At 40.2% G+C, this 288,358-nt stretch overlaps 1 long non-coding RNA gene across 1 annotated transcript; it reads right to left on the bottom strand.

Annotated features, from left to right (window-relative positions):
• Positions 1-247,791: 247,791 nt before the first annotated feature.
• LOC134295308 (uncharacterized) lies at positions 247,792-252,835 on the bottom strand. Its single transcript, XR_010001849.1, has 3 exons — positions 252,621-252,835; positions 251,134-251,214; positions 247,792-248,207 (listed from the first exon to the last, which is right to left on the bottom strand). It is a non-coding gene; the product is annotated as an uncharacterized LOC134295308 (long non-coding RNA).
• Between the last annotated feature and the right edge of the window lie 35,523 nt (positions 252,836-288,358).

Below are 288,358 nucleotides of genomic sequence, written 5' to 3'. Positions count from 1 at the left end.
TCATCTTCATCAGGAATTACCATGTCCTGAGCAGGACTACAAGGCCCATGGGTCATCACAGGTGATAACCTGCACCTTGAATCTGGTCTGAAGCAGCAACAATCCAGATTGACATCTGATTTTTTGGCCCAGATATATGAGTTCTAAGAATTTCTCCACTAGCTTCCTTGCATTATAAGACTTTTTATGGACGTAGTCATTTTAAGCTGTCGCAGGATGGAACAAATATAGCAACAATGAACATGTTGACTTCAAATGTAACATCCTATCAAATTGACAGGTGAGCCAGGTGAACTCTTATTTGGCTCCAGGCTGAGTGAAATGCAGTGCACTTAACTCACAATATTTAGGAGGTAAAGACATATAGATTCATAGCCTTATACTGAATCAGAACCTAGATCTATAGTATGGTTAACTGAAACTGACAGTTGCTGTCCAGGATTTCAGCAGAATTCTTTCCTAATCCCAATTGAAGATTCCTAATATTTCCCTTCCGAGTATTAACTCAGACTCATCACTCCTCAGCTTTTGACATTAGATGACATTCAGCGTGCTCACAGTGGTATATATTATGATGAAAGGCCTCCTTTCAAGCTTTACACATGAACATCTAGATTAATTATTTTGACTGGAGATAATTCTCCAAAGACATCAGAAATGAAAAAAGAGATAGAAAAAAATGGCCATTCAGATTCATCTTGTTCTGAATCCATGCCTAGGAACTACTATATTACACTCATGTATAAGTCTATAAATTTATACTAAAACTCAAACCAAAACCCTGAATTGTCTTATCAATGGGTCAATGTAAGAACTGTACCTTGACTCTTATATAAGAAAGAGCCATCCTCTTTTCTGAGCAGAATGGTGAAAGGTGAGAGCTTAATCCATCCCTGGAGAACCCAAAAGAAGCATTAACCCCCTCTAGGTTCTCTGCTGCCTGTCCACTTCTAGCCTTTCTGAATGCTTGAATGGTAAAATGGCAACAGAGGTCAGGGTTGACTAGCTTTTTGAGGTTGCACTGGTACTTTCCCCTCTTAGTGTAATGACACTTGACCCATCCACAAGTTATTTAAAATCCATAATTTTGACCCCAAGCCTTTGAGATATACGAGGTTCACTTATACAACAGTATATACTGTATATGGTAATCAGCTTTGTTGATTGGTCCCTGTCTGCACCAATCATGATATGACTGGACCATAATCTGGGAGCTATATCTATCTTAAAGAATAAAGGGGGGGGGGGTCTCTGTCCACTTTATGAGGCTAGGGATGAATCCTTTCATGGGCATCTAGATTTGTCACTGTGCCATATGTATGAATCACATTTAAGTGATTTGTCTATGGTTAATAGCATTCTCAGCAGCTCAGCAAGGCAGCCTAGGTTATGCATTATTATTTAATAGACAAAACCAACTAAAGAAAGGTTCACATGTGGAGTAGAATCTTTTCAATTGCGCTGTCTATATGCTACTTCCATGCTTCCATTGGGCCCAGCATGTGCTGCAGTAACATAATGAATAGGTACATAGGAAATAGTTCCCTGGTGATTTCTAGCTTATGAATCCAAACATCCTTAAAAGTATCTGTAAACATTTCCTTTAAATAATTAAATATGATTTATGTGGCCTGATGGATAAAAAAACTTTTATTCAAGGGATCGAAGTATATTATTTTTTAAAGGTAGGATATTGATCACCTGAACTTGGAGGATCCCACTGTGAGTATATCCATCTTAAATATGACACATCTCTGGGCTTTTTGCTAGAATAAATTAGGATGATTTAGTGTATTTTTGTTTTATGCACACCAATAATCTACCAGCAGGATCATACTTACGGTATTCAGTTGGCATTTTTCAGGAAAGAAATGCCCTAGAGACTTGTCTGGCTACTCAGACTAATGGATTATTATTGAGGATACGACACAGTGGAAGAATAATTATGTGTTCATTCAGAGAAAGACCAAACTGTTCTGAAAAAAAAACCCATTGATATTCGCAGCCATGAATATACTAAAGACAGTGTTTGGCAGAGTTAAACACATTATCCAAAACATCACACAATGAAATACTGTTAATTTCACAGTTATTTTGCTTCTATTTTATCATATTATAGAAATCTCCTGGTAAGAGATCATCAAAGAGGTTATTCTGAATTTTCCATGTATCCATGAGTAAACAATGTCCAGATGCCCACTTTTGAATTGTAAGAATATACACAAGTAAAACTAGTAATTCAGACTATAGCACCAGCAACAAAAATAGACCTCAAAAATAGCAAATGTGATCCACCAAAATGAGTCACCAAAATGGATTAAGATGTTATTTTTACATAAGTACTACTTTTGATAACATTTCTAGTGTAGTGTATCAAAGTGAACAGCCAGAGTGTATAGTGACTGGAAATTCAGATTACAACTTTGGAGTTCAGGGACAGTTCTATACAGAGTGTTCTGGATTGTTAAATTCCAGATCATCTCAGGATAGTTCTTAGTGTCAATCCTCCGCCTTCTGGGGAGGTGGGAAGGAGTCCTGATCATCCAGTGGTGCCAAACTCAATTTGGTATTGCTGGATGGGCACCCTTACAGTCCACTTTCCCTTTTCCATTGTAGCAGTGGCCTCTGAGCATGACAGAGCAGGTGGCCACCACTTGTCACCTGCCTTGGTCACCAGAGTGATAGTGAGCTGAGGAAGGAGAGAGAAAGAATTGCCCTTTTCTTTCCCATCTCCCTTCTCTGATTGCCCTTGTGAACCAGCCAACATCCCTCCAATCAACAAATGATGAGCAATAACAACAACTCTTTATTGATTAGTCAGTTTTGACCATATAAAAACACGTAAAACATACAAAACGTACACCCTTACCCATACATACAGTAAAACCATGTAAAAACAAGGCATCCTGGCCTACTAGCCTACCAACCCAGTCCTTGGTAGTTGTGCAAGTACAGAATAAAAAGATTAAAATTAAGATTAATTATTCCCTTTAGGTAAGGTTTAAGCAGGGACAAGGGTAAGTAAAACTAGTGGCTTGTCCATAGTAAAATTTTAAATTTGGATTTTGTTATTGGCATTAATATCACCACCACTTGTCACCTGCCTTGGTCACCAGAGTGATAGTGAGCTGAGGAAGGAGAGAGAAAGAATTGCCCCTTTCTTTCCCATCTCCCTTCTCTGATTGCCCTTGTGAACCAGCCAACATCCCTCCAGTCAACAAATGATGAGCACCAGCCATGCCACACCTGGAGGCCACCACTATGACGAGAACAGGACGCAGCATTATAGATTCTTGGGAGAAAATTGGAGCAATCCATGACTTTTGCTAATGTGGTTCAAGGCTTCATTAAGCAGCCTTCGTTGTGTTAACCTGAATCAGCTCCACACATCATGCAGTTGCCACAGAGCTGATTCACTCCCCCTTCACAAATAAAGTGCTCATGTAGATGTGCTTGACAGTTCCAGTCCATACTCAAGTCATGGTAGCCCACTGGATGCCCTTAGGCAAGTCATACGTTCTCTATCTAGGATGCTTCCAGAAAGCAATTTATTGCAGGTGAAAACGGGTAAAAGTAGCTGTTTTTGCCCATGTTGCTCTCTGCATAGGCACCCAAAAGAAGTGAGATTTCCTGTCGCTTGTCCCCGTTGCAGCTACCACATTTGAATGGGAACAACCCAAATCCCCTCTAAAACCTTTAAAAGAAAAGAAAATCTGCCATGAGGCCTCTCTGCATGCTTCCTGTCACATACCACTGTGTCATGCAAGAAAGTGGGAGGGGAGACAGGAGCAATTTGCCCTCCCTATCCTAGTGCTCCATGCAGTCATGCTGGCCACATGACTTTGGAGGTGTCTATGGACAATGCCAGCTCTTTGGTTTAGAAATGGAGATGAGCACCAACCCCCAGATTCGGACACGACTGGACTTAACATCAGGGGAAACCTTTACTTTTACCTTTATCCTAGTGCTACATTGGTATGTTTCAGGAAGCATGCAGAGAGGCCTAATGGCAGCCTGGCAATTTTTTCTTTTATTTTAAAGATTTTAGGGGGGATTTGGGGAAGGGTGAATTCCTTTTTCTTTTCTCCAGATCCACGGGGCCCAAAGAAGTGAACTGGGCTATGTGGATGGACCCTCAATAGTCCCAGGACTGTCAATCTCCACAGTTGTTTGGACGACTTCAGTAAAAATGCAAGAGCTCATGCATTTTGGGCCCTGTCTGGGTGGGCCCCTAAATTAAGCAAAAGCAACTCCTCTTGAACATGTCTTGCTGAGAAAGAGCTCACCACATTGTATGTTCACTTTAGGGTCAACATAAATCAGAAACAACTTGAAGACTCAGAACAAAATTTCAATTATTTACAGTGGGAAAGAGAGAAATAAGGAAACTCAGGTACTATTTCTACTGTTTATTATATTTAAGAAATACATTAGTTTGTTCTTAAGTTAGGATGCCTCCAGTAAAACCAGAGTCAGGTCTTGGTTTTTGAGCCTGTCTGGATGGGCCCTTAGAGTTGCCATAAATTGGAAGTGACTTAAAAGGCACACAATAACTTCAATCTCTTTTTATAGGCAAGCTCAAGTCATAGCAGTTATCTAGCTCAGAAGTCAGAACTTCTAGTTCTGTGGTAACTAGATTTATATTTTTACTTGAAGATGAGTTCTCTATATACTCCATGGGATCATTCCAACCACCTCCATAATCAGTAAGGTTCAAGGCAGCTCACAGTAATGAGCAAACAAGATCATTATTATTAGATTGTAAGCCTGCAAGCAGGGTTATTGTCGATGTGTGTTCAGTGTAAGTGCATTGTGAGAGTTAAGCACACAAGAAGGAATAAATGATGGGAATAATTATCCCCAAACCCCAGTATCATAATAAACAACCAAACAATTTGTAGGGCAAAATTAGGTCATAGCAAATGGTTTTGTTTAAAATATTAACACTAAAATCCTTGACTTTATCTCAAAGCCAGTTTCTAGCACAACAACAGAGAACTCTTTGCACATAATGACCCCATCCTATTTTTAACTGTTAGAGGAACAGAAATGCTTTTTTCTAATTAGTAGAGAATACTCTGATCAGCAAATTCATTTTGAAACATTCATGACCTTCACTTGATGCTGGGAGCAACATCCTAATAAAGACAGACTTGGTGTTAGGCACTTCTGAGGGGAGATTAGTCATATTGGCAAGCTGGCAGATACATCCATTTGTAGAGTCTCTTGTTTAATTCATCATTGTATCTGGTCTTTCATAACTCCCACATTGCTTTGCATTGTCATCAGGCTTGCAAATTTCTGCCGTTAAAAGGGGCTCTCCCTGATTAAAAGTGGACATTTGCATATATTGGATGACAGTAAAACCTTGTGTGTAGTCACACTGCAGAATTGTAGCTGTATGGCACAACTTTAGCTGCCATGGATCAATGCTGTCAAATTCTTGGATTCGTAGTTTACAATGACACTAGAACTTGCTGACAGAGAAGGCTAAATAGCTTACAAAACCATGAATACTTACAGGTGAGACAAAATGAAGTCATTACTACACTCCTGGGCATCACCCATTTAGCAAATATTAGAATAGATTTGCTGGCCCTGCGTCTTAAGATAACATGGCCATCATTAGCAAAAAAAGGGCTATCTATATTCTTGTTCCATGCTTTTAGAATTGTGAGCTCATGAAATTACTCAGTGACATCATAAGGAACAGATTTGTGTATTTAAAATAAAAGAAAACATGTAAGCCTTTCTTATTAACATTAAAGTGATAGCAGCCCATGGCATGGGTGATACATATACAAGTTTGCAGTCATGGTGGAGGTGCAAAGGGAAAAAACAAATGTGGGAAGATTAAATGAAAATCCAAAACTATTCTGCCCAAATGCATTTTGAACTAAATTCATTGTATACAATACTGAGGAACGCGATGGATTTAAAAAAAAATTTCTCCTGAAGAATTTTCATTGAAAACCTATTTCATTAGTATAATCTGAAAGCCTTATCACGCTACATTCACTAGGGTGTGATTAGAAGCCCAACATAGGGAAGCTGGAGGTCTCTGCGTGCAGCCCCATCCTTCTTCTGTGTGCTATAGTTTTTTACCCAAGCACAATGTTTGGATAGGACTCTAAGTTAGTTATGAATAAAAGCTGAATTGATTAGAGCAGAGCTTTTCAAACTGTGTATCATGACACATTTGTGTGTTGCTTGAAGTGTATAGGTGTGTCACGCAAACATAACGAGAAACCTCTGAGTCTATGTGAAATAAGCAATAAATAATATATTTTAAAATATATATAGTGAAAAGTTTTCAGGAGATATGCTGTGTCTTCATCTATTTTGTTATTACAGTTTATATATGTGTCCGTATCGCTTATGAGGATTGGTTTCCTAGTAAAACTGATTTCCTAGTAAAACTGAATTATTGTGTCATGAAATGATGTTTAAAAAGTGTGTCTCCAACATGAAATGTTTGGAAAGCTCTGGGTTAGAGGGCATGGAGAGGCATTGGAGAGATCAAAGATATGATGTTATGTTATTATTCTGCTTATTTTGAATGGTGCTGTGTTCCATAAATAAATACTTGACCCATAATTTTGAGTGCATTTGGTGGGCTAACAGTGGTAAATGTGTTCTACCACTGTAGTATGTTTCACGCCAATAGCTATAAAAATGCGGTGGAAAGGAGCCCCAGAGGCCCCCAGGTGCGCAATTACTTTAATGAAATAGTAATGAAATTTTGTTACTCTCATTATAGTAATGAAATTTTCACTAACAATACTTTGGAAACACTTTAGAAGTGAAACTCCCTCAGTTTTGCAATGACTTTTGAAACATTTTTTTAAATGGATCGCACATGGCTAGTAGTAGTTGCCCTTTTGAAGCCCCTTCTACACAGCCATATAATCCAGATTATCAAAGCAGATAATCCACATTATCTGCTTTGAACTGGATTATATGAGTCTACACTGCCATATAATCCAGTCTCTTTCCCTGAGGCTCTCTATCTTTAAAAGTTACAAGGCTGGCAGGTGCAACATGGTCCTTGGCATACTGAAAATAGCTGAGTATGACTGGGATAATTTTGTTGTGTTAGTTATGGCAAAAATACACACATCTCTTCATAGTCAAGATGCAAAGACATTTGTTTTTATAAATGCAGACATTAGAAAAGAAAAAAAAAATCCCTTTCCTACTAGGGTAAAAAATACCAGTCTTTAAAAAGTATGAAAATAATTCATGCAACGTGCTGAGGAAAAATTGATAAGCATTAAGGCTGCAGTTCAAAGAACCATGTGAATAATTGCTATAGAGTTAGGAGTGGCTTTTAAAATTGTGTTTCTCAGATAGCTGTCTCTGCTGCAACGAAGAAAGCTGTGGTGATGTTGGGAAGCTGTTTGTAACATGATAGTACCCGCAGGATCTGCTGTGTGATATCTAGTGAAACAGAAAATTAAATCCCATCAGAAAGGCATCAATTCTTGGATATGTCCAGCTTTGTGGATTCTGGAATAAGGGTTTTGATTTCATCTGTTTAAAAACTTGTCCATGAAAGAGGTGGAAACACGTTTTCCATGGTGCCTGGAGCTATTCCAGAAGTTTTTTCATTGGAGCAAACAATAAGGGAGAAAAGCTAAATGGCTTGGTGTTTGCCAGAAGTTCAATATCTTCAGACTACCATTCTAAATTTATAAGCTTTCTGAGTGGCTGTCAGGGTGGTTTTTCTTTTACGTTTCCCTTTTTGGTCAGCCAGAAGGAATGAAATGTGTCAGAAGAACAGGCAATAAATGTTTAAACACTGCTACCCTTTCCATCTGGCTCCATTCATTTGCTTATCCAAAACAGAGACAAGAAACAATGTCAAAATATGAAGCCAAATGCTCTTCTCCTGAAAGACAATGTGAATGGAATTGTGCCTCAAGAGTGCATTCAGGCTGTCAATAAAAGGATGAAAGTGAGAGCTCCTCCTGACATATAAAGAGTCAGCCACTGCCTCCCTAAATATTTTGCATGCTGACTTTTGGAAAGGAAGGTCAGAATTCAAGGGATTCTTCAAAAAGCAATGAGTAGTAAGCTGCTTTTGCCCAGTACTACAAAGCATGTCCGCAAGCCATGGGAATGAAGCAAAAAAGTTATACACCAATTCCCTGAGGCATATAGATCAATTTGTGACTCACAAGCTTTGGCACACCTCCATCCGCCAGTTAACTTATGTTATTATTTACTTGGATTTTTAAAATCTATTCCTTTCCTTTGGGTTTCCAGGGCTGAAACATTTTGAGAAGTACTAATGCTATTTTTAAACATTGTGACAAATCAAGCTAAATGCAGGATGAATTTCATATTTCATCCCTGTCTTCAAAAATGGGGCATGGGAGGGGGTGTCAAGTAAATGGCAGGTCTCAATATGAACCTGTTTCAATTCAGTATTGTGCTTAAATTGTTTTCTATAGAAATCATAGCCCTTGACATCTCAAGCCACAGGAATCAATGGGAATTAGAGGGAATTAGAACAGGTAATTTGTCATCAGGATGACCATGAAGTGATTCTTCTTTTTGAATTAGAGAAAGAAGAAATCCACTTTTTAGTCTATTCAGTTTTGATGGCTTCTTTGTGTGTGTGTGTGTGTGTTAGAAGTATTCAAGATCCACTAAATATTTTCCTTTGATATCTATACTCCTTCTCTTTTCTACCGCATTAAAATAAGAGATGCCCCATTCAGATAAGGTAGCTGTGACTTCAGACTCATTATTTCCCTATTCCTCATTCCATACACTGCTACTTGGGCCCCTTCGATCCCAGATAATATGGCAGTGAAGACTCATATAATCTAGTTCAAAGCAGATAATCTGGGATCAGATCCTGGGATATAAGGCAGTGTAGATTCAGCCTGGAGAAGGGAACCCATACAGCACATCTACACTGACACTGTAATGTAGCTTGGAACGGGTTTGGGAAGAACTAGTTTCACTACATGGGTGATTAGATTGATAGGTCTGAAACTGGTTTGAGGTTAAGTGGGTGATTATATTAACCACAGAACCTGGCCTCAAAATGCTGTGTTGGTCCCTTTCCCCTCATTTTTGGGAGGGATTGGCCAGCCTCTAGCACAGGCATGAGCAAACTTTGGCCTTCCAGGTGTTTTGGACGTCAACTCCCACAATTCCTAACAGCCAGTAGGATGACTGGGATTTCTGAGAGTTGGAATCCAAAATACTCGGAGGGCCAAAGTTTGTCCATGCCTGCTCTAGCGTAAACAGATACCTCCGTATTTTGAGCAAGCTTGAAAATGATGAATCATACCTGATCTTTTAGTACAAGGAAAGTATCACTGATCTCTGAAATTAATGTTGAAGGCTTGATGAAATGAGCATTAGCTGAGACTTCTGCATAAAGAGGCCTATGCAGAGTCACTCTGGGTAACAGATAACATTGTCTTTTTGCTCTGAACCCTGGCTCCGCTGTCCTTTGGTTTGAATTCTTGAATTCCTGTCTTATGAGTTATGGACTCTGATAACTGAACTTAGATTCATAGAATAGTAGAGTTGGAAGAGACCTCATGGCCCATCCAGTCCAACCCCCTGCCAAGAAGCAGGAAATCGCATTCATAGCACTCCAACTTCTGGCATTTGAGTTCTGGACTCTGACCTTGGCTTTGTTTTCAAGAACTCCTGGCATTTGATTCTGATTCTGGCTTTGATGGGGCTGAAGTGGTGATACAGACAGATACAAAACCCACAGATGCTACAGAGATCCTGCAAATTCTGCAGTATCACCCAACATAGCTGAAAGTGAAACAAAGGACTTCATCACACTAGAGCAGTGGTTCTCAACCTGTGAGTCCCCAGACGTTTTTGTCTTCAACTCCTGGAAATCCTAACAGCTGGTAAACTGGCTAGGATTTCTGGGAGTTGTAGGCCAAAAACACCTGGGGACCCACAGGCCGAGAACCACTGCACTAGAGCATCTATTCACTTTAAATCCAGTTGCTGTCTTGCAGAATTCTGGGGTTTGTAGTTTATTGAGGCTAGGACCTCTCTGGCTGAGCAGTCCTAAAGGCCCCTCCCTCAGCTACAAAACCTAGAATTCTGCAGGAGGCAGCAACTGGATTTAAAGTGGATAGATGCTCTCGTGTGATGAGGTCCAAAGTCAGGCTAAGAGCAGATATTCACCAGAAGTCAAAGTACATCATGTTGATAGCCAGTGCTGGATTTGAGGTGAGTCCAGGTTTTTAAAAATTCATGCATGAAAGCAATTTTGTAACATTGTTATCCCCAAATACGCTTACATTTTGTGATTCAGATTGATAGGTGGTAGACAAAGATGACAAAGGTAGTATTTCATTTCATGCAGTCTTCTCTCTTTTTCTCCATACTCCCACAGAGGCCATCACATGATGAAAGGCCATTTCTTGTGGTTGTCCATGGGACTCCATTGTGGGAAATGGAGGAAAGACTCAATTTTCAGGAGCCGGGTGCTACCCGACTTCCAACAACAGAAGCTGGATCTAAGTGAGGAAAGGATATGAAATGGTGGCCATCCCTGAAAACAGAAAGGCATGGTAGGGAACGAAACAATGTGGTTCCCTCTTATCCCCCCCCTTTCCCTGCTTTCATGTGATGAGGTCCAGATAAATAGGTAGATAGACAAACAACAGAAATACTTTTGATTTGTGAATCTGATTGTTGAAGCACCTATCGCTGAGGAAGCTCTGTTGTTAGAAAGGCAATATATTAATGACAGGGAATCCCTCCGGCGTATAATAATGAGAATTGCTAGACACTGAATAAGTTCTGCTATAAACCAATTCCATTGCAATAATTGTTGTAGATAATAACTAAAACCGGAACAAATTAATTGAAACTATTTATCCCTTGTAAAATTGTACATGCAATAATTTTTTCCCAAAGTAATCAAAAGTGTAATAATATAAACAGCAGTGAATTCTTCAAAAGCACCACATGAAATAATAGACATAATTTATAAAACTAACAATGGCTTGGCTGGAAAAAGACTCAAAGTTTCTAATTTCTCCATTTGCCATGCCCAGGCTTTTCCTGTGATAGTCTAAATGGCCATTTTATAACTGGTTGAAAACAGGAAAGGATTGGAGAGATAACCATAGAATAATGACATATTTTGCTGACATTTACCAGCTTCATCATGCTAAAGTATGGATCAGTTTTAAATCCGGTTTCTGTCTCCTGCTGATTTCTGGGGGTTGTAGTTTAGTGAGGCCCAGGACCTGCCTGGCAGAGCAATTTAAAGGGCCCTTCCTAAACTACTAGCCACAGAATTCTGCAGGAGGCAGAAACTGGATTTAAAGTGGATTCATGCTCTAGTGCAGGGTCCTCAAACTTTTTAAGTGGAGGTCCGGTTCACGGTCCCTCAGACTGTTTGGGGGCCGGACTATGATGAAATAGTCCAAAATTAGGATTGTTCTTGTTGTGTGCCTTCAAGTCATTTCAGACTTAGGTCATTTCAGACTTAGACTTAAGTCTAAAGTTTAGGATAGAGGTCAGGTAAATGACCTTGGAGGGCCACATCCAGCCCACAAACCTTAGTTTGGGGACCCCTGCTCTGGTGTGATGAGGTCCCTAGAGAAGGACTTTAGTCTTTATGGAGGTTCGAAGAGAAAGCTGGCATCCTCAATGACATGCACAAAGAGGGGGCAGTTTTTTTTTCAAAAGCAGGTTTCACAGCCTTCTAGATTATAAATTATGAAGCAAAATATGCATTTTGCAAGATGAGAGCCCGTTACTGCTTTTCAGAGTATTCTACCAATAACTGAAGCCATCATTGGTTTGTTTGATATTTTCAGGGCTTTGTAGGTTTGCAATGGAATAATGATAATGATTTCTTAATGGAAAATCAATATAGTTCTGGCTCTGATATGCATGAGATACCTCACACATCTAATATTATCTGAAAGAACGTTTCTCTTCATTTTTATAAAACTAGAAGCCCTTTTCAGAGATTCTTTGTTAGGCTATAGCCCTTCCTATCCCCACCAACCCAGCAGTGAGCCCAACTGAACTCAATGATACTTACTTTTAAGTACACAAGTATAGCATTGCACTGTTAACTGACCTTTTAAAAAAGAAAGTGATTATCTATCAAATGCAGGAACTCTTCACCACATTTTCAGAGATAATTGGTCCTTAGCTTCATTTTTGAAAATGGAAGACAGTTCTTTTTTCAGGCAATGAAGTGCTCTCCCACTATTGAACAGAGTCTTCTTTAGTTGCTAAATGTTCACGCTCTGCTCACTAAAATGTTGTTGCAATTTAGTCTAGCTGCTGGCTGCAACTGTCTCTAGGAAGTTCCTGCTCTGACAATGAGATCTTCAGCCATTTCTATTGCTGTTCACCTCCTGCAACTGTGTGAATGTGTCTTCTCACGTATCAAAGACTTTTAATCTTCAAAACTTTTTTTCCAGTTCTGACAACTATTTAAAAATTACTACAATTTTAATATCATTATTATTAATCTGTTTGAACATTTTATATGAGTCTGGAAACCCCTAAAGCTGCATCTACACCAGGCAGGTTACTCTGGTGTAAATCTGGCCCGGAGTAGCCCCAAATCCAGCACTAACGTTATAACTCATACAGCTTCCTTAGCAGTTATAAGTGTACAAAACAGAGGAAACCAAGGGAATTTCATGTATAGTATGGTATAGTACTATAGTTAGATTTCACCTCTGGAGACCAGAATTTGAATTTGAATTCCTCCTCAGCTATGAAAACCCACTGGATGACCTTGGAAAAGTTGCACTCTCTTAGCCTTACAAAACCATGTGATAGGTATGGGTGTGCATCGTGCCATTTTTCAAAACAGGATCCAAGAAATTCAGCTGATCTGGCAACCAAATGTCCGTAAATGGAGCATGCAATGGGACTTGAATTAACTCGGCTGAAATTGACTGGTTGCACTGTGGCAGCAGCCAAGAGTGTGGGCACGGGGGGGGGGGGGGTTCCCCCTTAGTCTTGCATCCCTCAATAACAACCAGAGCAAAAAAGTGGCTCACGTGTCTTTTTTCCAAGCTGGTCTATATATACCAAGACGAGCTCTTCCATCTTCTGACTGCCGGATCAAAAAATTGCATTTTGCCCTCCTAAATTCTGTACGTTCCTGAAAAAAAACAACAGATTGGGGGCACCCAAAAATTGGACATGGCACGGGGTTTACCCAAATTGCACACTCCTAGTGATAAGTTCACTTTAGGGTCATCATAAATTGGAAATGGCTTAAATAACAAATGACAATGACAAATATCATCTTTTTAAAAGTACCTGTGAGCAGCAAAGGTATGAATGTTTTGGTTTGAAACTGAACTCACTTCAGATTTCTTCCATATCCTTTTGTATTGTCCTTAGGTACTGATCCATGCTGTCACATTTTTGGCCTAGTTCACTGTTTGTGCAGATTCGATGTTTTACCCATCACCACTTAAATTAATGGGATTATGATTCTACCAATGAAGATAACAAAATAGTGGTAATATACAATCCAGACTGTGGAGTAGGGGATTAACCTCACTGCTTTGAACAGAGAAGAAAGAACAAGAACATGTCTGCCTTTTTCCCCCCTTATTTCTTCAAAAAGCTTAGGGAGGGGGAAACCCCGTCTTATTTAGTTTTGCTCGAGGAGATATGTCAGTAAATTGTTGTTCTGCTAATCTCTATGTTTTCCAGTAGCAAATGCTACAGTGGCATTCCCACAAGGAAGAAAAGGTATTAACTTTACAAGGGATAGAAAACTGAGAGGATAAGCAAATATCTGCACATTTATCCAGCTGCCCCAAAGCTTAACAGGATTAACAGTAATGACGATAGATTTGGATGGCAGTTTGTCTCAGTGTGCTTCTATGTGCTTTTATATGTCTGCCTTGCCTAGTTGTTAAATGAGAAGTCTAGGACTTGGTGCCATCTCTACAAATCAATTGTAGAGTTTGCACATCATTTTTTCTCAGTTAAAACTGCAGAGCAATATTGTCAGTTTTTTGCATGGGTAAACATCCGAGGAATTATCAGAGTAGCAAAATGATGTAAGACCAATAAAGCTGGAGTAGGTGGGTACTGATGTGGAAGGAAAAGAAATCCATGCATATATCTCTAAGGCCCCTTCCACACTGCCCCTATATCCCAGGATCTAATCCCAGATTATCTGCTTATCCCAGATTATCTGACAGTGGAGACTCATATAATCCAGTTTAAAGCAGATAATCTGTGTCCAGATTCTGGGATATAGTACAGTGTGGAAAGGGCCTGAGTGTTTCTGCATTGCTGTTATATCAGTCTGATCTCTACTGTTCCATCCTGTGGGATCCTGAGAGGTTCTCCTGGATTCATCGCTGAGCCAGGAACTCAAGATTTCGGCGGTGGCTAGGGGAGCTTTTGCATAATTAAAACTTGTGTGCCAGTTGCGCCCGTACCTTAGGAAGTCACACTTGGCTACGATAGTCCACGCTCTGGTTACATCTCAAATAGACTACTGCAATGTGCTCTATGTGAGTTTGCCTTTGATGACTATTTGGAAGATTCAAGTGGTCCAACGGGTGGCAGCCAGATTGCTCACTGGAGTGGGGTACAGGGAGTACACCCCCCCCCCCCCGCTACACCAGCTCCACTGGCTGCCAGTCTGCTACTGAGCATAATTCAAAGTGCTGGCTTTAGCCTATAAGCCTTAAACAGTTCTGGCCCAGTTTACCTGTATAATTGTATTTCCCTCTATGAACCATCTCAGAGGTTAAGATCATCTGTAGAGGCCTTGCTCTCGGTCTCACCCCCTTCGCAGGCGCAACTGGTGGGGATGAGAGACAGGGCCTTCTCAGTGGTGGCTCCTCATCTGTGGAACTCCCTATCCAATGAAATTAAATCAGCCCCTTCTCTTGTAACCTTCAGGAAAAAAACCTTAAGACCTGGCTTTGGGACCAAGCTTTTGACAAATAATTGAAGAAGTGCAATAAATGACTGTGATTCAATGTGTTTGATAAATGGAATGGGCCTGGATTATGTTTTGGATGGCGTGATTTTAATTGATGTTTTAATAATTGATGTTTTAATTCTAACTGTTTATTTGTTACCTGTATGTATGGCATCAAATTGCTTCCTGTTGTAAGGCCACCTTGAGTCTCTTCTGGGGTGAGAAAGGCAGGATAGAAATATGTTAAATAAATAAATAAATAAATAAATAAATAAAAGTCTTTGGTTTACTTCACTGAACTTTAGAATTAGAGTTGTTTGTTGGAGGATTTTTAGTGCCTCACCAAACTAGATTCTTCCCATAGGAAGAAGCCATGGAATATATCAACGGCTATACCTGTTCTGTGCTGATACATCCTCAGTTGCTGTCAATGGTCACATTCAATATGGAGGTTTCTGGGAGGTAAAACTTTTATGTAAGTTGCTTAGGAGAGGATCATCTATGTGTGTGAAAGTGAAATGTACCTTGCAGTTAATTTCTGTGCACTGAGTCATATTTAAAAACGATTTCCTTTGCTTTTCCATCTGTGACATTGTATAGACATATGTAATTATTGCAGGGGAAGGTTGTCTCAAATACACATTCAGGGCAGATGTTTGTTTTCGTTAGATTTGCAATGCTCTATCTCTGACATTCAGTTGTGTACAGATTAATGTTCCTCTCCTGACCTCCACCCACAAAGTGGGGTTATATGCATGGATGCACATACCTAGCTGTAGTTACATTTTTAAAATATTCAGAATATCAGATAATACATTCATGACTGGAACTTGGAATGTTCCACCAGTCAACTGCAAGCTTTCCTTGATCAGAGGGCTATAATGTTCAGTATGCATTATTCCCTTGAAAATGTTTAGAAGCTACAACAACAGTAAATGTCAGGTTGTTAAATGGTTTGTGTTTTACAGACCATGTATCACCATTCCCCTTTTAACCACTGCCTCAGCTTCTAGTTTACTTTTGAATTTTCCTCAGAATATGAGATCCTCAACAAAATTCATGATGCATATCCTGCCCTGATAAAGGTGTAATGCAAGGGTGGGTAAAGTGCAGGCCCTATTTATTTATTTATTTATTTATTTATTTACAGCATTTATATTCCGCCCTTCTCACCCCGAAGGGGACTCAGGGTGGATCACATTACACATATAGGCAAACATTCAATGCCTTTTAACATAGAACAAAGACAAACAAACATAGGCTCCGAGTGGGTCTCGAACTCATGACCTCCTGGTCAGAGTGATTCATTGCAGTTAATTGCAGCTGGCTTGCTCTCCCGCCTGCGCCACAGCCTGGGCCCTAGACTGCATGTGGCCCTCATGGCTGTTTTTGTGCCCACTGTAGGAATGAATCTATCTGGGAAAGTCTGAAAAGGTAGACTACAATGAAGCCAAGGTCAAGTCACATGGGAAACATGACCCAAAGATTCAGAGCTGGATAGTTGCTGCATCCACAAAGTTGCTTGATAACAACAAAACTCCCAGGGCTACAGCTGTTAGATTTATAGTTCAGCAGAATCCATTAGCTGCGTCCTGACTACCAAGAGTTTCCGATAAAGGTGTTGAGATCTTCTGAGGCTCTCAATTTCTTGTCTATGTTCTACCAAGGTAGACACCTTTGTGACTTCGTCTTGTGGCTGAGTGTGGCTGAGGGTTGCTACTTTCAGGCTCAGAAGCTTGCACTTCCTGCTCTATGTTTTGTGGCTGCTGGGAGCTGCAATTCTCAAGGCCAAGAGTTGGCACTTCTTCCTTCTCTTTCACCTCATTGTCTGAGTCCTGAGATCAGCTCATAATACATGCTTCCATATTTGCCAGGTCTCCTGGAGGGCTAATGTGACTCTCTAGTCTTCCATGGTTGCCCATCATTGTTTTAAAATATTCTGTTTTTTCATTACCCTTGGAGGCTCAGTTGATGCACGTACTAGAGAGAGCTTTCTCTCTAGCAATACCTTGATTATGGGGCTCCCATTAGAAATCAAGCAGGCACCCTTCTTGATAAATTTTCAGTGGCCATTCAAAATCCCATTGTTTACCATGGTTTGGGGGTTTTAAAGCCAGGATTGGCTTTGGAGACTATTTTACTTGTGTTTATTTTGTCACAAAAGTTGCTTTAATCTGTTTTTAATCAGTTAGGGCCCTTCTAGACAGGCCTTTAATGTGAGACCCGTTAATGTGGAGTAAACTGGGTTTTACTAGTTTAATTAATTAAAAAGTTTTAGCTAACTTTTAATAAAAGTTTTCAACTCATATCTGTTGTGTGGTCTTTTTATTTTGGGTGTTGGTTGGCAATTCTTTTTTTAAATTGAAGCTCAAAAAAGGAAGGTGCATTTTGGAATCAATGGTGTCCTAGATTTAGTGACATACATTATATTTGTCAAGGAAAATATGTGCACACAAAACAATGTATACATTTCAAAAGAATGCAAGTGTGTTTGATAAGTGAATACAAATGTGCTTTCATTTATTAGGAAAACATATTGGAAATGGAAATTATTATTAGTAGTATTATTTTATTATTATATTTATTTATACCTTGCTTTTAAGAGAGCCTAGTGGCACAGTGGGTTAAACCGCTGAGCTGCTGAACTTGCTGATCAAAAGGTTGGCGGTTTGATTCCGGGGAACGGAGTGAGCTCCTGCTGTCAGCTCCAGCTTCTGCCAACCTAACAGTTTGAAAACATATAAATGTGAGTAGATCAAAAGGTACCACTTCAACGGGAAGGTAACGGCGCTGCAAGCAGTCATGCCAGCCACATGACCTTGGAGGTGTCTATGGACAACGCTGGCTCTTCGGCTGAGAAATGGAGATGAGCACCAACCTTTACCAACTTAATGTCAGGGGAAAACCTTTACCTTTACTTATACCCTGCTTTATCTCCCCTGAAGGGGACTTAAAGTGGCTCAAATTAGATACATTTATCAAAAACATATCCAGAAATGTGCACATCTTGAAATACATACATTTGAAAAACCACACAGATTTCTACATAAATACTGGGAGGATGGGAGGATCCTGTAATCCAATAAGAAAATACTGTGGGACACAAAGATCAGTTGGACTCTTGGAAAATTATGTATTCCTTTTGTAAAAAGTATTCATGCAGAAATTAATGTCAGGCGAGGACTAATTTGTTCTCAAGATCTCAGAGATGTACTATATGTATATTTTGGGATATAGCTCATACATAAAAAAAAATACAAGTTCCTACATTTCCTTCCAGTATGGATTATCCCCACCAGCCAATCATTCCTTATTTTCTTTTTTTATGAGGGAGTTATCTGCTTGCACACACAGCAATGTATTTTCCAGTTCCTGTTGAAACAGCCCATTGGTTAGATTTAACTGTGACAGATATATATGGAAAGTTGCCTGCTAGAGTCAAAAAGTGTTAATGGAGTGGCCTAATTAAGTTTATAAAAATCCATTTTTTTTGCTAATAAAAATCATTAATTCAATTTTTCATGTTTCATTTTTGGAACACTGCTTTGTAATAGCATCATTGGAAATGAGACCGCAAATACTTAAAAGAACAAGGAAAAAGTGAAATTCTTAGGCAGACACATGAAAGCTGAATAAATATACCAGGGCAGGACGTGGGAAGATAAGGAAAGTCTCAGAATATTTAAAGACTAATAGACATTAAAGACAGCTCAGCACAGATAAATGATGAATAATGGGCTTTTGCTTGAATGTTGCCAGTATTCGGAAGCTTGCTGTACTTGTCGAAAAACAGAAATTTAAGGAGTAGGGAGATCCACACTAAAATGAAATGCATGGAAGTCTTGCTGAAGTTAAGGAAGACTCTCAATTTATTCACCAACTGTGGAGGGGAGATGAATATGAAACTGGATGATGGATGCTCAGAGTCATGAGAAATGAATCATCATCTTGTCAAAAGCCATCAGTGAGACAATATAAGGAGAAGAAAAAGGAGAGCTGGGTATTATTTTACTTGATTTCATTTGCTTCTTCTGATTCCCCTGGGGGAGCGAAAAGCGTCATTTGTTAAGATACTAAAAAGGTAAAAGAAAAAAAGAAAATGCACGGAATGAAATCAAGACTATGTTAAAATGCATGGAAAATATGTTAAGTCATATCTATGACTTTACAACCCAGAGGGCTGATTATGGTATCCATTTAAAAGACACAGCATGAAGATTTTTTTTTTAAAGCAATAGTATTCATTTGGCTCTAGGGATATAAATCCTGACTTGTTTCATGCTTGCACAGTAAATTAGATGACTTAAAAAAATTCTCCTCAATGCAAATCACCATGGGACTGTGGGGTTTCTCTTCTTTGGTTTCAAAGAAAATTTGTGCATTTTAGTGAGTGGTTTAGCACATTTCTGTAACATCTGTAGCTGTGGAAAAATGTTGTAATTGTTACCTTGTTGTAATTGTTACCTTGTTGCAATGTACAGTATCCGTAGTTTACTTGCACTGTGTCTAATAAAATACACCCTTTCTAGGCATTTACTAGGTCATCCAGCAGAATGCTATGATATTCTTAGGCCAGAAGTTCACTTAACCAATTACAGAACCACCTAACTGTAGTTTTGCCTAACCCACATTTGACTAGTTTGTTTGCCAGAAGCTCATGGGGGACCTTGTCGAAGGCCTTACTGAAATCCAGATACGCTACATCCATGGCGTTCCTTGCATCTACCCAGCTTGTAACTTTATCCAAAAAAAGAAATCAGATTAATTGTTGCTATTTGACATCATGTTGACTTTGATTTATGGCAACATGTGGGGTTTATTTATTTATTCGCTATTCACAGTATCTGAAAAACTTTATCACTGCATTTCAGATAAGTTGATTCTCATCCTGTCAACTTTTTTTGTACTGTTCAGCTTTTACAACTGTACATAGAAATTGGAACTACTATGGCCTAGATCTCAAACTGCCCCCCCCCCATTCCTAACAGCTGGTAAGCTGGCTGGGATTTCTGGGAGCTGAAGTCCAAAACATCTGGGGGAGCAGAATTTGAGAAACACTGGCCTAGATGATTCTCACTTTGGCATTCAGTGATATGTCTTTACAATTGAGGGTCTTATGTAATTTCTTCCTGGCTACCTTTACAAGTCTTAGAGTCCATCTTTACTGTAGAATAAATGCAGTTTGACACCACTTTCATTGCCAAGGCTCAATGCTATGGAATTTTGGTAGCTATAATGTGTTGAAGGTCCAGCATTCTTTGGCAGAAAGCCTAAAAACCTGATAAATTATACAACTTCTTGCTATGAATTCTTCCTGATCATGCAGCCTTTCACAATGGAAAATAGCTCACATGGAACTCTGTGGCCATCTGGGAGTAGCAATGACATTATGGAAGGTGAGTGATGGTCCAGTGCTGTCCAGTAGCATGTTCATCAGGTATGTGTGGCTACAGACTTAGCAACCACGGTAGACTCTTCCAAAGTGAAACCATTGTGTTCTTCCCTTTTGAATGATATTTATACTATTGTCCATTTTATCCATGGTTCAATTCCACTTTCCAGAGAGAAATCTACTGTTGGAGGAGTGCATCATTCAGCTCTCAAATTGTTCTTTATTCTCCCTTTAGGCTTCCTGTAAACTGAAGTGGGCCAGGTTTTGGTAAACTAGGCTGCATGAGTCTGATATGAAACAATGCTGCCAACTTAGTAGAGTGAGACTAGAATTATTTTTCAGTCACTATATCATTTTGTTGTTAACTGTTATTTTGCCAACCAGAAAGGCCAGCAGTGAATGATTTCATCAGGGTTGATGTTGCTAGTTATATTGTGTTCTTCATTTGTTTGGGGGTTACAGTTTAGATTCTCCATTGTTTTGGGGAGTACTTTGGGATTGTGTTTTTCCACTAGACTGGCTCTCAATTAAATGATAGGAGAGAAGGATTTGCACAGGGAATGTAATGAGAAAAACTGCTCTTCCGCAAACAGGATAGACTGGTTCCACTTGGCTGCATCTTGCTTCTGCTCCAACCCTGGAGGCCAATGAGCAAAATTGCTTTGTGGATGAGTCCTTGGAACAGGGAACATGTTCCCTCTGGTTTGTCTTTGGATTATAAATTAGGACCCCAGCATTAGCTTCAGCATTGTTTCCTTAGAGCAGTGTTTCTCAAAATTTGTTCCTTCAGGTGTTTTGGTGTTCTTCTCTCAGAAATCCCAGCCATCTTACCAGATGTTAGGAATCGTAGGAGCTGAAGTCAAAAACACCTGGAGTAGCAGAGCTTGAGAAGCATTGTTTTAGAGGGTCTTGCAGAAACTTCTATAGGATACAGCCTATCTTGAAGACTAGAGCACTAGATGGCTGGGAAGCTGATATTATGTCATTGACATACGCTATAGTAGATAGAAAAATGTTTCCATTCCCATTTTAGAACATGGGCTGGATGTTGGAACCAGAGAGCAGGCAAGTTGTCTTTTGCTGATTCTATACTATGCCAAACTCTCTGAGCTATTGCCAAATAAAAGCTGTGGGCGATTTTTACAACATTTAGGCCTAGATGTTTTATTCATCCCTATATTATCCCTCTCTGTGCTGCAGCCACAATTATAAATGCTATTAATTTTTCATTGCTTCTCATTCAGATGTAATATGGCATGGCTGGACTTTACCTGTATATTTTCCATAGTATAAACAATGAGGGAAAGGCAAACATAAGGGTATATTTAATTTGATTTACTCTGAACTACTAACTACTGAGGCAAAAGGTCTTATTTTCCAATATCCAAAGGCCCTTTGAGCAGTGGCACTTGAGATAAAATGCAACATGTCCCTCATGTTGGCAGAGGCATTAATTACCATTAATTGTGGCTGGGAGGCAGTTGCCGGCTGTGTGTGTATAGCTACACCATGCTTATTTTGGCAATTGTTTTTCCTTGCTAATGGAGGGACTGTTTAATCATTCTGTTTAATTTAAGTTACAGCTGCTCTGGGGATTTGCATGCCAAAAAGGATCCATGTAAATATTGTCTTCCTCTTTTCAAATCTTTTTTAAATTAACATCCTGAAACCAAGAGCAAAGCAAGACTTGTCACAAGAAGGAAATTGAAAAAGGATTAAAATTTTCTAATGATGAAAGATGAGCTCACACATTTTTTGCTGGTTTGCAGACCTCTTTCCACACACAGCCAGAACATCTTTTGAGAGCAAATGAAACAATAAACCAGACCTTTCAGGTGTCCTTTATTGTTTCCAGATGTAACAAAGCTTTTTAAAAAAGGAAATCACCTCCACTCTGCAAACCAAGTTAAATTTGTATTTTTTTAAAATAAAATCTACACATATGAGATAGTATTATGAATTGAGGGAAAATTAAGATTGGAGTTGGAATAAATAGATTACCATGTGAGAACTGAATATCATAGCAAATTGCTCTGCTTCCCAAAGGATATTTATTAGACATGTCCAAAAAGTCGTTTTGAATCGTATATCGGAATTATTTCGGATTGTTCTCACTTTTTGATACACATTCTGAGACATTGTCTCACAGCGCAACCAGCAATGTAATTTGAACCATTGTTGGCCCATTCTCTAATTGACTCTTAATGTTTCGTTAATTCCCCCCCCCCCCCAAAATTTCTTTTAATATATTTTTTAAAATATTTGTAAAAAAATTTTTTTGTTTCTGCAACCTACCTAGAATGGGAGCTTAGCGCAGCCTAACATGGCTGCCACTCCCCGGCCAATCAAACGCTTCCATGATGGACGCAAAGGTGGGGGCTAGGGTTGATGAGGATAGCTCAAGAAATGAGGGCGGGAGAGCCCTGTAAAAGTCCCCCCACCCGGGTTCCTTTTTTTGGGGCGATTGCGCATGCGCGTCCGCCATTTTAGAAACATTTAGAATCATTACGAATTTTCGGAAATATCCAAAATTTTTGGGTGAAAAAAATCGGAAATACTTTCTATATCGAAGCACCAGCGCCCCCTACTTTAGAAACGAGAATTGAAACATTTTTTTCATCGATCGGACATGCCTAATATTTATATATGCTCAAAGTGTAGTCCATTTTCTAGGCCTTTTTGGGTTTTGGCCTTAATGTAGAATATTTTGGCCACATGTATGGGAAAACCACCAAGTTACTTTTGGAAAGTCATGCTCTCTAAGCCTCAGAGAAAGGCAATGTCCAACCTCCTCTGAGGAAATCAAACTAAGAAAATCCCATGATAGGTTCGCCTTATGGTCATCAGAAATGACTTGAAGTCACACAACAACGATAACAGCAGCAGCAGCGGCGGCATATTAAATACTTTCTAAAAATTATATGGATTTAGAATATAGAATGAGCACTATATAGAAAAAAAACAAATTTTTTGCATCTTGCAACTAGAAAGATGAGATGATGAACATAAATCAACTTCTGAAGGAGTATAATAAAGAAAGTATAGGCTATCCTTCCTTTTCATGTTGTCTACGTCATTGATATTTTTCCTTGCTTATTATAGAAATTCTCCAGGCTTCTTTATTTTTCAAACTAGATATTTTCTTTCTATCTGTATTCTTTGATTTTCTTTTAGTCATACATTTGCTTCTTTATAGTTTTCATGCTTTCTCTAATTTTATTACCATGGAGACCCTCATTTTTTCTTCTGCCCAGATACCTTCACATCTGTTAAATGTCACAACTAGTCTGCGTTAGCATATATTTTCTCTTACTCTATCTCCATATCTGGTATATATCTGGCTCTATCATGTTTTTTGCTGTTTTGTGAGACAAGGTCCATCTTTTTAAAATGCTTTTATGACTCTATGCATATTTCAATTGCAGATGTCATTTCAATGCATCCCCCCATTGACAAATGTATGCTGAAACTGTGTTTTGCTTTCATTTGAAACCTGCACATTTTAGTATATGTGCCACCATTTATCAGTGTGACTATTCTCAGAGCTCAAATTTCACCTGCCCTGTAGTCAAGTTAGAAAGTGGAACCTATTTAGGAATATATTTCTTTGCTAATTTTCATCTTGAAGTAGACAATGAGCAAATTTAGTAAAGTATTTGGAAACTGTTCTGTTTCTGAAGACTACCCACACTTTGGGACATATTTCTTACAGAAATACAGCATGAAACATGTATGAGCGAAACCAGTAACCATGGCTTGACCTACCTACTGGGCTTTAGCCCAGCAGATTAACCATCAGCTACAATAAATCTTGAAAGGTTGGCCATTGGAAACCCTGGTCGGGGTGAGGGCCTGACCTTCAGCCCAGCTCACTGCTTACCTAACAGATCGAAAACAGCTGTTAGTAGATAAATAGGTGCCACTTTGGTGGGGAGGTATTTTAATTGGCACCATAAGGAAATACCAGATAAAAAAGGAGGAAGTCTGTGAACAGGGCTCTTTTACATGGAGGATGGAACAACAGCACCTCCTCGTGGCTGGAATCGAGCGCAAACTCCAGGACGCCAAAGATGGGAAATGCCCATATACCTCTATCTGTACTGTGTCTGTCCTGTCTGTGTATAATGGCATTGAATATTTGCTGTATGTGTTCTGTGATCTGCCCCGAGTTCCCCTCGGGATGAGATGGGTGGAATATAAATACTATAAATAAATACCTGCATTTCATAAAATATGTTGTCTCTAGGAGCTTTCTATGTTGTCCAAGAGATTCTATGGTGTGCTTCCTCCAGAAGTTACATATAGTCACCCTGGAGAATGTAAAAAATTCATAGAGAGGATACTTCTCCAGGAATTTTCTACATGGTCCTGAATTTCAAAGATCCTTGTCCATGCATGTTCATTCTCATTACGCTTTCTGAATAGACAATAAACACATTTTTTATTCATTTCTTGGGAATATTTTGGGGAAAATATTCTTCTCATCCCTGAGTTCTGCAGATTTGTTTGTGTGTGTTACAAATGGCTTAAAAGCTAATTTTCAGTCCTAACCAGAAAAAAAAAACTGTGAGGAAGAAGTATTTGCACTTCAAATTCTAAAGGTTTTTGGCCTTATTTAAACGGCTTCTGTGGGTTTTTTTTAAAAAAAAAAATCATATATTCATGATTGTTTGTTGTCCTGCTCACTTCAAACAACCAGCATGAACGCAGATCAAAGACAGCTGCTATCAGAACCGGTCTTTATTGAAGAACACACGACTTGGAAAAGTCGAGAATGACATAATGTTTACATACAAGCAATTTTATCACCTTGGTTGCAACGTAACACCACACGTAAATATCATCACCAAACCCCACCCCCTGTATCACATTTCTACTATTCCCACACAAACTACTCATTATAATTGTTATGATTTTCCACCCCAAGTTCCCAGGCTCTGTTGCCAGGTGGTTTCAAGAAACATTCAGGATTGTTGATGTTATGGCTCCAATTCCAGGACTTGCAAATTCAGCCCTGGGAATTGGTCCCATGACATGGCGCCCCCCTTTTCTCCGTCCTCCTCTTCTGTGCTTCTTCCATCATGACTCTGAAATAAACCAAACAAGAATACTAGGTATCCATTTTGTCCAAAGTACCCATATACTTTTTTAATAAACTGCGATGGAACACTGGATGTATTTTCCCCAAGCTTTTTGGTAAGGATAATTGGAAAGTTACTTCGTTCATCACACTCTGTATCCTGAAAGGTCCAATAAATTTGGGGCCCAGTTTCTTTGAAGGTAGTCCCAATTTGATGTTTTGTGTGCTTAACCATACTAAGTCCCCTTTTTCCAATCTATCGCCTTCCACCCTTTTCCTGTCTGCGAAAGTTTTATACTTTTTGTGAGCTTCCTTCAAGGATGCAGTTACCTGACTCCAACATTCTAGCATTTGTGTTTTCCATTTCCCTGCCCCTGTTTCTTCATTCTCTGTCCACCTTGGCAATTGGGGCAGAGGCTGGACTTCATATCCGTAAACTACCTCAAAGGGGGTTTTATTTGTTGCAGAATGTACGGCAGAGTTAAAAGCTAGTTCAGCGAAGGCTAGCCACTTAGACCAATCATTTTGTCTCAGATTAGAGTACATGCGAAGAAACTGCCCCAGCGTCTGTTGAGTACGTTCTACCGCCCCGTTTGTCATGGGGTGAAAAGCAGAACTTAGGCTCCTTTCCGCTCCTAGCATTTCCAAGAATTTTTCCCAGAATTTTGCTGTAAATTGAACACCCCTGTCACTGACTATTCTACTGGGACATCCATGAAGTTTGTAAATATGGTTTATATATAATTCAGCCAGTTTCTCTGCCGATGGTAGTTTAGCCAGTGCTATAAAGTGGGCCTGCTTAGAGAACAGGTCTAATACCGTCCATATGTAGCGATGTCCCCTGCTAACAGGCAGTTCTCCCACAAAGTCCATGGCTACACATTCCCACGGCCTGGTAGGTTCTGCTACCGTTTGTAATAGTCCCATGGGTTTCCCTCCTCTCGGTTTATTTTTGGCACAATCATCACATTGGATAACATAATTTTTTATGTCCTTTCTCATCCCTGGCCACCAACAGTGTTTTGCTATTGCCTTCGTCGTTTTTGTAATCCCCATATGACCAGCGCTCTGGTTATTATGAAAACGATGCAAGATTTTTACCCTTAATATTGCTGGAATGTACAGTTTCTTGTTCACAAACCAAAATCCCCCCTTCTGCTCCCCTTTTTCCGCGTTGGAATAGATCCATTGATCTCCCTCATATGACTGCTTCAGTTCCTTTTCCCAACTATATTCTTCAAATTTGACAGTAGCAGTGCTCTCCCTTTGAGCCTGCGCTCTTGTACTGACAGCTAAACCCCATTGTCTTTCAGAAAATAATGTTCCCTCTTTTGCTGTGGTCGTGACCTCGTGCTGAGGCATGCGTGAAAGGGCATCTGCCAAAACATTCTGTTTCCCTTGGAAAAACTTTAATTGGAAATCGAACCTGCTAAAATATTGTGCCCATCGAATTTGTTTGGGGGATAATTTTCGAGGAGACTGTAAGTACTGGAGGTTCTTATGATCAGACCAAATTTCAAATGGGATTCCACTCCCTTCGAGGAAGTGTCGCCAGCATTCTAAGGCTTTTAATATAGCTAATGCTTCCTTTTCCCATATAGGCCAACATTTTTCAGTTTCACTGAATTTCCGAGATAAATATCCGCAAGGCTTTAAGTTCCCATTTTGATCTTTTTGTAATAGTACTGCTCCGTATGCACAATCCGAAGCATCACAATGTATTATGAAAGGGCTTTGAATGTCGGGGTGCTTTAGGACAGGTTCTTCTGTAAAGCGTTCTTTTAGGGTTTCAAAAGCCTTTTGGCATTCTGGCGTCCAGCTCAACTTGGCGCCAGGGGCTTTCACTTTCGCTGTCTCCCCTTTCCCCTTTGTTTTCAAAAGTTCCGTGAGGGGTGCGGTTATTTGTGCAAAGCCTTTTATGAATGATCTATAGAAATTTGCAAATCCTAGAAACGATTGCAATTGTCTCCTGGTTTGAGGCACTCCCCATTCCTTTACGTCCGACACTTTAGATGGGTCCATAGCTAACCCCTCCGGAGATATTCGATACCCCAAAAAGTCAATTTGCGTTTTGTTAAATTCACATTTGGACAGTTTTGCATACAGTTTTGCTTCCCTCAGTTTTTGCAAGACTTCCCGGACTAGTTCAATGTGTTTCTCTTTGTCTTCGCTTACGATAAGGATGTCATCCAAAAATATGAATACTCCTCGATATAATAGTGGATGTAATATTTCATTTATGAGCTGCATAAAGCAAGCGCCTCCATTTTTTAAACCGAAAGGCAAAATTTTATATTCAAAATGGCCGAATGCGCAGGAAAATGCAGTTTTCCAAGTATCCTCGGGTTTGATTCTTAGTTTATGATAAGCTTCAATTAAATCAAGTTTGGTAAATATGCTCCCTTTCTTTAACACGGTAATCAGATCCTTTACTAAGGGCATAGGGTATTTATTATCCTTAGTAATTGCATTTAAATTTCGATAGTCAATGCACAGTCTTAAAGAGTTGTCTTTCTTTCTCCTAAATAACACTGGGGCTCCCAAAGGGGAGCTGGACGGCTTAATGAATCCTCGCGCCAGATTCTTATCAATGTATTTCCTCAATTCCTCCTTCTCCTGGACAGACATGGGATACACTTTTGGTTTTGGTAAGTTTGCTCCTGGGGTTATTTCGATTTCTACTTCTATATTCCTTTTGGGAGGTAATTTACTTGCCTCTTTCTGATTGAACACATCCACAAAGTCCCTGTATTCAGGGGGCAATAGTTCTCGGTTTATTTCCCCCCCTTCATCTCCCTCGCTCTCTTCTTCTGCTATTTTGCTTATCTCCCATTGTGTTTGTTGCACTTTAAATGCAAGGCTCTTTCCTCTCCAATCCACTGCGGGATTTGCCTGTTCAAGCCATGGAATCCCTAGTATGATATTGTATGTGGCAATAGGGGCTATCACAAAGGATATTCTTCCTTCCCATTTGCCGATTTTACATGGGATCCCCTGTATTTCTTTCGTAGAGACTTCCCCAGCAGCAACTGATCCATCTAGCTGCGAAAATGCAATTGGGGAGTCAAGCAGCGTCTGCTGGCACTTTAGTGCCCCTGCTAATTCCGGAGTTATAATGTTCCTAGAGCAACCACAATCCACGAATGCTCTACAGGTGGCCCGGCTCTCTAACCCCGACAAGCAGATTGGCACTACCAGCATGCGTTTGTCTTGACTCACCAGCCTCTCCGGAGATTCTCGCACCTCCTCCTCCGCTCTTCTCCCGGCTGCTGGCGTGGGTTTTGAGGCTTTGGGCGGTTCTCCCTTTCGGGCCCAACATTCTGCCGCCCGGTGGCCCGTCTTCCCACATACAAAGCATCCCGGTTTAGGTCTGTTGTCGTCTCCTTTGAAGGGGATTCCCAGCCTCCCTCCGGGTTTCTCCTGCTTCCTCGTTTCTCCCTGTGATGACTCATGGGCCTTGTAGTCCTGCTCAGGACATTGTGATGCCTGATGAAGAAGAAAACTTGGGTTTTTTACCATCCCAGTCAGAACTGGAATCTTCTCAGCCAGATCTTTCCCAGGCAGATCTGGGAACCTTGCACCTGCAAGAAAGTTGTGTCCCAGAAGTATGTCAAACAAACCCTGAGCCTACATCTCCTGTGTTCTCTCGCCATGAGTTTTGTAAACAACAGAGGAGTTTGGAAGCAGCTTCGCGCAGGAGTGCTAGAATAGCAGCTAAGAATTTAGCCAATTAAGCCTGCTTTTCGTGAGAATCTTTAAGGAGTCAAACATCTGGTCTCAGAGTTTAGCTTTCGTTTCTGGTTCCCAGAGAACTGCTTCGGCGGGAAAGTTAGACTCTATATAGGTGTTTTACCCGCGAAGTAACTTCGCGGAGTCAATTCGTCAGCCTCCGGAGCGAGTTGTGTCTGGACAGCGCGCTCCGCTTCAAGCCTCGTTCCTGCTCAAGCCTTGTCCTGGTTTCCAGCCTTCGCTCCTGTTTCCCAGCCTTTGTTTACCTACGGACCTTGCCTTGTTTCCCAGGACTAAACCTTGCCTTGTTTCACGGATTTTACCCAGTTATTCCACGGACCTTGTTCTCGTTCCTCGTTACCTTGTTCCACGATTCAAGCCTTGTTTCAAGTATCAAGTTATTTCCTAGCCTTGCTCAAGTTCATGGACTAAAGGACCTTGTCATCTCCCCTCACTTTGCTTGGCAAAGTGAGTGTTTCGGTTATTTGGATTACAACTTTGGACCTTAATATTTCATATTGGACATTGTTTCTTTGGACTAATTCTGACCTTTCCTGAAAGGTCTAATTCTGGACTATTTTCTACACTTGTTTTTATTAACTTTATATATTCCTTCAATAAAGATATTAGATAGATTCTGGCCTCTGTGTATGGTTATTGGTGCCTTGCAGCCTGGGTCCTGACACTCCCCGACCCCTCGCCACCGGTCTCTGCTGGCCGCCGCCGCTGCTCCGGAAGCGCTTTACTTGGGACAGGGTGGATTCGACGCGCCCTGCCAGTTGAATCCAACCCTGTAGTGTCTCTGGGTCATCTCTGTGTGCCGCCCAACTAAACACCTCGGGGCGCAGTCCCTCCTTGAATATCTCCACTTTGGTCACTTCGGACCACTCTGGTACCCTTTCTGCGAGATGGAGGAATTCTTCTGCGTACTCGGGTACCGTCTTATCCCTCTGCTTTATTCCTTTTAGTTGGTCTCGAGCCCTTAATTGCTCCAGCGGGTCTCTAAATCGGGTTTCCAGTGCGGCGAGGAATTGGGGCACTGACCTCAAACACGGGTCGCGTCTGGCATGTAGTTGCACATACCAGCTGGCCGCTCCCCTCCTCAGAGTATTACCAATGGCCCGCACCATGCTTCCTTCGGAGGGGAATGTGTGTGCATTATCCTCCATGTATCCTCTGATGCTAATGAGGAAAAAGTTCAGTTCGGAAGATTCCCCTCCGAATTCTAGTTTGAGCTCCTCTCTTCTAGGCATCCATTCTGCAGCCCTCTGCCTTTGTATGGGTGGTCTGGGGAGGGGTTGCATCAGGTTCCCCTGAGCTGGCCCTTTAATCACTCCGCGTCCCAGCCCAGCGGTCGCTCCCCGCGGCCCTCGGGATTCCACTGCTTCTGTCGGCCCTTCCACCCATCTGAATGCAGGTCCTGCTGTAGCCCCCGCACGTCGCACTCCTTCGCCGTACGGGGCATCCTCCCCTTCTCCGGGGATCTCCGGCTCCTCCTCGCCTTCATCCATTAACCTGTTGGAGCCGATCCCTGGTCCCAGCAGTCTTTCAACCCCGACACCCATTCGGGGGGTCGGTAGTACTGTTGGAGTTGGCGGTCTCAGAGTCTCCATGGCTCGCTGGCGCTCCTCCTCGCGCGCCATCCTTTCCCTGAACTCCATCTCCTGCCAGTACTCCTCGTCTCCGTCGCCGCCTGCCGCCGCCGGGCTCTGCGTCGATGCGCGCTGGCCCCTCTGGCCCCAAGCCTCGTCCTTACTCGGCTCTCTTTCGGCACCGTATTGGGTGGGCTCCTTCTGGAAATTCTCCTCCAACAGCGGCACCAATCTTCCCACGGTCTCCGACAGCCTGGACAGGTTGGTCTCCAAGATCGACAACCGTAGGGCCACGGTCTCCGGCATGCTCCCTCCAGACCCCCAGCTGGTTTCTGCAGCTGCTGAGACACCTCTCCCTCCTCTGGGGATTCTCTGGGTAATTCCGTTCGGTCTGGGGTATCCGGTAGAGGAAGCGATAGCTTGCAGCGTTTCCTCTCCCAGCGGCCGCGCCTCTGGCAAGGGCCCCTCTGCTCCTTTCGGGCTTTGATCGCCCCCTCCACTCATTTCCACTTCACTGCTATTCCGCAGGAGGGTGAGAATAAGGGATTCTCGACTTAATTGTCCTGCTCACTTCAAACAACCAGCATGAACGCAGATCAAAGACAGCTGCTATCAGAACCGGTCTTTATTGAAGAACACACGACTTGGAAAAGTCGAGAATGACATAATGTTTACATACAAGCAATTTTATCACCTTGGTTGCAACGTAACACCACACGTAAATATCATCACCAAACCCCACCCCCTGTATCACATTTCTACTATTCCCACACTAACTACTCATTATAATTGTTATGATTTTCCACCCCGAGTTCCCAGGCTCTGTTGCCAGGTGGTTTCAAGAAACATTCAGGATTGTTGATGTTATGGCTCCAATTCCAGGACTTGCAAATTCAGCCCTGGGAATTGGTCCCATGACAGTTTGTTATGATGCTTTTGAACTCATTGTATCATTGTGAACTGAGATGATAGTATTGTGTGCATTTTCTTTATATTGCAGAACTTGTCATCATGACCTTGTTGGCTCCTATTGCCTCCTCCAAAAAAATTAAGTAACTCAAAGCAGGATCATTTTATAAAATAAAATGTTAGAGTAATTTACATTTTGGAGCAATGGTCCTCTTAAACTTGATGTAGCTTATAGTCTGTCTTGTATCAGAAGCCTTGCCGCGTGATGCCTTCCCCGGCTTTCATCTGAAGTGTGCAAAGTTGGGGAGACCGCAGGATGCTGAAGCAATGGCTGTAGAAAAAGGACATACATTTTAGGACATCACATAAGTACGGTAAATGTGGGAATGCACTCATGAGAATTTCTCTGAAACCTCCTTCTTTGAACATTGTTTTCAAAGGCTATTTATTTTCTAGTATAGGGACAAAATTGAAGGTAGTTTTTTCTGCACAGTACTTGAAAAATCAGCAGGCAACTTAACAGAATAGAAAACTGGCACCTATTTGAGAGCAGCAGAAGAAACAACTCATACAGGTCTACAATTTCAAGCTAGTTTCTAAATTTAGCAAAAATAGGAAGGGATGGAGTCTAATAACTTGGTTATTCACAGTTGAATGACCAGTCAGAGAGTCTAGCAGTGTGTCCTCAGCTGAGTTGCAGCTGTAGGTCTCAATCTTGATCACTCCTGCTGCTGAACGAACATACTAGAAGGGCAGAGGGCTTCCACTTTTCTCTCCTCTGATGCTCTTTCTTCTTTGTAGCTGCTTTCTCTGAAGTCTCTTCAGTCTGTTTCTTCTCTCAGATCTCAATTTCTTACTTAGAAATTTGTCATAACCCCCTCTCTCCTACGTTTCCCTCACAAAATCCTCCCAGAGCCTTCTGTGAAGAGGAAAACCTTTCACAGCTGTATGACTCCAGGCATCTTGCAGGGTCTGCACTTCACAAGATTACACTTGTTTATACTAATAAAATGAGTATCTAACTCATAAAATAGCTCATTTAAGACGTCTGCCATCCTTCTGACCTTACTAAGATACTTTACAGTCATTTCTTTAAGCTTTGCTCTACAGAGAATTGCAGTCCAAGTCTATTTACAGCTCCTGATTAAAAAAGACTCTGGGGAATTGTTCTGTGTTTAGTCTGATGTCAGTAAGTAAAATAATAATTTGGTTAGTGTTTTCTTCATATTGTTCCAGTTTTCTATATCCATGGGAGTACCGTTCAGCCATTATGTCCAAACAGGGATTGTCAAACATGGAAACGACACAGGTTCATGCAGGTTGGCCGTTTTCCTAGTATCCCCAGTGTATGCCATCTAGGATGGATTCATACAAAGGAAGATCAGGCTCTGTGTATGCAATTTGTACAGAAAAGGGAGTTTCAGCCAAGAAAGCTCACACTGACTGTGACTATGGTAGAAAAAGGAAGAAAAAGGAGGCGATAGGGCCTCTGAGAGGAGAAGATAGGGTGATGGCAACAGGGGACAGGGAAAAGGCAGAACTGCTTAATGCCTTCTTTGCCTCGGTCTTCTCACAAAAAGAAAGCCATCTTCAACCTCAGCCACTTGAAATGGACGAAGGATTAGGGGAAATCCAACCCCAAATAGGGAAACAAGTTGTCCAGGAACACCTGGCCACTCTAAACGAATTCAAGTCGCCAGGGCCAGATCAACTACATCCAAGAGTACTGAAGGAACTAGCTGAAGTTATTTCAGAACCACTGGCAATTATATTTGAGAGTTCTTGGAGAACGGGAGAAGTCCCAGAAGATTGGAGGAGGGCAAATGTGGTCCCTATCTTCAAGAAGGTAAAAAAGAACAACCCAAACAATTACCGTCCGGTCAGCCTCATGTCGATACCAGGCAAGATTCTGGAAAAGATCATTAAGGAAGTGGTCTGCAAACACTTAGAAACAAATGCAGTCATTGCTAGTAGTCAACATGGATTTACCAAAAACAAGTCATGCCAGACTAATCTGATCTCTTTTTTCGATAGAGTTACGAGTTGGGTCGATACAGGGAACGCCGTGGATGTAGCGTACCTGGATTTCAGTAAGGCCTTCGACAAAGTCCCTCACAACCTTCTGGCAAACAAACTAGTAAAATGTGGGCTAGACAAAACTACGGTTAGGTGGATCTGTAACTGGCAAAGCAAACGAACACAAAGGGTGCTCACCAATGCGTCGTCTTCATCTTGGAAAGAAGTCACGAGTGGAGTGCTGCAGGGCTCCGTCCTGGGCCCGGTTCTGTTTAACATCTTTATTAACGATTTAGACGAAGGGTTAGAAGGCACGACCATCAAGTTTGCAGACAACACCAAACTGGGAGGGATAGCTAGCACTCCAGAAGACAGGAGCAGAATTCAAAACGATCTTGACAGACTAGAGAGATGGGCCGAAACTAACAAAATGAAGTTCAACAGGGACAAATGCAAGATACTTCACTTGGGCAGAAAAAAATGGAATGCAAAGATACAGAATGGGGGACGCCTGGCTAGACAGCAGTACATGTGAGAAAGATCTTGGAGTCCTTGTGGACAACAAGTTAAACATGAGCCAGCAATGTGATGCAGCTGCTAAAAAAGCCAATGGGATTTTGGCCTGCATCAATAGGGGTATAGCGTCTAGATCCAGGGAAGTCATGATCCAGTTTGAATCTACATTGTATGGCAGTGTAGATGGGGCCAAAGTTGGTTTCTTTTCACATGTATTTGAATGTCAGTACAGCTATCCCAAACAATCAAAAACCATAATCAAAGAAATTGTTCCTTATTCATTCTCCTTGCACAGATTGTGATCTCTTCAGGGAAAACACGAGCGAAATTGGATTAACAACTCAAAAGCACATGTTTAAAAGGTGCGCTTAAAACCCAGTTCTACCAAAAAATGAGTACCTTCGTATGACCGTATATCCCTGCACATGACTTCTTTCTGAGCCCCCTGTGTGGACGTCTCCAATGTACATGTGCATTTTAAAAGCCTGAAACACCTAATCAGGCTGTCAAAAAATGGAGTCATGGACACACAGGTGGTTAAAGGGAAGCAGAGTGGGAAAGCAATTAGAACTCATTTCTTTCTTTAGATCTTTATAATATTAAACAGAGCTTGAATTTAGAGTTGGATGAAGAGAGAGATTGAAAAATCTGATTGTGTGTACATTAGGATCTCCGTATAGGTTTTTAAAATATATATATATATTTATTGAAGATAATAAAAAGAAACAAGCTTTTTTAAAGATAAAAAGTGGGAGAACAATATGATTAAAGAAAAGTAGGAGAGAGAGATAAGAAAAAGAAGAAGAAAAAGAGAAGGGGCTGACTTCTATCTATTCCTCAGTGTATTGTATTTGATCTACTGTAAGTACAGTAGAGTCTCACTTATCCAACATAAACTGGCCAGCAGAATGTTGAATAAGTGAATATGTTGGATAATAAGGAGAGATTAAGAAAAAGCCTATTAAATATCAAAATAGGTTATGATTTTACAAATTAAGCACCAAAACATCATGTTGTACAACAAATTTGACAGAAAAGGTAGTTCATTACACATTAATGCTATGTAGTAATTACTGTATTTACGAATTTAGCACCAAAATATCACAATGCATTGAAAACATTGACTACAAAAATGCGTTGGATAATCCACAATGTTGGATAAGTGAGACCCTACTGCACATGTAAAGTAATCGATCTTCTTCCCCTTTGTCTCAGATATTTTCTTGTAATCTTCTCTCTTCAAATTATAAATTCAATTTTCAACTCTTTGAAATATTCTTTGACCAGGTCCTAATTTATTTGTTTTTTTGGTAGGCCTTGATTCGGAGAGAGGCAGTAGGTCAATTTGTCCATGTTCATTATCTCTAAGACTTTATTTTGTCATTCTTCTCTTTTTGGTATCTCTTTTGAGCTCCAATTCTTGGCATACACAATTCTGGCTGCTATAGTCAAATAGTTAAACAAAATCTCTTTGTCTTTATCTTTCTCTAAATCAAGCATTCCTAGTAGAAACTATTCTGGATCTTTTTGAATGTTATTCTTTAGGATCGCTTGTATGTCTCCATGTATGTCTATCCAAAATTTTTTAGCTTTTGAACAAGTCCACCATGTATGGAAAAAAGTACCTATTCATTGCTCACATTTCCAACATTTATGGAACTGAAAGAAACGGAACTATTTGAAAACCATGCTTTGTCACATGAGCTGAGCCGAATAACTTGAGCATCTCGTGTGAAACAGATATGTAAATGTGTACCTACAATCAAAGAAACATAAGCTTTCAGGGGCAAAAATGAAAATAACCTGCTAAAATCTTATTACAACAAGATTTTAAATGACTATTTACCTACAAAAATGCAAGATGGGCTGGCAAGAACAAGAAAGATGGGCCAGAACAAGCCAATTCAATCATGTATGGTCCGGTACTATATTTGGCATTAGCCAGCAGTAAGGCCTTTGCAATTGAAGAAAACGTGCTAAAACAGATATTAGTTATATTTATGAATTGGCTTCCAATCAGAATAGCTACCAGGGAAATTTACAATCAAGAATAATGAAAACAAAATTAACAAACCAGTTTCAATAGTGCAAGGTAGCCTATAAGTAACTCTGCATTCTTTACCTGCCCAATCTCTGCTTTCCCTAGCCCTTTTGCTTTTCCAATGCAGCAGCCAAGTATGTGTATTATTAAGTTTCTGGAGATTTCCTTAAGTGTAGAGTGTCTTGTTTGGAGGGCTGTCATTGATAGTGTCACCAATAGGTCCAAGCCAGCTTGAGAACACATAATAACAACAAAGCAATAGATACTGTACACCCACTCAGAAATAAGCAAGATACTTAAAATGGTAAAAACTTGGGCTGTACTTTATTCAACTCAAAGACATAGCCACTGATATGCAATGCCATCTTGTAGCATATTTGAAACTAGCTGAGAGAAAAAAAGTGGAAGCATAAGTATTCTAAATCTGTAAAAATGTATGCAGCAACCCCTTTCTCTAAATAAGGCTCAAAGGTGCTACAAGATCCCTTTGAATACTTTATTCAACTATTTACAACCCCTTATCTATAAGCCCTTCTACAATTTGGAAACATGTATGAGGGGAGACTTACCACTCTCTTTGACAGGGAAGATGTCTAGTCCTGACATTATTGTTACTACACAGCATGTCAGCAGCTTGTCATGCATTACTGGCAAGCTGCCCTGCCCATAATTCCCTCAAAACTATATGCAGATAACAAACAACTTTTCCTTCCCAGAACCTCAGCATCATACAACCAAAGAAGCAAGGCCAGAAATCAGTCATTTCCCTTTAACTGCCCATCTACCCTAAAATCTTTTATGTTTTTCTACATTGCCCATTCTTGTGTGACCTATCTTAAAAGCATCATCTATCTAGTCATTTCCTTATGTCTCATGAACAAACAGTGTAGTATAAGCAAAAACACCATGACATTTTTCAAGATAATTTCCAATTAGGTAACAGAGCAAACAAATAAACAAACCCTACATGTCCCCATAAGATGCCAGCTAATGCCTGCAGTGAAACAAAGAGTAGAAAGGAATGTGGTCACAGCTAATAGTCAACACTGATTTATCAAAAACAAATCATGCCAGACTAATATGATCTCTTTTTTTGATAGTTACAAGTTGGATAGATGCAGAGAATGCCACTGATGTAGCATATTTGGATTTTAGTAAAGCCTTTGACAACGTCATCCATGACCTTCTGTCAAACAAACTTGTCCAATGTGGGCTAGGCAAAACTACAATTAGGTGGATCTGTAATTGGTTAAGTGAATTAAGCCAAAGGGTGCTCACCAATGCTTCCTCTTCATCCTGGAAAGAAGTCACGAGTGGAGTGCCATAAGCAGGATTCTGTCCTGGGCCTGGTTCTGTTCAACATCCTTATTAATGACTTAGATCAGTGATTCCCAAAGTGGGCGCTACCGCCCCCTGGTGGGCGCTCCAGCGATCCAGGGGGGCAGTGATGGCCACAGGTACATTTGAATGTTTTAACTTTTTTTGTGTTACCTTTCTATTTTGAGTTCAAAAAATAGTTTCATAATTTCAAACTTCAATGTTTCTAATTTACACCTTTCTTTACCATATTTTATGAAAAAGGTAGAAACATTAATACATATATCTTTCAGTTTAATTGCTATTAAGATAAAAAAAAATATTTTCCAGGGGGCACTGAGTAATTTTTTTCTGGAAAGGGGGTGGGAGGCCAAATAAGTTTAGATGAACTTAGATGAACATTAATGCTGGCGTCCCAGTGACAAAGGACTCTTGCCACACCCTGGACTCTACACAGATATATATTCTTTCCTTTCCTTTCTTAGTTTATCCATACCTCGCAACCTCTGAGGATGCCTGCCATAGATGTGGGCGAAATGTCAGGAGAGAATACTTCTGGAACATGGCCACACAGCCTGAAAGACATACAACAACCCTGTGATCCCGGCCATGAAAGCCTTCCACAACACATTGTTCCTGTTTTGTTTTTTTGCTTCATAATAAGATATGTGAAGTATGCATAGGAATTTGTTCATAGGTTTTTTTAAAAACTATAGTCTGGCTCTCCAACGGTCTGAGGGACCATGAATTGGCCCCCTGTTTAAAAAGTTTGAGGACCCCTGGTATAGATGATCAGCAAGTGTATCTGCTCCACTGCATTGTTCCTTCCTCCATGCTGCTCCTTGTTCTAGCTGGCCATGGAACTCCTTCTGATCTCCTGGCCATCATGGGCACCCCTGCTGATGTCACAATGGGACATCCATGTGACCAGCAAAAAGGAAAGGGTGATCACCCCTCTTTCTTGGTAGCTGCATCAGCAAAGACACCTGTGAGGGCCAGGAACTTTTATTGGGCTCTGTGTACATGCAGGAGCAGTGATAGCAGCAATGTCAATACGGTCATGATCTATCCTACTTCACTGTGCTGATGAGTTCCAGTGTGCAATCTGGATAATGAATCAGTCCAAATCAGACCCAATACCACTATCTAGATTGTGCTAAAGCCCTATGATATCCAGAGTCTCCAGCAAATTATGGGGTACCCTCCAACATTTCTAAAAGTGAGGCAAAGTTTAAGTCCCCTTCCAAACAAAAATCCTGGGATACTGACTGTAAACTGGTGTGTATAATGAAGATAGCCAACAATCCATTTGAAGTTAATCTGGGTTTTTTGTAAACAAGCCCTGGGACATGGAGCAATGGATTTAAATTACAGGAAAAGAGGTTCAATATAAACATAAGGAATAACTTCTTTGAGTTCTTTCAAACAAGCAAAACACATGCATTTGGTTCATTGCTGAACAAAGAGAGAAGGGGCAATGATCCTCCCTAGTCTGTTTTGAGAACAAAGGAGCTAGAGATCCCCTAAATTGAAACCAAAGATTAAACAAGTGATACATCTCGGGATGTTCAAAAGATGGTAATTTAATGGTAGAAAAATTCAATACATTGCTCAGATGGCTATATAAAATCACAAAAGACTATTGTAGAGAAGCTTTGTGTTAAACAGACATTATTGATATGATTTTATTTATTTGTTTATTAAAAGGAAAAAGGGGAGTTATGTATTGATGAAGACAGGTCTCACATGGAAGCCAGCTGTGTTCAGCGGGTTGCCATGGCAACGTAACCTCTCTCTGGAGGGAAAAGGGGGCGTGGCTAAGATGACAGTTAGAGCATATTCCCTTTTAAAAGTTGAGTTGCTGTGGGGGTTTAAAAAAGGACAGTTGCGGTTAGGTTTTGGAAAGATTAGGAGCTGGGGAAATCAGCTAAGGACGGCAGCTTATGGTCACTCAGGGGAAAGGCTGGGAATATAAGCTGACCAGGGGAGTTTAGTATACTGTGTTGAAGAGAAGTTATTTAAGAAATATCCATTCAAGAAAGACTACATTGTAACTTAAGATCCGGAACGTTTACTGATTGAAACCATACGCTTATGTACCAAAAATAAACTTGAATTTTGTTATTGTTCATAAAGATAAGTCTCCTTGCCTCTCTGTAAGCCTGTTACCTCACGTTGGTGGCAGTTACCGTACCTATCTATATAAGTTACCATACTTTCCTATATAAGTTACCATCTTTACTCATTTAAACCCAATCAGTTCCGTTATCCTTCCTTATCCACTAAATCATCCCTGTCATACATTCACACATCCTCCATCCCTCCCTCTCACACGTGCACACATCTCCTGAATTGGGGGCAGCGGTGGGATTCAGAAAAAGATTCCTCCCTGCCTCACCTCTCTTCAATTGGTGGCAGCGGTGGGATCAAAAGGATTCCATCCCTGTCACCTCAGTTCTCTTCAACTATGTTTTAGTACATAATAATTTAAATCTTATCTATACATTGTCCTTTTCTGATTTTGTAAAACATAGCCTCAAAGGTGTTGGACTTCTCTATAAATAAACAATATTTTGAGTATTTTTGGAAATGTCTCTTGCTTCTCCTGTGAATTTTTTTGAGACCTTAGTTCCTCATGGAATGTTTAATAAAATTTAATAATACATTTTCCTATTTATGGTTGGTACTTGCAAGATAATTCTTGGTAGTGTATGGAATATTTGTAAAATGGTTATGTGTGAGTCTGTATCTGGACTTGCTTGCTTTTGTATTGAGAGCTAGGTTGCACTTTCTCAATCCTCTTTTAACTTTCTTTGCAGCCATCTAAATTGGTGGCCTCTTACTGGCAAGATGACACTGTTCCTTGCTTAATTTAAAAAAAAAAATCTCCTTTTAAAAGTGACCAGAAAGGAAGCACCTTGTCTGATGTTATTGACATGTTAATGGGATAGTATCTCAGATGCCTGAGATTAATCAGAGTGAATGCTCTGTGTGCTTCAAATTAATCAGTAAGAGACAAAGGGAAAGAGGACAGATAACAAACTGTCCCTCTGCTCCTGAGGCTATATCATTAAAGAACCTGACAGGGGCAAGAAACTGAAACACAGAGCCTACAAAACATAAGCCCCCCTGTTTGTTGGCTGCTCACAGCTCATGGTGATGTATCAATGGATATAGTGAAGTTGCCAAAGGTCTCTAGTGGATAACAGTCTGAGCATGTGATATGCAACATATTATGTTAATGCCTTCAAATAATCTCTGACTTATGATGACCTTAAAGTGAAGCTATCATAGGGTATAGTAGGCAAGTCTTGTTCAGAAATGCTTTGATGTTGCCTTCCTCTGAAAGTGTGACTTCACATGAGGTACAACTACTTCCGGTTGTCAACTGTTGCCTTTCATCTCTGAAATGTAGTAGAAATGTGGAGAAACGAGGGTAAAGGGGATGGGGAGAAATCATCTTCTGAGCTCCAAATGCAGGTGGAAATTAGAGAAAGAGAAGAAAAACACATGGGATGAGATCTGTCAGATTCCTCGGATCATTTTGGTTCAGTGATGTAGAGCAATGGGCAAGCAATCTGCAAATGTCCTTTGGATGGTGTGGGTTCCACTGAAAGAAGTATTTAAAAAGGGTGACTTAACTCTCCTTTAGTGGAATGGTCTTGAGGGCAAATGACCCCAGGGAAAGGGGTGTCTCAAAAAGGTTGTCTGTTTTAAGAAGTGTGTTGGTTTCCTTGAAATGAGAAGAGACATTGCCTGCTCGTGTCAGGGGAATTAAGCAAATGGTTGAGTTAGAAGTTGGAGGAGGCAATCTTATGTGATGGGAATGAGTAAATTCTTCATTTTCTTTAAAGACCAAACCCCATGAAACACCACAGAAAGAAGATGATTTCCTACATTTCCCCTCATTTTCCCCAGCTCCTCCTGATGAAGTTCTAGGACACAGAGCTATGGATTAAAATTTCAGGAGAAGATATTCTATGTAGATGTTAGGAAGAACTTCCAGACAGTAAGGGCTATTAGACAGTGGAATATGTTGCCTTGGAGTGTTTAAAAACCTCCAGAGGCTAGATGGCCATTTGTCAGGAATGCTTTAATTGTGTGTCCTTGCATGGCAGGTGGTTGGACTGGATGGCCTGTGTGGTCACTACCAACTCTATGATTCTATAAGTCTGTGGCCCTACTTAGGTTTTACGGTCAAATTGGGATATGTTTTCTTTATAGTACCTCACTATATTTTCTGTAACATATTTTACCCAGAATATAATCAGAACAGACATAGATCTTGCCATCATTTAAATGTTTTTTTCCAACAAATACTGTAGTTGTAAGAATCAATGAGTCAAAAGTGCAATTTAAGACAGAGCTGTATAAAGAGAACATCTCTTTATGTTTGCTGTATGTATAGACTTTGGTAGTTTTTCTTGCACTAACACCAATCAGTATTATCATCACCACAAGTGCCACTGACAGCACAGCAGCCACTGACACCATAATCTCTAGTAAAAAATGTAGATGTAAATCCTGGAACAGTAGTCACTACTAGTAATTTATGATCTGCAGCCAAGAGCAGAGCTACACTGACACGTTATCCCAGGGTTCCTTTGGCATTGCTTATGCTGGATCAGCTCTGGGATAAATTTAACAGTCATCCTCCCTCCCAGCCATTATGGTGGCAGGAAAGAGTCTTGTCCATTCCGTGATACCTAACCTGGTTCATCACTGCCAGATCATCACCCTTACCATCCCCTCCCATTCTCTGTGTTGTGGTGGTCTCTAGGCATGATATGAGTCCTGCCAGTAGGACATCACATGCAGTGACATTGGTCAGGGTGACAGGACAATGGGGAGAGAGAGGAGGAATCGTCCCCCCTCTCCCCTTTCTTTCTCCGATCAACCTGTTGCAGGTGATGATCAACTGCAAGTGCCCAGGACTATAAATACTATCAGTTTAGGAGGAAATTATTAATCTGAATATCCTTGAGATTGTCTGTTCCTTGCCAAGAGTTAGGCAAACTCTTTATTTATGGTTTACCAGCTATTTGAAGCCAGGAATAAAGGATTGTCTTTCATATTTTTGTATATTGTGGGTTAACTAGCTAGATATACATTATTATTATTATTATTATTATTATTATTATTATTATTATTATTATTATTATTTCATTTCTATCCCGTTTTTCTCCTGTGAGTGGGATTCAAAGTGGTGTATAGCATATAAAATTCATACAAATACATTGAACAGCAATACATAATCAGTTAAAACATTATATCCCGATTAAAACCCAATTATAATAATAATAATAACTTTATTTTTATACCCCGTCCCATCTCCCCGAAGGGACTCGGGGCGGCTTACATGGGGCCAGGCCCGATAAAACAAACAAAACAATAACAAAGCAATAAAACAATTATCCCAGTAAAAAACATCAACATCAATAAAAACAATCATTAAAATCAACAAGCAGGATACAGTGTTAAAAACAGGAGACTAATTCGTAGATCCCAGGCGAGATGCAGAGTGATACGAAATGGGAAAAGGAAATTTCACAGTTGGACAATAAAGTGCGGTATAAAATGGCAAGACAACAACAATGGGACTATTATGGAATGGACAGATAGATCAATCCAGCAACAACTAAACATCGAAGGCCTTTTGAAACAGCCAGGTTTTAAAGCTCTTCCGGAAGGAGAGGAGGGTAGGGGCCTGCCTGATCTCTCTAGGTAGAGAGTTCCAAAGCCGGGGGGCCACAACGGAGAAGGCCCTCTCTCTCGTCCCCACCAACCGCGACTGCGAGGGTGGTGGGAGCAAGAGAAGGGCCTCCCCCGACGAGCGAAGAGAACGTGTGGGTTCATAGAGGGAGATGCGGTCTCTAAGGTAGGTGGGTCCCAAACCATTTAGGGCTTTGTAGGTGATAACCTGCACCTTGAATTGGGCCCGGAAAGTAAATGGCAGCCAGTGGAGCTCCTTAAACAGAGGCGTTGAACGCGCCCTGTAATTCGCTCCGGTTAGAAGCCTGGCTGCCGAACGCTGTACTAGTTGTAATTTCCGTGCCGTCTTCAAAGGCAGCCCCACGTAGAGCGCATTGCAATAGTCCAGTCTAGAGGTAACTAAGGCATGGACCACCCTGGTCACATCAGACTTCTCGAGGTATGGTCGCAGCTGGCGCACAAGTTTTAGTTGTGCAAAGGCCCTCCTGGCCACGGCCGACACCTGAGCCTCAAGTGTCAGCCCCGAATCCAGGAGGACCCCCAAGCTGCGGACCTGCGCCTTCAGGGGGAGTGCGACCCCGTCAAGCACAGGTTGCCACCCAATACCCCAATCAGACGTACGACTGACCTGGAGGACCTCTGTCTTGTCGGGATTAAGTCTCAGTTTGTTCACCCTCATCCAGGCCAAGACAGCGGCCAGACACTGGTCCAGAATCCGAGGGGCTTCCTTGGATTTAGGTGGAAAAGAGTAGTAGAGTTGGGTGTCATCCGTGTAGAGATGGCACCGAACTCCAAAACTCCGGATGACCTCTCCCAGTGGTTTCATGTAGATGTTAAAAAGCATGGGGGACAAAATAGAACCTTGCGGGACCCCACAGGTCAATGGCCAGGGGTCCGAGCAGGTGTCCCCCAGCTTCACCAACTGGGAACGACCCTCCAGAAAGGGCTGGAGCCACTGGAGTGCAGTACCCCCAAGGCCCATTCCAGAGAGCCACCCCAGAAGGATACCATGGTCAATGGTATCGAAAGCCGCTGAGATGTCCAAGAGAACCAGCAGGGTCACACTCCCCCTGTCCAGCTCCCTGTGGAGGTCATCCACCAAGGCGACCAAAGCCGTCTCGGTACTGAACCCAGGCCTGAAGCCAGACTGTGATTGGTCCGGAAAATCCGTATCTTCCAAGAATCTCTGGAGCTGAGAGGCAACCACCCGCTCCAAGACCTTGCCCAAGAATGGTAGGTTAGAGATTGGCCTGTAGTTACAAGGATTGGTCGGATCTAATGAGGCCTTCTTCAAAATAGGCCTTACCACGGCTTGTTTTAGGCTGGATGGAAATTTGCCCTGCCCCAAAGAGGCATTAATTATTGCCACAAACCAATCAGCTAACCCACCACTGGCCTGTTTTAAAAGCCAAGATGGGCAGGGATCTAGGGCACAGGTAGTCGCCCTCACCGCTCCAAGAATCTTGTCCACATCATCAGGTTGCACAAACTGAAACGAATCCCACAAGATCGAACAGACAGATGCCTCGGTTACCTCACCTGGCAATGCTTCAAGACTGGCGTCCAAGTCGGAACGAATCTGAGCGACTTTGTCTGCAAAATGGTGAGCGAACTTGCTACACCGAGTTGCCGAGGAGTCAGGTGCCCCCCCCCACCCTGAGAAGGGTGGAGGAGCTCCCCAACAACTCGGAACAACTCAGAAGATCTATTTGTTGCAGACGCGATGCGGGCAGTCGTGAAAACCTTCCTGGCTGCCCACAACACCGCGGAATAAGCCCTAATAGCGGCTTTAGACCATGCTCGGTCAGAAATGTCGCGAGTTCTCCGCCAGCGCCACTCTAGTCTCCTTCTCTCACGTTTCATCTCCGCCAGCTCCCCGGTGAACCAGGGAGCTGGGGCAACTCCACGCAGCGAGAGGGGACGTTCGGGAGCGATCATGTCAATAGCCCTGGACAACTCGGTATTGTAACGAGCGACCAAGGCATCGACAGGATCGTCAGCCTCCATAGCAGACAGAACCCCAAGAGACATCAGGAGTCCCTCAGGATCCATAAGTCTCCTGGGGCGGACCATCTTAATGGGCCCACCACCCCTGCGGAGGTTTGAGGACACGGTGAGTCTTAAACTGATCAGATAATGGTCAGACCATGACAATGGAAGAATAGTTTGCTCTTCCACTCTGACCAAACCGTCGCCTACAACAAAGACCAGGTCGAGTGTATGACCAGCTTGATGGGTGGGACCCGATATTACTTGGGACAGCCCCATGGTCGTCATGGCGGCCATGAATTCCTGAACCGCACCTGTCAAGGTGGCCTCAGCGTGGATATTGAAGTCACCCAATACCAAAAGGCGCTGGGAGCCCAACACCACGCTAGAGACCACCTCAGCTAGTTCAGGTAGGGAGACTTCTGTGTCGTGGGGTGGACGGTACACCAGTAGAATCCCCAAACTGTCCCAGGTACCCACCTTCAAGTGGAGACACTCAAACCCAGCAGTTTGCGGAACGGCGCATCTGACCAGGGTGATGGACTGCCGAAAGACCACCGCAACTCCACCTCCCCGCCCTCCAGGCCTGGCCTGCTGATGCATCCCGAAACCTGGAGGACAAAGCTGGGTAAGGTTTACCCCACCCAGTTCATCCAACCAGGTCTCGGTGATGCAAGCCAGATCTGCCTGCTCATCCAGGATTAAGTCCTGGATAATTGCAGATTTCCCACTGACGGATCTGGCATTAAGCAGCAGTACCTTCAACCCGGAGGGGCTGCCATGGAGGCTACCACACCTAACCTTCTCCAGGGTCGCAAAACACCTGTTGCGCTTCTCCCTGGGAAACTGTTGACCGCACCCCCTCCTCCCCCACACGACCTTGATGGAACCCTACCCCCCGGACCCCACCCCCCAGAGATCCTGGCTCTACTGAAATGTTATTAAGAGGGCCTAGTCAGCTCCCTGAATTCAAAGGGCTGCAAGGATCTCCATCTTGTGTAGTGTCTAAAGAAGGGGACAGATAGAGCCTATCAAAGGGGGGAGACCTCTCGAAGCAGCTTGACAAGGTGTTAGAAAGCAGGGTTTGTGGGCAGGGTATGGAGAGGGGTTGAGCAGATTTAACTGAAAGCGAATTTACCGGGGAAGAGGACCTGCACACAGGGTTAAACATCCTGTTTGACTTAGCCGGGGCTCGGGTATGTGAGGGCAGGTTGGGCATAAGAGGGCGAGTCGAGGGGTCTATAATTACCCTTCTGATGGTGATACCCCAAGAGTTCAGCTGGGACCTGAGAGCCCATAGTTCTTCTATTAACCGCTTGTCCTCAAAGGTGGTAATGAGGCGAGTCGAGTGATCATAGGATTGGAAGTCCTTGTGAAGCCAAGAGATGGTCTTAATCTTGATTTTTTTCAGGCTCCTAGAAAGAATTTGGGCCAAGGACCTCCGAATCCCTCTTTTTGAGGTCCATCTGCCTCTATTCAGTTGAAAGTCTTTGATATCAAATGCCAGTTGTTCCACTTGAAACGGATGGTCATAATGGCATCCTGCAGACCAGAGGGGAAAGTCCATCCCCAACGAAGTGTTCATTATCTGCTTTGGTGCTCCCGTTTCAAAATCCATACTCTCATCTTTCCCCTGTCCATGTTGTTCACCAGACAGATCTCCTCCTCCCTCAGCTTCCCCATTGCCTAGTATTTCATCCTTGCTACCCTTATGTTGTCCAATCTCTCCCTTTCCGATCATATCTGAGGGCCAACTGATCTCTGTTGAGTTATGTCCAATGATATTAATTTCCTCCCCAGGGGTATTATGCTGAGGAAAGTTATTTGCCATCAACGAGAATCAATTAAAATATCAAATAAAACAATTTTTAAAAACTCAAAACAAGCACCATATTAAAGATATCCATAACCTGTTATCAAACTGGCAGTGCCTATTTTCATTCATCTGGGAAGGCCTGGCTCCAAAGAAAGTTTTTAATTTGCGAACGAAAGGCCATTAAGGAGGGAGCTGATTGTACCTCATTAGGGAGGGAGTTCCAGATCCACGGGGCCACCACTGAAAAGGACCTCTCTCTCGTTCCCACCAAACGCACCTGCGATGGTGGTGGGACTGAGAGAAGGACCTCTCCTGAGGATCTCAGGGCTTGAATGGGTTGGTAGAAGGAGATACGGTCCCTCAAGTAGGCTGGGTCCAAACCATATAGGGGTTTGTAGGCTAAAACCAGCACCTTGAATTGCGCCCAGAAACAAACCCAAAGCCAGTGTAGCTGCTTCAGGAGTGGAGTAATTCTTTCTCTATATCCTGCTCCAGTGAGTAGTCTAGCAGCTGACCTTTGAACCAGCTGAAGTTTCCAAACGCTCTTCTGGAGCAGCCCCATGTAGAGTGCGTTACAGTAATCTAGCCTGGATATGACTAAGGCATGTACTACTATGGCCAGATCGGGATTCTCAAGGTATGGGCACAGCTGGCGCACGAGTGTTAACTGTGCGAAGGCCCTCCCAGCCACTGCCGACACCTAGGCCTCCAGAGTCAGTGCTGAGTCCAGGAGGACCCCCAGACTGCAAACCTGTGCCTTCAGGGGGAGTGTGACCCCATCCAGCACAGGTTGCAACCCAACACCTGATCAGCCCTACGGCTGACCAGGAATACTTCTGTCTTGTCTGGATTCAATTTCAACCTGTTCAATCTCATCCAGTCCATCACAGCTGACAGGCACAGGTTCAAGGTCAGGCCGGCATCATGGCATTTCTCCAATCCTTCAGAAACAAGTGCAACAACCTAGTTATTTTGTTAATAGTTGTTGGACAGTAGAAACAATGAAGCATTTTAGACAATATGTGGATGTTCTAGCAAATTGACTGAGGGTTTTCCTCTTGTTCTCTTCTATGGTCAGAAAAACATTATGGGAATTTTTTTTATAAAACTCTGAAACTCTAAATTGGCTGAGATATAAAAACAATTCTGAATGAAAAGAACTGGGGACATACACTACGGGAAGTATATGTCCCCAGTTCTTTTTTGATTCTAGAAAGAGAACTCTGTATGATGAACACTTGAATCTGTTTCTTTGGACCAGTTTTCACTTCAAAAGTTTGACCCAATGTTTTCCACTGGTTGAAATAAAAACATGTCCCAATGGCAAGAATGAATAGATTTCCTGGATGTTTTATGTTTGCTTTACTTTGTTGGTTAGTGAAAGAAATGTATAAACTTAAAAATGGAAATCAAAGATACAGAATGGGGGACGCCTGGCTTGACAGCAGTGTGCGCGAAAAAGACCTTGAGTCGTCGTGGACAACAAGTTAAACATGAGCCAACAATGTGATGCGGCAGCTAAAAAAGCCAACGGGATTCTGGACTGCATCAATAGGGGAATAGCGTCTAGATCCAGGGAAGACATGCTCCCCCTCTATTCTGCCTTGGTCAGACCACACCTGGAATACTGTGTCCAATTTTGGGCACCGCAGTTGAAGAGAGATGTTGACAAGCTGGAAAGCGTCCAGAGGAGGGTGACTAAAATGATTAAGGGTCTGGAGAACAAGCCCTATGAGGAGCAGCTTAAAGAGCTGGGCATGTTTAGCCTGCAGAAGAGAAGGCTGAGAGGAGACATGATAGCCATGTACAAATACGTGAAGGGAAGTCATAGGGAGGAGAGAGCAAGCTTGTTTTCCGCTGCCCTGCAGACTAGGACACGGAACAATGGCTTCAAACTACAGGAAAGGAGATTCCACCTGAACATCAGGAAGAACTTCCTCACTGTGAGGGCTGTTCGACAGTGGAACTCTCTCCCCCGGGCAGTGGCGAAGGCTCCTTCTTTGGAGGCTTTTAAGCAGAGGCTGGATGGCCATCTGTCGGGGGTACGTTGAATGCGATTTCCTGCTTCTTAGCAGGGTTTTGGACTGGATGGCCCATGAGGTCTCTTCCAACTCTACTATTCTATGATTCTATGATTATAATTGGTAAGTGGGTGATATATGGGACACTGTTTACTACTGAATTGCTCACAGGTTAGTTGCATCATTAGGAAAGGGAGTGATGTTACCCCTCCATCCTTCAGAGCCTTGAATGAAGTTTCCTCAGATTTCCAAGTCTTCCAAGTCTTCTAAATGAGAGGTAGCACTATGGGGATTATTAAGGGCCTGATGCCATCTTAACCACCCACTCACCCATTAAACAGTAGGGATGTAAGACTTCGAAGAATATGCCCTTACTTGTGAGGGGAAATAAAGTAGTTTCCTTCTACTGTAGAAGCAGATAAATACCTCTCAGCAGTATTCTCCCTGTATTTGAACCCTCTAAATTGTTGAACAGGAATAATTCTACAGAGGAAATACATTTTCTGGTGTAACCCCTCCCCTATTTTCAGCACACGATACTTATTTTCTAAACATAAGGTGGCCTTTTTTGCACAAAAAACTATATGTTTTTCTCCATAGAAAATGGTTGTATAACACCTTGTGATATCGAATGGCAGGAGGAAATTGCATGGAGTTCTTGCTGATCTATTATTCTTCCAGATGGAGTTTATTGACGGCTGGAAATCTATTTTTCTACCTGGGAATGAATAATCCTAAATGTTATTTCAGTCCCTATTATGGATATGGGGCAAATTGCATTAACAGTTCTGAGTAGATGGGGGCAGCATTGGTCAGCTGGAATCGGCATTTCTCTTTCTTCATATTTTTTATCATATTTGGTGTTATGAACATAGTTTATAGTTCAGGGAATCCAAGTAAGCATTATGAGATGCCACACTTGGATAAGGTTTACCCTTTCTGCCTTCCAGCACCATAAGGCATACCAGTCTGAGTGGTTGGGAAAGGAGGCCAGAGGTTTGGAGACTTTCCTTTCTTTGAATTATGACTCATAGGAATAAAAGAAAACTAGTTGGGTCTTTATGCTACTGCCTTTTTCAAGTAGGCTATGATAAACTTAATTTGTTTGTTGAGATTTCTATAGCAGTGTAGATATTTCAAATCCAAGATAATGCCTTGTGTCTTTATTCCAGAGTGACATGGCAATACCCTAGAAAGATTACTTTGTAGCTCGGCATTTATATAAGATTTGTTACAAAAGGCATACACCGTGGGTAGTATATTCTCTCAGACTCTTCAATGATAATATGAATGGCCTCTAGTAACCCACCTGAGCTATTATAGTAAAAAACAAGAAATTAGATCAAAACTGCACTATTCAAGATGCTTTATTTTGGAAATAAATCATAATTGGACTTCTGTTATTGTTTTGCTATTTGCTTATTTTTGAGTAGTTATGACAGTCATGCTGCATTTAAAAATCCTATTTGGCTTAGCTTTTAAAGTCACTCAAGGAGAGTAATGTCTTCCTCACGATCATCTTGTCATAATGAAAAGAATTGTCATTCATACCAATTGATTTCACCTTCTTTTCTAACTGCTTACAATATTTGTCAATGAAACAGATGGATAAAAGAAGAAACTAGGTAGAAATATGTGTTGTCGAAGGCTTTCATGGCCGGGATCACAGGGTTGTTGTATATTTTCCGGGCTGTATGGCCATGATCCAGAAGTATTCTCTGCTGACGTTTCATCCACATCTATGGCAGGCATCCTCAGAGGTTGTGAGGTATGCAGAAACTAAGCAAGGAAGGTTTATATATCTGTGGAAAGTCCAGGGTGAGAGAAGAACTCTTGTCAGTTGGAGGCCAGTGTGAATGTTGTAGTTAATCATCTTAATTAGCATTGAATAGCTTCATATCCTGGCTTCTTCCTGCCTGGGGCATTCTTTCTTCAGAGTCGTTAGCTGCCCCTGATTGTTTCATGTCTGGAACTCCTCTGTTTTCAGAGTGTTGCTTCTTATTTACTGTTCTGATTTTTGAGTTTTTTAAATACTGGTAGCCAGATTTTGTTCATTTTCATGGTTTCCTCCTTTCTGTTGATGTTGTCCACATGCTTGTGGATTTCAATGGCTTCTCTGTGTAGTCTGACATGATAGTTGTTGGACTGGTTGAGCATTTCTGTGTTCTCAAATAATATACTGTGTCCAGGTTGGTTCATCAAGTGCTCTGCTATGGCTGATTTCTCTGGTTGGGTTAGTCTGCAGTGCCTTTCATGTTCCTAGATTCGTGTTTGGGCAATGCTGCGTTTGGTGGCCCCTATGTAGACTTGTCCACAGCTGCATGGCATATGGTAGACTCCTGCAGAGGTGAGAGGCATGTTACAAGTTGGGCCTTGTATCAATTTTATTTGTATATTTGGACGAAGGCTGGCCTTTCAAGTCAACTCCATCTGGTAACATCTTTATATAAGCACCCTCTGCGTATTTAACAGGTTAGAGACTAGGATGCTGTCATAAAGTGAAAATGGTTGAAAAGCACAGCCCAGATTTAGGTGGCACTGAGTAGACTGAAAGAGGGAGGGAACGCAGACCATATTTTTAAAAAAGCAGACTGGGGTTGAAACTACAGTACATAGCAGTAATTTAGATCTGTCAAAACAGCAGAATGTCAGAAGACAAGTTGTTGAAAAGCAGGTAATGCCTTAAGAAGTTTTTTCTTTGCAAGATCTATGGTATTCAAAGCAAGTTTCCATTATCTATGTTTAAAGCCAAGGGAGAATATCTTATTTAAGATGACCTGGTTGGTTTCCACAGCTGAGTAGAGATTAAAACTTGTCCCTGGGATACTATGTAGTTGAACATTGAACCACTTTACCATTCTGGATCCCTTTCCATTAAATAACTTAGAGGAATAGTGACTATCACTTTGGCAACAATTCTTAACATGTGATCAACATGATAGTAGCTCCTCCATTGGGATTAACTTTGAGAATTTTGAGAAATTGTTTCAGGAAATAGTACTTTGCAGAACGGCGCAGCTATGTTGTTAAATTTCAGCATTATCTGTCAGGTCTTGGTATTTTAATTTGTCCACCTCACATTGTTCAGAAGAATTATGAACTGGGCCATCAACTCACTCTTCATAAACCCTTGTAAGGTTATCCAGATTGGTCACTGTTACTCCATTTTTGGTAGCAAATTTGACCATTCATTTGTTTTTTCAGTCTCCAGTGCTATCAATGATGTTGGCCTTCATATTAGGGGTGTGCATTTCAGGTAAATACTGTTCCGCTTGGGTGTCCGGTTTTTCGCTGGAAGTGATCAATTTTTTGGGGGAGCTCCCTGGATTCAGGAGGCCAAGATGCTGCTTTTTGATTCAGCAGCTGGAAGATCTGTTTTCACTTCAAGAAGATTTGGCTTCTTGGCAGCAATGGGGGGAGGGACTTCCAAGGCTCCCCTTTCCATCATTGATGGATGGCTATTGGGATGAAATGCCCACACTTGGAAATTTGTAATTAAAAATATATATATTTGGGAGGAGGATTGCAGGTGCAAGAAGATAGGGCTGGGGAGGAATTGAATTCTCCCTGTGACTCAAGGGGGTCAGGCTATCCTCTCCCTTAGTAAACCATGCCAATATGTAAACAAACACCCCCACAAAATGCCCTTTCACAGCCCACCCCAAACACCCACTCATCTTCATTTCCCTAATGAAATAGTAAAAAAGGAGTTAAAGATATTAAAATAAGAAAATCAATTTAAATTGCCAAAGGAAAACATTGGAATGGAATCCAAAAGCAAGTGAAGCAATCCTAAGAACAGTGATGGCACTGAGATAGAACATGAAGCTACTAGCGCGCGAATGGCCTTCTTCTTCTGATTGGCTCAGGCAGGCAGAAACAACAACAACAACAACAACAACAACAATAACAACAACAAAACTTTGTTTATATACCGCTCTATCTCCCATGGGGACTCAGTGTTGTTTACACATGGCAAACATTCAATACCAGCATACAACAATCCAATAATACAACAACAGCAGGGCTCACAGCCTCACAGGGAAACCAGCGCGCACATATGACTGCCTTTCCGTGCTCAACATCTAGCCAAAAGAAACTGAAAGCAGCCGTTTTTGGCAACTGTGTGTTTTGTTGTGGCCGAAAATTATGAATATGAATATGAAATAGGACTGTGCTGCCTATGCCATTACAGCTGATCTGGCGGTCAAAAATGCCGAATCATCCGGAACCCATTTTGAAAAACGGATCTGTGTACAGTCCCACTTCATATCCACTTGTCTCCCACAATACATGCAAAGCTCTCTTGTGTTATTGCTTGGGTACCTTTTTTTCTAATGACAATACTCAAAACATAGGACTGTCATTGGGGAAGAGGAATGCCAGCAAAGAACTTGTAACTTCCCCATGCAATTCAGTCCTGATGAAAATTCCTTTTTTGAAAAGGAATTGTAGATAAGACTGTTACAGACCATTCTCTTTCATTGTAATTATCTCCATTGCTTTGACTTTTGCTTGCTTTATCTTTTACATCAGTGCTTCTCTTCTTAGGCAGTCAGATGGGGGGGGGGGGGGCAGCATTATTTCCCATTGAGCCAAAGACCTGGATTGGTTACATTTTTTTCTCCTTAAATCCACTAAGAACAAGCAGCCGATGGCTAAGAGATTGGCACCATTCCATGGATCATCATTTGAATAGCATGTTCTATTCAACAGCTGTGTTTAGGTTTTCTAAGTACAAATAAATATTATATGTAATTTCACCTGTATTTACACACCATTCACAAAACACCTGAGCTCTCAGTATTTTAATAGATAAGGAGATTCTGGAAGGCAACCAAATTACACGTCCCAACTTGCATATCAGTTAACTATGGCAGAAAGCAATGTAGAAAGACCAGGGTACAGATGGAAACAACAAAACCAACAATAGCTGCTGCAGCAGCAACAAAGCAGTTTTGTGAAGCTATAATATAATGTTGCTATCATTATCATTTTAAAATGGTACCTGAACCTATTGTGGTATGCTGCGGTTGATAGCGCCAGAAATTAATTCCTGCATAATGTATGTGATAAATTGTATGAAGTCTTATCAGGGCTTTTCTGGCTTTGCGTTCTTTCTTTACTCAAGCTTTAAGGGGTTTATTTCAAAGAGAATGAGGGAAAAGGAGGACAGAAAACCCGCTCAAATACAAGCGGGCTCATAACTTCATAAATCTAAAATGCAGATGATTTGTAAAGGCTGCTAATTGGGCAATGTTCACAGTGCTCTGGGATTGTTACACAACTGTGTTCATATTTTACATAAGCTCCACTAATTAGATAGAACTCTAGCAAATATTGGCCCCAACCCAAAGGCTGTGGAGTTCCACAGAAGGCTCTCGCCAGCTGCTGTGTTTAGATTTCTCTTCAACACTGGAGAACAAAAGTTGCATACAGTCCAACTAAGACCTCAGAGTCTTTGCACCCAATTCTGACACATAAGGTGCCTTTCAAACTTTTTCATTCTTAATTAATAAAGGGGGGGGGATTAATAGATTGGAGTGCTTCAACAGCATATCACTAAATGCTTGACAGTTTCCATACCACCAACCAAACACCTCAGCTAATGTCTTTCTGTTCTGCAACTGCAAAGATTAAAGATGGTGACAAAATGTGTTCAGTTTACGTCTTCATGTGATCCTAATTAATTTTCACTTTCCAAACCAAAAGCAGTACTGAAACACAATAAGCCTGTGGTATTCACACCTTTCTAGGTTTTGCAAAACAGTTTAACAATCAAGCAAAATTATTTTAAAAGCACACATTTTGAGTGAATATGTGTATTTATGTAACAGTTAACATCCAAAATGCATTGTCTTAGAGGAAATCGCTGTCAAAAATGTGCCTATGAAGGAAAATTGCATAAAGGAAATTCTCTAGTGGGAAACATATCTTAAAAACTCATACAGAGTATTTTAAAAGTATTTTTTAAAAGAATTGCGAAATGAAGCATAAGCAGAATGAATGGAACGTACGACTGAGAGGACAGCAAAGGGGGGGCAGGAGAGAGAAAATGAAATTGACAGTTTACTCTGTCCTTTGCAAAAATGCTGCAAGCAATGGTGAAGAAGATTTGCTCTGAGTAACAAAGGAAGATGGTTAAAGGCCAATGAAATCCAATGTTGGAAACAATTCTCCCCACACCCTCTTTTCACAGTCAGAGAAAAGCAGTTGTCAGGAACAGACTGTGTTAAAGAAAAAGACATGAAAAATTGGTTTGTGTACTGAGAAGCTCATATTCTGCAAACTGCACACTTTCAAATTGTAAAGTGATCAGATTTAATCTTTAAAAGTTGATTTCTCTCCTCCTGATTGCAGATGAAATATTGGGGGAAATATATGAAGAAAAATGATGATGTCTTACTCTTACGTCCAGGTGGCTTATTACTTCCTTTCATTTAAAGTATGCTTGTGTACATCTTGCTCTCTTTTTCTCCCCTCCTCCTGTCTACCTTTTCTCTCTCTGCTGACTTCTGTACATATTAGCTACAGTTCCTTGCTCAGTGAGGCTGCATAAATCCCACAGAAGTCAATAGGATTTAAGCAAACTACCTATGCTCAGGCTTACAGCCATTTATCTTTGTTTTTCTAACTGCCCATTTCTTTTATCAATAGAGCACATCCTCATTAGTTCTTTATGGTGAAGGTGACAAATGGGTGGAGACCAAAGAACTACTATGGCCATGTTTTAGAATTCATTCCAAGATCAACAACTTCATCTCCACAACACCTAAGCCATCTATCTAATAGAGGTTTCCATCACCTGGATGCCTGATCTTCGTCTTGACTCCTTGTTTTTGGGGAAAGGGGACAGAATGAATACAATTGCTGACAAGGGAATAATGGGGTTTGGCAATCACTGGAAAATAGAGAGAGAACTATTGTGAAATATCAACACATACAAATGGAGGTTCAATATCTCTAAGGGAAAAAATGACTGGAAGTTGGATAAGCTGGAACATGTCCAGAGCATGGGGATCAAAATGATAAAATATTTGGAAACCAAGTCCTGTGAAGAGTAGTTTAGAGAGATTGAGAAAAGGGAGTTAAGAAATGACATAATAATCATATTAAATATTTAAAAGGTTATTATGTTTAAGATGGAGCAATCTTGTTTTTTTGCTGATCCAGAGAGCAGGACATGGAGCAATGGATTCAAACCACCATCTTCCTGTTAGGAAAAGCTATTTGACAATGGAATACACTGCCTTGAAGGGTGGAAGTGTCTCCTTCTCTGGAGGTTTTAAACAGGGTCTGGTTGGCCATATATCAGAATACTTTGACTGTGTATTTCTGCATGGCAGGGGGTTGGACTGGATGGTCTTTATGGTCAATTCCTGATCTATGATTTTATGGTTCTGTTCAAAATAATTCCAGACATAAGCACAATTCCAAAAAGTGGCAATATTTTAAACATGCCACATTATCTGATCATACCTCACTGATTTTTAGGACACATCTAAACTGATCCATTGCAATGGCCATCACAATGTAGATTTGATCCACATTAACCAAAGTTAGGGGATAGTCTGAATCCTGACCCAGAATTCAAAGTATTCTCCAACTTTGGGTTCATCTAAATAGTTAGAGTAGTTCCAAGTTGGAATGGGATGCAACTGTTTTCACTGTTCTTTCTGTGTTTTTTGAGTTCAAGTAGCCCAGGGTCATGCGAAAGCATTTACTATTCCCTCTTGTTCTCCATGTCACAGCAGCGTTCAGCTATGACATAGGTCCTACCGGTTGTCCATCTTCTGGAGTGATGTCAGTGAGAATGACTGGATGATCAGGGAAAGGAGAGGGAGAGGGAGAGGGAGAGGGAGAGGAAGAGGCAATTCCTTTTCTCATCCCACTCTCATTGCCCTGTCATCACTCCAGGTCAGGCCCGTAGCCAGGATTTTGGTTTGGGAGGGGCTGGGACTTTGGTTCGGGGGGGGGGGGGTTGAGTCTGAGTGAGAGAGGCTCTACCCTAGCAAACCTTTTGTATCGTTATCCCAATACCCCCATGCATATGGGATATATTGAGCATGGTGATCAGATCATGATATGAATAAACATAACAGTTTAAATAATAAATATAAGGCCTTTTCGCAGACCACCCTGGGAATTTAGGGGGGGGGGGGCTGAAGCCCCTCAAGCCCCCCCCCCCCCCCCCCCAGCTACATGTCTGCTCCAGGTGATAGCTGATCAGTTGCTAAGTTACTACCATGTTGTGGCTGGAGACTCCTGCACCACAGAGGATGGGAGGGGATAATAAGAGTGTCTGATCAGGTCTCTTTTCCACCTCCACAGCAGCCAGGAGGGTACCTGCTATGCCAGATCAAATGCAAGATTGCAGGTCAATGTCGATCCTCTCCTAGATTCTTGGATAGAATCTGGATCATTGATGGCCTAGAATTTCCCAATAATATTTGGTAAACTGTTAAACCAAGAAGAAATAAGCAAATTCTCATAATCATAAAGTAAAGTGCATTGTATTTTTCTCTGCTGCACCCACAGGTCATGCTCTCCTCCTCCTTATTCATCTTGAGATGGTAGATTACCAGCAATATCATTTCATTTGATCAAAAGATAGCAATTCCATTTTAAAAAATGGAGCAGAGTTTAGTTGGCACTTTCTCTAGGAACATCTCACAGGGATAGAATGCTGCATATAGGTACCAGAATTCTTTGTAAATTGTCTTTGTGGGAATTGAAAATCTTCCTCTCTAAAATAACTATTCCTCCCTAAGAGAACATTCCTGTTTGATACTATAGGTAATTTCAAAATCATACTAATGTATCTACTGCAAGAAAAAGTGATTAAAATGTATGGAAAAGCCCAAGGTGGGCATTCCTATGGTGGAGGAAGCATCAAATGATTTGTCTCGTGCTAGTGGTCTTTTGTCAGAAACATTCTAAGAATGTAAGAGAGATAGCTATGGATTTTAAAACATGGGAGAAAAAAAGTTTAATTTGGAAAGTCATTCTTCACTGCTTTTCTGATGTGCTCATTAAGCACAGCCAGCCCAGGTGGGAGTAAAGTTTATCTAGAAATTCCTTACTTACCAGGAAAGGATGCCAGGTTTAACATCTGTTCCATTCAATAATTTGGCAGCCATTTAGCACATGTATATGGGGAACTGTCAGGACTGCAGAGAAGAAATTGGCAGTGCAATATGTTAGTTTGGCTCTTGGTTTTTCTCCCTGTAATGCTCCCTGCCTCTCTCTCACACACAATTACCTAATCTGCTGTCTATGAAAGTTTTATGTTTCCAAAATACCCCTCATCCTGCCTTGAGAACATTGCTAATGCTGTGTCTTTTCACGTGTATGCATATATAGAATCTCTCATATATTATTAAAGTGGGAGTGAACAAATATTAAGAAAGGACAAAAAAGCTTGGCTGTGTTAAAACTCAGTGAAAGTAAGATTAATTATGGAAATGTGAGAAATTTTTTTGATGGAAAATAGTATTGTAAAGAAAGAATAAACCAGAGGTTTCAGGTAGCCAGTTCAAAACTTTAGGGTTTAATTAGTGGTTGATTTCCAACTCTTTAGTTCCTGTTCCCTTCATTAGAAATAATCTAACCAAGAGGTCCTACCATGACATTACTTTTCAGGAGTAGTAGGGCTGCATGTTTCTTTGAGGTAAGAGGCTATGTTGGAGTCAGCAGTGCTCTTGGTAGGTTATTCCATACCAGACAGGCTTTTGCCGAGGAGCCAGAATAAAAACCTTGTCACATGAGGCTCTTATAATAGGATAGCTTTTGCTGTTGCAAACCCATCTTGGAGTATGCTTGCATAACCCCTCTTTTTATGGCACCCAGGGCGCACCCAGACAACTCGCAAAATTTGCAAGCTCCCGTGTTTTCATGTGAGGCATCCAAATGACACCCCACATAAAAATGAATTCCTTTGGGACAAAGTAGAAAAACTCTGCTTTGTCCCAAAGTAATTTGATAGTGGATTAGATCTGGGTCTTCTTGAAAGACCCAGGTCTAACCCACTATGGCCACTCTCTGGATTGCCCCCTTGAAAGTTCTGGGACTTCTGAGAGAGAAGTTTGCACAGCCCTCCATGTATTCCAGGCTGAATCAGCCCAGAAAACTCAGAGAGCTCTAATCCCCTCCCCAAAACCTCAAAGAAAAGCCTTAAAAAGAAAAAAACTTATCTGGTCGGCATTTCCCTGCTGCCATTTCTATGCGCCAGGAGAGGGCCAGCAGCAGGAAAATGCTGGCCTGATAAGTTTTTTTCTTTTTAAGACTTTTCATGGGGTGTTCTTTTGTGTCTGGACACCCTCTCCCAGGAAATTGTGGTGTTCGTGTGTGATGTGTGAACTGTAATGTTGCCCAATCATTTTTTAAAACCTGATTGGGCACACATAAAAGTTATATTCGGAACTGCCCCTAGACTTATTGAGAGCATTTTGAGGAAGCAGAAAGCACATTTAGTTCACCGCAGCCACAGGAATGTAACTCCTCTCAATCTGTATATTCCCTGTCTTCATACATGCCCCCCTTGTTTTCTGTGAGAATTGCAGATCTTCAATAAATCATAATCTTGTAAGATAGATCTTCACTGTCTTAGAGGTTTGGAGCTGTGCCCTTTGGATTTTCAGGTTTTCAAAGTACCAAAGCACCATCCATACAAATGTTTTAGAAATAAAGAAGCATTTTGCAATTAAAAGGCCATTCCATTTATTCTTCAATAGGGATACGTAGTTTTATTTTCAAAGCTTTTTATCTATGCAAAACCATGCAGCAGTAGGAAACACTACAAAACAGTCTTGCCTTGTGAAAAAAAGAAAAAAGACTACACTATGTTAGCAAAATTTACTTGGAACAACTATGGAGCAAGTCAAAGAAGAAAGTGGAAATGCAGATTTACAGCTGAACATGAAGAAAACAAAAAATAACTTTAAATACATAACTTTAAGGTAGACAATGAACAATTAGAGATAATCCAAGATTTCCTATATCTTACCTCAGTCATTAATCAGAATGGAGATTACAGTCTAGAAATCAAAAGAAGACTGGGATCTATATGGACAGGTATGAAAGAACTAGATAAGTTCCTGAAGTTAAAGATATAATATTGAATAGTCAGGACTGTTCATGCTATTGTATTTCCAATTCCAATGTATGGTTGTGTAAGCTGGCTGGTGAAGAAGACTAATAGGAAGAGAATAAGTTCACTTTATGGTGAGAGTATGGTGCTGGGGGAGAGTATTGCTGATATCCTGGACTGACAAAAGGACAAATAGAAAATCAAGCTTGAAGTCTCCCTAGAAGCCATAATGACTATGAGACTGTCGTTCTTTGGTCTTATCATAAGAAGACATCACTCACTAGAAACAGTAATAATTCTTGACAAAATTGAAAGTGATAGGAAAAGAGGAAGACCACATTGTAGATGGATAGACACAGCTAAGCAGCTATTGATGCAAAAGTGACTTGAATATCTGTCATTCAAAGGACCACTATAAATAGAAGTTGACTCGATGGTGGATAACAACAAACCCAAGAAGTACATCACAGTGAACAATGAAAGAAAAGCATATACATTGAAAGAAAAGCATATACATATACTTCGATAACAGATCTTGCAATGTAGCAAATCTTGTGATATGCAAAACACTGCTGGAGGAATTCTATTTTCATTTCTATTTCCATGCCTGCAAGTGGATATAGTATTTTCACTGGGAAATCTATGGACCAGTTCCTTTTTCTCTGCAGTTTCTTCAGCTACGTGCGTCAAAGGCTTCACAATAGGCTGCATAAGCAGTTTGTCATTCTCGTGATTTTGAAGGCATATTTTCCCCTCTAGGTTATTACGGTATTTCCCATGGTGAAATATTTTCAGATTTCAAAACAAAATCAAGATATTAGCCTATAACTAGAAGTAGCAATGGAAAGGATCTTTACTAAGTTTTCTTTGGTTAATTAATTGTCTAATGGGAACTATTTGCCTTTTCTATAGCCTGGTTTCCTGCCAGACTCATCTGGCATATCAATGTGGAAAATTCTTAATGTTTTTATTTAATTCTACACTATCAACTGGATTCACAATATTATCTATTATCAGGTGATGTGCAGAAGATTCTGCTATGTTCTATTAATCTGGAACAGCAACACATAGGTTATTTCTTCCCCTTACACAGAAACAAATATTCAACATGGATATTGGGAGCAGAATGTGTCCTGTGACAGGGGTGGAAGTGAGAGAAGAGCTTCCTCAGAGGATCTTAGAGACTATGCAGATCTGTAAGGGAAGATGCGGTCACGAAGATAGGCAGGTCCTGAACTGTTTAAATCTTTATAGGTGATAACCTGCACCTTGATTTGGGACTAGAAACTTATTGGCAGCCAGTGGAACTGTTTGAACAAGGGGGTCAATTGCTCCCTGTAATCTGCTCCAGTTAACAGCCTGGCAGCCACCCTTTGCACTAACTGCAGTTTCTAGGCTGTCTTCAAAGGTTGCCCCATGTAGAGGGCTGCAGTAGTCCAACCTGGAGGTAAGGCATGGACCACCATGGTCAAATCAGACTTCACGAGGTACGGTCGCAGCTGGTGCACAAGCTTTACTCATGCAAAGGCCCTCCTAGCCATTGCCGATACCTGAGCTTCAAGAGTCAGAGCTGAGTCTAGAAGGACCCCCAGACTGCGGACCTGTGTCCTCAGGGGGAGTGTAACCCTATTGAGCACAGGTTGCCACCCTATACTCCGATTGGCTGAATGACTGACCCGAAGGACCTCTGTCTTGTCAGGATTAAGTTTCAGCTTGTTAGCCCTCATCCAGCCCATCACAGCGGCCAGACACTGGTCTAGGACCTGAGGGGCTTCCTTGGAGTTTGATGGAAAAGAGTAGTAGTAGTTGAGTGTCATCTGCATAGAGGTGGCACTGAACTCCAAAACTCCAGATGACTTCGCCCAGTGATTTCATGTAGATGTTGAAAAGCAATTACGTTGAAAAGTGAGAAAAATCAGATTAAGTTAGAAAATTATCTAATTTAAAATCAATAGAACCTATTTCAGAGAACATCTGTATAGAACAGGAACAGTAATGTGGGCCAATATTACTCTTTCAAAAATATAACATGTAGAATATAGATATTACTCATCAATTTATGAACTGTTTGTTTTTTTGTCTTAGACCCTTTCTTCAGTACATATTTTTGTTATGTTGTAATAGTCTCTGAATTGTCTCAGGGTTTTTTTGAAGCTTATTTCTGGTATTTCTAACATTTACGAATAAAGCAACTTTTGTAGAAAACACCAGAATGTATTTAACCAGAGCCCATCTTCGTTTCATGTTGTGCATGATTAATCTCATCCAGATTAGGAAATCTCTGCATGAAAAGTAGGATATTAAAGTGTTACATGTATTTTGTATTGATTCTCAGGCAGAAAGTATTACTTCCCCCAGCTTTTTCAAAGATATTCTCTGTAATGAAAATATTCTCTACAGAGCACAGTGATTTTTTTTCATTTTGTTACTTTATACATATACTATTTCCTTTTCGTACTTTTGAAATATTACCATATATGATGGTAAATTACATATGCACCCGGATATTTCCTGATATTTTTAGGAAGAAGAATTCAGCTCAGCACAAACAGCAGTATGTCTGAGCCCAAATTTGTGTCTAGAACTGAAAAACAGAGGAAGTCTGCACTGGCATAAAATAGAGAGTCCTTCAGATCTTCTTTTTGCTTGTTTGATGCAGTTGGTAGAAATATTCAGTTCAATCAGTCACAAAACCTTCAAAGGCAAGGATGATGGGATGAGAGGGGAGGAAGACCTTGGTACTTCAGAAATACGCTTTTAAATAATAAGCAACTGTTGAGCCAAGGATTTCTCTAGCATATTGAACATGGCTGGGGGAGGGGGGATACTAACCAAGAAGTTCCAAGAAAATTTTTACATGCAACTTTCTGTTTCTAATACACAGAAAGCATTGTTTGTTGCCTCTCACTCTTACTGTTGCTCTCATCGAGCCAAATGTTGTAATGTAATTTCTGGAACTCCATGAGAGTCCCCCAGGCTTTGTTGCAAAATTAAGGGGAAAGACAAATTCTAGAGCCTTATGACCTCATCAGACAGGGTAACTTTTGGTGGCATATCTGGTTCCTCTATAGTTTTGCGACAGAGCCTAATGGCTCCCATCACATGACATAAAACTACTTCCAGCGGGGCTCCATCGCAAAACTATAGGGGAACTGGCAAATGCTGTGGTGGCAGCAACAGGTGCGGCAATCAGACTGTTGTGTGCTGCAATTTTTAGACTCTACATTTCTCAGCTCTCATATTCGTTGCACCAGCTTCCTGTATATTCCAAAACCAATTTAATATCCTATTTTTGACCTACAGAACCCTAAATGGCTTCAGGGAATCTAAAACATTGGCTGCCCTAAAATGACCTTGCTGGGAAACTGACACCTTGTTATATTTCCTCTTTTCCTGAGAGGCTACATTGGTATTGAGATAGGAATTTCTCTGGAACAGCAATCCAATTGTAGAATCGCTTTCTAAGGGAAGTTAGGCTAGCTTCATCCCTTACTGAGCTTCTAGTATGTACTCAAGACAATATTACTTTCCATGTCTACTTAAAACTAATTTTAAGGTTGTTTGGTGGAATTGTTTTACCTAAGTTGTTTTTTAAGTGGGATGAAAAAATGTTATACTCTGTTGTTCCAGAATGATTTCATCTGTTCCATATTGTCTTGGGAAATCTGATGAACAAATCTCCCTCCCACCCACCCCCCAACAGTGGCCAACAAAACAATTACTCAGATCCAGGTGTAAATCTCACAAGCAAAAATTTCTATTAACTTTTGTTAATATGCTATACAATCCTTTTGTTGAATGATAAAGTTTCACAACTGACCCAAAACACCATATGTCACAAGATGTATTGTTATGCCCAGTGCATGCTTGTACACAATGTACAATATCTAGCCTCATGCAACTGATTTCTTTAGGTCAATAGAAATGTGAGTGTGTTTTTAAAAAACAAATAAATAATGTAATTGATCATTATTACCATCACCATAGACTCGAAGAGACCAGAAGAACCATCCAGTCAAATCCATTCTCATGCAGGAACACACAATTAAAGCATTCATGTCAGATTGCCATCTAGAGCCCTTCAAGACAGGCCCAAAATGTGGGTCCTCTTCTGCTTTTACCCAAGGCATCCAAGCGATGCCTCAAGTAAAAGTAAATCTGGGTGGAGAAAACTGGATCATTCCTGGTGTGGGCCCTGTGGAGATTGATTCTCAGGACTGCTTCCTCATAGCCATCCCAGTACTTTGGGCTCCTGAAATCTAAAGGAGAGGGCGGGCATCCACCCCCTCCCCTGGCCCAAAAAAACTTATTGAAGGGACCTGTCAGCAGTGCAGTCCCCTCTATATAGTACAGTACTCCTGATGTTTGAATGTGATGCATTAGGAGGTGGGAGGAAGGGAAATCCTCAGGCCCCTCAGATACGTTTTTCTTTGGGGGGAAATGGGGGGCTAGGGATGGTTGGATGCCATCCTGGGCCAGCCTAGGGATGGTTGACCCAGAATGGCATCCAGCCACCCCCTGAGGGAAAACTTGGGGGTTGTGGGAAGGGAAGGGGACAAAAACCAAGGAAGAAGTGGGTTATTTTAACCCGCTTCCTCCTGGGTTTTTGCCCTCTGTAGAAGCCCCCCCCCTTAGTCTTACTTAAAAAAAAACAAAGAAAGAGATCCCACCATATTATGAGGAAGTGTATTGCACCATCAAACAGTTTCTACTATCAGGAAGAGACCAAATTTAAACCACACTTCAGATCTGCCTTCTTATTCTGTCTCCTGGTATTAGGGGCCATAAATAAGGTGCATGTCTCTCAACCTTAAAGCCCAACTTGACATGCACAAAAGCTGCATCAAAAGGTAATGAAAATACCTACACGAAGCAGTAAGGATTCAAAGAACTGGTTTTAAGTATCTGCCATGTACCTTGTAGGCAAGACCAGCATGATAAGTGAAATAAATTCACATCTGTCCAGGACTTTGGCAATTTCCCTTGTCCAGCATCTTCCTCAAACAGAAGTAATTGGTAAACTGACATAGGAAAATCTTCTAAAGCTCCAATAAAATGAAATAGCATAGAAACTCACTCTAAATCTTCATGTTGGCTCTTGCCTGAGTTTTGTGCAATCCTGGCCTTGCGTAACAAAAATGGTGCCGGAAGGTTCCACCAGAGGCATTCAAAATTAAAATGATATAGTTTTAGTGCTGGCTGCTTTGGGCCTCTTTTTAGAGGGATAAAGCAGAATAGAAGTAATAATAATAATAATAATAATAATAATAATAATAATAATAATAATTCCCATCCCTGAGGTCTTAGAAAAAGCAAAAAGCAGTTTTTCAGTAATCAAAGGGAAAAAGATTTAGGTAAAGGATTAGCAGGAACATATGAAAACTATAGGCCAAATAAAATTATTAGTTTAGCACAGTCACAGTGTCTTTCATCTAAACCAGTGATTCCCAAAGTGGGCACTACCAACCTCTGGTGGGCGCTGCAGCGATCCAGGAGGGCGGTGATGGCCACAAGTGCATTTGGGGCGGAGCCAGGGGAGGGTCGGGGCCTCTTCCCAAGTGCCGGAGACAGGGCTAAGCCCCTGAGGTGCCTGTTAGGACACACAGGGGGCGGAGCTAGAGGAGTGGTCATGTGTCATGCCCTGGGACAGAGCACTAAGAACCAATACACGGAAGCCAAAACAATCTAATATCTTTATTAAGGAAATATTATAGTAGAATAAAAACAAGTAGAAAATGTAGTCCAGCAATAGGCCTTTCAAGGAATGCCAAATATAGTCCAGAAATATATTGTCCAGTAATTAATATTAGAGTCCAAAGTTGTAATCCCAAAACCGAAACACACTCTACTTCCAAGCAGTAGAGTGGGGAAACGTTCAAAGTTTTTCTAAAGTTCAAAGTAAGTCCAAAGCAAGAACTGGAAGCAAGGCTAGATACTTGAGACAAGATCCAAGGCTGGAAACACGACGAGATAGTTCTTGAACACTTGGCAAGGCAAGGCAAGGCAAGGCAAGGCAAGGCAAGGCAAGGCAAGGCAAGGCAAGGCAAGGCAAGGAAACTGGAGTTGTAGACTTAAAACGCAGTCCACACTAGGCTGGAACTGAAGTTAGTCCTGAAGCTGATCTGTTGACTCCGCACGGATTCCACGGTGCGGGGAACTTTTAAGAAGTTCAATCTTCCTGCAGAGCAGGTGTCCAGAGCTTCCTTTCCCAAGGGAAAGAGAAGCGAAACCCATCTTCCTGCAGCTGCGTTCCTCCCTGCAAATTCCCAGGAGAAACTTAGCTAATTAACATTCTGCCTGGCTGCTAATCTAGCGCTTTTCCTTGTTTGTTCTTTTTGACCCCGACTCGCAGCATAGGACTCTTTTCTCGCGAAGGGAGGAGAGGCGCTGGGAAAAACTTGTTCAAGGTCCATTTTAATGGGCTCTCAGCAAGAAGTGTCAACAACAGGAGGCATCTGGAATGACTCCGTCTCCTGCTCAGACGGCAAAAACCCCACGTTGTCGTCATCATTATCCATGATGGCGCTAGGGTCAGAACTCTGAGGCCCATGAGCCATCACATCATGGCTTCTTCCCAAGAGCCCGAGACAGGGCTGAGAATCTATACCTCTCCTGAGGTGCGTGTTGGGACACAGAGGGCAGAATTAGGGAAGGGGGCGGGGCCTCTTCCCAAGAGTGCGAGACAGGGTTGAGCCTCTGTATACCTCCCCTGAGTTGCTTGTTAGAACACGGGGGTGGGATATATAGGTTCAGCCCCATCAGGCACTTGGGAAGAGGCCCCGCCCCCTCCTCTAGCCCCACCCCGTGTCCTGGCAGGCGCCGCAGGACAGGGATAGAAGCTCAGCCCTGCCTCAGAGCTCGTAACTCTGCCCATCCCAATCCTGGCTGCCCATTTGTGGCCCCACTTGCCTCCTCTTCCCCCCCCCCCAGCCCTGCCTCTTGGACTGGGGAGAGGCTCAGCCCCACCCTCTTGAGCAGGAGCCACGCCCACCCCTCTAAGCCATGTCCCCCTTTCCAGGGGGCACTGAGTAATATTTTTTTCTGGAAAGGGGGTGGCAGGCCAAATAAGTTTGGGAACCACTGATCTAAACTAACTAATTACAGAATAAACTTAATGTGGAGATTTTACAAGCTAATAAAAAAGTTAAAAATAACTTCAATTAATTTTCCCTGTTATGTTTAAAAACCACTTAAATTGGTAAATTAATGGTTTTCAATTAGTTAGTTTATGTACTGGTTGTGCAGCATGTCAAGTTCATCCATCTCACTGACAGAAAAAAAGAACTGGTTCCTTTTGAAATTATGACTTAATTCCCTATAATTATTCTTTCTAAAATGTGCTTAATATGTTGTTTCACTGTTCAGTGTTCTGTGCTCCATGTGTGTGCATTAGGGATGTGCACATTTTCATTTTTACAGAGCTGGTTCAGCTCTTTTGGCTCTTTCAGACAGCCTTAACAGCACGGATGCCACCGTCATCTTGTTTTCAATTGCAAACAGACCACAAGGCTGCCGAATACAGCTGCTTTCAATTTTGCAATACATGGAGCGCAGTGTGAGCCAAAGGTGGCCGCACGCACAGGGTTTCCCAGTCTCTTGCTGGCTGTTGATCCAATCAGAAAGCAAGAAATCCATGACGTGTTTTGGTCATAAATTCTGGGGCAAGTGCCTCCATTTTTAATTGCGCCTGGGCTTGAAAGGAGAAGGTTGTGCTCCAGACCTCCTCCATTGCCTTGTCTTGCCACTCAGCTCAAACCTTGCTTTGTAGCTTGTCTTGCCTTGTTTTCATAGAAAGCAAAGCAATCTATTTTTACATTTTTAAAATCTTATTTATTTTATTTTATTTATTCTTTATATTAAGTGGGACTTTGGAGAACGCAAGGGTAGGTGTGTCCACATTTGGGTGGTGAGGGAAAGGGCGGTAGCCTTAGCCTCTTGCTTCTCTCTGTCTCCAAAAAAAAAAAAAAAAAAAAAAAAAAAGCGTAAAGCACCCAGGTATCCAAAGCCAGGCAGCCAGCCCCAGTCTCTTTTCTGTGGATTTTAGGGGCTAACTCTCTCCTTTAGTCGCTCTTGTATTTTCTCATTTTATAACCTGTGACTCAGTCAGTTGGAAGTCTGGACTCTTTCTTCTTGGGTGCAGAATAGTCAGATGTTGCTGGGGATCTGTTCTGTTCAATGGGACTCGAGTAGATTCATTGGTGTGCCCAGTATCATCTAGCTGAATGTTGAGAGCCCATCTATATAAGGATGGGTGCTACAAAGGAATTACCACCTCCCAAATATTGCTGTGTTTACTGAATGAGAAAACAAAACAGCTGGAAAGGAAACTCAACACACATAATCACTAATCTTGTAAGGAGTTTAAGCCATAGATTCATCTGGGGAGAGTTCATTTCCTTTTAACCAAACTTACCCACACATTTTTCCCTGAAGAGATAAACCCCTTTTCTCAGTTATGCAACTAATACTGGCCTCTGCAGTACTTGTTAGTGCTGTGTGGCAGTTTTGTGTCATACAAAAACCCTAATCCACCTCAAGGTTAGAATCTATTTTGTGTTTCAAAAATCTTTCAAATCTCTGACCACTTTAGTTTAAGAAGGATTAACGTAAGTACCCCAAATCAGAAAGAAGCAACAAAAGCCAAGATTAGGCTTTGATCTTCTTGTGTATACATTTACCAGACTCCAGTAATGTAGTATTCAGCAGAGAAGGGAGAGAAATGAAAATGCTGAGCCCTGTGACATGGCTTTTTGCACTGGATACCACATAGAAGCATCTTTGTTGATGTTAGTTGGTTGCTGCTTGCACATCCTTTTTTTACAAAACTGTGGGGAAAAGAGGCAGGCTTTCTAAAGGTCTGTAACTCATGACTCAGACTCTAAATGCTGTTTAATTACTATGTGGAGGAAAAACATACACAGAGAGTTGTGAGTCAGGGGAGAGTTCGAAGGCTTCTTGATCCAGTCATTAGTAGAGAAAGAAGCATTCACATCATATTATTACTTCATTTTATTATTCACAATCATTAAGTAATTGCTCATGGTAGCAGTCTCATCATATGATTACTTTCTTCCAATCAACAACCATCGTTGTTTTACTTAAGAGTTGTGAAAATACTCTTTCACAGTGGGTTACTATGAAATAGAAAAGTCAAACAACTAGATTATCATGTGATAATTTAAATTCAAGCATCTGTGGAATGATGTTGTTGGATCTGATATAGTAAAGAACTATCTGTAATGACTACAGAAAGCAATCAATAAGGTATGACAGGAATCCATTCTTTTGAAGCCAGTTGATCCATTACATAGGCAAAATCTTGTAGACCTGGCAGTAAAACACACAAGAGGGGCATTCCACATCTTTAACATGAACTGGGCCTACATTGCATTTCTGAATACAGCTGAGATTACATATTGTCCAGTGGCCCATTCCAAACCTGGGTCTTCTATCTCTTAAATAAATGAAATGCATTTATTTCCCATTTTAATAAGAGATTATCTTACTGCACTTCATGAACTAATCCAGAATCTAAAAGCAACTTCAGGGTGTCCCAAAAATGAATAACCTTTTAACAGTTATAGTAATTATAGTAATCATAGTAATTATGGTGATTGTTTGAAGGGTAGGTAAACACATTTATATCGGGGAACAAAGGTTATGATAATGATTTAATCAGAGTTACAAATTCAATCTTAAATCACACTTTTATGTAAAGTGTTCAAATTGTACTTGCACAGCAAAGCACTACTTTCATTGTCGAATCACAGAGTTGCAAACTTCACTTAATGCTTGTCCTTTAATTTTCTGACACTTCAGTTCTATTGGAGTCTTTAATCATTTTAAGGCTGTGTTTGTTTTTTCAAAATTATAAGCTCTTAAAGGTGTGTAAAAATTAGGGCATGTTGTGTATGTCAATATATTTCACTTTTTTGAAATTTTCAGTGCAATTTGTAAAAAAAAAAATACAAAATTTGTATGTCAGGTAAATTTAATGTTAAACTTTATATGGAAAAATTGTACCAATGCTTGTGCTAACTGAAAATCATGATATTGAGATAAAGAGAAATGAACTTAATAGTTTCATGTTAACTGGAGCTGAGCAGAATTGTATTTATGGGGAGAATAGAAAATGAAGACAGAGCTATATGGAAAAGAAGAAAAGGTACTATTTCATTATTGGTGAAGATAGAATTAAGCTGGCTAGTATTAAGATAAGGTAAGGTAAAGGTTTCCCCTGACGTTAAGTCCAGTCATGTCTGACTCTGGGGGTTGGTGCTCATCTCCATTTCTAAGCCAAAGAGCCCGGGGCTGTGGCGCAGACGGGAGAGCAAGCCAGTGCAATTAACTGCAAAGAATCACTGACCAGGAGGTCATAAGTTCGAGGCCCGCTTGGAGCTATGTTGTCGTTTGTCTTTGTCCTATGTTAAAAGGCATTGAATGTTTGCCTAATATGTGTAATGTGATCCGCCCTGAGTCCCCTTCGGGGTGAGAAGGGCGGAATATAAATGCTGTAAATAAATAAATAAATAATGAGCCGGTGTTGTCTGTAGACACCTCCAAGGTCATGTGGCCAGCATGACTGCACGGAGCGCCGTTACCTTCTTGCCAGAGCGGTACCTATTGATCTACTCACATTGGCATGTTTTCAAACTGCTAGGTTGGCAGAAGCTGGAGCTAACAGCGGGTGCTCACTCCGCTCCCAGGATTTGAATTTGGGACCTTTCGGTCTGCAAGTTCAGCAGCTCACTGCTTTAACACACTTCACTACTGGGGCTCCAGTATTAAGATATAGTTCTGAAATAAATTTTCAGTTGTTTTGTCTGTATTGCCATAATAAAACACTACCATTTCTGTCTTCTTATAATCCAAATTCCAGAAGAAACCTTAAAGCTTGAGTTCAGTGATATGCAGTTCTCTGGTTATGGAAGTCTTTCTTGTGGCATCATAAGATAGATAATATATGTATGACCAGGATCTCTAATCCAACATTAGATGACTTTTTATAATTCAATAATATATATCTCCCTGTGGCTTCAAATACTGAAACCATTAATTAGAATACCTCCACTTGCTCAATTTCTCCACACAAACAACACAAGGGAATCCAGTCACCTCTACAAAGCAAGAAAGAATTCTCATACTGAAAACAGCTTCACTTCCAATCACAGATCCTCATTGATCCACAATTACAAAATTTACCACTGGTGTAAAGAAATGCTAAAATGCCAATCTGATAGTCTTTTTGGTACCTCTTGGTACGACTGCAAGTGAATTATCATCCTTCTGGTTATTCACATAACATATAAATATGCAATCTATTCATTTTAAGGTGTTATTTATCATGTTTCCCCTTTTTCTGAATGCTTCCCTCTTAGAAAGTAATTAATTTCTAGTCACAGAATGGAGCTTGTGCTTAACATGAAAAAATAAGAAAAAAATAATAAAAGGATTGCAAAGCTCCAAACCTTCCTGCCTTGCTTTAGAGGCATTGCTTTCAAAACCTAGTACAATTCACATTTGTCTAGCCTGAAAACACTAGCTCTGTATTCATTATTCTTGTGTATGTTCTTTCCTCCCTGAGAATAATGCAATCTTATTCCCCTGTGCGGTCATTGTTTTTCATTCCCTTTGGTGTCAGCAGTGAAGTTTAGTGGATGGTGCTGGCCTGGGGTTTTGAATGGCATAGTTATTGATGAGGAAGGGACCCACTGAATATGTTACCTGAGGAAGAGAAGCTAAGTAATGGAAGAGGGCAATAGTGTATTCTGATAGTCATATGAGTAGCTGACCTTCTACGAGAGTATTATTTGTTAATCTTCTGACCTACATAGGTGCTTTGATGGAATATGTGTTAGAAGTAATCAAGGAATGAAAAGGCAAACTTGCTGCAGAAGGCATCTTGGACTAGAGAAGAGCAACTTTGAACTTGTGTCTTAGCCATGAGACAAATACCAATATTGTAATTGGACTTCCATTCTGAATCTTTTTTGAACCAAAATAGATCTGAGATACAAATTCTTCACAAGGCATTGAGAAGATTTTATTTCTCAGTCCCTAAAGGAGGTTTCTCCAACCTGGTCCTTTCTAAATGTTTTTGCTTGAATTCCCATTATGCTTGCTCATTGGTGATGATTTAGTAGGGAATGGTAGTCCAAACCATCTAGAGCAGGGCTGCATGACCTATGGTCCTCCAGCTGTTTTCAACTTCAGCTCCCAGAATTCCTGGCTATTGGACAAGCTGGTTAGGGCTTCGGGGAGCTGGAGCCCCTAACACCTGGAGGGCCACCCATTGTGCAGGGCTGATCTAGAGGGCATTAGATCTCTTTAGGGTTTATACCTAGAGAAAAAAACAAAGATGAATCAATGGAAAATAGGTCGAAGGATATAAAATGGTTATCTGACTGTTGGTACAGTTGCTGCATCTGCCTCTTTGTAATAGGATATAGACACATACACACACTCATGTGGACCAGGAACAGCCCTAGGTTTTTTTTTAGTATGTAAGCACCTAGGGCTGTGCCCCCCCCCCAAAAAAATTATGCCCCCCCCCAACTTACCGGTGGCGGCGGTGACCATTGGGTCGCTCACTGCGGAAAAAGGAAGTACTGCGAAATCTCGCAAGAATACCAAGTACTTCGTTGTTCTGTGGCGAGCAACCCAATGGTCGCCGCCGCCACTACTGCCACTGCTGCCACCGCTGCTGTCACCACCACCACCGCCGCCGCTTTGAGTGCACCCAGCAATGGCTGCGCCCAAAGCGGCGGCTTCATGGGCCTCCATAAAGAACCGGGCCTGATGTGGACATACATCCCTTTAAGTAAAAAAGGTTTGAAAGCTAGCACAATTAATTTATTGTCAGTTTGGTCCGCTTTGTAAAGATATCATCACAATACAGTAGTTAAGTCATTCTTGGCTGGTTTTCTTCTTCAAAGAAGTAATGTAGAATAGGAACAATTTTCTTCTCACTGCAGTTGCATTTTTCAAAAACAATGTTAAAACTACTGTAGCTGAGGACTTACTTTGGACAAAGTCCACAAATTGTAATTTTGCAAAAAAAAAAAACCAACATATTTTTTTGCACAGAAATAACACTTTATGCACAAAGCCACACATACACATTTGGCACAAAATAAATCCAAATTGTGAATATTCTCAGCAGCTTAAGATTTTATCAGCATTTTTTCCCTAAAACTTGAGAAATATGTTTTACCACAATTTTTGGAATGAGAACATGCTTTCCCTCTCCACAATATAGTCTTTAAAATTAAAAAAGACCAAAGGCTCTGCAACCATCATTTCTAATAGTGAGATACCCAGGCCTGCAAAACTTTTTTCTCTTTGCTTAGTGCAGAGAAAAGTCAGGTTAAAGGCAAAAAACCAAAGCACTTACCAGAAGTCGCCATGAAAACTGTCAGCTCCAGATTCAGAGGACATATGTATTGTTTTACATCATTATTATTACTGTAGGCAAGCCCATGGACCCTTTGCAGGTTGGACTGAGAATGCCTGCAGGCCAAAATTTCTTTATTCCTGTTTAGGCAGATCCAGATATTCATAGAAGCATGGCTATTTTTTTTAGCAAAGAGTAATAGGTTTTGTAGATTTTTTCTTTTATTATTTGAATTGATATTCCACTGTTCTCACAACATGGGACGCACCCTAAATCACAACATAGATCAGGTTCCAGCTCCATGCAAGGACATGAGAGAAGCCTCCCACGAGGATGGTAAAAACATCAAAACATCCGGGCGTCCCCTGGGCAACATCCTTGCAGACAGCCAATTCTCTCAAACCAGAAGTGACTTGCAGTTTCTCAAGTTGCTCCTGACATGAAAAAAAGGATAAAAATACTGCTGAAAACCATTCATAGCTGCAATTTAGTACAGTTTATACTTTCTATTTCTTTGTGACTGACTCATCTTCAGATAGCAAATCAAGAAAACCTTTTGTCCTTTTCTGTCTTTCACACCTCTCCCATTTTTGTGTATTCCTTTGTATCACAGTTAATTGAAAACAATGTTTCATATGATTAACCAGCTTTTTGGTGATATGGAAGGAGAGTTCTTCAGTATTCTGCTGTCTTTTTGTCTTCTCAGTTGTGAGCTTAACCATTAACTTCTGCCTCGCTCTGCATATGGAATGTTTCATAAATATCCTTGTTCAGTCAAGTCTAAACCTGTGTCAAGAAATGACTCCCCCATAATGTAATTTGCCTCAAAAAGCACAACATTATTATTCTTGTTGTCTATATAAGCCTATCATCAATGCTTCAGATGAGTACAAACTGCTGAGCAGATATGAACAAAAGGGTTGCAGAACTGCCAGCAATACAATGAAAAAGAGATTATTTTCTTAATAAAAAGGGCTTTCCCCCAAGGCTCTCCCTTGTCCTTTCAATACTGAAAATTTATTTACTTGGAAGCTTCAATGCTTTATACATCTCATATTTCTCCAATATCTTTCTCGCTCATAAGCATTCAGCAATGTGTCTACTATAGTCATGACATTCAGAATGGGAACAACACCATTATCAGCATGAGCTTTTCCATGGTGGCCCTGCCTTTAATACTATCACAAAGTTTATCTGAATGATGTTGTTTTCACCCCCCTCCCAAAAAAACTAGTTGAGTATGTGTTTAAGATCTCTAGATTGTGTGATAGACACCTGGTTGAATTTTATTATTCTCCATCACTTAAAGGGGAGAGCACGTTTTTCAGTAACCTTGGGTTTCTGTTCATTTGTAGTCCAGCATCTTAAAGCTGAATCCATCAAAATCAGGCAAAAACTGCGTTCTGAGTATATAAAAATGACAGGAAATTGGTGAAAAGTACGATAGTACCAATGAAAATACTATCAGTTCACCATAGATTGGAATACAATCTCTAAGGATACCTGTCATAGATGTGAGTGAAATGTCAGGAGAAAATGCTTCTTGAACATGGCCATATAGCCCGGAAAACTCACAACAACCCAACATCTGGATGATAACAATTACCCATCCCTGTGGTAAATTCCCACAACAATTGTATCTGTTAAATGATTTTAAAATGTTTATGTTTTATTTTATAGTTGGTTTTATTGTTATTATTTTATGGTTGATTTGTATTGTTTTAAAATGTTGTGAGCCACTTAGGGTAACATTTAGGGAGAAAAGCACGATATAAATAAAATAATAATGATAATAATAATAATAATAATAATAATAATAATAAGATTGATAGACAGATAAGAGTTTATACCTCAGTTTCTTAAAAAAAACCTGGGCATTAAGGGCTCACATTCTGTAATTCAGATCTTCCACAATCTCTATTTTTATTGTTCAAAAGTTTAAAAGCATTTGATGGGAAAGGATCTTACTGCTTTATAAACACATATATCCAAATTCAAGGTCTCTGGTAAAGTTTCCAATTATCTGTAGCACATGTGTACTTTCTTCAGGTTCTTCTCCTCCTTCCCTTCTATAAAGCTCAGCTGTAGATGTAATTTTTACTTGACATAAAAGAAATGAGAGCCATTTGCAGTCAGACCTTTCCTACTAAAAATGTGATTAGGACAGAGGCTAAACTCTCACAGCTTCTGCTTTCATATAATGTTTCCATTTGGGACTTGAGCTAATAAAATATTATTAAGCAAGGCCTCCAAAATGAGACTTCACTTAGAAATGATATGAACCATTTTCATAAGGATCAGCAAAAAAGGGCCTCTTGGGGTGTTTTGAGTTGTCCTCAAGTACCAGTGACAACAATCAGCTTTAGCAGAATGGGTTGAACTTAGGCATGGAACTGCACTGGGAAAGGAATGGCTCTCATCCAGAACTTCATTTTATGCCTTTGCAATGGGCTGTGACCCATAGCACAGGCACACACTCTGAACTGCCTGGCTGCAGTGAGCTTGAAGTCAATGCATACATTATGCATCAGCTTTGATATAACAAATGCTCACAACAACCACTCGGAGTGGCATATATTGGAGAAGCAAATTTGCAGGCAATGTAAGAGCAGCCTCTGGGAATGTGCTGTACTGGAAGTTGCAGACAAGCTGATGGTGGTGGCTGGTGTTCCATAGGAAGGTGTTATAAGAGTACATTGCTTGTATGAATAAATTACTTCAAGGCAGAATTATTTTCACAGAAACAATTCACAGATGTGCATTATGAGGACAAAGCAGCCCTAAGAATTTGCAGGAATTGGGGAAGTGACCACACATAAAGGTTCCCCCATTTCTTGAATGTGACAAGGTGCAAGACAAAAGAAAAGGAGAAAGATGAAAATTTTGGGGGGTCTTTGAAAATATTTTAGCAAAAATAGCAAATTTCTGCATAGTGCAATGGAGAGAATTTGCCATTTAACAGAGTGGGAATAAGAAGCAAAATGTACAGTTCTACCCATTCATCAGGGTGGGATTTTTTGGTGTCTGTATTTTTAATTTTTACTACTTAGTTCTTAAAATTTTGAGTTTGACTCACTATGTATTCAATTTGTTAAATTATGGCAATGTCCTCTTTCTGTTTCCTCATAATTAATAGCTACGTATGTGGGAGCCCCCGATCGCGCAGCGGATTAAACCGCTGAGCTGCTGAACTTGTTGACTGAAAGGTTGGCGGTTCGAATCGGGGACTAGGGTGAACCTCCACTGTTAACCCCAGCTTCTGCCAACCTAGCAGTTAGAAAACATGCAAATGTGATTAGATAAATAGGTACCACTCCGGTGGGAAGATAACGGTGCTCCATGAAATCAAGCTGGTCACATGATGTTCGAGGTGTCTACGGACAATGCCGGCTCTTTGGACTAGAAATGGAGATCAGCAACAACCCCCCAGAGTCGGACACAACTAGACTTAATGTCAGGGGAAAACCTTGACCTTTACTAGTATGTGAGTACAATATGGATCTGTATGGAATTTGGCTAGTACAGTTGGGGTGAGAAATTTCATTTAAAAAATAAGAAATTCATAATTCAGAAATGTTTTCACAAATTAAGTGGAAAGGAATTACAGATTTTTCCATCCATTAAGAATTACACAATATAGGACAAAACAGAAGAGCATCCTTTCCTTCTCAAAGCACACTGATCCAGAGCTTTATAACATCATTATATACTTGTGGAGTGGTAACTGTGCTAGAACACAGGAATCTTACACAGTTTTCAGTTCCAGTAGCATGATTGCACTTCAACTGCATGGCTAGATCCTATGGACTCCTGCAATTTAGAGTCCAGTGAGGCTCTGGATTACAAATTTAGGATCCAGTCAGAATTATGTTGCATTTGACTGCTGAACCTTGAAAAAGTTATTACTTCTGCTTTGGATGTAATTGTAAGTTACTGTTCAGTTGTATTATGTGTAACTCATTAGCCGAGACATCTAAATAATCATCCCAAGATACTCTAGGATGGAGCCATGATAGTTAAATGAAATCATACTGCTATAACTGGGTCATGTGAAAGGGACCACAAATGCAAAACCAGTAGTTTAATGTTGATTTACAGATCAAGTGTATGGCTTCAGGTGGCATTATTGACTCATGACAGTCTCTGAAATGTGGGCTCATGCATCCCATTGTCAATTTTATCTTAAAAGTAAAGGTCTCAATGTAGAGCCCAATCTGTTCTCTCCTGCACATGTGTCTGTGCTCAGAGAATATGCAGGTTGAAAGCAAGGTAGGTAAAGCTTTCCCTTGACATTAAGTCTAGTTGTGTCTGGCTCTGGGGGCTGGTGCTCATCTCCATTTCTAAGCTGAAGAGCCAGTGTTGTCCATAGACACCTCTAAAGTCATGTAGCTAGCATGACTGCATGGAGCTTTGTTACCTTCCCACAGAAGCTGTTCCTATTGATCTACTCTCATTTGCATGTTTTTGAACTGCTAGGTTGGCAGAAGCTGGGGCTAATAGCAGGAGCTCACTCCATTCCCCGGATTCGAACCACCAACCTTTCAGTCAGCAAGTTCAGCAGCTCAATGGTTTAACCCACTGCACCACTTTTGAGAGGCAGTTTTGAGAGATAATTTTTTGATGGAAGAAATGTCAGCTCTTCCATCAGACAGGTTTCCTGCAATAAATAAGCAATAACACGCATAATGTATGAGTTAGCACTTCTGAATACACACCTCAGGGTTGTGTGCAGTAATGAAGGGAGTATAAGTAGTGTCCTGATGAAAACTCCAAGTCCCAACTGCTAGGGGTTAAGACCATTTTGTATGCAGGACAAGCCTGGGTAGTGCTACTATAGTTCCTGTAGCTGATTAAAAATGAATTAGATTCAGGTAATTGTTAACACTACATGCAAAGGAGAAAACCCATAATTGATGGAGCTACTCCATCGGGGGTTGTTTCTTTTGCATGCGGGCAGAATTGTGTGGCAGTACAAACTTTGGTCAGCCATACTATTTATTTATTTACATGTCTGAAGACAACCATCACTTGAAAAAAAAAGAAGCATCTAAGGACAGGAGTCTTAAACAGGAAGCCTAAAATTTAAATGAAATGCTAATAAGGATATACTGAAATGCTGTGAGAAATGGTAACTTTGATTTAAGTAGGGTGGTGATTTTTTAGTCCAAACATTAAAGGGATTATCTAAATCAGGGTTCTCAACCTGTGGGTCCCCAGATGTTTTGGCCTTCAACTCCCAGAAATCCTAACAGCTGGTAAACTGGCTGGGATTGCTGGGAGTTGTAGGCCAAAACACCTGGGGACCCACAAGTTGAGAACCACTGATCTAAATTGCTGAATTGATTTTGGAGGTTACGGTTTAATATGTTGGTTAGGTCACTCATATCTGTTGGGGATTTAAAGCATCCTCAACACAGAAAGCACTTGCTGGTACTGGGTATAACATAGCATAATTTTATTTATTTACCCTATTTATATCCCGTCTTCCTCTACCCCGAAGGGGACTCAAGGCGACTTACATATGTCAATTATTCAATGCCTTAAAACACATACAACACATTGAGCTTAAAATAATTTGAATTAAAATGAATACATATTAAACATTTAAAAATTGCATTCAATATTGAGATCACACCATCCAGAAATCATAGTCACATATTCTAAATCTGTTATTGCACTTCACTATTCTCTGAAAGCCTGATCCCAGAGCCAGGTTTTTACTTTCCTTCTGAAGGCTAGGCGGGAGAGGGCTGATTTAATGTTGCTAGGGAGGGAGTTCCACAGCTGAGGTGGCACCACTGAGAAGGCCCTGTCTCTTGTCCCCGCCAGTCACGCTTGGAGGGAGGCGGGACTGAGAGCAGGGCCTCCCCAGATTATCTTAATCTCTGAGGTAGTTCATAGAGGAAGATACATTCAGACAGGTAAGCTGGGCTGAAACCGTTTAGGGCTTTATATATAATGAATAACTTACTTTGTACAATCATAGAATAATTGAATTGGAAGAGACCACATGGGCAATCCAGTCCACCCCCTGCCATGCAGGAAAAGCACAAAGTATCCCCAATAGATGCCCATCCAGCCTCTGTTTAAAAGCCTCCAAAGAAGGAGCTTCCACCACACTCTGAGGCAGAGAGTTCCACTGTTGAACAGCTCATACAGCCAGGAAGTTCTTTTTAATGTTCAGGTGGAATCTTCTATCATTTGAACCCATTGCTCCAAGTCTTAGGCTCCTTCTGCACTGACATATAAAATCCAGATTATTTTCTCTGAACTGGATTATATGGCAGTGTGGACTCAGTTTGGATTATCTGATTTGATAATATGAATTATATGGCAGTGTAGATCCAGCCCTAGTCTCCAGGGCAGCAGAAAACAAGCCTGCTCCCTTTTCCTTTAAAATATTTAAATATGCCGATCATGTCTTCTCTCAACCTTCTCTTCTACAGTCTAAACATCCCCAGCACTTTAAGATGCTCCTCATAGGGCATGATCTCCAGATCTTCGATCATCTTAATTGCCCTCCTCAACACACCTTCCAGCTTCTCAATATCCCTCTTGAATTGTGATGGCCAGAATTTGACACAGTTTACCAGGTGTGGTCAAACCAAAGCAGAATACAAAGGTGCCATGACTTCCCTCGATCTAGACACTATACTCCTTTTCATGCAGCCAAAAATCCCATTGGCTTTTTTAGCTGCTGCATTACACTGTTGACTCATGTACAACTTGTCCATTTACTTCCTCATCAGAAGGGGCAATTTTGGGCATTCTAGGACACTTTCACCTGTCTGGGGGACAGAGATTGGTACTGGACGTCGCATAATGGTGTGTGATATCTGGCAGAGGCCCCACTCTCAACTGGGGTGAAAGCATGGCCAGACACTTGCACCCTAACACAGGAGGCTTCCTGTGTTGTGCTGGCTCCATTGGCATCAGCACAGGTCTCCCCACAAGGGCAACACTTTCCTCATTTGATGAGAAAAGTGTTGCTGAGAGGGAGCTGCACATGGGGCAAAAGATTTGCCCACTGCTTCCTCTTTCTTCACAGAAGTCTGGCAAAGCGGGACACTTCACCTGGGCTTTCTGATGAGATTTTATGACTTCCAGATCTTTTTCACATGTACCATTGTTGAGCCAGGCATCACTCATTCTGGATCTGTGCATTTTATTTTTTTTCTGCCTAGGTGAAGTATCTTATACTTCTCTGTATTGAAATTCATTTTTTCCCCGTATTGGCCCAGCTGTTGAATCTGTTGAGGTCCTTTTGAATTCTGATCCTGTCTTCTGAAGTATTAGCCAACTTTTACTGCTGCAAAAGTTCTACAGCTGGTCATTCTTCTTTTGGGCCAACCTCTTTGACCTGGGCAGCTGAATTGCATCCGCCCTGATTTGTAATTGGTCAGGGAGCATTAAGTCCTGCTCCCACACTCGGCTGCTTCTGCAGGGCCTGGCTCCTGCTCAGCAGTAGCACTCTTTGTCATGTCAGGCTGTTCCTTCACAATGGGCTCAGACTCTGTTGCTGGAAAGCAAGCCTCCTCTTCCTTCTCTTGCCTCATGGTCCTGACATCCTCCTTATTTGGTGTCATATGCAAACTTGATAAGTACGATCTTTAAATCTTCATCATTAATAAAGATGTTGAACAGCACGGGGCCTAGAACAAAACACAGCAGCACTCCACTAGTCACTTCTTTCCAGGATGAAGAGGATCAATTGGTGATCACTCTTTGAGTTTGGTCACACTAGCAGCCTTTAATAATTAAAATTATGTCAATGATGTGATTTGATGCTTTTTATTAGAGTTTTCCCTTCGGACACTATAAACAGATGTTCATAACTTCCTGTGTTAAAAGATAGCCTTTCAAGATTAAGTGGTAAGAGGTTGATTCTGTCATTGAACAAAGTGAAGCCACCAACTTAAAATAGTGCAGTGGAGCCTCTACTTAAGAGCATCCCAACTTAAGAGCATTTTAACTTAAGAGCTGTCACTTGGCCCAAGTTTTGCTTTGATATAAGAGCAGAGTTAACAGTTAGTGCCAGAGGGAGCACTAGCATGAGAGTACAGGGCTTTAGGGCTTCAAGCGAACAGCCTCCAAGTCTTGTGCTCTTGTCCACTTTGGGAGATTGCTATCCGCTTTCCTTTTATTGACTTTGAAAAACTTTGGGTTAGTTGATTTTGTGTGGTTTTTATTCCTGGTATGTTTGGCTTCATGAAAAGAGAGAGGAAGCAAGAGAGGGAGGGAGGCTGGAATGAGCACAGTATGAAGAAAACTATGATTCTGCCACTTCACTTTGTGCTTTGTGCTTCCTTGTCACAACTTTGTGCTTCTACCATTTTAAAGTTGATCTTTCTTTATTGTTATATGTGAATGTGCAGGTTTTGCCTTGCAGTTAAACTAGCCAACACCATTTTGTTGCCTCAAACTTGCTTCCTTGCTACCATTTTAAAGTTGCTCTTTCTTTTTTTATTGTTTGATGTGAATGTGCATTCATACATTATTTGTAATTGTAAAAGTACTTTTTTATTTAAAAACATATTTAAAAAATGGGGGGGGGTCAGGGGGCTGAAACAGATTGATAGCATTTCAATTGGAAAAATTGCTTTGAGACAAGAACATTTTGAGTTTAGAGCTCAATCACAGAATGAATAAAACTCTTAAGGCAATGTATTGATGTGCTACATTGGACAAGATGGATAGATTATGGTAATCATTCATTTCTCTATGATGCAGCAAGACCATTCAAGGAGCTGTGGTTATGGGGTGTATGTGGGCCGTATTGTATTCTTAATCCACAAAGAAGTTGAGGTCAGAGGAAATCTCCCAAATTACTTGATCTATTGTGATGGGTTCTTGTTTGTGGTCAATACTATATTGAATGGGGATGGGAACTGGGCCCAAGACTTCTAAATATTGAAAACATTACATAGACATACAAAACCAGGACCATTCCTAATTATTCATGAACAAAGACAGAGCTGGTTTGTCAGATAATTTATTCACACCATGTAATTCATCCTGATGCAGTTGTGAAGATTAATTAGCAAAGAGCTTTGAGGATGAAAAGCTTGGTAAAAGTGCTAAGTGATATTAATCATTGTGATTAGAATGTAATTGTTTTTACTCCTCCTCTGATGTGTCATAAAGGTCTAATTTAAGGAGGAAAAATCCTTACTTGAGTAAATTATTTTAAGTAAGATATTTACCTGTACTGTGTGTATTGTCCTTCAAATGTTTTTTCTGGGATTTGGTTAAGGACTGTGAACAAAACACATTTTTGCAATAAATTGTTTTTATACCAGTTTATGTTATTCCTATATTGACCACATGAGCACTGGGCTCACCTAGATCTTACTTTCAAATTTGGCAGCTTTTATTTATGCCCTAATACCCAGCTTGAATTTGGGAAATCGGGTTTTTTTTTCAAACTACAACCAGTTGAAGTTCAGAAGGACACATGTTTGCGTTACATCCCTTTTTGACTACTGTGATTTATTCCACATGGGATTACCTTGGAATCAGTTCAGAAATGTCAGCAGCTACAAAGTGCTGTGGCCAAAGTTCTGACTGGAAGCAGTTATAGAAAAGATATCGCTCCCTTGTTAGTAAAAAAAAAAGTAACACTTTATTTATATACCACTTTATCTCCCCGAGGGGACTCAGACAGCATAATAAAACACATTATTAAAACAAGATAAAAATATACAATTAAAATAGACAATAAATAACAATTGCAACAAACCCTGATTGAGGGGATGGGGATCATGAACCAATTATATTAACATGGTCCATTTAGGGATAGCTGAGTCTTGTACAGTATATTTCAGTGCCTAAGGTCGGCAGTATACCAGAGTAGATTAATCAAAAACCTGCCAGAACCACCAGGTCTTCAGTTCCTTACGGAATGTGGACAGAGCAGGGGATTGCCTGATTTCCTTTGGGAGGGCATTCCAGAGCTGGGGGGCCACTGCCGAGAAGCCTTGTTTCCACCAACCACACTTGGGACGGCAGTGGGAGCGAGAGGAGGGCCTCCCCGGCCAATCTCAAGGCCCACACCGGTTCATAGGGGGAGATGTGATCGCAGAGATAGTTGAAACAGTTTCAAAATCCAGTGTTTATCAGCCATCAGAAAGACCACATTTCCTTCTCTGAGAGTTAAGATATTCAAATTACTGAATAAATTGCTTTTATACTGATTCATGTTGTTCCACCTGAACATCAGGAAGAACTTCCTCACTGTGAGAGCTGTTCGACAGTGGAACTCTCTCCCCCGGGCCGTGGTGGAGGCTCCTTCTTTGGAGGCTTTTAAGCAGAGGCTGGATGGCCATCTGTCGGGGGTGCTTTGAATGCGATTTCCTGCTTCTTAGCAGGGGGTTGGACTGGATGGCCCATGAGGTCTCTTCCAACTCTACTATTCTATGATTCTATGATTCTATGATTCTATATTGACTTCCCAGTTCTTGGTGTTCATTCCACATTTTTAAGCCCATCTTTAGATTTTGTTTGCTGTCCACTGCCATTTTATTTTCTTAACTTGAGCTGATGTGAAATAAACACTGAGAACTGCCAAGCATTATAACTGAGACCAGCTATTACCAACAGTGCTGTGGATTTTGAAGAGGCATGAATAGAGAGCAAAAGGGGAAAACATACCAAGAAGAATACGCATCAAGCAAACCCTTGTCAAGACAACCTTTCATCTAGAAATATATGTCCCCACTGTGAAAGATCACGTGGACACGGTCACTTATGGACCAATTGCCAACACACTACTTCTGGAAGAGAATCATACTTGGCCATGAAGAATTACCGATGATGATGATATATTGACTTCACGGGTAGTGGGACTCTCTAGATTTTTATTTCAAATTGGCAAGTTTTCTTTATGACCTAATTAATTCAGGACTTTCTCATTGCTCTATTAGCAATGTCTGCAATCAGTAATGGACTGAATGAGGGTAAACAAATTGAAACTTAATCCAAACAAGACAGAGGTGCTCCTGGTTAGTCAGAAGGCACATCTGGGATCCAGCCTACACTAGATGGGGTTACACTCCCCTGATGACACAGGTTTGCAGTATCTAACAGTCATCCTGGATTTGGCATCTAATTTGGAGGGCCAGGTTTCTGTGCTGAGCAGGAATACCTTAGCACATTTAAAACTTGTGCACCAACTGTGCCCATTCCTAAGGCATGTACCACCATGGCCGGATCTGGCCATGGTGGTACATGCTTTAGTTACATCGCTTTTGTATTGTTCTATGTTCCCACTCTATGTCTAGCTGCCTCTGAAGAGTGCTTGAAAACCAGCTGGTCCAAAGAGTTGTGGTCAGATTGTTCACTGGTTACAGGGAGTGCACCACCTCCCTGATACATCAACTTCACAAGCTACCAGTTTGGTTCCAGACACAATTCAAAGTCTGGTTATGACCTATAGCCCAGGCTATTTGGCTGGTCACATTTACCTGTACGCACTTACTTTGGCCCTGAGATCCACAAGAAAGACCCACCACCATTACAAGCACAGTTGGTGAGGATTCAAGAGAGGCTTTTTCTGTGGCTGCCCTTGACTCTGAAACTCCCTTCTTCCCAAGGAAGCCAGAATGATCCCTTCCCTGCTGTCCTTCTCATGGCAGATTAGAACCTTTTTATTCAGGCAGGCTTTTGAAGAAGTTTTTAAGATCAAGCCAAGGGACATTGTGAAGAGTTTTAGCTATGTGAATAAGTTTTTGATTGGTTCTAATAATTTAAACTCTTTATTTACATACACACTATGGCAAAAATTCAGTGCTTCATCATATACATAACAATAAACAAACCATATTAAATTTTAAAACAATTAAAACATCTTTTTCTTCTTCATTCACGTAGTTGTTTCCGACTCTTCATGACCTCATGGACCAGTCCACGCCAGAGCTCCCTGTCAGCCATCGCCGCCCCCAGTTCCGTCAAGGTCAAGCCAGTCCCTTCAAGGATACCATTCATCCATCCATCTCGCCCTTGGTCGGTCCCTCTTCCTTTTTACTTCCATTTTTCCCAGCATCATGATCTTTTCCAAGCTCTCCTGTCTTCTCATGATATGGCCAAAAATACTTCATCTTTGCCTCTAATATCCTTCCTTCCAGTGAGCAGCCGGGCATTATTTCCTGGAAGATGGACTGGTTGGATCTTCTTGCGGTCCAAGGCACTCTCAGGATTTTCCTCCAGCACCAGAGTTCAAAAGTGTCTATCTTCCTTAGTTAAAACATATAAACAGTTAAAACATATAAATACAATAAAACAGATTAAAAACATACAAAGCGCTGAGTCATGAGTTCCATTCTTCTTGATTTTCCTATAGGTGTCAGGACCCAGGCTGCAGAGCACCAATAACCATACACAGAGGCCAGAATCTATCTAATATCTTTATTGTGGAAATATATAAAGTTAATAAAAACAAGTGTAGAAAATAGTCCAGAAGTAGACCTTTCAGGAAAGGTCAAAATTAGTCCAAAGAAACAATGTCCAATATGAAATATTAAGGTCCAAAGTTGTAATCCAGTAACCGAAACACTCACTTTGCCAAGCAAAGTGAGGGGAGATGACAAGGTCCTTTAGTCCATGAAGCTTAAGCAAGACTAGGAAGTAAACTTGATTCCTGGAACACTAGGCTTAATTCAAGGCAACAAGAAACGAGGAGCAAGAACAGGATCCGTGGCAAATACGTGGCGAGGTCCGGAAGGCAAGGCAAGGTCCGTGGAGCAAGGCAAGGTCCTGGGAAGCAAGGCAAGGCTGGAAACGGGAGCAAAGGACGCGGGAGTAGCGTAGTCCACACACAACCTACTCCCGAAGCTGACGAATTGACTCCGCAAGATTCCTACGTGGGCAAAACAACTAAATAGGGTCTCGTTTCCCCGCCAAAGAACAATTCTCTGGGGAACCAGAACCGAAAGCCCTTCTCTGTGTCCAGATGCATGACTCCCTAAAGTTTCCCATGGGAAGCAGGCTTAATCAGCTGAATGCCTGGCAGCAATCCTAGCGCTCCTGCGAGACGCCTCCTGAGCGCCTTTCTGTTGTTTATAATAATCACGGTGAGAAAATGGGGGAGATTTCGGCTCAAGGCTTGTTTGGCAGACTTCTGGAAGGCAAATCTCCTGCAGGTGCAAGGGCTCCAATTCTGGCTGAAAAAGCTCCAATTCTGGCTGAAACGGTGGGAAACCTAAGTTTTCCTCTTCATCTGTCTCAACAGTGCTGGGAACGGGACTACATGGCCCATGAGTCATCACAATAGGCATTATTTGATTGATAGGTTGAGGTCCAATTCCATATTATCCTACTCCCTGAATGCGTGTGCACAGAGCCAGGTCTTTAGCTTTTTCCTGAAGACCAGGAGGGATAAATAAACAAATAATAAAACTGTGAGTACATCCACACTGTAGAATTAATTCAATTTGACACCACTAACTGCCATGTCTCAGTGCTATCAGCTTACTTACACATGTTGAGTAGGCTTGATCGATCCATGAAAAATTTGATTCTAAACTCGTTTCAAAACTAGAGGGGGCAGTTTTTCGTTTTTGTTGCTATTTACGAATTTGGCCCCCCAAAATTTTCGAAATTAACGAAAATTCGTTATTTTCTAAATTAATTCGTTAATGGCGGACGCGCATACGCAATTCCCAAAAACAGCACAGAGGGAGAGGACTTTACAGGACTCTCCCACCCTCACTTTTTGAGTGATCTTCTTCCAACTTGGTACAGTGGTAGAACACATTTAAAACTGATAGCTCACCAAAATTTGGAACGTTTCCCCTATCCTCTGATTTTTGGCAAATTTTCATAGCTTTTATAATAAACCATTTTTTAATAATTGCAGAAATCTGTTCCTGGTTTGAAAGTCTTATTTCCTGTTAAATTGGGTTGTCTTTACTGTGAAAGTCATTGTTCTACTTCAGAAACTTTGTTTTTGTGGCTGAAACTTTGTTAAATTGGTGTGTGTGTGATATATACTGTGTATATATATAATATATAGTCCCTGCATAATGTGTGTGTGTGTATAGGTAAAGGTAAAGGTATCCCTTGACGTTAAGTTCAGTCATGTCTGACTCTGGGGGTTGGTGCTCATCTCCATTTCTAAGCCCAAGAGCCAGTGTTGTCCATAGACACCTCCAAGGTCATGTGGCCGGCATGACTACATGGAGTGCCATTACCTTCCCAGAAACACCCAGAAAATGGGAATTCCAGACAGGAAACAATCAGGGCCAGCTAATACCTCCCAACAAAGGATTCCCCCAGGTAGGAAGCAGCCAGGCTTTGAAGCTGCAAGGCTATTCAATGCTAATCAAGGTGACCAATTGCAACATTCACACTTGCCTCCCACAGACAAGAGTTCTTTCTCCCACCCTGGACCTTCCACAGATATATAAACCCCACTTGCCTAGCTTCGCACAGACGTCAAAACCTCTGAGTATCAGGCCTGGCAGGCAGGGAAGGGCGAGCGAGCGAAGGGAGGACAGCCGCCGGAGGAGGACGAAGCAGAGGGGAAGGGGTCTCGATCCGCCGCCTCCGCCCGCCTGGATGCGCCTTGCGAGGAGGAGGCGGAGGAAGCGGAGGAGGGGGCGGCAGAGGGAGAAGCAGAGGCAGGCAGTGAGGGAGGCATGAGCAGCGCCGCCCGCGCCCCTCGCCCGCCTTCGCCTTCCGCCTCCTAAGCGACCCTCCCTCCCTCCCTCCCAGCCCCATCCTCCCCGCAAGGCTTCCGAGGAGGAGGAGGAGAGGACGCCGCCCGAAGGAAAGGAAAGGTCGGTGGGCTCTTCGGGGGAGACCTTGGGGAAGGTCGCGGGAAGGGCGGGAGGGGAAGGGGAAAAGCGCCCCATTTTCAAGAGCCACTTCGGGAGGGAAAGAGGGCAACCAAGGGGGGACCTCCCTCTCCCCCTCCTTCCCTCCTGGAAGAAGAAAGGAAAGACGTGCGGGCCTCGCCTTCCTGGGCGCTGACACGCGAGAGCCTCCCTCCCGAAGACAGAAACCTGGCCCAGTCCTTCCTCGGTAGGCTATTGGGAGATCACCCTTGGGAGGTAATAATAATAAATTATTATCAGCTGCTGAGGCGAGGCGGCGGCGGCCATTTCCCCCCTCCGTCTTCCTCCTCCTCCTCGGCCTCCTTCCCCCTCGCCCCCTCCCATTGGCTGAGCCCGTGACGCCCCTTTTGCTGAGGGGCAAAAGGGAAGGGCCTGAATGGTGGGAGTTTGGGTGCTTTGCAAAAGCTTTTTTTTCCTAACGAAAAAAACGACGACATAACGAAAAACGGCCTCTCGCGATTCGAAACCGCGATATCCAGACGTGTGACAACCAATGCTTCAAAATTGCTTCAAAACAAATGAAAATAACGAATTAATAACGGTTAACGGGGAAAACGAATTATTTGAGCAAGCCTAATGTTGAGTTGTCATGGCTTCTCTCAAAGAATTCTGTGGAAATTGGCAAGGATGCGAAGAATGATCTATCATGGGTCACTTTGCAAAAGTGTAGTTTTGAAAATTTCCGGAGGAGATGGCATGTCAATTAAAACAGTTTAAGCCTCTGTTTTATTTTGCAACTTAACACCAAAGAGCGATAGGAAAAGAAAGGGAAAAACACAAGCAGAAGACATTCCCTATGTAAGAAAAATGGCTTTTTTATGCTTTACTCTCTTCTTTGATAAACATAGTAATAGGAATGGATAAATATTGTGCTGCTTTATTTTCTTGACACAACCTTTCTAATATGAATGAGGCAGTATGTCTTAGTGTTTTGGTTTACTTGTGAATTATAGAAACCCGCTCTAGTTTTGACCTTTTCTGTAGGCTATATTTTGGATAGATGGGCCTTCCACTTCATTTTATCAGCCTCACTTAACTAATGGAGTAGGGACAGAAATATTTAAGTAAGAACAGTTGAAGATGCATTGCTAAAAAGCTTCAATGCGTAGAATGTTATTTTCCAGGACGTATTCAGCATTAACATCCTGCTATCTCTCTGGAGCTAAGATAACAGAAAATTGTGCTACTGAGAAGCCACAGTTCTCATACTAAAAACGGAAATACCAAAGCTGAACGGTGGGCACTTACAGTTGTTCATTCGGTTTCAAAGATGAGAAATTTTACCCTCTTCAAAGATACACCTTTTTGTTGATTTGAACTACTCTTACAGTATTGGTTATTTATTCTTTCAGAAGGAGGGCTTAACCTTGGATAGCTCTTTATTACAGCAAGCAGTTCTATTACATCTTGCTTGTGGAATTGAGTGCATGATACAGGATGTACATTGAAGCTAAATTTTTAGATACAGTTAATATTTACATAGGGGACTATATACTTTGGTTTCTTGAAAGAAACTGAAAGTAAAGTGCAAATGTAATTTGGAGATAATTAACTTCAGCAGGGTAAGTGGAGAGGAGGGAGTAAAACTGTTCCCTTCCCAAATGGCTCAGGCAAAAGCAAACTTCTACAGTCCCACGTAACTGGTATCTTCCTTTTCATTACTAAATTTTACCATCTTAGTCACACTCTGAGATTGTTTGGAGATATGTGTTCTGGTTTTCATCTGCAAAATGTTGGAACGTCTTCAAATGTCACATTCCCAGTCAAGACAGTCAACCAGAGACTTCTATGTGCAGTCTTTTTGAGATCTTTGATATTGTGCAGAGCATTTCCATGTTGTCTCTACTCAAGTTCCAAGGGTGGGAATTCACAGCAGTCTCTAGTTTCTTCAGTTTTGATAAGGGGAAATATATTAAGAAAGGAAATGACATTTTCCTTATTAAGCCTTAAAATGATCTATTAAATATTGCTTTCTAAATCTGAAAGCCACAGGAAGGACTTTTCTATGCTGGCAAATCCACTGCACACATCCCCTAATTCCTTGTAAAGCAAAAGCAAACAGTTTTATCCCTTTGTGCTTCTTGTTTGCCATAGGGAAGCTGAGAGTCATAATTAACTGTCAGGCTCCACATGGACAAACAAGACTATTTTTAAAAAAGTCTCTGTGTGATTGATAGAAGGGAATGTAGAAATCCAGAATAAACGAAGGGTTAAATCAAATAGACTGGCTAATTCCAACCATACCATGATATTTTCTTGATATATTTACATGTGTATTTATAATTCAGAAGCATATGAACAAACACAAATATTCTTTACACAACTCACTAATTATTGAAAAGAAGAAACTGAACCTCAATCATTTTTTTTTGGCAGGATTATACAAAATACTTGCAAAATATTTAGCCTCAGTGAGACAAGGTGTTTGGAAAAATCAGGGCTACCTTATGAAGAAATGGTCAAATGCCACAAGATTTGTCACATTTTGGGAGTCATCAAAGTTGTTCGGGAAAAAAGCACCAAAATACTTTGGTGTAGAAAATGCTGGATTATTTTTGATGAAGCTTGCACGTCTTTCTCCAAAAACAAGTCATGAAATTAAAATGTCTATTTAAAAAAGAAATGCCTTAGGTCCTGCTTTGAGAGAAAGTTGACATTAAATAAATAAATGTGATTTCACCTAGGGATAGGTGGAGAAATTTTTTTAAATTTTTTTTCATTTAAGTAGTTTATTTCTCATCTGAGCAATATGGAGAGGATGAGGTAATAGGAGGAAATGCAACCCAAAATATATAAAGAATTAGTCCAGGAATACCTGGCTACTCTGAATGAATTCAAGTGTCCAAGACCAGATGAACTACATCCAAGAGCATTGAAAGGACTAGCAGAAGTAATTTCAGAACCACTGACAATAATCTTTGAGAATTTTTGGAGAACAGGAGAAGTCCCAGCAGAATGGAGGAGGGCAAATGTTGTTCCTATCTTCAAGAAGGGGAAAAAAGAGGATCCAAACAATTACCATCCTGTCAGCTTTACATCAATATTCCGATTGTGTTTTTCCTGCATGGCAGGGGGATGAACTAGATCGTCCCATGTAGTCTCTTCCAATTCTATTATTTTATGATTCTATGATTCATTTCTAAATGCTCAGCTGATGTTTTGCATTATTTCAATGGCAGACATTTGGAGATTAAAGGAAATGTTGGGGGGGGGGGGGCAGAAATCTTATTTTGAAAAGGCCTACTCCAGCCCGCTGGAGAGATATCCCCACTCCTAAAGTAGTTTAGGAGAAGCTAAGGATGGGATGGGCCTTTGGATGTTTGAAATAAAATCTTCCAAAAACAAGATCCATGGCATTTTCATGAAGCCTTCAGCACGTGGCAATGGGGTTTCACAGTATGAAGAGTAGTAACTGAGGCTTTAAAAAAGTAAACCAAGTTTCCTTCCTTCTTTGTTTTTCTGTTTTGGAATAAAAATGCATTCCTCTGTGAACTCAAAGGGAGTTGGTTATTTTAAAGTTTTGTTTCCATTGCAAAGCAGTGGAGAGCATTCCTTAGAGCAGAAAATGAATGTTAATCAATCCTTGCCCACCTTCTGTTCCTAAGCTGGGAGATAAATACACCACCCAAAGGCTTCAAACTCCTCTTTAACCTTTACTAGGAAGGACTAGTGAAGGTGTCTATGTGCCAATGGCCACCCCTGTAGCTGTAAAATAATTTTCAATAATGTGAATACCATTCCTTGAAATTTGGCAAGATCCTTGGGAAAATACAGAGGGCCACCTGCCAATACTAATTAAAATGCAAATGATTAAATACTCCAACAAGCCCATAATAAGGTTGGTCAGTCATGTTAATAATGTATAAGCTTCTATTTTGACTTTGGATCAATGAGGCAAGAGGTTCTTTCCAACCAATCAATGTTAATTGTATCCACTGGCTACTTTTCTTAGTTAATAGGATAATTTTTTATATTATGATAACAATGTAAGGGTGGGGGACATAAGATCCTCCTTTTTCCATATACCCAATACCTGCAATGTTTTTCAGTCCTCCAGTCTCCTTTTATAGGAAGAGTACAAAGGGGACCTTTTTCATGTTGTTAAGCCATGATTTATGAGAAAACAGTGCTGGGCAAATGGAAAATATGGTTGGTTCATGTTCGTAAAACTTGTGTATGTATGTTTGTATGTGCCTTTTGCATGCATATATCTTGCAAAAGTTCAAGAACTAAGTAAAATACATTAAATTATGAATTGTGTTCAACTTTGTCTAACAAAAGAGAGAATGTAATATATTGTAACTAAAATGATTGTCTTAAGTTGGAATTTCAGCACAAATTAATATTGATTAATTAATCCAAGTAAGGAGTAATTTTACAAAAATCCTTCATTTGGGAAAGTAAACATTTGTTGCCTCTTTAGAACATACTCTTTTAATTAATTAAATGAAGCAATTTTGCAAGAATGCATTTTGCTGGATTTTTGTAAAAATGCTACTTATGTATTACTCTCTCCTCACTGATGAATTACAATGTTTGAATCATCAGATTTGAACTACAGTAGAGTCTCACTTATCCAACACTTGCTTATCCAACATTCTGGATTATCCAACGCATTTTTGTAATCAATATTTTCAATATATCGTGATATTTTGGTGCTAAATTCGTAAATACAGTAATTACTACATAGCATTACTGCGTATTGAACTACTTTTTCTGTAAAATTTGTTGTATAACATGATGTTCTGGTGCTTAATTTGTAAAATCATAGCCTAATTTGATGTTTAATAGGTTTTTCCTTAATCTCTCCTTATTATCCAACATATTCACTTATCCAACGTTCTGTCGGCCCGTTTACGTTGGATAAGTGAGACTCTACTGTATTTACTAAAGGGTCATTTCACATATCTCCTCTCTTGAGGCACTCTGGTGCCCCAACCAACATCACTCCACAAGCCACTCCAGTGAGAAGAACTGAGGGGATGGTAAGAGTGGCTGTCCGACAGCTCCAAACTGGAGTCAGTGCTTGTGCATGGTGAAAATGCCTTCACACCTTTGTAGTCAGGGTGATTGGGTTGTTTAAACCATCCTGGGGCTGGTCCAGCATTCTCCATGCTGGACCAGCCCTGTCTAGAACCATCTAGGACTGTAACTTGTGGGAGGAGATGGAAATGTCAGTCATTGGCACAGGAACAGGCCCCCATTGCTCACAGTGGCTACTGCCTGGTAATTGAGGACTGGGAGAATCATCCTGGGAGCTCTGTACCTAAGCTGTTTATGTAGCTATTAGTCAGTATTTGAAATCATTTATAAACTGGAATCACAGAAGTTGTATACTCCATATGACCCTAATGGTCAGAACAATTCTTTACTAATCAACATTAAATAAACTGCAGTATAACAAGAAAGGACTGGGGAAGTAAAGCATATTTAAAATATCTTCCTATACAGAACTGCTACATAGCATCTATCTCAGCAATAGTTTGTCTACAATATAAAAGGAGATGTTACGGATGGACAAGATTTATCACTGCCAAATCCATAAATGTTATAGATAGATTTTTAGAACACAGACATCACGTAGCACCATTAAAATGGGATCAAAGCAGAAAAGACAAGAAAGGCTGATCAAAGGGAGGAAAGATTCTGAATAGGAATAAAAGGTGCTGGCACTTTAACCCTCAGCATAGAATTGTAAAATCATAGACTTGGAAGAGACCACATGAGCCATCTAGTCCAACCCCCTACAATGCAAGAAAAGCACAAAGTACCCCCAACAAATGGCCATCCAGCCTCTGTTTAAAATTCTCCAAGGAAGGACTTCCACCACACTCTGAGGCAGAGAGTTCCACTGTTGAACAGCTCGCATGGTCAGGAAGTTCTTTCTAACGTTCAGGTAGAATCTCCTTTCCTGTAATTTGAACCCATTGCTCTGAGTCTTAGTTTCGAAAGCAGTGGAAAACAAGCCTGCTCCCTCTTCCTTATGACATCATTTTACATATTTATAAATGGCTATCATGTCTCCTCTCAACTTTCTCTTCTGTAGGCTAAACATCCCCAGCTTTTTAAGACACTCATCATAGGACATGGCCTCCAAAGACGACCTTTGATCATTTTATTTGCCTTCCTCTGCACACCTTCCAGCTTGTCAATATCCCTCTTGAATTGTGGTGCTCAGAATTGGACAGAGTTTACCAGGTGAGGTCTAACCAAAGCAGAGAAGATAGGCACCATGCCTTCCCTCGATCTAGATACTATACTCCCAAAATCCCATTGGCTTTTTAAACTGCTGCATCACACTGTTGACTGTTGATCCTTTTTATATGTACCAGGTGTCACCAATCCTGTATCTGTGCATTTCATTTCTTTTGCCTAACTGAAGCATCCTACACTTCTCTTTGTTGAAATTCATTTTGTTAGTTTTGGCCTAGCTCTCTAATCTGTTGAGGTCATTTTACATTCTGATCCTGTCTTCTGAAGTATTAGTTTACACTCCCAATTCGATGTCATCTGCAAACATGATAAGCAATGCCCTCTAAACATTAATCTAAGTCATTAATAAAGTTGTTGAACAGCACCAGACTCAGGACAGAATCCTGCAGCACTCCACTAGTCACTTCTTTCCAGAATGATTTCGGTCAGCAAGTTCAGCAGCTCAGTGGTTTAACCCACTGCGCTACTGAGGGCTCCCACTTTCCCTACCTGATCACAAATGGAGGCTGCGGCATGGCACTTGGGAATTTAAACAGCAATGGCTGTGCCTCCAGCTCCTCTTCCCCCTCCCTCAGCCCTGATTGGCTGAGCAGCATGCTTGGTTGCATTGTGAATTAAAACGGCACCACAGAGAGTTACAACATTACGTAAGTTACAAAAAACCAGATGAAAGTTTGATTCTTAAATTTTTGGCATGGGCAACACCTGAGTGTTGTATTTACGGCTCTATCAAATTAGATCCGACTTAAAACAGGCAATTGAAATTTTGCACAGCCCTAATGTCTACTCATTCTTCAAGCAGGAACCGCAAGGTGGCATACAGAATAAAAAGAAGTATTAGTAAAATCACATGTAGCTAAAATCATAGGAAAGGTTTAGGTTACATAATACCAAACTATCTATAGTTTGCAGCCATATAAAATATTCATGTAAAAGCAGAGATTAAAAATTGAGCAAGATGTAAAAAAGAAAACTCATTATCTAAAGCAACTAGTTTCCTAAAGCCTGCTAGACTACAAAAGTCTTCATATCACAAAAAAGGACACGGAGGAGAGAACTAGTCCAGCCTCCAAAAGAAGATAATGCTATGGAATCCTTTGAGTTGTAGTTTGGCATTCATTAGCAGTAAAAATGATTTCATAGCACTGACCTATGGCAGTTAAAGTGATATGAAACTGTACTAATTCTACAGTGTAGATGCACCTTTGGAGGAACTTTAGAGAAGGTCTTCTCCTGTTCCCCCCCCCCCCCCAACAAAATATGCCCAAGAAGGTACCTATGCCTCTGCATCCCTCTCAATGAACATTTATTTCTACCCTTGGCCTTTTATGAATGTAAATTGGTATAAATCCATTGATACTAGTAGTAGTCAAAATGACTTCTTCTGGAGCACTTTTGGATATAACCGTTATTCTGCCACCCTAGATTTCTCCTCAACCCAATCTCAGGGCAGTAATGGGTCATATCACTTTCATTAATTTGAGATTGGCCTAGACTGATACAGACATATTATCAAGCAGGTAAGGAAGTTATTATTTGCATCTCAACTTCAGTGTTATCACCAATGAACATGTTTAATTAAAACAATTTCTTGGACGGTCCTTTGGTTGGGTGATCACAAACCGTTAGGATTGTTGGCAATATTCTTCCTTCTCCAATCTATAAATATCTCTCCAACTAGCATAGTTGACATCCTTATGGCACTCAATCACTTCAGAAACACTTTATTAATTTATTAATGACCACATACATTAAGAAAAGGAAGCACTGGGTGATATTAAAACCAACAAGCTTAGTTGTCAGCAAGCCTTTATTCAGCAAAAAGGCACTTACTGGCAATTCATTTGAAATCACTGTATTTATAGCAGCATGCTTTAAACTGATACATTAGTCCAGATGTAGTCTCCTTTTAAAAAAATTCATTTAGTAAAGTTTAATAATTGATCAAATTATATCTACACTTCAACATTCCTCAGTGTTTAAAGAACTGCTCATTTTGAAAAGTTTGACAAGATCTCAACAGTTTATGTATTTGTTTATTTATTTTAATGACCTTGTTATTTTTGTTCTCTCCCAAAGCTTGCGGATGGGAACAGAAGATTGTTAATTAAATGTGTGAATGCTGTTAATTAGCCTTCCCCATCTTCCGCTGATTCAGAATTTAGGGAGGGAAGATGAAGGTTCAAACATTGATTGCAATAACCCTCATATACAAGTGCTATATGCTGATGGATGCTGATTCCTATGGATATCTGTTGAAATGTGGGTCTTCAAGTCACCTGTCAACTTTTGTTGGCCCCATGAATTTCAAAGGAATAATCAGAAGAGGTTTAGTCAATTTCTTTCTCTGAAATATAATCTACAACCCCTGGTGTTCGCTGAATGTTTCACATCAAAGTACAGACAGCTCCTGTAAGCAACCTTTAACTTACAAATGACTCATAGTTAAGAGCAGGGTGTATGTGTGTGTGTGAGAGAGAAAACAGGAAGTGAGAGAAATTTTCCCCACAGAAAAAAGATTTATTCCTGGAAGAGTTATCATGGGAAAAGGTGCCTCCACTGAAGCTTTATCACACATCCTTGTTTCCACAACAAGCCAATTTTTAAAAAATCCAATGAACACAGGGACAGATAGTGATATGAAATCTTCTGAACAGGTACACAGGCAGCAAAACAAACCCTAACATCCCCTTAAGGTATTTCAACCTCTGTAAATACATTGTACTTTGTACAAATTTTGCAGATTCCACAGAGCACAAAGTCATGTATCTGCAGAACAGAATGAAGTGTTGGGGGCTGACACAGAAGGAAAAAGCAGGGAGTTCATTCATATAAATTAGAGAGCAATCTTTCTTCTCTTACCTTGAAATTTAAAGGTACATATCTCATATTCTTGCCTATAATAATAAAACTCTAGAGGCAAATGATGCTATTATATACTTTTCCTGTGTCATATCAATGTAAAACAGGAACATAGACTTAGATTCTATTTTGAAGTCAAGCACTAACCTGAAACCTACAAAATGGGGATGGTGGTACTATTTTAACACATGCAGAATGCACTTCCTATATTATCAGTATGCAAATGATGCCTTATTTGGAAACTTTGGCTTTGATCATAATAAATACATGAAGAAAGAAGCTGGAAGATGGTGACATTCTATCTTCCTCTACTTCTGCTTGGCTTCGTATCTGACCTGCAGCATTTTCTGGGAGTCCAGTGACATTGCAAAATGAAATGGTGGATTCAGAAAAAACATTAGACAGAAGTTTCATTCTTGAATGGGGTCTCCAATGTTGACCCCCCCCCCCCCATTCCCCAGCCTGGTTTTCTATCAAGCCACACATCACTTGCCAGGCATAGACTGTAACAGGTTCCCCAGATTTTCTCAAAATATTTTGGGAAATGTGCATGTAAGTCTAAAAGCTATTTGGTGGGTGGAACATAATCACTAAACTAGTGAATGGATCCATTTTAGCCATTTTCCTTCAGCTTCTACCAGGGTTGTAGCTGAGGGGGGGTTAAAAGTTCAACCCCTCCCCCCGAAATGTGTCAGATTAAAAAAAAACTGGTTTAATCATCAATTGGTTAACCAATTAAAATTAATGACTAAACCATGTTTTTTTAACCTGACTCAATTTGGTATGGAGGGGTGGAACCCTTAACCCCCCCCCCCCCCCCCGGCTACGGCCCTGGATTCTATAGCTTTTTTGGCTCCTCCAAATGGCTCCGAAGGGCTCAGCCTCCATGTTTTTTTCACCCAAAGTGGCCCCTTGGCTGCTGGGTGCAATTTCTTTCCTTCTATTTGGGAGCATGAGGTTCATGCTTCCTTAACCCCATTTCTAAGACCCAGGCTCCCTTGAAAGGAAGAAAGAAAAGGAGCCCAGGAAGGGTGCTTCCTCAACCTCATTCCTAAAACTTAGGTTTCCCTGAAGGGAAGAAAGGAAAGGATCCCAGAAATGAAAAATGGAGCCTCATAAGTTCCCCATTTGCAACCAATGGGCTGAATCTTCCCAGATCTTTCCACTGCTTAGCTGAAAACAGATTTTTCCATTAGCCAATTTTCGGGAGGCTCCCAAAAATGGATCTGGGTACCCAACAAAATTCAGATACCAAAAACAGATTGCCCTCCAGCTGATTTGCACAAGTCTAATAATCACCCACACTTTTAATGGGTTGTGTACAAAAAAATGGTAAATGCATGTGCATTAATACATGCACTTTCATTCCTCAGACAAATCTCATTGTTTGCTTAAAGAAGTTCTTTTATTCATGCCTTTTCAATTTATTTTATTTTATTGTGATTTTACAATGTGACTAACATTACATTAAAATAGGAGTAAAAGGTTTATTTATACTCTTTGCTTTCATTTTTAAAAAATTTACCAATAAAAAATATTGATTTTTTTTAAAAAAATACTGACAATAGTGGACAAGCCAAGAAACATAGGTTTCCAGTAACTGTTGTAAGTTCTTGAAGCTACACCGGCTTCTTCATCTGGCAAACATGTCAAAGAGCATACCAAAGAAAAATTGAGATGTTATTCCAGTCAGAGGCCTATATTATAACTGGGAATTTGTTAGCTGAGATGGTATTGAGTGATTTTAACATAGGCAGAGGGTATTTCCCATCTTGGCCATGTGAGGACTTGAAATAAAATGAAACCTGTGAAACCTTTCCTAGATTTTTGCTTGCATTATTTTCAATTACAATAGAGTCTCACTTATCCAACACTCGCTTATCCAACATTCTGGATTATCCAACGCATTTTTGTAGTCAATGTGTTCAATACATCGTGATATTTTGGTGCTAAATTCGTAAATACAGTCATTACTACATAGCATTACTGCGTATTGAACTACTTTTTCTGTCAAATTTGTTGTATAACATGCTGTTTTGGTGCTTAATTTGTAAAATCATAACCAAATTTGATGTTGAATAAGCTTTTCCTTAATCTCTCCTTGTTATCCAACATATTCACTTATCCAACATTCTGCTGGCCCGTTTATGTTGGATAAGTGAGACTCAACTGTAATGTGTTTGAACTGGTGGGATTCACAGCAGAAAGGAATAGAAAGCTTATAGAAATATTGATATTAGCAACACACATCCCTCAGGCAAGCCCAGGGTTTGGGTGGGTGAGTGGGCACAAGAACCCACGACACAGCGGGTTATTTAATCCCACTTCAGCATGGGTTTTAGGGTTGTGTAGAAGCTCCCTAAACCTGTTATAACAAAGTTTGTAAATGAAATCCAGGACTTATAATTAATCAATTAATTAAAAGTATTAAATAATATTAAACATTTGGTGTAATTATTACTGTTGTTATTGTATTCTAATAAAATAGTGTAATAGGAGGACGTACATACAAGCAACTTTAAATAAATATTTGATTACCTTTAGGGTTTTTAAAAATCTCAAGTTAAATCTTGATGATCTGTGGCAACAAAAGACATTTAAAGTGAGTCCATGCCAAAGAAACTAACTTTGTGGAGAGAAAAGGTGTGGTACAAATAAACATAATAAACAATAATAACAACAACAACAGCAACAACAATAGAAAATGTTAAGAACTGCTGCTCCAGATATTGAGCAATAACCCCCCAAGCCCCTACCTGTTAAGCATAGCATATATGCTTGACAGGAGTTGAAGTACAACAATATTTGGAGAGCCACATGTTTTCTCATTGCTATTCTAAAATTTTCACATCATTTTGAGTGGTAAGTCCCAGCTGCTTTAGCTTTGGCTGCAACTTCTGTATGGCTGACCCTAATGGCATGGCGTAGCATGGCATGTGCAGGTGCCCAGATACAGTTATCTAAATTAAACTGAATTTGGCACACTTCCGTTTTTACTGTTCATTCACTCTCTGATTCCTCCAATTCTATGACTTTTCTGTGACCTATACAAAGAGCTCTAATCTATTTCATTAATGCCAAAGAATGCATCCAGTGCAGACCAGTTGAATGTGAATGCATGAATGAATTTTAGTTTCATTTTCATCCATTCAAGCTACCTTTGTCTCTTTTTTTCAGAACAAATGAAAACATTTGGAGGCCTCTGTGTTTAGAGGACTAGCATAGCCTTTCAATTGTCTAAAAATGAAAGCTTTACTTAGTAGGCAGGTCAAGCATCCTATGTACATCTGAGTGTTTCACATTTCCAACAGACATTAAAAAACACGTCTTATGTATTCTGACCAATTTTTCTGGAATGAGATGCTACCTGTATATCATCTTCTTTTTTTTTTTAAACTCCTTTAAATAAATCCAGTTGTTTTATGAACTTCCTGTGTGCCAGCACTCAGTTACACAATAGCATTAAACTTGCTAGTAAAGGAGAGAAGATATTCCATTTTTGACTCATGCTGCTCCACAATTTAAGAAAAATCTTGTATCAATCCAATCTATATAAAATCAAAAGAAAATCTGTTTCCTAACTGTTCAGAACCATGCCACTCATGTTTTCAGGGATTAAATATGAAATCTCTCATGTGATTCTTTTCTCATAATTAAATAAGCTGTAATGACATTCTGTTGAACTATTCAACTATCCACAGGGCAGATATTAATGAAAATAGCTTGATCCTTTTTGACATCATATGCTTCAGAATATGTGGGGCAGTATTAAGGAAATGACTGGTTTAAAAAAAAAAATCCCTGACATCTGATCCTTTTAAAAAAAGATTTAGAAACTCTTTTTGAAGAACTTTTAAGCAAGCAACTTTAATGACACAATTGCATTTTAGTTGTCAAGAGTGAGAGCTTTCAAAGTATTTTGCTGATGTAGGTACCAATGAAACACTCCAGGCACTTTGCTGGGAGAAATAAAACTGAAGAGGTTTGTGTCACCAGAGGATTTACAAACTCAAAACTTCTGGCATAGAAGTTAATGAGACACAAGATAGGCAGGCTGATTCTATACATTTGTTTCCATTAAAGCTTCTAAAAGCTTGTTGAAATCAACTACTTATATGCATCTCCCTTAAGTCAAGAAAATATTAGGGAGCAGGGAATGGGGCAGATGTGGTCCCCAGATGTTCTTGGATTGCTACTCCCCTGAGCCTTAACCAGCAGAGCAAATAGTTAAGATACTTACGGTTACTATCCAAGATTTGGAGAGCCACATACTGCCCATCTTTAGTGCTTCCATTGGAACGAGGACTTTCCAGGACACAAAGCTCCTGGAATCTTCTGACCTTTTGAAATATTTTTCAAAGGTCTTCTGTCTTAAATCAGGAACACATCTGATCTTCTCCCAAACTGTCAAAAGTCAGATGCCAATTAGAGAGCAAAATAGAGTTTATTAAAGCAACAGTCCAAAAAATAGCTCAACAAACTAAAAAGACTTAAAACACTTAACTTTCAGTGCTATTAAGTAGAACAAGCGGGTAAAACCCCAAAAAACAAGAACTGGCAAATAATCCGGATTAGAGTTAAATCCAGGTTAAATTTAAAGTTCTAGAACTTGACCCAAAAGTTCACAATGGGCTGAAAAACGGAGGCATGAACTAAAGTAAGTAGTATTGAAGCCCACAAACCTTTCCCAAAACTCTAAAGTACAAATAGGAGTTCAAAACAAACAAATGCCCAAACTGAGCTAGGGAACTCCCAGTTGAGAGCAGCAAAGCCAGCAAAACAGCGAGATGCTGGCGAGTTCGCAGCAACCGCTGCTGGAACATACACCAAACCAAGAGTTAAAGGAGCAGAGCGGGAAAGCGTCTTCAAGCCGGTCCGAAGTCGGGATAAACCAGCAGCGCCAAGCTGCTGCAGAAGCAAACGCCAAGCCAGGAGTTAAAGGAGCAGAGCGGGAGAATGTCGTCAAGCCAGTCCAAAGTCGGGATAAGCAGACAGCGTCGGTATCAGGAGTGAAGGTAATAGTCAGCAACAGCAGACAGCCACGGAATAGAGAACGACACCAAGCCACGGATTGAGAGCGAAGAGCAAAGCTGAGTCAAGTACCAGTCCAAGGTCCGAGAGGTTGAAGTCATCCAAGAAGGTCACAACATGAAATGGCACAGAGAGCCAAAGCAACGAGGGCTAACAGCAGCTAATACAAAATAGTAATAACAGTGCAATCCAGGAAAACCCACACAATTCCAGCTCTCCGTTGCAGAATAACCCAGATTAAACTTACATCCATTGCAAAGTCCAAGTCCAGTCTTCAGTAACACACACAAGAAATCCAATGGTGCCCAGCAACACCTTGCCACACACAAGGTATAATGGCCAAACAACCCCAATATATCCAGGTCTCCCTGGGCTTCCAAACTATCCACGCTCAAAGAGCAGGTGTCTCAACTTCTTAATCTGAATCAGAACTCCACACAGCCAATGCCCTTGGGTCAAGTGTTCCGAATTCCTCATCAGAGTCCCAGTCATCCTGCCCATGCCCAACTCTATCCATACCTGTGGACCCCCTCTCACTCCTCCAAGCAGACCAAGTGGGATCTGCGTTTGAAGACACCCAAGCTTCTCCAGCATCAGCAGTATCCATGGACTCCGATTCATCCCCAAGCATCTCCGGTGCCCGTGCCCAGTCTGTACCCAATTCCTCCATTAACACCTGTTCCCCAGCATCCATTTCCACCTCAGGATCCCCACATGAATCCTCCTCAGAAGACTCCCCATCAGTCTCCCTGATGCTTTTCCTAAACAAATCCTCCAACGAGCCCTCCTCACGAGGGTTTTTCCTTCCTCTCCTGATCCCACCACTATCATTCACAGTCTCCGAAGGCGCATTCACAACACAAACACTATCACGCAGCTCAACTTGTCAGGCTATCCTGATGCAGCCACCAGAGAAGCCAATTCAGCTGTTTCCCATTCCTTGAGATTTCAGGGATGAGACCTGAGATCACAAGTTGGGTTCTTGTAATCAGAAGTCAATAAGGAATCAATGGGAATGTTCTGGCACTGGCTGATTGGAGAAATAAGAATAAGGGGAATCTGGGTGAAACCTGCTTGACCAGGTAATAGACAACTCATATCTTGTTGGGGACATACACATCCTTTTTGGCAGTCACAAATCCTATTTCTACTCTTTGAATTCCACAGCACCTTCCTTGTAGCACATGGGACCTTTCTTCAGGCTTGTCCTGTTGTTTGTACTTGTGGAAGGCTTACTGACAACTCATTAAAATCAAAACTCTTTAAGAAGCATTGATAAATATCATCAGTGGATCTACTGCATCCATTGTCTCAAGTGAATGCCTCACTTAGCTCAATAGATTATCATGCCTCAGATTATGAAACAAACCTATATAAATATACAGTCAAAAATGATATATTTCCCTTGTTTTACAAACTTAAATAGACTCTCTGCTCATAACCTTTTGGGAAGGAAGGGGGGAAAGGAAGGAAGGGAGGAAGAAAAGACAACCTAGAAAGGGTTTGCTTTTTCCTGAGCCTACATGAAAGGACAAGATTCCATTGTCTCTTCTTCTTTTCCACACTCCTGAGTTAACGAGGTGAAAACTATTCTTGTACTTTGAATTCAGTTCACAGCAACTGGAACAGCTGGAATACTTTAAAAGTATCTTAAAAAGCGGGATGACAGATGATAAGTAGGAACTGAACTGGGCAAATTGGGATACTGAGAAGGTATACCAGTAACCAGCTATGTCTTTGTTTGGCTAGTCATGCAAGTGGGTTTAGTAAAGTGAAATTAAGTGGGTTGTATGCACCAACTCTTGCAGACTGAATACACATAACCAGGTTTTTTTTGTGTGCTTAATGTGGCATGCCAATCCAGTCAAAATACTACATTTCCTTCCTCGCCCTATCTGGGTCATTAATGAGTAAGAACTTTCTTGCTTCCTAGGAGATGTGGACAGAAGCAAGAAGAGAATTAACACCTCATGGAAGGTGAGTGGTTTTTTGAAAAGTTGCACATTCTTCCACTGACTAACTTCACTTTCACTTTTAAACTTTCATTGATAGGGAAAGGAAATGACTTTCATGTACCAGAGAGAGTACTGAGATACAGTTTACCAATGGTTTTGCCTCCGTTACCCTTTTTAGGTTCTGGAGAGGCTTTTTTTTAAACCGAAAGTTGAATGAAAGCCAATTCCTGTTTTTTAAAAAGGCTGTCCCAATGTTAAAATGCTCCATGACAAAGTTGCCCCTAAGGAATGTGGGGGGAAATTGACCATGTTCTCAAAATTAAAAATCGGGATGCCGGAAGTGTTGGAGACTGGTATGTGTATGGGTGTGCAAAATCACCTTAGATTCTACAACTTTCCAATCATTTTATGGTGTGGTCACTTTAGTCGGTCAGAACAAAGGGCATTAAGGAGTGTTTGAGCACATTGCAGACTAACAAGCTTGGGCATTCGTGGCACATCTATAGAATGATAAAATGGGCTCTGGCCCACAAAAGCTTGTGCCAAATAAAACTTATTTGTTTCTAAGGTGGTTTTTTTTTTTTTGGCTGACTTGCTTATAAGCATTCTGTGGTATGTGTACAGTCACATTATCATTCATCATGAATAAATCATTAAGCTGGAATATTTATTCATCAGTGTTGATGGCAAATGCTATAGTTCATGGTCTAATGACAACAAATCTACAGTTGCTGAGATACTGTGCTAGTAAATGTGAAAAGGGAAAGAAAAAACATTTTCACATTTATATTTAGAAGCTAGCAGATGGACAGTGTATTAAGCAGGGTTTTCTAATAGCCCATCATTTATAGATTTGTAAACAAACCTGTAGCATTTCTTCTTCCTCTTTTAGTGTGGCAATTGAAAGAAAGAAATTCTTAGTAAACAATCTCACTTGAAGGTATTTCTTTTTTTTACTACCTAATGAAGGCCATAGGTTGGTCATGGATAACATTTAGTGCTGTCAGTGATTTGGCTAGGAATATATTTCCTCTTAATGTGTTCAGAAATTTTGCTGTTGCGTTCTACCTTCATGAAACCAACTTATGGTGACCTTATGAGAGGAATCTCTTGGCAAGATTTATTCATTAGAGGTTTGCCGTCCCCTACCTCTGATACTCACTTTCCTTGGATACTCACTTTCCTTGGATACTCAGTGGATATATCCACTGCTGAGTTGAGATTCAATTTCCCCAGTCTTCTAGAGTCTACCATTACAGTAACATTCTGTCTCCCTTTCAAAGTCTTAAAGGAAGAATATTTCCGTTCCCTGCTATAATGTAGATTAAATGTGAAAGTTCTGTGGCTCTCCAGATTTTGCTAGACTCCTGCTCTAAATCTATCTCACAACCAGCAATGGTGGCTACTGGCTAGGGTTGCTGTGAGTATCTGGAAGGCCAGGCGTTGTTGCTGTTAATTGCCTCCAATCAACTTCAGTCTATGGCACCCCATGAATGAAAGATCTTTGTTATCATCAGCCCTGTAAATCTAGGAAATTTAAGGCCATGACTTCCTTGACTGAATGTATGTGTCTGGACCATAATTTTCCATTTCCCCCCACTGTCTCCCATTTTACCATCTTTTAATGAGCCATACCTTCCCATGATGTGTTCAAAGTATGACAGTCTCACTTTAGTCATCTTGATTTCTAGGTAGAGTTGGATTCTATCCTAACCTATGAAGTGTGCAAAAAGACCCAGCAGTACCTTAGAGACTATCTGAGAGGACTAAATTGGTAGATTAGGTTTTCATAGACTAAGTCTACTTCCTCAGACTTACTCTACAAAAGCTTACGCTATCAACTTTGTTCTCCCAGTTAGCCTCTAAGGTGCTACAAGATCCCTCTTCATATTGATATTCCAGACTAATACAGCTATGTCTTTGAATTCTGACATGTGAAGTAAAGCTGAAAATCTATACTTCCACACATAAGTTCCATAAATTCATTTTGGAAGTTAAAAAAGTTGAACGGCATAAATGAGGATCAATCAGAGAAGTTGGGGAGCATATGAAACGAGGTCTCAGAAGTCAAAGAAGAACACAGGCTGTAAAAGATCCAGCAATATTATCCAAGTCCAGAGATAGCATCTTCACAGATGCACACGGTAGGGAAGAACTGCTTTTTTTCTTCCAGCATTGCTTTGAAGAAGCCATTTGGAGCCTGCCCAATGCTGTCTGCTCTTTCAGTAATAGAATGATCATTCATGCCTCTAAGATATAGCAATTGTCTTTAAATTAGAAACATCAGAACCTCAATCAAAGTGATTTGGACAGAAGGAGTTGCATGTAAACAAAGGAAAACTTACAGAATCACAGGAGTCAATCATCATTTTTGGTCTGGCTTTGATTCCTGTCAAAATACTTTTGAATGACAACATCTGCTTAAGGCAACTTAAAAGAAATGCAGGAGGCACTGCCATTAGAATCAGAAAAAGAGAAAAGAAAGCATAATAAAATTGGAGATTAAGGTAAAATGTGAGCGAGGATAATAGAATATGTCCTTTATTTGGATGGAGTCATTTCAACTCAGAGATAAAGCTTATGTTATAGGTAGTATTTGCTATTGCGATAGGTGTCAGCCTGAAAAAGCAACTCATTTGCCATAGTCTCATTTAATCCAGGAGTGGGGCAGGGGGTGAAGGGGGAAAGAAAAGTGGCAGTTCATTTCACAATTAGACCAATTTATTCCAATCAAGCAGCCTGAATAGAGAACAAACTTCAAATGCTCTGAACGGAGAATGAACAATGAGCTGTAGTGAGGTATTATGCATAATAGTTTGGGAGAACATATACATATCTTCAATGTCTGCTAGTGAAAAATGTTCACTAGCCTCAGTCATATGTATGCAGAGGCTGGATGGCCATCTGTCAGGGGTGCTCTTGAAGGGGCAAAGATGCAAAAAGTACTCCTTTAATCCAAGTTCAAAAGCAGGAGCCCTCTTCCAGTGGAGAGGGCGAGGAAGGACACCATGAAAGTTGGATCTTCAAAATGCAAAAAGGCTGTTTATTGCGTGGCCATAGCAATAACAACAAAATGCATACAGGAATGCTATCAAAGATTTTGTCGCAACCTGAAATGGGGTTGCAAGGCTTTTTATTACTTTCATAGAAAGTTGAAAACACATTCTTATTGGTCTTCAAAGATCAATCATCTCTTTGGTCTAAAATTGATTACGCCACAAGCATCTTAACTAACATACATTTCCATTTGTTTCTCTGTTCTAAGAAGCAAAAAAACAACATCATGAAACAACATGTGATTCTTTAGACAATAGTATTTTCATGGCACTGACCCTGAGCATAGTATCCTCCAGCCAGGCTTATCTACTTCCATTGCAAGCATAACTCCAAAATGGCTGGGAAACTTAGGGAGTACTAGCTAACCAGTTCTGTCTTGATGTACTTTTATCCTTGAAAAGTAACATCCAAACATAAATCAGGACATATGGGACTTATAGTCATTGCAAGTACCCCTGAAAAGTCCCTTTTAAAACTATGTCCCCCACACTTTGATGGCAATTTCCTGCTTCTTGGCAGGGGGTTGGACTGGATGGCCTATGAGGTCTCTTCCAACTCTATGATTCTTGAGACCAGAACTGTTTTGGGTTTTGGATTCTTTCAGATTTTGGAATATATGTATTTGTAAATATGTACTTAATGAAATACTGGAAATGTGGCACACAAAATTCATTTATTTTTCATATACAACTCATAAATAGTTTGAAGGCAATTTTATATACTATTTTAAATAATTTTTTATGAGAAACAATGTTTGTGTACACTTAACTACCAGAAAACCAAGATGTCATTATCTCAGCTGCTTGTCTGAATAGTTTTGGGTTTTTGGAATTGTGTAAAAGAAACTCAGCCTAGCCTGTTCTTAGTTGAACTTGTGTTATCCTCAAAGCATGAATATAGAACCACAGCTCAACATGAATCACACTAGTCACTGGACACTTTGGAACATTTGAAGCAACAGGAATTTCTGCTTCTCTGCCACTCTGGAAAAAACCTTCCTTAAAATATGCAGTTCTCATACCTATGAAGCCATAGCCACTTGCAGTGTAGGAAAAGGCAAGGTTTTTATAAATTCCTCTATTACCCGTGCTACTGTCCATGAGATCCTATTAATTCCTGTCCCAATATACTGCAAAATTATGGGGAAAATGACATTTCCATTGTTTATCTCAAGCACATAATTCCCCAAGCTCTAGATGTGTCTGTTGCTTCCAAATTATCCAGAAAAATATATAGTTGGAACGGGATTCTCCAGTTACTAGCTAGACACCTGCTTACATTTCAGGTTTGCAAGTCCCAGGTTCTGTACTGAAGTCTGATTGCTCATAATGGCTAGCAAATTACTGCTTTGCTGCATTCTAAAATTAAGCTGTGTTTTTCACTCCAGTTATATATAAATTCTCCGCCTTCTGTTTTTGCAGCTGGATTTTTTTTTCCTTTACAAAACCACTTATAGTGCTTTAGATATGATATGTGTATGATTCTGCTTGCTCAGAATGCAAAATAAAATAAAAAGACAGAGAAATTAACAGCTTCTGGCAAGGCAATACTTTCTTGCATGTATTTGAAGAAAGGAAAAGAAAGCTTTTGAAGTTTGCACTTCACCACTTTTCCCATGCACTGTTATAATTGCTATTAATTCATAGACATGGGCTATTATATTTTCTCAGGCTGTGTGGTGTCATTATGCTTAAGTTGTCTTGTCTAGATGATCCTAGGACATCATTCCATTGGGGAGGACAGGGACGAGGGAGAATTGTCTTCTCATAGTTTCTCTTCATTTTAAAGACAGAGTCCTATAGAGCCCATCAAACAATGCAGGACTGGTTCCGGTGAATATTGTTTCTAAAGTGAAGAGAACTTGAGCTTTTAAAGCCAGTGAACAATCAACTTCACTGCTTTCACTGCACATAGAAATGGCTGAAACCACGTATCGTAAGGTGGGATAGAAATGTTGTATTCAAGGTGGGATGTATTCAAGATGGCCATCCAGCCTCTGCTTAAAAGCTTCCAAAGAAGGAGCCTCCACCACACTTTGGGGCAGAGAGTTCCACTGCTAAACAAACAGCTCTCATGTTAGGAAGTTCTTCCTAATGTTCAGGTGGAATCTCCTTTCCTGTAGTTTGAACCCATTGTCCTGCGTCCTAGTCTCCAGGGCAGCAGAAAACAAACTTGCTCCCTCCTCCCTATGACTTCCCCTCACATCTTTATACATGGATATCATGTCTCCTCTCTGCCATAATACTCCTTTCTTTTTTTGCTTGGAAGGGTAGATATTAATATCCACTCTGACCTTCATGATGAAAGGGAATATTACACTGGATTTATTATTTTGGAAGCCAAGTAATATAGGCCAGTTCTGAACTTTTCAGTTTATTCAGGGCTTTTGTGTATTATAAACAAACAAAAGAAGTCAAAATAGATATTAGACAGTTCTTTTTCTCTCTCGTCATGTTTTCATTGCTCAGAGTCCTTCCTAAATAACATTTTGGTTCCAATCTCAGATGCTCTATGATAATCAATGGTAGTTCTAATGCAAAATAGTCCATCACACATGGTTGAGAAATGCTATAAAAAGGTATTCAGCATGATGATAATGAGAACAAGAGAAGAGGAAGCTGGCCGAATTGAAGTCAAAACTAATTTTGCATCATTATACAATATCAGATGTAAATTGCTCTGTAATGTATGCATCCATTTAAACTGGGTTGGTTTCTTAGAAATGAGGCTGTTCCAGGCTCTCTGAATTATTCTCTCGTTCTCCTTCCTAGTGAGATTGTTTTGCAGTAGTTTTAGTTTCCCCTTCAGAACTGAATGACAAGACTCAGTAGGACATTTGAAAGGTCAGTCATTCTGAGCACAAAAGAGAAAGAAATACTTATTTCAGCCATTTCCATCTGTAACGGCCAAGAAAATGATAAATTTCATTTCAATTGTCATTTTGATGAACAGGAAAGGAAAGGTTGGCTCAAGTTCACTAGATGAAGCCACTGGCCAAGAACAAAGGAAGCAATGGACTATATATCCAGTGACATATAAAAGCCAGCTCCTGGGTTCCAATTGTTACATCTCACTTTAGTGTGACACAAAGATTACCACCTGAGAAACACTTTCAGCTAACCATGCACAAAGTCTCTTGTAGTGTTTTGTTCTATGTTGGCAGAATAAAACTAAAACAACACATACGGTATATTATATTATATTATATTATATTATATTATACTAGCTTGAGTACCTGGCATTGCCCGGGTAATTTGAAAAAGTCAGTTCTTAATTGTTCAAAATGCATAAGGTCGAAAAATTCCATCAGTACTTAAAGTTTGTTACGTTGGGCAAGTTTACTCTAGATGCATCATCGGTGGGGTTCAGTGTGCTCTCTGGCTGTAGGTAAACTACAGTTCCCACCATGGTGAGTCAGTCCCCTCAAACTCTTCCAGCAGGTTGAGTAAGTCATGGGGGTTCTGTGTGCCAAGTTTGGTGGAGTCACAGTTTCTTTGGTGGAGTCACAGTTTCTCTGGATGTGGGTAAACTACAGCTTCCAGAAAGGAAGGTCAGTTCCCCCCAAGCCCCTCTACTATTTTGGCATATCAGGTATGTGTGCCAAGTTTGGTCCAGATTAATCAGTGTTTGGGTTCACAGTTCTCTCTGGATGGAGGTGAACTACAACTTCCCCAAATCAAGATGAATTTTCCCCAAAGACCTCCAGTATTTTTTCTGGCCATGGGGGCTCTGTGTGCCAAGTTTGGTCCAATTCTATCTTTAGTGGAGTCCAGAGTGCTCATTGATTGCAGGTGAACTATAAATCCCAGTACCTACAACTCCAAAATGTTCAGGCAATTCCCCTCAAAACCCACCAGCATTCAAATTTGGGCATATTGGGTATGCATGCCAAGTTTGGTCCAGATCCATCATTGTTTGGGTTCATAGTGTGCTCTGAATGTAGGTGAACTACAAATCCCTCCAAAGACCTCCAGCATTTTTTCTTAGTCATGGGGGTTCTGTGTGCCAAGTTAGTTCCAGGTCCATTCTTTTTGGAGTTCAGAGTTCTCTTAGATTGGAGGTGAACTATAAATCGCAGTACCTACAACTCCTATAAATCATGGTGAATTCTCCTCAAACCTCTCTAATATGTTCAGTTGTTGATCAATTCCTCTGTTTGCTGTGTGCCATAGAAAAGAATAGGAAAGGGTTATGGGAGAGGCAGTGGGTGGGATCATACAAATTCCACACCAATTGAGAGAGAAAGAAACACTGGGATGTCTATTTTTTTTCGTGTCAGGAGCAATCTGAGTTGCTTCTGGTGTGAGAGAATTGACCGTCTGCAAGGACGTTGCCCAGGGGACGCCCAGATGTTTTGATGTTTTTACCATCCTTGTGGGAGGCTTCTCTCATGTCCCCGCATGGAGCTGGAGCTGATAGAGGGAGCTCATCTGCACTCTCCCCGGGTGGGATTCGAACCTGGCAGCCTTCAGGTCAGCAACCCAACCTTCAAGTCACAAGGCTTTAATCCAATAGGCCATGGGGCCCCCTATGTCTATGGTAGAGGAAATACATAACATCTAGGATGAAATTGTCCCCGTATGAAATCATTCACTTGGGTGGTAGACAGTAAGGATCTTTTGACAGTGCTAGACTCCATCTCTCTTATGTGCTATTTTGAAAGAAATATCTCAAGAGTATATGGAAGCATGTTCACACATTATGTGCATTTCAATTTGATACAATTGAGTCTGTTTGACCAAGACCTGGACAAAAACAGACTGAGAGGGCGGCTTCTCAGTGGTGGCCTGCCAGCTCTGGAACTCCCTCCCCAGGGAGATTAGGTTAGCACCCACCTTTTCCATCTTCCATAAAGAACTGAAAACATGGATGCTCTGCTGTGCATTTGACTAGATAATCTCCTAAATAACCTGGCTCCAATCAAGACTTGAAATCTGTCCTTGCACTTTACTGTTGTCCTCTACCCAAAGATATTATTCCCCATCTTACATTGCTCACCCCTACTCATCGGACTTATGCACTTTATCCATTAACCCTATTTTCAAAAGTGAGTTGCGCCAGCCCACCCATCCATGCCTAGAAATGGACTTTATTACAGGCACATTGATGGTTGATTTGAGATTGTCTTTATTCTATCACAACTTCTATGTTGTTTATAATTGTTGTTATTTTATTCTGTTTTATGATACTGTATATGTAATATGATTATATTCTATGATGTTGACTGGGCTCGTTCCCATGTAAGCCGCTCCGAGTCCCCTTAGGGAGATGGAGGCGGGATACAAAAATAAAGTTATTATTATTATTATTTTAAAATTCCTTAAAATTCCTACTCGTGGCATTTTGTGGATCCAATGTCAGTTGGGCATAAATCTGCTCTGAGTTTTAATGTGAAAGAAACGATTCAATGTGATTACTGTTGGTAGGCAGCAGTCTGGAGTAACCAGATAACCAATCAATGCAGTCATAGATAATGGATACATATCAGGTTGCGCACCTTCAATATCACGCCTCTTTTCAAGAGTAAAATTGTGCCAGTCAACCAATCCATGGCATCATATTAAGGGAGATGATAGGAGCATTGTGGTATTGGGAGTAATATATGGGTTTAACATGTCAATAGCTAAGGATGGAAGCATCACTGTGTGTGTCTGAGGGGGGCTTGGCTGGGAGTGGAATTCAGACTGTCATCAAAGGTCACAGTCCAGCAGCAACGCTGCTTTGCCTGCCCTATGTGACAAAATCCATAGAGGTGCAGACTAGCAGCTATTGACCATAAGTAGTCTAAAGTTGCTACTTCTAACTGTATTACAATTTATAAAGATGTGATCCCTCAAGCATGCATAGCCAGAAAAATGAGCAACAAATCATTTTAACTCAGCATTTCACACTAGATATGTACTTTTCTGAAAGCCTTCCTTGAAGAACAATATAAAGAAGAAGTGTGTACTTATACACATGTCATGCATCAGCCTTTGCTGCCCAACCACAGAGACCAGGTATTGGATGAAATAAGGACAAATTTATTACTATCTATTTAAATTGCTTCTTGTTGGTGAGCAAAACTAAGGGGAGGAGCAAACTGGTGTGTGCGAGACTGGTGTAAGCCCTGAAGCCACATGGACCCTGGAAAGGACAAAGACCCAGAGATCCACCTTAAGTACAGTCAATTTTCCTCAATACCCAGAACCCAGAATAACCAGAGGCAGTTCCAAATCCCATCAGTAACCAGAAATGTGCACTTGCCAAGGGAACTTATTTAAAACTCCACCCTAAGCCAATTCCCCAACGTACCCTGCCAGTGTAGGGTAGATGACCTTTCTTTCCCTCAAACAGGAGGAATAAATTCCTACCTGGCCTTGAAGCAACCATACATACTTATACTGTATAAGTAAATGGGAGGGTGGGTTGCAGAAATCCAAAAAGGGGAAAGGTGAGCAGAACTGCCCTAAATGAGCTTTGGAGGCCCTGTGCCCTTACCAGGTGCCAGGACCAATAATATTAGATTTCCCTGTGGAAGGCATTTAATCAATTTCATCCCCACTGCTTCACTCAGGTGGAAGAAATCATATGGCTCTATGTAGAAGAATGGAACTTGGAACTTCGGGGGAAAACATGGCAGTATGTGAACATCAACAGATTGGCTGGCAAATTAGACTGTACACTCTCTGCTTCAGTTTCTTTCCCTGGATGTGATTATACATCTGCTTTCATCAAACAGAGAAAGATTTACCCATGTACAAAGTTGAAAGGTTTCTCTTGGCATTCTCAGAGTTTAGAGAAACCAGAATTTCCACATCTATAACAGCATCTATTATTGAAGAATTCTCTGCACAATATGAGGTGAATGCAAGCCGAACAATGCAGAAGAAATGAGGTTTCCGGTGTTTAGCAAATGTATGCCTCATGAGACAAATGCAGATTTTGGAAAATAAAATCTTCAGAACCTGTCTTTCTTCTAGCAAGAAACTGCTGGGGCTGCATTTTAAAAGGGCTCATTACATTACAATACTGTTGGAAAGGAAATCAAGCGCTGACAATTTCAACTTTTCATCATAATCACAAAAGAGTCATCAGCAACAAATTAATTGGTTTGAGGGTGACTAAACCTCGCTGTGGTCTTAAAAACCATAAGCACAGAAAGGATATGGAGGTCACAGATATAAACAATATGGCAACCATGTCCAGCAAGTTCCTCTTCAGACTTGCATCTCAACACCAGGAAGATAAGGTTGGGACAAGGCCAGTACAGATGTCACTCTCCACAGTGTTTATGATTTCTGAATATCAGAACAGGAAGAATTTGGCAGACCATGGTCAAATATGAAAAAAGAGAGCGAGAATGGGCACGCAATATATATTGGGCACACTTGGACATATTTTATGGGACTTTGCCAGTTCCACACATCATATATATATATATAAAGGTAAAGGTTTCCCCTGACGTTAAGTCCAGTCCTGTCTGACTCTGGGGATTGGTACTCATCTCCATTTCTAAGCCGAAGAGCCGGCGTTGTCCGTAGACACCTCCAAGGTCATGTGGCCGGCATGATTGCATGGAGCACCATTACCTTCCCATAGGAGCGGTACCTATTGATCTACTCACATTGGCATGTTTTCGAACTGCTAGGTTGGCAGGAGCTGGAGCTAACAGTGGCCACTCATGCCGCTCCCGGGGTTTGAACTGGGACCTTTCGGTCTCCAGCTCAGTGCCTTAACGCACTTCGCCACCGGGGCTCCTCTACACACACACACACACACACACACATGCACACTTTTCCCCAGCCTGGACATAACATTAGATACAACAGGTAAAAAGAAACATAGCCTACAAACACACATATACAAAAGTGTAAAATATCAATAAACTAGGCATACAATTAAAATCAGTTATAAGCACAGATATAAAAACTGCAAATAAACATAAGTACTAAAGCACATTTCTGCAGGACCCAGCCTTCTTGAGGAGTTAGCTTCCAAAGGCCAAAATGGTCAGTTGCGGGGCCGATCGGGGTATAGGGTGGCAACCTGTGCTTGATGGGGTTACACTCCCCCTGAAGACACAGGTCTGTAGTCTGGGGGTCCTCCTGGACTCAGCGATCACACTTGATGCTCATGTGTCGGTGGTGGCCAAGAGGGCCTTTGCACAGTTAAAACTTGTGCACCAGCTGCGATTGTACCTCGAGGTCTGACTTGGCCACGGTGGTCCGTGCCTTGGTTACATCTAGATTGGACTACTGCAGTGCTCTCTATGTAGGGCTGCCTTTGAAGATGGCCAGGAAACTGCAACTGGTGCAAAGGTCAGCAGCCAGGTTGCTAACAGGAGCTGGTTACAGGGAGCGTACGGCGCCTCTTCTGAAGCAGCTCCACTCGCTGACAATAATTTTCCAGCCCTAATTCAAAGTACAGGTTATGATCTACAAAGCCCTTAATGGTTTGGGTCCTTATCTTCGTGAGCGTGTCTCTCCCTATGAACTGGCACAGGCTCTTAGAGCTGCTGGGGAGGCCCTTCCCTCACTCCTGTTTCCGTCACAAGCACGTTTGGTGTGGACAAGGGAGAGGGCTTTCTCGGTGGTGGCTCTCCTTGGGAACTCTCTTCCCAAGGAGATCAGACTAGCCTCCACCCTGTCCACATTCCATAAAGACTTGAAGACATGGATGATTCAATGTGCCTTTGAACAATAGGTCAGTTTGTAATCTATCTCTGCCCAGCCTGAATTGTTTAATGCCCTGGCTCCCAGCACTTTGTTCCCATTCCTGGTTCTATTGTCCTGCGTTTTGCATAAAACCTGCCCTTTCCCTTGCAATTTTATTTATTGATTTTAATTATATTGTTGTTATGTGTTTTATTTTATGTCTTGTACACTTGTTTTTCAGGCTTGATCCCCATGTAAGCTACCCCAGGTCCATTCGGGGAGATGGAGATGAGTTATAAGAATAAAGTTATTAAAATGAAAAATCTTGAATTTATTATTACTTCTTTATCTAGGGTATTTCTACCCTGCCTTTCTCCGCAATGCAGACCCAAGGTGGCTCACAGCACACCAGCATATAAAATCCATCAAACAGAAATACATAAAAAGGTATAATCATAATAAAACATCAATCAATAAAATCCATAAAATAAGAAAAAGCCTCTTCTGCCCTGTCTTTAGGTAGAATGTACAGCTGTCTCAGGCAGCAAATTCAGAAGGCAGAGCGTGAACAAAACTGTGTATACTACCTGCCTCTCCTCCCAACCAAACCCTACAAGCTAACTACCTGGCCCCCGCTGTGGCTGAAGATGCTGACCTACTGCCAGTACTGACAAAAATTGTGCTGTCTGTTCAGACAGCTTTTGAACATAAAATGGAGGGAGTTGCCACATTAAGCATCAAAATGCCTTGGGCCAGTCCTTTCTTCCATTTTTGTCAGAGCTCCCCCCTCCCCATTTGCCAGTTTTGCTATCAGTGTTCGAAATAAACAACACATGTTGATTGTCTTTGAGACTCTGTGTGCATTCTGCATTCCCAAAGCAATCTACATGTCAGTGGTATCCTCAATTTTTCTACTTCTGTGACATTTGTCCGTCCTTCTTTGTAAATATCTCAGTATGAATGACAGAGAAAGAAAAAAGAGAGATGGAGGTAGTTTTCCTGTAAGCGATATTATTGGTGTTGAGTGACCCTAAACAAAATGAAAATCTTGTCTCTTAAAACTAATATCATACTACAATATAATATTAATACAATATAAATAGAATGTACAGGGCGCACCTTAGTTGTCAATATATATATATTACAATATATACATATCAACTGAAAAAAGAATGTTCACTATTTAAAAATGTATATTATAATCACAGATATCAGAAGAGAAGAAAGTTCAAGGATTCCCTGTGGGATGACAGGATGATGGGGATGGGTGGGTTGCACCTTATTAAATGTAATTGCATTTCATGAAGTCACAAACATTTTCTTAAAACTCGAGTAAATAACATCTAGATCAAGCTAACCGTTTGTTGGACACCCAGCATATTTATCCATGTTGGTCTGTACAGTAGGCAATTATTATTTACCAGCAAGTTGCATAGCACACACACACCAATTTATGCATATAATTGTGGGCAAGAAGTTATCTGACAAGGATAAAAATTCCTGGAATAAAGGAAACCAAAGGCATTGGATTGGCTGCTAAGCGAAACAATAGGCAATTAAAGTATAGGGAAACTCTTACATAGGGAACATCTACATTGACCACTTACGTTGGTTTGGAACTGATTTGGGAGAAACTGGTTTATTAGATTGATATGTCTAGAACAGGTTAAATTAACTGCAGAAAGTGGCATCAAACTGGATCCATAATCCAGTTTGATTATTCCACTTCCAGGTGAGATGTGCACCACTGCTCAGGAAACATAAGAAGTAGAAAAAGGGAAAGTGATAGCACTGGAGGTAATTAATAATTACCCACCCCAGGGGATCAATTAGACTTCTGCTGCCCAGGGTGTTGTTGTTGTTTTTTGCAGTCCCCCCCCCTTCTGAATTTTAAATGTACTCCAGCATGGGTGGATGCCTGTAAAGTACTTTGTATTCTGTAGAACTGATTTCACTGTGACATGTGGTTTACATTTCAGGAATCGTTGATGCACAATACACAGTTTAACTTGGACTTTTCCCTAAGTTGGCTCAATGTGCTTTAAACCCTTTAATTCATGCTGCAGTGCACTTTGGCAGTGTGCATTTTCTAGCCACTGTAGCTTGGAGTCAGCTTGAAGCTGTATTAGTCAATAAAGATGTTTCTCCAGATATGGCCTCTTCAATGATAACAAGAATAATTAATGCTCTTCACCATGTCAAACACTACCATGTTTTTCTTTGGCCAACCACATTGGTTTAAGCTGCATTTGTAATCCTGAATCATTTTCATACATGATGTTTATCTATGTTGCAGTTTGGATTTCTAGGAAAAACAAACTTTGGAAAGTTTCAATGAAATCTTCATTCAGTCATGAAGTTTAACTTTTCTCACCCTTGCAAGGTTATTTTGTCCAGATTCAATTTTGTGTTGTTTTAAATTTGCACATTCATCAAAAAGAACAACAGAAATATTGAAAGTTAACAATGTATTTTTAATTACAAAAGTTGGATAAGGCACTGAAAGGGTTAAAACAGTGCAGAGACTCAGCTATACCAGCCCGGGCTGTGGCGCAGGCGGGAGAGCAAGCCAGCTGCAATTAACTGCAATGAATCACTCTGACCAGGAGGTCATGAGTTCGAGCCCCACTCGGAGCCTATGTTTGCTTGTCTTTGTTCTATGTTAAAAGGCATTGAATGTTTGCCTATATGTGTAATGTGATCCGCCCTGAGTCCCCTTCGGGGTGAGAAGGGTGGAATATAAATGCTGTAAATAAATAAATAAATAAATTATAAGCAGGTGTGCCTGTAAAGTTGCGTGGACAAGTAGAGGAGCTGATTGTGGAGACAGAGAAAGAAGAATGAACAAGTGAGTTGCTGTGTTTGTAGTTTAAGTTGTCCACAATAAGAAGAAAGAAGATAGAAGAAAGAAGATAAAGCCTTGGATTGTGTAAGTGAAGATAAGGCATTGGATTTATGCCTATGTAATGAACTTTCTTTATGTTTGAAGAAACCATATTTTGTAAATACTTCAAAGAATGTTATTTTTGTAACAAGAAAAGCCTCCAGAGGAAGTGAAAGACAAATTAACCTGGTCTGTTTGTTTTTGTTCTTTTGGTCATTTGCTATCCGCTGCTGAGTTACATTGCTGCTGTTAAGCTGTACTACAATTTCTTTATGGGGCGGGTCTTTTGTTTGTAAGCCCACTCGCCCAACATAAAAATCTATACATACACATATATATGCATGAAACAGTGCAATATTTCCTAACATGTATACAATAATTGTACTTAACAACACCATTTTCTCCTCCTACATCTCTGTTGAGTTGACTTCCCATCCTTTGGGTTAGAGACAGTCATGTTTGGTTCTTTTTCTCCTTCCTATTACAATATTTTTCCAATATTTCTTGTAGCATGATAGAATGGAGCCCCTGCTGGCGTAGTGGATTAAAGCCTTGTGACTTGAAGGTTGGGTTGCTGACCTGAAGGCTGCCAGGTTCGAATCCCACCCGGGGAGAGCACGGATGAGCACCCTCTATCAGCTCCAGCTCCATGCGGGGACATGAGAGAAGCCTACACAAGGATAGTAAAAACATCAAAACATCCAGGCATCTCCTGGACAACGTCCTTGCAGACGGTCAATTCTCTCACACCAGAAGCGACTCAGTTTGCTCCTGACACAAAAAAGCATGATAGTTATTTATAAATTCCATACAAAGTTTCTTACATTTTAAATTATGAAGCCTTTTATAAAAACCTTTTCCCCTTTCTTTCTTTTCTTTTCTTTTAAATAAAATTTAGAAATGGATTCTAGTCTTTGATAAAGTTTTTTGCATTTTTTCTTTGTTCATAATTGCCAATTTATTCATTGACATTATTCTAAAACATTTTAGAATCCAGTCTTCTATTGCAAGATTGTTCTGAAGATAAAATGCCTATTACTCTGGCATCTTGAAGAAAGGGCAGAATGTAAACAGAATAAAGGAAGGAAAGCTGTGGGTTTAATTTTTTGAATGAACTAAAACTATTCAGTGGACACACAAAAGTAACATGCTTGCCTTGGAAACTCTCTATATGTGACCAAGCATTTGTGAGTTTGACTTGTGTGACATTCTATTCAAGACAGTGTCAAACTGTTACCTCCTGTTCCCCTTTCCATTTCCAGAACATCAGAAAGAATTTTTTAAATACAATATTGGATCATATGATTTTAAATAAGTGGTTTTAAGGTTTGATATGTTTTTAATAATTGTTTTAATGTATATGTTCATTTTACTATGTATGTCCATATGGCATCGAATTGCTGCCTATATATGTAAGCCGCCTTGAGTCCCTTACAGGGTGAGAAGGGTGGGGTATAAACATGGTAAATAAATATTTTCTCATGGAAAAGAATGCTGCATCCATTTTCATGGACCTGTTATTAGCAGTGAATAGTATAGTATAGCTTACACTACAGGCTATAAACACATTTAAATTTCCAAAAGAAGTCTTTCCCACTCGTGTGCCCTCTGGAAGGTTTGGATTGTGGAGTGCCAAACCACATAAAGTGCATTTTTACATAATTAAAATGATAGGAATTCTAGTTCAAATACATGTGAATATCAGTTGTTTTACAAAAGATCTGTAACAATGTTGTTATGCCTGTGGACAGAAGAACCTCCAGGAAGGGATTTATGGATTTTCAGAAATATATATTTCCCATCACACCCTCTTCCAGGATAACTTTCTGACTTAACAATTGCTCTTTATTCTCACCCAAAAATTTAAGTTACTTTTCAATAAGGAACAAATATCTCCGGAAGTATCCATTAGTGCTCTTTGTTAATTGAAAGGAATGTTAATGTGTTCATGGGTAGAAAACCAATTTTCAGCATTTTGCCTTCTTTTAAAAGCATATTCCAAATCTGCTTTCAGACATGCATTGGAGATGCCATTGAGGGCTCCAGGAAGCTTGTTTTTTTCCACCAGATGCTAGGCAGTCACTTCAGCACAGCAGAGAGTTATGGAAGAAGGTGAGAAAATCTACCTCTTTTTTAACACACAGATTTTATGGAGGCTGAGTCCTTGAACACAATCTTATGAATGGTGGGAAGATCTTTTCTTGCAGGCCTCATTTGTAAAAATAATAAATAGGCCGTAGAACAAAACAACAGTCTTTAGGCTGCATATCCAGCTGGCAAATATAAGCTCATCTCCCAGGGGATTTGTATTTGAACAATTATCTCCTATTTCCATCTTGTTAAAGGAATTAAATGACTTAACAATCTTACACAGTGTAACATTAACAAATACTGAGTGTTGCGGATGTATTTTCTGGGAAGGCAGACCAACAAAACAGGAAAATTAATCCAATAGATACAGTGGCAGAAGTGGAATGGTGCTCTTTCCCCCCTTGTCTCACATGCTGAAGATATTTTGAGTTCAACATTAATTTAAACTTCTTGGTAATAGAACTGGTTCATAAATGCCGGTTCCAGGATAATTTTTTGTCCATTTGAAGGCAGCCCTCGGAGAAGTATGCCGTTTAACATTTTGTTGTTCATTTTGACAAGGAGCATTTTCTTCCAGTCATAAATGTCTAAATAATACTTTTGTGAATGGTCGGACTTATTGAAATCTCTTCCACTGCTGTAATATATTTCTTCCTATGACAGACAGGTATGCTTTTCTGAAGGCTTATTGAAAAAAATATAGGAAAGTCGCATATAAAATGTATCGCACTTCATTTATTTAATCTCTATCTCTTTTTATAATCCACTCAGTTTTTATTCATTGATTCATAATCTCCCCCTGAACCTAAGAACTACAAAGCAGAGATTAAAATGTGGTGTGTATGAAACAGGGTTCATAAATGATTATCTGTATCTCCATGCTTTAGCATAACCACTTGGAGGAACTAACGTTGCTGAAAAATTAAATGAGCCAAAGCTGACTTTCTAACTAGGTTTCATTCTTCTGTGTCCACACAAATCAGATTTGGGGATAGTCCAAATTTATAGCTGATCCAGAAGGTGCCTCTCCTTTCTGAATCCACTCTAAGAATATTAAATCCAAAAGTCTGAGAATCATCTCCTTGAGCAAATCTATAAAAGCTTTAGCAGTGAGCTGATCAGGATGATTATTCCCTCCACCCGCCCCTAAGTCTGTTTATATCAGCCATAAAATTTTCTGTGGCTTTCTTTCTCTTTTTGGAGCAGGGCTCTTACTATTTCCAAGAATGTGTCATCTACATTTTTTTCTCAGACACCTGCAGAATATTCATTTCTTGTTGTGTGATATCTGTATTTTGTATCTAGTGCTATGTGATATTTGACAGCATATATTTCATGCTTATTGGGTTGTGTCTGATGGGTTTAAAATGCTTGATATTCTACCATTCTAGTTCCTTATATCAGCACCTTTGTTATAGGAATTGCAATGTATGAAATAGTGAAACTTTTTATCTAGCTGGACACTTACAACTTGGACTTATTCCATATGTTTAGTTTATCTTCTCAGCTCTGTTTTTCTAATCCAAAAAAGAAGATAAAATTGATATGGCTTTCATGTTTTGCCACTGAAAAAGTGGTTAATATTTGAAATGTGCACAGAAAAATTTCCTTTGTTTCCCTCATGCTATCATTTTGTGTCAACCATTTGTCTAAACAAAACGATAGACAACATTTTCGTATGGCAACACGATAATGAAAGCGGCACAGTCATCATGTCTGCTTTTGTTTTCAGCCACATGGCCTCCATGCCTGCAATTCACTTTCTCATGCGGCAAAGAAGGAGGTAGGGAGGAGGTGATCCTTGGCCAATTGGAGGTCAAGGAATCACTGAAGTGGGCTGGGAAGGGAGGGCAGGGAGTGTATAGAAGGGGAGGATTGCACCTAAAATCGCCATTACTACTGCTGCTGGGAGCTGGGGCTGGTTGGGTTGCTTGCAGGCTGCTACTGTTGCTGTGTCTCTGCTTGGGCTTGCCTTGGTTTGCCTTTTTTTGTGCCTGCCTTCTGGTGCAGGCAGTTCTGGGACTGGGAGATTTGGGGTTTGGGGATTTTGACTGTCTGCTGCTTGTCTCATTAAAAAAAATTCCTTTTCTTGTTGAGTTTCCTTTCCCTTCTCTGTTTAACTTACTGGCTCAACTGCCTGCCTCTGCCTTGGTCCTCCATTTCCTTTGGTATTTTATTTTACATTTTTGAAAGCCAATATGTTTTTAAGGTTTGTAATCCACAACCCCTGAGTGCTTTGCTTCACCTTGCTGGGGCACAGTGATTTCTGCTGGGCTGCAGTGCTCTTGCCTTATTTTTTAAAATATATAATGTAATAATAATTTAAAAATTAAAAAATATCGGGGAAGGGGCTGAAATTTTTCAAGTGGGTTTGGCTAGGGAGAGTGTGTGTGCGCGCACGCGCTTTATTCTTAGTTTAAAAACCACTTCTTCCTCCCTCCCCCCTCCCTCCCTCCTTTTGGTTATTTATAGCCCTAAATCTGAGTGAGGGTGAGCCTCTGAAGCCCTCTCATTGCTGCCAATGGCACAAAATTTTTCATTTTTTTCATTAGCAAGATGAACATTCTATTAGTATAGGTGCCCCATTTTTGTTAGCGGAAACAAATACAAAAATGAGACAAAATGACTGAAACTACATAAAACGAACAGCAATTCTATACAAAAGCACAACACTAGTGAATATGCAAGTATGAAGTTTCCTACATGTCTGTAACATTTATAGGGATTGTGGCTTTCAAATGGGAGTGTTTTATAAGCATCTTTTGTAACCACCATGTAACAATTCTTCCATGTAACACTAGCAAGTTCTATTTGGTATCTTTTCAAATCATCACATGGTGGTTAACTGTCTGGCAAAAACTCTTCCTCTCCATCTGCACTTGCTGAGGTGTTACTTCATTGTCACATTGCATGGTCTCTGCAACTGATCAGCTTGATCTTGAAGTAAATTGGCCAATTCAGCCTAGTTTGTATTTGCTCCAGACAGATCAGATTGGCTTGATTCAGTTCCAGGTTGGAATAGCACATTCCAAACTGCTTCCCACCTCTTTGGTTTTGACTTTAGTGATATAAAATGTCAAAACCAAGTAGATAAAAACTAAATAGTGTGGCTCCAACTTGCACATCTTTTTTAAAAAAAATGCCTTGGTGGCTTATGTGGGAAAGTGTGGGATAGGCCTACCTAGTAAAATACAGGGCAAAGTTAATCAAAATATTCAAGCTTTCTGAACTTCTACACTGGGCCCTTCAAATCCATAGGCTGTGGACTATGATTCAACCAAGAAGAGACTGAAAATAGTTTTTAAAATCCCAAATATTTTTTTCTGGCTGATTGTGAGAAAGCCACTAAGGTACGGTGTGGGAGAAAGCAGAAGGCATGGAAGAACAGGAGGGCCTTGTTGAGGAGGTTTTCAGGAAGGCAAGAAGGATCTGGTTATTGGAGTGAGAAAGGGAGGCTGAGCTCATGTATGCAAGATAGAAAGAGAGAAAGTGGAAAGGAGAGCAGGAAGCAGTTGTTAGGGAGCCTGGGGCCCTTATGCGCATGAACTAAGAGAGAAAGAGGAAGCAAGAAGGATCTGGCTGGTGAAGTGGGAAGGTAATATAATGTGGGCCTTGTACAAGGTGAGAGTCAGACTGCAAGAGCAGGAAATGGTTGATAGGTAGACTGGAGTTCATACATGTGCATGACAGTGGGTGTGATGGAAGGGATCTGGCTGTGCTCAAGCTCACTTCTCAACCCTTTATGTAAGTTACTTGAGCATCCACATTTTTGTGAGGATTCCTGGAATTAATCTCCTGTGAATATAGAGAGAGACTCACTGTAATATAAAAGAGGTCATTTGACAAGCAATGTCTGCTTAAATTTGCGCTTTTGTCCAACCATTAAAGTTAAAGATCCATGTCTTGTTTTTATTTGGCAACTCTAAATGTTGGGGGACTATAGCCATGTGAGAAAAAAAGCTTCTGATTCTAGCTTAGTTTACATGTCTTAAGCATGGGGTAAATTCACATTTTATTATTATTAATCATGTACTGGGTACTAAGTTATCATATCCTATTCTAGTCACTTTGAATCCCATCTTAGGAGAAATATGGAATAGAAACATTAATAAATATATAAACAAATACTGTACCATCTTATCTTATTCAAACTTTTAGCTGGCTAATCATTTAGGCCCCAGACTGTAGGGTGGCACTATCTGGACAAGAGCAGTATGAATCATCAAAATAAAATGGTCAACAACTCTTAGAAATTTTATTATTTTTGGAAAAACAGAAAGGAAATACTTGTGTCCAGCAAACACACAGACATTATTTGTTCCTAGTTTTATGTTTTTTTGGTTTGTTTGTTTCCAAGTGCACGCTACTTGGGTAAGATGGATGAATCACATTCCTATTTTGATTTAGATTTGTGGTCTGGATCAGAGCAGATTGAATCTGGACTGATCTATGCTAAATTGAACCCCCATCCAAATATCTGAAATGGACTCCAGACTAAACTGAAGCCCTCTAATACTTTGAAAAGTGATATTCTACGTTGCATTTCGAACCTGCACAATCCTGGTTATGTTTTATCTATGTACAGTCAATGTAAATTTGCCATTTAATTCTATTGGGACCTTACAATCACTACTGCAAAAATGCTTGATATACATAATATTTACATCAAGTCTTGTAAATATCTAAGCTATGCATGCAAATTGATACTGTATGGTACATAAATTGATATATGAGACAAAAACATGATTATGGCCGAGGCCATACATCTGTTTAATGGATAAACATGAACTGCAATCCTAGGTATTTATTCTGTTTATGGCATCTGTTCATTTTGTGTTGTATATAATGTAACTATTGTTATTCAAGTTATATTATTCTTGTCAGGATTTTCCCACATGACGGTAGAGAGCATTGCTATCAATGGTAGTACTGCAGCACTTCTATTAGACCCTGAATAAATTTTTATGTTACAATATATCAGTCTGTAGCACTTTTCTTGAACCTCTCCAAGATACATTATTTTTATATAAATAGTGTATATATATATATATATATATATATACATACAGAAATGTCATGAATTGTAGACATTAGTCTCTAAAAGGTTGGACCATTAAATATTATGTATGGTATGTATGCTTTTGAAAAATAATGCAATCTTGTGTGTTTTTATAAGATATGGTGAATTCAACTTTTTTCTGCCTTTAAAAAATATAATAATTTTGTATTACGTTCCATTTTTAGCCCCCCCCCCCCCCGAAAACAGCCTTTCCTCATACAGCCCAAACCACTTGGGCTTATTAAATGAATGAACAGTTGACCACCAATATGATTGTGGAGCTCATCTACTTTTAGTTTCCATATAAACATTACATTCACCAGCAAATGCTTTTTTTAGTTTCAGGATTTTGAAAATTGAGATGCACATTAGATTTCATGGTGCACTAGATTCGAGTAGAACACTATGTTCATTGTTTGTATATTATTTTGTAAACCGCTTTGGGTCCCCTAGGGGAGGAAAGCGGTATATAAATGATGCAAAAATAAATAAATAAATTATATGGGTAATATCTCTGTTGAAATGCTACTTTCTGTGCACAAAATACTGGTTCCATGCAAAACAATCATGTGTAAATTTTGTGGAGAATAAGTCACAAATTACAAGTGGCCTTTGACAATTATCTACTTTTTCTTCCTGCTTTGAGAAACTTTGGATATTGTGTAGCTTTCAAAGACTGACTCACAAATGAAAGAAAATGTGCTAATTTTTTTTGCTTCCTTTGGAAAGAAACTTAACAAAGGATTACATTACCATGGAAGACCACAGTGGAACATATCATCATTTTGCCTCTTTCTACAGGGACATAACCAATCAATGGAGTGTGTGTGTGTGTGTGTAACTGTAATGGTTCTATGATAGCTACAGGGTGGGTTGAATGGCCAGCTGCAGGCATATAGGGTTCTGTTCATTGTTATTTCCATGGGCGTGCCATTGTTGAGTGTTTAAACTCTTCCCAAATGTGAAGGCTAACATCTTATTGGTGATGCATACAGCTGTAATTTTATATATCTGTGGATATACTCCTTCCTCAATGCTTCCACTTCAGCCAGCAGTGATATATGTCTAGGCTTATTCTGTTTGCCATCTTGTGAATGACTGAGACTAGGGGCTGTTTGCACACTGAGAGAGGCATATAAAAGCAATCATTTGAAACCCTATGCTCCTCCCTTTCAAGTGATAATTGTATTCATGGGTGGTTCCTAGTTGCAGAGACATAGCAATTTTAAATCAGGTCCATCTTTTTGAAATGCCTGTATAATAGATGCTTTGCAGCTGAAACCAACTGTATTTATCTCTGAAAAACAGGTTTCACTTAAATTAAACTTATTGCTGTTTCATGACCATAGATGTATATTTATATACATCTGAAAAACAGGTTTCGCTTAGATTAAACTCATTGCTGTTTCATGACCATAGATGTATATTTATATAGATTTTAAAAAAATACTTTGCTGTGTTCTGCAAATTAGATAAAGTCATAAACAGTTACTTCACAATTGACAGGGTTCCTATGTCAGAAGAAGCGATAGAAAAAACATATGACTCAGTACACCTGGACAAACTTGCTTTTGAACATGACATTGCACAGTCTGGAAATGCAATACAATATAAATGTGGCATTTCAAAGGAAGTTCTGGAACAATTCAGAACCACTCTGAGATTGTTTTTGGACATTTGAAGATGATGACACATCTTAAAAACTGAAGACAATATGTCCTCAGAGAATTCGACATGCTCAAGAAAAACCAAGGAGCAGCCACAAGAAATGTTTCCAGGAAAAGATCCAGTGGCCAAGGTTATCCAACTGGCAAAAGACACAGATTTATCCTGTCTATATATCTATAAGTAGCGGATCCAGTCGGATCTTGAAAGCTAAGCAAAGCCACCTCTAATTAGTACTAGGATGGAAGACTGAAAATGAATGCCAAGTGCTGTAAACTATTTTTTCAAGAGGAACATTAAAAAAAAATTCATTATTCATTGTCCAAGAAAACTATTAAATTCATTGGAATTTTCATAAGTTGCCAGGTAATGTGGAGATATGCATTTGCACACAAAGGGCAAAAGAATGATGGAAACAAAAAAAATCCATGCCAGAAGCATTAAGGTTTTTGTACAAGGTCTGGCGGATGAATGGCACAAGCATTTTGCCCTGTTTTAATTTTGTTTATTGTATATTATGATACTATTTAAATGTTTTAACTGTTTTAATATTATTTTATTATATATTGGTGTATTGGCATTAATTGCCATTTTTGTAAGCCTCCCTGAGTTCCCTCGGGTGAGAAGGGCGGGGTAGAAATGATAGAAATAAATAAATAAATAAATTTAGTCTTTTCTTCACAGACACCATTATGTGCCACATAGTTTAGGATGTAAATAAAAAGGTAGAGGATCCTACCACCATTAAAGTGTAGACCACTCCAAAAGCGACCGGAAGTATTTCATACTGTTTAGTATTGATTTAGTTTTGTGGGGTTTTTTTCTCTTTCCTTTTCTTTTCTTTTCCCCTCCCTCGTCTCCCTTACCATTTCCTCCCCTGGTTCCCTTCTCCCCTTTTCTTCATTCCCCCCTTCTCTTTTCTTCTTCTTAGAGAGGGTAGATGTAATCTGTTCAGTTTCAATTCTTTTTTAATATAAGGAATATAACTTTCAATAAAAGTATTTTTTAAGTGTAGAATCTCCATGACATCTCTGAAATGAAGGCATGCATCAGCAGCATACAATTCCTTCTGGGTGTGGACAGCACGAAGCCCTGGAAATACTGTGGCATCCAAACACAGTCTGATTTCAGGCAACCAATTCAATTTAAAATTATTTTTTTTAGCTCTAAAGGCTTTAAGGGTCCAACAAGGAAAGAAGGTTCATGTATAGAGATCATGTATAGACTATGCTTGGCCATTTTGAAAAAACAGACTAGGCATGGCTCTAATCTGGTTTTGTTTAGTGTGAAATGTTTACTCCCAAGTATATAATACAACAAAATACATGGTATAAAAATGAGATGGTGTTGCAGTTCTAAGACAAAACATAAATTAGCACATTCAACAAAATGAGTCAAACAGTTCCCTCTTATTTCTATACTGTGGAAGAGGATCAGAAATGCAGAATTTCATGGAGCATATAAGAAAAATATGCTCCCAAAACCACAGCAGCATCCAGATATCTCACTAGTTTTCTATAGCATGGCTGGCAAAAAAGAATTCCCATCTATTGAGGGACATTTTTTTCACTGGAGAGTATTTTGTTACTGGAGCAGAAAAGTGTGCTTTGTTGCTATTAATGTTACATATTTCTGCACACAAATGAACACAAATGCTTTCTTTCAGGGCTTTCTAATCATTTGGTGTGGGGTTCCAATTAAAATATTTGATATGATTGCAAATGAACATAGCAACATTTTAAGGCACAGGAATTGTGCTAGTTACATTTTATGGGGGAAAGGGAAGTTAATAATCACTCAAATACCTCAAATCAAGTAAATGTATTTCCTAGCTCCGGGGCTTGTGGATTTCTAGTGGTTCTGAATGCATGAGCATGCCTGTGACACCAACATTTCCTTGGGTCGAAAATTACACAGGAATTTCTGTCCCATCACAGGAATAATGAGACCAGACACAAGGTATGGGAAGTAAGGGTGACTTTATTGTTACTATTTTCTTGGTTTTTAATTATGAGCAAAACTAAAAGGAGGGAGAAACCTGTTGAGGGAGCAGCTGGAGTGTCTCACCCAGATCACATTGCCCTACATCCCTGGGATGACTCACTGTAGCCCTTGAGAGGAATCCCTGAAACTCAGAGTTACTCCCAGGTCAGTTACAAACTGGAAGACTGACAAGAAAGAGTAAGCCCCAAGACACATGGCCCCTGGTGAGGGCAAAGACCCAGAGACCATCCCCAGGAACAGGGCATTTTCTGAAAATCTCAAGATCACATGATCCAAATCCCCATCCATCACCAAAAATGTGCCATCTCTTATCTCTCCCAACAACTGTCAGGAAACCTGATTTATGACACTACCTTATGTCAGAGCAATTTCCTAGGCACACACGCAGCAGAAGTCGCTGACGAGAAAGCACTAGGTAAATAATGACGCTGGAGTCTTCAGCTCTCTATCAAAACTCACAAACGGAATTCCACAAGACAATACACAGCTCTCACGCAGGCACACACGGGAAGGAAAAACAAAGAAGAGAAAAGATAGGAAGCAGAGGGCAATTTATCCCAGACTCTGCTGTCTGATGCAATCCAAGTTTGCAGGCACTAAACCCTTTACACACTGGCATAGTAAACAGTACACAGTGCATAATGCAATCTCCAGCACACATTGCACCACCATGACTGTGATGAGTCATGGGCCATGTAGTCCCGTTTCTGGCACTGTTGTGCCAGATGAGGAGGAGAACTTGGGTTTTTCGCCGTTTCAGTCAGAATTGGAACTTTCCCAGCCAAATTTGGAAACCTTGCACCTGCAAGAGATTTGTCTTCCAGAAGTCTGTCAAACAAGCCCTGAGCCTAAATCTCCTACGTTTTCTCGCCATGATTTTTGTAAACAACAGAGAGGAGTCGATCAGGCGTCTCGCAGGAGTGCTAGGATAGCTGCTAAGCATTCAGCTGATTAAGCCTGCTTCCCATGGGAAAGTTTAGGGAGTCATGCATCTGGACTCAGAAAATAGCTTTCGTTTCTGGTTCTCCAGAGAACTGCTCTTGGGCGGGAAAACGGGACCCTATTTAGGTGTTTTACCCACAAAGGGATCTTGCGGAGTCAATTCGTCAGCAACCGGAGTAGCGTGTGTGGACAGCTACTCCGCTTCCAAGCCTCCGTTCCTGTCGCCAAGCCTTCGTTCCCAGCTTTGTTTACTCCACGAATCCTGCCTTGCTTTCTAAGACTCAGCCTCGTCTTGTTTTCCGGATTTTACCAAGTAATTACCACGGATCTTGCTCTTGTTCCTTGTTTCCTTGTTGCCTTGAATCAAGCCTCGTTTTTCCAAGAATCAAGTTACTTCCTAGCCTCGCTCAAGTTTCATGGACTAAAAGACCTTGTCATCTCCCCTCACTTTGCCTGGCAAAGTGAGTGTTTCGGTTATTGGATTACAACTTTGGACCTTAATATTTCATATTGGACATTGTTTCTTTGGACTAATTTTGACCTTTCCTGAAAGGTCTATTTCTGGACTATTTCATACACTTGCTTTTATTAACTTTATATATTCCTTCAATAAAGATATTAGTTAGATTCTGGCCTCTGTGTATGGTTATTGGTGCTCTGCAGCCTGGGTCGTGACAGTTTGACTCCGCCACCCTAAGCACCAATTAACCTAGGCCAGTATGTCTACCGGAACCGTGCCGGGTGGCCAGCCACTTAGCTACACCATCGACAAGGACGAAGTGGACCGCATCCGTGACAAGCTCAATGCGCAGGATGGGGAAATAAGGGGTTTAAAGGAGCGCGGAATCCGTCTCCCGGCCATGGCGTTGCCAACCAAGTTTTCTGGAGAAGCTTCTAAGGTTCATGTTTTCCGTCGCCAATGCCAGGCTTATCTAGAGGCCCGTGCTGCCGAGTTTCCACAAGAAGACATCAAGGTGGCGTGGATTTACAGTCTCTTGGACGGGCCAGCGGCCAACTGGGCGACGGCACTGTTCGACCAAGTCTCCCCACATCTAAGATCAGCGCAACATTTCTTGGACCACCTTAAGGCGACCTGGGGAATCGAGGACAATTTGGAGGCAGCCGGCCACAAACTCCGGCGCCTCTCCCAAGGGGACAGACCCTTGTCCCAGTACATAGCCGAGTTCCGAGTGCTGGCCCACAACACCGGCTGGAACGATGTAGCCCTCAGAGGACAATTTCGGGAGGGTCTCAACATTGAGATGCTGGAAGAAATCTCCAAGGTGGATCCTCCCCACTCTCTTGAAGCACTCATTGATCAATGTTTACGAGCTGAAGTCATGCTTGCCAACAGAAAACAATGGGTCCGAGGCCAGAGCGGTAGAGCTGGGGTGAAACCTCCCGCTCCCACCGGCGTCCAGCCGCATCCAGTATGGAGACCCCCGCCACCAGCCCCATACCCCAGAGGGAGCGAGGAGGTGCCGATGCAGTTGGGCAATGTGCGTCCCAGATTAGATGCCGCCGAGAAGGCCCGCCGCCAACGCCTAAATCTCTGTTGGTACTGCGGAAACGGGGGCCACTTCGCCAGAGAGTGCCCAGCCAAAGGGAAGCCCGCCGCCCGTCTGGCGGCGGCGTCCTCCACGGAGACGAAGACGTCTGAGGCGGCTGGCGCACAGCCGGCGGGGGAAGCCAGCGACCGGGCGTAGAGAGGCTCGCCAACCCGGTCAAAAAACCCACTCAAGAGCCGCCAACCGGGGTCCTATTTCTTCTAGTGGTCACCTTGTGGTCAGCAAAAAAAGGGCCCGTCATGGTCCATGCCATGATAGACTCAGGAGCCACAAACAATTTCATTGATAGAGAGTATGCCGACTCTCTGGGATTACAATATCATGACTTCAAGAACGCCCGTGTGGTGCAAGCCATCGATGGCCGCCCCCTCAAGACGGGTCCCGTAAGCCAGTGGTCGGAACCCACCAGAATGTGGATAAGGGAACATATGGAAGAGATTTCCTTTTTTGTTACCGAGGTTCCCCATTTCCCTGTGATTTTGGGAATTCCATGGCTGACACTTCACGACCCAAGCATCTCCTGGTCCAACAGAGAACTGCAGTTTGCTTCAAAATATTGCCAAAACCATTGCCTTGTAGCCAAGGTCTGCCATGCCACAGACACTGAACCCATTATCACCTTGCCCAAGAAGTACTCAGAATATTGGGATGTATTCAATGAAAAAGAAGCCGAGAGATTACCCCCACATAGACCTTATGACTGTGCCATTGACTTGGTGGAGGGGGCCCCGATCCCGCGAGGACATCTCTACTCCCTGACTGAACCGGAGCAAGAAGCTCTCAGGGAATTCATAGAGTCAAACCTTCGCAAGGGATTCATCAGACCCTCTCAATCCCCAGCCGCTTCCCCAGTGATGTTTGTGAAAAGGAAGTCAGGGGACTTACGCTTGGTGGTGGACTATAGAGCATTGAACAATATCACTAAGCGGAACAGCTATCCCCTGCCCTTGATCTCGGACCTACTAGACCGACTTCGAGGAGCCAAGGTCTACACCAAGCTGGATCTTCGGGGGGCTTATAATCTAGTTCGCATCAGAGAAGGGGACGAGTGGAAGACCGCCTTCCAGACTAAATTCGGATTATTCGAGTCCCGAGTTATGAATTATGGTTTATGTGGAGCTCCCGCAACGTTCCAGCATTTTGTCAATGACATCTTTCAGGATTATCTAGATCGGTTCTTGATCATCTACCTGGACGATTTTTTGGTGTTTTCTAGATCACAATCAGAACATGAGAACCACGTCAGAATGGTGTTACAACGATTGCGGGATCATGGACTTTATGCCAAGCTGGAAAAATGCGCTTTTGATCTACAAGAGGTAGATTTCCTGGGGTACCGCGTCTCGCCACTAGGGCTCTCCATGGACCCGGCAAAGGTTTCAGCAGTATTGGAATGGCGGGCGCCAACCAACAAGAAAGAGGTGCAACGATTCTTGGGGTTCGCGAACTACTACCGCAAGTTCATTCCAGACTTTGCTCGCTGGTCTGACCCAATCACCAGCTGCATCCGTGGGAAACAGCCTTTCCGCTGGACAGATCAAGCAGAGAAAGGGTTCCAGCAACTAAAGAAATTATTCACGTCCCAGCCAATCCTTCAGCATCCAGATCCTGAAACCCCTTTTGTTGTGCAGGCGTACGCCTCCGATGTGGCAATCGGGGCTGTACTCCTACAACCAGTGGGAGATCATCTTCATCCTTGTGCCTTTTATTCCCGTCAATTGACCGCACCAGAGAGAAATTACACCATTTGGGAAAAGGAACTATTGGCCATAAAGGCAGCCTTTGAAACTTGGAGACATTGGCTAGAAGGGGCCAAATTTCCCATTGAAGTCCATACTGATCACCGGAATCTAGAGCATCTAAGAACTGCCCGCAAGCTAAATCAGAGGCAACAACGCTGGGCTTTATTCTTTGAACGTTTTAACTTCCAAATTCATTATGTAACCCCAGCCCAGACCAAGCAAGCAGATGCTCTGTCACGGAAACCGGAATACGCTGCAGGGCGCAAGGAGACCTTGGAGTCCCAGCTGCTACAACCCGAGAACTTTGCCACGCTCACAGTGGGAAACACCAAATCCACTCCCATTGAATCAACTCCCTCTACTCCAGGGCCCCTTTGTGCTCAGGAAATCAGGGCTAGTCAGCAAGCAGATGCCTGGGCACAGGACCAACTTCGCCAAGGACTACATTTTCCCTTTTCGCTTAAGGATGGGCTACTTTGCTATAGAAATCATGTTTACATCCCCCCGGGACCGGGCAGGGAAAAAGCACTTCGTCTGTGTCATGACTGCAAGCCAGCAGGGCATTTCGGACTATTTAAAACCATGCATTTGATCCTAAGAGATTTCTGGTGGCCCAAGATCCGCAAGGATGTGGAAAAATATGTCAACACCTGCCCAGTATGTCAGCGCTCCAAAACAAGAAGGGAAAAGCCCTCAGGGCTTCTGCATCCCCTCCCTACCCCATCCCACCCATGGGAAATAATCTCTGCGGATTTTATCACTGATCTACCACCTTCCTGTGGATTCACCACGATCCTAGTGGTGGTGGACCTTTTCACCAAGTTAGCCCATTTCATTCCCTGTGATGGCCTTCCCACGGCCAAAGAGACTGCAGATCTATTCCTCCAACATGTTTTCAGATTGCATGGATTGCCCAAGAGTTTGGTCACAGACCGTGGGTCCCAATTCACCTCTCGTTTCTGGAAAGCACTACAAAAACTATTGGGCATAGACTCTCGTTTATCTTCGGCTCATCATCCCCAAACAGATGGGCAAACTGAGCGCACCAATGCCACTTTGGAACAATACCTTCGCTGTTATGTGAACTACCAGCAGGACAATTGGGCTTCCCTGTTATCGCTGTCAGAGTTTGCCTACAACAATGGGGTCCAGGCTTCTACTAAAGAAACCCCGTTCTTTGCAAACTACGGCTTCCATCCACGTTTCTTTCCCCCTGTCATTGAAACCTCAGAAGTTCCCGCAGCAGAGGACTGGCTGCAGGAACTCACAGCGGTGCAACAACTCTTGCTCCAGCAACTAGACCAAGCCAAGGAGGACTATAAACGTCACGCGGACAAACATCGCCAGCCGGGCCCCGAAATCAAGGTAGGAGACCGGGTTCTTCTGTCCACTCGCTTTTTGCCCTCCCATCGCCCTTGCCGGAAGTTAGATGCCCGTTTCATTGGTCCCTATCCAGTGGTGGCGCAACTTAACCCCGTGACTTTCAAACTCCAACTTCCACGCTCTATGCGCATTCATCCAGTGTTCCATCGCTCCCTGCTCCTTCCGGCGGATGGTGTGCGCCCTGATACAGACCGGCCGGCCCCCCCTCCTGTTTTGATGGATGGGGAGGAGGAGTTTGAGGTTCAGGACATTTTGGATTCTCGCTTTCACCGCCGCCGCCTACAATATCTCATTGACTGGGTGGGTTTTGGCCCCGAGGAACGCTCTTGGGAAGACGCTTCCACAGTCAATGCCCCCGATTTAACCCGCCGCTTCCATCAGACCTATCCCGCCAAGCCGCGGCCTCGCGCCTCGGGGAGAGAGTCCCAGTTTGAGAGGGGGCTTGAGGAGGGGGATAGTGTGATGAGTCATGGGCCATGTAGTCCCGTTTCTGGCACTGTTGTGCCAGATGAGGAGGAGAACTTGGGTTTTTCGCCGTTTCAGTCAGAATTGGAACTTTCCCAGCCAAATTTGGAAACCTTGCACCTGCAAGAGATTTGTCTTCCAGAAGTCTGTCAAACAAGCCCTGAGCCTAAATCTCCTACGTTTTCTCGCCATGATTTTTGTAAACAACAGAGAGGAGTCGATCAGGCGTCTCGCAGGAGTGCTAGGATAGCTGCTAAGCATTCAGCTGATTAAGCCTGCTTCCCATGGGAAAGTTTAGGGAGTCATGCATCTGGACTCAGAAAATAGCTTTCGTTTCTGGTTCTCCAGAGAACTGCTCTTGGGCGGGAAAACGGGACCCTATTTAGGTGTTTTACCCACAAAGGGATCTTGCGGAGTCAATTCGTCAGCAACCGGAGTAGCGTGTGTGGACAGCTACTCCGCTTCCAAGCCTCCGTTCCTATCGCCAAGCCTTCGTTCCCAGCTTTGTTTACTCCACGAATCCTGCCTTGCTTTCTAAGACTCAGCCTCGTCTTGTTTTCCGGATTTTACCAAGTAATTACCACGGATCTTGCTCTTGTTCCTTGTTTCCTTGTTGCCTTGAATCAAGCCTCGTTTTTCCAAGAATCAAGTTACTTCCTAGCCTCGCTCAAGTTTCATGGACTAAAAGACCTTGTCATCTCCCCTCACTTTGCCTGGCAAAGTGAGTGTTTCGGTTATTGGATTACAACTTTGGACCTTAATATTTCATATTGGACATTGTTTCTTTGGACTAATTTTGACCTTTCCTGAAAGGTCTATTTCTGGACTATTTCATACACTTGCTTTTATTAACTTTATATATTCCTTCAATAAAGATATTAGTTAGATTCTGGCCTCTGTGTATGGTTATTGGTGCTCTGCAGCCTGGGTCGTGACAATGACTCAATTACATTTAAACAACTCTATATACAATCATTCCTACTTTAACACATTATGCCAATTGCCAAGTATTCTATGACAATGTAGGGTAGGTAGGTGAAATTAGGATTAGGACAGACGGAATACTACACTCTGAAATTTCTTCATACATAAAAAATTAGCATGTCACTAAGAAAACTACAGTAGATTTTTTTTTCGTGTTCAGTTTTTATATGGAAAATATTTATATGTTAAACAATCCGTTTCATGTCCTGAAGTATAAAATTGCACAACAAGAAATGTCTCAGTTAACTGTTTGAACAAACACCTGGTAGCTGCATGATGGCCAGCATTTTAATCTGGTGTGGTATACAAAAGGCAAATATCTGTTGAAGGCAATTTGGCCACTTGGTGAAGACATTCACGTAGCTTGCTATGGTGCGTTACATTTGAACTAGTCAACAAAACAATCTCAGCCTGAATTTAAATGAAACAAAAAGGCTATGTGGAAAACAAAGAAAACTGGGGAAATAATTAATACTCTTAGCTTTCCGGATCTGCTGAGAAAATATACAATATGACTTTGATGACAAATATATCAAGCTTGTGGAACAGAAGAAGTGCCTTGTTATACTCAACCATTGTTTAGATCATTCTTTTCCTATTTGGAAAGATCTAAATGTAAGAAACAAAACAATACATGGTTTACTGATTTGGTCTTTATTTTCTCTGAGATGGGACATAATAAAAGAAACGAAAGCAGAAATCTTTGAATTTATGGAGCAATAAATGACCAAAATCGCAGAATATAAACATCAATAGTGATCATAAAAATATCATGAAACATTTCCACTAAAATGGTTAAAATCTTGCTCTCTCAACAAATCTGTGAAGACATTTGCATTCCATTATACTTTGAAAAACAAAGGTTATACATTGCAAAGGGAAGAGAGATCATTAAGAGATTAAAAACAAAAGAACTTTTTAGCTTCACACATAACATGTCTTTTAGTGATGCTATTAGGGAAATTAATGAAACCCATTTTCTTTACTCTGGGGCGCTGGAAAAGTCATTAGATTCGAATGAATACATAACACTACATCAATCTAATTTGAAGAGAGGGAATCGGCAAACCAGATGCAGCTTCAGAGGGATTCACCTTAATAGCAGTGATGCAAGCTTCATAAATTAGAGGAGAAGGCAAATTACAAACAACACAAACAGACAATGATTCAGCACTGTGCAAACATAACAATTAAGTGTGTCTATATTCAGCATCACCTTGACAATTAAGACCTCTCACTGCTAATCTCTAGATTTGTCTCCTTTTATTTATTTTATATTTTTATCTCAACAAGGCCTTTGATGATGCTGTTCTTTAAATACTTGTGCATTTGAAGAACTGGTTTCAAACTTCATTGGGGAAGTGAGATGAAAAATGTACAATTCAAAGAGATGCAGGAGGGAATGAAGACGTTTTCAGGGAAGACACTGAAATGTGTGATGGTTGCTTTCAAATCACTCTTTAAAACCAATAACCACACTGTTTCTCCACTTCTGAATAGATGCATTTGGTCCATCTTTTTGTCAAAGATCAAATCAACATTAAATGAATGAATAAAACATGCTAATTGTATAAGTAAAATACCTGAACATATCAGCAGAGTTACACTGAATGATCATTTTACAGTGTAGATGCACTTTAAATCTGAGTTTGACACCACTCTAATTGCCATGCCTCAGTGCTATGAAATCAAAAGGGTTATAAGTAAAGGTAAAGGTTTTTCCCTGATGTTAAGTCCAGTCATGTCAGATTCTGGGGATTGGTGTTAATCTCCATTTCTAAGTCAAAAAGCCGGTGTTGTCTATAGACACCTCCAAGGCCATATGGCTGGCATGATTGCATGGAGTGCCATTACCTTCCCACCAGAGCAGTATCTATTGATCTGCTCACATTTGCATGTTTTCAAACTTCTCGGTTGGCTGAAGCTGGAGCTAATAGCGGGAGCTCACTCCACTTTCCGGATTTGAACCTCCAACCTTTTGGTCAGCAAATTCAGCGGCTCAGCGGTTTGGCAGTTTCTGCTTAACAACCTTCAAAGGAGGAGACTGCACCACACTTGGAGGCAGCATATTCCACTGCCAAACAGCTCTTACCATCATGGAATTCTTCCTAATGTTTAGGTGGAATCACTTTTTCTGCAGTTTGATTCCATTGCGTTGTGTCCCAGTCTTCAGAGAAGTAGAAAACAATCTTGCCGCCTCTTCAATGTGAGATCCTTTCATGTCACCTCTCAGATTTCATTTCTCCAAACTAAACACAAAACCAAACTAAATACAGGAAAGATCTATCTGATCCCAATGCATGAGAGATAGCTGAATTGATCCCATTCAAAATATTTTGCAATGTGAAAGAGAAGCTCCCACTGCCTTCTCCAAGTCAAGATGCATAATGGCCAACATTAGGTAAGCTTTTTTGCATATGAGGCAGGAAATTAATTTTCATCACTCCCATGGTTTTTCAAATCATTACTTGTTCTCATCTAGGGCAAATCCTGATCTGGTCCCCCATACTTACGGCTCTGTTCTTCTGCTCTTTGATTCAGTGGAGGCTTCTATAACTGGGAGCAAGAAATATTTTACCACTCCTGGTGCTAATTCCCATGTGGTTACAAAAGACACCCCGTCCTTTTGGAACAGATTGTGGTTATCTTAAGTTGATCCCCTCGTTGTCCAAGGATGATTGTCTTCCAGGTATAGTGTTCTGGCGGTGGGTACGTAGGTGACTGTGGAGCCACATATTCTTCCACAGTGAAGACATCTGTTTCCAGATGGAAGGCGGTCCTGGCCAGGGATGGTTTGACATGCCTTCCTCTTGGCACGTTTCTCCCTTCACCTTCCAGTTGAGCCTCTTCAAATTCCACAGCACTGCTGGTCACAGCTGACCTCCAGCTAGAGCGCTCAAGAACCAGGGCTTCCCAGTTCTAGGCATCTATGCCACAGTTTTTAAGGTTGCCTTTAAGCCCATCTTTAAATCTCTTTTCCTGTCCACCAACATTCCGTTTTCCGTTCTTGAGTTGTGAGTATAGTAACTGCTTTGGGAGACAGTGATCAGGCATTCGGACAATGTGGCCAATTGTGGTTATACAGGGACTCCAGACAAAATAAGATCAGCAAAATTTGCCTCTTGCCCCCTTCTCCTTGCACTAGTATCTAGTAGATGAAAGAATTTTGGATCAACAGAGGGTACAAAATCACACCCATCACTTACTTTCAGATGCTGTTGAGATCATTTAGCAAGTGGACATACATTTCTTTCCTTTTGAGTGATAGAGGAGGGATACTCTCTTCTACCAGTATCTAATATGGGGACTTTGCTGAAATGACATGCATTGTTTTGTGTTCAGTATGATTAAAGTATTTGAGTTGCAAAGTCTTTCTTGTCAGCAAAGTCACTTGTTTTGACAGTAGGCCAGGTCTACTGATGAACTTGATTTTCTGATTATGCAGACTCATCAGCAACAGAAGCACCTGCACTGGCAGAAGCCTGGCAGTCAGCTAACATTACACAAATAGAGCTGGCACCTGCTGAAAATATGTGTGAGATTACAGATCTCATATATTGCCCCTAATAATCACCAGAGCAATTGTTGTGACTGATACCCTCTAGCAAGCAGAAGTGTTGAAGAATAAAAGCGGGAGCGACCGAGAGCTTTGGAGACAGATATGATTTTGCCAGCAATCCCCCATCAATTCTTGGTTAAGATTTAGCGTGACAGCTGACTGATGCTTCACAATAAACAAGCTTGAGCATAGTATAGGTTATATCTTTTCAAGAAAATATTATATTTTGCAGTGTGGTAACTGTCACTCCACTAAATTTAATGAAAGTCAAGAATATAGAGGAGATTTACAAGCTGGAGGCTTTATTGCCTTTGTTAGAACTGTTACTGTTGAAAAGGTTTTCTCCCCTTCATAATCGATGAAACAACCAAACTGTAAATATAGGTTATAGTTTGTCTAGCAGGATTTTTATGCTACCTTACAGATGTCAAGAATCAGGCCTGCAACCAGAAAAAAAATTCAGGGAGAGGGGGGATTGAAACTTTTTTAAGCAAATCATAAAACTTAGGTCTATAACACAAAAAAATTAAATTATATGAGTCATGCTATATTTTATATAGACTTAAATCAAATTTCTATTTTAGTTACAAAGTTTCAAGTCTTTAAAAAATGGAAAATGACTCTTAATTGATAATTCATGGTTACAAAAGAATACCACAATGTCTGTTGGAAACTATGTCAATACACTTTGACAGAAATCAGACTTCATTGATAAACTTCGGTGGACACTCAAGAGTGTAAATCTAGTAAGTTTTTCTTGCCCCATTGTGCTTCTTATGTATGTTTTCAAATGTTTAAGAGTTGAAAACTATCTTTCATTTGTAGCTGTTGACAATGGCAATGTTGCAGATATCTGAAGAAGTTTCTTCACATTCAGAAAAAAAATGTCAATCACAGACAAGATATGCTTCCAGTGCATTCACTGGTTTTTCTGCAGGTGCAATCTTTTCCCATTTTTTACACCACAGGTCAAATTCTTCCATCACTGTGTTAGTATCTCGAAGGCATTCATTGTAAAGTTCTATGCACTTGCTCAAGATGGATTTTCATTGGCAACAATTAATAGGGAGGAACACTTGCAGTTCCTGAACTACTTCCATGTGCCTTGTAAACTTTTCTTGAAGCTGACTTCAGAAAATGTCCAGAAATTGAATGTACACATTTAGCCTATAAAATCATACATAGATAGTGGGTCCTCAGTTCTGTTGGACCGTGGCTCTTGGTGTAGGTGATAATGGCTGTAGAACAAGAACAACAGGAGGGCTAAAAGCTGCCAATCCTTCTCAGACAGTGCACTTTTCCTCCAAGTTTTCAGTAGAGTTTTCTTGATAGTCAAAGTTGACCCCTCTTCAACTGAAGACATGTAAGAATATATTCTTGGGGTTGTTTTTTTGCTAAAACATAGCAGATTGAACACCTTGTGGAATCAGGTGCATTAGAAATGTGAACAAATAATTTTGTCTAAAAATGTCCTTTATGACTAGAACAAATAATTCAGTAGCCACATAGTGAATTTCTTGCTGATTGAAATTCTGGATAGTCACATTCAGAACCTCTTAATCATAGTAATCGGGGGCAGGGAAAGGCATGTATGTGCCTTGATGTCTCCCACTGACCTCAATGGGATTTTACAGTGTTTAGCTTTGACTGAATCAGGTGCATTGCATTAGTATTTATATATCTTCAGCTTCCTTTTTATTAAATTTAAAATATCTACATCTATATCTATGCACCATAGAGACCAGCCAGTGTTCCAATCACACTGAGTATGTGTTTGGTGCCAGTGCAGCCCTAGGCCCTCAACATGATTTTTTTTTACTGTATCAGAAGCGACTTGAGGCAAGTTGCTTCTGGTGAGAGAGAATTGGCCATCTACGGAGTTGTTGCCCTGGGGATACCCAGGTGTGTTACCATCCTACCAGTAGGCTTCTGTTATGTCACTGCAAGCTAGAGCTGACAGATGGGAACTAACCCCATCTTGCCGATTCAAACTGACACCCTTCAGGTCAGTAACCCAACCTTCAGGTCAGCAGTTCAGTCAGCATAAGGGTTTAACCCATTGCACAACCGTGGCTCCTCTCAACACGGATGAGCAAGTGGAAGAATTGTGTCTTGATACTCTAAGAAAGTGGGCCATTTCCTGACTTTTATCTGTGAACTCACAAGTTGATGCTTTGTGGGAAAACTCTCTGAGGTTAACGGCCTCACACTCTTTGTTTTCCCTTTCCCAGAAAACAAGGCACAACAAATGTGGTTTGGTGAACAGGCCATTTACAATGTATTAAGAAGCACTTCCAACCCTTAAAAGATGGATAAGCACAATATGAATTTCCTATTTCCTTCACATTTAAGCTAGAATCTTTGAACTGTGAAATGTTTGCTGCCCATTGCTCTGAGTTGTTTGCTCATCTTCCACATGAGTTGCTTTCATAGCCATGTGACAAATATAAACATTCTTTTATCTAGAGATGAGTGATCTTTCATTTTTAGTTGCAACAAGAGCAGCAGCAACAACAAAGGGTTTATATTGGTTCTATTTTAGTTTTTGAAGCAAAAGTAAACGGAGTAGACCAGAAACAGACAATGTGAAGGGAAATGGGTAATTAGCAATAACTGCATTCAGAATAAGTAAAAGATAAAAGTTATGGCTTGGCAGGTGTATTGTCTTCCTCGTAGACTCTTTGTAACATTTCATTTGAAAAAGTTAAAAATGTTTTTTACACATTTTACCCTGCATTTTCTCATACAACTGTATGGGATCTTGTGGTAGGATTAGATTATGATACCAGGTTAAAATAGTTTAGCCAGGGCAGTTTGAAAGTATAACCTCATTATCTGATGTGACAATCCAGTTTCTTAATCCCCCAAACAAATTATGCTTGTGACTATTCTTCCATCCTTCAGACATGGCCTACTTTATGTTTACAACAAATAATTAAACATAAATTCTTCACAGCTGACTTTGAAAGATCTATATGCAACTGCTCAATCAACCAGCAGAAACTTGAAATGTTATATGATCAGTATGTTAATGATAGCCAGTTGCTTCTTTCATTTTCCTCCTATAGTCCAAGAGGGAAAGCTGACATTTTGGGTTAGCTTTGGTGTGGATGAGGGCAGGCAAATAGAAGTCTAATTCAGAAAACATGGATTTGTGGTTGATGAAAGTTTCTGATAATCTGTGGAAAGGTGTTCATCCTGCTTTGGGTAAAAAGATGTATACACTTAAGAATGGAATTTGCATTCAAAATATGAATGGTTGTGTAAAGTATCTATGGGCTCATCTACATGAGCTCTGCAGTTGTTCCTGGCTGACTTCATGAGATTTGCCAGTTTTGATGTTTACACATAATATTATCCAGATTAACCGGATTTAGCCCCACATTAAGAAAAACTGGGGGATGCTTAAGGATTTGGCCAAAACTCTGGAGCACCACCATGGCTTTGGCCCAGTGTGGACAGCAGGATTCATCAATACAAGGAAAAGGGGATCCATGTCACTGCCATTACTTCTCCCAAGTGGCCACAGAGCTGCGTGAGAGCTTCTGTTTATTGTTGGCATCCTCTGTTGACAGCGGAGGTACTTATGAGACCAGGAAGAAGGAGGGAGAATCGCCTCTGCCAGTGTCTGCACAGGGCTTCCACAATGGGCAGCAGCTCTTACGGAGCTGTGCAATTGTCTGGCAGTGGCAATGGCAATATGGATGGTAAGGTGATGGTTCAGTGAGGCCAATGTGGTCTCAGCATGGCTGGATTGGCTGAACACTGTCCTCCCACCACCATTGGTTGGGGCGGTGTATGTGGATGCCTCTGTGGCCATGGATTAAATGGTCATGGAGATAAGGCCAAGGAAGTACAGATTTGACTAATAGAATAGCTATGATCATTCTTTGACAAGATAGAAGCAAGAGCTGCTTGCTTATACTATTGCCATTTCCTAATTGTATTACTAAAATACATAGCAGGATGGGCTCTTTTTGAAATTTAGAAACTCCAATTGTCTTAGAATTGTGACTGCAATTGACAAATACAAGCATATAATCCTGTCACTGTGCCATCTGATGTGGAATGCTCTTAAGAGATTATCACACGACACTATTAACACTCTGCTATTCCACTTTTAAATGCTATGGCAGCCTCCTGTGGGATTATGGGTTTGTAGTTTAGTGAAGCCCAGGACTTCTCTGGCTGAAAATTTTAAAGGCTTTTCTCTAAACTGCAAATTCCAAGATTCCACAGGAGGCAGTGATAGGATTTAAAGTGGAATAGCAGCCCTTTAACAGTGTTCAGATTATTGTTTGTATGTTTACTGAATGGATCCTCCACTTTTATCCCATTATGGGATTCAAGATAGCTTACAATTTATTTTTTCCTTCCTAAATCAGAAACAAATGTTCCCTTCATGAGTGAATTCAAGGTGGTTCAGAAAATGAAATGATCCTTCCACTGTATTTGTCTTCCTAATCTTCCATAACAGTCTTCCTGACTTTCTCTTTATTTATTGGCTGTTGGGTGCAGCAATGCTAATAATAAAGTCAAGCAGAGAAGGTTAGTGTGATATTTTCCTTCCTCCCCTTTCTGCTCAGTTATTTTCATGTCTTAAAAAAACACACAGCATGCCTGTTTTCAAAGAATAGTGACTTTAGAGATTTTCTGTCCATCAATGGAAGGGAGGGAGAGCTTCAGGAAGAAGATATAGTAGACCTTGTTGCAAATTGTAGGATTTGTTGTATTGCAGTGTATCCCCCTGATTTTAGAGAGATACGACCATGCCATCATAGATCACAGGCCCTCTTATCTTTAAGTGTCCTACATAGGTTAGCATCCTCTTGGTGACATATCAGAGTACTCCCCAAATATTCAGCCGTATCAACATTAAAGAACATTGAGATAAAAGGTACACTGCATGACGTCATTTCAAATAATAAGTAAGAACTTCCAGCTACATCTACATTTTTCCAGCCACTGCTCAAGCATAAATCTTTCTGACTACACTTCAGGTGGAGGGGCATTCTTCTTCTTTGGGCATGCAAGAGCAGCTAATATATATCCACACAAAGTTATACCATGAGTCAGTGGCTTGTAGAATCAAGTTGTGGCTGGAAATTCTTTATCTGTTCTTGCACATCATTTGGGGGGAAAGGACTTATCTTTACCCACGCTAATAACAACGTATGTACATCGACAGTGGTTTATGCTCCACTGGTGTTTTTGCAAGTCTACGCCAGAATGTGCAACATTACAGTGAGGAGGTATAGTTAGTTATTTGTTTTTACTTTTGCTTGTCAAACAGAAAAAAATCTGCCCGTTTTGATTTCTCTTCCATGAGAATTTTGTAAGCTTCAAGTTCTTTCCATTCTAAGTATGAGGGAATTTGTGAATGTTGATATGTTTAGATAATAAACAAAAGTCTTATCCAGTCTTACCAAAGACATGCTTTGCAGCACCTAAAACAATGAAATGAAACCTTATAATTCATTATTTTGGCAGGATGCACCTATAATTATTTTCTTGAAATGGGAAAAGATTAAAACTGAATCTGTGGTGAAACAAGACAGAGTTTTTAATCATTCTCTAGGTATAGCATAAATCTGTTTTCTTTACTGCACAAGTACGTAAGTAACTTTATTTTTCTACCCCGCCACCATCTCCTCGCAGGGACTCAGAGTGGCTAACACGGGACAACGGCCCGAAAACAGTAAACAAGTAAAACAATTAAAACATATTACAATGAATAAAACACAGTAAAATCACATTATGCAAACAATATATTACATTAAGCATAATTTTTCATTATGTTATCACAACATGTGCCCTTCTTTATTGAATATGACCAACATCCTTGATTCTTATTACCATTAATTTTCCATTATGTTATCATTGTATAAAACCTGCACAAACCTTCTGCAAACCAATCTTTTCCATATTACTGTTTTTTATTTAAGAAAAACACTGATTAGAAATACATGAAAGCTCATGAAATGGAAGATAAGGTTCTTAATCATTTAACATGACATTGATGCTAAGATTTTATACAGAATAAAATACAAAGATGTTTGGTAATAGTGATGTAAATATTTTATTAGTTATAATTTCTAAGCTTCATATAGAAATATAGCAGTCACTTTTGAGTTAACAAAATGTACATTTACAATGTAGAATTAATGCAGTTTGATACCACTTCAATTGCTATAGTTCAATGCTATGGAATCACAGGAGTTGTAGTTTTACAAGGTCTTTAGACTTCTCTGCCAAAGAGGGCGGTTTCTTACCAAACTACAACTCTTAGGATTCCAAAGGACTGAGCCATGGCAGTTAAAGTGGTGTCAAACTGCATTAATTCTACAGTATAGATGCACCATGGGTGCGGTTCAACAAAAGCAACATAGAATCCTAGAATCATAGAATAGTAGAGTTGGAAGAGACCTCATGGGCCATCCAGTCCAACCCCCTGCCAAGTAGCAGGAAATCACGTTCAAAGCACCCCCAACAGATGTCCATCCAGCCTCTGCTTAAAAGCCTCCAAAGAAGGAGCCTCCACCACAGTCCAGGGGAGAGAGTTCCATTGCCGAACAGCTCTCACAGTGAGGAAGTTCTTCCTGATGTTCAGGTGGAATCTCCTTTCCTGTAGTTTGAAGCCGTTGTTTCGTGTCCTAGTCTCCAGGGCAGCAGAAAACAAGCCTGCTCCCTCCTCTCTATGACTTCCATTCATGTAATTAAGGTCAGGTTTGATGAAAGCCATCTAGATAAGTGGCTCTCAACCTGTGGGTCCCTAGGTATTTTGGCCTACAACTCCCAGAAATCGCAGCCAATTTACCAGCTGTTAGGATTTCTGGAAGTTGAAGGCTTCTGGGGGCCCACAGGTTGAGAACCACTGATCTAGATGTTTCAGAAGTATCAGATGAGAGATGAGCCTCAATGAAATCTGTATTATGTCATATGTTTCCTATTCAGCTTATTTTCATAAGCTTTGTCTTTTGTCTCTGGGGCTGGTTCCTGTTGTAAATTCCATAATTGCATCCTAGACTTTTTCAGACCATTTTTGAAGTCTTGCCCTTTTTCACCTATGAGGATTTTCCAAATGGCCCCAGCTTCAAATAGACAAATAATAGCTCTCCATTTTTCCCACCACAAGGGAGAACATCCATCTCTGACATGACAGGGTGTCTTTAGCTGATGACAGCTCATATCCTAACTCGACCATTCCTGAGTTAATCAGGTGAGGGAGCAGGTCTTTTGAATGGCTGTCAAAGATAAAATGTTTTGCACTGTATTATATGTTATGTTGGTTCTTTGTAGTGATTATGCTGTTCTGACATTTATCTGGCCAGATGAATAAAATGTCTCTTATTGCCTTCAAATTTGGTTACATCTTTCCTGATTTTCAAGGTAGCATGGCATGCACCGTGACAGATCTACACTGCCTCCTTCTAGCAGATAGCTGATTTCGGTAACATTATGGTTCAAGCCTATGGAATCTTGGGAGTTGTAGTTTTGCATGATATTTAGCCTTTTCTGCCAAAGAGTGCTGCTGCCCCACAAAATCACAGCATTGTGTTATGACAGCAAACATGGCATCCAAGTGCATAAATTCTACAATGTAGATGCAGCCATATTCTTGTTGTAAGACTATGTAAATGCCCTCCAGGCTACCTTAACAGTCAGTTAAACCAGATGAGGTAAAGGAGGTCTTCTCAGCTTCTGTTTGGGAGCAGAGAAGGTATTTCCAACCCCTCCTTCCAGGAAATGAGGCTATGACACTCAGAAGCAGAATACAAACAGCAATACCTTGTTGCAGCCTTGCTTGCTGGAGGTGATGTATTTGGGGCTTGGAAATATCATTCTCCTTGTACTTCATTCAAAAGTGGGCTAACAAAATTGATTTGAGGGTACCAGGCCAAGATCACTTAGTTACATAAATAGTTATACATACATGAGTAAGTAGGTGACATGGAACACAATATGACCCCTCTATTTACCAAACTGATATACTTGGTTTCATTTATCTATGGTTTCACCTGTTCAACTAGGGTCACTCATACAAGCTACACCATCTTCTTAGTAGCTCCATTGATTATTCCACTGGAAAAAAAGAGTTTGTTATTATGGAAAATTTTGAAATCAGATTGACTCGGGACCTACCCTTATCATTGTGGGGTGGGGGTTCTTCCATACTTTGTTTATAGACCTGCACTTTCAAATGATAATAACCCTATTGCATAGTCTTGCAATAATAATAACCCTAACCCTAATCCTAACCCAAACAATAAAGTGTCACCAGCCAGAGGCCTATAAATATCTGGGCATATTACAGCAGGACAACATCAAGCATGAACATGTGAAAACTGTGGTCATCAAAGAATACACAGAAAGGGTCAGAAAAATTCTCAAAAGCAACACCATCAAGGCCATAAACACCTGGGCAATACCTCTCATAAGATATACTGCTGGCATTATAAATTGGACACAGGCGGAACTGGACAATTTGGACAGAAAAACAAGAAAACTCATGACCATTCATCATTCACTGCACCTCCGCAGTGATGTTGACCGGCTATATCTGCCTAGAAGATCTGGTGGCAGAGGACTCTTACAAGTAAAACAAGCAGTCAAAGAAGAAGAACATGCCCTGGCAGAATATGTAAAGCAAAGTGAAGAACCTGCTTTGATTGAAGTCAAAAATCAGAAACTCCTCAAAGCACAGCAGACAAAAGACCAGTACAAGAAAACCGCACTACAAACTAGAGCTGACAGCTGGCACAACAAAACATTGCATGGAAAGTTCCTTGACAAAATTGAAGGAAAAGCTGATAAGGAGAAGACCTGGCTATGGCTCACGAATGGGACACTGAAGGAGACAGAAGGCCTAATCCTTGCAGCCCAGGAGCAAGCCATCAGAACAAATGCAATTAAGGTCAAGATCGAAAAATCAACTGATGACCCAAAATGCAGACTGTGCAAGGAAACCGATGAAACCATTGATCATATCCTCAGCTGCTGTAAGAAAATCACACAGACAGACTACAAACAGAGGCACAACTATGTGGCCCAAATGATTCATTGGAACGTATGCCTCAAGTACTACCTCCCAGCAGTAAAGAACTGGTGAGATCACAAACCTGCAAAAGTATTGGAAAATGAACACGCAAAGATACTGTGGGACTTCCGAATCCAGACTGACAATGTTCTGGAACACAACACACCAGACATCACAGTTGTGGGGGAAAAAAAGGTTTGGATTATGGATGTTGCCATCCCAGGTGACAGTTGCATTGATGAAACCAACAGGAAAAACTCAGGACCTTTGGACTTCAAAGACTCTGGCAAAAACCAGTACAGGTGGTCCCGGTGGTGATCGGCACATTGGGTGCCATGCCAAAAGATTTCAGCCAGCATTTGGAAACAATAGACATTGACGAAATTACGATCTGCCAACTGCAAAAGGCCACCCTACTGGGATCTGCGCGCATCATCCGAAATACATCACACAGTCCTAGACACTTGGGAAGTGTTCAACTTGGGATTTTGTGAAATGAAATCCAGCATATCTATCTCGTTTGCTGTGTCATACAATAATAATAATAATAATAATAATAATAATAATAATAATAATAATAATAATAATAATAATAATAATAATGTCTATTCTTCTTTGTATATTACCTTTCCTCTTCAATTGGGACTCAAGGCAGCATCTAAAGTAAAATGAATAAAATATAGTTAAAATATATGCACAATAGAAGATTTTTTTTCAATGTTCTAAATCATCCATGTAAAATAACTAAATATTATTATGCTACCAACTTCATTCTTTCAGGCTCTATCTACACTGCCATGTAATGGAGCTTGAAACTGCATTGAACTGTATTATATGAATCTACATTCACTATATAATGCAGTTTCAAATTCCATTGCATGGCAGTGTAAATGTGACCTCTAAGGTGCTATAAGTACCCCTTTGTAAACTAGATATTATTATGTACATTCACAATCCCTAAAAAAGGGATAAAACATTTTTTTTCATAGTGGAGAATATACTGTGAAGTTCTTTCAAGCTTCACACACAGTTATGCAGTCTTTGAACTGTAAAGTGCTTTCTCTCCACTGATCTAAGTTGTTTACTCACTTCCAGATGAGTTGTCTTTATAGATGTAGGATAGCTATAATCTTTTAGTTGCCCTTCAATACTTCCCCTCTCCAAGAGTATTCTTTCATTCACAGACAAACATAATGAGTTATTCTTTTACTGTCAATTAAAAGTGTCTGGCACAGTTCATTCAGTTCATCCAGTACATTATTGCAGCTCTTGCCAGTGCAAACCTTTGAAGTTCAATTTATGTGAAAAACTGCCATTATGAGCACAATGTGATCTAACCTTTCACATAGGGAAATGCAGATAATTGTTTCTCCATACATGAAAAACATTTGGACTCAAATGCAGCCTTGGCTGTCTTCACGACACACAGTTTTTATACCCTTACCCCAGACTGTGCAGATTTGTTGCTATTGCATACATTCAAGTTGTTTCTGACCTATGGCAAACCTATTAGACAGTTTTCTTGGAAATATTTGTTCAGAAGAGGTTTGCGATTGCATTTCTTTGAGAGGGGATTCAAATCTTGATCTCCAGTATCATAGTCCAATATTCAAGACACTACTGCACACCCATGCACACAGTGCAAGTATTTTGGACACATGCACACAGTGCAAGTATTTTGAGCCTAAAAGAATTACTTAGTTTTGGATATGTAAAACTTCATCGGAGTACTCAAGCAGTACTGATATCCTCTGTTTTGGAGATGCCAGGATTGGGTTGTAGATTGCAGGAGCTGTGGGACAAAACAGAGGCTTGAGCTGAAGAGCAAGTCAGGACCCAATGTCCAAATTCAAGAGAAGAAGCCAGAATTCTGGACTGTAGTACTACCAAGGCTGCAAGAACATACCAAGCTCACAGAAGCCTCTTTTTGTAGATGTTTTTAACAACTGAAACTCCTAACAATAATGCCAAATAAGATAAACAATATTAAGCACAATCAGAGTAGACCATTGACTCAATAGAAATTACACAATTGTTAACTTATCAATTTTCCATTGATTTAAGGAGTTTACTCAATACGGGACTTACAGTAATGTTTATCCACTGCATAGTTAGTATTCAACATAAATAATTTAAACTTTATTTGGTTATAAGTGTGCGTGTGTGTGTGTGTATCCTCCTTCAAGTCACCTGTTGATTTATAAACACCCATTAATTTCATAGGGAGATCTTATAAGTATTTTCTGTCAAAACTATATGAAGTATTCTGTGGTGAGCAAGAAACACTAAAGGCTATACTGAAATGCAACAGAGACATAAACTCATATTGGAGGGCTTTTTCTTTTAGTTTTGGTGACATATTTGAATGCCTAGTGTGAAATAATTAATACCTGGTAGATGATTTGAGCTTGGAATATTCAGAAATGAATATGGGGGATAGAATGAAGGGAACAAATCTAAAAATAATTTTGATATTAATCCAGTCTGGGACATCTTTTGACATGCAAAGGTACTATAGGGATCAGAACCAAGGTTACCTGTCCCATTGCTTTTAATAGCAGTGTTCTCAAATTGACAGGTGTCACTTTAATAAATGTTCTGTAACAAAATTGAATGACTGTACATGCAGAAAAATATTATCTGTAGGATTAGAGCCTTTCTCTTCTTGGTTCATCTCCATTCTGTCAATCTCCACAGTAGTAGAGTAATTAATACTATTCAAGAACCTCTTGTGTGGCAGTGGAGATTAAGATATTGCTGTGCTCCCAATGAGAAGTACTTGTCTCAAGACCAGCGGTTCTCAAAATGTGCTTTGCGCTTACCTCCTCCTCACTTCCTCCTCCCCTCCAAGCTTTCCATGATTGTGTATATGTGTACTTGTTTGTGTGTGTGCACCAGAACATATTTTTCAACCATCATTTAATAATTTTGAATATTCATTTCATCCCTAATCTTAAAAAAGCAGGATCTAGAAGATTTCATCATGTAGATATAGATATTCCAAATAATTACACAGATTGAGATATCCCTTATTCAAAATGATTGGGAGGTGTTTTGGTTTTCAGATTATTATTTTTAGATTTTGAAATACCTATATTTGCATATACATATATAATAAGATAGTTTGGAGATGGGACCCAGGTTTAAACACAACAATAGTTTCTGGTACATATTCACTTTATAACAATTCTGGATAAGAGATGCTCAATTTATATGTGTTTCTGCATACACAAGTAGCTCTGATCAGGCCCAGATTGGACAATCCTCTTGTCCAAACTATAACTTCAGGATAATAGAATCAAAGGGTTGGAAGAATCCACAAAGGCCATCCAGGTTAACCTCATTATGCCATGCAGGAATATGCAATCTAAACACTCCCAACTTATGATAATTTTCTAGACAATTTCACTTTAGTTATACTTAAGAATGGGAATGGATTAGATGAGTAATATTGCCTGTTATCAGCTGTTTGTACTGGAATGGGAGACGGTTTTACCTGCACACTTCACTTTCCTTTTCTTGCTTGTAACTACATAAGCCTTGGGAATCCAGCTTTCATTTGTCTCAGCTCAGCCTCACACATATCCATTAGCCATCCATGGAGAAATGGAGTGTCAGCTCTATGGAAGTCCAATAGAATTCATAGTTTAGGACCAATTTTACTCCTTGCTGTGAGAGGATGGTAGACTCCAGCAGTTAAACAATTGGAATGCTTTCTTTAGACCACTGACTGGACCATTTGCTACCAATAAAGATCAAACTATTACAGAGATCTCTATCAGTTTGTGGTACTAAATTAAATCTTGAGGTATTTATTTAATGTCATTTCCTTCCTCCACTGACATCAAAGCAGTACACACTGCTCATGCTCTTCCTGGTTTTGCTTCCCAACAACCCTTTTAGGTAACTCCGGTTGGAAGAAATTAACTACCTCAAAATAACCCACTGATAGTTACTGTAAACCTGAGGGCCTTTCCATACAGCCATATAACCCAGAATATCAAGGCAGGAAATCCCACAATATCTGCTTTGAACTGGAATATATGGCAGAGTGGACTGATTACCCAGTTCAAAGCAGATATTGAAGGATTTCCTGCCTTGATATTCTGCGTTATATGGCTGTGTGGAAGGGCTCTGTATCTCCCAAATGCCAGTCCAGTAAGGGGGACACTATGCTACATGTAAAGGTACTCTCTCTCCCCCCCCCCCCCCACCCCAATCCCCAAATGTTGTACATTTATGTGTGGACTTCAGGTTAAAGCTTAAGCAGATGCAAAACCAATTTGCCTCTCTATTCATTTGGCCTCCCTGGCTCCATAGAGATGGGTGGTGGGGGGTCATTTGTTTTTCAAATAAAACATCCATTTATAATATTGCATATCTTTTTCTTCAGTTCTTTGCATACATACCAAGCTCAGGTACCCCTGAGAAATCTTCAAAACTGAATTCTATTGTAATTGTAATTCCAATTGCCATAAGAACTTAAAGGCACATAAGTAGACTTTCACCCTTTGGCTTGATATGCCTTAAACCCTTTAATTCGCACTTCACCAGGCTTTGACAGTGTGCATTTTGTAAGCGCTGCAGTTTGAAGTTGGCTTCAAGCTGCATTAAATGGTCGATGTAGATGGTTCCATATATGACTTTCATGCAGCATGTCTGTCTTTTTCAAGCCACTCCATCCCATGAGATAAATATATAAATATATAAATAAATAAATAAATAAATAAATAAATAAACTTTATTTCTATTCCACCTTATCTCCCCGTGGGGACTCAGAGCAGTTTACAACAAACAGCGGCAAACATTCAATGACATAAAGTGCAGACAGAAACTAAAACATAGTACTTTCCCTGAAAATATTCCCAAAACTGTTTATCTGTGTCTTGGGATGAATGAAAATCATGACGCTAACATTCTCAAAGTTTGGGATGCAGATTAGGAGAATCCGAAGTTGACAAATTCATCCATCCCTAATAAGTGAGCAGTATTGCTACACTTTATGAGAGCGTATGTTTTAATGATTTATGTTATGTTTTTAATAATTGTATAATTGAGGCATTGAATGTTTGAGGCATTGAATGAATATGTTGTATGCTGCTCTGAGTCTCCTGCGGGGTGACAAGAGCAGGATATAAATGAAGCAAATAAAAACAAACAAGCAAATAAATAAGTGCTTAAATACCATATGAGCTATAAGGACACAATCAACTGCAAACTATGGAATCATGCAAGCTAAAACCACTTAGTTGTGAAGAAATGAAAGATGGACAGACGGACAGACCGACAGATATCCCTAGAATCCTTAGCTAACTTCCTTGCTTAGTTGGTTTCCAGTCATATAGAATCCACCCTTGACAATTTTTCAAGCTCTGAAAATGTTGCTTGTGAGCCAGTTAGTTCAGTTGTTTCTTGCTTAATTTAACAGCCCCGGGCAATTGAACAACAAACCCACATGTTTAGCAGGTGGAAGTGGACCTTTTAGAACCATTTTCAATATTGCATGTTTTTTCTTTGTGCTTTGCAGTTAACAAAACACCTGCTCTGAGCAGCCAAGTTAATACTGGATGAAAAATCCAGTGGGAGTGATATGCAACCCTCATTAGTTCTTCAGTGCTTGTGTCTAGTGGGCATTTCTATCCTAATTGCATATTAAGCTTCACATCCTACAAATGAGTGGCACTACTGCTAGACAACATCAAGGTCTACATCATGTAACTCCACTGTGCGAGAGAAAATATTCCTGGGGCTTCCTCATTGTCCTGTTTCAGAAGCCTTCTTTCACACATTGTATGATTGACAAACTTTCAATAACAGTTGATGCATTTTATCACACCCTACTTCAGTCTTAAATATTTTGCTTACCTGCATAATTATAGTCATCATAAGCAATTCCTTGTGTCAAGTAGGATTGTTTTCCAGAAGTAGAGTTTTGGCACTGGATTCGTAAGTGACTCTAGAGGCCTATTCTGGATATGCATGGTCTATCACAATGAGGACATTGATTTCCAGATGGAAGATGGTGCTGAGAGGATATGATTTAATAATGCATTGATTTCAGTCCTCAGAGGAAGGAAAGATCTTTCATATATTAGATTTCTTTACAAGACAGGACTCACAATGTAGGCTCATAAGGCCTACCAATTGGGCTTGGTCCAACATCTCAATTGGGGCTCCCTTGGAGTTGGAAAGGAGTCTTCACTGTGCTGAACATAGTTCGGCAATAGTGATCACCCTAATTATCACCATTTTCCCTTTGTCATGATAGTCAACACTTACATTCACTTTTCTGTGTACTCTGACTTTCCTGAGATCATTAAAGCAGCTCAGAGGGGGGTGAGATGGGAGGGAATGCCAGATGGATCAAGAAAAGATAGGTGGGGTGTCACAGCTGGAAGGGGTGGGCGGAGCTGCCATTTCACATTCCTGGGTCCCCTAAGCATTGTGACCACAGGATGACAGTCAAGACAGCTGCTACCAGTTTTAGTTAGGAACCCCTAACATGGAGGAGTTCCCAAATCCTGGTTCATTTGTTTCCCCTTAGTTAGCTTAGCACATGAGAAGGCTGTGTTAAAATCACCTTTCTCCAGGTTATGTTAGATCAACTCTGTGCAGCATTTCACCATTGTGGGGTTGATCAAAGGTCACACCAACCTAAGTGGTCAGTGTAAATGTGCCCATAGGTAAGCAAGCACTAGGGTTCATCTACACTGTAGAATTAATGTAGTTTGACATAATATTAATCCCCACCACACAATGCTATAGAATTCTGGGAGTTGTAGCTTGGCGAGGCTAACTCTTTGACACAGAAGATTGAAGACTGTGTAAAATAATAAGTCCCATGATTTCATTGCCTTTAGCCATGACAGTTAAAGTGGTGTCAAACTGCATTAAACTGAACACTGCAGATGCACTGAAAAGGCCCTTCCAGACAAGCCTTTAATCTGACCTGTCTAGTTTTTACCGAAGGTATCCAAACGACACCTCCAGTATTTATTTATTTATTTATTACAACATTTATATGCCGCCCTTCTCATCCAACAGGGGACTCAGTGCGGACTCAGTAAAAGCGAATTAATGCTTAGTAAACTGGGTTTTCCACATTAATTAAATACCTCATTACTTCTGAATCTTTAGGAAATATCTGGATCTAATGAGGTACTGGGCCTGTGTGATTGACTCTCGGGGTGCATCATGCGTTCCCTGAGGGTCAATCCACACAGCCATCTTGCACTTTTAGGCTTCTGAAGCCCAAAGATTCAAAAGGACACTCAACCTGTCCCTGCAAGCCCCAATCCCCCCCCCCCCCCAAACTTACCCTGTCAGCCATTAAGCCTCTCTTCACATGATCCTGAATGGAGAAAATGACATGTGAGGAGATAGGGGTCAGAAGGATTTTCCTCCTCACCCTTCCCATCTCCTCAGGTGTCATTTCCTCCACACAGGACAATTTGAGGAGAGGTTTCATGTCTGATAGAGACCCTTTTCAGTAAGTGTTAGGGGGAAAATTTTGGGCTTGGGGTGGCTTCATGCTATCACAATGTCCATCAGAATAGCATGTAGCCACCTCCACAGAGAAAGCCTGAGTTTTGGGTTGGGGGGTGGGGACTAGAACAAGAATAGAAGAGAGTTACTGCTCACATTTTAGTATAGTGTAGAAGGGCCCTGATGTTAGGGATTCCTCTTCTTCAGAAGAGGAAGGGGAGCAGAAAAGTTTTCATGAATTTGAGGGTGAGTTGGAATCTGAGGAGGAGACTTTGCAAGTGCCCACTTTTCAGGAGAGGTGAAAGGAAACAGAGCAGAGACATCGTTCAGCTAGAATAGCTGCCAGAAATGCAGCTGAGTAATTAGGAACTGCCCTAGCAGCTGTGAGGGGACTCAGAGCTATAAAGCAGAAGCAGGTGCAGCCAGCTCTTGCTTGTAATAAGCTGACTCTAATGCCTTCGCTCCCCGTGTGCCTGCTCCGAGTCTGCATCTGGATTTATTGCTGTTTCTTTGTCTGAAGTAAGACTGCTATTTGTTTTGGGACTGTATCAGAGACTAAGAACTGCATTTTCCCTAAGACTTCCTTGCTTCCTTTAGCATTATTCCACTGAGTGTGCTGTACTTTATTTTTTGCTGAAGTAAAGCAGTTTTCATTTACATACCACAGTGTCTTAAGGCTGTTCTTGAAAGACAAAACAGTACACCTAAGACTGCTCATACAATATATTCAACTTCACAACATCTAATATACATAGAGAGAATGGCACACAAGCCAATTTGGATTTAAACTACAATCTCTTGCGCCCCATCTACATTGCCATTTTGAATTAGATTATATGAGTCCACACAGCCATATGATCCAATTTAATGCAGTTAATCTCAATTCAAAGACTGGATTATATGGCAGTGTAGACTAGGGCCTTGTTCACAATTTAAGCAATATGCACAAGTGCTACTCGGTCACTAGGGTCCAGTATCTAAGTTAAATAAAAGGCTTTATCACTATAACTAGCAAACCCTTTATGTGTAAAAAGTATTTTTTTTCCCCTCACAGTTAAAAGCTGTTTTGTCCATTGGGTACAGGGAATGTTTCCCAAGAAAATCTATTTCAGGAAACATCAGCCTTTGGCATGAAAATGAAATGGAAAAGGGCACGTCAAAGGGGCAAAGAAAGATATGGGTGGTAGTGGCAGTGCTGCTATGGAGTAGAGATATGAGGCAGTTGAGACATAGTCAGGTCTGGGAAAAGGACAAAGAGAGAGCCAAAGAGAACTTACACATTTAGGCTTTTATCCTAGAATATGAGAGTGTTGTTGCTGTATGGATTCATATTGTGAGTTTTTCTGCAAGACTATACACACACACACACACACACACACACACACACATATATGAGATAGAGATAGAGATAAAGACATATATATGAGATAGAGATAAAGAGGGACCATGACTTGGTAAGAACCTTCATTCTTTCCTTTCTTCCTTCCTTTAAAATCTCACTTTGACAAAACATTCCTGTAGATAACTATAAACAATTTGACTGCTTAGACATATATGGAAATATCCAATTAGAATTTAACAATGAAAATTCATTATTTAAAACATGAAAGGATGCAGAGGTACTCAAGGTTTGAATCCTGTGCATGTCTGCACATACATATACTCACCTAGAAATATGTGTACAGTGTTCCCTTACTACTTCACAGTTCACTTTTTGCGGATTTGCTGTATCACGGTTTTTCAATAAACTCTAAAAGACTATTATAAATCATAAAGAATTACAATTTACAGCCTAAGGAAGGGAGGAAGGAGAAGCCAAAGGGAGAGAAAAGGAGCCCAAGCGGCAACGGGAGGAAAAGGAGGCAATTTAACACAGGATTCATTGATAAAGACTTAAAATAGTGTATAACTACTAAAATAATGTATAAACATTAAAATAAATATAGTATCCCTACTTCACAGATTTTCACTTATTGTGGGTGGTCCTGGAACCTAACCCCAGCGATAAGTGAGGGAACACTGTACATAGGTGGAGTCATAATGGATTAGATGAAAAGTACATTCTGTTTATATGCCAGTGAATCAATTGTTTATTGAGAGAGGATATGAATGCAATTGCATCTTTTTCAGCACCTGGTATATAAAAGTTTACTGGCACTGATGTTGGAGACACATATAGCCATTCTAATTAGCAACCATTGTTAATCCCAGCTTCCATTACTTTATATAATCCCTTTTATAATTATACAACTTGCCAATTATTATTACATGTTGTAGCAGTCAATTTCATGGTTTAACTATGCATTGTGTGAAGAATTTCCCAACATTTAGCTTCAGTAGGTGGTCCTAGCGTCTGGCATTATGTCTACTTTCTTATATACTTCTATTATGTTTCCCTTATTTCTGTTTCCCCTCCCCTTGTTAAACACTATAATGAGAATAACAAAATTATGTTACTTTTTATGGTAATTACCCATAATTACTAGGCTGGTGCAAAAGTTTCTAAAGTTTCTAAAGTCTGATTAAAATTCGAGATTTCCAACATATGGGCATGGCCCACACTTAAAACTTAAGAATCAAAATTACACATTTTTGTTTGTATTTTTTGAGAAGCCATTAACCTAAAGGAGAAATGTAGCCTTTTTGGCTTTGCTTTGTGCTGCAGCCCAGTCATCTATGTGACAACTTTTAACCTAAAATGATGAGGTAATTTGTCCAAATATAACTCAGCTAACAGGAATCAATCAATCAATTGATTTAAAGTTTATTAAAGAAAAGAGTGTTCTGTAGAAAAAGCTAGTTCAATAGTACATTCCAGAGTTCAAAATATACATAAGTTTCAAGGTACACATAAAAGACAAAAACAGGCATACAAACCAGATACAGGCTTCAAAAATAATTCCAAAATATAGGTTACAGTCAAAATATTCTTGGTGCAGCAAAAAGCAGAGTCCAATACTGAAAGTAAAGCCAAAAATACATACCGGTAGAACTTAGACAAAGAACTATATCCAAAACATGATTCCCCAATACCAAACAAGGAAATATGGCATGAAAACAAGGCCAGAAGCTCCTATACTGGAGCACATGAAAAAGGTTACTTTCTCTTGAAAATTCAAAGTTGCCCTCATACAGAATAACTCAAGGGGCTAACATAAGAAACCGAATTTGCTCCCATGGAGACGCTATCAATCTAATGCCTGGAATACCATTGTTTATCTTTCAAACGCTGGGAAAACCTTAATTACCTTTACTTGGCACTATCTCGTCATAACTGGAGGCTCTGAGCTATAGGCAACAACCCAGCATCTTCCACCTCCCTTGCCTCTTTTTCAGGGTCAGGAAGAGCTTCGGGCAGCATTTCATGGGAAACATTATCCCTCAAAGCAGATCTGTCTGTGAGGCAATTCGAATCATCCAGAGAAGAGCTACTTTCTCCCTGAGGAACTACAGGAGTGATAGGCTCCAATTCAGACCCCAGTTCAGGAGCATAATGCCCCACCACCAAAGGGTCCCCCTCCTCCTCAGATCAGGCCTCAACACTTTGCTTCATTGAGCTGAAAATAAACTGACTTTGGGAGGCTTCCAAGATTTACAAAATGTAAATGAAAATGTATTGGGTAAGTTTCAATTCTTACGTTTTTGGCAAGGGCCATGGCCATATGTTGGATATCATCTCGTAAGTACGAATTTAATGAATTTGATCGGATTTCTGAGGACTAACAAAAAATTACACATCCCTATTAAACCGCCCTAGAGGTTGTTGTTGCAGTCCATGATCATTTAGTCACCCTTACCGTGTTTCCCCGAAAATAAGACAATGTCTTATATTATTTTTGCTCCCAAAGATGCGCTAGGTCTTATTTTCAGGGGATGTCTTATTTTTCCATGAAGAAGAATTCACATTTATTGTTGAACAAAAAAATAACATTTATTATATACTGTACAGTAGTTGTCATCACAAACCAGCATAACCAGACAAACTGTGAGTCCTATCAAGAATTTCTTGTTACTACCATTATTTCCATGTACAACACCTTATGGTACGTACATTTACCGATCCTACATGCTCTGGTGTTCTGTTCGGTGGGCATGCTTCCAAACACAAACTTTGCTAGGTCTTACTTTTGGGGGAGGCCTTATATTTAGTAATTCAGCAAAACCTCTACTAGGTCTTATTTTCTGGGGATGTCTTATTTTAGGGGAAACGGTACTTTTTTTACACCATTTCTAGCCTCACAGTAACATTTTAGTTGTGATAACCAGAACTGCTGATCGAGCATGCTATAATGGCTTGAGTGTTGGATTGGGATGCCAGGTGATCATGTTCCAAATCCTTGCTCAGACATCTCCATGGCTGGCTCTGGGAAAGTCTCACTTAGATGAAGGCATTGGGACACCTTTTCTGAATAACTCTTGCCAATGTCACCTCCCATATTAGGCTTATCTTATAGTTGCTATAAGAACTTTAAGGCACATAACAATGATAACAAGTTACAACTATACCGTGTAGTCCAGAAGGAGTGGCATTGTGAATTTGTGTAACAGTAGTATGTTGAGGCACTATAATATCAGCAGTTACATTTCCTTTCCCCTTTTTAATTATGTCCATCATGGAATTCATTTTACTTCTTCGCTTTTAATAGCAGCCATACTGTAGATTGACATTTGATTTAATCATTTACCAAATCCCAAGGTCCCTTTTTTGATTGTTTACCACTTGACATCCCATCAAAGGAGACATAACTTTGTCTGCAAATCTATCACTTTGCACTGACAAACACTGAGGACCCTTCCAGGCAGGCCCTATATCCCAGGATTTGCTCTCAGGTTTTCTTTAAACTTTATTATATTAGCCTGCACTGCCAGATAATATGGGATAAACAGAAAACCTGGGATCAGATCCTGGGATATAGGGCCTGTCTGAAAGGGCCATGAATCTCACTGGCCATTTTAATAACCATTTTTCCCATTTGAAGAGAGACCTCTATAGAACTCTTTTAATTCAGTTTTCTCATGCCCCTAGGTAATTTATTGACATCACCAACACACTATGCATTCTTTAACTTGATATCATTATGAACAAGTTTAAAAGTACTGGCCCCGATACAGATTTTCCTTACTGCTCACATCTATTCATTGTAAGTACTGACCATTATCTCTACACTCCACCTCTTGTTCTTTAACCATTGATCAGTCATAAAGGACTTCTCTTTGTAGCTCATGTCATTTATGCTTCCTTCCCTCCTCCCCCTATAAGATTAATCAAAAGCCTTTTCAAAAACCAAATAGATAACAGCAACTATATCGTTCTTGTCCACATGCTTATTGACACTTTCAAAACACACTCCAAAATTAATGAGAATTTACCTTAGCTAAAGTCGGGCTGATTCTTTTTCAGCAAGACATGTTCTTCTATACACTTGGTTACATCCTTAGTAACATTTCTCACTTATTTTTTTGGAAGAGACATTAAGAATTTTGACCTATATAATTTACTGAATCTAGCCTGAGCTCCTTTTTAAATATTTGTGTTATATCAGTGTCTTATGATATAGAAGTTGATCTTTGGGACATGTTACACGTATTAATGAGAATATCAGCAATTTTGTTTTTCAGTCATTTAAGAATGTTTAGAGAAGCACCAACTGGGCCTACAGGTTTGTTTGTTTGTAAATTGTTAATGTTCAAATTTCCATATTTTTCTCCTTCCATATTCATTACTTCTTTTAAGTTCACCCCATTTGAGCAAGATGTCCAATTTCAGGAAGAATGTAGTTTATTTCCCATAATTTTCTTTGCATTGCTAATTAGCAATGCTGGTGATTCCTTGGACTCCATAGGGCCCATCCAGACAGGCCAAAAATACGGGACCTGTTTCGGTTTTACTGGAGGTGTCCAAACAACATTTCCAGTAAAAATGAATCAATGGGAAGTAAACCATGTTTTGCCAGTTTATTCTTCATTAATTAAATACCTTATTAGATCCAGATCTTAGTGAAAGATCTGGGGCTAATGAAGTATCGGGCCTATGAGGAATGACTTCCAGGGTCACATTCCGTCAATCCACACAGCTGTCTTGCAATTTTGGGCTCCTGGAGCCCAAAATTTTGGGCTCCTCAGTCCCGAATTTAGTCCCTAAAACTTACTTTAAAGGAGCTGCCAGGCACAGTGCCTGCTTGTAAAGTTTTCCTGGCATGATAAAATGCACATGGTGAGATGGGGGGGGGATCTCCATCTTCTCACACACTATTTTAGTACACCATGCCTGGCAACCACTTTCAAATAAGTTTTAGTGGCTAAATTTAGGATGAGGAGAGGTCTTCATGCTATTCTGATTTTAATAGAGATAGCACGTAGCCACCCCTGAGGTTTGGCTTGGGGGGTGGGGACTAGAACTAATGCCGAAGTGGGTTATTTTAACCCATTTTGGCACTGGTTTAGTGATGTGTGGCAGCATCCATCATTTCCTTGCTGAACCCTAGTATGCATTCTAGCTGCATTTTTATTTATTTGTTTCACAATAGGCCGTAAGTTCCTTCTTTATGGAGACATTTCCTCTCTTAAAGCCAAACAGAACACTGTTGAAATTCCTTGTGATTTTCCTATTGAAATTTACTTTGTTATTTCCAGTAGATTTAACTATGCTGCCATCTTGCAATTGCTCTTAAGCAGTTCCATGTGGGATAAAGTTCCAGTCTTCATCGAAACAGTAAGTATGTTTTGAAGACACAATCATTGAGTATATCTCGAAATGCTGCCATTTTATTGTGGCTGAAATATGCCCTTTTCCAGCTACTGTAAGGGTAGTTAAAGCCACCAATTATTTTCTCTAGTTTAATTACTTTTCATTTATGATGCAAGCATCAAATCTCCATGCACTCTTTTGAGGCTAAATTCCACAATAAAGTAACACTTTTAATCTGTGTCAAACAACTATACATCTAGTTTCTTTTAATAGGCATGGATACCCATAAGAAAACTTCAGTGTTTGATTTTGCTATATATTCTTGTACATTAGCATTTTGTGATTAAGCACTATCAAAACAATTTGGAGTGGGGAGAAAAAGGTTTTACTAATGTATGTTCTTGATATGCAAATAGCATCTGCCTATTATGCAGACCAAATGACTCATTTCCTGGCATCCTTTCTACAAGCTCTGCCAACTTACCTTTTTCTCTTTCTTGATCAATGGGCAACATAGAAGTCGGAAGGTTCCATGTAATCCCTGATATATTATTGGAATTTTATATTTTATTGGATTTTTTATAATCTCATTTTCTAAATAAAAAACAAAACAAAATTGAAAACTAAACAAATGAGAAGACGTTTTATAAAGCCCTCAGTTGTGAAAGTATATTTCCAAAACTCAGAAGTAAACACAGGAAGATTTTTAAAATGTAACATACATTATTATTATTAGTATTTGTATTATCATTATTATTATATTGATTTATACCCCACTTTATCTCCACAAAGGGGACTCAGAGCAGCTTGACATAAAAACATTGGTATCCAATTTAATATATAGAAATATACAAATACTGGAACAGAATTAAACACAAACAGCATTTTAAAAATTCAGTTAAAATCAATCAAAATATATTCAAAGTTGAAAACCATAGCGTCCCCTGATGAGATCTTAAACATCTTCATCTATAAATGCTTGTTTGAATAAAAAGGTTTTAGCCTGTTCCCCCATATAACATAATTCTTAGCTCAGTTTTATGATTTTTCAGGAATTGATTGTTCCAGTATAAGGGTCACAGAAGGTTTATACACTTTAGAAGCAATTTATGTAATGAATATATAATTAAGGTAAACCATTTAACCTTCTCCTATCTATATATATAAAAGAGTGATGGCATCACAGCGACCCACAAAACAACAAAACTACAGGCCCCCCAACCTCGAAATTTGACAACACAACCCATCATCCACGCCTCTAGGTTGATACATCAAAAAGAAAAGAAAAATAAAGTCCTAATTAGAGAGAGAGGAATAACTGCTTTTATCCAATTGCTGCCAGTTAGAAGGCTAAGCTCCTCCAACTTGGTCTCCTAGCAACCCAAAAATAATATTAAAAAACACTAAAAAATTAATACAATAAAATACTATAATAACAGAAAATAACTAAAAATAATACAAGAAAATAATAAAATATAATAAATAAAAATATAACTTACAATAAAATTAATAAAAAATGCAAATAACGTCAAATAAAAATTACACAACAATTTTTAACCAATACCACCACCACTTTGCCACAGCAACGCGTGGCCGGGCACAGCTAGTTTTATATAATATTCTTACTATTTAGTTTACAGTGCTGAACAAATGGATCACTGCATCTATATCTTGTTTTGTTTTGCTTCTTAAATTGAACATTTTTTTCTTGACTCTCCACATCCCTGGGTGCTTTTGCTATTCGGTGACCTACTTTCACACTGTATTTTCTTCCACCCCTTGAAGTTTTTTCATACCTATTATCCCTTACAATATCGTTTTGGGAAAAGAGCAACTGTTGGTGGTGTTGCTCTGTAAATAAGAATCTTTTCATTGCTTAGAGGATTGTTTTCTTTTCTGCATCTATCTTTAATTTGTGGCTTCATTACACATTTCTTCTGATCTGACTTCCATAACAAATATGCCAAATAAGCATAGGCTGCATTATCCATCAGTCTCCAGCATGTGGAAAATAAAAGCATTCATATTACATGTGATCATGTCTCCAATGCCATCAGCCATCTCAGGCGATTTACAACCCAAATTTGAAAGAACACCACATCAATATGACGAGTGGATATCACAAAACCGCCAGCATCCCTGCTTGATTATAAGAGAAAAGCACATGTGAGTACCACTAGCAGTAATGGCAAGTTGTCTCATACAACAATCAGGCTTAATTGCTCATTCTGACACACTCTGGCACTCTGTTAAACACAGATTACTCAGTATTGAATACATGCATACAAAGTGAGTTTGGCCCATCACTCTGTGGAAATAATAAATTACATCATCTCATGAAAATACATGAAGGGGCAGGGGAAGGTCAAGAGCTTGCTATAATTTCATGTTGACCACTTCAGATATTATTTTATTCAATAGAATGTGTTCCAGAAGCTACTTCAATCATGAAGAGAAAGCCATTATGTTTTTCACCCCCCACACCCAAAATATGTTTCATTTGGTTACATATTTATAAACAGAAAAGTCTAATGGACTGAATTTATGCCTATCGTGTTGCAATCCCCTACACACATATCTAAGCATGAGCTCCTTTGGAAAAAGTTTTTTCTGCACACAAAAATAGTATGTTTTGCCTTGTGGGCAACAATTCTGCTCAAATGCTGTCTTCTGCACACAAACATACATCCAAACAAAACACATGTGTGAATTTATGGCAGAATTTATCCCAAAATATGCATTGTTTTAAAAGCTGTGGCAGGAAAAAGAAAATAGGTAAAATTGTCATTGATTCCGTCTAGAATGATATTAATGGACTACATCACTTCATTGTTTCAGCACTTTCCACTGGACATTACAGAGTTGGGGGGCAGGTGAATTTTCAGGGACATGAAGATTGTTATGTGAGGGAGGAGTAAGGGATCATTCCTCTGTGCCCACACATAAAAATACTGTGTATGTGGTTTTTTGCTCTCCCCACACAAATAGGACAGCATAATAGCTCTAAAAGATTGTCTACCTACCCAAAAAAGAATAGTTAAGTAGAAGCACAGCAAGCCCTAGCCTACTTGTGCCTGCCTAACTACAGTGTGCAAAGTTATTAAGCTAAGCTCTCCTTCCCTCCAGCGCAAAGCTAGCTCCAGCCAAACCCTTTCCCCGCCTGATCACAACTGGAGTCTGCAGCACTGTGCTTGGGAATGTAAAGAGCAATGGCTACAGCTCCACCTCCGCTCCCTTAATCCCTCAGCCCTGATTGGCTGAAAGGCACGACTGCTTTTTAGCTTTGCTTCCAGGTAGTGCTCAGTTGTTCTGTGAATCAAAACTGCATCACAGAGAGTTATTAGGTTTATGTAACTTACACAAAACTCATAGGCAACAGTTTCAGTTCTTAATTTTTGGGGGTGGGTGCTTCCTGCGCCTTGTAATGTCGCATTGTATGCATGAATCTAATCAATTATAAACAACATACAATGGACAATTGATATTTTGCACAGCTCTAATAGACATGCTGGAGGACCTAGCAATTCCTAGAGAAGTGTTCTCTCTGGTAAAACAAATGGTAATTTATTTATTTGTGGTTTTTCAATTTTGTGCAGATTCTCTTAACTACAGAGAATGTGAAGTGCTGACCGTACTGCTTTGAAACAAGGATGTATTTTGTGATTTAAAGGGACTCTGTGGTCTGCCATCACATTTTGATAACAAATAAAAAACTGCAATAAAACACATATTTCTTACTTGCTTTAAGGAAGAATTGTCAGTTTACTACTACAATTTAGCAAGGCAATTTGGAGGAGCAGTTTAAAAACAGTCCTAGCACCAAATGGCGTTTCACTACCTGCATGTCATCCACTTCTAATCTAGATCTGCTGTCTTCATCCTTAATTACGTTGACATTATACTCTTTTTTCCATGGCCTCATGCTTGAAAGCAGTGGTTTCAGATCCCTGCATGTAGACAGCCCCTCCAGTAAAACATTTCACATCCATTATGAGAACTTCAATCAATCATATCTGACATTAGCCAAGTAATCATCCAAAATGATGATTTGCCCTTGGGAACTGATCATGGCAAACCACAAAAAGGTGATTCAAGGATATCACAATGGAGGTGGCTGTCTTTGGATATGACAGCTTAATTGGACTGGCATGATTTGATAGTAACCCATATATTGAAAAAAAGATAAAGATGAAACCTCAAACTAGCATGAGAAGAGAGAGTCTGGCTTTACCAGTGGGAGACTGAGGAGTTAAAGAAAAAGAGGAGGGCATAAGAGATGAAAAAAGAACTATGGTGCAGTTAATAAAATGAGACTTGGCATCTTTAGAAAAAAAAAGGCCACAGCTAGTTCCTGAAATTCATGAGAAGTAGACTGAGAAAGCAAGTATGTCACACAGATATATTAAAACATCGTAATAAGTACAGGTAGAACTACATCCAAACCCCAAGGCCAGTCTAGATGAATGCATTGACTGTCTGCTAAGTATACTGTTAAAGTCATTATACCATATATCCTTTCCCCAATTTTCTTGTTTTTTTCCTCTGAGTCTAATCTTGCTTTTCATATGATATGTTCTGTATATAAATTCAACAGAGAGTGTGATTATAAACAACCTTATCTGACCCCAGTTCCAATAGCAAACCGTTCTGCTTCCATATAATATATTCTGACAATAGCCTCTTGCCCAGAGCATAATTAAACATTAGATGTTTCTGATGTGGACACCCATTTATTTTACAGTAACCATCAAAGTCTTTGCTGTAATTTATAAAGCACAAACTGTTTCCCACCTTAAATTATTTGCTGTGTTACATATTGTGTTACATTGTCTAACTTATGGTTACAAAACCCAGCTTTTCAGTAGGAATGTGCGACTCAGCAAAAAAAACCCTGTGCTGCGTTATGTCCCATTTTCAGCTGGGAAATTCCTGAAAATGGGAGGGGGGTTCCATTTCATGCTAGTAGATCGATTGGCACCAATGGGGAAACTTTAGTGGTTTGTTTCTCTATCATTTTTAGACCTATCAGCATGAAACTTGCCTCACTTGTAGGCCACATTGACAGCTACAAGCCTGCCAGGTTTCAGAATGTTTCACCAAATCCACTGATTTTTGGGAATTTTTTAAAAGTTTTTACCATAACATTATTTTTAAACCACAAGAGAGGTTTATGGGAATTAAATCCAAGTGCATGCCACAAGAGGGAAGGAGACTGGACACAGTCAACTAGGCCTCTGATTGGCTGAGAAAGAAAAGTGAGAAACAGAGAGAGAGACAAACCTCAAGTCCTATCATGCATCGGGAGGGGTTGCAGAAGCTCCTTCTATGCCTGTGCCACAAAGTGCTGCTGTGAAAGCAAGTTCCCATTTGCCTTAAGCAGGTGCTGGGTGGGGGTCCTTCAAGAAGGGATGGAGGAGTTTACGAGGAAAGAAATAAGAGCTAGAAACACCACCACCAGGCAGCCGCTCTTGCCTGATTTGCAAGGCTGCCCACATGACATGGCCTCCACCTCAGGTAGAGTGCCGCTCAACCCCATTAGCTCCCATTAGCTGAAAGATCCCACTGCTGAAATCTGTATCAGTTAAGGCTATGGTTGCCCCCTGCCTGGTCCATTTTTGGCGATCCGAAAGGTATAGTGCTGAATTTTCCCGAATCCTGAATCACCAAACAGAATTGTGCACACCCCTACTTTTCAGAACCCAGCATCTGGCATTTCGCATCCTCTTTATGTCAAAGTTTTTCCCGTAAAATCTTGAGCATTTCTTTGCTTTCATGGGATATTATCGAAATAGTTACTACAATCCTTGGTATTCCCCTTTTTTGGGAACTGGAAAGTATACTGGGTCTTTCAAATCTGTCAGCTTTTGTTTTCCATATTTATTGGCAGATTTTATTAAGAATCTCAATAGATTTTGCCTTTACAACTTGAAAAAGCTCTAATGATGTGTCGTCTATTTCTAGACATTTACTTCTCTCACATGATACAAAAATCACATGATACAAAAGCCTTTTTGACTTCACTTTCTAAGGCTGTACGTTCATTTTCCAACGGGTTTTCAGACCCAAACTGGTCATTACTGTATATACCCTCAAAATTTTGACAAACAATTGCCCTCCAGAACCTGGATTGAATTTGACACAAGTCTAACTCAGTCCTGGTACTGGGATCCAGTGTGAAGGTAGTGACAAGGCGCAAGGGCAGGAAGTTAACATTCCATTACTCCTCTCTTGTTTAAGTGTGAGACAGAAAGGTAGTCCTTCACCGTTTTTTCTCATCCTGAATTGATATGAGCAGCAATGTAGGGGAGGCATATTGGGAAATTGATGTAGAGAGTAGAAGCAGCAGCATTCATTTTTAATCATCATCATCATCATCATTTTCTTCTTCTTCTTCTTCTTCTTCTTCTCTGCAGAGAGACTACAATGGCCATTTTAATAGTTAGAAGACAACCCTGCTGCTAACAAGTACACAGCGATTTACAGTAAAACAACCAAAAACAGTGGACCCTGCCAAAGGTGCACAATCTAATATATTTATATATACTGATACACACAGAGATAGAAGGAGGAATAACAAATCAGAAATCAGTTTTATTTATTTATTTATTTGATTTCTATTTCCCCTTTCTACCAAAATGGAACCCAAATACAAGCTAAATATTTTTGAAAAATTTCAAAAGCTTTGAAGGAACAATCCAATTAAAATTAAGATTGGTGTGTTAGAGAGGGAGGAATTCAAATCAACATGGATACTATCCTGAATTTGTCAGCAGGGAATCATGCAGTTGACGTATATGAACTCTAGTCAGTTAACTCCAGGTCTGTCGTTGATTATCTGAGCAAGATGCAGGGAGAAGCAAAAAAGAATTTGGGAGCCAGTCTAGTAGTCATATCAGCAGGTCAGAAGTACAGGTACATGAGCCAACAGGGTAGATCAAAACTTATTCAGTCCAGGGTCAAGACGAAACAGGAACATATTGCCAGGAAACCAAATATCCAGGAAATTGCCAGGAAACCAAATATCAGCACTCAGGCTGGGATATTTATGGACAGCTCCTTCAAGGATACAAGTGCCTAAAGAGTGTCTTAGTAAGGCTAATATATATATGAAGAATAAAAACAAGTTTAAAAAAAGTAAGGCTAATATATATCATTTAACTGGAGGCTGGCATGGCATTTCTCCCTACTTTACTGAATGAAGGAAAGGAGCAAGATGTTTTCAATGTCTGTAGGCTTTGCCAGTCTCTGGTGGGAATCAAGATCCGCCAGTGCTTTTATTTTCTAGAATTTAGGGGAAATTTCACTCTCACCGGTTGCAGTTTTCTGGCAATCTACCTCCTCCTGAGTCATCTAGCAGGTGAGTTATGACACATGGAGTGACTTATTTTTTCGTCACAACAAACCTGTCATGTGAGTATGGCAGAGAAATGTTTGACGTGCCAGTGAGCTGTATAGCATCAATTCAGACCCTAGCTATAACTCAAACATTCCATTAACAATTTCACACCATATCTTGGTATATTTACATGGACAATTCTTTGTATTATTACTTGTATTCCCAATAAGTCGGACATTCACACTAACAGATAGAGATATCATTAAAACATCACACAAAGCATCTGCAGGCATTTTGAATGATTGATATATAATACATTAAGATTATATCCTTGTATTATCTTATCCATGTATACACAAAAATCACTACTGTTCATGAGGGAGGCAAGGAGATACAAGGGAAAAGGAAGAAATAGAAACTTTTGGGAAATTAATTTAGATATGTTCCTAGGTAAATTAAAATTAACTTCTGTATTTTATTTCATATACTTGAAAGAATCCAATTGCATGTCCAAGGGTAAGTGAAATGGTTTTACTGACAAAGGATGAGCTTTTGTGGGTGAAACCTTTGCCTAATGATATAAAAAAATCACAAAAGAAACCTTTGCTTTTTCCACAAAAAAAGTGATTCCAGTTCATCTAAAAGATGTGACCAAACATTTTTCATAGGATGTAAAAAATGAAGATTGGTAACATTATAACTATCTTCTAATTATTATATATTGTATTCCTTGAACAACCTTATTATCCAAGGTTTTCTCCACCTACTCTTTCACATGTGTCAACAAGGTGACCTTGGCATCCGATTAGTTTGTGTTTTGAAGAGAGATTAAGCTTTACAAGGGCAAATTGAGAACCTACGGTCAAGTTGACATCAGCCTGTGTAAATTTTGCAGAGAAAAAGATTTGAAAGGAAGAAATTGTAGCATCAGAGCAGAGCAAATACTCATCATGCAGGTGGATATAGACCTGATGCCTTTTGGGTTTCCACCTAGTCAGAATAGGTAAAGGTTTTCCCCTGATATTAAGTCTAGTCATGTCCGACACTGGGGTTGGTGCTCATCTCCATTTCTAAACCAAAAAGTCAGTGTTGTTCTTAGAAGCCTCCAAGGTCACGTGGCTGGCATGACCACATGGAGCACTGTTATCTTCCTGCCAGAGCGGTACCTATTGATCTACTCACATTTGCATGTTTTCGAACTGCTAGGTTGGCAGAAGCTGGGGTTAACAGTGGGGGCTCACTCCGCTCCCCGAATTTGAACTGCCGATCTTTTGGTCAGCAAGTTCAGCAGTTCAGCGATTTAACCTACTGCGCCACTGTGGCTCCCTAGTCAGAATAGTTAATATTAATTATGACAATAGGTAACTGTTTCATATTCACAATTGCTCCTGAGTTTCTATGGAGGTATTATTGCCATTACCATAAACTCCACCCTCCACCCCTATCATACTTGGCCAGTCATCAGTTGCATGGCATAAGGAGGGCCATTATTTTCTAATATACTTAACTATGTAGCTACTGCAGAATTCAATTATCAATAAAGTGAAAAGCAGTAAAATGCATAATTAAAAAGACCAGTTTGTTACATAGCACTTAAGAGGCCCTTTCCCTCTAAGCCAGTGGTTCTCAGCCTGTGGGTCCCCAGGTGTTTTGGCCTACAACTCTCAGAAATCCCAGCCACTTTACCAGCTGTTAGGATTTCTGGGACTCGAAGGCCAAAATATCTGGGGACCCTCAGGTTGAGAACCACTGCTCTAAGCAGTGAATCTTCAAAGACCTGCAAAACAGGAAGATCTCTGTAGCTTTTTCAAGGACAACAAGGAGTGTGCCAGTTTAACTTCTCTGGGAAAGGGAGCCTAGTGGCAGCCACCAAGCAGATCATATCCAATTTTCCCACCAGAGAATAGGCCCTTCCCAGAAGATCTCAAGACATATTTATTTATATTTTTATCTTACCATTCTCCCAATATAGGGTCTCAAGGATGATAAAAATAAATATATAACAATGCTAAGTAAAAACAATACAAGGACATTAAAATATAAATATAAAATTAATTTACACTGTTAAACCATTAAACATTAAACCTTTTAAAATGTAAGTAATTTTTTAAAAAACCTAACATACCAATCACACCATTTTTAGAAATCCAATCCTCTTTGGTTTATAAATACCTGAAGGCAGAGAAATGTCTTTTATTTCCAACAAAAGACAGAGAAGGAGCCATTCTGACCCTTCTAGGCAGGGAGTTCCAAAGTCTGGGAGCAGCCACTGACAAGATCCTCTCCCTTATTCCCACCAAACAGTCTTGAGAAGATTGTGGGACAAAGTGGAGATCCTCTCCAGGTGTTCGTACAGCTCCAGTGGGCTCAAAAAGTGAGACAAATAACCAGGCCCCAAGACATGGACAAGTCTAACTCATTCATTCCATATACATTGAAAGCACTGTATGTTCCCTTACTGATAGTCTTAACACATAAACAGAAAAGAAAGATAGGACTTGGATGGAAGCCCCATGTGACCCTTGATTGCAGTGACATAGAAATCCAGAATGCATAAAAAAAAAATCAAAGAATCTATGTGGGCATAATATAAAAGAACAGAAGCACAAAATAACTCAATGTTGAACGAAAGGAAACATGAGATGTGATCTAATGTGACATACCAGCTGCTGAGTGACAAATGCTATTTTAAATTCTGCTTCAGAATGAGGAAAGAAAAAATAACTTGGTTCTGATTAAATATTCCCAACCTTTTTTTCCTCAATTACCAGTCAGAAAGCATGTATTCATATTGCCTTTTATCTTACAACATCCAACATGATTTCAAAAGCAAAGATCTACTCTAAAAATGAAATAGAATAACCCTAGAAACTAAAAAGGATATGGTTTAGTAGGTCAGTGGTGAAGTGCATATAGAAAATATTTTTGGTTTGTGATCAAAATTAATTGATTCATTCATGTTGAAAGTTCTAGGTTCAGTTCCCAGAATCTTTTTTTACACACCCCCCCCCAACACACACAGAAAAAGCCAGAGAAGCTAGCAAAAGATACCAAAATCTTGTAATTTTGGCTCCAAAATGTGACCTTGACTTATACACGAGGAAGACTTATACATGAGCAATACGTGGCAATTATCTTCGAGAGTTCTTAGAGAACGGGAGAAGTCCCAGAAGATTGGAGGAGGGCGAATGTGGTCCCTATCTTCAAGAAGGGAAAAAAGAACGACCCAAACAATTACCGTTTGATCAGCCTCACGTCGATACCAGGCAAGATTCTGGAAAAGATCATTAAGGAAGTGGTCTGCGAACACTTAGAAACAAATGCGGCCATTGCTAATAGTCAACACAGATTTACCAAAAACAAGTCATGCCAGACTAATCTGATCTCCTTTTTCGATAGAGTTACGAGTTGGGTCGATACAGGGAATGCTGTGGATGTAGCCTACCTGGATTTCAGTAAGGCCTTCGACAAAGTCCCCCATGACCTTCTGGCAAACAAACTAGTAAAATGTGGGCTAGACAAAACTACGGTTAGGTGGATCTGTAATTGGCTAAGCGAACGAACCCAAAGGGTGCTCACCAATGCATCGTCTTCATCATGGAAAGAAGTGACAAGTGGAGTGCCGCAGGGCTCCGTCCTGGGCCCGGTTCTGTTCAACATCTTTATTAACGACTTAGACGAAGGGTTAGAAGGCACGATCATCAAGTTTGCAGACAACACAAAACTGGGGGGGGGGGATAGCTAACACTCCAGAAGACAGGAGCAGAATTCAAAACAATCTTGACAGACTAGAGAGATGGGCCGAAACTAACAAAATGAAGTTCAACAGGGACAAATGCAAGATACTTCACTTCGGCAGAAAAAATGGAAATCAAAGATACAGAATGGGGGATGCCTGGCTTGACAACAGTGTGTGCAAAAAAGACCTTGGAGTCGTCGTGGACAACAAGTTAAACATGAGCCAACAATGTGATGCGGCAGCTAAAAAAGCCAACGGGATTCTGGCCTGCATCAATAGGGGTATAGCGTCTAGATCCAGGGAAGTCATGCTCCCCCTCTATTCTGCCTCTATTCATTTTCTTCACACACACAAAATGAAACCACAGACTGCATTGTATTAAACTAACAAAAACCATCTATTTAAACAGGAAAAAATCTGATCACAACATGGACATTAAATTACAAAACAGTAAATAAAATGAAGACAAGAAAATATGCAGGTTCCTAGAAGTGAATGTAAAGATGCGTATAAAATCTCCTATCACATTTTCCCTTCCACTTCATTACTCCTAAAATAAACTATATCTACTAAGGAATTTTTGAATTAGGGGTTAATCTGAATTATATGGAAGATCAACTTATACAACCTCTCAAACTATGGTGAGGACAAAATCTGAGTGATATATTTCTAGGCTCAATAAAGAAAATGTGAATGCCAAAAAATGGGCTGTCATTTTTTTCCAGGATCCATGTGCCTATTCAGTATTTTTTGAATTCTTCTATCTTTTCTGTAGACCACTAAACTAGATTGATTTCCATATGCATCTTATGAGCAACTGCTTGTGCCAAATCAAAGATGGACAAGTTCAGCAAACCTGGAAGCAAAATCCCTAGCCTTGAGAACTGATGCTGAAAATAAATAAATAAATGAAATAAATGAAATAAATCAAGCAAGCATCACAAATCTATATGTGGCCTGTGGGAGATGTTTTTCTACCTCTACATTCAAAGTTATGTATATTGGAAAGACTTTAATCTTGATAATATGCCTCCATTTTAATAGGTTAACTAAAAAAATCCAATACCAATATTTTTTGCAGTGACTCTACAGGCAGTCCCCAGGTTATGGAAATAATAATAATAATAATAATAATAATAATAATAATAATAATAATAATAATAATAATAATAATGTTTTATATTTGTCATTAAAACTGACAGCGTAAGCCTGCCGAACAAGATAGGTCTTCAAATGTGTTTTAAATTTTAACAGCTGATCTGGCAGGTTGTTCTACAGTCTTGGGGCAGCCGATGAAAAAGTCCTCTGGGTGACGGTCGCCAGTAAGGTTCTGGCTGGTTGGAATAACCACTCTGCAGAGGACCTCTGTGTTCGGGGCAGATTGTATGGGAGAAAGCGATCCTGTAAGTGACCTGGACCCAAACCAAGATAGGTTCTGTAAGTTTGTTCTTAAGTTGAATTAGCATATGTCAGAACAGGTCCAATTGTAAGTGTAACTATAGCATAGGGAAGGGTTAACATCCCTGTTACCTTTGTTTTGCCATCTGTACCTCTGTTCAAAAGATTTCCCCTCTCTTTCTTTCTCTGTGACAATTGAATGTTGAAAATTTTGATGTATCATGGAATCAAGGATTGGTGATAAAGCTTCAGTGGAGACACCTTTTTTCCATGATAACTCTTTCTGGAGTGAATTTCCTTTCTCAGGGGTAGATTTCTCTCATTTCCTGTTGTCTCACCCCATTTTTAATTATGACTCGTATGTAAGACAAATGTCTGTAACTCAGGGACTACCTGTAAGCCAATGTATCTAACCCTGTATTAATTACATGAGAAGATAAGAGATCGTGGGGTGGTGTGCACAGAAGGGAAAAAAAGGTGGGGATAAACAGAAACTAAACTGATAGCAACTTTTTCTTATATTTGCAAAGCAAGATTACTCAAGTTGTTTAGAAGACTGATGCCTCACAGAGAGCAGGTGGAATGTATATTGCAAACTATTTCCCCAGATAAGACAACAAGTCAGAAATTTGGTAGTCTCTTTATTTGTCTTTGCAACTATTTCAGTACTTATTATGTAAAGAATTTCATAGAGCTTGAAAATATTTTTGTTAAATTAGTCAGGCTTATTTCAAAGGCATCGAGAGTATCATATTCTTTATTTCCAGCCATGAGTTTAAATAATGCTCAATTTGTAGATATTAAAATGGTAGTATATTACCTTCCAGTCATAAAGTATTATGTTGGGTTTTTTTTTATAAATATGATGATGATTTTGAATAATGACTACGTGTCTTGCTTTTCTTTTAATTAGATTGTTAAAGATGTAACGAATCCCATTGTCATGGATGTCTGTCGCCGTCTTAATTAGCTGTGAATACATTTTATGCCCTGTAAGCTTCCTCATTAGTTGTTTAGGCAGGGAAAATCTAACTACAATTCTTCTTTCCAATTTTCAACATGGAATTATTTCATGTCATTCATCATTCCCTTTGGTACATATTTTTTTCTGATTCAGAAAAAAATGACTGACAAAATTTCTTCCACAAAAGTAGCATCAGTACATACAGTGTGCCTTATGAATTAAAGGCATCACACTCAGTCTAACCAGCTACTTATCGTAACCAATTTTGCCTGTCTCTTCTACAGCAACAGGAAAGCAATTTGTTTTTATAGGCAACCATTAGAGCCTGCCTACCTTGAACTGAGACAGGATCAACTCCCACTTGTGGAACTTTCTTTTGCAAACAGATGTCATCAATGCCTAGGTAAATGGATATTTTTCTTCATTGCACATATTTATAGGCATACATTAGCTATCAATAAAATATAAAGCCAAACCCCAGCAGAAAAGTGTGTAATTGTATCATTTAGGGAGGAGAAATAAAAGGAGCATAGCTATACTCGCTAGATAGCATCTAAATAATGAAAACAATTATCAGTAAAATTCATGGCTGGGTTTTTTACAAATGAAAAGGATAATTGATTCTGTTTAGCTGCCTCTTGTCAGGCATTTGTTCCTGCTGAGTCATGACATAAAATTTTCACTTCCATCTGTCACATGTGTTCATAACAGGCAGATGTTATTCTCCAAAGACTATAACAGCAGGCACCCTTCCTAGTAGAGTATGGGAGCAACAGGTGGTATTATTAATGCTTAGGCCATAGATTCCCAGATTATAGAGTCCCATGCTTTTCCTCTTCTTAAAAGACAATCAAAATTCTTCTTTGAGCCAGGAAAAATATGCCCCTAAGAAGGCACAGTTGTGTTATGTAGGAGTGCCACTTGTCCTCCAACATTTCACAGATGTACACTTTAGCAAGACACATCTGGCCAAATAGCATCAGCATGTGGGCAAATTGGAGAAGTAATTAATGAGAAAGAACATACAAGTAAGGAGAAGCGACAGCAGTTTGCTTTTGCATGAGGCTACTCAGAAGGGAAATATTCTTCTCCTCTACCTTTACCTCTTGATGAAATAATTAGACAAAAATCACTTTTATAACAACAACAACAACAACAACAACAACAACTTTATTCTTATATCCTGCCACCATCTCCCTGAAGGGACTCGGGGCAGCTTACGTGGGGAAAGGCATGTAGCCGGGGGTGGGGGGTGGTCCGTGACAAGGCCTTACTGGTATTATTTAAACTGTTATGTTTATTCATATCATGATCTGATCACCATGCTCAATATATCCCATATGAATGGGGGTATTGAGATAACGATATGAGAGGTTTGCTAAGGTAGATCCTCTCTCACTCAGACTCAGCCCCCCCCCCCCAAAAAAATCAAAATCCTGGTTACGGGTCTGCATGGGGACCAAGCCCAACATAAACAAGGATTGCAAGGTAAAACACAATTAACAACATATAACAAATAAACAATATAACTAAAACAATTAAAATGAGAAAACTGCCCTATGAACTCAGTTTGCAGCCACTGAAGTAAACTAAGGATAAAGGAGGCGAGAAGAGAGAAACTCAGGGTACATCTACTGTAGAATTAATGTGGTTCTAAGTTAGGGAACCATGGAAGTTGAATTTTTACAAGGTCTTCTCTGTCAGAGTGTTGGGCATCACCAAATTACAACTCCAATGATTCCATAGCATTGTCTCATGGCAGTTAAAGTGGCATCAAACTGCATTAATTCTACACTCTTGGACATTTTAAAATTAGGCAAGAAAGTGTGATGACAGTATTAACTAGGATTGTTCTCAACAAATTGGAGGGTATAGTGCCATAGTAAGCAAAAGTCAGTCCTTCAATACCTTATAATTTCTGCAAGGGATTTATAGTAGTTTGTAACAAGAGGTTATCTCTACACAACATTTCGAGCAGTCTAGAAGTGATAAATGCCAGAAAGAGAAACTTCTTGCAAAGGACTGTGATTTGGAGAAGATCTGAAATTTACATGAAATCTCTCTGTGTGTGTATAGATGCATATTTTGAAATAATTATGATACTTTAAATAAGTGAGGAAACACAATAAATGTTCCTGTAGTAGAGATGGCAGTGATAACTGTGTGTCTGCCTGTCATGCAGGTGCTAAATCGTGATGAGTAGCTTCAAGGCCCCATTTTCCCTTTATAAGGTCCTTCTATTTTCAATCATACTTCCAGCTGACACTGCCTTCAAATCAAGGACTGTTATCTAGGAAGTAGTAGTAACTAAGCATGGGCGTCACAGCAGCTCATCCATTTTCTCCACAGATTAAGTTTGTTTGTTCTTGGAAGATATACATCAGACTTCATGTTTTGTTATAAACTTTATTTATTTTGTACTTCCTTCATTACATTGCATTCTATGCATATTTGCAATATTTTGGGTAGCTCTATGTGAGATTTCATTTTGATTGTAAATTATTTAGTTCTGCATGTTTATATTCCTATTCCGATCCATGCATGTTTATATTCTTATTCCTATTATCTATGTGGGCTGTAAATATCATTCTCATATATAACTATTATATATTTTAATATCCTTCTGTCTGTGGTTTTGTGATGGTCTTTTTTGGTTTATGAAATGGTAGTTGAGAATTTTCTATATTTCTTTGTGAAGTAGTATAAAAGGCCAGCTCAATAGGCAAACTGTATAATGAAGAATAGAAGAGTTCCTTAGTAGCTTTGGATGTTGGCTCCCTTATCAAAGAGGTGATGAATTTATCCTCAGTTTTGACCAAACTAAGGAGATATCCAAGATGCTGAACTCATTTGGAGGAATAAGGATAGGATCGGCACCTTGAATATCTCCTTTAGACTAAAACCTCAAATGAATTCATTGGCCCACTGACATCAGTCTTACTTGCTGGCTATTTCATTCTGCTAACTCTGTCGGGCTCCATCAATCTTATCGGCACATAACAAATGAATAAGATCAGTCTGGGTACCAATATCATAAAACTGATCAGGTTTAGAAGTAAATTAAATGCTTCTTTTCCAAAGATTCCCCTGCATAGTCCATTTGGGTAATAATCCTTGAGTTTCCTTTTATTTTCATGATAAAAAACTGTACAGTATTTAATTTTCTCAAACCTCCATTGGCATTTCTTTTTTTAAAAAACCATCCTGTACCCATTATGTCAATTTTTCTTTCAACATCCATTCTTTAACCACATTTTGCCACACTTCTCCCCTCTTCTTTCAGAGGAAGCCATGATCACTATCAAGAGGAGTTCAAGAATTATAGAGTAATAGTGCCATGATTTGACTTCAACTCTCATGGCTGCAATCTGTGGAATCCTGGCTGAGAATTCTAAATATCACTCCTTGAACTGCAAATCTCAGGATTTTATAGGAGAACCATGACAACTGAATCAAAGTATTGTAATTGTATGCTTGCTGATTATCCTTCATCTGAAATACTCAGGACCAGAAACATTTTGAATTTTGGATTTTTTTTTTTTTTGGATTTTGAAATACCTGTATTTGTATACACATACATAATAAATTATCTTGAAAATAGGACTCGAGTCAAAACATGAAAATCATTTTTGTTTTATCTACACCTTACATACATATTTTGAATATAACTTTATTAAATATTTTAAATAATTTTGTGCATGAAACAAAGTATATACATATTGAGTTGTTAGAAAGCAGTGATGTCACTCTCTCAGCCACTATGTGAACAATTTTGGATTTTGGAATTCTGGATATGGGATGCTCAACCTGTCGTATGAAAGACTCATGAGATTTTTTTGTGTGACTTTAAGAAATGGACTTGGACAACGAATATTTGCCATTTGTGGCATGTATTTCTTAATCAGCCTTTGAGATTGATCTCCTTTGGACTACGGGGAGAGAAAAAGAAAGAAGAAAAAAATTGAGTTAGTCAGGTTGCCAGAGTGTCCTTGTTTGATTTCAGACTTGAAGACAAGGATGAAAGGAGAACACATGGTCAAAAGAATTTCCAAACCTGCCTGAGCCTTTAATCATCAAAATATCCCCAGAGATTTTTCTATAGTTGAAAAAAAGAGGAGAAAGGAGGATGGGATTCTGAAAAGTCTTCTTTCAGACATCTTGATGGACAACTCAGAGCAGGCTTGTTAGTACATTTGTTTTGGAAAGAAACAATGGGAGCTATGTATATTTTTTTTGTATGACATTATTACAGAACTCTTTGTTCTTACCAAATTATCAGTGCTATGCTAATTGCTTCCAAGGTACGTATTAAGTATGCACTGGGGTAGATGGAAAATTGTATCTTTGTCTTCTGAAGATTTATCTCCTTTTATTGCTATATCTTTCCTAACTCTCAGAAGACAACAGTTTTCATGGCAGAATATTACTTCTAAAAAATTCTATCCCAATATATCTTTTTAGGCTCTCTTTTATTATTTCAAAGACTGTCACACTACCTGTTGCATTTCATTAGTAGTTTGCAGTCAGATAACTTTCCAATGGCAAATCCATGGCTTCCACTAAAAACTTTTTTTCACATTTCTAGAAATAATTACTCTTTTCAGCCCCCTTAAAGAAGTAAAAGTATAATAATGAAAAGTTCAGTCAAAATGAATTCCCTCATCTCAAGTTCAGTGGAGAACTTGCAATAACAATCAAACCATTATTAAATCCACTTACTGAATGGCATGTTCCATTAATGAGCTGGAAATGAATCACAAATACCTAGTTGGAATAAGAACAAAATATCATAATGTTGGCAGTGAGTGGAGAATGATCTTCTACTCTTGCAGCCCAAGCTATGAACCATGAAAGTGGGGCAACTTTCTTCTCCATTCTTTGAACTGACCAGGAACAGCACTCATTACCAGTCATGTGGGCTTCCACGTGCTAGAAACCTTTATGTGTTGCTGTATCCTTCTTTTTTTGTCTGTGTATGTTGTTATGGACTCTTGTGGAAAGACCTACTCAGTATCTCCTTTCGCAATACCTCCCCATAAATGTCATGTGCACACTGCACACCCAGCTTGAAGGAACCAGGGTGTAATGATTGCAGAACCTTGGTAGAAGTTAAATTCACTCACAAGGAAATCTTGAAAATTTCTTTAAGGCTAGGTTACTAATGGAGCCCCCAATGGCACAGTGGATTTAACCACTGAGCTGCTGAACTTGCTGACCAACAGGGCTGGTGGTTCAAATCCAGAGATCAGAGTGAGCTCCCACTATTAGCCCCATCTTCTGCCAATCTAGCAGTTCGAAAACATGCAAATGTGAGTAGATCAATAGGCATTGCTTCTGTGGGAAGGTAACAGCGCTCCATGGAGTCATGCTGACCACATTACCTTGGCTTAGAAATTGAAATAAGCACCAACCCCCAGAGTCAAACACGACTTGACTTGATGTCAGGGGAAACCTTTATTTTTACCTTAGGTTACTACTATACAGCAAAGTTATGAATGAAGAAAATGCAGGCAACTTCTTAGTTTCAATATCCAAACCCCCACCCACTCAGCTCCCAAAAGGTCTTTTGTCCAGCCTCCAGGTCTTCCAGAGCCAGTTTGTTATATTAGGCTCCTTCCCACGCAAGACCCTAGATATTTCCTTCCTCAACTTTGGCAATGAAACTCATGGCATGGAGGTGTCCTGGTGTCTTGAACACACCAGATATTGATCCATGACATACTTCTACTTAAAGAAATGTACCAACATAAAGGCAGGAAAAGCATAAAGGAAAGAAATAACGATATCTCCGTTATCATGGGGAGTAAGAATGACAACTATTTAGCATTTAAAGGAAACAGTGAGTGGAATTTCTTGATCATCTTCAGTGCTCGGACATCTTTCCAGTGCACCCTCTGAGGATCAGGAAAATGCTTTCAATATACCAAGTATTGTAGGCTGCTATGATGATGTCTAAAGTCCAGCATTTCCTTCAGTTCAAAATGCTGTTGTCCATCAATCAGAATGTGGTCAGGTATCTGAACCTGGGGATGCCATGTAGACTGATCAGAGGCTGATTTCAACAGGCTGCAATGGAATATGGGATTCACCTGTTTTAGATTGTGCAGTAACTGAAGTGGAACAGTTATTGGGTTGATGATTTATATACTTAATATAAATCTAAATTTTTACTCAAAATATCCACCCAAAAAGTATGTTGACTTATCCACAAGTCAATGTGAATAAATAAGCACAAATCTTAATAAGGCAGCTTCACCCATGAGATGGCATTAATGCTTTCCCCTCTCCATGGAATCATCCTCAGCATATTCATGGGTCCATATTTCAGCCCCCAAAACCTTCTCTCGATATATACATGATTCTATACAGCATGTGTCTGTTTCATGAATTCACTGAATCCCATCAACCAACCTCTATGGACCATGAACCACAAGTTAAAAAGTAGTTTCACTGAAGAGGCATGCATAATTCAGCAGTATCAACTGGCTTCACAGAAATCTTCTTTTCCTGTCTAAGAAGTCATTTCTACAAAGTCCCTGAGGCCACAAAGCAACATTAAGAGATGTCCTTCTGACTTTGCAGCTTCATTGCACTAGCACTAGTCTTGTTTTTCAGACTTCCATTTGGTAGATATATGGACTTTCTAAAACAATGAAATTTATCATTATATCTCTACTTTGGAACCTTCTGCTCCTAGATACCTAAATGGATGCCAACAATAGTACAATTCCAGCACCAAATAAAAACAAAGCTAGTTGCTAAAGTCTTTGTGATCTGATTTTAAACAAATGTGCATGGTTTCAAATGGTTTAAAACACTTTAAAATCAGTTAGAAAATTTTAAGACATGCTAAATCATGGACACTTTTATTATAATTTTGTAGTTTCTGTACATCTTTTCCTCTACAGTTATGGAATAAATATCTAATGGTGTCTAAACATTCATATGTCTATGCAAGCTGACACATTTCAAGATTTCCTTAATTAAAACTTACAAGAAAAATGTTTATTTTGGTGATGGACAAGACAGAAATCTTTCTCTCATTTGGATTTTAATATTATTAATTGACTCTTTCTCTTACCACAAAAAGTGATTTTCTTGGCATGCACAGTTTATTCAGACATACACAATATGTTATGAGACTGATAATTATCTAGACAGAATCTAAAAAAGTAAATGAGTTCCTCTGAAAACTCCAAGATAAGAAGAAAAAGAAAAGACCTCTGATTAGAACAGAAACTTCCTCACACTGCACTGAAAGAATTCCTAAGGGTTTCACAAATTCACTGAAGAAAGCCATATCCATTGCCTGGAAAATTATATATGCTGTCAGCCTTCTGTATCTATAGATTCTGCATCCACATCCAGATTTTGAAAATATTTGAAAATGGGACTTCCGGGTGCGGCATCATGGCGACCGGTCGAGTGCCTTGAGAGCTCTCGGGCACTAGACTCTTCTGGGACCGATACAGGGGTTGTGTACCCCCTAACTCCAGGCGGATCGAGACCTGGAGGCAGCTAACCACCACATCCTCTGACAAGGGACCCAGTGGACGCTCTCCCTCAAGGGGAGCGCCCAGGAGGTTTAGCAAGGAGCAGTGGTAGCCGGTCAGAAGAGAATAGACGGGTCGAAGAAGCCCGATAACGGTCACCGGCCGCACTTCCCCAAACTGGGAAATATCTTATAAGAACAGCAACAAGAAAGGATCGGCGCACAGTGTCTACGGTTCTGGTGCCTGATACAGAAACCAGTTGAGCGAGAAGGAAAGGAAGAAAAGAACGAGGATCGGCATAAAGAGCAAGGTACTCCATCCCCCACCCTAAATGAGTCTCCACATTTGAGACGAGGAGCGTCCTAAGGGGAAAGAAAGGACGGGAGGGGAGGAAGAGCCACACTCAAATTTGCTAAACTTATACAAGGAAACGCGGACCAAATGGGGAAGAAAGGATGAGTCAAAGATAAACAAGGTCGGATTCATGTGTTAAAGGGGAGGCTGTTTCAAAGGAACAAAAGTAACAATTCTCAAAGAACAGGCACCGAGTATGATGCAAAAACGGAAGAAATACCTTTTTCTCACGGAAGAACTCAAGAAACGTCAAATTAGATTTAGGTGGGAACGGAAAGAAGGCATTATGGCCACCTATAAACAAGAACAACACTGGATAACAACGGAAGATAAAGCCAAGGAATTCTATGAAATGCTTATGAAAGGAAAAACAAAACCCAACCCGAACATCAGCCCTTTGGAAGAAGAACGAGAAAAGAAAAGAGCCAGAGCCACCTCACCAGAGAAGTACTCTACCAATCACGAGATACAACCACCAAACCTAATCGATCTAGAAGAACAAGAAGGAAAAGAAAGTTAGAAACAAAATATGGAAATAAAATGTCACTCTAATAATATTAATGGAATAAATTCACCTAATAAAAGAAGTAGACTATTTAATCATTTAAGGAAGTCGAGATTTGACTTAATCGCCCTCCAAGAAACTCACATCTGCCAGAGACATGAAGCTTTACTAAGCCAAAAAAGACTAGGTATAGAATTCTTCTCCTCTGCTAAAGAAAAAAAAAGGGGGGGAGCCCTATACATAAATGAGAAATTGAAACCAGTACCAGCCTTTAAAGATGAGGACGGTAGAATGGTAGGTGCAAAAATTTGGCTGGGTAATCGGGCAATCCTAATTTGCAACATATATGCACCAAATGGTACAAAAGCAACCTTCCTAGAAAATCTGAGGAAAAAAATAGATGAACAAGAATTCGATGATTTAATAATTCTGGGAGATTTCAATGGAATAATTAATTCAGAATTAGACAAAAAAGGAAATCCAACAAAAAAACAAAAGAACAAATTAACAGGTAAATTACCAGTTAAATTTATAAAGGCACTCCAAGACTGGGACTTAAATGATGTATGGAGATGCCATCATGATAAAGAGAGAGACTACACTTATTTCTCGAACAGGCATTGTACGTGGACGAGAATTGATATGGTCTGGATGACACCCCCACTGATCCCCAAAGTAGAAAAAATTAAAATCGCCCCCCGATATATCTCAGATCATGGCCCAATAGAATTTACAATTAACAGGACCCAGAAGAAATTTAATTGGAGACTAAATGAAAACCTTATTAGAACAGAAGAAGATATCACTAAAAATAAAAAAATTCTCAAAGAATATTTCAAAATAAACAATACAGCAGATGTCCCCATACAAGTGATTTGGGATGCGAGTAAAGCATACATGCGGGGACATTTTATTCAACAAAACATTCTGAAAAACAAAATAAAAAGGGAGAAAAGGACCAAGTTATTAGAAGAAATTAATACAAATGAGAAAAAATTAAAACGGGAACCAACAAATGGGAAAATAATACAAGATCTGGAACTATTAAAAAATCAAATGATCTCCATAGACTTAGAAGAAACAGCCAAAAAATTGAAATTCCTCAAACAGAAACACTTTCAAAATGCCAATAAACCGGGAAAATGGTTGGCCTGGAAAATTAAAAAGAAAAAACAGCTCTATTATAAGACATTCGCAGAAGAAATGATTCCATTTCTAAAGAAAATTATGAGTGACATCTTAGAGAATAAAGAATTGCCAAATTCATGGCGCTATGCAACGATTACGGTAATCCCAAAAGAAGGACAAGATCTAAAGAACGTGAAAAATTATAGACCTATCTCTCTGCTAAATTCGGACTATAAAATATTCACAAGTATACTCGCAGAAAGATTTAAGACATTTTTGATGGAATGGATAGGAGAGGAGCAAACGGGATTCTTGCCCCAAAGACAAATGAGGGATAATGTGAGGGAAATCGTAAATATAATTGAACACTATGAATGTACAAAAAAGGAAGAATTGGCTTTATTAACAATTGACATGGAAAAAGCATTTGACAATTTGAATTGGGACCTTTTCAAACTATTGATAAAAGAATTGGACATGGGATACAAATTTACTAATGCGATCAATCAAATTTACGACAAACAAGAAGCTAAAATAAAAATAAACGCATCTGAATCTAAAAATTTTATAATCCAGAAAGGAACTAGGCAGGGCTGCCCCCTATCCCCTCTCCTATTCATTTTCTCAATAGAAATTTTATTAAATACAATCAGAAAGGATCGCCAACTAAAAGGTACCAATATTAGGAAGTGCAATTACAAAATTAGAGCATTCGCCGATGATTTGATCTGTATAATAGAGGACCCAATTAGAACAATAAAACTATGGCTAGCAAAATTCAAAGAATTTGAAGAAATCTCAGGACTAAAAATAAATTTAGATAAAACCATGATACTAACTAAAAACATAACGAACTCCAGACAAAAGAGATTAACAGAACTAACGGGAATCCAAATTAGAAAAAAGATTAGATATCTGGGCATAATCATAACGGCTAAAAACTCTCAATTATTGGAAAATAATTACGATGCCAAATGGAAAGAAATCAGAAGGGATTTAGAAAAATGGAAACATCTCAAACTCTCACTGCTTGGGAGAATATCAGCTATAAAAATGTCCATACTCCCAAAAATGATTTTTCTTTTCCAAAATATCCCAATTATAAGAAGTATTCAAAGATTCAATAATTGGAATAAGGACCTGAGTAAATTTATTTGGGGGGGAAAGAAACCTAGAATCAAAAGAATACACTTGATAGATGAGAAAAAAAGAGGGGGCTTAGGTCTACCTAACCTCCAGCTCTACCATGATGCGTGCGGACTAATTTGGATTAAAGATTGGGCAACACTCAAAAAAACCAAAATTTTGACATTAGAAGGGGCAGATTTGAGATCAGGGTGGCACGCATACCTTTGGTATGACAAAAAATCAATAGAAAAAAATTTTTGGGAACCATTTTATCCGATCTTCATTAATGAAAATCTGGGATAAATACAAAAGGAGATTCCATATAAAAACACCTCTATGGATATCACCACTAGAAGCCTGCGAAAGAAAAGAATTAGGAAGAGATAACTGGCCAAGATATAAAGATATCCTAATAAGGGTGAATAACAATTACCAAATAAAGAGTCAGGAAGATATGAGTAAACATTTCACAAATATAGGCTGGTTTCAATACATCCAGTTAAAAGAATATTATATCAAAGACAAGAAACTAGGATTTGAGGATCAGGAAGGATACTGGGAAATGATTATGAAATTAGAAAAAAAGACGATATCAAAACTCTATAAAAAATTACTAGAATGGGAAACAGAAACGGACTTGATTAAAGACTGTATGACAAAATGGGCAAAAAATTTGGGAAAGTCAATACAACTGGCAGAATGGGAAAAATGTTGGAACACAAGACTCAAACACACGTATGCAATGGATCTGAAAGAAAATTGGATTAAAATATTTTACAGATGGTATTGGACACCACAAAAAATTGCGAAATTTAACAAAAAGGCCTCAAATAAATGTTGGAAATGTGGAGTAGAAGTGGGGACGTTTTACCACTGCTGGTGGACATGTAAAAAAGTGAAAGCCTATTGGAAAGAGATACATTGGAGAATTCAGAAGATGTTGCAAATTAGGATTGATCTGAATCCAAAACACTTCCTCTTGGGAATGTTAGATATAGATAAAGATAGAAATAAGGAAGTCTTATTCAATTACCTAACAACTGCAGCTAGAATGAATCTAGCCAAATTGTGGAAAAATAAAGAAATTCCTGAGGTAAGAGGCTGGATAAGCAAAATTTGGGAGATTATGAATATGGATACATTAACTTTTTGGCTACAAAATACTAATGGCAGACCGATGAAACAGACGAATTGGGAATTGGTCAAAACTTATTTGAAGGAAGAAAAATATAATATAATTATCTGATATGTCATAGAAGATAAGACAGATTAAACATTGAAATATGTAAATAAACATGATTCTTTATATCAGAGACACTAGATAGAATTGGTTGGGAAAAACCAAATATAGCTTAAATTCAAATAATGGATAAGATACTGTGTAAAGATGGAAGTCAACCCTATTTTTAGCGGGGGTGGGGGTTGGGTATTTTCTGGGTTTATTTTGTTTCTGTTTAGTTATTACTTTGTCACTTCTTCAAACCCTTCTTCTCTCATTTCACTACTATTTTCTTTAGTCTGACACTTAGATCTTACTATACTGTATGTAGGAAATACCAATAAAAATTGTTTGAACACGAAAATATTTGAAAATGAAAAATATTCCAAAAACAAATGTCGATTTTGCCATATTATGTAAATGTCCCCATTTTACTATGCCATGTTATATAATGAACTTTGAGATCTATGAATTTTGGTATCCATGGGGTGTCCTGGAATCAAAATTCAGCAGATTCCAAGGACCCACTATATGTATGTGTTTGTCTGTCTAAATGTGCATGAAAGAGAGACTGAGAAAGCGACAGAGAGATGTCACTTGACAAGAAAAGGAACAACAAAACAATTATCTGCCCTCAGGCTTACAATCTAATTGAGGGGGGGTATATCTCCTAATGTTACCTAATTTGGACATGTTTCTATTTCTATTATGATGTATAAATAAATAACATTAATAACTTTCCCAACTTCTAATTATATCAGATATTGAGACTGGGGTGTAAAATTCCTTTGGAACAGAATTTGAAATGGGCTTCACGTGGAGAAGGGAACCAGCTTGACACAATGACATTTAAAGTAAAATGGCTGAGCAAGGCTTTGCTTTATGTTACTTGGTAAATTGCCGGAGGCCATCAGATCAGTAAAGATCCTTGAATAATTAAGTTGCTCAGGTCTTCAATTTTACACAAGTGAATTCGTTTACTGAATCAATTGATTTCCATCACGAAGGAGTCATTATGTACCAGACCATCAAGAGTAACACATTGCTCTCCTTTGTTTCCACTGCTCCAATAAACTATTGATTTTGATTTGCCTTGTGTAGATTTTGGACAATGTTACAACAATTCTGTGTAGCTATATATATTTGTTTCATACATAAGTATGGCTAGGAATTCTACTTCCAGAAAATATCTTCAAGGTCCATGTTTAATAAATCCTAGCAACATTGGTGGGGAGGCTCACATAGAGTTCACATGGAGGGGAGGGCACAATACAATAAAACAAAGGCTTAGCATGGACTTGAAGAAAGAAATAAGTAAGAAAATTAAAACTAAGATAACATTTTAAATGCATTATTCTATATTGCTGGGTATCAAATGCTTAATTTAGGAATGAATGGTTTGTCAAGCACCTTTACGTGTAGGTTATCTGTTCTGTATCTGAAAAAGAAAGTTGTTGGTTTATTGTCAGTTAATTAGAAAGGTCTACATTAGCTTAAATCATTGCAACTTACAATTTTTGGTCATGATGGAGGTTGGAATTCTATTCTGACAATGCAACAAATAAAGCCTCCTCCTAAATGTACCTTTTGTGTTATGTTTCCTCGTAGTTATTTGAAATCCAGGCAATGGCATGATCCCTTTAGGTATGTCCTGAGGACTTGCAGAGATCCCAAGATATGCCTACTGCAGCAGTTTTTTTTTGTTTTTAGGAAAAAGCACTGGGAGATATAACTAGAGAGATGTTAGTGCATGAAACAGATACTTTTGTCAGTGCAAAGCTTTCACAAGTATTGTTGACTGGTTCATTTGTTTATTTTTCTAGCACTGCCTTCATTCCATTGCAGAAGGGAAGAAACCAGCATAATGTTCCTGGAGATAAATTTCCACAGTTGACATGGTCTATAGAGTTAATTCTGTTATAAGAACCTACCATCTTAGCATGACATGATGATTGTTCATAAAATAGTGATTCTGTTAGGGAGCTTAGATTTTGAATGGGCTCATATGAGAAAAGCCAACCTTTCAGATATCATATAGCACAAATAATCAGATAGTAAAAATCAGATAATTCAACTATTGATAAGCCAGTAGAATTAGCTGCTGGCTTCTCAGGGACTTCATTGATGTTCATTGAGCAAACTGAGCCTGTGAGTAATTGAATGAGAGTCATGACTGCCCATGTATCAGCTTAAATGACCAGGTGAATTTCTTGCCTGGGCTGAATTTGTTTTATAGCAAAGAAAGACAAGTTGTCAATTTTCAAATACATACATTTGGCCACATAATGTGAAGACAGAAAAGCTTGGGGAAGATAATGATGCTGGAAAAAATGGAAGGAAAAAGAAAGAGGAGTTCTCCAAGACCAAGATGGATGGATGGTTTCCTTGAAGTGACTGGATTGACCTTGAAGGAGCTGGGGGTGGCAGCAGCAGACAGGGAGCTCTGGCGTGGGCTGGTCTATGAGGTCACAAGTCAGAAACGACTGAACGAATAAACAACAATAAGACATTTGGACTGCCCAGCTCCCTGGAATCTAAAAAACTTCTCTTGGGGGTAAAAAGGGGGGATGCCCAGTGTAACGACGTCACCAAGTTGCCGTGAGAAGTTCACTTTTCCTTTGATGTGTAACGTAGCTTGATTTAAAAATATACGTAACAGAGGCTTGGATGTAAGAAAACTATAATAAGTTTATTGATGTACAGAAGCTTAATGGTTTCAATGTTACTTCACTCTTAGAGGTACATTTCTTTAATGGTTACATGGATAACATTCCATGAAACAACTCTCAAGGGGACTATTCCTTCTACTAAACAGGTTTTAAACTTTTTTCCTTTAAACTGATGTTTCTTGCTTTAACTGATCACTCTATGTGCTAGCTTTCTCTATCTTTCTCTTAGCTTTGTTACAGTATAGACTCCTACTGGGGTTTCCTTCCCTTTGTTGCTCAAACCCTTGCTACTAATCTAAATAAGTCAACTTGACCTATTTAAACTACACAGGCTAGCGGCCTAAACTTTTCCTGATTCTCAACACCGTAGAACCAGCCTTCCCTGTGGTTCCCTGACCACAGACTGTAGAACCAGCCTTCCCTGCTGTTCCCTGACCACAGACTGACTACTTTTTAAAAATGTGCCTCCTCTTGCCAAGTGGCAGTTGGCTCCTCCCCTGTTTCTATGGCAACTCACCTCAGAATGCTGAGCTGGTTACCATCCCCCAAGTAATGCTATCTCAAATACTTGGATGTGAGGGCGATCTGGCTGCGACATCTGTCACCCCATTGATCGCCAGGGTGATTCGGCTGATCTGGCTGGCTAGGCGGGTGTCCCCTTCCTCCCTCACCACTCCATGTGCATCCCTCCCGAAGCTGCGTGCTCGGTGGAAGAGGACGACGTCCCAGGTATAGAAGGAGTGTACCGAGGTCTCCAGTCTTCGGTCCCGGGTATACGATAGCTGCGCTCCCCTGCTAGAACCTCCAAACAAGCTCAAGGTCCATTTGTAGGAAATACTTACCCTTTTTAAAACATCTACCTATAATTAATCATAACTGTAAATTAAATTTTCACACTTCACCACACCCAGGTTCTTCTTTTTCCAGGCACATTTTCTTAGAGATCCCTGGTTGCCACATCTGTTTCCACCACAGCGACACAGCCCCTTATAGGTTGATCCTCCCATTAGGAAGGGTGAAGTAACCCCTCATTTTTATGAAACATGAGCAATCCCAAAGTTTCTTATTTTTATTACATTACAGTCGCATGGTCCTATTCTGACAACAGACTTATCTTTGACTCAACAGATATGCTTTCCAGGAATTGCTCCTCCTTGGCAAACCCTCCGCCCCCATGAAGTTCTAAACGGTCTCCCAACACACCAAAATAAATATGAATAGGATTAGTTTTAAAATAGTCTCCCATGATGCACACCTGTGTGGTTTCAGGCATTATTCCATCAGAAGAGCAAAGTGGCATGAACTGCTGTATTATTGTTAAGTATTATTATTATTTTACTGTATTATCATCTCCAGTTAGAATACTGTTCCACTTGGCATTACAAGAGGTGGTATTTTTTTGTTTGATAATATCTTGCTGGTGGGTTATGTCTTGGCATGCTAACCTTGGGTGCAATGGTTTTGTCCTGTAGAACAAACATGGAGAAGATGATTGGACTAACAACTGAATCTTACTTTATGATTTAACTGCTAGTCCTCTTGGATTTTGAATGTAGATATCTCATTATTTCTCTCAAGCAATTTAGTGCTTGCTTGGGTAACTTTATTTTCTATAGGAAAAGAAAAACAGTGAGAATTTTTGAGAAGCTTACTGAACACTGTACTTATTTTTTAAAAAGGTTAATTTTAACCAAGTATTTTTTTTAAAAAAAATCAATCGAAAATAGAACTATAGTCCCCTACTCAAGAAGGAGTCTATCCAATGAAAGGAAGAAATTATTAGTGAAGGCCTTTCAAAATAGCAGCCTATGGAAGAGATATATATATGGAAGAGATATATATATATATATATATATATATATATATATATATATATATATATATCTCCAGTGATATAAATCACAGGCTGTCTTGCTGTTATGCTTCTGGTTGGTGTGTGCCTTTGAGTCATGTCCTATGTTATGGCAACCTGAAGTTGAATCTGCCATAGGATTTTCTTGGCAAGCTTGGTTCAGAGTGGGTTTGCCTTTGCCTTTCTCTGAAACCGAGAAGCTATAATTTGCTTAAGGTCATCTATTGGGTTTCCGTGGCCAAGTGGGGACTCAAACCCTGTTCTCCACAGTTGCAGTCCAACATTCAAGCCACTACAAAACACTGTCTCTTTTGTGTGACAAATATATTCTCTCCCTTAATCCATTCTTCCAAGCATAGCGTTGCACAAGTCAGTGATGGTGACTTCCACTTTCAAAGGGATCCACATTGGCTTTTTGCTATTTGAGTTTAATAATAGCGCTATGTACAAAACACTTCCACAAATAAACATTTAGTGAAGGCCAAACAAATAGTAAAGACAGACACATCGCCAGAAGAATAGAGTAGCCTTGATTTACGCATATACTCAATGCAAGGATACAAACATACTAGGCAGGAAGGAAAATGTTCAAAGGTTATAAAGGTCATGCACAATAATGCTGCATATTGAATTGTAAGGAAGAGAACTGTACAAAAAAAACAAAGTAATACAATTGCAGTTTCATAGAGTCAGATAACAGGAAAATATAAATATTGAAAAACAAATGGGAACATCTAGTTATCTCTTTATTTAGGATTATATCTAGACACACAGAGTCAGAGAGCAGACAAAGGACTTTCTCCTGTTTTTAACCGCTATCCTTATATGATTTACTTACTACAATAGAAGGAATAGCAACTATAGGATAGCACTCTTGTATTTCATTTTGCCCACTCTTTTTTCTCAGAGTTGCTCTTGGAACTGATTGGCAGTCCCTGTGAATGAGAGTTTAAAAGGCTCTAGCTAGGGATTAATGGGATGAAATTGGTAATCTGAAATACTGCAGCACTTCATCTCCCAATTACTTTCAGACTTTAGGTGATTTTAAGAAATCATCATGGGCAAAAGTAAGGATGAGCCCTGATTGCAGAACTTCATTGTTAATAGGTCCACAAAAAATAATCTTCACATTCAGGCAAGACAGGGGAAGGGATTCTGCAGACTAGTAGGCAAGACAGAAAATGAAATATGGTCAAGTTTGTTCATGAGTCTGATGTCCAAATCAGGATATTGAGATTTTTTTTTGCTAATATTTATAGATCCCATTATTACATAATTTTTGTTTTATTTTTGCATATGTTTAATCAATTTAAACAATATAAAGCAATAAAAAGATTAAATCAGAATAGAAGCATATTTTATAATGACAATTTAAAATAAGGTGCTTAAAATTGTTGATGCCAATGTAATACAATTTAAATCCATTATACATTGTCATTGACTTTACTAAAAAGCCATATTTTAACTTGTTGGAATGCCACTAGGATTGATGCTAATGGAGCTTGTAATGTCTTAGCATCTAAGACACTGGTTCTCAACCTGTGGGTCCCCAGATGTTTTGGCCTTCAACCTCCAGAAATCCCTACAGCTGGTAAACTGGCTGGGATTTCTGGGAATTCTAGGCCAAAACACCTGGGGATCCACAGGTTGAGAACCACTGATCTAAGAGGAGAATATAGAATCATAGAATCATAAGAATTGGAAAAGACTGCATGGGCCATCTAGTTAACCCCCTGTCATGTTTCCTTGTCTTAAGTACAGCCCCAAATACTGTTTATACTAAGGACATAATCACATGCAAGTCACCCCCCCCCCTCCCCCCATTTCCACACACTTCTAATATGCTTCATAGGCAAAGTACCACAGAGCCCATCATATGGCACAGACAAACTTCTGGTTGTCATCCATCAGTGAGCTGTGTCAGAAGTGTGGAGAAATGGTGTGACATGAAGCTGGGGAGAAACTGTCTTCTGAGCTCCTGATGCACCTGGAAACTGGAGAAAGCACTTAAAAACACATGGGATGGGACCTGTCAGGTTCACCTGTGTTGAATTCAGTGATGTGGAGGAATTAGCATTCTTAAAAACAGTGCCTTGGGTCTGGATTGTGGTTTTGTGGTGTGGTTGTGTTGTTGTAACCTGGAGGCAAGCCTTTTGCATTGTGTTGCCAAATTTCGTATTTCTGGGATGTTTAGTTTTGTTGTTATAGTCACTGCGCCCGCAACTTTATCCTTTTATATATATAGATTTAACTGGTTGTAATACATTTTTATATGTTGTTGTTTTAATGATTGTCGGCATCGAATTGTTATGATTGAGCCTCATGGCTCTGTTACTGACAGACGTGGGCGTAAGACTCCTCGAGAGTCAGATACTCTCGAGGAGCGAGAAAGAAAAAGACTGCAAGACATTTTTGCAGCACCATCTGACGAAGAGTCTTTTGAGGGGTTTACGGAGAGAATGGAGGAGGGGCTGGTTAGCTCGGAGGAGGATGAGATGGATTGGACTCGGGTAAGGGAGGAATTGGGTGCCACTGGTCATGATGGGATAGAAGATGAATGGGGACTTTCAGGATTAGACCCATGGCTTAGCTGGAGGGATGGGACGGGATCCACAGCTGGAGATGCTGTGGGGCGTAGTCAGAGGTGTTCCAGCTCTGATGAGGAAAGTGATGAGGAAACGCCCGGGTTAAGGAGGACAGCTGACAGTGATGAGGATTTGTAACTGGCATAAAATGGGGCTTGGGAGCAATTGCAAATTGCGTTGGGCAAGGTAATCTGGACATACGCTTGGGATCTGTGTGGGACGCTTTCCTGAAGACTGGTGTGTTTTCCTGTGCTGAGACCTTGACCTTCCGTCGTCTTCTTGACGGACGCCATCTCCTGCTTTGAAAACTCGGATTGAACTGACCACGGCTTGTCTTCCCCCCTTCTGGACTTGGAAACTACAACGTCTACTTCTGGCTTTGAACCACGGAAAGGAACTGGGTCTACTCTTCTGCTACAATCCTTGGCTGATCTGTTCGTGTTGGAAATCCTGTCTGCTGTGTGTGTGGGAGCGACGCAAGTTCCTCTAAGCACCGTGTTGGCAGCAGAGAGGAATCTGCTGCCAATTAGTTGCATTCTTTTGTATTTTGTGTTCCTTGGCTTTTGTTTTGTTTACCCTCAGGCTGAAGCAAGCAGTTTGTTTTTACCCGGATTAAACTTCGGTTTAATCCGGTTTATCTTTTGTACGTTTTTCCCTTGTCCCTTTTTGCTCCTAAAGGCTAAAATTGCCTGGCCCTTGTGTTTTTACGGGCATTTTTGAGTTCTGTAATTAAATAAACTCTGTTATTTTGAACCTTGTGGCGTTCTGTCCTTGACAGATTGCCCAACGCCATAAAAAGTTTATTGCAGCAATAAACCCGTCAGGAAGACGATGGATGAGTTAAGAGCCAAGTTTGACCAATTACAAACGGCTTTTACCGTTAGCCAAGCTGCTCATGCTGTGAAAGGACATGTTTTGACTCCTGAACGCTTTGATGGGACCAGGTGCAAGTTGCTAACCTTTTTGGCACAAGTGGAGCTTTATTTTTCCCAGCTCAGTGCTCATGCTTTTCCTACAGACACTAGCAAGTTGGCATTTATTTTGAGTTTGTTGACCGGTCCCGCAGGACAATGGGCCACTAATTTAATTTTGGGAAATGACCCAGTCAAAGACAATTTGGATAATTTCAAAAAGTTATTAATTGACACTTTTGGGGATCCTCTCCGCACGGAGAATGCTGGGTGGGCTCTGTATCGGTTGAAACAGGGAAAGGGGACTGTTTTGGATTACTTAAATAAGTTTAACCGGTATCGCCACCAGCTGGATTGGGGGGAAAATGCATTCATGCTTTTATTTACTGCCGGGTTAAGTGATATGCTCCAGGATGAATTAGCACGCTTGGAGCCGGCTGAAAATTGGGATGCCTTAGTAGCTAAGGTGCTGCGTTTAGACGCAAGGTTCGAGGCTCGTAGACACTCGAAAGCAATGTGTGCGCCACCCATGCATATTACCAGGGCACCTGTGGTGATGGGGGAAGAGCCTATGGAGCTTGGGGTCTTTAAAAAGCTGTCTACAGAGGAAAAGAGCCGTAGGAGGCAGCTGGGTTTGTGTTTGTACTGTGGGAATGCGGGGCATTTTGCCAAAACCTGTAATGTGAAACCTTCCCAGCTTTCGGGAAAAGGCCAGCCCTAGTGCGACGTGAGTCCAACGCACTAGGGCTCCTCAAGCAGTCAACTGAGGGGAGGAAGCATGTTTTCATACCCATTACATTATCTGTTGGGGGAAGGGAACTTGTTTCCACTTTGGCACTGCTGGACTCAGGGGCTACGGTCTCTTATGTAGATATTGAGTTTGCTAGGAAGCATGGCATTCCTAGAGTGCGCAAAGCATGCGACGTGTGGGTGGAAGGAGCAGATGGGAGACTGCTGGAGACTGGGGTGGTTAACCATGAAACCTCAGCAGTAATGTGGGAGGTGCAGGGAGTAACGGGAACGTTTGTGTGGGATATTACGAGCTTGCCTAGATATGACGTGATCCTGGGGATGGATTGGCTAGCTGTAGTAAATCCACAAGTAGATTGGGCGACACGTAAAGTAACCTTAAAGAGGCAGGACGGTTGCATTCTGAATGTTACTCAATCTGATATGGAGGGAGTGCCTGCTGAGTATGGGGAGTTCTCTGATGTGTTTTGTAAAAGAGAAGCGGACAAATTACCACCGCACAGGCCATATGATTGCGCCATCAAGTTAGCAGAAGGTGCGAAATTGCCAGCAGGAAGGCTGTATGCCTTGACTGTACCGGAAAGGCAAGCTTTGCGGGAGTTTCTGGATGAAAATTTAGCCAAGGGGTTTATTCGCCCATCTAGTTCACCAACTGCGGCACCAGTATTTTTTGTAGCCAAAAAGACTGGGGAACTTAGGCTGGTCTGCGACTATCGGATCCTAAACAAATACACCATTCGGGATAGGTACCCGCTACCTTTAATCTCGGAACTATTATCAAGGGTGCAAGGGGCTAAGGTCTTTACCAAGCTTGACCTGCGGGGGGCATATAACTTAATCCGTATACGGGAAGGGGATGAATGGAAGACGGCATTTAACACGTGTTTCGGATGCCACGAGTTCCGAGTCATGCCTTTCGGACTTTGCAACGCTCCCGCGGTCTTCCAGAGGTTCATGAACGATGTGTTCAGGGACCTAATTGACCAATTTTTAGTGATTTATTTGGATGATATCTTGATTTTTTCTAAGGACGAGAAAGAACATCGTCAACATGTCAAGCAGGTTCTGCACCGTCTGCGGGCTAATGGGCTTTTCGCCAAGGCTTCCAAGTGCGTCTTTCATGTGTCTGAAGTGGAGTTCCTAGGTCATGTAGTGTCAGGTAGGGAACTTAAAATGGACCCACATAAGGTTGACGCCGTCAACTCATGGCAGGAGCTTAAGACTAAGAAGGATGTACAAAGGTTCTTAGGTTTCGCTAACTACTACCGGGAGTTTATTCCGAACTTTGCAAAGCTCACGGTACCTTTGACGCAGCTCCTGCGTAAGAAACAGCCATTTGTGTGGGGGCGGGAAGCTCACGATGCGTTTCTACAACTTAAGTCTAGTTTTCAATCGGATAACATACTAACACATCCTGATGTTGACAAACCGTTCGTGGTAGAAGCGGACGCTTCTAGCTACGCGTTGGGGGCTGTATTGTCTCAGAAGGATTCCTCAGGGACCTTGCGTCCCTGTGGATTTTACTCGCGGCAACTAACACCCTTCGAGCAGAACTATACCATATGGGAGAAGGAGTTGTTGGCGATTAAGGTGGCGTTTGAGGTGTGGCGGCACTGGCTTGAAGGGGCACGGCACCAGATCGTGGTCAGATCTGATCACAAGAACTTAGAGCACTTGCAAACAGCAAAGAAGTTAAACCAGCGTCAAATCCGATGGGCTTTGTTTTTCTCCAGGTTTAACTTCAAGGTGCAGTTCGTGGAGGGGAAGGCAAACTTGCGGGCCGATGCTTTATCCCGCAAGCCGGAGTTTAAGACCAATGAGCAGGTAGTATGTCAGACCGTCTTGCCTACTGCCTCTCTATGTGTTGTAGACAATGAGCTCGGGTTACATGACCAGATCCTTGAGGCTCAGAGGGATGATGTGTGGACTCAGGAACAACTGATGTTGCTATCAGCAGGTAACCGTACGATACTGCCGCATCTACAGGATCAAGACGGAGTATTGGTACGCAGGGGGCAGGTTTACGTACCAGTGGGGGCCCTCAGGTTGGAGGTGATTAGAGCCCACCATGACGAACCCATGGCTGGGCACTTTGGCAGGTTCAAGACCGTACAGCTTATCACCAGGAGCTACTGGTGGCCAAAGATGCGGCAAGACATTTTGCGCTTTTGTGACAGCTGCGCTGTTTGCCAGCAGAGTAAGACGCCTGTTGGGCGCCCTAGAGGGTTGTTGTCGTCTCTACCTGTTCCAGAGAGGCCATGGCAAATCATTTCCATGGATTTTATTTCGGATTTACCTAAGTCTGGGGGTTATACTTGTATTTGGGTGGTGGTGGATTTATTTAGCAAACTGGCTCATTTTATTCCTTGTTCAACCATTCCGGCGGCCCCTACGTTGGCCTTACTATTTACTAAGCACATCTATCGTTTGCACGGAGCACCTGAGGTGATTATTTTAGATAGGGCTCCGCAATTTGTGTCACGCTTTTGGAAACACTTCCATGAGTGTTTAGGGACTAAGTTAAACGTTTCTTCAGCTTTTCATCCACAAACGGATGGACAGTCTGAACGGGTTAATGGGCTCTTAGAGCAGTACTTGCGTTGTTTTTGCTTGGATCAACCCACGGCTTGGGTGAAGTGGTTACCGGTGGCTGAGTTCGCTTACAACAATGCGGTGCACGCGTCTAGTCAGCATACGCCATTTGAGCTAACTTATGGTTTTCACCCACGGGGAGGTGTGGCGCCGTCGACCAATGTGGTCTCTTCGGACCCTGTGTACCGCTCTTCGGAAATGGCTGCATTGCATGATGTTGCCCGTCGCTTACTGTTGGAAGCTAAGGCAACGCAAAAGACTCAGGCTGACCGCCACAGGCAGGCAGGGGAGGAGTTGGAAGAAGGGGATTTGGTGTGGTTATCTTCCAAACATATTAAACAGGCTGGGGGAAAGTTTGCGCCTCGGTATTTGGGTCCCTTTCCTATCGTTAAAAAGATTTCTTCCGTTGCGTTTCGTTTGCGTTTACCGTCTAGTTTAAAGGTCCATCCGGTCTTCCATCGTTCGCTGTTGAAACTAGATACCTCTAGTCGTCGTGGTGCTATAGCGGAGGGTATCACTGCCACTTCTCCGCCATCGGGGGAGGAGGCCTTTGTGAGAGGGGATAGTGTTATGATTGAGCCTCATGGCTCTGTTACTGACAGACGTGGGCGTAAGACTCCTCGAGAGTCAGATACTCTCGAGGAGCGAGAAAGAAAAAGACTGCGAGACATTTTTGCAGCACCATCTGACGAAGAGTCTTTTGAGGGGTTTACGGAGAGAATGGAGGAGGGGCTGGTTAGCTCGGAGGAGGATGAGATGGATTGGACTCGGGTAAGGGAGGAATTGGGTGCCACTGGTCATGATGGGATAGAAGATGAATGGGGACTTTCAGGATTAGACCCATGGCTTAGCTGGAGGGATGGGACGGGATCCACAGCTGGAGATGCTGTGGGGCGTAGTCAGAGGTGTTCCAGCTCTGATGAGGAAAGTGATGAGGAAACGCCCGGGTTAAGGAGGACAGCTGACAGTGATGAGGATTTGTAACTGGCATAAAATGGGGCTTGGGAGCAATTGCAAATTGCGTTGGGCAAGGTAATCTGGACATACGCTTGGGATCTGTGTGGGACGCTTTCCTGAAGACTGGTGTGTTTTCCTGTGCTGAGACCTTGACCTTCCGTCGTCTTCTTGACGGACGCCATCTCCTGCTTTGAAAACTCGGATTGAACTGACCACGGCTTGTCTTCCCCCCTTCTGGACTTGGAAACTACAACGTCTACTTCTGGCTTTGAACCACGGAAAGGAACTGGGTCTACTCTTCTGCTACAATCCTTGGCTGATCTGTTCGTGTTGGAAATCCTGTCTGCTGTGTGTGTGGGAGCGACGCAAGTTCCTCTAAGCACCGTGTTGGCAGCAGAGAGGAATCTGCTGCCAATTAGTTGCATTCTTTTGTATTTTGTGTTCCTTGGCTTTTGTTTTGTTTACCCTCAGGCTGAAGCAAGCAGTTTGTTTTTACCCGGATTAAACTTCGGTTTAATCCGGTTTATCTTTTGTACGTTTTTCCCTTGTCCCTTTTTGCTCCTAAAGGCTAAAATTGCCTGGCCCTTGTGTTTTTACGGGCATTTTTGAGTTCTGTAATTAAATAAACTCTGTTATTTTGAACCTTGTGGCGTTCTGTCCTTGACACGAATTGTTGCCAATTGTACGCCGCCCTGAGTCCCTCCGGGTGAGAAGGGCGGGATAGAAATATTGGAAATAAATAAATAAATAAATAAATTATCTTCTTTAATGATGGAAAAACATGCAAAGATGATTCTATACACAAGAAGATGATTTTTCCCACTTTTCCACAATTTTCCCATTTTTTCTGATAAAGTCCTAAGACATTGCCCAAACTTTCCCCAAAAAGTACATAAGTATTAATTTGAACCAGAGTCATAATTGACACTCCCACACTCCCATAGACTTAATTACTCCCAGCAACAGTTCTTAATTTCTGCAAACTATAGGTGTCTTCTGCCTTCTTCTCTAGGAAACCAAAGATATTTTGTGGTCTTTGTCAGCTCAGGGTCAGGATACTAGCTATAAGCCACATACTATGGTGAATGTGTAATATGCAGTTCAGACTGATTTTATATTTTATTCCCAGGTAACCAGGAAAAATAAAATCCTTGCCTAATAAAATCCTATGAAATGGATGGACTGTCAGAAGTTGACAGGCAACTTGAAGGCACATACATAAACACAAAACCAGAAAGTGTCTATCAGAACTGGAATTAAAATCCTCCTATAAACATTAATAGGTCAATTTTTAAAATGTGATTTTGTGGTTTTAGATACCGCTTTCTTCTTTAGTCCTTGTATTAGGATTCAGTCTCAATGACTGAAATAGTATATCTGGCTTGAAATATTTTCTTCAATATAGCTGAAGGCTGCACAACTTGATTGTCCTAGTGAAACATGGTGTTTACTCTGAAAAGATCAGAATAAAACAGGAGAACTGTCTGATTAGAAAATAACACCTAAGGCCAACTAAGGAGAGCCATGACATGAAGATCATATATGTGGCAGCTAAATTGCTTTTTCAATTTCTTGGACAAGTATGGAAAAGTCTAAACCTTTTCCCTAAAACCTCTCTGTTAACTCTAATCTAGACAGGCATTTTGGCTGTTCTTGTCATTCGGTGACAGTGATCTCATTTCATCTCAGTCTTGTCTTTTAGTGCATTTAGCTTTTCTTTCAAAAGTGCCTGAATCAATGAACATGGAAAACCTTTCTAATGGGTTAACATGATTCCTCCATGTATGTATCTTGCTGAGGAAGACTAAAATGTATGTAAAGAAATGGTTGTTTGCAGATACTTTGCACATGAGATATTATTTCATCTTCAAAGAAATTCTCATAAAAAATAGATGTACTATCTTATTTATTTCACAGACTGCTTTTTGGACAAACCTGCCTGCAGAAAATCTCTGTCAGGCTTGAGAGAATGACTCTTTCATTTTTTAACAAATATGATAATAGATTCTGAAATCTTTGAGAGAGGAAAAAATACATAAACATTCATTCTAGTTTATACAGATAAAATCTGAGCATCAGGAGGTAGGATCAGTTTTATTTCTCTTTCTTTTATAATCCTAACTATACAGAGTCAGACCAGTAGTACATGAAAATATAACAATAACAACAACAATATCATCACAGTAACAGATTTACAAAAAGGTCACAATATCTGGAACATGCTTCATCATCTGACAACACTTCACTGATTCATATATTAGAGATAACCCAAATCATCGATGGACCAAAACTCGTCAGTAACAAGTGGTAGATGGTGAAATCAAGGTATTATATAGCTGTTTTATACCTTGCAATATTTACCATTTCTTTAGTACCACTTCCTAAAGAAATATTTTTGATTCATCCTGGTTGCTAATGAATATGGATACCTAAGCTGAAGATGCAGGAGAAGTTGAAATTGTTTTCTTTAGGTCTTCAAGGTGACCATAATCTTTGCAATACCAGTTGACCTTTTGCTTCTTGATTGGCCTTCTTACTGACTACAAGCTTATCAATCTCAAGCAGAAATATAGAAGTGCCTCTTAGCTTTGAGATGGGGAGGAGATAGAGTTGGTATTACTATCATATTAGACACATTGAAACACCAAGTCTCTAATGATGGTCTCTCCTAATGGTTTCATGTGCATGTAAAATATCAGAAAGACAAGATGAAGCTTTCTGGATAACATAGGTAAGAAGTCAAAGGGCCATTCTCCATCACCACCAAAGAGCAAATGTTGGTTTATGATCGTTTCTATGTAGATAGATAATTTTTGAAAGGATCATTAGTCACCAAGATGAAGCTCAACGGGGAAGGTTGATATGCCCCTTTTCAAAGGAACAGCTGAACCTTGGAAAGCAGAAGCCTGCAGGTTTAATTTATTTCCTCTGACTATGAAACTCAAGGGAATACTTACAGCATCCCAGATTTTGGTAGCAATGGAAAATACTTGGAGGTTTAACTTCTTCTGGAACTGTTGCTTTGTAAATATGCCTGTTGATACCACTTCAGTTTCTAGTTTTTCTGCTTCTTTATTGCAAGTTCTCCCAGAAAATGCCTTCCTGCTTTTTAAAAGAGAAATGCACAAGTGTAGAGTTAAGAGAGGGCAAAATTTGATTGCTATTAATTAGAGCTGATGCAACAGCAATCAGAGACAGTCATGCCCCAAACCAGGCATGTTAAACAAACAAATGAAATGTTAATGATCTTCCAATAATACAGCTGCCTTCCTTTCATTTTTAGATGAATTTAGATTTTTTTTCTTCTTGGAGGAATTTTCTTCTTGGAGGCTTTGAATTACAACAGAAGTAAGGTGACTGCAAGAGGGTTGAGGGCTTTTATTTTCCTGCTGCTGTCTGATTGATTGGTGTTTCTGCAGTTTTTAATTTCATGTTCCACTTCAGCTTGGCCTCATCACAATTGCCATAGATCAAAAGAGAGAGAAAAAATGTTCCCTGCGTCAAGGCCAGCATCCTATTTCTTCTGTTGCTTACACACACACACACATTTACATTTCAAAAGTAAGTATGAACATTATCGCTTGATCATCCCGTACAATAATGGCACAGTATTGCCAATGGAAAGCTGGAAGGTACCATGAATCTTGATATGGTAAAAAGATGGAGTAATCAGCAAATAATTTCAATGCAAAGAGTTCTTTGTTAAGGTAAAGATGCCTGTCCCAATTTTCCAACAAAGCTCGAATCACTTGGCAAAATATGGAGAGAGGACACTTGAATCAGCTAACATTGTCCCCAGAATGATGCTAAATGCTGTTGAATTTTGCAAATGCATAAAACCAAGAAGAGCAAAGCAAAATTGCAGAGATTCCTCTTTTTGTAAAACAATGATTTTATAAGATATTTTTGTTTAAATCAGTTGAGTGTTACATGGCACATACAAATCAGGCTTATTACCTGTCATTCAAACTCAATCTTATATATATTTCCAGAAGCTGACAACCTATTTTTCCAATTTTGTTGCATTTCTGCAGACGTGAAACCATGCATGCATTCCTACTTCTAAGCCAGGAATGGACAATTTCACTTGGGATCAAGCCCAATTTCAATCCACACTCTCCAAATTCCATGTGGGTTGCATAGTCCTTAATAGCAGCATCGCAACAACCAATAGTGATTAAAAAAACAACAACAACCCAACTCTAATTCTAGCACCAGAAACAAATTTCCCCTATCTGCATGCATTGTTTTAGAGAAATTGTTTCTAGTGCAGGCTTTCCTTTTCTCAATTTTAAAAATCAATTTTTCAATTTGATTTAATGTTCAAACATATTAAATGTCTTTTTATTTAACACAATGCAATACAATGCAGTATTTCCATCTTTCTATATGTTTATTATGATTTTTCTCCCTCTCTCTCTATTACCCTCCTCTTTCCAATTCATAAAGACATAAACTCTGTATCTGTCATTCACCATACATATAAATTGTATTCCAAGTAATTGCATGTTGTCTAGATGTTAATCATAACCTTCTATTCCCATTTTTTCAAAATATCTCTTGATCCAGTGGTTTAAGTCCCATATTGCTTTGATTAATATAAGTAATAAATGGCTTCAAAATAGCCTTGAACATATCTTCTTTTATGTTCCCTCTTGCTAGTCTTACATTATGTGTTAATTTTCCTGAAAGAGCTGTGGACCATGTCCTATTTAGCCACTTCTGTATTGAGAGATTTTCTAATATTTTCCATGCTTTAGTTATTTCTAACCTTGCAGCACTTAGCATAACAATGGTAAGATACTAATTTGGTATGCTTTCATTTTCAGTTTTGAATATGTAAATTAGCAATAATGCCCCTCTGAAATGAACTTTTCTGCCCAACGTTTGACTTATCCACCTTAATAGATCCTCCAAAATTTAGGCACCTAGAATTCGATTCTCCTCTGTTACTACATCCTCTCCAACACAAATTTGACACTGCACTAGAGTTTAAGTAAGTAATAATACCATTTATAAATACTTTTATTATATTTTCTCTTATATGGGCAAATATTGACTTAAGTCCCATTGTTTTCCCATTATTTTTATATCCAGATATGACTCCTAAACAAGTACAGTTCAATGTATAAACATATGTTCCCATTCTGTGCATTTAATACCTTATTTCTAGCTGGGCTCTTTCACTTCTAAACTGTCACATGTGTCACCATCAAAATTTCAAAATGAAAATAATGGCTGGAATCATGTTAGTGGTTTATTACTGGTGACCTCTCTCCTCTCCCTCTCTCCCTGTTCTGCCTCCATGCCTGTTTAATGACCAAAGGAACACACCCCAATGATGTGGGAGCTGGTGGAGGTGCAGAGGTTATGGAGCTATGTGGACAGAATGGTTCCTACTCCCACTACATCATCTAGAACAGGGGTCCCCAAACTAAAGCCCGTGGGCCTGATATGGACCTCCAAGGTCATTTACCTGGCCCCTGTCCTAAACTTTAGATGTAGTGTTGACCTAAGTCTGAAATGACTTGAAGGCACACAACAACAATCCTAATTTTGGACTATATCATCATAGTCCGCCCCCCCCCCAACAGTCTAAGCGACCAATAACCGACCCTCCACTTAAAAAGTTTGAGGACCCTTATCTAGGACTTTGCCCAATATTTCCTTTTATAATTGGAAAATAATTGCCCTAGCAATTCGTAGGGAACTAAATTTGGTGGGGGGTTTTTCTCAGAGTTTATTTCAGAGACACTTTCATTCTCAAAGAGTAAATGCAGACACACAGGGAGAGCCTATCCTTTCAAGTGTCAGCAAGAGCTGATCTCCTTTTAAAATGTTGGCAAGTGTTTTCTGTTTAGAATCAATTTGAAAAATCTTCCAAGAAATGATGGCAGCTTTTTTCTGAAAGGAATATGTATGAGAGTTTTCAGGCCATTGAACACAATTCTCCCAAAGCAACGTAGTAGCCAGGGGCCTGGTCCAGAAGGTATTTGTGAGATAAAACACAGGACTTTGTGAGATTCACATGCCTTTTGGCAATATGAATACATTTCAATGATTCATCAAAACCCTGCTTTGAATTTCCCAGAATTCAAAAAAATAGCCTCTCCCTTTTGTTACTTTTCCCCTACCTTAGTCTCAGCATGTTTTATTTCTACCTTGTGTGGACTCCAATACTAAGTAGACAATAATTTTCTCTGGTCAGAGTTCAGAAAAGTTACTTTGACGATGTGCAGTTTCCAGAGTTGCCCATCCAGAATGGTCATTGGCTCTGCTGGCTAGAGGAGAGCTGTAATTCTCAAAGTAACTTTTCCAAGCTTTGTCTGTGATGTCAATGAAAATTTATTGCCAGATACATATGGAAGTATTAGGGTCAAATTTGCACAATAAAGAAAACTACAGTAGAGTCTCACTTATCCAAGCTTCTGGATAATCCAAGCCATTTTTGTAGTCAATGTTTTCAATATATTGTGATATTTTGGTGCTAAATTTGTAAATACAGTAATTACAACATAACATTACTGGGTATTGAACTACTTTTTCTGTCAAATTTGTTGTATAACATGATGTTTTGGTGCTTAATTTGTAAAATCATAACCTATTTTGATGTTTAATAGGCTTTTCCTTATTCCCTCCTTATTGTCCAAGATATTCGCTTATCCAAGCTTCTGCCGGCCCGTTTAGCTTGGATAAGTGAGACTCTACTGTAGTTACAAAGTGAAATATTTTCAGGAGAACAACAGGTAGACAATATATTTCACTTTTTCCCTGCTGCTTCAAATGTTTCCCTAAGTCAGATGTTGTAGAACTTCAACTCCCAGCAGCATGGCCTATGGTGAGGAACTTTGGGAGTTGTAAACAAAAACTTTGCAGAACTACATGTTTCCTACCCCTGTCCAAGGCAGATTTTTTTTCTCACCATCCCAGCCACAAAGCTTTGTAACAAGAAATTAGTATCAGAATCATAAATGGGAGAATAATCATAAATGGGAAGGATAATTTTATATGGTTGAAGTCAGAGCACTCTGAAGTTGGAGCTCTTGAAATATCTCCCCAAAGGGGACTCAAAGCAGCTACAAAAGACAATCCAAAAAGAAGGCCAGTTGCCTTCTTAGCTGCCTCATGAGTTGCTGCCTCAAAGACTCCTATTTTATGGCTTTAGATTTATGACCTCGTCACAAAGGGTGGATTTTGGTGTCATACACCAGCTCTGCCTTATGTCATTTGTGGAGCCCGCCAGCTCCCATCAAACAACATCAGCACTGCTCTGTGGGCAATGGCACATGCTGGCACATGCTGCTGCTATGGCAAGTCTTCCCAAGTCACCATTAGAAGCAATGGGAGGAAGTCGAGTGGTCCACACTTCCCCCCATGGAATCACACATACCTGGAACTGGGTGATGCAGGGCATGGGGCACCCGATTCCCATGTCCCCGATGATGTGAGACAATTCTGTGTGACAAGGTTGAGTGTGTGTATTTGTACAATAAATAGCTCCTTTGATTAAGGAGCAGATAAAGATATAAACTAAATATATAAAGGAACAAAATAAATTAAACTTTGATTATAGAAAGTATATTAGAGGTAGAAAAGTTCTCTTAAGTATGCTAGGTAAAAAGGTAAATTTTCCCCTGACGTTAAGTCCAGTCATGTCTGACTCTGGGAGTTGGTGCTCATCTCCATTTCTAAGCCGAAGAGCAGACGTTGTCCATAGACACCTCCAAGATCATGTGGCCGGCATGACTGCATGGAGCGCCGTTACCTTCCTGCCAGAGTGGTACCTATTGATCTACTCACATTGGCATGTTTTCGAACTGCTAGGTTGGCAGGAGCTGGAGCTAACAGCGGCCGCTCATGCCGCTCCCGGGGTTTGAACCTGGGACCTTTCGGTCTCCAGCTCAGTGCTTTAACGCACTTCGCCACCGGGGCTCCTTTTAAGTATGCTAAGCTAAAGTTAAATTAGAACAGGCTCCATCTTCACTGCCATATAATGCAGTTTGAAATGGCATTATATGGCCAGTGTAGACTCATTGAACTGCATTATATGGGTCTATACTAATCACATAATGCAGTTTCAAACTGCATTATATGGCAATGTAGATGGGTCCTTTGTTTTATCTTTGGTGCAGTGAAAGAACAACCAAAATCAGAGTCTAGGCCGAGGATAATGGGGGGGGGGGGGGGGGGTTGGAAGGAAGAAGATAAGAAGGGATAAAATGGGATAAGAAGGCATTAATTAGAAATGTTCCTGCCAAAGTGGGACAGTAGGAAGGTATGGTATGTAGGAATAGTGGTCAAGGGATTATATCATATATGGCATTTTATTAAACAGAATATGAATGCTAAATTAAGTAGAAATAACGTGAGCAAAGGATCACAAACAGACAACTTTGTCTATACTGGACTGCTTCCTCCATTAACGTAGATGGGAAATCCTTGTGTCTAGTGGAGTAGAACTCTATCACTAAAGAAAACAACCTGTTAATTAGTTGAACTGAAGCACTGAAGTTCAGTTCATTCCTTAACTAAAGTAAGCATGAGACCGAAGTAGCGCATAGCTAAAATATTTCAGCCTTATCAGATTTTTGAAGAAACAGTCAAAACAGCCATCTCGTTTATTTTATGATCTTAAAAAGAGTTTTCTTTCCATTTATTAGTTCTTGCTCTCACATGGAAAGTAATATGCAAAGACATAACAATATTAGCTTCTCTGGGGTGTTTTTTCTTGCTAGATTACCATGCACAAACAATACATTTGATTTCAGAGTTTATCCTATTAAGGGATGCATTTGATTAGGAAAAGTATATATATTGCACCAGATTTAAGCATTATTATCTTTGTCTGAGCTTCAGCACATTTGATGCTTCATTTCCAACCCCAACCCCCCCTTTTAAATGAAACACTATCTTTCATAATAGGAAACTAATGTCTTTATTATAAATGGATAGAGAAGTTTATAATAATAAGTGATACTGGCCATAGAAGAAATAATTAGCTTAAACACATGCCTATAAGATATTACAAGCTGTCTCATTAAGAGTGCAGACTGGCAAATCTAATCGGAGTGCTGATTTTTTTTTAAAAAAAAAATCTGAGTGATTGCTCTTAGAGAATTCATAAGGATTTCCTAATCTGCCTGGGCAGCACTGAAGACATCTTGTAAAATATATGACACTTTTTGCAGGCATTTGTTTAGAATTCTAAAGTGTTTTGGCATTATTAAAAAGTCAGAAGTTGTTTCAGTGAACACAGTAGGAGTTATTTCTGAATAATTGTTCTCATTCTCATGAACAGTCAAGCTAACAACCAAGGAAGGAACAGAATTCATCAGTAACTAACTACAAAACTGAGTTACTTAGTAAGTAATTTATTTTTGCAAGAACTATCATTTCACTTAGTTGTGTTACAGTAGTAACATTAGGAAACATAACTTCACACTTTTTGTGAGTAAACATAGCTGCTCTGCCTACATTTATACAGTTATGGGGGTATATCCATAAGAATTATATATGTTTTGTAACACAGGCACAAAGATCACTACAGATGCAGACTGCAGCCAGGAAATCAGAAGACATCTACTTCTTGGGAGGAGAGCAATGGCCAACCTCAAAAAAATAGTGAAAAGCAGACACATCACACTGGCAACGAAGGTCCGCATAGTTAAAGCAATGGTATTCCCCATAGTAACCTATGGATGCGAGAGCTGGACCATAAGGAAGGCTGAGCGAAGGAAGATAGATGCTTTTGAACTCTGGTGCTGGAGGAAAATCCTGAGAGTGCCTTGGACTGCAAGAAGATCCAACCAGTCCATCCTCCAGGAAATAATGCCTGGCTGCTCACTGGAGGGAAGGATATTGGAAGCAAAGTTGAAGTATTTTGGCCACATCATGAGAAGACAGGAAAGCTTGGAAAAGATTGTGATGCTGGGGAAAGTAGAAGGAAAAAGGAAGAGAGGCTGACCAAGGGCGAGATGGATGGACGGTATCCTTGAAGTGATTGACTTGACCTTGAAGGAACTGGGGGCAGCAACGGCCGACAGGGAGCTCTGGCGTGGACTGGTCCATGAGGTCACGAAGAGTCGGAAACGACTACGTGAATGAAGTTCGCAAAAATAGGGTGATGCCTCAGTCTAATTATGAAATTATAGAAAATTAAGGGGCAACTCTTTCTAAGAACTAAATCACAATGGCAATGAACTCCTTGGATAGGGCTTTTAATGGGGATTTAAACCTTCATAGATTTTATTTATACAGACAAGATAAAATACCATTTTTTTCTTACTGTGAGAAAGTTCCAGTTTTTGAGGACAATGAAAATGCATTTGGAGGTTTTGCATTTCTGCATGAATGACAGTATTTGCTAAACCCCAACAGCTGGAGATGTTAATAGTCTAACAAATAGCTCAAGTGAAAGGTCTATAGAGATCAGCCAGAGGCAAGTTGAAGGAAGTAGGTAGGTTATAACAGGAGTTTGAATATAGGCAAAGAACAAGACTGCAGACATATTGTCAGTCCTAGCTGGGTTTAAAAGAATCAAACCACTAATAATTAGTTATTACATGTACAGAACATGCTGAAATGGGACTGCATGGTTTTATTTGATCATCAATAAGTCAATGGAAATTTCCAAGAATAAGAAACTACCAATGCAAATAGTAATTTGGGTGCCATTGCTAATATTTGTAGGATGGGAATTTAGGGTAATAAAGTGGGCAGATATAGAATGTACTTCATCTTTTGGTATGCAAGGGGGTGAAGGATACACTACCAAAATGAAATCTAATTTTCAGTGATACTATCTTAATTGGATATTTAAGAAAGTACTCCTGTAATATAGAATGTCAAACTTGAAATAAAACCTGCAGAAGTTCTTCAACTACAGCTATGTGTTCTGTATCATTGTCTCAAATGTGAGCAAAAATGTGGGAAAGGTCCCATTGATTCTATTTCCCCTGCCTGTCAAAGTTATCAACAGGAACATGAATACATATTAATGGTCTCATTCTGTTTCATGTGACACCTGCTGAAGAAGATAAGCCTGGGAAACAAGGGAAGCTGCTTCCTTTGCTACAGCCAGGGTCAGATGCATTTCTTGCACGTTGAATTATGTGGGAAGAAAAGAATGTGGGTGTTTTGCATACCAAAAGTGCCCTGGTGCTCACTGAGCAGAATGGTCTCCGTGACTAAGTTTGATAAACTGTTAGCAAGCAGGAATCTCACACTGCAAAACTTTGTGTTACTGAAGCAAAGATTATTGAGCTGTTCCAAGGAAATGGAACCGATTGTGCTTCTTTCTTCTTTTAGCATCAGAAACCTTTTGAGGGCCTGCTGGTTTAAAGTAAACAAAAAGGATGCTTTTAAAAGAAGTTGCTATCTTGACCAGTCATCTGTGACTCAACTACAGATTTCACTGAGTGAAACATGAGAATTTTTATGGTTCCTTAGATTTCCCAGCTAATATCTAGCAAAAACAAGTAATCATGGGAAAATTCTACATAACTCAATCAAATTAGTCCGACTATTACATTTTACAGTAGTTTAAAAGTTACTAACACTTTTCAAGAGCAGTCTCATGTACAAAGTGCTATAGATTTGAGATGATGAAGATACAGACCACTTTTGCCAGATTTGGATTGACCAAGCAAAGGCAGCTTTGGTTCGCCAGATAAACTACCCTCTGAATGTCCAGGAACAATGCTAGATCCAATGGTTACCACTGTTTTAATTGTGTCTTGTGATGTGTTGTACTGGTATGTGTTGGAATCCTAGCAGTACATTATAAAATAATTTTACATGACTGGGTATGCTGATATCATTTATTAGAATACCAATAAACCAGCAGGCAAAGAGAGTAGTACTCTGTTAGTATACCATCCACTCTATTGCCTGTCAGACTTCGTGTTGAGCTCACATAATTGGTTTCAGAGATGATGTTGCAGTTGCCCAGACTTTTGATCTTGGGTGACAGACATCCCATTGACATTAGTCAGTCTGTCAAGTGCTGTTCAGAAGTTCATGGCAACTGTGACAAACATGGACCCATCTCAACTGATATCAGGGCCTATCCATCCAGCAGGTCATCCCCTGCTGCTGTTTTCAGCATTGTAGATGGAGGTGATTGTCATGAACGGATCATTTTCCGGTCAGCGTATGTATCATGTCTGCTATCTGTCTTTGCATAGGTGATAGACTTTGAAATCTAATGAATCTTTTAAGATTTCAGAAAGCCTTAGTGGGTTTAATGGCTGTTGAAACTCTGGTCAATAAATAGAATCAAGACATTACTAGGGCTATTAACAATCACTCCCAAATATTCTCTACAAGACTAACCATCACTAATCAGGCTTCAGAGAGTAGAAACAGGAAGGATGACAATTGCCTTTCAATTACAGGCAGTCTTGGATGACACATGCTTTCTATTCCTATTTCAAACAAACTTTATAGCAATATAATGGTCATCTTAGAGCAAATATCCTCAACCTTTTAAAACTGAGGGCCAATTCATGGTCCCTCAGACTGTTGGGGAATTGGACTATAGTTTGAAAAAAAATGTTAGTTTAAAATGCGGTAGTCATATTGTTTACTGGTACATCAAGCAGTGACCATATTACATCAAAATTTAAATAGCTTCTGGGCAAAATACAACATTTTAGTTATGTTTAAAGTCCTATAATGGTTTAAGTCCAGGTTATCTATGGAATTGCCTCCTCCCATATATCAGCCAAAAACTAGCTAGACTGTTACTCAGAGGACCTTTTTTTCACACACACACCCCTCGGATTCTAGGACTGCTTGAAGTTGCTTTACTGAGTTTTAATCAGTAGTAATGAACAGTTACTTTTGACAGAGTTCCCCAGAGTATTTATTGATTGGTTTTATTTTAATGTTGTGGGGGTTTCTTTGCTAATGCTATTTTTGTAGTATTGGTTGTTCACTAATTCAACCCATAGGAGGGGGCAGGTAAAAAATATTTATTATTGTTGTTAAAAGACATAGATGTGTTAGTGTAGAATATGCGTATGCACAGGGATCTTGTAGAACTTTGAAGACTAACTGAGATAATGAAGCTGGTAGTAAAAGCCTTCATAGCCTAAGTTGTTGTTGTTGCTGCTGCTGCTGGTTCTGCTGCTGCTGTTGTTATTATTATTGATTCTTACAAAGTTATTTTTATGAGACATAAGAGGAAACAAAATGTCCTGTGCATGCAGGTTCTTAATTCTGAAATTTTGATCCTCAAAATAAAGGTCTCTGTGTTTAGCATGTGTGTGTGTAAAAGAATGTTAGCAAATTGAAAGTATTCATGAAGTATGCAACATGAAGCATGCACTATAAATACATCAAACCTCATTTAATAAGGTAGTTAATGGGATTTAATCTCATAAAATGTAAAATGCTTTGAGTGGGTGTACAACATCCTTGTGCCATCTTTTTATTGCTCCCTTGAAACAGAAGGATTATACTATTAATAAAGCTATGTAGATCCATACTCACTTTCTTCACTCCAGATATATGAAGAATATGCTGTAAAATCAGTCAATTCTTGCTTGTATTTTAGTTTTATTGAAAATATAGATAAATGTCCCATATTAGAAAGCTATTGGACTTGCTACAGTTTTTTGTCCAGGTTTACAAACGCTTGTGGTGGTGACAAAATCATAGGCTTCCTGTGTAGTTTGGTACAACTCACCAGAATCTTGTTGCATTTCAGGGTTCACTATATTTGGCAGTGGCAGATATGTTATGTCCAATTTTTTCATGTCCAAGTAAAGTGAAACTTCACTCATAATTCCCTTGTCTCTTTCTTTGCTTTACCTTCTCTTTTGTCTTCTCCAATGACATAGTTTAAGCAGCACTTTAAATTGGACTCAAAAGTACACCCTCATAGGTGAGACAGTGGGAATTTGTGTATTCACTGTAGTTGTTTAGTATTAGATATGGAAACATATATTCATTATTATTCATTCCAAATCCAAGGAACCTGATCAGGAAGAATGATGAACCCATCAGAATCTTATGCATTTTCTTTGCATTTTTAAATGACTCAAAATATTATGGAGTTTTTCTGTATTAAAAAAAATCTCAGTGGGGTTTTCTGCCACACATATACACACCACTATTGCCACCACCAGAATCCCCTGCATACTCAGAAAACATCTTCATTTTTTTCTTACAGAAAACACGTGTACTTTTCGTCACAGAACGATCACTCTCAACACTTCATCATGTTCACATACAGAGAGGATACTGTGGAGGAATATATTTTTTCCTCCACCAAAGCTACCATAATTATTTAACCCTGCATGAGATGACGAAATGGTGGATGTACATCCTTATTTCATAATACAATTCCACCATACCTTGACTTTACAATTTTATGAGAATCCTATATGAATCATAGATTGCACTCAACAGGCCTGCTTTGTTACACCTTTAAGCTTCATGCTGTTTTTGTGTTTCCTTTATCATCATAATGCAAAGTCTGGCTTAGCTATTAGGGAAAATAGTAAAATGCTGAACACTAAAGCAGTTGGCACATCTGTACAAACATTAAGCAGGACCAGCTCATTGCTAGGGATTTCAACATCCATGTTGAGATCACTGTAGGAAACTGCTCTGGAATTCATGTCCTCTATGATAACCATGGGCCCATCCCAAATAATATCTGCTGACACCTGTAATGCACAACACATTCTGGACTTGTTTTTCTATGCCAAGTAGGTCCTTTACTACTCTCTTACTGCACTACTCTAATCTGTAGCCATTTTTCTTTCCTCTCTCTCCTCCATCAATTCGTGTATATTCAGATACAGTTTGTAAAACTGTTTATATGTTGGATAAAGAAGATTAAGTTAGTTTCTTTCCTCTGCTAGAATTTGATTAATCTGTTTGAGATATCCACTACCATCTATCACATTTCAGGTCTTGAGGGGCATTGACCTTGCAGTGCTGAAAATTGTATTTTGTTGCCAAACTCCATAGATTGTATAAGTACAACAACCAGGAAGAAGTGGATGCAAAAGTGTCTTAAATATATCTTCATGAGACTGTATCCCATTTCTCATGTGATATTTAGACAAATGAATATTTAATAGGTGGGCTTTATTATTTTAAGCAAGTAGATTTCCAGTTATGTCAGGAAATTCATTTTATGGAAGTTTGCCATCTCAGAGGCTATCCTTCTCAATAAGTGTGTGACTTTGCAGAATGATGGCTAATGTCCTGCCTGTTTATTGCTTAAGTACCTTTGATATTTGTCGATAAAAAGATAAATTAGCTTCCATCCAGCAAATTCTGGCTTAGTATTTGGATTAATATGGTACTCCGTCTTGTCTGGGATACTGATATAAATGCTTTGCAATTGTCCTAATGACGAATAGAATGAATATGAATATGACAATAAAGTTAATTTGGGAGTGTTTAATAGAGAAAAATAATATATCAATGATTTGCTAATTTTGTTTTGAGCCTTGGTGTTTACAAGCTGGCTTGAGTGAATATGTAAAATTGGACAAAATCATAGGCAGAAAAATAGGGAAACAGTCTAAAATCTTTCATACTGAGAAAAGTTAGCCATCATGGTGTATTGATTTTCTATGGCCTGAGAACCAGGGCTTGAATTCCCACTGAACTATGAAAACTCATTGGATACTTTTGGGCAAATTAACACTCTCTCAGCCCCAAAGGAAGGCAAAGACTAGCCCCCTCTGAACAAATTTTGCTAAGAAAATTCTATGATAAGGTTACTTTGGGATTGCCATAAGTCAGAAATGACTTGAAGACATATAACAGCAAATCACAAAAACAGAGCTCCTTATCCTCAGATCCTTCCTCTCATGCATTTTTACATGTTATATATACAGTCAGCCTAATTTAGTTCAATACTTTTCTCACATTTCTCAGTTTCAATATTTCCAAAATTATCTAAGATATAGGGCACTGAAAACACCCAGAGAATTATGGAATTACCTTTTTAGTTGACTTAACAAGTTGGGATCTCAGGACACATTGTCTTGTCTACTATTTTAAGTGTGTAAGAAACTGAGTGAGACATGATCCCAAAGCAGTCCTGAAAAATGACAGAAACACCAGTCAACAAGTGACTTAATTTAAACAATTTAGCATGCTAAGATATCCAGTGTGTTACTCGTTCAGTTGCTTAGCAGGAGAAGGCAGACAAGATGATCACAACACTTCCTTAATTTGTCATCTCCTTGCTGAAGACAAAGAAGTTAACATTTCAATTCTTTAAATGATTGAAAGATTGACAGTCTCTCTTTTATACACTGACTGGTGCTTCTGTCTGGAGCTGTCAGGACTATTCAATCTGTAATCAGAGGAAAACTGCTGTCAATTTACCATAGTTGTTTTGAAATCTATCAATTTTCATCAAACTATGTGTCGTGAATTTATTCTAGTGTAAGGGTTAAGGTACTTTTTGCATCTTTGCTTATTTGTTCTTTACAATTATTGAAATAGCAATGTTTTGCTTTAAGTAATTGATTCCAACTTCTATGCTGCAGTGACACCATTGGATGCAACTCCATGAGCATTTCTTGCTTGTAATGTCTCATAAAGAGGGGCCGACCAAGGGCAAGATGGATGGATGGTATCCTTGAAGTGACTGGCTTGGCCTTGAAGGAGCTGGGGGTGGCTGATACATGAGGTCTTGAAGAGGTGGAAGTGACTAAATGAATAAACAACAACAGCAGCAACAGCAACAACAAAATATCTCATATAACAAGATGCCCCAAAGAAACACAGGCTTTAAAAATGTATTCTCCAACATTGCTCTTTGTTTTATATGTCACATACCAAAGTGATGATCTTCCTGCTTGTGTCACAACCAAATTACAGTGCTTCCTCTTTCAATTAAATAGGATACAAGGTGAATTATTATCATGGGAAGGATATTTTTATTCCCCTTCAACTAAACCTCATTTGTATATATGAACTCAAAAATTGATGGTGTATGCTTTCACTAATTCCAATTTTAGCTACATTTCTAATTGCCTGCTGTGTTTATTTGACTGGTAATAATTCAAAGCCTTGGGTAAATAATGCTACTTTGTAAGGGAGGAGGGAAAAGAAGGAATGAAAGAGATAAGAAAAAGGGAATTAAGTATCCATGTGTTTAATAGGGGCATAAAATTTGGCTAAACTCCATTCTGTTTTCAGCAATCCGAATTTGGTGCCCCCCCCCCCCAATCCATTTTTGGGAGCTTCCCAAAATTGAGCGGGCAATAATCCATTTTTTGATCTGGCTCCCAAAATACTTCTTTTTGGTCCGGGAAGATCTGGCCCATTGGTGGCAATGGGAGGTTTCTAGGCTCCCCTTTCCATCACATTTACTATTTTCAGCCCCATGAGTCATTTGGGCCATCCCCCAATTTTTAGGAAATTCTTTAAGTTCCTAGAAATAAAATATTTTTTAAAAAACCCAAAAAGCTATCCCTCCCTGCCCGGCCTGACTGTGTAATTTCTCCAAAAATCCACAGTTCCACACGTCCCACAATTTATTTATAGGATTTTTAATACTTTCTTTACTAATAGAAACAAGAACTACACCAACTTCTTCCTAAGCTTTCACATTTCTTGTTCTCACGCTTGTCAACATACTGAAGGATGCTATCATCCACAAGCAGCATGTCCCTTATAAGAAAACACTACAGTTTAATTATTAACTAAAACTAACTGAAACCAATTTTAAAAATGTATTGTGGGTGGGAAATTCAGCTATGTTTGAAAACCAATGTTTTTGGAGAATATTATTTTTAAAGTCTTCTAAATGTCCAGCGGAAGAGAGCCCATCAGAGTAGGTTGTTTGTTTCACTGATTCAGAAGGCATTGGTAGTGGCACCCTCATGTGGGGTAGTGAAGGGCATGTCACTGTGTCATGTATAGGCTCAGGGGCAGAGGGAGGATAACTTCAGACAGCAGTGTTTTGGCTCGCAGGCATGCAAGCAACTGAAGAAGACGGGGACTGGGGCTGCTGAGCTGACTGTGGTTGCTGGTTGTCTCCATCCACCCGCACACCTAAAGCTAAACGAACAGCTCCACAAACAAGGGAAAAGTAGCTGATGGCCAGTGTCGGGCAAGTGGCAGATTGCCTAGAGTATACTATATTCTAGGCTTGTGCATTTCGGCTGAACCTTGATCTGTTTTTGCTGGCTAGATACCAGCAAACTTTTGTATCTCTTTTTGTGCACCTCCCAAAAACAGGTGGGTAGCCAGATGGCCATTTTCGGCCAATAGCTGAAAAGGGCAGCTATTTTTCCTTCAAGGGAGCCTGGGTGTTAGCAACAGGGTTAAAATTGTTTCTACTCTAGAGGAGATGTGCTTCAGGCAGGTGCATGCTTTTTCTCCCTGCAGAATGTCACACAGCTTTCCAAGGCATTTTAAGGAGGCCCAGGGAAGGAAGAGTGATGACCAGGGAAATCCTTCTTGGGCTTTCTTTTAAAAACCTTCTTTTTTCTCTACTGAACACCCTGCCTTGAGTGGGCATACTTAAATCTCCTTTCTTTCTGCTTTCTGCTTTGGGTTTAATGCTTCCTTAAAGCTGGTTCTATTTTCTACCCTAGAGGAGTGGTAACTAGGTCGTGGCAGTCTTCAGAGTATGAGGGTTTTCTTTTTGTTTGCTGGGATTAATTATCTTTTAGAGGTATTTGAAAAAGAGGAAGGGAAGGAGAAAAAAAAGCTAAAACGGTAACTCTCCCAAGCCAAAGAAGCTGGATTGGACGAAGGAAGCGGCAAAAAATGAATCCGTGCTCAAGCCTACTATATGTATGCAATGCATTGCCAGGCTGCCCCCACCTTTATTAAGGTAAGAAAAAGGTATGATGGCCAGTGTGGGACAGGTGGCAGATTGCCCAGAATACCCCCACCATGAGAAAAGTGAGCAAAAAAAAGTCTTTTGAAAGCAAAGGAGTAGGGGGGATGCTTTGGGCTTCAAGGAGGACAAGAGAAAAAGGCTTTTGGTGGGTAGGGCACACTCTGAGAACCACTGCTCTATTGATGACTTGTGGTGACCCCGTGGATTCAGGATTTGCCTGCCTGTGAATTGCAACATCTGAAAATAAACCTGTACACCTCAAATCCATGAAGACAAGAAGACACTGAACCATCCTAAGGTAAGCAACTTCTTTCATTTTGAAATGTTGTTAACCCACAATGAGGACTGTAGTAGAGCAGGCCTGTAAAGTTTATTGTGTTTGGGGGAACATAACCACTGTGAAATTAGAGAAATTCATGGTTTTTCAAAGAAAAATAAATGTGCTTTAAAGTTGTGACAAAAGACAACAGACATTCCTAGAGAAGTACTATCTCCAGGTCCACTACAAAAGGACTGCAGCCATAATTGATGTCCTTCTCCACAAATGACTTGAGGCTGCATGAGTGCAACACTACTATGTCATGGGGTTCCTGAGATTACATGTCTATTTTAAGAGGGGACCCAAAAGACGCACTGTACTAGTTCTGCCCCAGGATTTCCTGAATCCGAGTGGAAGCCAAGCCAAGCCATTCAATTTCATACACAATGCCAAAACAGGCATCAAGCAAGCAGCATCAGCAAAATAGTACAAATTACTTTTCCCTTGTTTTGAAAACTAGTTTCAGACCTGTCCTTTTGAAACCAGAAGCTGGTTGTGTAGGATGTTTAAGGTAATGTAATGGCATATGAAACAGACTAGAAAATAGCTTAGATTTCAATTTGGTTCAATTTGGTTCAATTTGTCACTTCAAAGTTCTGCCGATACTTTTCCAATGGTCAACTTTGTGTGATTCCCTGGATTTCCTGAACCTTTCAGGACCCACCAGATGGATAAAGACCTTGTAAAACTCCAACTCTTAGAAAAACCATAGAGGTGTTCTGTTTCAGATTCACATAACTCCCTAATGCTTCGTAGAGATTTTGGATTTGTTACAGTTGGAAGGAGAATTGGGCCTAGTAGTAGCAAGACAACTGTGGTGTTCCTTTTGAGAGCACCGTCATGCTTGGTAAAGAGAGAGAATTGGGGCTGCAACACTGATGTGTGCCATCGGCAACCTGGTGGCAATTGAGTGTGAACTGAGGGAAAATTTATGTAAGGGGTGGAGGTAAAAGAAACAACAGAGAAGTCTGTCAAGTCTCATTGTCATAGAATCATAGAATAGTAGAGTTGGAAGAGACCACATGGGCCATCCAGTCCAACCCCCTGCTAAGAAGCAGGAAATCACATTCAAAGCACCCCCGACAGATGGCCATCCAGCCTCTGCTTAAAAGCCTCCAAAGAAGGAGCCTCCACCACGGCCTGGAGTTCCACTGTCGAACAGCTCTCACAGTGAGGAAGTTCTTCCTGATGTTCAGGTGGAATCTCCTTTCCTGTAGTTTGAAGCCATTGTTCCATGTCCTAGTCTGCAGGGCAGCAGAAAACAAGCTTGCTCCCTCCTCCCTATGACTTCCCTTCACGTATTTGTACATGGCTATCATGTCTCCTCTCAGCCTTCTCTTCTGCAGGCTAAACATGCCCAGCTCGTTAAGCCGCTCCTCATAGGGCTTGTTCTCCAGACCCTTAATCATTTTAGTTGCCCTCCTCTGGACGCTTTCCAGCTTGTCAACATCTCCCTTCAACTGCGGTGCCCAAAATTGGACACAGTATTCCAGGTGTGGTCTGACCAAGGCAGAATAGAGGGGGAGCATAACTTCCCTGGATCTAGACGCTATACCCCTATTGATGCAGGCCAGAATCCCGTTGGCTTTTTTAGCTGCTGCATCACATTGTTGGCTCATGTTTAACTTGTTGTCCACGACGACTCCAAGGTCTTTTTCACAAACACTGCTGTCAAGCCAGGCATCCCCCATTCTGTATCTTTGATTTCCATTTTTTCTGCCGAAGTGAAGTATCATGCATTTGTCCCTGTTGAACTTCATTTTGTTAGTTTCGGCCCATCTCTCTAGTCTGTCAAGATCGTTTTGAATTCTGCTCCTGTATTCTGGAGTGTTGGCTATCCCTCCCAGTTTTGTGTCGTCTGCAAACTTGATGATCATGCCTTCTAACCCTTCGTCTAAGTCATTAATAAAGATGTTGAACAGAACTGGGCCCAGGACGGAGCCCTGCGGCACTCCACTTGTCACTTCTTTCCATGATGAAGACGACGCATTGGTGAGCACCCTTTGGGTTCGTTCGCTTACGTTCGCTTGTCCACTAAGTTAAATTCAGAGTCACTCTTTTTTTTTTTGCTGTGCATATACATAATGAGTAATGAACATCATTCGGACTGGCTGCTTTGATGCTTAAAGAAATCCTGCTTGCATTTATTCACTGAAGACCCAGAACCCAAAGTTAGTAAGCAATTTGCTGTGAACTGTGTGCGGCATTGAGATCACCACCAGCAAACTGGGAGATTGATTGATCTCTCTCAAAAGTCAGGATGCAACAGAGAAATGGAGGCACTTGCCCTGGTATATATAGACTCAGCTTGATGAAAACACTTCATAGCTTTCTTCTCTTTTGATTGGTTCAACAGGCAGGGCACACAAGGAAATTCTATGAGCATGTGGGACTGCCTCTCCTTGCGACTGCCTCTCCTCCTGTGTTTTGAATTGAAGGAAGGGTGGGAGGGGCCTTGGTGTGGGTGACTGGAGGCCTAATTTCTCTGTCTCTGAAAGGCGGACATTGGCGGGAAGGCCAAGAGGGAGCTGCCCAAGGAGGGAAGGAAGGAAGGAAGAAAGAGAGGGGCCTTGTCACGGGCAACTGGAGGACTCCTTTCTCTTCGTCTTTGCATCTGAAGGGTGGATAGTGGCTGGGAGGCCAAAAGCTGCTCAGCGTGAGAGGGAGAGAGGGAGGGAGGGAGGGCTGGCTGAAGCCCCTGAACCCGTGCGGGGCCTTGGCAAATGGGTTTAAGTTGTTCTGTGACTGAGCTTGGGACTGGATTAATAGCATTTCAATGCATTTCAATGAGAAAATTTTCACATATAAGCAAATGAGTTACAAGTTTGATCACAGAACAAATTTTACTTGTATGTCAAGATATCACTGTAAATACCTTATTTGTTCTGAAAACCTTTTCCAACATGCATGCCTTTGTAGAATTAGTAGGCCAGGTGTTGCTTTTGACTCAAATACCAGAAAATCTTGTTGTCTATGCTTCTATCTGTATAAGAGATATTCCCAGCCAGAAATGACACCAGTGCTGTGGGGAATGCAGAGATATCGAGGAAAAAAATAACCGCATCCATTACCTTTGCTCTGTTTCAGACAAGTGCAGGATTAGCTATTACCACTTGTATGCCTTCAAGGACAATAGAGGCCTACAATTTCATTCTATAGTACACCCAATTTGCTTTCTGCCCATTTGAGTCAGATTCCAATATTCTATCTGTCTTCTCCCAAACCCTAACTTCACATCTTGTCCTGCGAGGTTATCACTTTTCATCTTCTTCCAATGTTGCTAAGCACATCCCAATATGTAGAGTTGTATATTAGATCCTGCTTATACATTGGAAATAAAAGCTTGAGAAAGGCAACTCTGTCCCAAGAAAAGCAATCCAGTATGACCTCTAAGAGCTGCTTCACATATAGTGAAATTTGCCCTTCTCAAACTTACACTGGAATTACAACACTTCCATGTGTGAAAGTGATGTTTCTATCTAATTTTTTTGTCTAATTTGAAAGAAAAGATGTGCACTAATATTCATAGCTTTTTGCAAATATCCACTAAGTGTATATCAAGCAAGATTAATTTTCACACATGATGGATTATGCTGATGTATAAAAGCTGCAGAGAAAACAAGCCACCTTTTTGCATGTGCATAGTCACTTACACAGAAATGGAGAGAAAAAGAGAAGCAGCCTTCACTGTGCCTTATCTTTTCCATCGAACAAAGTATGCTTTTTTGTTGTGATTTCCATCCAGTTAGGTTAATTTGGGGTGCTCTATAATGCTGCAGCATTCAATCTACTAAATACAGACCTCTCCCGCAGTAGTGCAGTGCGTTAAACAATTGTGCCAGCTGGACTGCTGACCTGAAGGCTGGGTTGCTGACTTGAAGGCTGCCTGTTCGAATCCACAAGATGGGGTGAGCTCCCATCTGTCAGATCTAGCTTGTGGGGACATGAGAGGACTGCCTCCCAGCTAAAACATCAGAGCATCGCCTAGGCAATATCTCTGTAGATGCCCAATTCTCTCACACCAGAAGCTACTTGCAGTATGTTCTCAAGTTGCTTCTGACATGATAAGAAAACACACAAAACTGTTATCACCACATACTGATTTATAAAGACCAGCACACCTCTCCAGTTTATATTCTTGGCTATATAAATAAAACTAACATGTGCGTTGAGATTGCTATTCCCAGAATGTTAGCAGACAAGACTGGAGAGATTAATTGGTAAGCATATAGGGTTGTTGCATTTTTTTTTCTTACAAGCTGTCATGCTAACATGTCTCAGCTGTATCAAATAAAGGTTCTGGCCATTTTGTTTCCAGATCTGGTGATATGTGAGTTTATGCATCTACACTTCAACATCAGGCCCACAAATACCAACAGGTTTCATAGAAGCATAGAGTTGAAAGACATCACAATGGCCATCCAGTCCAACCTCCTGCCATGCTGGGATATAGTGTCAAACACTCCTGATATACAGCAATTTGGCCTCTCCAAAGAAGGAGGTTCCACCACACTCCAAGGAAACAGCATATTCTACAGCTTAACAGCTGTTACTATCAGCAAATTTTTCCTAATATTCAGGTGAAATCTCTTTTTTCTGTAATTTGAAGCCATTGCTGCATATCTTAAGATGCATCTACACTGTAGAATGCATGCAGTTTGAAACCCCTGCTGCCATTGCTAATATTATGGGACCCTGAGAGTTGGAGTTTGGTGAGGCACGAGTCTTTTTTGAAAGAGAAGGCCCAAGACCTTGTAAAATTGCACTCCCTAACATTGAGCTATGGCAGGTAAAATGGTGTCAAACTGCATTCATTCTAGAGTGTAGATGAACCTTTTTCGAGCAGCAGAAAACAACAATCTCAACAATCTTTTATATGACATCTTTTCAAATATTTAAACATTGCTATCATGTTCCCTCTTAACCGTCTCTTCTTCAAGCTAAACATACCCAGCTCTCTAAGCTGCTGCTCTCTAGAAAGGCCTCCCTAAATATAACACTTCTTGACAAAAGGTAAACACATACCAGATGTAGTTTTAAAAATGGCATTTGCTCATGAGGTACTGACCAGTTTGATCTTATCCTTTTTCAACACATAGTGCTATATCACACAAAGGGAATATCTGGGGAACCTGTCAAACGTCTAAGAAAACTGAAATCCACAACTTTGGTTTTGCTTTTCTGTCTCCCATTGCTTTCTACGTGTGGGACTGATTTTCATTAAAACCCTCTGAAAATGGGGAAAAAATGCAATATGCATTTTCTGTAAAGATATGCTCTGCATTATTCTGGAAATGAGTTTGATGGAAGCTTTCTTATAAGCTCAGAGGAAGCAAACATGAATCAATGGTACTTCTAAGGCCCTAAAAAGTACATTTCCTTTCTTTTTTTTATCCAGAACTAAAACAGGCAATCAGAAATGCAGACCTTGAGTTACTTCCAGAAAAAGATTAAGAATCCAGAGGGAATGTTTGTTTGAGTATTATTTTATGATTATTCAAATTATTAAAAAAGAGAAAGAGTAGGTGGGGGTGGAAAACTTGAAAATCATTCCAATAAGCAAAGGAAGGAAGGAAAGAAGGAGGGAGGGGAAACCAAAAATCTGTTTTAACAACAAATTGCTTTAGTTGAACTAGGTCCAGATCTGTCCAGCTTGGAAATATAAGTTACAAGCTTTGGCTTTGGTGTCATTGTGCATCCTGATGTATCGATCAAATCTGGTCACATTTCACCTAGCATATTTGAAATTGATACGCCAGGTATTTTAGCTCCTTTAAATGTAATCATGTTTATTTAAAACTAGACATGTTGCAAAGGTGGACACAGGAATAGTTTGGAAATGGAACCACCACTATTCGATTGTCCATAACCGCATGGACAAAATGACCATGACTTTGAGCTTCCCTTTAATTCTGCTTCTCTGTCCTCTTTATTACTTTACCATTGGAGTGAGGTAGGAGACAAGTAGTGGAGGTGGGCATCCTGATTACCTCAGAGAAGTTTTCTTCGTACTATAGCTGAATACACAATGCAGAATTATAGCAGTTTGATACCACATTAAATGTCATGACTCAATGCTATGGAATTCTGGGATTTGTAGCTTTCTTTGTGTATTATTTGCCAGAAAGCTTTAGTACTACAAGAAAATTCTTTTTTTTTAAATCTCTGGAGTGACCTGAGAAACTGCAAGTCACTTCTGGTGTGAGAGATTGGCCGTCTGCAAGTACATTGCCCAGAGGACGTCTGGATGTTTTATCATTCTGTGGGAGGCTTTTCTCATGTCCCTGCATGGGAAGCTGGAGCTGACAGACGGGAGCTCAATCCGCTCCCTGGATTCAAACCGCCAACCTTTCAGTCAATAGTCCTGCCAGCACAAATGTTTAACCCATTGTGCCACTGGTGGCTCCACTTCAAATCTCTTATTTCCACAAGAGAGGAGGTTTATTATGGGACTGCAAGTACTCAAAATTGCTGCTTAGATATGTTTAACCCATTTTGTGTTGAACATCAGGATGTGCATGCGGTCTTATCCCAAACTGAATGATTATGGTAGTTCATTGATACATGTTTTGAAGAGTTCAGTGTGGGATTAGTTCAGTCCTTTACTGAAGTAAATCAAAATCATTCAAGCCAAACCAGAATCAGCGTGAATAATTTTTGAACTGGTCTAAATTGTTTTGGACAGATTTGGTGGCTTGAATAATTTTGAAATCCCAAAATTTGCAAAACAAAATCATAAAAAGTATAGATAGGCTTGAGAAGAATTCTCAATAATATTTGGGAATTGTCTGGGAAATGTTTTTTTCCTCAGGTTTAGGGAATCCCAGAAAAGATTAATCTTGGAGTGAAGAGAATGATTGCAGGTTGGGACTTTTTCTATGCAAAATTTGCATATTGTTGTTTTGATCAAAAGACAACAATTTCTCTGTAGGTTATTTTGTACATGGAAAATGCCGCTTTCTGCACAAAATTACAGATGTGAATTTTGCACAGGTAAGTATGTAACTGAGGCTAGTGTTCAAAAACAATACAGTTTTCAAAATTTTAGAAAATTGATGAAATCACTTGTTGTTTCCTTTGAGAAAAAAATAACAAAGAATTACAGCTTCAGAGAAGAGGTAGGCGCTCCAGTGTGGCTTGAAAATCTGAGCACCATTCTCCAGTGACAGGTGGATTCTTTTGCTCGTTGTCCTTTTCCTTGTAGGCAGAAGCCGCCCTAGGTAATTTTGCCTTGTAGGCGAACCTAGTGGCCGCGCACCCCCCGAAATTGCGCCCCCCCCCCAAGGCCCTGCACATACCTTCAGTGGTGGAGGCAGTGGCGGCAGTGGCGGCGGGAACCATCAGTTCCCTCCTTGCCAAAAGCGTTCGGCGAGGAGGAAGCCGATGGTCCCCGCCACTGCTGCCGCCGCCACCGCGGGGGCGCCTCAATGGCGCCCCCGGGGACAATGTGCCACAAGCAGGGCACTTACATTGGCCTCTATGTTGGGCCGGCACTGTTTGTAGGTGATTAAACATTTTGGAAAGAGGTAGTTTGGGATTTAATGTAGATTGTGCTTTTCCTTTCTTCATCCTACCAGCACCAATTATCAAGCCACACACCTAGAAAATACAGCCAGCTCATAAAATGCTCATTATAATATTCACACAATATTTGCAACTGAACATAAGGAATTACTTCAGCAATTCTTATTGATTCAACAGGTGCACCCTAGTTGGGACTAACAATGGATTCAAACCATTATGTCCAACATCAATCATAATGGCTATGTGTAGCATATATTTCCCCCAATTTTCCTCATTAATCTGCATAGCATGCACAAAGAGACTATTATCATACAGACATGTTTTAGCTAATGAATCATTGATTTGCATCCAAGAAGCCAGTAAGCAAGTTGTATTTCTTCCAACAGCTTGTAGTGACTTAATTATATAAACAGTCGACATTATTTTCCTGATCTATTCACATTTAATGCCCATGAATATTAGTGTGTGTGTAATTAATTCAGCTGAGGGCTGCACTGATAAAGGGCCAGGACCTCTGTGAATAATAAACCCTGCATTGAAATGGAGGTATTGTACTCAAGGTGTCAACTCTCTACAGCAAAACCACAGTGGAACAATAGATGGCAAATTGTGACTGAAATGCTTATAGAGCAAACCTTGTTATTGAAATACTGATGATCAGACAGCTTTGAATTCACAGTGTCATTCTTCCCAGTAGCCCCCAGTTTATGAATACTTCATTTTCACTTATCCAAACACTACAGGGCCTGGAAAAGGCCTATTCAAAAAGACTGTTCAAATAAATTGGACTGTATGTAATTTTTTCCAATATTGTCCATCAAAACCAGAAGGAGGGTCAACACATTTCAGTACAATATATTACGCATAAAATCTCTGTACACCTGAGTAGTTATTCACATGTAATAGACTTCAAACAGGAGGATTTAGGTGATAATCCAATATTCTTTTGACTACTGAATGGAAGTTATTCGCATGGAAGAACAACAGAATACTATAAATGTTGCATTGTTACTATAGTCAAGCTTCTTAATTCATAAACAGTAAGGTAAAGGTAAAGGTTTTCCCCTGACATTAAGTCTAGCCGTGTCGGACTCTGGGGGGTTGGTGCTTATCTCCATTTCTAAGCCGAAGAGCCAGCATTGTCTGTAGACACCTCCAAGGCCATGTGGCCAGCATGACTGCATGGAACGCCATTATCTTCCCGCCAGAGTGGTACCTATTGATCTACTCATATTTGCATGTTTTCAAACTGCTAGGTGGGCCCACTCCCCGGATTCACACCACCAACCTTTCATTCAGTAAGTTCAACAGCTCAGCGGTTTAACCAGCTTTGGTAAAAGTAATATTTCAAATTGATTTTAAAACATTGCTGTTTTCTCCCAAAAAGGCAAGTTCTCATAAAAGTGCTGTTGCTGTATTAACTGCAGGACAATTTAAGGGTAAAAGTTTCAAACTCATTTGGGTCACGTGCCCATGTCCGAGCCTGCTCTCAGGTTATGAAATTGTATGTAACCAGTAAAGCAATGAGATACGACCTCTCAAATGGAGTGGCAATGCCCTCCTTCCTCCATAGTTGCATTCCTGAAGGTAGTGGAGTTGCAGGTGCAAAATGGCTGTGGACACTGAGACGACAAGGTAAGAAACTGCAAAGATAATTCTCTCAAGAGTGAAATCTCTTGGCAGCTGGGAAGCTGATCAGGAGCTTTCGGGACAGCCTTTTCTTCTTACAAAGAGATCTCCCAGCTGTTCCCCAGGTGCTGTCCATGCAATGCTCTGAAACGTTACTTAAGATAGTATATTTATTTGTGTGTGTACTTTATATCCTTAAGATTATAAGACCCAAGGCAGCTCACAACCTAGACTGAAGTGATATACTATATAGACCATTACCTTGATGTAAGACTATGAAAAAATTCTGGACACTATTTTGACAATGAAACAGAATGTGAAATATATAGGAAATAAACCAAGGAAATCAATGTACACGTATGCATTTGCAATCAAACAAAAGTCTGTTTGTACCTTATTTTAAAAGTTCACATTCCTGCTAAAAAAAATTTTTAAAGGTTTTTATTTAAAATTTCAAAGGCTAACAATAAAAGTGGGGGAGCATTTATGGTTATAGGAAAGTAAGAAATTGAAGGGGGGAGAGGCTAGACGGGAGAAGGAGGAGGAGAAAATAAATAAATAATAACAACAACAATAATAATTAAAAAATAATTAAAAAAATGTCTGGCTTGACTTCTATCCACATCTATACCAGATTACATCTAGGGAGGAACCTTCCCCCCTAGATTAGTTTTCTTCCATTTGTAAGTCTGCTTCTCTATAGTAAAATAAGTATCCCAGGATCATTTTTTTCGATTACTAGTGCCTTTATATCCTGTCAAAATTATCAAATTGTCTTTTCATATTCTCAAACGTTGTAAATCAATACTATGAAAATGAAACCTCAGTTCTTATCTCTAAATTAGTGTTGTGATTTTTCCTTGCTTTATATAGTCTAATAGTGGTTTCCAGTCTGTACTTCTCTTCGGCACTCCCTGGTGTTTAGTTATTATATATGTTAGTCTGTCCATATTTTTAATTTCCATTAACTTGATTAACCATTGGTCTACATCCGGTATTTCCTCCTGTCTCCAATACTTCGCATATGTAATCCTTGCTGCTGTCATCATATAATTGAACAATAGTTCCTCATTTTCTTTTAACTTCAATTCAGTAAAAGGAAAAGTTCTGGTTTAAGTCGACAATCGATTTTTAAAAATTTCTGAATACTTTCATGGATAATTTTCCAATATTTTTTTCACCTTATCACAAGACCACCATATGTGGAAAAAAAGGTTCCTTCATGCTGCTTACATTTCCAACAAGAGGTATTCATGTCCTTATAATAATAATCTAATTTCTGTGGCGTTATATACCATCTGTGCAACATTTTGATACAGTTTTCCTTCAAGTCATATGAATACATATGCTTCATTTTCTGATTCCACATAATTTCCCATTGTTCTATTCAAATTGTTCTCCCAATATTGGCTGCCCATTTTATCATACATTCCTTGTTTCTTCCTCAGTTGCCCATTCCAGGATATGTCTATAAAGTTTTGTTATCAGTTTTTTCCCCGAAGTCATTATTCTGTCCCAGAATGTTTCTTTGTTCATAAAACCTTGTTTCTTATCTTTATTGAAGAACTCCCTTAACTGTCCGTGTTGGAACCATGAAATATTTGTGAACTTTGTTTTTATTTCCTCTTGAGATATCATTTCTGTTTGCCCTCCCACCATGTTTTTATATAGGGGCAATTTCTCCATACCTGATAGTCTCCTTTGACTTGCTTCAGGGGGAGAAATCCGTAATGGGGTTTTCGGGTATATTCTTGATATATATTTATTCCATACTTTTATTATCGTTGATCTTATAAAATGATTGCCAAAGTTTTTTTTCTGATTTCATTTTATCATACCAAAGGTATGCATGCCAGCCTATATGTAAGTCATGGCCTTTGAAATTTATTATCCAATCTCTTTTTAAAGTGGTCCAGTCCTTAACGTATAGGAGAACACAATCTTCATAATACGATTTCAAATCCGGCATTCCCAATCCTCTTCTTTTGTTTCATCAATTAAATTTGTATATTTTATTTTAGATCTTTTCCCTTGCCACAAAAAAATTGTTAAATCTTTTTTCCATTTTTGAAGCAACGTCTGGTTTCTAATTATTGGTAAATTTTGGAATAGATATAACATTTTAGGGAGAATATTCATTTTGATCACAGAGATCCTTCCCAAGAGTGATAAATTTAAGTTTTTCCAATTTTCCAGATTTTTCTTTATTTCGGCCCATTTTTCCTCATAATTATTCTTTAGAAGCTGTGAATTTTTGGCTGTAATTTTAATTCCTAAATAGTTAATTTTATTTGTAAGTTGTAAGCCAGAGATTTCCTTCAGTTTTTCTTGTTCTTTCTTATTGATGTTTTTGGTTAGGACGATTGACTTTTTCTTGTTTAGCTTAAACCCCGCTACTTTAGCAAATTCAATTGAGCCCTGAGAAATACCTGGCAATACAGAGTAAGTTAACAGTCATCAACACAGGTAAAAGGTTTGGTACCAAAGAGCTATGGATCTGAAAGACAATCTTTACTTTCATACCAAAGAGCAAAGAGTTCAGGAGGGCACATCTTCTCTCCTTAGATACCAGTAGGACTTCACTTTTTCAAAATCACCTTGACCTCAGAAACTCCTTGTTTTGTGAAAAGGTAAGCATACCAAGAAAAAAAAACCCTAGCGTTTGAATTCTTTTTCTTGATATTCCAGCTTTGTGTTGTGTTTTGATGTGCAACCTTCTCTCATGTATTTGGTCGACATTGTTCCACAGAAAGATTCTTCATGGCTTTTGTGAATGCCCTAGAAATAATTTTTATCAATTCAAGCTATGCTTTTCTCTTCAATAGTCTTTAACTCAGCCCTGTTACTTAAGCCAACTGGGTCTCTCTCTGCCTTTAAAACATATCCGCTCATTCCTATCTTTGCCAGAGACTGGAAAAAGTTTTGAATAAAATACCCAGGATAGGCCACTGAATTCTAAGAGATGAAATCCAAAATGGGAACTTTGCTAAGTCTCAATTTACTTTGTACCTCTAACATTCCTTCCAAAAAAATAATAATAATATTTTGAAGGGCTATTTTGATAAAGAAGACTCTGCCAAACTTTAAGGTTTCGACAATAAAACATGCAAACCTATTAATTTTACATTTTTTCCTGTCACACACAACCATACCTACACAATCTGGGATTTGTTAAATTCAATGTAACTCACCAACTGAATATTAGCAAGTATTGTCATGCTCTGATTTGCACTCTAGCAGGGCCGGCCCCACTATTGAGGCCCCTGACGCCGCCGCCTCGGGCGCAGGCCCGGGGGGGCGCCGTCAGGCTGGGCGGGAGGCGGGGCACCGCCCTGACGGTGCCCCGCCTCCCGCCCAGTGCGCCCTGGCCCGTCTGGCCTTTCCTAGCTGGCCAGACTGCAGCGGAGGTCCCTGCAGGCCGCAATCGCGGCCTGCAGGGACCTCCGCTGCAGTCTGGCCTGCTACAAAAGGCCAGACGGGCGAGCGGGAGTAGCGTGGGAGGCGGGGCCAGCTCTGACGCCGCTCCCCCCCCCCGCCCAGCGTGCCTTGGCCCCGCCTCCCACGCAGCGTGGGAGGCGGGGCCAAGGCACGCTGGGCGGGGGGGGAGCGGCCTCAGAGCTGGCCCCGCCTCCCACGCTACCCCCGCTCGCCCGTCTGGCCTTTTGTAGCAGGCCAGACTTCAGCGGAGGTTCCTCCAGGCCGCGATCGCGGCCTGGAGGAACCTCCGCTGAAGTCTGGCCTGCTACAAAAGGCCAGACGGGCGAGCGGGGGTAGCGTGGGAGGCGGGGCCAGCTCTGGCCCCGCCCCCCCGCCCAGCGTGCCCTGGCCCCGCCTCCCACGCTGCGTGGGAGGCGGGGCCAGGGCACGCTGGGCGGGGGGGGGAGCGGCGTCAGAGCTGGCCCCGCCTCCCACCACGCTACCCCCGCTCGCCCGTCTGGCCTTTTGTAGCAGGCCAGACTTCAGCGGAGGTTCCTCCAGGCCGCGATCGCGGCCTGGAGGAACCTCCGCTGAAGTCTGGCCTGCTACAAAAGGCCAGACGGGCGAGCGGGGGTAGCGTGGGAGGCGGGGCCAGCTCTGAGGCCGCTCCCCCCCCCCGCCCAGCGTGCCCTGGCCCCGCCTCCCACGCTGCGTGGGAGGCGGGGCCAGGGCACGCTGGGCGGGGGGGCGGGGCCAGAGCTGGCCCCGCCTCCCACGCTACCCCCGCTCGCCCGTCTGGCCTTTTGTAGCAGGGCCAGGGCACGCTGGGCGGGGGCGGGGCCAACTCTGGCCCCGCCCCCCTCACTATTCGCCCTGGCCCCGCCTCCCACGCAGCGTGGGAGGCGGGGCCAGGTCACGCTGGGCGGGGCCAGGGCGCCGGTGGCGGGGGCGCTTTTCAGCACCCCCGCTTCCCATCAAAAAATTTCTCCGGCCGGCCCTGCACTCTAGGCATGCAGCAGAATAGGTCCATTTATAGACCCACTCCACCATACATGGGTAATGGACTTAGCAGACCTCATCTTAAACATGAATAAACTCTACATAGTCTTCTGCAGAATGATCATAGCAATTTCCTGAAAGGTATTGCTATGAAAACCTAGTTTCTTGCAGTAGTGTGCACCATGGTTGAAATCCTGTTGCTTAGTCCAAATTGACTAAACCCAATTAACCAACATTTGAATGGTGGGTCAACATGTAGGTAAATTTCATGAACGGGTCTGCACTAGTAAGGTCTATTAAAAACATTCAGACCAAGTATTTCCCGAAGAAAGCCAGTGACTCTTATAAACTCATCAGATTGGGTGAATTTAGCATCCTAGGATGCTTTCACCCTGTCTAATGGATGGAGCCCCACGCCAGACATCACACAATGTTGTGTGACTTCCTGAGGTGGCCCCACCCCCAGCCTATGTTGTGATGCCTCAAATGGAGCAAGCACAGGGCATCGACAGGAGGGCAATACTTTCCCCAAGTGATGGGGAAAGTATTGCCTAGAGGGAGTTGCACACAGGGCAACAAATTCTCCCAGCAGCCCCTCTCTTTTCTCCTGGATGCCAGGTGAAGTGGAACACTTCACCTGGCCATAGATTGGGGCTGGCTCTACACTGATCCTAGATTATCTGATTTCAACTGTGAGTCTGCACTGCCAGATATTATGGGATAAACCAATAATCTGGGTTCAGATCCTGGGATATAGGGCAGTGTACATTCAGCCTGAGATAAACTATCTAATCTATGAGTGAGTTCCTAGCCATTTCTTCTTTCCCCCCTACCTTCTTCCCAGGATGTTTGTTTTTATGGCAAAAGGTCTCAAGACTGAAAGGTTGTAGATTCTATCAGTATGTAGTCAGGGAAATATTGCATAGCCAGCCACCCTGTCAAACACAATTTTCCAAAACCTTCCAAGGTGCACAGGTACTAATTACCCCCTATGTAATGCGCACAATGGGGCCCAAAATGCCATTAACAGATGGAGCATTTAATTTTCAAATACAGTCTCCTCTGAAAAGAAATTGTGTGCAAAGAAGGATGTTAAAAGGTCCCCTGGGATCAAGGCTTTGATGGTTTATTGATCTCATTTGATGCTTTTAGAGTCATTAATAGTCACCTTTCTTTTGTCATTCAGTCCAAGGGAGTAATTGAACATTATGGAATTGCAGGTCATTGAGCACTTTGTGGTAGTTTATTCAAGCAAACAGCGCACAGTGCTCCTGCTAACTGAGTGGCACGATTAAGAAATCAGAGGGGGAGGAAAGGATTGCTAAAGAGAAACAAAGCACAAAGTTGCAGCATAATGTATTTCTCTCAAGAGAAAAAAACACCCAACAATTCATTGGAGTCAATCACTTTAAAAAGTGACTTGTGTACAGGTGCCCCGTGTCTCAGTATTTGTGTTACATTAAAATTACAGAGGAAGACTGATCCTTTGACAAGCCTGAAAACTGAGATACAACAGCTGGAGAGGGAGACAGGTGATAGTTTTTGAGCGGATTGACAGTGGCATGATAGTGGCAACTTTTCCCTCATAGCATGTGCACTCAGACCACTATAATTTTGAGGAAAAGAGATTTTGAAGCCTTCTTTTCTCAATGTCTCAGAAACCTGCTTCAGTAAAGATGATAAGAGAACTGAAAATGGGGTTGACTGAACATCAGGTGAAGCAGTCGGTCCGTCAAAGTACCTTTAATAGATATGGACATGGAATAGTATACCTAAATCAAATCAAAGTATTATTTCTAAGACAAAGACACAAGAAAGTGGTTTTCTTTTAAATGAGACAGGCTGGTTGATGAATAATAATATATATCTCTGACCTATCTTTTATCAATAGCCAAACAGAGGTTTTCAGAAGGCAAAGCACAAGTTAAGCATGATGTCAATATTTGTTGTCATGTTTACAGATCTTATGAAATTCTTCAGTTAGAACATTTCTTTTTCTCCAGGTATATGATTATTAATTGCAAGGAGATTTGTGATCCATGAACTCAAATATTTCTCTTAGATCATTGTTTGATTTACAGTCATACAAACCTTCACATTTCCGGTACGTTTAACTTGATTAAATAATAAGTTTGAGTTTAGGTAATCCATACATTTTTGACACTCTGTTCATGAAATATCTTGCTACATATACAACATGTTGTGTAAGGAGGAACTTCTTATGCATGTCCTTACAGAGTCACATAGGATTTAGCTGGGACCAACGTATTCCATTGGCTTTGCTGTGCATTAGTCATTAATAGTTAAACTTATTCATAATTTATTTTACTTTGTTGCCATTACCCCATTATAGCAAGTGAATATATTTAAGTTTAATATTGGATTATTGAGGTTTTGCTCTGATACATTGATTAATACTTAACATCCGGATGCTTGATAACATTAAATAGAAATATTATTTTACCATAAACAAGTGAAATCCTATATGTATATATATTTTTTAAAACAGTTTCCATAGAGACCAATGGGGCATACTCATGGATATGTGGTTATAGGATTGCAGTTTAAATGTCATACCATTTTAGTATCTCATCTTCCTTTGAATTTAGCAGAACACATTAAACACATTGTGATTATTCTTTGAATGTGAAAGCAAATTGGATCAGAAAACGTTTTGCTTTGCAGTACACCAAAGTATCAGAAGATATGTAGTTAAAAAAAGATGTTGCATACCTGTTTAAAACTTAAAATCTGATTATTACAACACTGCTTAAAAGATAGTATTGCCATGATTCAGTTAGCATTCTTTTCTTCAGAGATTGTGGAAGATTTACCAGTCTGCCAATCATGTTAAAAAAAAGGCACAGGGCAGTGTTGAGAGAACGATACAGAACTGAAGGTAATATCTTGAAGAAAAAATAATCGAAAAAGGTTTTTTCCCCCAGTTTGATAGTTGAAATAGATACATTTACTCCCCATTAATTAAATACCTCATTAGATCCAGATCTTTAAGAAAGATCTGGGTCCAATGAGGTATTGGGTCTGTGTAGATTGACTCTTGTAATGTATCACGTGTTTCCTGGGGATCAATCCACGCAGCCATCTCACAATTTTGGGCTTCTGAAGCCCAAATGTATAAGAGAGCGCCCACCCCCTCTCCCCAAGCCCCGAATTTCCCCCTTAAAACTTACTGAAAAGGATGCCAGGCCATCAATAAGCCTCTCCTTGCATACTACTGTGTGGAGGAAATGATGTGTGAGGCAACTGGGAGGTGGGGTTGGGGAAGATTTTCATCCTAACCACTCCTATCTCCTCAGGCATCATTTCCTCCTCTCAGGAGGACAGGCTTAATGGCTGCCAGGGACCCTTTCAGTAAGTAATGGGGAAATATTTGGGGCTTTGGAGTTGCTTCATGCTATCTCAATTTCAATTGGGATAGTATATAGCCACCCCCGCAGGGAAAGCCAAAGTTTTGGGTTGGGGTGGGGACTAGAAAGTTTGTGGAAACAGGCTGTTTTCAGACTGGGTGAGGGCCAACAAATTGAAACTAAATCTAAACAAGACAGAGGTCCTCCTGGTCAGTCGTAAGGCTGAACAGGGAATAGGGTTACAGCCTGTGTTGGATGGGGTCGCACTCCCCCTGAAGACACAGGTTCGCAGTCTGGGTGTTCTCCTGGACTCATCGCTGAGCCTGGAGCCCCAGGTCTCGACGGTGACCAGGGGAGCCTTCGCATAACTCAGTCTTGTGCGCCAGCTGCGCCCGTTCCTTGGGAGGTTTGACTTGGCCACGGTGGTCCACGCTCTGGTTACATCCCATTTGGATTACTGCAACGCGCTCTACATGGGGCTGCCTTTGAAGACGACCTGGAAGCTCCAATTAGTACAATGGGCAGAAGCCAGATTAATAACTGGGGCAGCTTACAGGGAGTGTACAACTCCCCTGCTAAGCCAGCTCCACTGGCTGCCGATATGCTATCAAGCCCAATTTAAAGTGCTGGTTTTGACCTACAAAGCCCTAAATGGTTCTGGTCCAACTTACCTGTCCGAAAGCATCTCCTCCTATGAGCCCACGAGAACCTTAAGATCATCCGGGGAGGCCCTGTTCTCGATCCCACCTGCCTCACAAGCGCGGCTGATGGGGACGAGAGACAGGGCCTTCTCTCCTCGGCTATGGAACTCCCTCCCCAGTGACATCTGGCAGGCTCCATCCCTTCTGGGATTTAGAAAGAAGTTGAAGACCTGGCTATGTGCGCAAGCGTTTAATGAATAAACTCAGATAGCGTTGACATGGATTGGATTAAGGCTCTTGCACAAGGTCTGATGGATGATTGGCATATATATTTGGTGTTGCACTGTGTTATCTTTTATATATTGTATTTTACTATGTTTTTTAACTATTTTAACTGTTTTATTCTTATTTTATTGCATTATGATGTACTGGTAGTGATCCTGCCAGTTGTGTAAGCCGTCCTGAGTCCCCTCAGGGAGAAGGGCAGGATAGAAATATTGGAAATAAAATAAATAAACTATTTTAACCTATTTCCACCTGCATTTTAGTATAGTGGAGAAGGGCCTTGGATGACCTTGGGTAAGTAAAATCACATTCTGTCCACCTCAGAAGAGTGCACAATATCCTACCCCAAAATAGTCCCCCAAAAAGTGGATGATAGGTTTGCCCTAAATTGGAAATGACTAGAAAGCACATAACAGCAAAAGCCTGAATCCTATTTATTGTTCTCTTAAAACATCTACATGTGTTTTGAAAAGTGCTGCTTTTTACTGATTTGCTATTAGGTCACTCTTGAAGCCTTTAAAAACATGCCTGAGTTATGATGTGATATATTTCATACTATTAGGCTACTCAAGTTTCTATTGTTCTTATAGTATTATGTATATTTATAGCTGATGTAACAAAGGGTCCTGGAGAGTGTAAATTTCTTTGCTTTTCTCTATCTCTATTCCTACAAGAAAACAAGCCATTTATAAAACATCTGCTATGGCTTCAATATCCAGATGACTAGAAAATAATGGGATAAAGGTTTCGTCTCCCTGGGCCAGTTTTGTGAACCACAAACAAATTCTTTTATAGTGCTTGTTAAAAATACCATCCAGTTTTTATTGTTAAAGAGGTCATTGAGGACTAGAATGAACAAATGAAAGGTCCCTGATAGCAATATTTCACTCCATTTTCATTGCTGGTTGATAGCAGAAAAAAAGATTTAAGCATCTAAAACTCTGTCACATGAATTTTATTTTGTGCCTTAAGTTGTACTGTGTATGCAGTTCAACAACTTGCAAGATGTAAGTGATGACTTACTACAATCAAGAAGGAGAAAATGTCATTGCTTTGGAAAATATTTCAACGAAGAATCTACTAGAGATGTTGGTGAGTCTGTATGCCAGTGATGCACATGTGACTCTAGGGAGTTATGAGTTGGTAAAATTCAAAGGGCTTTTTGACCTTCATCTATGGTAAATAAATGTGGACTTTGGGAATGCTCCCTGAATTGCTAAGGCATCTTTTTAGTGCAAGAGACAGTGAGGACACAGGCAATATGGAACTGTTAAATACTTACCAATTAGCTAAGGCCCAAATTGGACAGTAATGAAAATTTTGAAATAGAAAAAGTTAAGGAAATAAGAAAAGAATAAGGGAGAGACAGAGTTTGTATGCGTGCAGGAGGGAGGGAGATTGGTAAATCACACAGTGATGCCAATGTCAATACATAGAATCATAGAATCATAGAATAGTAGAGTTGGAAGAGACCTCATGGGCCATCCAGTCCAACCCCCTGCCAAGAAGCAGGAAGATGACATTCAAAGCACCCCGACAGATGGCCATCCAACCTCTGCTTAAGAGCCTCCAAAGGAGGAGCCTCAACCACATTCTGGGGCAGAGAGTTCCACTGTCGAACAGCCCTCACTGTGAGGAAGTTCTTCCTGATGTTCAGGTGGAATCTCCTTTCCTGTAATTTGAAGCCATTGTTCCGTGTCCTAGTCTGCAGGGCAGCAGAAAACAAGCTTGCTCCCTCCTCCCTATGACTTCCCCTCACATATTTGTACATGGCTATCATGTCTCCTCTCAGCCTTCTCTTCTGCAGGCTAAACATGCCCAGTTCTTTAAGCCTCATAGGGCTTGTTCTCCAGACCTTTGATCATTTTAGTCGCCCTCCTCTGGACGCTTTCCAGCTTGTCAACATCTCCCTTCAACTGTGGTGCCCAGAATTGGACACACTATTCCAGGTGTGGTCTGACCAAAGCAGAATAGAGGGGTAGCATGACTTCCCTGGATCTAGACGCTATTCCCCTATTGATGCAGGCCAGAATCCCATTGGCTTTTTTAGCAGCCGCATCACATTGCTGGCTCATGTTTAACTTGTTGTCCACAAGGACTCCAAGATCTTTTTCACATGTACTGCTGTCAAGCCAGGCGCCCCCCATTCTGTATCTTTGCATTCCATTTTTTCCTGCCGAAGTGAAGTATCTTGCATTTGTCCCTTCATTTTGATAGTTTCGGCCCATCTCTCTAGTCTGTCAAGATAGTTTTAGAACTATCATAGCAATGAAGAAAAACAATATGTAGAAAGATGTATTCACATTTGATGCTAAACAAAGTAAATATAAAAATGAAGTCTTTCAGTTGACCAAACTGATTTGCAAAACATTTTCTGAAGTTCTGGACTCTATAAAATAGGGCCTGAACTCCTGAAGCTTACACAGCATTAGAATTGCTGAAGGCCCTATAGCGACTGACCCTAGTCTTTTAATGTGTGGCTCCCTATTCCTCCTCACAGCAGCATCCCCAGGGAATCTGAGAGAGCTTTGTTTCCTCAGATGGCTATCACAATTTGGAAAAATTTTCTTAGAGCAGAACTTCCAGACATCCCATCACAGCCAGCATGACCATAGTAATACAAGTTGTGGTCCAAAAAGTAACCTTTCCAAACACTGTTCATTAAATTCTTACAAACAGGGGTTTATTATGATCAAAGATCATGACTGTTGAATCCTATTTTGCAATGAGCTGCACTGGATTCAGTGGAACAAAAGCCCAGGTAAATATATAGAAGATTGCAGTGTAAATGAGGCGATATTACCCCATTAGGGCAGTAAAAATGGGCTTACCTCTGTACGCAAGAAGGACGTTTGGGGTTCTCCTGGATTCAGTGCTGACACTTGTCGGTGGAGGCTGGGAGAGCCTTTGTACAGTTAAAGCTTGTGCGCCAACTGCGACCATACCTCGAAAAGTCTGACTTGATCATGGTGGTCCATGCCTTAGTTACCTCCATATTGGACTACTGCAACGCACTCTACATGGGCTGTCCTTGAAGACAGACTGGAAACTCCAGCTAGTACAACAGTCAGAGGCCAGGTTGTTAACAGGAGCAAATTATAGGGAGGTGACAACTCTCCTATTAAAACAGCTCTACTGCCTGCTGATAAGTTTCCGATCCCAATTCAAGGTGCTGGTTATCACCTATAAAGCCCTAAACAGTTCAGGACTGGCTTATCATTGTGATTGTATTTCCTACTAAGAGCCTGCACAATTTCTGAGATCTGCTGGGTAGGCCCTCCTCTCGCTCCTGCCACCATCTCAAAGACAGCTGGTGGGGATGAGGGAGAGGTGCCCCCCCCCCCAGCCAGCTCCTCTCAAGAGAAATTAGACTAGCCCCCACCATGGCCACATTTAGTAAAGATCTGAAAATCTGGCTATTTCAATGTGCATTTGACTGAATTGACATAAATTGACAGCTGTCCCTTACCTCCACCTATACCCAGCTACTGCACCTCTTCTGGCCCACTCAGTAGAGGGTACAAGATACCGTGCTTTCACAACATTTGCCTTGCCTCCAGTCTGAATAAGCTCACCGCGTCTGGCTATTAGCTATTGGTTCTAAGTATGCTTTTAATGTATTTTACATGCTCTATGATTTTATGTCTATGTTTTAAATGTATTTATGTGGTTGCATTTTATTGTGTATTTTTGGGTCCCGATGTGAGCTGCCCCAAGTCCCTTTGGGGAAATGGGGCAGGATATAAGAATAAATCATTATTTTATTATGACACAGCAAACTAGATAGATATGCTGGATTTCGTATCACAAAATCACAAGTCAAACACTTCCCAAGTGTCTAGGACTGTGTGATGTATTTTCAGATGATGCGTGCATATCCCAGTAGGGTGGCCTTTTGCAGTTGGCAGATCGTAATTTTGTCAATGCCTGTTGTTGTTGTTGTTGTTGTTGTTGTTGTTGTTGTTGTTGTTGTTGTTATGGCTGTATAGTCTGCACCCTGATTGACTTCACCTTGATGTTTGCATGTATTTCATGAATATTTGCAGAAGTTATGTGATTTGGAATCCATGATGTTTTCAGTTGCATGAATGCCTAATTATTTACAACAGTATGCTGGCAATCCTGTTTTCTACAAACATTTGAACTATATGTGTAACACTTCAATGAACTCTCTATTAGAGATGTGTGAAATGCCAGAAATCCATTTCAAATTTTGTTTCAAAACTTGGACAGCCTGTTTTGTTTTGAATCTGAATTTTGGAAGATTTGTTTTGTTTCATTAGTTTTGTTCCATTGGTGGTAATGAGAAAAAAATTGAGGCTCATTCCTCTGTCATTTCTAGGGATGTCAGGATGATACTTGCTACACTTGTAGGACACATTAACAACCGTAAGCCCCTCAAGTTTCAGAACGTTTCGTTCATCCACCGATTTTTGGGATTTTAAAAAGTTTTTACCAATAAATTATTATTATTTTTTTTAAAAAAACCTCCATTTATGGGGCTTGAACTCACAAGCGGGGAGGAGTATGGAGAGAATGAGCCTTGTGATTGGCTGAGAAGCATGATGCAGCTGGCTGTGTTCAGAATCTTTTGGGGGCCTTGTTTCTCTATCATTGATTGGACTATCAAGATGAATAGTCTTAACAACCATAAGCCCTCCAAGTTTCAGAACATTTCGCTCACCCACTGAGTTTTGGGAAAATTTTAAAGTTTTTACCACTAACATTTTTTTAAAAAAAACTATAACAGAGATTTTTGTGATTTGAAGTCTAAAATAGCACTACAAGAAGGGAGAGGAAAAGCAGCCCTGTGATTGGCTGAAAAAGATCATGTGAGCTTTGCAGGGGAGCCTTTATGTTCCCTCAGTTTCTAGTCTGGATGTTTTTTGATTGGCTGGGTTATAATGCATGCAGTGTGGAGGGGTTGATGGAGAGCTTCATGATACATAAGAGATAAGTCTCTTTTTGGATGCCTAAAGGAGGCTGAGATTCATAGGAATAAAAAGAGCATCAAAATATAAGATGCAGGGAATCTCAGGGAGGAATTGATCCCTTACTGTAGCTTCATCAAAATGGACTTGTATGAGAATATATGGTAATCAATGAAAGATTAGATCTCCAACCTCAAGTCTGCCAGTGATTTAAGTTAACAAAATTGGTCTCATGCCTGGAGCCTTTTATAGAGCAGACATCATTATGGAATTCTGGTTGAATGAGTTCATCTGGCATTGTGTACTTCTACTGGTCTTTTGCCATTTCATTATTTGATTGATTTTAGCAATATTTTAATGGAAATTGTCCTGCAGTGCTTTGGATTATCAAGGTAAGCGGCTTTGATTTTTTGAGTCTGGTGGTTGAAAAGCAAAGAGGAATGGAATGAATGAATGACAAAGACATGGACAAATATCAAAGTAAAGCCAATGGAAACAAGTGACTATTATACAAAATAACTAATACTAGCACAGGTGACTATAGTATCCATTGATACAGAATATCTGAACTGGAAGAAGAAAAAAAGTATCAGAGAAAGATAAAAGTACAAAAGATTTAAGGGGTGCTCTTAATAGCATGCTACAATAATGCACATTTGACTCACGCATAACTGGATGACTAAAATACTTGCACCCCCCTCTCCCCCTCCCCCCCCCACACACACACTAGAGTCACCTATATTAAAATAGACCTTCTTGTAGCCTTACTATATATTCTAAAGATAAGCTAGCTTTGCCTAGTCTGAGCTAAAAATAATGTTATGAAAGCAGATGTCCTCCCTGAAACTTCAAAAACTTCAGGGGTACAGAGAATTGTAGAAGAGGATAATTCCATCTGCTGGTGTTCAGTTGTGGATCAATGTCAGATAAAACACACACTGTTCAGGCAGTGGAGCAAAATTAAGAAAAGTGATAAAACAAAACTAGCAAACTTAGTAGGCTGGCTCCACTTGATTGTTAAGCAAGATACACTCTGTTATTTCAATTGATACCTGTATTTGACCAAAAGTTTGGCAGTTCGAATCCAGGGAGTGGGGTAAGCTCCCGCTGTTTGCCCCAGCTTCTGCCAACCTAGCAGTTCAAATAGGTACCACTCTGGCAGGAAGGTAATGGCACTCCATGCAGTCATGCTGGTCACAAGACCTTGGAGGTGTCTATGGACAACGCTGGCTCTTTGGCTTAGAAATGGAGATGAGCATCAAGCCCCATAGTCAGACACGACTAGACTTAATGTCAGGGGAAAAACTTTACCTTTACCTTTTACTTGTGTTTGATTGCTTACTTGCTTATTTATTTATTTACTTAACATATAACCAAAATGGCAAATGCTCTTAAGGTAATTTACAATAATAAAAATGACAATCAGTAAAGTAACAACAATAAAGAGGCAGTCCTGAGAACACACATATTTCTCTTGGAGATTAAATGGCTGTTGGAAGGGAAGGGTATTAGTCAGCCTCATCTAAATGCCTAATGGCTTATGTCTAATTCACCTTAAAATTTATAAGAATGTTAGACAAATCACCTTAGGGAGAGCATTTCATATAAGCTTTTAGGGTGCCCTAGTATTGTCAAAAATTGACCCCCTTCCAAAAGGTGGACTCAACATGAATTCTGAAATCATATATGAATTTTATTCTATTCTTTACATTTTATAAGGTTTCACAATATTGAACAAATGGCATTCCCCTCTCCTCACATTGGGCTTCATTTCCAATAACAATACCAGGAAACGACACATTCTAACCATTCACAAACAAAACATATTAGGAGAACTGAAGAGGAAATGCTTTCCCTAATCCCAGACAAAAAGCCTAACTATAAATCCCTTAACAAAAGGAGTTTCCTTCATTGTCTCAAAACTATAAATTTGTCCTTTTTAAAAAGTCATTTATAAAACTCACATGCTCATAACTCTTTGGGACTTCCACATATATGTTGTATAATAAAGATAACTAAGATACACTGGAGCTGGGGATCATATCTGCGCTTGTGCAGTCCAGCACTTGCTTCTTGGGAAAAAACTAAAATAATATAACATACTTGTGTGTTTATCCCTAAGGGACTTTACTAGTGCCCCACCTACTGTGAGGTGGCTCCATCAGGAGAAGACAATGCCTGGCCTCAAGTAAAGTTTTCCAATTTCCCAGGGGAGTCCAGAGATGAGTCACCATCAGACATTAGGCTTGTGAGGGGATCCATTTTAGTCATTTTCCCGCCATGGAGGAAACTCTGAACACCTCTGACATTAGGAGGATTCCCCAGCCAACAAAGCTACAGATCCTGACTGGACCAGATTTCTGACCAGTCATGGAAGGGCACTGATATTTTGAATGGCTGTCAAAGAGAATAAAATGTCTTGTACTGTACTGCATTCTTTATGTCTGATCTTTTTGAGTGCAGACTCTATATGTGACTTCATTTTGGGTCTGAAATAATAAACCTATTTTCCTGTTGCCTTAAGACCCAGTTTGCATGTTAGTCTAGTTCTCAAGTGTTAGTTTAGGGGGACATGCTGGGCACTGGACCTCAACCCGCTGCTTCTGCAGGTAACTGAATGTTGACCTCACTATAATAATAATAATAATAATAATAATAATAATAATAATAATAATAATTAAAAAAAACTTTATTTATACCCCGCCACCATCTCCCCGTGGGGACTCGGGGCGGCTCACAATGTTACAAAAGTAACAGCACAAATACATTAAACAATATACACAGTTTAAAACACAAGAAGATGATAAAACAGAAGTTAAAACAAAGGTTTATATAACAGTAATAATGTCAAACAACCACCAATGCAAATCCGTCAACTTCAAAGGTGGGGGGGGGGGGGACTATAGCAGCAATATAAGATAAAATCATTAGATTAAAATACCCCGATGAAAGGAGCCTAATAACATTCAGAATAGAATTATAATGAGGCTGGTCATCCAATGGCTGTCTCTCCAAAGGCCAGCCCAAACATCCAGGTTTTCAATTGTTTCTTAAAGGATGGTAGGGAGGGCACCAACCTAATCTCCCTGGGGAGGGAGTTCCAGAGCCGAGGGGCCACAGCCGAGAAGGCCCTCTCTCTGTTCCCCACCAGACGTATCTGTGAGGAAGGTGGAAGTGAGAGGAGGGCCTCCCCGGAAGATCTCAGAGAGCGCGTAGGTTCATAGGGGACAATGCGGTCACGAAGATAGGCAGGTCCTGAACCATTTAGAGCTTTATAGGTAATAACCTGCACCTTGAATTGGGCCTGGAATATTATCGGCAGCCAGTGAAGCTGCTTGAACAGGGGGGTTGACCGCTCCCTGTAAGCAGCTCCAGTTAGTAACCTGGCTGCCGACCGTTGTACCAACTTTAATTTCTGGACCGTCTTCAAGGGCAGCCCTATGTAGGGTGCATTACAGTAATCCATCCTTGAGGTAACTAGAGCGTGGACCACCGTGGTCAAGCCAGACTTCTCGAGGTACGGTCGCAGTTGGTGCACAAGTTTTAATTGTGCAAAGGCCCTCCCGGCCACCGCCGACACCTGGGCATCAAGTGACAGCGATGAATCCAGGAGGACCCCCAAACTGTGGACCTGCGCCTTCAGGGGGAGTGCGACCCCGTCAAGCACAGGTAGCCACCCTATGCCCTAGGTGGTTACTACTCTCTCACAGAATGCCATCCAGTAATACAGGTGAACATTGATAATTTTTTATCCAGAAATGCTTATGAGATTACAAATAGACAATACAGGAACTATGCAGTGCTTATTCCAGACATCCAGGAGATAAGTTAACAATGATGCTCTTTGGGTTAAAATTAGGCACCAGGCAATCACTATCCCTTATACTAGACCTGCATAACTTTGTGCCTATTCAGCCCTGAATTTAACTAAATTAGCCCTAAACTTTGGTAAAACAAAACAAAACAAATATATGTAAAGCACATATGACAGCTGCTGTTTAAACAGTAACATAACTGGAAAGCTGATGGATTTATATAAATAGCTGAGATACTAGAAAGGGTGTGAAATATATGTAGGAATATAGAGTTTCATGCCTCTATCCTTCTCTTCATTTCAATGCCATGCTCTACAACAGATTTTTACTCAGATGTTGGTAACACTAAATCTTGATTCAAAAAATCTAATTTGATTTTCCCAGTTGCCCTATTGAAATATTTGGGAGCAGATGGCAATCTATTTTCAAATTAAAACAAAATAAAAATATTATCAAAGAGTGTTTTTAATATGTTTTCTATAACTTTCCATGGAAAAATAAGCTTAGTACAATGATACCTTGACTTAAGAGTTTAATGCATTTCATGACCAAGCTCTTAGCTCAAAATACTTTTATCTCAAAGTGAATTTTCCCCTTGACATGCATTGAAATGCTATTAATCCATTCCAGCCCTCCGAACCCCTCCCCAATTTTTTGTTTTAAGAAAACCTTACAAATAACAAGTAATGTTATTTACATGGAACAATAAAAAAGAAATATCAACTTTAAAATGGCAGAAGCATCATTTTTTCATACTGTACTCATTCCAGCCTCTCTCCCTCTCTTGCTCTCCCTCCCTCCCACTTTTTGAGAAGCCAAATATACCAGGAATAAAACCACAAAAAATCAACTAACCCAGGGTTCCTCAAAGTGGACAAGAGCAAAGCGGACAGCAATCTCCCAAAATGAACAAGAGCACGAGGCATGAGGCATGGATCACAAGTCATGGAGGCTTCTCCCTTGAAGCCCTTGAGCCCTGTACTCTGGCATTAGCGCACCCACTGGCACTAGCTCTTAATTCAAAACACTGTTCTTATGGCAAATCAAAACCCAGGCTGCACCTCAGCTCTTAATTCAAAATGCTCTTCAATTCATGTGTTCTTAAGTTGGGGTTCCACTGTATTAACAATTCAGACTTTTGACTAAATATGTAGCACTTGGGGAAGAGTTTTCAATAATTTTCTGAAACAAAAGAAATAGAAACAATAGATTTATGGACTCAATTTGAACCTGGCAGGAATAGAGAGAAACTATCAAAAACTAAAGGTAAGTAAGGATTCAGAATGTATTGAATCATTATTAACTGTGCATCAGTTTGGAAAAGGCATCTATTGTCATAAAATGAAAGCATAAAACTGCCTTGTATCCTGCAATCCCCCCCCCCCCCCCCCAAATCCACACATACCAAAAACACATCTTTTGCCAAGGATAGTTCAGTAACACCAGAGAGAACAAGCAAATGAGATGAATTCTGGTAACAGGCTGAGGAGAAGTCAGGCAAGGGAGAATCTTTTTAAAATCCCACCACTGACACCAATTGCGGAGATGTGGAGGTGGAGGTTGTTATTAATTATATTTATATTATATTTTATATTATCGCTGCCACCACTTATTAAAGATGTTCTTATTTAAATGCTGCCACCAGAGGTAAGGATGTTTAAAATGCGGCCACCAGATGTTAAGGGGATTATCAACTCTTGGCACCACTATAGGAAGATGTAGCCACTGGCTACTTAGAGAGGAGACTTTTTAAGTTTTGTTTTTCTTTCTTTTCCTTGTTTGCTTTTGATGGTAATATATATGACAGAAGCTTAGATGTTAGAAAGAACAATAATACGTTTATTCAGGCACAAAGCTTAATGGTTACAGTAACCTTCTTTAGAGGCACTTAGATTAACAGTTGAAAAGTTAGAATGAGGTGTTTCAGTTTCCTTAAAACGTCACTTCTTTCCCTACTGCTTTAAACTGCAGTCACCCTGTAAATTACAATCACAGACTATCTGTTCCTTCTCAGGAGACAGACTACCTTAAAATAAGTCACCAAACTTATTTTAAACTGACTCAGAATTAAGCATTTGAGTCTCCCTGATCCTCCAACTGAGAATCAGTCTTAACTGTACCTCAGCAGGGCACAGACTAACTGCTGCTTTTTATGTGTGTATCAAATTACTCCTAGCAAATAATTGATATAAAACAGATGGGATGGTGGTAATCCTCCTCATGCATCTCATACATTTGGCCAAGCCTCTAGCTACAAGAACTGGAAACTGTGAATTGCAAACTGCCCGGTATTTTCTTTATTTATTTTCACAGGGTTGGCACATATGAGGGATGGGAAGCTATCTGTCTCAGTGGAGCAAGACTCGAGGTGCCAGTCCAGAAGTGAAGCGCAAAGAGTCCTCTCAACTAATCTATCCAGTGGTAAAGTATAAGCAGCAAAGTGGAAGATTATTGGCAAATGGGCTGCATTTGCTAATCAATCTCTGAACAGTGAAGTTCCCATTTATTTTTTTCTTGGTTGGGATTTACTGGGCTACAACTGTCAGGGTTGGCGGCCAGGGGATTCCCCTCCATTTTGTGGCATTTAGCATAGGCTTTGGATCCTGTTTGGGCACCTCTCTCCTTATTGGAAGCTGGTGTGTCTCAGTGGCTTATTAGGGGTGCAGCATTATGAGTGTCCTGGGTCGGAACTGGTCAGAAACTGCCTGTGACCCCTATTGTTTGATTGAATTGATCAGCAGTGGGCTGTCTGATTCCTGATCCAGAGCCAATGCATGGCTGCCAACCCTGTTTGCATTGTAACAAATAAACAAGTTGTGACTTTTGGTAATCCCAACACCATGTGTTTGTCTATTTATGCTAGGAGAGTGGGTGGAAGGATGGAATCTACCCAGATAATGGACCAGTACTGGCACATAATATATGTAGAACACCTACAGCACCTGGTATTCATTGGTGGTTTACAATTCAAGTACTAAGCAGGGGTAATTTAGCTTCCAAGCTCAGACCAACGTTCTCCATTGTTACCTATTACTATAGGAAATTGATGTTATTTGGTGATTGGTGCCTTTAGGATATTATTTAGGCCCAAATATGAAAGGTTATCCAAACCCAATTTGAGCCTTGTGCCTCCAAGGAGTTTTGTGCTTGACACCTCAAAATTATTATGTTTCATTAAACAAAAACTGTCAGCTGAAGTTATCTTATGTGTCTTATTGTACATTTTTCACCATGACATAATAACTGTACTCAACTCATAGTTGTCTAAGTGAAATTCAGCAAGTGTGGCCATTTCATTTCCAGTTGAACATTCTTGCACAATGTTACTACATTTTAATATCTGCAATGTACCATTTGGTTTACTAAGGCTCCTTCTACACTGCCATATAATCCAGATTATCCAAGCAGATAATCCACATTATCTGCTTTGAAGTGGATTATCTGAGTCTACACTGCCACATATAATCCAGTTCAAAGCAGATAATCTGGATTGTATATAGCAGTGTAGAAGGGGCCTGGGATTAAAGAAAAAGCAAGAATCTTGCAGACACATTGTACTTTACACTGTAATGTATTCAGCAGAAGTATAGTGTAGTAGAGTCATCACTTAACTGAACTATTCCAGCATAGGCCCCATCTGCACACCATAAAACAGAGTTTCAAACAATATTATATGGCAGTGTAGATATGGCCCTAGTCTACACTCATGTTTTCCTGTTCACTGCTCAGTGATCCATTTCACACTGCTTTTGTCAGCATTGTCACACTAGTAAACTAGCCTACTGCCTATGAACATTTATCCAAGAAAATTGATCCTGGTAATCATAGTAACAAATTTTGAAGAGAAGAGGAATCTTTGTTGCATTCTCACAGCAAACAAACCAGTAAAATAATGAGGTGATGAGAGCATGTTTTCTTTATCATCCGCAAAATCTGGTGGCAAAATCTGATCTACCTCTCCTCCACTTAAGGCATTTTGTGATATAGGTTGGTGTTGGAAACTTCCCTCTCATGGCCCCATACATCTTTTACCCAATTTATTCCAATATTGCCTGCTTAAACCATTTATAGGGAGGAATGACTAGTTGCTGCTGCTACCACCACTTACGTTCTAGTTGTATGGGCCTTGCCTCTGCTTCCTTTTTGCTTTGCTTTTTCTTCTGCCTCTATTACTTCTGCCTGTATTTTCCTAAATTAAGAAAAAGAATCTGATTCTGCAAATATTACCACAGAAGAACATGCTCCTAAATTAACTGGAATGACAATACTGCAAAAGGTCAAGATTGCCTACCTCAGATCATCAGCGGGAGTAGTTAATGGACATAGTTTAAGGTTCAGCCTGGATTATTCCACAGCATGTGTCAAAAAGGTGTGAGAGTAGTAATATGCTCAGTAACAAATAATTATAATTAAAGCAGCAACTGAGACAGCCTGCATATGTCTTCATCATTCATCTTTTAAAAAGCAAGTTGTCTGATTAGAGATTTCATGCACAGATAGAGCTCAGTGTGAATTTCAAATTAGTAGATGTGTAAGGAAAAGAAGGAAAAGAAAGATAACGTTCAGGCAAGAATATTGTAATGAAAATATAACAAAATACTCTCATGTTCAGTGGCGGATTATGCTAAAACAAAAGGAAAGTCATGTTTGATTAAAATAAATAAATAATTGAAGTTTGATGGACATTATTTTTGTCTGCACATGTGTGTTTTTTCTTGCTGAGATGTCTGGTTTATCTGGGTACAAGGTAGGGTATGCAATGCATGCTTATCTGGGAGTAAGCTGCATTGTACACAATGGATCTTATTTTGAGCAAGCAATATAAGCTTATAATATAGGCAATATTTGAGAAATGACTGGCAAATGCACTTCTGAGTATTCTGTGCCTAAGAAAACCCTGTGAAATTCATGATATGAGCTTCAGGGAGCTTTAAATCACATATACATCCCCCCACAAAATAGGCTTCCATTAGGCCTTGGCATTTCTCAGAAAAAACATGGCAATGGCACCTGGTATTGTCAAGCCATGGTACCCCTTTCCCCAAATTGATTTGGACCTTCAAAGTGACTCCAAACAAGAAATACATTTTTTTCCCTTTATTTTAAAAACATGTTCCGTTCTTTTGAAGTTTTGCAGTATTGAAGCTGCTGGAAGTTTTGGAAGGGAACCAGCAGCAACTGCACCCCAAACTATATTAAACCAAAAATCTTTAATGCATGTATAAATGGATATTTGTTGTGTAACTTCCATTCATTGTGTACTGTGTCAATTGCTAAATGTATAAAACTGTATCAATATATTGTGAAGACATCTGCTTCTCCCAATGCCCCTATTCACATAAGCTTCCTGGAACGGAGATTGCTAAAATAATTAAGAAGGGGCCCCCACCAGTCTCCCAGGTCAAATAAAATCAGCTTCTTTGTATACAGATGTGTGATAGATAATCCCTTGATTGCTAGGGCTATGTCCAATCTGTTTACCTGTTTAGAAATGACTGCATGCTCATAGTCTCACAGAAGGGAAGGCTAAAGAAAATATGACTATTTTAGTTTTCTGAAAGGGCAGCCAAGCATCTGGTCACGCAGGATTACTACCTTTTGTTTTCTGGGTCTTGCACCTTAGTCTTCATGGAACTGAACACTTAAACCGATTAAGGAATCATCTGCATACCCATGTAATCATTTCCTTCAGTTTCACGCCCTTCATGGGGGCATCTCTGAAACAGACTGGACTTTTAAACCTACCAATAATCAAGTGTTCTTCATCTTGCCACGGAGATCCCCTCCTCATATTTGTGACATCAGATAAACTTCCAGCCAATCCCTGCATGGATCTTAGCTAGCCCATTTCTCAGCCAATCAGGAGGAGACATGAGGAATCCCGAATAGTTGTCAGAAGTGTATAAAATGCTTTGCATCTTTCTATGGAGCTATGCTTGTACATTTTTGAGCGTTGTTTTTTTTGGCCAAACTGTAATAAACCTCTATAGTTTGACTTTAACCCAGAATGCTGTTTTCTGTCCTGGCTAATCTGATTTATGGAGGTGTGTTTTAATATGTGCATTTTATGTAGCGTTTTAGAATGATTATGTGTTTTGTTTTAGTAATGCTGTAACCTGCCTTGAGCTGTGAGGAGAGGTGGGCAAGAATTTTAAAAAATCAAAACTACAGTAGAGTCTTGCTTATCCAACAGAAACGGGCCGACAGAATGTTGGATAAGTGAAAATGTTGGCTAATAAGAAGGGATTAAGGAAAAGCAAATTAAACGTCAAATTATGTTAAGCAATAAAATATCATGTTTTACAACAAATTGACAGAAAAAGCAGTTCAGTAGCAATGTATTAAAAACACTGACTACAAAAACATTGACTACTAAAAGGGCACATTGCATTGGATAATACAGAATGTTGGATGAGTGAAGGTTGGATAATACTCTACTGTATTATTATTATTTAACTGACGCTCACTGGGCATGGACCTTCTTATCCACTGACTGGCATCATGAAATAATATTTTAAATGTTCAAACATTAAGAGTAAATGAAGATGGGGATGTTTTCAATAAATTATATAGAGAAATATTGTTCTTTTGCAGAAATAAAAAATGCATTATATCATCATAGAAACTGACAAGTTATGCAACAAAAAGAAAAAATTGCCTCTGAAGCTCATGCCCAGGAGACCCTGTGAAAATATGAATAGTTTTGTCAGAAGATGTCTGTTATTATAATGGTTGGTATAAAGGTTAGTAACACCCTTGTGAATTTGGAAGAGTGAGTCTGTTATTTACACACTACAATTGGGATTGCAAATGATGAAGACAGAACCTAAGAGGGAATAAATTAATAAAGCATAAAACCCCAATCACATTCCATAGCCATTGTTAATAATTAAACCCCAATCCATTGAAATGCATGTTTAATAACAGCATTAGAAATTTAGTTATGTAATTGCCATTTTCTCTGTTCATAATATCTCAGTGACACAGGGAGAAGGGATTTTCCTATGCTTACAGTTCATTCATTCTTTGTGAGCAATGAGTGCTTGGGAATTCCTGAGTTCAGTGTATTTTTTTTCCCTTCAAAAAACCCCCACCACCTTAGCTTATGGTAGGAGTTAATGGATAAACCAAGATTGTTCTTATGTTGTTGTTTTTAAGAAAAAGAAACTTAAGGGGAGAGATGAGGAATTCTTCCTGTTTCAAAATCTCATGCATTTAAATTTTTAAAAACTGAGGTCCTTTCTAATAGGGAAAAGCCTTGAGATTTCAGCTATTTCTTCAAAAACTGAAAAATAATTTGAAATGAATTTTTCACCTATTCACATCTGCCAAATGCAATAGGAACAGCTATTCACATCAAGGAGAAGACCATATGATATCGGCTTGCCATATAAATTATTGGGAGGGGGTATGCATCCTATTTCAGCACTAAGATGGTTTGATACAGAGATTCAAACCCAAAATGCTAAGTGTCAAGTACCAGTTCCCTTCTATTCTCCACTGTGGCATTACTTCTGGCCTTTTTGAATGCCTGAGTGGGAAAATGGCAGCCACCACAGCTTTGTGATATTTCCTCTAAAAAGACTTGTGCTTTCCTCTCTCTTTAACCTCAAAATTTGGTCTCAACTTATACATGAGGTCAATTTATACCTGAGTCTAAACATAGGTGAATCCTAGGTCATAATCCAAAGATGTTTATATTTTTTCTGTTCAGCTTATGAGATCTCTTCAGGGACAGAGAACAAAATCAGGCTACAATCCAAATTTAGGCTTTAATCCAATTAATTAGAGTAGACCCACTGAATCAAAGGAATTTCCATAACTGTTGAATTGTGAGGTCTCATTTGATCCAATTAGTCTGTTCTGGTTAGGACTAATTTAAATTTAGACTTCCACACCAATTGCATAGTCCCATGGCATTTTTATGAGTATTACTAGAAATCCTTTTGGAGGGAAGGACAATAGCCCACAATTAATTAATAGGTTTCCCTCTAAATTATCATTATACCCAGAGAGGGTGGAAAGAGAGAAAGATAGAGACATTTTTATTCTTCATAAAATAATAATTTGATCAATATTTATCACCCTAGACTTTGTTTATTATGTGAGCTTTCTCTTTTAGATTTTGAATGGATCATAATTCCTTTCATTAAAATTGCATCAACTAATGTAATGATTTTTTTCTGTTCATTTCCACCTCCTGTGGATTCAATTCTACTAAGGTCCTGGAATTTCTTTGCCTTTGAGCTGCACCCTGCTTATGTGAACCAACTGAGGATTAGATTCCGATAGGCATCGATTGAACCATGTAGTCTTCAAACATATAAGCTATGCCCTGCAATTTTTAAAAAAATAAAAATAAAACCCTGAAGCCTGCATCTCTTGGGGTGATCACAAGGGGGACTCGAGAGAAGGCTAGCCTCTTTTATTTTAATCTCCACTGCCACACACTATGCAATTAACTAATTGAATGTTTTCGATTTTGCTTGGAGTTGGAGGAACTGCAGGGAGACCTGTGTGGCCACCTTAATGAGAAGTAGTTAATCTTGCCTTTTAACTGAGTTTAATTTAGAGTACAAGTGAAGTGATTGAGGGAAGCAACAAATGTACTTGCTGACCATTCAGCTTAGCAGTTATTGGAACTCTACAGAAAGATATTGATTGCTTCTGAGCTGCTACAGCAGACTCTATTAATAATCAGAAGAATCGTATCTTGTGATATAAATCACGAGAAGGCTATTATGCCTTCTGACCCGAGGTCAATGGTTTAAAACCAGCCATTAACAGTAATACAAAGCTGCAGTTTCATATCACCTAGTCCTAATTTTTTCTCCATTTAGACCTATATCTACATGCATGATTACATGGAGAAAACCAATTGTCTGCTCTGTAAATATAGTCCTACAAGAAAATGAGGAAAATGACTCCCAGTAAGCAAGAGACTCAGAATGCATCTTAAAAAAACCCAGTGTGGTAATACAAGGGATACACCATCCTACCCCCTGCCCATTCACCTGTACACCATTCCTCACCCATTTGCTCCCTGCTTGCTCACTCACCCTGCCCAGCTTGTTTGCTCACTCACCATCTCACCCCCACTCACTTGTTTGTCTGACGCCTGCTCACCCATTTGCCTACCTTCTCACTTGCTTGCTTGCTTGTCCACCCATCCCCTGCTCATTCACTCCCTCCCCTGCAGACCCTCCCACTCACCCCCCCCCCCCACTGCCCCCAAGAGTTCCCCTCCCGTTTGGGCATTTGGTCTCTAAAAGGTTTGCCATCACTGTTATATGAGATAGAAAAAAGGGGAAACCACCAAGGACAAGGAAAATTGTGTAGGCAATCATATAAGGAAAATTTCAGGAGCATACTGAAGTTCAGAATTATGAGAAATGTAATTTTTTTTTTTAAAAAAAAGTTTATCTATGTTCAAAGCAAGAAGAAAAGCAATGATACAGGATATCTACTGCATGGAATAGATTAAGAAAAAGTAGCAAATGACAAGAAAGCATATAGAACTACCAAAGACAAAACAAGAGAAACTATGTTTGATCTGACAAAAAATCATCAAAACATGAGGAGAAAGGGTTGCAGACAAGGGGAGTGTGATGGTTAAATGGGAGTACTTATCCATTCTATCGATGGTAAAATAGTCCGTTATGCTAGTATAAGGCACTTGCAGATAATTGCAGCATTGAAACAACAATGAAAGCCACTTCTATTGCCAAAAATGCCATTTCACCAGTCCCCTAAATGTTCGGGATTCAGTACAGATACTGCTGTCCCCACCATAATTTCAGTAGTCACCACAGACTTTATTTTCATCTCCCTACTACCACTTATGTTTATATAGCCTCCTGTGCTAGTGTAGTTACCCTGACCAATAATATTTCAACTTTATATCTATTTTTGATCAATGTACTAGCCTGGTAGATCAGGGGAATGGTGTTGATATAGTATACCTTGATTTCAGACGATCTTTCAAAAGAGTTTGATATTCTTAGCAAATTGTTGATATGTGGGCTAGATGCTGCTGCTGTTAAACTGATTTTTGGATGATTGATTTATGGATCTGTTACTATGAGTGTCTGTTGCTGCTACTAGTCATTTTATTTGTGATTGTACTCTTGTTCATCAATGACTTTCTAACAAACTAAAGTGTAATGATGAAGATAACATGCAGGGTTCAGTTTTAGATACATGAGTTTTTGTTTGCTTGTTTTTTACAAACTTTATGAGTAATTTGGATGAAGGCGTATAAGAGGTCGTTATCAAATGTATAGTGTCCCCGAACTTTTATAAGATTAATAGCAGCCATTCTAAATAAAGGTGTGTGAAGTTAAGGGTGTTAATCTGGATTTCGGATAATTTCGATGATTTGGCAGCCAAACTGTCAAAATTCGAACGGGGAAGGTCCCCACCAAAGTCTTACTAAACAAAACATAAGCTGCTGAATGATTCAGCTAAATTCAGGAAGGATTTGTTGATTCAGACTTTTTTTTCCATGGCAATAGTACTCTGCTGCCCTGTGTGTGGGAATTGGCATAATGATGATTGGCAAGAGCAGCTGCACACAGTTTTTACCCCTCATTAGCCTAGCCATAACCAATCAGAAGAAGAAAGCAGATCACACAGCTTTTGGCCAAGCTGTTCTACATACAGCCTGCAAAGAGTACCTCCATTTTATGGCATGGTAGTATGTTGGGAAAAGAACTTGTAGCTCCATTTGCTTTTCTTCTCTTACTTCTGTTCCTGTATAGTATGGCTGCCTGTTACTCAGACTGAAATTTTTTAAAAGTGAGACACTGGAATGGAAAAACGTATTCACCCAGGCCCTAGTCTTTCAATACTCAATCAAAAATTTGAATTGTCTGTTTGGTCATCTAAATAGTGATTGCCGCCAACCCTCCCCCAATGACCTACTCATTTTTAACACACAAATGGCAGCCAGATTAGGCATGATCCTCTGTATGATGGGAATAAGTGTAAATATTGGATTTATGAGAATGTATGACAATTCACATATTTTGACTGCAGTGACATCAAGAATGGGAGGAGGCAATAAATGCCACTCCATGTCCCTGGCCACCTAAGTCCAGCAAATATGGGGTAGAAGTGAAAACAATTGTGGTCAGTTCTGTCTCAGAATCAGCTCAACTATTTACATGAACCCAACGTCAGGAGATATTTTGTCCATTTCTGTTTTTGTTTCCTTGGGCAAGGATGATAAGAAAGGGGATGAAGAGTTACTAACTTGTTCTGTTTTAAATCAAATCCTGCTAACTTGTTTGCTTGCATGTATGTGTGCCGGCTATATTCTGAAGTCCTAGTTTGAAGTTCTATTTCTAGAAAAAATATGATAATTTAGGCATGTGTTTTTACTCAATGAATTCCTCTTCAACCAGTTCAGTGCACTTCACCTGGCTTTGTCACTTGGGATGGAACAATTCCCCAGACAACATGATTGGAAGTGGCAATGAGGTGATGAGTTTATTTGCATTCTATGTTTGTTCACTGAAAGCCAGTTCACCATCTCTGTGCGTACATCACTCATGCATTTATGTTTGTTCATGCTCAGTTGTTTACTGATTTCCCCCAAATTGACCAAAATTGGTATTGAATTTGTGTGGTTAGATTAAATTAGGGATTTGGGAGATTGCAGCTGGCATGTTTAATCAAGGATTATTTAAGGACTGCACAGGCTGCCAGTAGGTTCTCTGATTGCTGGCCATTTACTAGGTTTGTATTGAATGTCCTCTTCAGGCACAGGATATGCGATGAGATCTTTTAAAAAAAAAAACCAACCTCAATACTTCCCATTTCAGTACAAATCTGTTAAGGAGGCATCCCAGTGAGCCTAAATGTAGCCACTCATGAGTTCCATGTCAAAGGCAAATATTACAGTTTATTTAGGGTAAAGGTTTTCCCCTGACGTTAAGTCCAGTCGTGACCGACTCTGAGGGTTGGTGCTCATCTCCATTTCTAAGCCAAAGAGCCGGCGTTGTCCGTAGACACCTCCAAGGTCATGACTGCATGGAGCGCCATTACCTTCCCGCCGGAGCACGAACTGCTAGGTTGGCAGGAGCTGGGGCTAACAGCTGGCACTCATTCCGCTCCTGGGATTTGAACCTGGCACCTTTTGGTCTGCAAATTCAGCAGCTCGGCGCTTTAACACACTGTGCCACTGTTTATTTAGGTGATGCATTTTTGGGGGTTTCGTCATTATCATAATTTTTTATTTTATTTTGCAGGATTTTGGGGGGAGAGCTTGTGAATCCACACAAAAGCTGAACAGTACATTTTTAAATCCAAGTGCTCATTCTGATAGTACTTCTGGCATGTAAGGCAATCTTAATTCTATAGTCTGGTTCTTTTCATCTCCAGCACATTTGTCAAACTAACAGGTCTTAGTTGTTCATTCAAGACTAGGGCAACACAAAATATATGGAATTAAAACAGGGATAGGTCACAATGTATATATTGGTAGGCATAAACAGGACAAAAACAAGGACAGAATGTCAGAAAGCTAAGTCCAGCCTTGGGAATCTCCTGAAACAGTCATCCTGACATGAAATGTCAAGAGGTTGGGGGGGGGGGAGTGAGAGACAGGACCAAAGAGCACCACAGAGATAAGAGCCATCTGGCTCAAGCAGATGAGAACTGGAAAAGAACATAAGGATGTGTATGTGTGTGTTGGAGATATATAACATGGGCTGTAGAGTCCTTGGTAGAACTGGCTTTCTAGAAAAAGAAGGAAATAAAGACTTAGTTTCCAGTGAATTTCATTGTGAGCGTGTTTTACTTCTGAAACCTTTCAGGTTCTGACACAGAACCCTAAATGCAACAGTTCAGTATCTTCTTTGCAGAAACAAAGAGAACTACAATAGCAGTCAATCCAGAAAAATATAGCATGACAACTAAAAAATAAAACAAGAGACCTGTCCCACAAGATTGGGAAATAAATGTATCTTAGAGTAAATCAGTCCTGAGCTCTCCCGGGAGGCTAAGATGACTAAACTGAATTATTTGTAGCTTGGACATATCATAAAAATGCATAACACACGAGAAAAGACAATAACACTGAATGCTTAGTAAGTTGGAAGGCAGTAGGAAAAGAGGAAAACCACACTGCGGATGAATAAAATAAGTCAAGGAAACCACAACTATGAGTGTGCAAAATCTTAGCAGGACTGCTGATGGCAGGGTGACATGGTGGGCTCTTATTTATGGGCTTTTCATGAATCAAAGTCAACTTGATAACAGCTACAACAGCAATACACACACCTTAGTTTAATTTTTACCTGTGCTCATTTTTTTTAATGTACATGCAGGGGATCGATTACAACCCTATCATTCATACTGAACTGCTGTGACCTGACTTTAACCTTCCTGATCTGTGGCATGCACTTTTAAAGTCATTCAGTGGTGATGGGATAATAGAGCACAGTGAAGCAGTAGATGACTGTGCTTTAGCAGCACAATAAGGACATCCCTTTGATTGCCATGGAGTTCTCTGGCAGTTCAGGATTATATCACTTTCCAATAACTTCCAACATTCTTCCAATGAAAACTGAGATACATATGGCGAAGCCACATCAGAGGCAAAAGTTATTCATGATGAAGATATAATTTAGAAGATATACGGACATTTTCTTTTGTTTGATCCTACTGGGGAGGCGAAGAGTTAAATACAATCTACTTTTACACTTTGAACTCAGCTTGTGGTAATGAAATAACCCAAGGATGATGGGGGAAATGTATGGAAGAGAGCCAAACTGGAATATTTCAAAAGCATTTAAACAAGGAGGAAGAATCAAGACTCTGCCTGAATACTTTGAGTTCATGCTATTCCCAGGCTGGCTACTGAAGCTCATATGGGAAGCACTGCCTGACATTTTCCTACTATTTACCACTAAACAACCATGTTAAGGATGCCTTAGCACCAGAGGAGTAAGATAGATCTCAGGGCAGGGGTATGGCACTTACATATTCCTAGTGCAATTTTATGCTTTACCACACTGATACACAATCTCAGCTATGATTGCTTATAAAATCCATTTTCAGCTCATATTAAATTTGAAACTGGGATTGAAACTAAGCTCGGTTCATATTTGAAGCTTTAGTGGCATTGTAATCATAACATAGGATGTGTCTTCATGGCAAAATAAAGTGGACTCACTACTCAACTGCTGCAGAGAGCCCAGATGATGCATGGCTGGACTTTCAGCAGAATTGCTGCATCCAGATGTTAAGGTGGGTCAAGAGAACATGGGATTTACTCCAGAGCCTTCCCATAGTTTTGGAGGTGTAGCAGCTGCATCTGGCTTGATCCAACGTCCATATCTCAAATCCCAAGTCACTGCCAACAAGTGGCTCCCTTCTAGAGGGTTTTTGATGATTTCCCTTTTGATGTTGTAATACCGGGGCACGTATCCATCCGACCAGAAATGCGATGTCACCAGCAAACCTCTGGCAAGAAGCTGCTTGTTGGGATGTGACAGCCCAAATTTGATCTGTATGGCCAAATCTCTCTGTGGATGATCCTGTGCTCCACTTGGGCAATCTAAGGCTCTTTAATTCAGATTAATCAGGCAAGTGTACACACAGCCACAGTCTCATCTAAACTAGTTGCCAATTAGTTTCTGGACAAAATAAAAAGTGTTGGTTTTGACCTTTAAAGCCCTACATGGTTTGGATCCAGATTGTCTACAGGATCGCCTTTTCCCCTACAATCAACTCCATATAGGGCAGCTACTCCATCCTGCCAGAACATGACTGACAACCATCACCCAGAGGATCTTTTCATTCGCTGCCCAAGATAGTGGAATGACTTGCTAGAAGAGTATTGATAGTTAAACGATCTGTCGGAATTTAAAACACATCTGAAGGCCTACTTCTTCCGGCAGGCCTGCACGGTCAGTTTTAAACCTTAATTTTAAACTCGCTATATTTTAATATTTGTTCTGTGTATTTTAATATATGTATTTTGTAGAAATACATATTAATATGTATATTTTATATAATGGTTATGTGTTTTTAGCTATATTGTAACCTGCCTTAAGTCACGAAGAGAGGCAGGCAAGAAATAAAAATTTTATAATGATGATGATGACGACAACGACTACTACAAATTGAATGGTTGTAAGGACTATGGGTCAGGAGGTATAGGAGGAGTATGCAGAATGGGTTTTCCTCCCAGTAGCTGAAGAAGATACTATAGGGAAATAACAGTAGAACCTACTTGAGAACAATACTGCTAAGCTTTATAAGCTCTTATCTCCATTTCATTACAAAATACAATCTCTATAATTCATATATTTATTTTTTCTCATTTCCCCCATTGTGCTTCTCATTGTGCTCCTCATCTCCGGAATCCTTGCACTTGGGACCAACGCCCTCGTTTGGTCTTTGCCACACCACCGCTGGCTGACTTCACCAAGTGAATGCATATGCATAACACATGCACACACAGTGTTGTATCCCAGAGCAGGAACACCTCTGACCTTAAACACCACACCAGTTGAGTATAATCAGAAAGCAGTTTATTGAAGAATATATGAGAGCCAAGGAATAAAAAGGATGCAAACAGTACAGTCTACAAATGATATCTTCGATAGGTAATAAATAGTCCATGAACTTCAAGGTACAAAGATAAAAACACAAAAAACAAGGTTGCAACATCCCAAAGTACAAGGCAGCCTTGAGATCCAAAACCCAGAACAAGAACTTGGCAATCCTGGATTCATGAAACTAGAAATCCACTTGGAAACAAGACTTGGAAACAAGACTGTCATGAGTATTCAATGTTGACCAAACTGAGCTATGATCATTCCCTTTTCTCTTATAAAGCCTTTCCTGTCTCATGCAAAACAAAGAACACATTCCATTCCACTTTACAGCCAGATAAGGATTTGTTGTTCCTTTTTTTCCCATAGATGGGCTGATCGTCGACAAACTTGGAAACTCTCCCATTCTTTACAAAAGTCTTGTTTTCTATCTTCAAGCTCATTAAATTCTGCACCTGACAAATCATCTTCAGAAGAAAGATTCTCAGAGAAAGACTGTTGTGGGCCTCTTTCAGAAATTTTACCTTGAGCATCCACACCCTGTTCAAGAGAAACCTCAGGCCTCTTAGAGCCAGGCCTTTCAGCCAGAACAGGAAGCCCAGCATCCCCACTGACATCAGACACCATTACAGGCTACACTACAACACACAGTGAAAATGAGTTTTTTTTTTCATTTTCTTTGGCAGAGAAATGGAGTTAAGTTAGACAGTTTTCCAAACAAGGTTTGCTTGTTGTTGCCTTCCACTGAAATTAAGTGAAAATATCTCAGATGTGTAGTGTATGCCATTCAGGAACAAATTTGTTTGATTGGGGATGATTCCATCCTGATTTTTTTTTTAATTCATCCTCAGAAACACCTTAGTTTCGCTTCCTTGTCCGACATTATTGTCCTCTTAATGCACAGCAAAAAAGTCTACTGTCTGTCTGAGGCAGAGAGAAGTAGTTTGTTGGGCAGTTTTCCAAATAAGGTATTGTTGCTTGCTGGCAGCCTGCTTCTTGTTGCCTTTCACTTGGATTAGGTGATTTGCCACGACTGCCTTGGAGCTGGAGGCTGCTTAGAAATTTGAAAGAAGTAGTTTTATTGGGGGTGAATCCATCTCAGGCCAGTGCCATTCTGAAGAGGGCCCCTTAATTTCCTGTTTGTTTTCTTCATCTTCATCATCATCATAGTATCACTTGGTTTTGCTTCCTGGTCCAACATGTCAGCTTGCTGGCTGTAACGCATGGCGAAAAGGCTTCTATCTGAGGTGGAAAGAAGTAGTTTAAGAAGTAGTTTTCCAAACAAGGATAAAGCTTGGCAGCTGCTGTTGTAGTACATCCTGAGGCTGATGGGTTCGCTGATGGAGAATTATGGGATTTTCTGTGAGATTTCTTGGGGCACAAAGTGAGGAAAATTCAAGTCAGAGAAATGATGGCTCTTTCTGGGAAGAACTTGACTTAGAAAGTGCAAGACTTCAAGGTCAGTTAGAGAAGCCAGAAACTTCACCATTAGATAGAAAGTCGGGTGAGGAGCCAGGTGATATGAAAGGCTCCCTGGGGAAAACATCAGGAGTTATGGAGGTCAACAAAAGTCTTTGTTTACATATTAGAGAAGAAAATCGGCAGCTCCAGTCTGAGCGCCTGCATAGAAAAGTTGAGGAGAGAATTCATGGGAAACGAAAAGACTTCATGCATGTTTATTAAGTGGCAAGTTGTTTACCAAAGAGTTAGTTCAGGCAACATGGCATTCAAGGGAGAAGCTAGGCCTGAGGTTTCTGGTTCTTGTTTCAAGTCAAGCCTTGGTTTTGCATTCAAATATCCTGGAAGCTTTCTATGCACTTGTTTTGTATTCTTGCTCAAGTTTTACTACATATCTCATTGTTTCTGGACTTATGCTATTCTTGTGACCTTCTGGCTATTCCTGGACTATATTATCTTGGAATTTGCATGAGACATTTTTATTACTGTTTGGTTATCACCTATTGCTGACTGTTTCCTGGGTTATACATCTTCTATCCTTATTTCTTAATTTTTCTATATTTTTATGTATTTTTACAATAATCTGTTTGCTTATACTCTGAACCAGGTGTCTTTAAACTTTTTAAGTGGAGGACCAGTTCATGGTCCCTCAGACTGCTGTGGGGGCAGACAATGATAAAATAGTCCAAAATTAGGATTGTGGTTGTTGTGTGCCTTCAAGTCATTTCAGACTTAGGTCAATCCTAAGTCTGTTTAGGACAGGGGCCTGGTAAATTACTTTGGAGGGTCATATCTGGCCCACGGGCCTTAGTTTGGGGACCCCTGCTCTGGACTCTTGTGTGGTGCCGTGGTCATAGGGGTTTTCAGCATGGGGTGCAACAGCTACTGCCAATATTGCATTTTCTGATTTGCTTCCATTAAGGTGCCTCACTGCTGGCGCAAGTCCTTCCCTCCATCCACTCCTGGCCTGGTAGAAGAAACCCATTTCAAGTTTCCCTTATGGTGTTTATTCTCAGATGTTGTAACCTCTGGCATCTGTCCCACAGTGTCCCACCACCTGCTACCTTTCCCTTGTTTGGAGAGTTGGTTAACTTAAGGTGTGGGTGGCCATCCGTCTAGCTCTCCAGGCCAAGAGATGCAAGCAAGCAAGCATCCAGTTGCAACTGGACACAGCCAGCAGCTCCAGTTCCCATCTTCTCCAGTTGCTGCCACCTTGTCTTTCTGAATCAGTGAACCTGATGACCTGCTCTGAACTGCAACAAGACTTAAAATAATAATACTGCTCCTAATACATTGGGTTTTTTTTTTCAAAAATGGCTAGATTTTCCACAATACAGTTTAAAATGTTTTTTCCCCCAGTGGATCATACTGGAGTATTTTTCTAATTAGGGGACATGCTGCTTGCTTGCTTGCTTGTGGATAGTGGCTGGCCTTTTCCAGTGTATTATGAGAACAAAAAATGCAAAAGCTTTGGAAGAAGTTGCTTTTTTTATTAGTAAAGAAAGTAATAGTGGGGTGTGTGATTTGGAACTCTGCATCTTTAACAATTTGGCATATGGCTGGAAGGAATGTTGCCCCTGCTTCTGCTGCTGGAGAAGTTACAGGGTGGAGCCAGTGGGGATAACCTTTTGAGAATTTTTTAAGGGGGATTTTATTTTTAGAAGGTTAAGAATTTCCTAAAAATCAGGAGATGACCCAAATGTTATGAAACTTGGGAGCTAACAGTGGTAGATGTGGCCTCCATGTGTGGCCATTTTCATCCTGATAGCTCTACAAATGACAGGAAGGGGAGCTTGGGGAACCCCTCCATTGCCACCAATCGCATTCTATGTATAATGTGTTTTAACTTTTGTCTCATGTATTTTAATATGTGTATGTTTTAATATATGCTTTTATGGTTGCATCTTAACTATGTTTTAATATGTGATTTTATTTTAATTGTGTTGGCCCCACCTTGAGCCAAAGGGAAAGGCGAGTAATACAATTATTATTATTATTGACACAACGACGTTGTATGACACAAAAAAGATAGATATGCTGGATGATGATGATGATGATGATGATTATTATTATTATTATTAAAATGTTCCTGCATTTTGACCTTGTGAGACTGACTCTTTTCTAATTCTCTAAAACAAGTTTCTTAACTATCTGGAAATTCTGACAAGCAGAACCCTAGAGAGATGACAATCTTCACTATTTGAAACTTATTCTGTGCAAAAATTGTATGTTTTGTGCATAAAATGGCATTTCTGTGCAGAAAATACACTTCATGTAGAATCACTGCGCCTCTTTCAGAATTTTCTAAATAGGTTTTTTTCAGGATACATAAAACTAGTAATTGTGTAGGAAACTTATATTTTGTCCTGATCTGTACATAATTTTTTTTAAAAAAAAATACAGTTTTTGATGCTTTTCTCACAGTGAGTAGAAAAATGGCAAAATTAATTGTTTTTGCCTAGGGAATGAAATGTATGAAGAATTACATACCTAGAACAGAAACTCATCAGAGTTCTCAAACTGTTCATTGTAAGATTATCAGGGATTTTTCTATTAGAAGAACCAAAATTATTTACAAAACTCCACAAAAAGATGCATTTCGCTCAAAATCAGTTTTAAAAAGTCATCTCCACTTTTAACTAGATATCTCTTTTTGTCCCTATTATTGAGTGTGTTTGTGTGCATTCAGTATGCTGAACTTCAATCTCATGCATAAATTATAGTGTATTTACAGTTCAAAAGGCAGACCTGACATTCAGGCATTTGGTTTTTGTCAAAGTATGCTGTTTTTTCCTACTTATTCATCTCAGAGCATGCTTGGTTAGAGCAGACAGCTGGCCAAGAGAGGGATTACACCATGTTATAGGAAGTCCCTCATGTTGCACTATTTTGATATGATGCAGATAGAAAGATGGGTTCATATCCTCAAGATCAGTACTTTGTTCATTATTCCCAAACAAAGAAAACCAGAGAGAGTTTTGTTTAACTCATAAATGACAAGTTGGAGAAGAACTTTTATTAACTCTGTTCATTCCAGCTGGCAGCCTTGGCTTTAAAACTGTGTATTATTTTCTAGTAGTCGGTGTGGTATAATAATTTGAGTGTTGGACTATGGGCTCATTTATACCAGATAGTTTTGCTTAAGGTAAATCGGTTCTGGAACAGTCCCAGTTTCAGCACATTCATGCCAAAATATGGGTCATCATTAAGATGGCCTGGGAGTACATGTGTTCTGCTAGGCAGCCCACATCTCTCCTCCTCTGTGTTGCACTACTACTGATCCTAGTTGGCTCTGTCCTGATATTAGCAAAAGTATCTGCAATGGCTAGGAGATCACTGGTAGCTCTATGACTGTCTAGGCATGCTAATGGCATGATCCACTCCTTTCCCTGTGCTGTTTAGTGCAGAAAGCGAGTGATGAGGCTAGTGTCCAGGCTGGACAACACATCAAAAGTTAACTTCTTTTCTACAGCTGCTGCTGCTGCTGAAAATGGTATTGACAATTTTGCTTTTCCACAGGGGTGAAATAATTTGTAGAAATTTACTTTTTTTCAGTGGGGTGTCTTAATTTCCCAAGAATGAGAAAATTCACAAATAAATTTTACTTCTCTGGGTGAGAAGGGCAGGATATAAATGTTGGAAATAAAATAAATAAATAAATAAATAAATAAATTGTCACATGATTCCCATGAAGTTCATTTAACCATTTTAATATAAATTTGTTTCTCAGATTCCAGAGAAACAACACAGAAATAAACCTAATCAGAAGCATTATTTTCTTTGGCAAAGACAATCTGCCCATGCTTGCTTGATTAATTTAACATGTTTCTAAACTTTATCTATAGGTTTTTTTCTGTATAGCGGGTTTGTACTTCTTTGCCCTATATCTTCCCATTTGATTTGGAGAAGGGGGTAATATTATCAGACTATGACAGTTTCTTGTCTTACTATGGGGAAATATTTGAAAATTCATATTGTCAAGATAATAAAACTTAAAACAATACTCATGGTTGCATTTAACACTTACATTCTTTATTTATTTCCATCCATTCTTTTCAAGTTGCCAAAGTGAGAGCAGCAAAAACACTTCTAATATGTTCATATAGGCAGCTCTTAAAATGGCTCCAGATACGTGAATGATCAGAAGCATTATTTTTTTTGGCAAAGAACCAAGTGACCTCAGTAATTGCATTTGCATGCTAACACAGATCTACATATGCAGAAATTTCCAGCCAACATCCTGATATTAGTTTTCAGAACTTGATTAAAGAAAAAAAAAACTGGAAAAGGGTTCCTAATCTAGCATTTGAAGACTGCTTTGTGGTGTTTGATTTTAGATGTCTATTTTTGTCATCTGAGAATATAGATCTTTTTTTTTACTTCAGGCAGGTGGCCTCATGATAGTCCAAACAAGCATATTTCCTCTGGTGTAAAAGAAAGTTCTAATCTTTGATACATGTCCTTTCTTGTGGCTCAGAGAGTGACATACAATTCCATCTGATTTTTTGTAAAGAACTTCTTACAGCTATCATTGCTTCACATTCTTCTGATAAATCCTGTAAGTTAAGGAATAAAAGCCCCCAAATAAAACATCTCTTTGCTTTGATCTTTTAACTCTGTTTACAGAATTCCAATGTACCCAAACTCTTTTCTTCCTCTCTTATCACTGATATTCATATAGCTTTATAAATGTATGTAGCTCTAGGGAGGCCACATAAAGACACAATCAAATGAACCAACTTCTAAAAGTTCATGTCCGTAAATCCCACTGAAAGACTGTTCTCATTGTTCTTAAGTGTACATGAGCACATCTGCCAAGTCTGTCTTCACAGATGTCTCAGTTTTCTTGCTTTAATGTCTGATCTGTCCCTGCTTCAATGTGGTTTGCTTTTTTAAAAAAAAGAAGATGGACAAAATCTATTCCCTTTTGCTTTCTTCTTTGCAAATATACACATTTTTGTGCATTTTAAAGTCATACACATTACTTGCATGCTTTCCCTCCATTCTAAAGACACACATACAGTAGAGTCTCACTTATCTAATATAAATGGGCTAGCAGAATGTTGGATAAGCAAAAATGTTGGATAATAAGGAGGGATTAAGGAAAAGTCTATTAAATGTCAAATTACATTATGATTTTACAAATTAAGCACCAAAACATTTTTTTTTACAACAAATCGACAGAAAAAGCCGTTCAATAAATGGTAACATTATGTAGTAATTACTGCATTTACAAATTTTGCAACAAAACATTGCAATGTATTGAAAACATTGACTACTAGTTATGTAGCTTACTTCTTTGTGCTGTCAAAGCTCACCCTCCACTATTCTCTGTATCCATCTTCTGGTTAGAAACAGTACGTAAGATTAAATTTCCTTAACCTGTCTGAGTATGTGAAAATGGATAGACAAGTTACTTCACCTTGAATTGAGAAGAGACTTTTAAATTAAACATGGAAATATTGTGTATGGCCGGCTATGTGTGTACGTTTGAATGGCAATCTGTGAGAAAATGTAGTTGGTGCTAAATATATAATGCTTAACAACATCACAAGGGGATGTTTCGAATAACAATTTAGCAGTGCTAATTATTATTATGTACGCTGGAACTCAATTGACAGACCTAGTCTTTTAAACTTGAGCAGGCCCATCTGTAATTTATAATGTGTTTTATGAATGGCCGATGTAAGTTAATAATTTTTTAACTGATTTATAGTGTATTGTACAATTTTTATATATGTGTTTTATTGTAAGCCGCCCTGAGTCCCCTGTTGGGTGAGAAGGGCGGGATATAAATATTGTATTAAATAAATAAATAAATAAATGTTCAGAGGTCTTTTGACCTGGAAACCTAAGGTCCTGGAAAGATCCTTAATTGACAACACTGTACTGAACTCATTTGATTTTATGTATGTAAGCCATATTGTTATTTAGTTTGTGTAAGTTATTTATAGATCCATACTGAAGAAAGCCACACTCTAAGCCAAATCAGATGACACTGGCAAACTTGAACCAAGTTGCTTTACATTTCAGGATGTTTAATGAGTTGTCCCATCATTAAACCCTTACATCACACTGTTTCTGCAGCAAATAGCATAAATGTGAAAAAGTTTTACTGGTTTATGATAGTGTATGCTGCTTAAATGAAACATTATTCACTGAAATATTAAAATACAAAATTACAAAGAATAAAAGCACAAAAACCAAAAGTAACCTCTTTGCAAAATTCATGTGCAGTGCTTGGAACTGTAATGAGCAATCACATTCGACTTTGCCCTGGGAGAATAAAACTGTACCCAGGGAGAATTCATTAAATTCAATAAATGTGATTGTTGCTTTGAATGCCTCATGCCAGTTCTGCTCTGTTTGCATATAAAAATGCAGCCCAGCTTCATGTTGCGTATACATTCACATTTCCTCTCTTGTTAACCCACAAAACTTTTGTGACCCTGTCAAGGACAGAACGCCACAAGATTCAAAGTAACAGAGTTTATTAGATTACAGAACTCAAAAAAATGCCCGTAAAACACAAGGGCCAGGCAGTATTTGCCTTTAGGAGCAAAAAGGGACAAAAGTAAATGTTCAAAAGATAAACCGGATTAAACCGGAGTTTAATCCGGGTAAAAACAAACTGCTTGCTTCAGCCTGAAGATAAACAAAACGAAAGCCAAGGAACAAAAGATACAAAGAATGCAACTAATTGGCAGCAGATTCCTCTCTGCTGCCAACACTGTGCTTAGAGTAACTTGCGTCGCTCCCACACACACACAGCAGACAGGATTTCCAACACGAGCAGATCAGCCAAGGATTGTAGCAGTAGAGTAGACCAGTTCCGTTCCGTAGATCAAAGCCAGAAGCAGACGTTTGTAGTTTTCCAAGTCCAAGAAGGGGGGAAGACAAGCCGTGGTCAGTTCAGTCCGAGTTTTCAAAGCAGGAGATGGCGTCCGTCAAGAAGACGACGGAAGGTCAAGCTAATAAGAGTAAGCACAGGTTTGCACAAACAAATGCCCACACAATTCCTCCCGCCGTCTGACCCTGAATTCCAAAACAACTTACGTCTCAGCACAGGAAAACACACCAGTCTTCAGGAAAGCGTCCCACACACACAGATCCCAAGCGTTTGTCCAGATTACCTTGCCCAACGCAATTTGCAATTGCTCCCAAGCCCCATTTTATGCCAGTTACAAATCCTCATCACTGTCAGCTGTCCTCCTTAACCCGGGCGTTTCCTCATCACTTTCCTCGTCAGAGCTGGAACACCTCTGACTACGCCCAACAGCATCTCCAGCTGTGGATCCCGTCCCATCCCTCCAGCTAAGCCATGGGTCTAATCCTGAAGGTCCCCATTCATCTTCTGTCCCATCATGTCCAGTGGCACCCAATTCCTCCCTTACCCGAGTCCAATCCATCTCATCCTCCTCTGAGCTAACCAGCCCCTCCTCCATTCTCTCCGTAAACCCCTCGAAAGACTCTTCGTCAGATGGTGCTGCAAATATGTCTCGCAGTCTTTTTCTCTCTCGCTCCTCGAGAGTATCTGACTCTCGAGGAGTCTTACGCCCACGTCTGTCAGTAACAGAGCCATGAGGCTCAATCATAACACTATCCCCTCTCACAAAGGCCTCCTCCCCCGATGGCGGAGAAGTGGCAGTGATACCCTCCGCTATAGCACCACGACGACTAGAGGTATCAAGTTTCAACAGCGAACGATGAAAGACTGGATGGACCTTTAAACTAGACGGCAAACGCAAACGAAACGCAACGGAAGATATCTTTTTAACGATAGGAAAGGGACCCAAATACCGAGGCGCAAACTTTCCCCCAGCCTGTTTAATATGTTTGGAAGATAACCACACCAAATCCCCTTCTTCCAACTCCTCCCCTGCCTGCCTGTGGCGGTCAGCCTGAGTCTTCTGCGTTGCCTTAGCTTCCAACAGTAAGCGACGGGCAACATCATGCAATGCAGCCATTTCCGTAGAGCGGTACACAGGGTCCGAAGAGACCACATTGGTCGACGGCGCCACACCTCCCCGTGGGTGAAAACCATAAGTTAGCTCAAATGGCGTATGCTGACTAGACGTGTGCACCGCATTGTTGTAAGCAAATTCCGCCACCGGTAACCACTTCACCCAAGCCGTGGGTTGATCTAAACAAAAACAACGCAAATACTGCTCTAAGAGCCCATTAACCCGTTCCGACTGTCCATCCGTTTGCGGATGAAAGGCTGAAGAAACGTTTAACTTAGTCCCCAAGCACTCATGGAAGTGTTTCCAAAAGCGTGACACAAATTGCGGAGCCCTATCTGAAATAATCACCTCGGGTGCTCCGTGCAAACGATAGATGTGCTTAGTAAATAGTAAGGCCAACGTAGGGGCCGCCGGAATGGTTGAACAAGGAATAAAATGAGCCAGTTTACTAAATAAATCCACCACCACCCAAATACAAGTATAACCCCCAGACTTAGGCAAATCTGAAATAAAATCCATGGAAATGATTTGCCATGGCCTCTCCGGAACAGGTAGAGACGACAACAACCCTCTAGGGCGCCCAACAGGCGTCTTACTCTGCTGGCAAACGGCGCAGCTGTCACAAAAGCGCAGAATGTCTTGCCGCATCTTTGGCCACCAGTAGCTCCTGGTGATAAGCTGTACGGTCTTGAACCTGCCAAAGTGCCCAGCCATGGGTTCGTCATGGTGGGCTCTAATCACCTCCAACCTGAGGGCCCCCACTGGTACGTAGACCTGCCCCCTGCGTACCAATACTCCGTCTTGATCTTGTAGATGCGGCAGTATGGTACGGTTACCTGCTGAGAGCAGCATCAGTTGCTCCTGAGTCCACACATCATCCCTCTGAGCCTCAAGGATCTGGTCATGTAACCCAAGCTCATTATCTACAACACACAGAGAGGCAGTAGGCAAGATGGTCTGACATACTACCTGCTCATTGGTCTTAAACTCCGGCTTGCGGGATAAAGCATCGGCCCGCAAGTTTGCCTTCCCCTCCACGAACTGCACCTTGAAGTTAAACCTGGAGAAAAACAAAGCCCATCGGATTTGACGCTGGTTTAACTTCTTTGCTGTTTGCAAGTGCTCTAAGTTCTTGTGATCAGATCTGACCACGATCTGGTGCCGTGCCCCTTCAAGCCAGTGCCGCCACACCTCAAACGCCACCTTAATCGCCAACAACTCCTTCTCCCATATGGTATAGTTCTGCTCGAAGGGTGTTAGTTGCCGCGAGTAAAATCCACAGGGACGCAAGGTCCCTGAGGAATCCTTCTGAGACAATACAGCCCCCAACGCGTAGCTAGAAGCGTCCGCTTCTACCACGAACGGTTTGTCAACATCAGGATGGGTTAGTATGTTGTCCGATTGAAAACTAGACTTAAGTTGTAGAAACGCCTCGTGAGCTTCCCGCCCCCACACAAATGGCTGTTTCTTGCGCAGAAGCTGCGTCAAAGGTACCGTGAGCTTTGCAAAATTCGGAATAAATTCCCGGTAGTAATTAGCAAAACCTAAGAACCTTTGTACATCCTTCTTAGTCTTCAGCTCCTGCCATGAGTTGACGGCGTCAACCTTATGTGGGTCCATTTTAAGTTCCCTACCTGACACTACATGACCTAGGAACTCCACTTCAGGCACATGAAAGACGCACTTGGAAGCCTTGGCGAAAAGCCCATTAGCCCGCAGTCGGTGCAGAACCTGCTTGACATGTTGACGATGTTCTTTCTCGTCCTTAGAAAAAATCAAGATATCATCCAAATAAATCACTAAAAATTGGTCAATTAGGTCCCTGAACACATCGTTCATGAACCTCTGGAAGACCGCAGGAGCATTACAAAGCCCAAAAGGCATGACTCGGAACTCGTGGCATCCGAAACACGTGTTAAATGCCGTCTTCCATTCATCCCCTTCCCGTATACGGATTAAGTTATAGGCCCCCCGCAGGTCAAGCTTGGTAAAGACCTTAGCCCCTTGCACCCTTGATAACAGTTCCGAGATTAAAGGGAGCGGGTACCTATCCCGAATGGTGTATTTGTTTAGGATCCGATAGTCGCAGACCAGCCTAAGTTCCCCAGTCTTTTTGGCTACAAAGAATACTGGTGCCGCAGTTGGAGAACTAGATGGGCGAATAAACCCCTTGGCTAAATTTTCATCTAGAAACTCCCGCAAAGCTTGCCTTTCCGGTACAGTCAAGGCATACAGCCTCCCTGCTGGCAATTTCGCACCTTCTGCCAACTTGATGGCGCAATCATATGGCCTGTGCGGTGGTAATTTGTCCGCTTCTCTTTTACAAAATACATCAGAGAACTCCCCATACTCAGCAGGCACTCCCTCCATATCAGAATGAGTAACATTTAGAGTGCAACAATCCTGCCTCTTTAAGATCACTTTACGTGTCGCCCAATCTACTTGTGGGTTTACTACAGCTAGCCAATCCATCCCCAGGATCACATCATATCTAGGCAAGCTCGTAATATCCCACACAAACGTTCCCGTTACTCCCTGCACCTCCCACATTACTGCTGAGGTTTCATGGTTAACCACCCCAGTCTCCAGCAGTCTCCCATCTGCTCCTTCCACCCACACGTCGCATGCCTTGCGCACTCTAGGAATGCCATGCTTCTTAGCAAACTCAATATCTACATAAGAGACCGTAGCCCCTGAGTCCAGCAGTGCCAAAGTAGAAACAAGTTCCCTTCCCCCAACAGATAATGTAATGGGTACGAAAACATGCTTCCTCCCCTCGGTTGACTGCTTGAGGAGCCCTAGTGCGTTGGACTCACGTCGCACTAGGGCTGGCCTTTTCCCGAAAGCTGGGAAGGTTTCACATTACAATCTTTGGCAAAATGCCCAGCATTCCCACAGTATAAACACAAGCCCAGCTGCCTCCTACGGCTCTTTTCCTCTGTAGACAGCTTTTTAAAGACCCCAAGCTCCATAGGCTCTTCCCCCATCACCACAGGTGCCCTGGTTACATGCTTGGGTGGCGCACACATTGCTTTTGAGTGTTTACGAGCCTCGAACCTTGCGTCTAAACGCAGCACCTTAGCTACTAAGGCGTCCCAACTTTCAGCCGGCTCCAAGCGTGCTAATTCATCCTGGAGCATATCACTTAACCCGGCAGTAAATAAAAGCATGAATGCATTTTCCCCCCAATCCAGCTGGTGGCGATACAGGTTAAACTTATTTAAGTAATCCAAAACAGTCCCCTTTCCCTGTTTCAACCGATACAGAGCCCACCCAGCGTTCTCCGTGCGGAGAGGATCCCCAAAAGTATCAGTTAACAACTTTTTGAAATTATTCAAATTGTCCTTGACTGGGTCATTTCCCAAAATTAAATTAGTGGCCCATTGTCCTGCGGGACCGGTCAACAAACTCAAAATAAAGGCCACCTTGCTAGTGTCTGTAGGAAAAGCATGAGCACTGAGCTGAGAAAAATAAAGCTCCACTTGTGCCAAAAAGGTTGGCAACTTGCACCTGGTTCCGTCAAAGCGTTCAGGAGTCAAAACATGTCCTTTCACAGCATGAGCTGTTTGGCTAACGATAAAAGCCGTCTGCAATTGGTCAAATTTGGCCCTTAACTCATCCATCGTCTTCCTGACGGGTTTATTGCTGCAATAAACTTTTTATGGGCGTTGGGCAATCTGTCAAGGACAGAACGCCACAAGATTCAAAGTAACAGAGTTTATTAGATTACAGAACTCAAAAAAATGCCCGTAAAACACAAGGGCCAGGCAGTATTTGCCTTTAGGAGCAAAAAGGGACAAAAGTAAATGTTCAAAAGATAAACCGGATTAAACCGGAGTTTAATCCGGGTAAAAACAAACTGCTTGCTTCAGCCTGAAGATAAACAAAACGAAAGCCAAGGAACAAAAGATACAAAGAATGCAACTAATTGGCAGCAGATTCCTCTCTGCTGCCAACACTGTGCTTAGAGTAACTTGCGTCGCTCCCACACACACACAGCAGACAGGATTTCCAACACGAGCAGATCAGCCAAGGATTGTAGCAGTAGAGTAGACCAGTTCCGTTCCGTAGATCAAAGCCAGAAGCAGACGTTTGTAGTTTTCCAAGTCCAAGAAGGGGGGAAGACAAGCCGTGGTCAGTTCAGTCCGAGTTTTCAAAGCAGGAGATGGCGTCCGTCAAGAAGACGACGGAAGGTCAAGCTAATAAGAGTAAGCACAGGTTTGCACAAACAAATGCCCACACAATTCCTCCCGCCGTCTGACCCTGAATTCCAAAACAACTTACGTCTCAGCACAGGAAAACACACCAGTCTTCAGGAAAGCGTCCCACACACACAGATCCCAAGCGTTTGTCCAGATTACCTTGCCCAACGCAATTTGCAATTGCTCCCAAGCCCCATTTTATGCCAGTTACAAATCCTCATCACTGTCAGCTGTCCTCCTTAACCCGGGCGTTTCCTCATCACTTTCCTCGTCAGAGCTGGAACACCTCTGACTACGCCCAACAGCATCTCCAGCTGTGGATCCCGTCCCATCCCTCCAGCTAAGCCATGGGTCTAATCCTGAAGGTCCCCATTCATCTTCTGTCCCATCATGGCCAGTGGCACCCAATTCCTCCCTTACCCGAGTCCAATCCATCTCATCCTCCTCTGAGCTAACCAGCCCCTCCTCCATTCTCTCCGTAAACCCCTCGAAAGACTCTTTGTCAGATGGTGCTGCAAATATGTCTCGCAGTCTTTTTCTCTCTCGCTCCTCGAGAGTATCTGACTCTCGAGGAGTCTTACGCCCACGTCTGTCAGTAACAGAGCCATGAGGCTCAATCATAACAGACCCCCCTCACCATGACACTTTATATGCCAAGATTCAAATGTGGAACAGTTCTTCCTCATTTCTCTATAATACAGCAGCCTTCCTTGATAGTATATATTTTTGATGATCTTTAGACTACAATGTCTAGCATTCTTATCTTGGAATGATAAACAGTGAAGATATTGAGGCATTACCAGAGGTAGGAGATATTTTTTGTGACAAGAGTGGTGGATTGACTCCAGTTTTTAGTCTGAACATTAAAGGAATAATCTAGGGTGCTGAACTCTATTCCCAAGAGAAGTTCAGCAACTTTTATAAGTGCGTCAAAGTCTGAATTAAAACCCATAGCAAATTCACTACCCTGCTGACATGGAAGCCTCCAAATAACACTGATCATATCCCAAGAAACATCTCAGATCTCTCTATGGAGCCACTTTGGAGCTTAAGACACTTGAAGCAGTGTAATTTCCACAGGCAATGGATGTATCTGAAGCTGTTCACACATCTGATCTAGAGGAGACTGGGAGCATTTGATTGACCGCTCACTTAATCTCTGTCATGTACTAGCACAGTTCAATTTGGCTGATATTGGATGAAGTTCAAGTGCTGCAATCCAAACTGCTCATATATAGACTTTCCAACGCATTATCTGAGCATAAGGTCAAGAAGTGTGGCTTAATCTGGTCTGTTCATTTTAATAAAATATGACATAAAACAAAAATGATCTTTTTAATGACTCATAGATGAATGTCCTACCTATTACTATAGTGTGTAGGGACCAGTGTGATAGTCTTATTTCAAAATATATACTTTAATAACTTAGGAAATAATGTTTTGTCGCTTGTTATCCCCCCCCTCAAAAAATAAGAGGAGAAAGACATCCATCAGGCACTTTGCAGGATCTTATATTTCAAAAATCTCCACATTCAACATGTGAGATAAGAAACAACATCCATGTTGTTATATACAATATGCAGTTACACACTTAGCATTAGATCCTAGAATATCTATTCCGAGAATATTGTTAGAGTCGGAAAGGGACCCTTAGTGCATTTGACTATAGTTGGTAGCTGGAAGAAAGTGTCACATTTTTTTTCTTTAAGAAAAATGTGGCTTAGCAACAGTTTATGGACACTTGCCTACAAATCCCAAGATGTAGACTCAAACTGTGACATCTGATTGCTCACTGGTGGTGTGAATGCACACTTATGGCTTGATTCTGAATTATAAAATAGCTATTCAGAGTTCTGAACCTAATTTGGGAATTGGGATTTGGTACCTGAATTTAAAGTTTGAAACAAAAGTCAAGAACAGATTCACTACCCCTTGATAACCACCAGTCACCACTAGCAAAGACATGTCATTCAACTGGTCCTAATACCATAAAGAGATCAGATCTTGTATGACCTTGGAGTCTTTGATTAGTAATTTGATGGGAGAGTGCCAATTAATACTAGGTGTGGTAGGCTATTTCTCAGAGCAAGGAACTGGCAAAAACTACCCCTGAGGATTCCTTGCCTAGTAAAATCCTATGAAATTCATGGAGTCACCGTAAGTGGACAGATGACTTGAAGGCACATGTGCACATACAAAAGTTCATTTCTTTCCTAAAGCTACAGTCCTATGCCCCCTTCTCCCATAATGGGAGTTTTTCCCATGTCCTCTTGCAGAAGGATGACATACTGTAGACATTAATATCTAATTAGAAATGCTTCCTCTTAATAGATTTTTCTGCATGGATTAAGTAATAAGGTGACACTCCATCACTCCTATCCAAGCTAACTAGACTGGCAGTTGAAAGTTATTTCAACATCGTTAAAGGAACAATATTATCTATGGCAGAGATTCTAAAACTTTTTCAGCTATGGAGCCCTTTTTGAAGCAAAAGTTTCTCAATAGTACAGCCTTGATTCTTCCCCGACTGTAGCTAATTTTTAAGTCTATTAATCTTATTCAGGTAAGCCCTACCTTGGATCTAAGCCTCAGAAAAATGAGGTTTCATTTTCATTCTTTTTAATGTTCCTCTAGGAGTCAAATTTTAGTTTCCAGAATTGACCTCCAGGTTGCACTAAGGTCCAGAAATATGGAGGCTTTGAAAAAATTAAACCAGCAGTGACCAAAGACCCACTTCCATAACCATTTTAAGGGAAATTGAGTGTTTTGTGTGCATGTCTGTGTGTAGGTACTCTGTTTTAATCCAAATCAACTGTACCTTCAGAAGGGGGAGGGCATCATTTTTCATAAAATATTTTGGCATCTTCGAGGACATAAAGGCTAGGTGGGGGACACACAGGTTACGAAAAGAGCCTTGGTGAATACACATTTTTGCTTTGCCTGTAGTATAATAATATAATAGGAAACCTTAAAGCACACATATAAAAGTCATCATCCATTTGGGTGAGTTCAACCATATACCTCCTAAAGGCAGCAGGACATAATGATAACAGCTCTCACTAATTGTTATTCCCCATCTAAGGGTATCCAGAGACCTTTAGCATCTAATATTGAAGGAAATATATTATTTGCTCTTCTTGACAGCCCTGCCCTCAACAAATAATTGAACTGTTGACCAAGATCAACCTCATGCTGTGTCTTCAAAATATGGAAGTAAAATAGGTAGAAAGTTTTATTCAACATTCACACTTGTATGTGTGATCCCAAGTGTCTCTATCTCATTAATGTTGATGTTTGCAAAGACAGACATTAAATTATTGGACAACACTTCAACTCCGTAATTACCTCTCTGCCTTATCCTTTAGATTTCTACTGCCACTGGCAATAGAAGTAAGTGTCGATAATAAAATGCAGAAAACGGTCTGGGTGTAGCAAAGTGACACATCCATGGTCTTCACTTCTTGGATATAAATACATTTTCTTTCAGGATGACTGTAGGTTTTATGCAAAAGTACCTTTACACATTTTCCTTTACTCTCGATATAACTGTAGCCTTTCCTTCCTAATGGAACATTGTAGGTGTGGTGGGATGCTACCACAATATAAATCTATATATATATATATATAAGAGTGATGGCATCACGGCGACTCACAAAACAACAAAAGTACAGGCCCCCCAACCTCGAAATTTGACAATACAACCCATCATCCACGCCTCTAGGTTGATACAACAAAAAGAAAAGAAAAATAAAGTCCTAATTAGAGGGAGAGCAATAATTTTTTTATCCAATTGCTGCCAGTTTAGAGGGCTAATCTCTGCCCACTTCGTCTCCTAGCAACCAGCCTGTCAGCCAAGGCACAGCCAGGGTTCAGTTAGGGGACAGGCAGACTTAGGCCTCACTTAGGCTTCTTCCACAGATTATCTAATTTGCACTGGATTATATGGCAGTGTAGACTCAAGGCCCTTCTACACAGCTATATAACCCATTTATAATCTTACATTATCTGCTTTGCACTGGATTATCTTCACTCCACACTACCATATAATCCACTTCAGTGTGCATTTTATACAGCTGTGAAGAAGGGGCCTCATATAATCCAGTTATAAGCAGATAATATGAGATTATCAATATACAGTAGACTCTCACTTATCCAACATAAACAGGCCGGCAGGATAAGTGAATATGTTGGATAATTAGAAGGTATTCAGGAAAAGCCGATTAAACATCAAATTAGGTAATCATTATACAAATTAAGCACCAAAACATCATATTATACAACAAATTTGACAGAAAAAGTAGTTCCATGCACAGTAATTCTATGTAGTAATTACAGTAGAGTCTCACTTATCCAACACTCACTTATCCAATGTTCTGGATTATCCAACGCATTTTTGTAGTCAATGCTTTCAATATATCGTGATATTTTGGTGCTAAATTCATAAATACAGTAATTAGTACATAGCATTACTGTGTATTGAACTACTTTTTCTGCCAAATTTGTTGTCTAACATGATGTTTTGGTGCTTAATTTGTAAAATGATAACTTAATTTGATGTTTAATAGGGTTATCCTTAATCCCTCCTTATTATCCAACATATTCGCTTATCCAACGTTCTACCGGCCCATTTATGTTGGATAAGTAAGACTCTACTGTACTGTATTTACAAATTTACCACTAAAATATCACAATGAATTTAAAACACTGACTACAAAAACATTGATTATGAAAAGGCAGACTGCGTTGGATAATCCAGAACATTGTATAAGTGAATGTTGGATAAGTGAGATTCTACTTTAATATGAAATAATTACTGGGATAGAATAATGCAGAATAATATAATCTCTAAAACCAGGACAGTAAATAAACAGGGGAATTCCACACAGGTACAATCAGGGCCAGCTAACACCTCCCAACAAAGTATTCCCATCATCAAAGTCTGGCAAATCCTCTGTTTTCTCAGGGCCACAGACAGTAGAAGCACATAAAATATCGCAAACAACACCACTCTGAAAACAAGGCAATTCCAGACAGGAAACAATCAGGGCCAGCTAACACCTCCCAACAAAAAATTCACTCAGAGAGGAAACAGCCAGGCTTTAAAGCTGCAAGGCCATTATATCCTAATCATTTTTCCTAATTGCAGCATTCATACTTGCCTCCAACAGACAAAAAAAAAACCAATCAGAAATATTGCATATTCACAACCTTTAGGAAATAATATCCCCTGATGGCACAGCGTGTTAAAGCGCTGAGCTGCTGAACTTCTGGACCGAAAGGCCGCAGGTTTGAATTGGGGGAGCGGAGAGAGCCCCCACTGTTAGCCCCAGCTTCTGCCAACCCAGAAGTTCAAAAACATGCAAATGTGAGTGCATCAATAGGTATAGCCCCGGCGGGAAGGTAACGCCGCTCCATGCAGTCATCCCACATGACCTTGGAGGAGTCTACGCACAACGCCGGCTCTTCGGCTTAGAAATGGAGATGAGCACCAACCCCCAGAATCATACATGACTGGGCTTAACATCAGGGGAAAACGTTTACCCTTTACCTTAACTACCACCAATTCCTCAATACGTTATTTCCCATACCACCAGACTTCGCCACAGCAACACGTGGCCGGGCACAGCTAGTGTATTTACAATTATGTATACATTTTTCATGAAATACATGGTGGGGTTGATAAAAAAGCTATTTTTAAAGGGGGTGGGACTTTAAGTGCTGAGGTCAGATTTCAGATTTGGATCTAAACAAGACCACTCTATGGTTGCTATATTATCTAGTTGGTTGGGTTTTTCTGATGTTCTGAACATCCTTTTCCCATTGTCATCTGGCTTAGATTTCTAGCTTCTTGTATGGCTTACATTTTAAGAGTAAGATAAATCATACTATACTATGTCGGTTCAAAATACAGCAGCCAGATTGGTTACAGGAGTATCCAGGAGTGAGCATAATACACCTATTCTAAAGTCACTCCACTGATTTTATTTTAGAGATACATTTTGATATGTGTATTTTATATAATGATTATGTGTTTTTAACTATGTTATAACCCGCTTCGAGGAGAAGCAGATAAGAAATAAAATTATGATAATGATGATGACAATGATGACTACTACTAGAATGGTATCTTCATCCTTCCACCAAAGTAGTGAGAAGCCTTTAGGGATTGGGTTCATGGAGAACTGTAATGGATTGTGAATACTATTGATTTGTTCTTATTTAATTGTTTTCAAAACGTCTTACTACTAATTTTTAATTCAAACGCCCACTTTGTTTTACTTCATTCATGAGCCATCTTGGGTGCCATTCAGAAGAAAGGCAATCAATCAACCAATCAACCAACCAGTCAGTCTGTCAAAATAGTGTCTAATCTATTATATATTGAGTCCATTTAAATTATTTTTATTGATTTAAATTTTTTCATTTGCATTTCTTGCTTATACATTGTCTTGAGATCCGATATAAGGTGAGATAGAAATATTTCAATATTTCAATACATGTATAAACTATAAATAAGTAACTACCGAAATAAAAATGTATTGCACCCCCTTTCTCCTTTGGTTTTCCAGTTTAAATAAGTTTTGAAACCAGAAGAGTTTGATTTTTTGTTTAGCCTGTTAGATGTACACCCTCTATTACTCCTTCAGTTACAGCTATATTTGTAAATTTAACAAGGAGCTTCTTCTGGTTTCCCAGCAAGCTACATCAACACTTATATAATAATAGGAACCCCATCAACCTGCCAAACAGCTATTTAGCAATCTAACTGGAGTCTGAGCCTGCTGGGGAAAAGGCTGAATGGTTCTCTATTTATGCTAGTTTTTCCAGCTGAATTGGGTGAAAGGGAAGAGGGAACAAAAGACAGCTATTCTCACACACTTTCTTTCCTTTTTACATTTCTTTATTTTAAAACAAGAAGGAGTCTTTGAAAAATCTTGTTCTTAAAACAAGGGGTTTATAGGAAAGAGAACCAGTGTTGTCGTTTGAGAATTGTACTATGGCTTTGGTTCCAATCTTTGCTCAGGCATGAAAACTCAATGGGTGACACTCAGAAAAACTTGTGATAAACTCACCATTCAGCAAGTTGGAAACAACTTGGAAGGCACACAACAACAAAAAGAAATAGCTAGCAAGCAGCTGAGATGGAAAGAATATTTAAGAATAGGCAAAAATTGAGAGGAGAATCCTGGACTGACAGGTTTTTTTCACAGTTCATGACTATATATATATATATATATATATATATATATATATATATATATAGCACAAAAGCAGTTTTTCTTATATAGGAAACAGTAGTTTCTCTGAAGAAATTGATTTTTCTTTGCAAAAATCAACATGAGAATTGTATGCAGAATACATCCTGAATTGTGAATAGCCTTTGAAAACTGCCCACTTTTCTGAAACTTCTTCACAATGGGAAGAAAACAGCTTTCTTGAAGAACAAAATTAATGAGGATCTGCATACCTTGATGGTAAGCAGGCATGTAGCGGGGGGGGGGGGACTTCAGCCCCCTCCCCCTCAAATTCTCAGGGTGGTCCGCAAGATGGCCTTACATTTATTATTTAATCTGTTATGCTTATTCATATCATGATCTGATCACCATGCTCAATATATCCCATATGCATGGGAGTATTCGGATAATGATACAAAAGGTTTGCTAGGGTAGATCCTCTCCCACCCAGACTCAGCCCCCCCCCCCCCAAAAAAAAATCAAAATCCTGGCTATGGGCCTGGATGGTAAGCAAAAAAATGTATATCCCATAAAACCATTTTCACCTGATAAAGACAGGAATTTCATTGTCACACTCATTATAGGATAGAAAGAGTGCAGACAGGGTAGTCTTCCACATAAATTGTTTAGGAACTTTTGGTCACAGTACATCAGAAGGTGACCATAAAGTCAAGCTGAAGGATCTAGCAATGACTACAGAGATGTTATGTCTAGACATTTTCTAGATCCTCAAGCATGACTCTATGGTATGCTTTTGATGAAAGTCATTCATTCAATAGTGTTTCCTTTTACCCTCAGTTTCATGTATTTATGTGACATCCTGGAAAGTATTCTCCAGGTAGATGGGCCAAAAGAAAGTTTGCTCAACACATCAGGGTTTAGGTTTGTTTCTTCAAATATTAAGAGGAAAGGAGATTATTCTCAAAAAGAGTACTTGAATTATGTTTGATCACCCACCTTTATTATGATGATACAATGGAGCTTCTGATCTGAAGAAGAATATGACATAACCAATGGTTTCTTTTCATTGTGCTCATACAATCCATTTTTTCTTTAATAAAATCCTGTTTAAAATAATGCTGAACAAAAATGTTCCATATTTAAAAGCAAATCAGTAGCTCTGGTGATTATAACAGAGTTAAAAAAATAAAAATCTGGATTGGCCAACAACACCATCTTCACTGCTGCTGCCCATTTGAGCCATGCTTAGGCCAAGCTGGTCCCATGTTTTTAATTCATTCTTGCTAATAGCCCTGCTAATTAAAATGGCCTGCATCCAGTTGTAGTCTCTGCTCCACTGGAGACTCTACTCCAATGATGTTTCCCTGAATGGAAGAAAGAAGAAAGTGAATTATCTTTCTTCTGTATTTACTCCATGGCACACCCTTCCATAGAGTCCTTCATCCTTCTGGAATAGTTCTGGAACTTTTATGTTAATGTTAATAATTAAGTGAAGTAGCCTGTCACCTAATGATGCTTGGTGTCATTTTACACCCCCACCCTGGGAATAACAAGAGAAATAGTAAAAAAAACAAACAAAAAAAACAGTGGCTGGGATTCGCAATTGCAATTACAAATGTATACAGTAATCCAAAGTTACATGTGTAACTTAATAAGTTCATCCACCCTCATCTAGGTTTTTCTTTTGCCTCCAGCAGTAGATCCTTGTTTATGACAGCAGGAAAAAAGCTTGGAAATGAAGAAAAAACTCAGTGTAAATAAGGAGATTTAAGGAGTGCCCAGGGTCATATATTTTATTTGTATTCATGATCTCTATGTATTCAAAAGCATAGGGAACATGTAAGGATCACAAAAGTCCCTCACATCTGACTTACTGGGCAGCAGCCACTCTGAGTGATGGAGATCTTTTCTCCTGTTGACTGGGGCCCCTTTGTCACTGCCATATAAAATCCAGATTATTGTTTTGAACTGGATTATATGGTAGTGTAGACTCATATAATCAAGTTCAAAGCAGATAATTTGGATTATCAGTGTAGCGGGGGCCTGGGTTGCAGCAAGGTGATGTTTCCACCTATTCCCTCTGGTGTCAGGAGGAATTGCAACAGGGATTCTGCTTCCAACTGAGATTTCCCCTAGGGGTAGTAGAAGAAATGTCAATCTGCTATGCCCTGATTAATGGGAAACCAGACCTCTGTCATTTGCAGTAGTTCCTGCTCTGAAAAAATTAGGGAAGTCAGGCTGGGAGATGATCCTTATCTATGCAGGTGAAGGCAGTTATGTATTAGCACATGTAATACCAGCCACTATGTATATTTGAAAATGTGAATGTCTAAAATATTTATAACTGCAAGAAAAATACATAGGAGAGGCTTTACTCAGTGCAGAAAGGGTGTATTCATTAGGAAAAGTGAGCAAATAAATAGTAAAACATTAAAATATGTGTAAACTTCAGTGAGTTTCGAGAAGGAAACACAAAGTCTCCTAAGGATGAGGAAAAAAAATGCAAGTGAAACTCAGAGAAACTCAATGAGATTGAGAGATTTGCATCTCCCTGTTTTGAAAGGTTTTTATTTTCCCCTTTGGGAGATTTACTACAACCTCTCTCATTTTGGCTTTTAGATACCCTCAAAAGTACAGGGAATCAAAAGTACTACACTCTGAATCCCACAAGACAAACTGAGCCTCTGGAGGTTTTTCCCCTCCCTACAGAGTTCTTGTCTTCTCTCTTTGTCTGCAGATCAGGAGGTCGGAAAATTGACAGGCAAGGTCAGATGTGCTGTATTCATAATTGAAGTGCTGACCTGCTTCCCCCCTTCTCTTTCCCTTTGCTAAAACAATATTACTGCTAGAACCAAAGGGATTTCAAAGACTCTCATTGGGTCAGGGGTGTTTACTCAGGCTTCTCTAGTCCTCTATTTTTACTGACCTTCCTATAAAGAGAAGAAAATCAAGCTTTGTTAAGGGCGAGGGACTGGTAACTACCAGGTAATCAGCGCTTGGCCAGTGAAAAGTGAATGCTCCTTGCCTTCCTTTCTCTAAATCCTCAACTCAGTTTGATCAGATTTCTTAATGTAAGAGGTGTGTGCATGTGAGTTTTAAGCTTTATCTGATGGAAGTCCAGGAAATCAAACAGGGCTTTAGGCATTACTTTTAGGGGATAAGGAACTGAACTTGTACTGTACCCAAATCCTTTGGTATTAATTCTTGGGACTATAATAATCTGATCTGCCAGGCCTCCAATCCAGAAACACATTCAGTCATACTTACAGGCAATATGTATACCATTTTATGAATCATTTGCTAATCCTATGCACCAAAATTGGTGCTTGAATGTATAAATGTGATGTTTTGTAAAGCATCATCATCATAGGCTATCACTTGTGGGTGGGTATAATTGCCTTCCAAGTGTAGGGTCTTGGCGACGGGTCTGTAGGTAATGGTAGAGACCTATTCTTGATCCACATGTTCTTTTGCAATGAGAACATTGGTTTCCAGAAGGCTTGGTTTGAAGCAGACATCCTCTTGACACGTTTCTCCCTTTTGCCCTCCATTCATGCCTCTTCCACAACAGCTGATCTCCAGTTAGAATGCTCAAGGGCCAGGGCTTACCAATTCCTGGTGTCAATGCCACAGTTTTTAAGGTTAGCTTTAAGCTCATCTTTATATCTCTTTTCCTTTCCACAAACACTGCATTTTCCATTCTTGAGTTGAGAGAATCGTAACTGCTTTGGGAGACAGTGATCGGACATTCAGACAACGTGGCCAGTTCAGCAAAGTTGATGGCAGAGGATAATATCTTCAGTTCTTCCAGAACACTGACATTTGTCAGCCTGTCTTCCCAAGAGATTTGCAGGATTTTCAGGGGCAACACTGATTGTTCCAGAAGTTGAGTGTGACGTCTGTAGAAGATCCACATCACGCAGGCGTACAATAGGGTTGGGAGGACAATAGCATTACACTAATAAGCTTGGCATTTTATATGGTTTTAATCTGTTAACTGATTTATATGTGTTTTAATTGCTTATATGTTTAGATGGTTTATATTTTGATGAGATGTGTTTTATTGTTTACCTGTGTGACATTGAATTTTTGCTGGATTTGTAAGCCGCCTTGAGTCCCTTCCAGGGTTGAGAAAGGTGTGGTAAATGAAGCAAATAACTATCTTGCAGATAGGACCCAGATCTAAACAGAAATTTCATTTTTGTTTCACATACTTCTTATATGCATAGCCTGAAAGTAATTTTTCATGTAATATTTTAATATTTGTGTGTATGAAATAAAGTCAAGCAAAGTTGTCACTATCTCAGCCACCCATATGAAAAATTCTGGATTTTTGAGTATTTCAGATTTTGGATAAGGGATGAACAACTTGTACCAGTTTATTACACAGTTGCTCTCAGTGTCATAATACTTATTTAACTAGATGTGAAATAACAATGCACAGTACTCTTGGGTAGGTGAGCAAGGTTCAAGACCATTCTACATACAGGCAGTCCCTGAGTTACAAACATCCAACTTAGAAATGGCTTGTGGTTAAGAATGGGGGTGAGACAATAGGAAGTGAGAGAAATCTACCCCTCAGAAGGGAAATTCACTCCTGAAAGAGTTATCATGGGGAAAAGATGTCTCAACTGAAGCTTTATCACCAACCCTTGTTTCCACAAGAAGCCATTTTTTTCAAAATCCAATTATCACAGATACAGAAAGTGAGGTGAAATTTTCTGAACAGGGGCACAGACAACAAAATAAACACCACAGGGGTGTTAACCTTTCCCTAGGCTACCCACTTAAGAACAAACTTACAGGACCTATCTTGTTCATAACTTGAGGACTGCCAGTATTTTGTTATTCCCTCTCATCCATGATTCATTTTAATGCATTATGCTTTTAATTAATTTTTCTTCCACCCGTGTTGTAATTGTTATATCTTGTTTGTGGTTTAATTAT

Source organism: Anolis carolinensis, chromosome 1 (assembly GCF_035594765.1).
Source record: "Anolis carolinensis isolate JA03-04 chromosome 1, rAnoCar3.1.pri, whole genome shotgun sequence".
Lineage (NCBI taxonomy): Eukaryota > Metazoa > Chordata > Lepidosauria > Squamata > Dactyloidae > Anolis > Anolis carolinensis.
Note: the sequence above shows the minus strand (reverse complement) of the source record. Positions and strands in the feature narration are given on the sequence as shown.